The sequence below is a fragment of the Schistocerca serialis genome, chromosome 1 (genome assembly GCF_023864345.2).
Source record: "Schistocerca serialis cubense isolate TAMUIC-IGC-003099 chromosome 1, iqSchSeri2.2, whole genome shotgun sequence".
NCBI lineage: Eukaryota > Metazoa > Arthropoda > Insecta > Orthoptera > Acrididae > Schistocerca > Schistocerca serialis.
The window spans coordinates 108,439,985-108,728,342 of NC_064638.1; the positions used below are offsets into that span (position 1 = coordinate 108,439,985).

Below are 288,358 nucleotides of genomic sequence, written 5' to 3' on the forward strand. Positions count from 1 at the left end.
ACAAACATGTCTCTTCAGTTAATCTGTAGTGATTATCTGCTGGGTGTAACACGTTATAAACTTGATGAGTGGGAAGTAATATGAACTTCCTTTGCATTTAGATTTCCTTATTAGCACTGGTTTGCAGGTGATAAACAACGACTTACATCGGCTCTGGTACATTACGTTGAGGTTTGTGACTGCATGTAACGCTTCTGTATTTCCAGGCGGCCACATCTCCTTACTAATTGTGTGTATTTTCTCGTATTTCACGGAACTGTAGTGTCACCAACTTCTCAACGCTCATTTATGGCAAAATTTTTTGTTTAGTAGTGTCGGTGTGCCGTAGGAATATCATTTCCTTTTCCTCCAGTACGTGTTGTGTTAGTTCAAATGGTTCAAATGGCTCTGAGCACTATATGACTTAACATCTGAAGTCATCAGTCCGCTAGAACTTAAAACTAATTAAGCCTAACTAACCTAAGGACATTACAAACATCCATGCCCGAGGTAGGATTCGAACCTGCGATCGTAGCGGTCACGCGGTTCCAGACTGAAGCGCCTAGAAGCGCTTGGCCACACTGACCGGCGTTGTGTTAGTCGTCTATTATAATTTGTGGAGAAGCTTTTCAACCAACGAGTAACTTTAGAAGTATATGTCATTTTTCTTTAGAAGAAATAACTAGAGAAAACAAGGTACGGTCGCAGGTTCGAATCCTGCCTCGGGCATGGATGTGTGTGATGTCCTTAGGTTCGTTAGGTTTAAGTAGTTCTGAGTTATAGGGGACTGATGACCTCAGAAGTTTAAGTCTCATAGTACTCAGAGTCATTTGTACCATTTTTGAAAACAAGGTAACCTGAAATAGCGTCTTACATGTAATAATATCTGTCAGTGTCGAAAATCGCTATTCGCATTCATTTCTTGCCAGGCTGAATCTCATGGATAAATAGTACGTGTCCTATATACGGGGTGTTTCGACAAGAATGAGCTGACTTTGGGTGGTAATAATTACGAAACCGGGGACGTACAGGCAAGGAAATGTGTATAGAAAATCGCGTTTAGTTGTGTGCTGCACTTCGCAAAGAGTGTGTCATTGATTTTCGTCCAGCGTGCTTTTCGTCGGCGCTTTCGCATTGATCAAGCTGCACCCGAAAACATCCGTCATTGATATGACCAATTTGAAGAGACAGGGTGTTTGTGCAAATGTAAGAGTCCAGGTCGACCTGACGCTTCTGACGACATGGAGGAAGGAATTCGGCAAACGTTTGAATGGAGTCCTCGAAAGTCTCCGCGCCACGCCAGCAGAGAACTGACAATGCCTCTTACGACTGTCTGGCGAGTGTTAAAGCGTCGTTTGGTCTATAAAGTGCTCAGAATACAATTAGTGGAAGCTCTTCAGGTTCGTGATAAAAGAAAACGGGTTGACTTCAACAATGCTCTGTAGAGGACATGCAAGATGATACGTTTCTCCCACGGTTAATTTTCAGTGATGAAGCAACATTTCATGATAGCGGTAAAGTAAACTGACTTAACTTGACTCAGGAACCGTCACGACAGTACTGAGAACAAAAGAGACTCACTTAAAGTGGACATATTATGTGGCATTTCTCATGAAAAAGTGTATGGTATCTTCTTTTCTGAAGCAAACATAGGGTCTGAAATGATTTATCTTCACATGCTGCAGAACTGGCTTTTTCCACAACTTCTGGAGGGCTCCGATGACTTCATTTTCGAACAGGGTAAACCTCTATCACACTGATACAACAAACTACGTGAATTTCTCAATGACACTCCTATACAACACTGGACAGGACGCGCAGGACTCCTAGACAGTGCCCTGCATTCTTGGCTTCCATTTATCTATGCCTTTAACTCGTGACATGGAAGAAGGGAACAATAAAATAACAGCCCCCATAACTTTTCTATTAGCAGGTACATTACGTACAGTTTCTATTTGACACACAGAGCATTTGTAATAGTGTAGGTAAATCTTTAATGTTTTGTGAGTATTATGCAATTCATCGCACGTCTGTAGTACGTTTTTATCAGTAAACATGGAGTTCTGAAATCAAGTTAATCTTTTTAAAACACCGTATATTATGTCTTGGCTCTAGGCATCAGACCTCAGATCACCTGTCTAATGTGATATACAGTGGAAGTAAGTTTTAGTAGCAATAGATGACAGAGAACCAGACTGAAGTAGTAACTTATATTGGAGCTCTACTACATCCTCTTAGTATGGACAGGTAACTAATTGATTGCAGGAGAATGCATTCTAGTATTTACCTCGTGTGACTCAAGGGAAACAAGTTAGAGCTCTATTTATTATCAATTCTGTAGGTAGAAAGAAAATAATTACACAGATTAGATGCAAAATGTTTAGGAACCCATTTATTGGGTTTTGCTTTTTAGATGCACATACCTCACAATCTTCTGGATTGTACAAACACCACGAGTAATTGAGAAATAACCTATACTTACCATGCAGCTGTTAAGTAGTCTGACGCTGATTTTATGTTTACGAGATGATGTTTTCAGCAGTGAGAGCTTCCGTACATTGCACTGCTAGAAGGAGAGATATTCTAGCAAAGACCACACGTAGTACTTTACTTATGAAATTGAACAAGTATCACGAGATAAGTGACTGCAGCACTAACAGTAGTTGCGAAGGTCTGGAGGTTGATGTGACAAAACCCCATGGCGGAAACTCGTAATCTGTCCACAGGAAGTTGCAGAACATCGAGTGCTGGCCCGGGACGCAGCAGGGGCTGCAGCCTCGACAGCAATAGGCCAGCTCTGTCGGTGCGCTCAGCCGCGGAGGAACACACCCAGCAGACCAACAGATGGCGACACAGAACGGTAGTCAGGGCATACATGTTCACGACTACTTCCACACTCTTGTCTGCTTGTGGTGTCAGGACTATGAGCCAATAGGCAGAGCAAGTCATGACGACGAAATCCCCCAAGACGGCCAGTAGCAGTGCGGGTCCGAAGTGGAGGCTGCAGAGGCGGGCGCAGCGGTGGAGGGCCATCCTGGCTCGCTGCAGCCGCCGCACCTCCGCCCCCGCCACCTGCGCCGCACCCGGCTGTCCTGCGCGCGTCGCCAGTTCTTCCAGCTCAGCCTCGCTGCCCGCCGGTGGCCGGGTACTCCTTAGCAGCTGACCACAGACGACGCCCATCCTCTGTCGCAGTACCAGCACAACGGCGAAGAACTGAACTCGCCAGACCGTGACAAAGCCTTGTAGGCATAGAAAGATGGTCGCTAACGGATCACGTAAGAACAAATAGGCTCCTAGTACGCTAACTGGTGTGACAACCCAGACAAGCACTGTAATGAAAAGCAAAATTGCTCTCTGTCGCGTTTTGCTGTATATTTCCGTACTGTAAGTGGGATCTCGCATGGCGAGCAATGCATCTACCTGTTGCAACAATTCCGTGATCCTACTAAGAAAGTCGTATCCAGTACACAGAGATCTGCATAAAATTGTAGCTGGCTCCAAAACAGTCAGTAAAAGAAAGGACACAATTACAAAACGTAGTGTCATAAGGAGCTGCGGATTTATTAGGATTAACTGCATTACTAAATAACCGCAGTAAAGACCAGAGGCAGTGATACAGATAAGCCAAATCAAACATATGACGTAACTGGTGAGTCTCTTTAATGTCACTCTGAAAGCACAGGAAGCAAAATTTTTGCTGTCGCTCATGACGGGAACCAAACCAAAGATTTGAAACATAAGATACAAGGCTCTCACTGCTCTTTCGAAGCTATGACCACTCATTTGAGAAACAAAACTGTATGTTCTGCTCATTATTCAACTAGCTACAGTTGTGTAACCGAACAGCTCTCACGACTGAGCTACCACCTAGTTTTCAGACAGGGCACGTTTTGACAGTTCCAATTTTGTTGATGGGATAGCGATCGAAAGGCAATTTCACGAAAACGAGTAAAGAGTCATTAACACTAATGAGTCGTTAACTTGAGAGGCTAAGGCCAGAAACATTTCGATCCCTCTGTAATCCTGTGGAAGGTATTTTTTTTTTTTAGAACTATGTTACAGTCAGTAATATCGTAAGTGTGGTGTCACCGCCAGACACCACACCTGCTAGGTGGTAGCTTAAATCGGCCGCGGTCCATTTAGTACATGTCGGACCCGCGTGTCACCACTGTGTAATCGCAGACCTAGCGCCACCACCAAGGCAGGTCTCGTGATACGAGAGAGCACTCGCCCCAGTTGTACGAGAACCTAGCTACCGACCAGATGTACGAAGCCTTTCTCTCTCATTAGCCGAGAGACAGAATAGCCATCAGCTAAGTTAATGGCTACGAACTAGCAAGGCGCCATTAGCCATACAGTGATTGTACTTAAAGTCTCCTGTGTATCGTCAAGATCGATGTACCTCAATGATTGAGTAAAGTTAAGTATTAAACCTGCTCCGTACTTTTCTTCCTAACATTAATTACGTATCCTGTTCCAGTACTTCACGCCCGTCTGCGTTAGTCTAGCTTGCCTTTTCAGCCATCTCAACTTCACGGTGTCGGCCCAGATACCGACACAACAGTAAGATCTGTATTAATGTGATACACATGTATCACTGAAAATTTAGGGAATACTATAATAGAAATTTATAAATTTCTAAGCCGATAAATTAACGTAGGACTTAAAATACGGTTTGCAATGACAAATAGATTGGTTCATGAGAAAGACTACTGCTGTGTCTGATAGGTAGTTTGGCTGTAGATAGTTACTGCTACCCGTGAAAGGTCAGGAAGGATCACCAATGCTGTATGATGGAAGAAAAGAAGTCTTTTCAATTATCTGCGACTAAGATGCACTTACACGCAAAAATTTTCTGTCTACATCACACTTTATTTTTTAGAATTGAAATTTATACATTTTTCTTGACTTGAGCTGGTGTTTCGTCTGGAGGTATTACACCTGCCTTACATATCTTGCACACCAAGTGAAATTGTTTTGTTATCCCTGGTTCTTCAAGGGTTCTCAATAACTCTGAAGGAATGTCGTCTACCCTAGGGGCTTTTTTTCCATTTAGGTCTTTAATTGCTTTCTCAAATTCTTCTTTCAGTATCATATCTCTTAAGTCATCTTCACTTACTTGCACTTCTATTTCTATAGCATTGTCCTCCAGTTTGTTTTCCTTTTATGGACGCAATATGTGTTCCTTCCATCTTTCAACTTTCTTGCACGGCGAGTTTCATCTGTATCTATCAGTGAGAAGTTAATATAATCTTCAAGGACACTAAAACAACACGACTAAAAACTAGTAAATGTATGCAGTATGAAGCAGTGTAAAACCAGTTTTGACTTTAGCTTTCCTCAGTCCACAGACTGGTTCGACGCAGCTCTCCAGTCCAGTTTAATTTGTGGATCCCTTACATTTATGAATAACTACTGCAACCCAAAACAATTTTAACCTACTTGTTGTGTTCATATCTTGGTCCGCCACTACAATTCATATCTCCCCACTTCCGTCCTTAAACAAACTGACTACTTCTTCATGCCTCAGGATATGCCCCACCAACCATCCCTTCTTTTAGTGAAGTTGTGCGCTTCTTTTAGTGAAGTTGTGCGCTAAGTTTCTTTTCTTCATGACGACTTATCTCCGGGAGACTAACGTCGCTACAGCCACGTAACGTAACCTCGCGTGGGAGTTGTGTCCTTTTATCCGATGCACTACAGCTCGTTTATTGTGAAACGTCCCCTTTGAACAATTATACATGACTGTCCTTAAACTGACTCACAATAGTTTTTTAGCGCAACGCAATCTGACTTTCAAAAATCCCTACAAAAGAATGGCCCTGACTAACATTAACCTATACGTTTTACAAATCACTTACCTTATTTTTGACCTACCGAATTCAGATTTTTCTAAGTTAACTGTAATTCCAGATTCTGCAAAAATACGTAACAAACTGTTGAGGATGCGATTATGTTGTTCCCATGAAGCTTCTGCTATTAGAATATCGTCCACGTATAAGGTGATGTGACGTTTTAAGAACTCAGGTAATATGGAATTTAGCCCGCGAATGAATGCTGCCGAAGAAATGTTCAAACCAAAAGGAAGTTTCCGAAACTGATAACAAACGCCGAAACAAAGGAAAGCTGTGTATTTTCTACATTCTGGATGAAGTTCGATCTGATAAAAGCTGGATGAGATCAATGGAAGACAACACTTTTACACCATTAAAATTTTGAAGAAGTTCTTCCAACGTTTGCGACCTGTCTGTTTCAGGAACAATGATGGTATTGATTTGTCTCGAATCTAAGACAAGCCTGATCGATCCATTTTTCTTCTCAACAACATGTAATGGATTGTTGTATGAGCTTACTGCAGGCTCAATAATGCCCTCGTCAAGCATAGATTGTATTTCTGTTCTAACACGGTCCCTATAATGTGCTGGTATTATGTATGGTCTAACACAAAATTTAGTATGCTCACGAACACGAAATTGGTATTGAAATCCCTTGATTGTTCCTGTTTTGTGAGTAAAAACTGTGGAATGTGCTTATAAAATCTCAAAAAGGTCCTGCCTATCAGTGTCATTACAATTCACAATTGTTTAAATTTTATTCTGAATTAACTCATTAATTTCAAATATGCCGTCGATATCAGCCCTGTCAGTACTTGCAGAGTGATTGTTAGTGTCAAGTTCCGTCGAAAATTCCGAACTGTTGTCTAACAGGAGGTAAAGCCGATTAATTTCTTCGTCATGGTTTGAGAGCCAATCTTCAAATTTCAAAGCTATTGACTTACCTTCTTTCTCTAAACTTATTTCAACATCGTGAAAGTTTAAGATTGCTTTGTATTCATTCAAAAAGTCTACTCCCAATATAATTTCCGTCGACAATAATGGAACAATAAGAAAGTTCATAGAGAAGCTATGGCTTTGACAAAAGAATTCTAAGTTGGTTTGTTGGCGTACATCTACACTTTTTCCAATGATTGCACCTTGTAATTTAATCTTACGTAACGGAAGTGTGGGGCAATCGTTCGATTTGTTGCATTTGCTAAAAGCTGTTTCACTAATTACTGAAATGGGACTGCCAGAGTCAAGTACTGCCGTAAATTTTACGTCATTTACAGTAATGTGAATCACAGGATATGCAATGTTGTTAAGTTTTACGTCGTGTTCCTGGAGTAAGATGTCCCTAATGTCTTCCATTTTTACGTAATTACTAGCTACGGCAGCTGCTTCGTCAGTTTCATACGTACGTTTTGTGGCTGCCAGCGGTATGAGTCATTGCCTATTGTCTCTTTGTTGGCGCGCGTCGTTATTGGGATTTGGAGACCTAATTTCTTCAAATTCACCTTGTCGAGAGTGCCCTGCTCTGTTTGAATCCCGCCAGTTCTGATGGAATTCAGGTCTGTCGTTTTGTCAGTAGTTTCTGTAGTTTCTTTCTTGTCGGTTAAGTGGTGGAGAATTTCTCCCTGAATTATCACTGCACGGTGGACCGTTGCATCTGAAGTTATTCTGTCTCCCGTGATAATAATTATTTTGGTTCCCATATTGTCTGTTTCTCTGATTGTCTCTGTGATAGTCATTACCGCGGAGAGGTGATCTTTCCCAGTAATTATTGCTACTCTGCCAGTGGTTGTCATTCGGGTGGTGTCTGTTTTGGTCACGATTTACGTTATAAGAATAGCCTTGTCGTGTATTATTTCTGTCATCGCGGAATTGTGACAGATGTGACCTGTAATTGTTGTGCTCCGGTTTTCGCGTTCCGCGATTGTCAGTGTCAATTTCCAGTTCTTGTAACAGTCCTTGAAAAGCTTCAATGTCGTCTTTGCAATGTCCTGCTAAAATAATATGCCGTAAATGTTCAGGTAATTTGATTAAGTAAATGCGGATGAGTTCTGAGGCGCTGTATGGGTTTGAAAGATACTGATTCTTATGCAACATGTCTTCAAAATATTTCATAAGACTGGAAAATTCATATTGTTCGAAACGTTTCATCATTATGATGCTATGTTTTACTCAGTCTTGTGTAGCTTGAGACCAATACGCTGAGAGGAAGGCATGATAAAATTCTCCTTCACTGTGACAATCGTGAATGACCGATCGCATTCTTACAGCTGGTTCATTCTCCAAGTAGCCACACATAAATTCTAACCTGTGCTCCAATGACCAGTTGGGAGGAAAACATTGAGAGAATTGATGGAGCCACGCTTGTGGATGAATGTCGTTGGCAGAATTCTTAAACGTTTTGAATTTACGTGTAGTAATGAACAGCTTATAGTCAAAATCATCGTGTCGGCGAGTAGCATATCGGTCATTGTTACGTCGTGTCGGCGGTTCCATCTCAAAGTCCAATGCGTCTTGCCAATTTCTTTCATAATTTCCGAAATGTCCTGTGTTATTATTTTGTGGTTGTTCCGTATTTCTATGTCCCTCTTCCCATACTGGAGCGTGAGTGTCCTCTGAAATATGTAATTCTTGTATTACCTGCGTCAACTGATCTTGTACTTCTCGGTTTTCTCTTTTGTACTGTGTATTGATTTGATTTTGATTTTGTTTGAATTTTCTAATTTGTTCATACTCTTCTGTGTCAGTGAAGGCTACAGGTATTGTGTCATTCAGATCATCATCTACCTTTGTAGATAAGTTAGTGACCTGATCCGAAAGTTCGGCTACTTTCTCCGATAGTGAACACATTTCCTCAGTGTGTTTCTCTGAACCAAGTTTCAGAGTGTCCATTTGTGTTGAAATCGAATCTACTGTGTCCTTCAAGTTTTCCTGAGATTTTGCAAGCTGCGTAACCGAATCGGTAGATGCAACTGAGTCAATTTTAGCCCACAAGGTCTCATGATTTTCATGAACAATGGTTTGCAGTTCTTTTATGGCTGCTTCGTGATTCTGTAATGCATTTTCATGCCGCGAAAAAATAAGTTGAAAATGCTCACAAATTTGTGTTTTTACGTCATTACAGACTTTTTGACTTTTCGATTCAATGTTATGTAACTCAGTAGTTAAATCTTCACGTGTTTGTTCAAGTGTGGTGTCTAACTTTTGAAGATTTTGTTCCATTGTGTCTAACTTTTTAAGATTTTGTTCCACTGTGTCTAACTTTTTAAGATTTTGTTCCACTGTGTCTAACTTTTAAAGATTTTGTTCCATTGTGTCTAACTGTTGCTGTGTTTGTCTCTGGTGTTGTTCCATTGTGTCTAACTTTTGAAGATTTTGTCCCCTTTGTCTCTGATTTTGTTCCATTTGTTGCATTAATTGCAATAATAATGTATTAGTGTCTGGAATCTGTTTCTCTATGCTTTTTTGCAGTGCATTTTCACCGGCAACATTCACATTTTGACAAGCAGAAAATGTGTCTTGACTCATTTGAGAAAACGGTGAGGACCGAAAACCTAAGTCTACAGTATTTGTAGTATTGTGTTCTGTCATTTCGGATTCCTGAGGCGAGCTGTTGCCGACCGATCGATCGATATTGCTTTCCTGTTCACTACCTGTTTCACTGTCTACACCATTATTTGCCGCCCGCTCCATTTCCCTATGCACAATTACCAAATTACTACTTTGAACATTAGTTAATTCATTACTCGGTGGTGCTAACATACTGCTTTCGTCTTCACTGTCATTTCTCAGTTTACTTTGGAGCCTAGTATTACGTTTTTCACACGCCATTATTGTCACAATATTTCACACGATAACACAAAAAAACACAATTTGAAGAGCAACAATAAGAGAACACATTAACATAGCACTGAAAATAATATCTCGTTAATTGCAAGCGCAGCAGCGAAATACTTGGTGCAAATCTACATGCATGCCACACCTGTTTTACTGTACAACAATGAAAGACTGCAACTACAAAGGAGATTCTCTCTACAATTACGCGCTAGCAATAAACAAAATCTACACTAATTACACAAACTACAAGAAAAAATCAGAAGATTCCAGTGAGGTATCCTCGGCTAAGGGTCGACATATGAAACGTCCCCTTTGAACAATTAAACATGACTGTGCTTAAACTGACACACAATTTTTTTAGCGCAACGCACTTTCAGAAATCCCTACAAAAGAATGGTCCTTACTAACATTAACCTGTACCTTTCACAAATCACTTACCTCACAAAAATCTTCGTTACTCAAGCTACTGCAATACAGCGAGCGCCACTATTGCCAGCTAAATAAAAGATTCAAACCACGGAAGGCACTAAGTACTGATAGGCATAGTTAGCAAATGAAAGATTTTAATAGAGAACAAACAATGTATTTACCTTAATAGTCATCAAAAGTCATAATATATACAGCAGTTCATGATATCCATTTTTACAAATTTCAAAACTCCGCCATTTCTCTACCCACGTCCACCACTGCTGGCGGCTCACCTCCAACTGCGCAACGCTACGCGCTGTTAACATCCAGCTGCCGCTGCCCAACACTACAATGGCAGACAACAATGCTAACTAGCCACAGACTGCACACAGCACAGCCAGTGAATTTCATACAGAGCGCTACGTAACGTTGCCAATAAGAAAACATAAACAGCCTACTTACAATTGTAACCCGTAAACACTCACATTCACGATACGACTAAAAAATTTCGTCCCAATAGACTACTACGTGCTTCAAGAAAACACCTCTCTGGGGGACTAACGTCGCTACATTCACCTAATGGAACCTCACCTGGGAGATGTGTAGCTTTCTTCTCATGCAACACAGGTGTTTAATTGTAACCCTGGCATTTTCACACTCACGATTCGATACAAAAATTGCGTCGCAATTGAGTACTGCAGCCTTCATGACAACGTCTCTCTGGAAAACTAACGTCACTACTGTCACCTTACGGAACCTCGTCTGGGAGTTGTGTAGCTTTTTTTCGATGTACTACATGTCGTTTATTGTAACCCTTAGATCCTCACATTGACGATACAACACAAAAAGTGCGCCGCGATTGACTACTACGGGCTTCATGACGACTTCTCTCCGGGACACCAACGTCGCTACATTCATCAGACGGAACCTCACCTGGGAGGTGTGAAGCTTTTCTCCGATGAGCTACAAGTCCTTTATTGTAACTCTGGGATTTTCATATTGACGAATCGACCTCACAATTGCGTCCTAATTGACTACTACGCGCATCATGACGACTTCTCTCACGGACAATAACATGTCTGTAGTCACCTAACGTAACCTCGCCTAGGAGTAGTGTAGCTTTCTTCCGATGCTCTACAGTTCGTTCATTCTAACCCTTGGATCCTCACATTGATGATACGATACAAACATTGCGTCGTAATTGAGTACTGCAGCCTTCATGAGCACTACTCTCTGGAAAACTAACGTCGCTACTGTCACCTTACGGAACCTCGTCTGGGAGTTGTGTAGCTTTTTTCCGATGCACTACAGGTCGTTCATTGTAACCCTTGGATGTCCTAATTGACGATACGAAACAAAAAGTGCGTCGCGATTGACTGCTACGCGCTTCATGATGATTTCTCTCTGGGAGACTAACGCCCTACTTTAATGTAACAGAACCTCACCTGGGAGTTGTGAAGCATTTTTCCGATGCGCTACAGTTCTTTTATTGTAACTCTGGGATTTTCACATTGACGGTATGACACAAAAATTGCGTCACGATTGATTCCTACGCGGATCATGACGACTTCTCTCATTGACACTAACGTGTCTGTAGTCACCTAACGTAACCTCGCCCAGAAGTTGTGTGGATTTTTTCCGATGCACTACAGGTCGTTCATTGTAACCCTTGGATCCTCACACTGAAGAAACGACACAAAAATTGCGTCGCAGTTTAGTACTATAAGGCTCATGACGACTTCTCTCTGGGAGACTAACGTCGCTACTGTCACCTAAAGTAACCTCGTCTGGGAGTTGTGTAGATTTTTCCCGATATACTACAGTTCGTTTATTGTAACCCTTAGATTCTCACATTGACGAAACGACACAAAAAATTCGTCGCGATTGACTACTATGCACTTCAAGACGATTTCTCTGTGGGTGACTAACGTAGCTACTGTCACCTAACAGAACCTAGCCTCGGAGTTGTGTAGCCTTTTTCCCATGCACTACAGGTTTTTATTGTAACCCTGGCATTATCACATTGACGATGCGATACGAAAATTGTGCGCATTTTTCGGACTACAGGCTTCATGACGACTTATCTCCGGGAGACTAACGTCGCTACAGCTACGTAACGAAACCTAGCCTCGGAGTTGTGTAGCTTTTTTCCGCTGCACTACACGTCTCTTATTCTATCCCTGGAATTTTCACATTGACTATACGACACAAAAATTGCGTCGCAATTGAGTACTAGAAGCTTCATGACGACTTCTCTCCGACAGACTAACGCCGCTACAGTCACCTATCTGAACCTGGTCTGGGAGTTGTGTAGCTTTTTTGCTATGCACTACAGGTCTTTTATTGTAACCCTGGCATTTTCACATTGACGATACGTTACAAAAATTGCGTCGCTATTGAGTACTACAGACTTCATGACGACTTCTCTCCGGGAGACTAACGTCGCTACTGTCACCTAACAGAACGTCGTGTGGGAATTGTGTAGCTTTTTTTCGATGTAGCACAGGTCGTTCAATGTAACCCTTGGATCCTCACTTTGACGATACGACACAAAAATTGCGTCGCGATTGAATATTATGTGCTTCATGATGACTTTTCTCCGGGAGGCTAACATCCCTACAGTCACCTAACGTAACGTCGCCTGGAAGTTGTGTAGCATTTTTCAGATGCATTACAGGTCGTGTATTGTAACCCTTGGGTCCTCACATTGATGATACGACACAAAATTTGCGTCGGAATTGAGGACTACAGGCTTCATGACGACTTCTCTCCAGGAGAATAACGACGCAACTGTCACGTAACAGAACCTCGTCTGAAATTTGTGTAGCTTTTTGCGATGCAATCAAGGTTGTTTTATGTAACTCTTAGATCCTCACATTGACGATACGAGACAAAAATTTCGTCCAGATTGACTACAATGTGCTTCATGACAACTTCTATCCGGGAGACCGACGTCGTTACAGTCACCTAATGTAACCTCGCTTGGGAGTTGGGTAGCTTTCTTTCGATGCACTACACGTCGTTTATTGCAACCCCTTCATCCTCATATTGACGATACGACACCAAATTTGCGTCGCGATTGACTACTACACACTTCAGGACGACTTTTCTCTGGGAGACTAACATAGCTAAGTCACCTGATAGAACCTCGCCTTGGACTTGTGTAGGTTTTTTCCAATGCACTACATGTCTTTTAGTGTTACCCTGACATTATCACATTGACGATACGATACGAAGGTTGTAACGCAATTGAGTCCTACAGGCTTCATGACGACTTCTCCCCGGGATACTAACGTGGCTACTGTCACCTAACGGAACCTCGTCTGGGAGTTGTGTTTCATTTTACCGATGCACTACAGGTCACTTTTTGTAACCGTTGGATCCTCACATTCACGGTATGACACAAAAATTTTTGGAGGCGATTTTCTACTTACGCGCTTAATGACGACTTACCTCCGGGAGACTAACGTATCTACACTCACCTAACGTAACCTCGCCTAAGAGTTGTGTAGCATTTTCCGATGCACTACAGGTCGTTTATTGTAACCCTTGTGTCCTCACATTGACGGTGTTGTTGATGTGGGCTTCAGTCCCGAGACTGCTTTGATGCAGCTCTCCATGCTCCTCTATCCTGTGCAAGCTTCTTCATCTCCTAGTACCTACTGCCTCCTACATCCTTCTGAATCTGCTTAGTGTATTCATCTCTTCGTCTCCCTCTACGGCTTTTTCCCCTCACGCTGCCCTCCAGTACAAAATTGGTGATCCCTTGACGCCTCAGAACATGTCCTGATAACCGATTCTTTCTTCTATTCAATACCTCCTCATTAGTTATGTGATCTACCCATCTAATCTGCAGCATTCTTCTGTAGCACCACATTTCGAAAGTTTCTATTCTCTTCTTGTCTAAACTATTTATCGACCACGTTTCACTTCCATACATGGCTACACTCCGTACAAATACTTTCAGAAACGACATCTTAACACTTAAATCAATGCTCGATGTTAACAAATTTCTCTTCTTCAGAAACGCTTTCCTTGCCATTGCAAGTCTACATTTTATATCCTCTCTACTTCGACAATCATCAGTTATTTTGCTCCCCATACAGCAACACTCCTTTACTACTTTAAGTGTCTCATTTCCTAATCTAATTCGCCCGACTTAACTCGACTACATTCCATTATCCTTGTTTTGGTTTTGTTGATGTTCATCTTATACCCTCCTTTCAAGACACTATTCATTCCGTTCAACTGCTCTTCCAAGTCATTTGCTGTTTCTGACAGAGTTACAATGTCATCGGCGAACCTCAAGGTTTTTATTTCTTCTCCAAGGATTTTAATACGTACTACGAACTTTTCATTTGTTTCCGCTAGTGCTTGCTGAATATACAGATTGAATAGCATCGGGGAGAGGCTACAACACTGTCTCACTCCCTTCCCAACCACTGCTTCCCTTTCATGTCCCTCGACTCTTATATCTGCCATCAGCTTTCTGTACAAATTGTAATTAGCCTTTCGCTCCCTGTATTTAACCCCTGCCTACTTCAGAATTTGAAAGAGAGTATTCCAGTCAACATTGTCAAAAGCTTTCTCTAAGTCTATATATGATAGAAACGTAGGTTTGCCTTTCCGTAATCTTTCTGCTAAGATAAGTCGCAGGGTCAGTATTGCCTCACGCGTTCCAACATTTCTACGGAATCCAAACTGAACTTCCCCGAGATCGGCTTCTACCAGTTTTTCCATTCTCCTGTAAAGAATTCGCGTTAGTATTTTGCAGCTGTGACTTATTAAACTGATAGTTCGGTAATTTTCGCATCTGTCAACACCTGCTTTCTTTGGGATTGGAATTATTATATTCTTCTTGAAGTCTGAGAGAATTTCGCCTGTCTCATGCATCTTGCTCACCAGATGGAACATTTTTGCCAGGAATTACTCTCCCAAGATTGTCAGTAGTTCTAATGGATTGCGTCTACTTCCGGGGCCCTGTTTCGGCTTAGGACGTTCAGTGCTCTGTCTAACTCTTCATGCAGTATCATATCTCCCATTACATCTTCATCTACATCCTCTTATATTTCCATGATACTGTCCTCAAGAATATCGCCCCTGTATAGACCCACTATAAACTCCTTCCACCTTTCTGTTTTCCCTTCTTTCCTTAGAACTGGGCTTCCATCTGACCTCTTGATACTCATGCAAGTGGTACAGTGACGATACAACCCAAAAATAGAGTGGCAATTGATTCCTACAGGCTACATGACGAGATATCTCCAGGAGACTAACGTCGCTACAGTCACCCATCTGAACCTGGTCAGGGAGTTGAGTAGCTTTTTTCCGATGCACTACAGGTCATTTATTTTAGCCCTGTCATTTTCACATTGACGATACGATACAAAGATAACATTGCAATTGAGTACTACAGGCTACATGACGAATCTCCTTGGAGACTGACATCGCTACTGTCACTTAACGGAACCTCGCCTGAGAGTTAGGTACCTTTTTTTGAATTCACTACAGTCCTTTTATTGTAACCCTGCCATTTTCACATTGACGATACGACACAAAAATTACGTCGAAAACGAGTACTACAGGCTTCATGTGGACTTCTCTCCGGGAGACAAACGTCGCTACTGTCACCTAACAGAACCTCGTCTGTGAGTTGTGTAGCCTTTTTCCGATGCACTACAGGTCTTTTATTGTAACACTGGCATTTTCACATTGATGATACGATACAAAAACTGCGTCGCAATTGAGTAGCACAGGCTTCATGACGACTACTTTCCTTGTGACTAACGTAGCTACTGTAACCTAACAGAACCTCGTCTGGGAGTTGTGTAGCTTTTTCGCGATGCACTACAGGTCGAATACTGTAACCCTTGGATCCTCAAATTGACGACACGACAGAAAAATTGCGTCGCGATTGACTACAACATGGTTCATGACGACTTCTCCAGGGAGACAAACGTCGCTACGGTCTCGGAGTTGTGAAGCTCTTTTACGATGCACTACAGGTCGTTTATTGTAACCCTTATATCCTCAAATTCACGACGCGACACATAAATTACGTCCCGATTGACTACTACACGCTCCATGACGACTTCTCCACGGGAGACTAACGTCGCTTCAGTCACCTGACAGAACCTCGCCTGGGAGTTGTCTAGCTTTTTTCCGATGCACTACAGGTCTTTTACTGAATCCCTGGCATTTTGACATTGACGACTGGATACGTAAATGGCGTCACGATTGAGTATTACAGGCTTCATGACGACTTCACTGTGGGAGACTAACGTCGCTACTGTCACCTACCGGAACCTCGCCTGGAAGTTGTGCAGCTTTTTTCGGATGGATTACAGGTCTTTTATTGTTACCCTGCCATTTCCACATTGACGATACGATACAAAAATTGCGGCGCAAACGAGTACTACTGGCTTCATGACGACTTCTCTCCGGGAGACTAACGTCGTTACAGTTACCTAACGTATTCTCGCCTGGGATATGTGTAGATTTTTCTGATGCACTAAGGTCCTACACTGTAACGCTTGGATTCTCAAATTGACGACACGACACAAAAACTGCGTAGCGATTGATTACAATGCGCTTCATGACGTCTTCTCTCTGGGAGACTAACGTCACTACTGTCACCTATCAAAACGTCGTCTGCGAGTTTTGTAGCTTTTATCCGATGCAATATAATTCTTTACTGAAACCCTGGCATTTACGTTGACGATACGATACAAAGATTGAGTCGCAATTGAGTACTACAGGCTTCATGACGACTTCCTCCGGGGGACTAACGTCGTTACAGTCACCTAAGAGAACGTCGTCTAGGAGTTGTGTAGCCTTTTTCCGATGCACTGGAGTTCTTTATTGTAACCGTGGCATTTACATTGACGATACGATACATATATTGCGTCGCAATTGAATACTACAGTCTTCATGCCGGCTTCTCTCACGGAGACTAAGGTCGAAACTGTCACCTAACGTTACCTCGTCTGGGACTTGGGTATATTTTTTCCGATGCAGTACACGTCGTTTATTGTAACCATTGGATCATCACATTGACAATTCGATACAAAAATTGCGTCACGATTGACTACTACGGGCTCCATGACAACTTCTACTGGGAAGACTAACGTCGCTACAGTCACCTAAGGTAATCTCGTCTGGGTGATGTGTAGCTTTTTTCTGATGCACTACAGGTCCTATACTGTAACTCTTGCATCCTCTAATTGACGATACGACACAAAAATTGCATAGCGATTGACTACTTTGCGCTTTATGACGACTTCTCTCCGGGGACTAACGACACTACAGTCACCTATCGGAACCTCGTCTTGGAAATGTGAAGCTCATTTCTGATGCGCTACAGATCGTTTATTTTCAACCTTGGTTCCACACATTAACGATACGACACAAAAGTTGCGTCGAGATTGACTAATACGCGCTTCATGACGTTTTCTCTCGGGGAGACTCACGTTGCAACAGTCACCTAACGGAACCTCGCCTGGGAGTTATGTAGCTTTTTTCCGATGCACTACAGATCTTTTATTGTAACCCTGGCGTTTTTACTTTAAAGATACGATACAAAAATTGCGTCATAATCGAGCACTAATGGATTCAAGACGACTTCTCTCCGAGATACTAACGTTGCTACAGTCACGTATCTGAACCTGGTCTGGGAGCTGTGTAGCTTTTTTCCGATGGAAATGGAAATGAGCGTTTGGCGTCATTGGCCGGGAGGCCCCTCGCGGGGCAGGTCCGGCCGCCATATCGCAGGTCTTATTACATTCGGCGCCACATTGGGCGACCTGCACGCCGGATGGGGATGAAATGATGATGAACACAACACAACACCCAGTCCCTGAGCGGAGAAAATCTCCGACCCAGCCGGGAATCGAACCCGGGCCCAGAGGACGGCAATCAGTCACGCTGACCACTCAGCTACTGGGGCGGACTTTTTCCGATGAATTACAGGTCGTATACTGTAACCCTTGGATCCTCACATTGGCGATATACCACAAAAATTGCGTCGCGATTAAATACTACGCGCTGCATGACGACTTCTTTCAGTTAGACTAACGCTGCTACAGTCACATAACGGAAAATCGCTTTGTCGTTGTGCAGCTTTTATGCGATGCGCTATAGGTCATTAGTTGTAACACTGGCATTTCCACATTGGCGATACGATACAAAAATTGCGTCGCAATTGAGTACTACAGGCTTCATGAAAACTTCTCTACGGGAGACTAACGTCGTTACAGTCACCTAAGGGAACTTCGTTTAGGAGTTTTGTAGCCTTTTTCCGATGCAATACAGATCGTTTATTCTCACCCTTGGATCCTTTCATTGACGATACGACACAAAAGTTGCGTCGCGATTGACTACTACGCCTTTCATGACGACTTCTCTCCGAGGACCAACGTCGCTACAGTCACCTATCTGAACCTGGTCTGGGAGCTGTGTAGCTTTTTTCCGATGAATTACAGGTCGTATACAGTAACCCTTGGATCCTCACATTGACTATACAACACAAAAATGCATCGCGATTGACAACAACGCGTTTCATGACGATTTCACTCTAGGAAACTAACGTCACTACAGTCACCTAACGGAACCTCATCTTGGAGATGTGTATCTCTTTTCCGCTGCACTACAGATCGTTTATTTTTACCCTTGGATCCTCACATTGACGATACAACACAAAATATGCGTAGCGATTGGCTACTACGCACTTCATGACGACTTCACTCTGGGAGACTAACGTCATTACAGTCACCTAACGGGATGTCGCCTCAGAGTTGTTAGCTTTTTTCCGATGCACTACAGGTCCTTTATTATATCCTTGTCATTTTCACATTGACGATGCATACAAAAATTGCATTGCAATTGTGTACTACAGACTTCATAACGACTTCTCTCCTGAAGACTAACGTCGTTACAGTCACCTAAGAGAACGTCGTCTTGGACTTGTGTAGCCTTTTCCCTTTGCACTACTGATTGTTTATTGTAACCCTTGGATCCTCATATTGACGATTGGCCAAAAAAATTGCGTCGCAATTGAATACTACAGTCTTCATGACGACCTCTCTCTGGGAGACTAACGTCAATACAGCCACTTAACGGAACCGCGCCTCGGAGTTGTAAGCTTTCTTCCGATGCACTACAGGTCCTTTATTGTAACACTGGCATTTTCACATTGACGATACAATACAAAAATTGCTTCGCAAATGAGTACTACAGGCTTCATGACGGCTTCTCTCTGGGAGATTAACGTCGCTACAGTCGCCTAACTGTTGCTTTTTTCCGATGCACTTGAGGTCTTTATTGTAAGATCGTCATTTTCACATTGACGACACGATACAAAAATTGCGTCGCAAGTTCAGTACGATAAGCTTCATGACGACTTCCCTCCATGAGAGTAACGTCGCTACTGTCACCTAACGGAACCTCGTCTGCAAGCTGTAGCTTTCTTCCGATGCCCTACAGGTCGTTTATTGTAACCCTTATATCCTGACATTGACGATACGACACTAAAATTGCGTCGCGATTGAGTATTACGGGGTTCACGACTACTTCTCTCCAGAAGACAAACGTCGCTACGGTCACATAACAGAACCTTGTGTGAGAGTTTGTGTCAACTTTCTAATGCACTACAGGTCATTTATTAAAACCTACGTATCTTCACATTGACGATATGACACAAAAATTGCATCACAATTGTGTACTACGGGCTTCATTATGACTTTTTTCCAATGCACTACAGGTCCTTTATTGAAACCTTTGCATCCTGATATTAGCGATGCCACACAAAATTTGTGTAACGATTGAGTAATTTAGGCTTCATGACGACTTCTCTCTGGGAGACAATTGTCGCTACGGTGACGTAACTATCCTTATCTGGGATTTGTGTAGGTTTTTTCCGATGCACTAAAGGTCGTTTATTGTATCCTTTTCCTTTTGACATTAACGATACGACACTAGAATTGCGTCGCGATTGAGTACTACAGGGTTCAGGATGACTTCTCTCCGGAAGACTAATGTCGCGACTCTCACCTAACCAATCCTCGTCTGGGATTTGTGTAGCTTTTTTCCGATGCAGTACAGGTAGTTTATTTTAACCCCTGCCTGCTGACATTAACGATATGACATAAGAATTGCCTCGCGATTGGGTACTACGAGAATCATTACTTGTCTAGGGAAGAACTCTGTTTGGGAGTTGAGAAACATTTTGCAGATGCACTACAGGTCGTTTATTTTAACCTTTGTATCCTCACATTGACGATACAACACAAAAATTGCATGACGAATGTGCACTACGGGCTTCATGACGACTTTTCTCTGGAAGACTAATGTCGCGACTGTCACCTAACTGATCCTCGTCTGGGATTTGTGTAGCATCTTTCCGATGCACTATAGATCGTTTATTGTAACCCTTGCGCACTCGTTTTGTCGATACGGTACAATAATTATGTCGCCATTGACTACTACGGGCTTCATGATGACTTTTGCCTGGGAGACAAAAGTCGCTACAGTGACCTAACCAATCCTAGTCTGAGATTAGTGTAGCGTTTTTCCAATGCACTACGGGTCATTTATTGTAACCTTTGCTTCCTGACATCAACAATGCAACACAAACATGGCGTCTCGATTAAGTTCTAAGGGGTTCCTGACGACTTCTCTCCAGAAGACTAATGTGTCTACGCTAACCCAACAGAACCTTGTTTGGGAGTTGTGTAACATTTTGCCGATGCACTACAGGTCGTTTATTACAACTTAGGTATCCTCACATTGGCGATATGACACAAAAATTGCGTCACGATTGTGTACTACAGGCTTCATGACCACTTATTACTGGTTGCCTAACGTCGCTACGATCAGCAGCCGGAACCTGGCCTGGGATTGTGTGTTGCTTCTTTCCGATGCACTACAGGTCGTTCATTGTAACCCACGTATTTTCAAATTGATGGTAAGACACAAAAATTGCGTCACGATTGAGTACTACGGGCTTGATGACCAAGGGAGACAAACTTGGGTAGGGGTAACCGAATGCAACCTCAAGTGTGAGTTGTGTAGCATTATACCGATGCACTACAGGTCGTTTATTGTAACCCTCACATCCATACATCGATGAAACGAAACAAAATCTGCGTCGCGATTGTTTTCTACGGGCTTCAGGAAGATTTCTCTGCAGGAGTTTAACACCGCTACAGTCACCTATCGCAACCTTGCCTGGGAATTGTGTTGCTAATTTTGCGAGACACTAGGTCGTTTATTGTAACCCTAACATTGACGATACAACAAACATTCCGTGCGATTGAGTACTACGGAATTCATGATGACTTCTCTGTGGGAGACAAACGTCGCTACGGGCACGTAACCGATCCTCGTCTGAGAATTGTGTAGCTTTTTTCCGATGCCCTATAGGTCGTTTATTGTAACCATTGCGTCCTGACACTGACGATACGACCCAAGAATTTCGTCGCGATTGAGTACCAGGTGGTTCATGACGGCTTCTCTCAGGAACACTAATGTCGCTTCTCTCACCTAATCGATCCTCGTCTGGGATTTGTACACCCTTTTTCCGATGCGCTACAGGTCGTTTATTGTAACACTTGCGTCCTGACATTAAGATACCACACAAAAATTGCGTCGCTTTTGAGTACTACGGGTTTGATGAGGACTTCTCTCCGGAAGACTAACGTCGCTACATTCACCTAGCAGAACCCTGGGTGAAAGTTATGTAACACTTTTCCGATACAGTACAGGTCGTTTATTATAACTTACTTATCCTCAAATTGACGATACGACACAAAAATTGCATTTGGATTGTGTACTACAGTTTTCATGACGACTTCTATCCGGAAAATGTAGCTACTGTCAGCTAACCGATCCTCGTCTGGGATTTTTTTTTAAATTCTTTATTTCCAGAAAGCTTATTAATTATACAGTCTAGCCCACTGCCTTATGTGATTAGTGGGCCGAAAATACTGATACATTTTTATATAAGTTGCAGCTATTCTAAGTAATATTTAGTAACTAGTTAGTAGGCAAGCAATATGGAAAATGCAATGGGCACATTAGTGTGTTAATTCCAAGTAGGTAACCTAACAAACTGTAGACTAGTCACTAAAGTCTGCAGCGTTACAAATGTGTCAGCTGGAAAATATAAACCTACTATTGAGCCTTGCTCATTGAGCTAACCCCAATGAGCGTGCCCCTGACACTGGGCAGGCCATGGTGTTGCTCACTGCAGGTTCCTAAGAATAGTATCTAAAAACTAAGTCCTACAACTAAACTTATCCTAAGCTCAAATCAGGTGTGTTGTCCAGATCGGTAAGATTGCACCCCACTCCCCCTAATCCCGAGGCGCGGCGGATTCTAGACTGAAGAATTCGGCCTTTCCGCGCCCAGGCGGTTTGGGTATAGGGTACCAGACTCTATCGGTATTTGAGTGGGTCTCTAATAGGTGCTAATTTAGTTCTCTCAGATAGTCCTTTAAGACTTTCTGTGATACCGCGTTAGCCAGTTTGTTAATAGTCTGAAAGGTGTCGTGTTGTCTAAGCAGTCTATATGTGTCATTGTGCGGTAGTTGGTCACGTAACACTGAGGCCACATCATTGAAAAGGGGGCACTCGTAGACTACATGGTCAGGAGTACCCTCCGGAACACCACAGTCACACGCGGGTGTCGCCTTTTTCCCGAATCGACATAGGTATGTCGAATAGGGTCCATGTACGGTGAGAAAGTGAATTAGTCCCCGGGTTGGTTCAAAATATGACATTCCCATCCTTTCCCTAACATCTGGTAAGAAATCAAAAGTACTGCGCCCTGTTTCTTCGCCTTCCCACGAATGTTGCCATAACTGATCCCCTCTTAGCCTAATCTCAACTTTGTTCTCAATCCTGCTTCCTAGAATTTCCTCTGTTTTCTCCAAATTCCCCTTTTTTGCCCAGTACCAAGCGGCCTGCTCCCGAATTTTGATATCTAAGGGGCAGAGTCCCATTATGACTAACGGGGCTCCTCCCGGTGTAGTCCTGTATGCCCCCACTGATCTCATAATCATGTTTCTCTGCACTCTCCTTACTGTCATGGCGGGCACCACCCTCGTGAGCCTGTGTGCCCAGATTCCCGAGCCGTAACCCACTATGGAGGTGAGTATGCTATTGTGATAACGTTTGATGGGATGTGGTGGGAGATGGAAGCGTCTGTGTTCAATGGAGATGAGGTTGTTGAGTACTTGTAGGGCTCTTTGAGTTATGGTTTCAATGTGCCTGCCGAATGACCACTTTTCATCAATGATGATGCCGAGATAGCGAGTCTCACGTCGCCTGAGAACTGGTGAGCCCTCTATTCTGACAGTTGGATTGCGAACTAGTTGTCCCTTTAGAAGGAGGTATGTGGATTTAGCTGATGAAATCTTCATCTTTGTGTTTCGGCACCAAAGTTGTAGTATTTCTATTGCTCATTCTTTCTTTGACTCTATGTCTTCTCGGCTACGGCCTCCAACCAGTAGGAGGAGGGGAGGCCATCTGCATAGGCTATCACCTCTAGCACTTCGTCACATTGCTGTAATTTGTCTAGTAAGGGTTCCATGTGGATGTCCCAAAACAGGGGGCCTAGTACGGAGCCCTGGGGACATCCCTTAGTGATTGTTTTTCTTACCCTTGTGCCAGGGGATGATAGCCAGACCTCCAGATCCTCGCAATAGCTCCTCAGACACCCATATAGCGGCCCTGGACACTCCTTCTCCCGTAAGCAGGAGAAGAGCGAAGGCCACCACTTATGTCCACCATGATGCCGACAACGTACTTGTACGGGGTAGAGCCGCAGACCTCGGCCGCCAGGGCGATTGCATCAGATGCCGATCGCCCCGGCCTGAAGCCGAACTGCCTGCTGCTCATCCCGCACAGCACTCGGTGCGCAGCCAGTCTGTCAGCCAGCAGTCTCTCCAGAACCTTCCCAAGCAGATCAAGCAGGCAGATTGGCCGGTAAGATTTTTTTTCTGCTGGGTCTTTGTCAGCTCCTTCCTTAATGATTACGACATTTGCCCTCTTCCAAATTCGAGGGAACTTTTTCTGCCTGAGACATTCATTGTATAGGTGAGTTAGAGGGGCGACTATCTGGGGGGCCAGGATTTGCACCACCTCCGCCACAATGCCGTCTGGCCCGAGAGCTTTACCTCTCTTCAGGGATTTTATATGGGCAGCTACCTCCTCTTCAGGGAATGGGTAGAATGCCGTATCATTTCCATTGTAAGTAGGCTGTTTAGGTTTTTTTATTGGTAACGCCACCTCTGTATGAAAATCACTGGTTGTGCTGTGTGCAGTCTGTGGCTGCTTTGCATTGTTGTAATACTCGCCATTGTAGTGTTAGGCAGCTGGATGTGAACAGCGCGTAGCGTTGCGCAGTTGGAGGTGAGCCGCCAGCAGTGGTGGATGTGGGGAGAGAGATGGAGGAGTTTTGAAATTTGTCATGAACTGCTATATTTATATATGATGATATCAAGGTAAATACATTGTTTGTTCTCTATTAATATCTTTCATTTGCTAACTATCCCTATCAGTAGTTAGTGCCTTCAGTAGTTTGAATCTTTTATTTAGCTGGCAGTAGTGGCGCTCGCTGTATTGCAGTAGCTTGAGTAGCGAAGATTTTTGTGAGGTAAGTGATTTGTGAAAGGTATAGTTTAATGTTAGTCAGGGCCATTCTTTTGTAGGGAATTTTGAAAGTCAGATTGCGTTGCGCTAACAAAATATTGTGTGTCAGTTTAAGAACAGTCATGTATAATTGTTCAAAGGGGACGTTTCACCATATACATTGTTGTTGTAGTTCTCACGCAGCTGCCGTTGTTCGTCTGTCTCTCCATCCGCTGTATCATCAGGCAGCAGGGACTGGAGAAGGACCTCAGCAGTTTCCTGCCAAGACTCCGTCATCCCGTCCCCACGCCTGACGGTTGAGAGCTCCATCGGAGAGCGGATTTTCTCCCGGACAGGCTTATAGGGAACTCCCCAAGGGTCTATAGCAAGTTGGTTTAGAACAAAGTGTTCCCAACTTTTTGATCTTACTTCACGTAAATGTTTGTGGAAATTGTCTTTAGCTTCCTGGTATAGCTGCAACCATCGTTGTCTTTCTAGCCAGACGACACTGCGCTGGTAGTGCCTCCTGAGCCCTCTAACAGACCGGCGCATCTCCTGTAGTTCAGCTGACCATGGTGACGGAGAGGCCGCCATGGCCTTCCTCCTAGTAGGTACAGCAGCTTTCACCGCTCGAGTTATTACTGTCACCAGTTCCTCGGCTCTGTTGTCAATGTCAATGTCCAGGTGTCCGTCACCTTCTGGTAGTGCAGGAATGTTGCACTCCCTAGCAAGTCTCTCCCAATCGGCTCTTTTGTAATTATATTGCACCTCCCACCCCATGGCCCAGCGGCTCACCTTGTCTCCCATACTGAAGGTGATGAGATTATGGTTGCTAGTGGTGGCGTTCTCTACAACTTTCCACTGCTGGATTAGATGCGCAGCATTGGGCGTAGCCAAGGTCACATCAATGTTTGTGCCTTGGCCACCTCCCGCCACGTAGGTCGGAGGGTTGCCAGGCTTGTTTGCCACCACCAGATGCAAGGCCATGGTGGCGTGCCCTCTCTCCATTTGCGTCCCTGGTACCGCTGTACCATAGGGGGGATTTAGCGTTTATGTCTGTAGTTATAATTACTTTCTGTCCCCGCAACGCCGTGATGACTGTGGTAAGGTGTGCCAAGTGTCTCTCAATGTCCTCACCATACTGGAAGTACATGTTGATGAAGATAGTTGTTCCGGATGGAGACTGCAGCTCCACGACGTTGCAGTGGCTGGCTGTGAACTGTGTTAGAACTGTGGCTCTTAGGAGTTTGTTGGTCATAATTATTGCCGATCTTGGGTCTTCCCCTCTGCTTACAACTTGCCAGGTCGCAGCTGTGAAAGCTAATTTCCTTACGTAGCTCCTGCATCACGAGTCTGCTGTTACGGGCGTTATGTTGGCCAATGAAGATTTTCATCATGTAGTTTTTATGGGAAATATGTGTGAATTCTGTCGTTAGGCCAAGTCTTGTTCCAGTCAAATGTGATGCGTCCATTTGCCAAAACTGCTTGTTGCTAGATTTCGTCCAGGTCGAATTTTTCGCCACGTCTTTCGAAGACTTTCTTAAGTAGGTCCCGCAGGGCTCCGAAGTCGGTGGGGAGATTCACTGACTTGAGTTGAATTCTGTCTACAGCCTCCATTACCGAGAAGGTGACTCTCCTGCCATATTCATGTCCCACCCGGACCACGTGTCGTCTGGGATTTGGGTAGCTTTTTTTCCGACCAATTACAGGACGTTTATTATATCGCATGTCTCATGACATTAACGATACGACACAAAAATTGCGTCGCGATTAGGTACTACGGGCTTCATGACAATTTCTCCCCGAGAGACAAACGTCGGTAAGGTGACCTAACCGTTCCTCGTCTGGGATTTGTGCAGCTATTTTCAAATGCACTACGAGTCGTATATTGTAACCTTTGCCTCTTGACTTTAACGATGCGTCACTTAAATTGCGCCGCGATAGAGTATTACGGGGTTCATAACGTTTTCTTTCCGGAGGACTAACGTCGCTATGGTCACCTAAAAGAACCTTGTGTGGGAGTTGTGTAACATCTTTCCAATGCAGTAAGTGTCGTTTATTATAACCTACGTATCCTCACATTCACGATACGGCACAAAAATTTCATCACAATTGTGTACCACGGTCTTCATGACGACTTCTCCCCGGAAGACTAACATCGCTACTGTCACTTAACCGATCCTCGTTTGGGATTTGTGTAGCATTTTTCGGATGCATTACAGGTAGTTTATTCTATCTCTGACGTCCTGAAATCAACTAAACCACACAAAAATTCGTCGCGATTGAGTACTATGGGCTTCATGACGACTTCTCCCCGGGAGACAAACGTCGCTACAGTGGGTGACCTAACCAATCCTCGTCTGGGATTTGTGTAGCTTTTTTCCGATGCACTACAGGTCGTTTATTGTGAGACTTGCCACATCACGTTAACAATACGACTCAAGAATTGGGCCCATATTGAGTACTTCGGGGGTCATGACGACTTCTCTGCGGAAGACTAACGTTACTACGGTCAACTAACACAACCTTCTGTGGGAGTTGTGTAACATTTTTCCGATGCACTACAGGTCGTTTATTATAGTTTACGTATCCTCACATTAACGATACCATACAAAAATTTCGTCGCGATTGGGTACTACAGGCTTCACGACGACTTATCCCCGGGAGACAAACGTCGCTACGGTGACCTAACCGATCCTCGTCTGGGATTTGTGTAGCTTTTTTCAATGCACTAAAGGTCGTATATTGTAACCTTTACCTCCTGAAATTAACGATCCGTCAAAAAAATTGCGTCGCGATTGGGTATTACGGGGATCATAACATTTTCTCTCCAGACGAATAACCGTCGCTATGATCACCTACCACAACCTTGTGAGGGAGTTGTGTAACATTTTTCCGATGCACTACAGGTCTTTATTATAACCTAAGTATCCTCACATTGACGATACGACACAAAAATTGCATCACGATTGTGTACTACAGGCGTCATGAGGACTTCTCTCCGGAAGACTAATATCGCTACTGTCACCTAACCGATCCTCGTCTGGGATTTGTGTAGATTTTTTCATATGCACTACAATTCGTTTATTGTAACCTACGTACCCTCACAATGACGATACGATGACGATATGACACAAAAATTGCATCACGATTGTGTACTACGAGGCTTTATGAGGACTACTATCCTGAAGGCTAACGTCGCTACTGTCACCTAACCGATCCTCGTCTGGGACTTGTGTAACGTTCTTCTAATGCACTACATGTGGTTTATTGTAACCCTTTCGTCCTGACACTGACGATACGACCCAAGAATTGCGTCGCGAATGTGTACTACGGGGTTCATGACGATTACTCTGTGGAAGACTAACGACGCTATGGTATCCTAACAGAACCTTGTGTGGGAGTTGTGTAACATTTTTCCGATGCACTACAGGTCGGTTATTATGTCATACGTATCCTCACATTGGAGGTTCGACACAAAAATTTCATCGCGATTGTGTACTATGGGCTTCATGACGACTTCTCTCTGGGAGACTAACGTTGCTACGGTCACCTAACCTATCCTCGACTGGGACGTGTTTAGCTTTCTTCGGATGCAGTACAGGTCGTTTATTGTAAACTTTGCCACCTGACATCAACGATACAACACTAACATTGCGTCGCGATTGAGTACTATGGGGTTCATGAAGACTACTCTGCGGAAGGTTAACATCGCTAAGGTAACCTAACAGAACCTTGTGTGGGAGGTGTTAACATTTTTCCGATGCACTACAGTTCGTTTATTATAACCTACGCATCCTCACATTGACGATATCACACAAAAATTTCATCACGATTGTATACTACGGGCTTCATGACGACTTCTCTCCGGAGGACTAACGCCTTTACTGTCACCTATCTGAACCTCGCCTGGGAGTTATGTAGCTTGTTTACGATGCCTTACTGGTCTTTTATTGTGAACCTCGCAACCTCTCATTAATGATACGACACAAAAATTACATCGCGATTGAGTACTTCGGTGTACATGTCGACTTCTCTCAGGAGAACTAACGTCGCTATGGTCACCTAACAAAACTTTGTGTGGGAGTTGTGTAACTTTTTACGATGCACTACAGTTGCTTTAATATAACCTACGTATCCGCACATTGACGATAGGACGCATCACAATTGTGTACTAAGTTCTTCATGTCGTCTTCTCTCTTGAAGACTCACGTACCTACTATCACCTAATCGATCCTGGACTGGGAGATGTGTAGCTTTTTTCCGATGCGCTACAGGTAGTTCATTGTAACCCACGAATCGTCACATTAATGATACTAAGCAAAAATTGCGTCGCGATTGAGTACTACTGGGTTCATGACGATTTCTCTCTGGGAGAATACTGTCGCTATGGTCATCTAACGGAATCTCGTTTGGGAGCTGTGTAGCATTTTTCCGATGCGCTACAGGTTGTTTATTGTAACACTTGGGTACTCACATTGACGATACAATACAGAACTTGCGTCGCGTTTGACTACTATGGGCTTCACGGCGGCTTATCCCTGGAAGACACACGTGGCTTAACTGATCCTCGTCTGGAATTTTTATATCGTTATTCCGATAAACTACAGGTAGTTCATTGTAACCCACGTATCGTCACAGTGATGATATGACACAAAAATTGCGTCGCGATTGAGTACTACAGGCTTCCTGACGACTTCTATCCGGAAGATTAACATCGCTTTGGTCACCTAACAGAACCTTGTGTTTGAGTTTTGTAACATTATTGCGATGCACTACAGGACGTTTATTAAAACCTTATTATCCTCATATTGACGATACGACACAGACTCCAGAAAACTAACGTCGCTACTGTCACCTACCCGATCATTGTGTGGGGTTTGTGTAGCTCTTTTCCGATGCACTACAGGTAGTTCATTGTAACCCACGTATCGTCACAGTGATGATATGACACAAAAATTGCGTCGCGATTGAGTACTACAGGCTTCCTGACGACTTCTATCCGGAAGACTAACATCGCTTTGGTCACCTAACAGAACCTTGTGTTTGAGTTTTGTAACATTATTGCGATGCACTACAGGACGTTTATTAAAACCTTATTATCCTCATATTGACGATACGACACAAAAATTGCATCACGATTGTCTACTACGGGCATCATAACGACTTCTGTCTAGAAGACAAACGTCGGTACTGTCACCTAACCGATACAGGTATGGGAATTTTGTAGCTTTTTTCCGATGCACTACAGGTCGTTTAATGTAACCCTTGCCTCCTGACATCAACGATACAACAAAAAAATTGCGTCGCGAATGAGTACTACGGGCTCCATGACGACTTCTCCGCGTGAGACATAAGTCGCTTCGGTGGCTTAACCGATCCCCGTCTGGGATTCCAGCAACGTTTTTCCGATGCACTACAGGTTGTTTATTGTAACCCTCGCATCCTCACATTAAAAATAGCACACAAAAATTGCTTCATGAGGGCATCTCTCCGGAACACTAACGTCGCTTCGGTCACCTTACAGAACCTTGTGTCGTAGTTGTGTAACATTATTCCGATGCACTACAGGTAGTTTATTATAACTCACTTCGACGATACGACACAAAAATTGTATCACGATTGTGTACTATGGGTTTCATGACGACTTCACTCCGGAGAGTAACGTCGCTACTCGCACCTAATTGATCCGTGTCTGGGATTTGTGTAGCTTTCTTCCGATGCACTATAGTTCAATTATTGCAACCCTTGCCTCCTGACATTAACGATATGACAGAAAAATTGCGTCTCGATTGAGTACTTCTGGGTTCACAATTACTTCTTCCCGGCAGACAATCGTCGTTACAGTGACCTAACCGATACTCGTAGGGATTTGTGTAGCTCTTTTCCGACGCACTACTGGTCGTTTATTGTAACCCTTGCCTCCTGACATTGACGATATGACGCAAAAATTGCTTCGCGATTGAGTACCACATGGTTAATGACAACTTCTCTCCGGAAGACTAACGTCGTTATGGTCACCTAACAGAACCTTGTGTGGGAGTTGTGTAACATTTTTCCGATGCACTACAGATCGCTTACCATAACCTATGTATCTTCACATTGACGATACGACACCAAATTGCATCACGATTGCGTACTATGGACTTCATAACGATTTCCGTCTGGAAGACTATCGGCGCTACTGTCACCTAACCGATCCTGGTCTGGGAGTTGTGTAGATTTTTTCCGATGCACTACAGGTCGTTCGTTGTAACCCACGTATCGTCACATTCATGATACGACACAAAAATTGCGTCGCGATTATGTACTATGGGTTTCATGACGATTTCTCTAGGGAAGACTAACGTCGCTGCGGTAACGTAACAGAACCTTGTGTGGGAGTTGTGTAACATTCTTCGGATGCACTACAATTCGTTTATTATAAACTACGTATCCTCACATTGACGATAAGGCACTAAAATTGCATCAAGCTTATGTACTAGGGGCTTGCCGACGTCTTCTCTCCAGAAAACTAACGTCGCTACTGTCACCTACCCGATCATTGTGTGGGGTTTGTGTAGCTCTTTTCCGATGCACTACTGATTGTTTATTGTAAGCCTTGACTCCTGACATTGACGATCTGACACAAAAATAGTTTCACGATTGAGTACCACATGGTTAATGACAACTTCTCTCCGGAAGACTAATGTCGTTATGGTCACCTAACGGAACCCTGTGTGGGAGTTGTGTAACATTTTTCCGATGCACTACAGATCGCTTACTATATAACCTATGTATCTTCACATTGACGATACGACACAAAATTGCATCACGATTGCGTACTATGAACTTCATGACGACTTCTCTCCAGAAGACTAACGTCGCTACTGTGACGTAACTGATCCTCGTCTGGGATTTCTGTAGATATTTTCCGATGCACTACAGATCGTTTATTGTACGCGTTGCGTCCAAACATTGACGATAAGACACAAATTTGCATCACGATTGAGTATTGTAGGCTTAATGATGACTTTTCTCTCGTAGCCTGACGTCGCTACAGTTATCAGCGTTAACCAGGTTTAGGACTTGTCTACATTTTTCCGATTCACTACAGGTCGTTCATTGTAACCCACGTATCGTCAATTTAATGATACGACTCAAAAACTGAGTCGTGATTTAGTACTACGGGCTTCTATGACGATTTCTCCCCGGGAGACGAACTTCGATACCATCACCTAACGCAACTTAAAGTGTGAGGTGTAGCATTTTACCGATGCACTACAGGTGGTTTAATATAACGTATGAATCCTCACATTGACGATACTCACATTGACGATACGACAACAAAATTGCATCACGATTGTGTACTGCAGGCATCAGGAAGACTTCTCTCCGGATGACTAACGTCGGTACTATCACCTAACCGATCCTCGTCTGGGATTTAAGTAGCTATTTTCCGATGCACTACAGGTCGTTTAATGTAACTCCTGCTTCCTGTCATTAACGACGTGATTGAGTACTACGGACTTCATGATACTTCCCCCGGGAGAAAAACGTCGCTTCGAACACGTAACCGATCCTGGTATGGATTTGTGTAGCTTTTTTCCGCTGCACTACAGGTCGTTTATTGTAACCCTTGCATCCTGACATTGATGATACGTCACAAACTTTGCGTCGCGATTGAGTACTACAGCCTTCATGACGACTTCTCTATGGATGACTAACGTTTTACTGTCACCTAACAGAACCTTGTAAGGGAGTTGTGTAACATTTTTCCAATGCACTACAGGTCGTTTACTATAACCTACGTATCCTCACATTGACGATTCGACAGGAAAATTGCATCACGATTGCCACCCTCACATGGGAAGGACATTCATACATTCTTAACAAGCTATTAAACAGATTTACGAAATGTGGTGTTACAGTGAATCTATCTAAGACTAAGTTTGCTTGTGTAAAAAAAAAATTTCTGGGACATATAATAAATGCACAAGGCATAAGGCCAGATCCCATGAAGCTAGATGCAATGAACAATCTCCCAGTACCCAGAACAAAGAAACAACTAAGGTCACTAATTGGGTTTTTCTCATTTTTCAGAAAATTTTTACCTCACCCACTTTGAAACAACCCACATCCACTCAAACTGCTTAAGAAAAACCAGACTTAACATTGGAATAAGGAGTGTCAAGAAGGCTTTGAGAAAATTAAACATGCACTAATGAATGCAAGCGTATTATGCCACCCAGATTTTAGCTCAGAATTCTGTTTAGCTTGTGATGCTTCCAACTACGGTTTAGGAGCATGTCTTTTCCAAGTTGTAAATAAAGATGGTAAGGAAGAAGTTAGAATTGTAGTATTTGCTAGCAGAACTTTGACCGAATGTGAAATATCTCACACAACTACAGAACTAGAAACATTAGCCATGGTCTGAGATTTCAAGAAATTTAACTATTATATTTTTGGAAAGCACGCAAGGGTTTACACAGATCATCATGCGTTGACATTTCTTCTATCATGTAAATTATTACACCCCAGATTAGCCAGGCGGGCGATTTCCCTTCAAGGATACTCATTTGAAATAATTCACATTAAAGGTACAGATAATGTCGTAGCAGACGCACTATCACGACTTCCACAAGGATTAAGTAAGGATACAACAGAACCAGAGAACCTCCATGATCACAGAATTTTGCTAATGCAGAATAGCTATTATAGTCAGTATTACAAAGACTTGTGTACAAACATGCAAACACTACAGTTGTCAGAGCCTCACTGGTCAAAAATTAGGAAAATTATCACAGATCATCCTCAGCACACACTGTGTAGTAGATATAAACTAGATAGAGGAGTATTATTTTACAGGAGACACATTTTGCGTAAAAACTGGTGCGTTTGTATTCCCCAGGAATATGAAGGATATCTTATTTGGGATACACATTTTCTCTTTGGTCATTATAGATCTAAGAAATGTTTTTCTAAATTAAGCTCATACTGTTACTTCACGAACATGAGGAGAAAAGTACATAACACACTCAAAACTTGTACCATATGTCAGAAAGCAAAAGCAAGTAACCAGTCACATAGAACAGAACTACATTCAATACTGCCTACCAAACCATTGGAAATAATTAGTACTGACATATCTGGACCTCATCGTACAAGCTCTGGAGGAGCAAAATATATACTTTTATTTTATGATGTTTTTAGCAAACATGTAAAATTATTTGCACTGAAATCTGCAACAGCAAATGCCATTATCAGGAGATTTAGGAACGATTACATACCACATGTAGGAAAACCTGTTAAAATCCTGTCACACAATGCCATATACTATACAGGATTTCGTTGGACGAAATTTTTATCCGACAACAACATACAACCCATATTCATTAGTAAATTTGCACGACAAGGTAACCCAGCAGAAAGAGTATTTAGGGAACTCAATCGGTTTATCAGGACTTCCATACCAAATAAGCAAACCAAATGGGTAAGCCTATTGAACTCATTTGAGGAGGTGCACAAAAATCTAAACATATATGACACTACATATACACCTATGGAAATCATGTTTAACATAGCAGAAAGAAATGAATGGAGTAATCCAATACCGAAGATGAAACACCAAGAAATCCCACTAGAAGACAAGCTAAGAGAAATCTACATTACTTTGGAAAGTAAGATAAGAAAAGGACACGACAGTAAACAAACTAAGAAGGGACTAAACTACAAGCAAGGTAAACTTGTACTTTTGCGTACTCATCACAAATCCTCAGCTCTGATGCATAGGAATGCTAAGTGCAGACTTGTCCACGACGGTCCATACATAATCCACGGGATGCCGCATCCAGGAGCGTATTTACTAAAGAACTGGAGAAATGACAAGATTATAGGATTAAATCCGCATAAAGACATTAAAAAGTACAACACAGAATATCTACATGTAAATGGTATTTTTGAGGGAATGCACTGAATAATGACAGCAGAGGATACTAATATTAATTAAGTAATATTTATGCACCTGACTGAAGAAAGAAGACATTATTGCAGAACGCTGATGCTGAATATTATAGTCATTAATATAGAAGGTAAGTGATATTATTTGGTATTAAGTATATATGATTGTGCAAGGCACATCTATTAAAGAAGTTGGCAGTACGATGTGTAGATTGTAACACCGATTCACACGCACGCCTCCGGAACAAAGAGAAATTCTTGAGCACAGCGATTTGAGACAAAAACACACGACACTGAGTGACGCGAACACAGTGGCCAATTAATTGCATGGTTACCTTAGGTTATGATTTACTGAATAAATTTCCTTTTCGTTACGCGGTAACATTTGTGTTTAATAAGCGCTTCGGGGTCCAGTGCTCTAGTTGTGATGTATTTTGTCTTATATTCTCCGTTTTCAGGTGAATTTAAACTTGTATATATTTGTTGAAATTTTGATTTGCAAACACTTCTTTCCATACCTTTGTTGACAAAGGATACTTATTTCATTATGTTATTTAGTTGTAAAAACTAGATCACAACAGAAGGAGAAATGTGAATAATATTGTACATGTCTAACATGAAACCCTCACGTGAATGAGTGAGAAATATAGTTGTAATTGTATTCTTAATTTTATTTATATGTCAATGTATTGATCTATACCTGTAAATAATGGCAAGAGTGTAGAAAAGGACCAGAATACACTCCTGGAAATGGAAAAAAGAACACATTGACACCGGTGTGTCAGACCCACCATACTTGCTCCGAACACTGCGAGAGGGCTGTACAAGCAATGATCACACGCACGGCACAGCGGACACACCAGGAACCGCGGTGTTGGCCGTCGAATGGCGCTAGCTTCGCAGCCGCACCGCCGCCGCCGTCAGTGTCAGCCAGTTTGCCGTGGCATATGGAGCTCCATCGCAGTCTTTAACACTGGTAGCATGCCGCGACAGCGTGGACGTGAACCGTATGTGCAGTTGACGGACTTTGAGCGAGGGCGTATAGTGGGCATGCGGGAGGCCGGGTGGACGTACCACCGAATTGCTCAACACGTGGGGCGTGAGGTCTCCACAGCACATCGATGTTGTCGCCAGTGGTCGGCGGAAGGTGCACGTGCCCGTCGACCTGGGACCGGACCGCAGCGACGCACGGATGCACGCCAAGACCGTAGGATCCTACGCAGTGCCGTAGGGGACCGCACCGCCACTTCCCAGCAAATTAGGGACACTGTTGCTCCTGGGGTATCGGCGAGGACCACTCGCAACCGTCTCCATGAAGCTGGGCTACGGTCCCGCACACCGTTAGGCCGTCTTCCGCTCACGCCCCAACATCTTGCAGCCCGCCTGCAGTGGTGTCGCGACAGGCGTGAATGGAGGGACGAATGGAGACGTGTCGTCTTCAGCGATGAGAGTCGCTTCTGCCTTGGTGCCAATGATGGTCGTATGCGTGTTTGGCGCGGTGCAGGTGAGCGCCACAATCAGGACTGCATACGACCGAGGCACACAGGGTCAACACCCGGCATCATGGTGTGGGGAGCGATCTCCTACACTGGCCGTACACTACCGGTGATCGTCGAGGGGACACTGAATAGTGCACGGTACATACAAACCGTCATCGAAACCATCGTTCTACCATTCCTAGACCGGCAAGGGAACTTGCTGTTCCAACAGGACAATGCACGTCCGCATGTATCCCGTGCCACCCAACGTGCTCTAGAAGGTGTAAGTCAACTACCCTGGCCAGCAAGATCTCCGGATCTGTCCCCCATTGAGCATGTTTGGGACTGGATGAAGCGTCGTCTCACGCGGTCTGCACGTCCAGCACGAACGCTGGTCCAACTGAGGCGCCAGGTGCAAAAGGCATGGCAAGCCGTTCCACAGGACTACATCCAGCATCTCTACGATCGTCTCCATGGGAGAATAGCAGCCTGCATTGCTGCGAAAGGTGGATATACACTGTACTAGTGCCGACATTGTGCATGCTCTGTTGCCTGTGTCTATGTGCCTGTGGGTCTGTCAGTGTGATCATGTGATGTATCTGACCCCAGGAATGTGTCAATAAAGTTTCCCCTTCCTGGGACAATGAATTCACGGTGTTCTTATTTCAATTTCCAGGAGTGTATATAAATGTCCACAAATTGAAACTTTTGTCAAACACAATGTGTTTACGTGTGAAGTTATTCGCGTGTATGAACAAGTGCGTTGTTAGGTCTTGTGTGTGAATGCGAACAATGGCAACGCCGTGATACGGTGAAATTTTCAGTCCAAACGACTCTGAACAAAGACATTATGCCAATTATGTTTGACGAAGAGCGCAAGCTGTCGCGAACAATTATCGTCGGAGTGCGCCCGCACTCACTAACAACATGAGAAACTAACTATGTAATGCCATTCAAGCGACCGGAGGAGCAACTTATGGAACACTTCAAAATGCTAATAATTCAACGTATGACGAACACTAACCTTAGAACATTGGATAACCAAATCAGTAAACTGTGACGTCGGAAGTGATTTTCATGCCTTCTCCGGGACTAAACACTTGTGTCACACCTGAAGTTACGTACTTCAATTCTTACGTACGACCGGATCTGTGAACAACGACAAAATAGTCAATCAAGCGACAAAAATGAACCCTTTCCTTCGTTAAAAGCGAGGAAAAGGTGCACTGTAATGAACTTTAATGGACAATACAAACCTGTATCACATCTGCAATAACACCGACAAATGGACTTTGACTGCTGACGTCAATTGACGGCACGAGAACCTAACGGATGCAAGAAATGAATAAATTATAAACTATACCAGTACAATGAACATTGAAAATCAATGAAAAATATTTTGTTTCCAAAGTGACGAAGTACTTACCTGCAAGGAACTTTGGTATGCAGTCATATGAACACTATCACGACGAGATACATCCGAGAATGTACGCGCGGCAATAGAGACTGAAACCAGCGACTATGCGAGACGGAGTATCTAGCAACGATCGCGGAGCGGCAGCAACCTACAGTGAAGCGCATGCGCGCGGACTGCAATAACAGACTATGGTCAACAAAGGGACATAATCCGGCAACTTAAAGCCCGGCTAAGAACTTGATTTGTCAAAATGTAAATAAATGCAATCATAATGTATCTGTATACGATGTTATGTTTACGAAATTGTATGAGTATTTATTATTTATCATTTTTTGCCATCCCACTTGGGAAAGTAGCTTGTCTAAAGATGTGATCTTTTGCTTCGAAAATTTGGGGGCGGTTTAAAGGAACATTTTTAGCCATAGCATGCAAATCTATTTTTTTTTTAATCACAGAACCCTGTTTAATAAAGCATGAAAGCCAATGCAAGTTATTTTGTGCGTGGTCGCATGTGATCGCTGGTGAGACACAGAGAGGATGTCCAGTCTTTTGTTAATTACTTCTTCTGTTATCTGTTCTGGGATGGAGTCGAGGGAGAGCCTCGCGCGTTAGACTGGCCGCGCTAATTTAAACTGTTTAACTTTATAAAAAGTCACTGCGTACTGCAGGGCGCAAAATCGCGTATACTAGTAATCATATAAGGAAATTTCCACTGCGCACGGACGAGATACTGACGTGCGGATAATCAATATATCACTAGTGATTAATATTGTATTCCCACTGTAAGTAGCATAGTGCAACGCTATTTGTTTTTAAATTTCATTATTTGTTTCATCCATGATCCAAAAATTTCAACATTATATGCAAACTGTCTCTCCAGTATTTATCTCATTTTAGCTCATAAATAACGTGGCCCACGAAGGTCCTTCTTACGGCGACGAAATCCTCAAAGCATACGTCTGATGCCACCTTATCATGAAAGTAAATTTATTCACTGATTTTTTAAAAATATTTCCATCCATCTCAATTCACTACAACAAAAATTAAAATAATATAAATAATCATATTTACATTCATTTTTATTTAATTATTCACAATTTGTGTAGCTTTTTTCCGATGCAATACAAGTCGTTTATTGTAACCCTTGCCTCCTGACATTAACGATACGACACAAAAATTGCGTCGCGAAGGATTGCTAAGGGGTTCATGACGACTTCTCTCCGGAAGACTAACGTCGCTACGTACACCTAAGAAAACCTTGTGTGGTAGTTGTATAACATTTTTCCGATGCACTACGGGCCGTTTACTATAACCTACATATTATCAAATTGTCAATACGACAAAATAATTGTATCACGCTTGTGTACTTCGGGCTTCAAGATGACTTCTCTCTGAACCATTAACGCCGCTACTGTCACCTAACCGATCCTCGTCAGGGATTTGTGTAAATTTTTTTCCAATGGACTACAGGTCGTTTATTGTAACCCTTGCCTCCTGACATTAACGATACGACACAAACATTGCGTCGCGATTGAGTACTACAGGGCTAATGAAAACTTCTCTCCTGAAGACTAACGTCGCTACGGTCACCTAACAGGACCGTGTGTGGGATTTGTGTAACATTTTTCCGATGCACTACAGGTCATTTGATATAACCTACGTATCCTCACATTGACTATACGACACATATACTGCATCACGATTGAGTACTGCAGGCACCATGACCACTTCTCTCCGGGAGAGAACCTCATCTGGGAGTTGTGTAGCTTTTATCCGATGCACTACAGGTCGTTTATCGTAACCCTTGGATCCTCACATTGACGATACGACACAAAAATTTCGTCACAATTGAGTACTACAGGCTTCATGACGTGTTGTCTCCAGGAGACTGACGTCGCTACCGTCATCTAACCGAACCTCGTCTGGGAGTTGTGTACCTTCTTTCCGATGCACTACAGGTTGGTTTTTATAACCTACGTATCCCCACTTTGAGGATATGAAACAAAAATTGCGTCGCGATCGAGTATTGCGGGCTTCACGACGACTTCTCTCTTGTAGACTTTCGTTGTTACGGTCACCTAACGGAACCTCATCTGGGAGTTGTGTAGCTTTTTTCTGATGCACTAGAGGTCGTTTATTGTAACACTCACTTCCTCACACTGTCCGTACAACGCACAAATCGCGTTGCAATTGAGTACTACGGGTTTCATGACGACTTTTCTCTGGGTCGCTACGGTCACCTAACGGAACCTCGTCTGGGAGCTGTGTAGCTTTTTTCCGACGCACTACGGGTCGTTTATTGTGAGCCTCCTATCCTCACGCATTATGTGTTAAATCTACACCACAGCGTGACTTTCTCGTCACTCAGTAGGTTTCCATTACAATTTTGGGAATATCGGTCGCCCTGATTCTATAGTTCTGATTGTTGTCGGACCCTCGGTGTTTTGAAAGAGGTTTCGTCGGTCCATTTACACGTCAGGCTACCAATCGTGAACGTTCCCCTTTTCTTGAAGCGCTCACATCGCAAACACTCGCCGCTTCGCAATAAGATTGGCTAAAGAGTTCACGATGGCGCTAGATTTTGTACGAATAACTGTGGATGATATGCCTCAGTGTTCTCCAAACAGTAGCGCGTGGAACGACGGTGTGAATCCTCCAAAGTCTCCACTTCCTTCTGATCGAGTAGTGGTAGTGATTCTGTCTGGTCGCCCGTTGCACGGCCGTTTGTCTTAATACACTCCTGGAAATGGAAAAAAGAACACATTGACACCGGTGTGTCAGACACACCATACTTGCTCCGGACACTGCGAGAGGGCTGTACAAGCAATGATCACACGCACGGCACAGCGGACACACCAGGAACCGCGGTGTTGGCCGTCGAATGGCGCTAGCTGCGCAGCATTTATGCACCGCCGCCGTCAGTGTCAGCCAGTTTGCCGTGGCATACGGAGCTCCATCGCAGTCTTTAACACTGGTAGCATGCCGCGACAGCGTCGACGTGAACCGTATGTGCAGTTGACGGACTTTGAGCGAGGGCGTATAGTGGGCATGCGGGAGGCCGGGTGGACGTACCGCCGAATTGCTCAACACGTGGGGCGTGAGGTCTCCACAGTACATCGATGTTGTCGCCAGTGGTCGGAGGAAGGTGCACGTGCCCGTCGACCTGGGACCGGACCGCAGCGACGCACGGATGCACGCCAAGACCGTAGGATCCTACGCAGTGCCGTAGGGGACCGCACCGCCACTTCCCAGCAAATTAGGGACACTGTTGCTCCTGGGGTATCGGCGAGGACCATTCGCAACCGTCTCCATGAAGCTGGGCTACGGTTCCGCACACCGTTAGGCCGTCTTCCGCTCACGCCCCAACATCTTGCAGCCCGCCTGCAGTGGTGTCGCGACAGGCGTGAATGGAGGGACGAATGGAGACGTGTCGTCTTCAGCGATGAGAGTCGCTTCTGCCTTGGTGCCAATGATGATCGTATGCGTGTTTGGCGCGGTGCAGGTGAGCGCCACAATCAGGACTGCATACGACCGAGGCACACAGGGTCAACACCCGGCATCATGGTGTGGGGAGCGATCTCCTACACTGGCCGTACACTACCGGTGATCGTCGAGGGGACACTGAATAGTGCACGGTACATACAAACCGTCATCGAAACCATCGTTCTACCATTCCTAGACCGGCAAGGGAACTTGCTGTTCCAACAGGACAATGCACGTCCGCATGTATCCCGTGCCACCCAACGTGCTCTAGAAGGTGTAAGTCAACTACCCTGGCCAGCAAGATCTCCGGATCTGTCCCCCATTGAGCATGTTTGGGACTGGATGAAGCGTCGTCTCACGCGGTCTGCACGTCCAGCACGAACGCTGGTCCAACTGAGGCGCCAGGTGCAAAAGGCATGGCAAGCCGTTCCACAGGACTACATCCAGCATCTCTACGATCGTCTCCATGGGAGAATAGCAGCCTGCATTGCTGCGAAAGGTGGATATACACTGTACTAGTGCCGACATTGTGCATGCTCTGTTGCCTGTGTCTATGTGCCTGTGGGTCTGTCAGTGTGATCATGTGATGTATCTGACCCCAGGAATGTGTCAATAAAGTTTCCCCTTCCTGGGACAATGAATTCACGGTGTTCTTATTTCAATTTCCAGGAGTGTATATAAATGTCCACAAATTGAAACTTTTGTCAAACACAATGTGTTTACGTGTGAAGTTATTCGCGTGTATGAACAAGTGCGTTGTTAGGTCTTGTGTGTGAATGCGAACAATGGCAACGCCGTGATACGGTGAAATTTTCAGTCCAAACGACTCTGAACAAAGACATTATGCCAATTATGTTTGACGAAGAGCGCAAGCTGTCGCGAACAATTATCGTCGGAGTGCGCCCGCACTCACTAACAACATGAGAAACTAACTATGTAATGCCATTCAAGCGACCGGAGGAGCAACTTATGGAACACTTCAAAATGCTAATAATTCAACGTATGACGAACACTAACCTTAGAACATTGGATAACCAAATCAGTAAACTGTGACGTCGGAAGTGATTTTCATGCCTTCTCCGGGACTAAACACTTGTGTCACACCTGAAGTTACGTACTTCAATTCTTACGTACGACCGGATCTGTGAACAACGACAAAATAGTCAATCAAGCGACAAAAATGAACCCTTTCCTTCGTTAAAAGCGAGGAAAAGGTGCACTGTAATGAACTTTAATGGACAATACAAACCTGTATCACATCTGCAATAACACCGACAAATGGACTTTGACTGCTGACGTCAATTGACGGCACGAGAACCTAACGGATGCAAGAAATGAATAAATTATAAACTATACCAGTACAATGAACATTGAAAATCAATGAAAAATATTTTGTTTCCAAAGTGACGAAGTACTTACCTGCAAGGAACTTTGGTATGCAGTCATATGAACACTATCACGACGAGATACATCCGAGAATGTACGCGCGGCAATAGAGACTGAAACCAGCGACTATGCGAGACGGAGTATCTAGCAACGATCGCGGAGCGGCAGCAACCTACAGTGAAGCGCATGCGCGCGGACTGCAATAACAGACTATGGTCAACAAAGGGACATAATCCGGCAACTTAAAGCCCGGCTAAGAACTTGATTTGTCAAAATGTAAATAAATGCAATCATAATGTATCTGTATACGATGTTATGTTTACGAAATTGTATGAGTATTTATTATTTATCATTTTTTGCCATCCCACTTGGGAAAGTAGCTTGTCTAAAGATGTGATCTTTTGCTTCGAAAATTTGGGGGCGGTTTAAAGGAACATTTTTAGCCATAGCATGCAAATCTATTTTTTTTTTAATCACAGAACCCTGTTTAATAAAGCATGAAAGCCAATGCAAGTTATTTTGTGCGTGGTCGCATGTGATCGCTGGTGAGACACAGAGAGGATGTCTAGTCTTTTGTTAATTACTTCTTCTGTTATCTGTTCTGGGATGGAGTCGAGGGAGAGCCTCGCGCGTTAGACTGGCCGCGCTAATTTAAACTGTTTAACTTTATAAAAAGTCACTGCGTACTGCAGGGCGCAAAATCGCGTATACTAGTAATCATATAAGGAAATTTCCACTGCGCACGGACGAGATACTGACGTGCGGATAATCAATATATCACTAGTGATTAATATTGTATTCCCACTGTAAGTAGCATAGTGCAACGCTATTTGTTTTTAAATTTCATTATTTGTTTCATCCATGATCCAAAAATTTCAACATTATATGCAAACTGTCTCTCCAGTATTTATCTCATTTTAGCTCATAAATAACGTGGCCCACGAAGGTCCTTCTTACGGCGACGAAATCCTCAAAGCATACGTCTGATGCCACCTTATCATGAAAGTAAATTTATTCACTGATTTTTTAAAAATATTTCCATCCATCTCAATTCACTACAACAAAAATTAAAATAATATAAATAATCATATTTACATTCATTTTTATTTAATTATTCACAATTTGTGTAGCTTTTTTCCGATGCAATACAAGTCGTTTATTGTAACCCTTGCCTCCTGACATTAACGATACGACACAAAAATTGCGTCGCGAAGGATTGCTAAGGGGTTCATGACGACTTCTCTCCGGAAGACTAACGTCGCTACGTACACCTAAGAAAACCTTGTGTGGTAGTTGTATAACATTTTTCCGATGCACTACGGGCCGTTTACTATAACCTACATATTATCAAATTGTCAATACGACAAAATAATTGTATCACGCTTGTGTACTTCGGGCTTCAAGATGACTTCTCTCTGAACCATTAACGCCGCTACTGTCACCTAACCGATCCTCGTCAGGGATTTGTGTAAATTTTTTTCCAATGGACTACAGGTCGTTTATTGTAACCCTTGCCTCCTGACATTAACGATACGACACAAACATTGCGTCGCGATTGAGTACTACAGGGCTAATGAAAACTTCTCTCCTGAAGACTAACGTCGCTACGGTCACCTAACAGGACCGTGTGTGGGATTTGTGTAACATTTTTCCGATGCACTACAGGTCATTTGATATAACCTACGTATCCTCACATTGACTATACGACACATATACTGCATCACGATTGAGTACTGCAGGCACCATGACCACTTCTCTCCGGGAGAGAACCTCATCTGGGAGTTGTGTAGCTTTTATCCGATGCACTACAGGTCGTTTATCGTAACCCTTGGATCCTCACATTGACGATACGACACAAAAATTTCGTCACAATTGAGTACTACAGGCTTCATGACGTGTTGTCTCCAGGAGACTGACGTCGCTACCGTCATCTAACCGAACCTCGTCTGGGAGTTGTGTACCTTCTTTCCGATGCACTACAGGTTGGTTTTTATAACCTACGTATCCCCACTTTGAGGATATGAAACAAAAATTGCGTCGCGATCGAGTATTGCGGGCTTCACGACGACTTCTCTCTTGTAGACTTTCGTTGTTACGGTCACCTAACGGAACCTCATCTGGGAGTTGTGTAGCTTTTTTCTGATGCACTAGAGGTCGTTTATTGTAACACTCACTTCCTCACACTGTCCGTACAACGCACAAATCGCGTTGCAATTGAGTACTACGGGTTTCATGACGACTTTTCTCTGGGTCGCTACGGTCACCTAACGGAACCTCGTCTGGGAGCTGTGTAGCTTTTTTCCGACGCACTACGGGTCGTTTATTGTGAGCCTCCTATCCTCACGCATTATGTGTTAAATCTACACCACAGCGTGACTTTCTCGTCACTCAGTAGGTTTCCATTACAATTTTGGGAATATCGGTCGCCCTGATTCTATAGTTCTGATTGTTGTCGGACCCTCGGTGTTTTGAAAGAGGTTTCGTCGGTCCATTTACACGTCAGGCTACCAATCGTGAACGTTCCCCTTTTCTTGAAGCGCTCACATCGCAAACACTCGCCGCTTCGCAATAAGATTGGCTAAAGAGTTCACGATGGCGCTAGATTTTGTACGAATAACTGTGGATGATATGCCTCAGTGTTCTCCAAACAGTAGCGCGTGGAACGACGGTGTGAATCCTCCAAAGTCTCCACTTCCTTCTGATCGAGTAGTGGTAGTGATTCTGTCTGGTCGCCCGTTGCACGGCCGTTTGTCTTAATACACTCCTGGAAATGGAAAAAAGAACACATTGACACCGGTGTGTCAGACACACCATACTTGCTCCGGACACTGCGAGAGGGCTGTACAAGCAATGATCACACGCACGGCACAGCGGACACACCAGGAACCGCGGTGTTGGCCGTCGAATGGCGCTAGCTGCGCAGCATTTATGCACCGCCGCCGTCAGTGTCAGCCAGTTTGCCGTGGCATACGGAGCTCCATCGCAGTCTTTAACACTGGTAGCATGCCGCGACAGCGTCGACGTGAACCGTATGTGCAGTTGACGGACTTTGAGCGAGGGCGTATAGTGGGCATGCGGGAGGCCGGGTGGACGTACCGCCGAATTGCTCAACACGTGGGGCGTGAGGTCTCCACAGTACATCGATGTTGTCGCCAGTGGTCGGAGGAAGGTGCACGTGCCCGTCGACCTGGGACCGGACCGCAGCGACGCACGGATGCACGCCAAGACCGTAGGATCCTACGCAGTGCCGTAGGGGACCGCACCGCCACTTCCCAGCAAATTAGGGACACTGTTGCTCCTGGGGTATCGGCGAGGACCATTCGCAACCGTCTCCATGAAGCTGGGCTACGGTTCCGCACACCGTTAGGCCGTCTTCCGCTCACGCCCCAACATCGTGCAGCCCGCCTCCAGTGGTGTCGCGACAGGCGTGAATGGAGGGACGAATGGAGACGTGTCGTCTTCAGCGATGAGAGTCGCTTCTGCCTTGGTGCCAGTGATGGTCGTATGCGTGTTTGGCGCCGTGCAGGTGAGCGCCACAATCAGGACTGCATACGACCGAGGCACACAGGGCCAACACCCGGCATCATGGTGTGGGGAGCGATCTCCTACACTGGCCGTACACCACTGGTGATCGTCGAGGGGACACTGAATAGTGCACGGTACATCCAAACCGTCATCGAACCCATCGTTCTACCATTCCTAGACCGGCGAGGGAACTTGCTGTTCCAACAGGACAATGCACGTCCGCATGTATCCCGTGCCACCCAACGTGCTCTAGAAGGTGTAAGTCAACTACCCTGGCCAGCAAGATCTCCGGATCTGTCCCCCATTGAGCATGTTTGGGACTGGATGAAGCGTCGTCTCACGCGGTCTGCACGTCCAGCACGAACGCTGGTCCAACTGAGGCGCCAGGTGGCAATGGCATGGCAAGCCGTTCCACAGGACTACATCCAGCATCTCTACGATCGTCTCCATGGGAGAATAGTAGCCTGCATTGCTGCGAAAGGTGGATATACACTGTACTAGTGCCGACATTGTGCATGCTCTGTTGCCTGTGTCTATGTGCCTGTGGTTCTGTCAGTGTGATCATGTGATGTATCTGACCCCAGGAATGTGTCAATAAAGTTTCCCCTTCCTACGACAATGAATTCACGGTGTTCTTATTTCAATTTCCAGGAGTGTAGCTCGAAGCCTCGAGATTCCTGATCATTTACTTCGCGGCGACACTTCGCATGGGACATTTACTTTCTTATGGTGATAGAATTGTATAGCTGCAGTTGCGTATTCTCCGTTTTGGTAGTAAAGCTTCACTAACGGTGCCTTTTCTGGTGACGTCAACTTGCCGCCTTTGCTGGCACATCTGAACCCCTTTCCCACTACAGCTCATTCTATACAAGCAGCTCACGCGGTGTCACTGACATGTTAATCTCCAGCGCCATGCGTTGGCCGGTTTTTGCACTCATCTTCGTTTTCAGTAAAATCCCATGTCACTTTACGCACGTGTGACAAGTTTCACCTCTCTACCTAAGTTATTCCATAAATTTGTGCAGCCGGCCGGAGTGGCCGAGCGGTTAAATGCGCTGCAGTCTGGAACCGCACGACCGCTACGGTCGCAGGTTCGAATCCTGCCTCGGGCATGGATGTGTGTGATGTCCTTAGGTTAGTTAGGTTTAAGTAGTTCTAAGTTCTAGGGGACTCATGACCACAGCAGTTGAGTCCCATAGTGCTCAGAGCCATTTGAACCATTTAAATTTGTGCACTTTCAAATTAACGAACTTTCTGGTCACTCTGCATTTGTACACATATTTCACAAATATTTAACATATTTCATTACATATTTATACGTATATTTCACTCATATCTCTAACAAATTCTAACCAGCAGTTTCGTTTGAACGCAGCTCAATGTATATGGCGTCACATCCTTAGAACAGTAAGTCGGACAACGACATTATTTTCCAGGTAAGTCCTGTGGTACTTGTGGACGCTGTCTCTGAAATATGTTGCGAATCGAGTGAGTGGTAAAGCAGTAACAAATCAAATTGTCAGCATGATGCGGAAATTTTTGATTTATCTCAGTGTGTATGACTTCATATATTCTGAACTACGTGTTGTACATATTTTGCAGCTATATTGAGTGGTATATGTGAATACTGTCTCCAAACAGTGTTGGCAATAGAGTTGTTGGTCAAGAAGCAATAAATTAAAAGCTCATGCCAGATGAAGCAGTTATACTGCATGAATAAAAAAATGTATACGCGATAAACTTTTTTTTTCTTTCATCAGTTTTTTGAAGGACGACTGAGCGAGAAAACATATCGAAAAGGTTTGAAAGTATGTACAATGATTGTTTAAAGTCAGCGAGTGCACCCATTCTCAAATAATGGATGAATATAATCTGGCTATTCATAAGTTGCGAATATGCTTCTTTTACACCCCCACCACAAACCAACAGCTTTGAGAGGCAAGAGGTTCTTAAGCACACAGTGGTTCTTCATACTCTGTAATGGATATGTGTAAGAAGTTTGGATGAAACTGATACAGTGGTTTAGAAGGACGTGTGTACACGCACATACACATACATACAGTTTTATAATACACTCTAAGACAAAAAATGGACGCACCAGGTACCACGAAGGAATTATTCGAATGTGAGGGAAGTCGGTAGATGCGATTTACATGTACAAAAAAACAAATGATGGTTATTTCACAGCAAATATATAATTTATTCAATAGAATGGGTTTCACAAACTGAGAAAGTGAATAATGCGTTGGTCCACCTCTGGACCTTGTGAATTGAGTTATTCGGTATGGCATTGACTGATAGAGTTGTTGGGTGTCCTCCTGAGAGATATAGTCCCAAATTCTGTTCGACTGACCCGTTAAATCGTCAAAATAGTTACATGGTTGGAGGGCCTTGAACGTAATGCTCCAGACGTCCTCATTTCAGGAGAGACCGGACGATCTTGCTGGGCAAGGTAGGGTCTGGCTAGCACTAAGACAAGAAGTAGATACACTCACTGTGTGCGGGAGGGCATTATCTTGCTAATATGTACGCACTGGATAACTTCCCACGAAGAGCGACAAAACAGGACGTAAAAAGTCGTCGACGTATCGCTGCGCTGTAATAGTGCCACGCGTGGCAGCTGAATAGGGTCTACTATGAAAACAAATGACATCCTAGACCATCACTCCTGGTTGTCGAGTCATATGATGGGCGACAGCAAGAATGGTATCCCATTACTACCTGGGACTTCTCCAGGGACGTCTCCGGATTGGAATCTCAGTGACTGGACCATAAATGTTTTCAGGGATGGATTTCCTCTGACGAAATCCTTTATGGCACAGTAGGTCAACTTGAAGAACGAATAGCTAGAGCTGTTCTGACACCGTTAACTAGCGACTGGATAGTATTGGGATACCAACCTGATTGTTGCCTGCGATATGGTCCGAAAATAAGGAATGATGGTCTCTCGGTGTCAATCCTTTCATAGCAGGACCGGTTGGGGGGTCACTGGCGGTATACTTATAGCATATCGGTACGACGACGATATCTACGCCCTGTTTTGTTGCCCTACTGGGAAACCATATTTGGCTTATATTTCATTAAGATAATGCCCGCCCCCACATGGCGAGAGCTACTATTGCTATTCTTCATGCTTGCTCAACCCATTTTTGGCTTTCAAGATTGTTAGATCTTTCCCCGCCAGAGAAATTTTGGAACATTATGAGCATGGCCATCCAACCACCTTAGGATTTCGACGATCAACCACTTCATTTGGACAATTTAGTGCGATATTCCTCATGAGGACATCCAGCAAACGTATCAGTGAATGGGAAGCTGAATGCTCGTAGAAAGGCCACAGGTGGACCAATGCATCTGTGAAGCTCTTGCTCTTGAATAAATCAGCCTTCTGAAATTGGAATCATTTGGTTATTTGTATCTGTACGACACATCAATTATTGTCCTATTCGGATATCCTTTTTCGTTTCTTTTTTGTCTGGCTTCTCTTTTTCTGGTTTCTCAAGAGATATGCTGCTGCTGCCTACAAACCTGGTTTCGTGTTACTGGGGTCAGTTAGATGATATGTTACAGCAACGGACTCTAGTATAACGCTGGACTGGATGAATTCCAGAAAGTTTAACCTCTGTTTAGTGTTACCTCATTCTGTTTGCGATAATAACTAAATATCCAATTACCGCAGCCCAAGAATCAGCGGTAGCCTAACACTTTCTACCAGATTGACAACCGAGCGAGGTGGCACAGTGGTTAGCACACTGGACTCGCATTCGGGAGGACGACGGTTCAAACCCGCGTCCGGCACTCCTGATTTAGGTTTTCTGTGATTTCCCTAAATCGCTCCAGGCAAATGCCGGGATGGTTCCTCTGAAAGGGCACGGCCGACTTCCTTCCCTGTCCTTCTCTAATCCGATGAGACCGATGACCTCGCTGTTTGGTCTCTTTCCCCAAAACCAACCAACCAACCAGATTGACATGGAATGAATTACTGTGAAGTGTGTCTGCATTACCCCCTTCATTACTTTTTTTAACATTTATCTGGCCACAAGGTATATTAACTTTATTTCACGAAACATCTTACTAAGAATTTTGGTAATTATCGGAGTCCCACACGCATCTTCAATTATTCAATATATCTACGTGCAGTATGTCAGTATATACATCCTTTCCTCTTCTCATTTGATGAATGAAAAGCATGAATGAGAGTGTACACGGTAAATTTCAGTATCTAGATTTGTGGGAGTAAAGGTGCTAAGTGGAAGAATCACGTACAGGTAGCAAAGAGATTTCTGTTCACCTTGGACAAAGCTCATGTACAGTTTGGCAACACACAGTAGGGAGCTCTCTGGGCACTTCCGAAAGAATGGAACGCGTGGTATCCAAAATAATTCCCTTGACAGTGTTCTGAGAGACGCGAGACGAGCGACTCCCACTAAGTGTAAGTGTGTCTATTCATAGTTGGTTCATTTCAGCACAAGTCAAAATTACCGTCTTGCTCTCATCGCTTTTCGCTCGTTTAGCGGTATACGGAATCTTTCTTGCTAATTTCGGAACATCATGAGCAGTTCCATTTAGCCATGCATGCAAGCCATTGTTCTGCTCTACCTCTGTTCAGACACGTGGACTCGTGATGTATCTTCTCAGTTCAGTCTGATTTGGTTCGTTGTTGATCTCACGAGAATAGTATAATTGAACAGATTTCTGAAACCGCTGGTTTACATTTGTCGGTTTCCACGTGTCTTTCTCATCTCAGCACATATTAAGTACGGTTCTGACAGCCTTAAGTTCGCAGATTGTGTCTCATTGTAACTCACTTCTTTAATTTGCCTAGCTATTCTGAATTTTAGCACTCACTTTATCCAGAATTTCTGTATGTGACGACCACATGTTCGAAGATTGTGAGACTCGTTAAATGTCACTATTACTGATTTTCCTGGTAAAACTCCCAAATTAGTTTCAGAACCTCTTTCATGGTGCAACTATTAAGAATTTGTTTTTATCGGTGAATTCTTGTTTACTTGGTACGTGCACTCAAGCCTAGGGATAAACCGTTTCCCAACCACTGTCATACGGGTGAAGTTATTCGTTACTCTTATATTTGTCCTGAATTTCTATTATGCGTTTATATGCACGTGAATTTCACCATTGAAAGATTCCTCTGGCACTCCCATAATTAATAATTAATGACAAATTGTAGTGGGGTCTTCAAGACGCAGTTGTAAATGTTTTATTTTCTAGTTCAGCAGAGAGTGTTATGGAGAACAGCAACCATCACTCATTTATTAGTTGTTTAGCTTATTATTTTGTACAGCTGTCCTTGAATAAACGTGATGTTCTTGCCAGAGCGCATGCTTACGTATTCCCTCGCCAACGTCCATTTTACGTCCTGCTGCTATCCACTCTGCAACAGATTTATATGGCCAATTTCTTTATTTAATATTTATTCATCTGTCTTAATTGTGTAGATCACAGAACTGTGGTAATGACACTCTGCCACTGTCGACAGTCCGGGAAATGCGACGCCACCCTCGGTCAGTGACTGTGCAGGCGGTAGGAGGTTAGCGGCAGGCCCAGCTCACCCCCTGCAGACGCTGCGGCTCGTGACGACTCCGGGAGTCGCCGGTGCAGCAGCGGGCAACGCCCTCCGCCAGCCAGTCCTCGGGGGCAGCATCCCTGATGATGATGACGTGACAGCGACCAAGCACCTCATCGGTCAAACCGAATGCTGACACCCACCTCTAATGCCATTAAATAGTGCAGACCGCTGCTGAACCCGTCGTGTTTATTAGAAGGCTCTCGATAAGTTGGCTAACGCAACCATGCCACACGCGGCCCGCGGCTGCGTAATTCTGCTAATGCTGCATTCTGATGGTTGCTGTGCACGTACACTCATACCAACACTCGTTGCAAAATTGTGTCACCTGCATAACGGCCTGGCCAGCCTTCGTCCGCCGTCTGCCGTAAGGCTGGCGCATCATGCACTGAAACACACTAAATCACAATTTCGCACCACATTGCCTAAAAGTAACCCCTTGTCCTCTACACAACAAACTCCGTGTAGTAAAGCCCAAAACTTGGCAGTAGCGTACCTCCTTCCAGCCACGTCGTCTTCACATAGGCCACAGCCTTATGATGTGGCGTACAGATCACTCTGCACTACATTTTATTAGACTGAGTTTTATTTTCAGACCAGAGGGCAGCGACAGATTTGCCGACAGATGTGTCCTCTGTTATAAGAGGCATTCAAACGAATGGGGTCAGAGGTTTTGTGATATGTCTAACTGGTTTCCTAATATATTAGGGATATGTTCTTAATGTGTTACAAGGGTGACTGTCTCACTTGCGTTTTTTGTAAGTGGTCAGCCAGTCACATTTCCCTTCGCCATTATTTTAGCTCCTCTGTAGTTTTACTCATGTTTTAATACCGCTGTAGCACTTTTCACAGTTTCTCAGTTCTTTCACGGTGAGTGAGGTAGAGTGATTTTGTATTTCAATCCGAGTGTGATGGGAGTGAATGAGTAAGTGTCACTTTGTAGGTTTACTTCTCATTGTGTGACAGTAGTTTTAGGCATTTTATCAACATTTGTTTATTTCATCGTTTGTAAGGGCACTGATAACCCCGCCGTTGAGCGCCTGTGAACTTCAAACACACACACACACACACACACACACACACACACACACACACACTCACACACAAACACACAGTTTTGTTCCGTCACAGATGCCTCCACACAAATGCACGAACAAGAAGAACGAGATACACAAATAATCCGCTGTGTTACGCCACTTAGACTCCAAGGTAAAGTCAACTATTTTGGTGTGTATGTAGATAAATAGGTGAACTGGCACTCACGGTTTCTCGACCTTCTCAACAAAGCTTGAAAAAGCGGAAAAACCGCACTAGATAGAAAACAGGCCGCTTCCACTTGTTCTCAACCAGGAGAGCCATACCCCCTTACAACACATTCACTCGCCCTGTTTCCGGGCACTCCAATGCACAACTAATCGGCGGACCGAAATCATACAATGACAGGCCGTTGGTATCGAAAGGCGGACCTCTCTCCAGTAATTAGTCTTCTGACTGGTTTGATGCCGCCAGCCACATATTCCTCTCCTGTGACAACCTCTTCATCTCAGAGTAGCACTTGCAGCCTACTTCCTCAATTATTTGCTGCACGTATTCCAATCTCTGTCTTCCTCTACAGTTTTTGCCCTCAACAGCTCCCTCTGGTACAGAGGTTTTTGTGAATTCCTATTCTGGATTATCCAAATTGCTAGAGGAAAGTGTAAAACACAATTGTTGTTTGTAGCGACATGATCAGAAAGATCCTGTGAGAAATTATTGTACTGCAACCATATTTCCAAGAGGCATATACATCCCAGTGGAGGTTATCGCGAGTTGTTACAAGGGAGGACTACGTAGGGAAAAAGAATGATTGGAGATAACAGTGTATTAATAAGCTGTACCACATGTGACATTTTGGGACCACCTTTTGGCCAACCAGCAACAATAACAGGGGCTACGAGCCAAAAAGGTGGGAATTTAAGGAAATGGGACCTGGATAAACTAAACCAGAGGTTGTACAGAGTTTCAGGGACAGCATAAGGGAACAATTCACAAGAATGGGGGAAAGAAATACAGTAGAAGACGAATGGGTAGCTCTGAGAGATGAAGTAGTGGAGACAGCAGAGGATCAACTAGGTAAAAAGACGAGGGCTAGTGAAAATCCTTGGGTAACAGAAGAGATATTGAATTTAATTGATGAACGTAGAAAATATAAAAATGCTGTAAATGAAGTGGGCAAAAAGGAATACAAACGAATCAAAAATGAGATCGACAGGAAGTGCAAAATGGCTAAGTGGGCATGTCTAGAGGACAAATGCAAGGACGTAGAGGCTTATCTCACCAGGGGTGAGATAGATACAGCCTACAGAAAAATTAAAGAGAGCTTTGGAGAAAAGAGAGCCACTTGTATGAATATCAAGAGCTCAGATGGAAATCCATTTCTAAGCAAGGAGGGGGAGGCAGAAAGGTGGTAGGAGTATATAGAGGGTCTATACAAGGGCGATGTACTTGAGGACAATATCATGGAAATAGAAGAGGATGTAGATGAAGACGAAATGGGAGATACGATACTGCGTTAAGAGTTTGACAGAGCACTGAAAGACCTGAGTCGAAACAAGGCCCCAGGAGTAGACGACATTCCATTAGAACTACTGACGGCCTTGGGAGAGCCAGTCCTGACAAAACTCTACCATCTGGTGAGCAAGATGTACGAGACAGGCGAAATACCCTCAGACTTCAAGAAGAATGTAATAATTCCAATCCCAAAGAAAGCAAGTGTTGACAGATGTGAAAATTACCGAACTATCAGTTTAATAAGTCACAGCTGCAAAATACTAATGCGAATTATTTACAAACGAATGGAAAAACTGGTAGAAGCCGACCTCGATGAAGATCAGTTTGGATTCCGTAGAAATGTTGGAACACATGAAGCAATACTGACCTTACGACTTATCCTAGAAGAAAGATTAAGAAAAGGCAAACCTACGTTTCTAGCATTTGTAGACTTAGAGAAAGCTTTTGACAATGTTGACTGGAATATTCTCTTTCAAATTCTGAAGGTGGCAGGGGTAAAATACAGGGAGCGAAAGGCTATTTACAATTTGTACAGAAACCAAATGGCAGTTATAAGACTCGAGAGGCATGAAAGAGAAGCTGTGGTTGGGGAGGGAGTGAGACAGAATTGTAGCCTCTCCCGGATTTTATTCAATCTGTAGTTTGGAGTAGGTATTAAAATCCAGGGAGAAAAAATAAAAACTTTGAGGTTCACTGATGACGTTGTAATTCTATCAGAGACAGCAAAGGACTTTGAAGAGCAGTTGAACAGAATGGATAGTGTCTTGAAAGGAGGATATAAGATGAACATCAACAAAAGCAAAACGAGGATAATGGAATGTAGTCGAACTAAGTTGGGAGATGCTGAGGGTATTAGATTAGGAAATGAGAGACTTAAAGTAGTAAAGGAGTTTTGCTATTTGGGGTGCAAAATAACTGATGATGGTAGAAGTAGAGAGGATATAAAATGTAGACTGGCAATGGCAAGGAAAGCGTTTCTGAAGAAGAGAAATTTGTTAACATCGAGTATAGATTTAAGTGCCAGGAAGTCGTTTCTGAATGTATTTGTATGGAGTGTAGCCATGTATGGAAGTGAAACATGGACAATAAATAGTTTGGACAAAAAGAGAGTCGAAGCTTTCGAAATGTGGTGCTACAGAAGAATGTTGAAGATTAGGTGGGTAGATCACGTAACTAATGAGGAGGTATCGAATAGGATTGGGTAGAAGAGAAGTTTGTGGCACAACTTGACTAGAAGAAGGGATCGGTTGGTAGGACATGTCCTGAGGCATCAAGGGATGACAAATTTAGCATTGGAGGGAAGCGTGGAGAGTAAAAATCGTACAGGGAGACCAAGAGATGAATACACTAAGCAGATTCAGTAGGATGTAGGTTGCAGTAGGTACTGGGAGATGAAGGAGCTTGCACAGGATAGATTAGCATGGAGAGCTGCATCAAACCAGTCTCAGGACTGAAGACCACAACAACAACAACGATTCAGAACCTGACATATCAACTACTGTATTTGCATGATAAATGTTTGGCAATACGCCTCCTAAAAAACTCACCTTACAGAACAATACCTTGGATCCGATACTAATCAGTTCTCTGGACAAGGTGGTAGCGTCACTGAAGTGGTGTTATAGCATGGAGCAAATGTTTATACAAATACAGCAGTATCTCGTAAGATACCAAAAAAAATCGAACTGAATGGCGTCTCAGCTTCAAATACCACTTTGTTTCTGGTTCTAGTTTGTGCAGCCTACATCTCTCTACAGTGGGAAACCTTTTAAACTCCTGAGCTCCTTCTGCACCACTTACCAAATGGGTCACCTGACAGAATGTGTTGAGGGTGAGAAAGCATTCAGCTCACGAGCCATGGCGTGGCATGTGTGCCATATCAGTAGCAGCTAGACAGTGTAGGTTTTAGCACAGTTGTAGCTTACCATCTAACTTGTACCTCGTGAGTACCTGACTAGAGCTTACCTAGCATGTACACTTTCTAGCGACTATAATCCAATTTTCAGTCTAACTACATAAATTAAAACTTCCGCCGACTCACCTCAGAAGATGTTGCCTGCAGTAGGCAACAAAACGTCAAGAAGGAGAAGCAGTTTTACATATGGACCCCGGCAATTCAGCCCGGAAGTTATAATTAATGAGGACGCCAGCCGTGAAAGCTTACATGTTATGACTAACTACATAATTTAGTTAAAAATTCTATTTTACATTAAACTAATTAGAAAATTAATAAAAATAAATATTTTTCATATCACATTCACCAATTTTTAACATAATTATTTTTTTTATACAAAATAAATTATTTTTTATAAAAGGTGACTGTGAGAAAATACATAAAATGAATTATGGTGAATGTAAAAAAGTAAGTAAATAAATAAATCTGTTATCAAAAAGTACAAAATTTTCACAGAGTGAATTCGATATAATGAAATTAATTTAATAATTCATTTTCAAATAGTGCAAAACATTCACTATCGAAAACCTTCCACTTGGTTATTCCTACAGACAGCGCTTCTTGCCTCCGACCTTCTTTACATCAGCACATCATGGAGGCCTCTCCCTGAGTTAACAGAGCGCTCCTTTATTTCAGGCTGAAACACACCATCCACTCTTTAGGATAGGTCTTGATACCAACTGTGGGATGGTGACAAGTCATACAGAAGCGAGAATAAAAAACGTTTTGTCAAATGGCTAGCTCTCCTCCACACCACTGATGCTTTGAGGATTTCGTGACGCAATGTCCAAAATTCTTCAGTCTAAATACTTGGTTAAAAGGTCTGACATTGTTACAATTGCTATAGTAGCCTTAGCAATTTTTTCATCAAAAGTTGTACAAAGTTACATAGTCGTTTTCTGGATGATATGATATTCTTTCTACGAGTCATGTTAAGCTCATAGATAGAAAAGTTCATTATGAAGTTATATGAAGTTATGTCAGTGACTTAGTTGAGTCGTGTAACTCATTCAAAATCGAGAACTTCATTGTATGCTTTGAGAAAATTTTGTGGACGATTAATATTTCACATCTCCGTGGGAAAATTTCACTACTTGAAATTTTCAAGTATATAAAATGTAGCTTAACCTATTCAAATAATGAACAGTCAAGTAACTGATTATTTTTAGGATTTGTCTGAAATGTAACATATATGAAATATAGCATATCACATTGTGCAGAGTTATAGTAATTTGTGACATAAAGTTAGAAATTTTTCTTACCACTCAATCCTGCAACTTCTTCAGTTCATAAAAAGAATTTTGCATTTTTGATAATATTTTCTTGTTGTTCTATCTCATATGTTGGTTCATATTTATGTTTAAAACACTGGTGATTTTAACTGCTCCATCTGAATTCATTTACCAGTCAGTTGTACACATCGAAAATAACATTGGTAATTACTGCACAAACAGCTCTGTCCATGACCACGGAACAAGAGTTAGACTCAACTTACATTTGCCAAGAAGAAACAAACATAAAACTGAAAACAGCATTTTCTAGCAAGGAATAAAACTGTGCAATAAATTACCAAAAGCTTTTAAAGAAATTGCAAAAATACACTTTTTTAAAAAGGCATCTAAGAAGTACCTCTTGTGCAATATATTTTATACATTGGTGGATTACTTAGATAAAACAAAGTAGGGGTTCGGTAAAAAAGATTTTGAATCAAGTAAGATTAATAATGATTATAAAACATCCAACATTTCATATAGCACCATCACACTACGTTTTTTTCCTTCTTTTTTCCTGTTCTAGAGAAACTTACCCTCATGCTATGCATAGCACAATACTAACACCTCTTCTTCTTTCTGAGCTCAGCATCACACTCATTTAGGAGGGATGCTGACTCAGTTTTTCAAGACAGAAAATGGGAAGTTGTGGTACAGAAAATGGCCTACAGATCACCAGTGTGTGTGTGTGTGTGTGTGTGTGTGTGTGTGTTCGTGTGTGTAGTGAGTGAAATACAATAAAACAATGTGTGCATAGTGTGTGCAGTGACTGATAGTGAGAGATGAATGAACAGTGTGACATTACATTATTTAATAAGTTATTTGCAAAATGAGTATTGTATACCAGGAGTAAATCTAATGATTGTCTGTAATGAGAAGTTTGTAAAGAAATGTGTGTACGAATTAGCTTATTTTAAATTGATCTAAACTTGTAAATACTTTGACATGTCCTGTATCCTTGTAAAGAGAGATCTACTGATGAATAAAGTTGCTACTACTACTACTACTACTACTAACAAATGGTACAGGAATTTCCATCGATTTTATTATAATTTCTCTTTCCTTAGTAAGTGCATCGTCAATTTCACGTCTGGCATTGTTATAATCATGCTATCTATGAATTGCGTCTCCAGAACTAGCCTACCTAGTAAAAATTACTGATAAATCTCCTTTCCACATAATTTCTTTATAAACAGTAAAAAATGGACCAAGTATTCCAAGTGTATAAAGTACCTCATTTTTCTTACTCCTTACTTTTACATCATTAAGAATATGTCCTTCCAAGCTTATTTTATCACTAACAGATTAAGTCAAATATAATGTAGCTGTTGATGAAATAAAATTATGTTGGATTCTAGATAAAATATTGCTTCCTTTCTTTACACTCACATAATCAAACAGTTTTGTCACATAATAATCTATCAATTTTTATTGAATTTTCATGATAAGTTGTAAAATCTGATGCTGATCCATCTGGACTAGGTATAACAATTCTAATGTTTGAGTACAATTGTGCATGATTCATATGAAGCCATCTATTACCAATATTTATTTAAATCTCTGTATCGTTTCGGGGCTCATTTCAATTATTTTCTCATTCACAGAAAATGAGTGGAACCGATAACTCACGATTTCTTCGTGATTTATTAACGACAAAATTTACTAAGACCTTTTTAGAACAACCATTAAGTCAATCAGACTCTCGTTTCATCAGTTTCAGTAATTTCTAAATCTTGAAAAGTATCAAACATAGGAATAGCTGCAGGATATTGTGCTTCATAAACAACTCGCTTTCGAAATACATTATTTGGTTTAAATGAAGCAATAATATCAGTTTCTCTCTGAAAATGATCTATATGTTTAAGAAATGTTGCATTAATCATATTAAAATTTATATTAAGTAATTGAAATGAAATAATTTTAAGAATATCTTTAGTATCAGTGTTTATGTTAGATTCAGCAACCTGGTCACAAAATGCTAATGTATCTAACAATACCATGTTTTATGTCCATGTATAATTCTGCATCACTTTCGATAACAGTTCTATTTTAAATTTCATTTGTTTTAATATGGTTATTTGGATTTTTGAAATGAATGAGTTGTGCAGTAAATATTGAAATGATCATTTTGTATATTTTATGATAGATATCACTAGAAAAGCGAATGAAAGTAAGTTCAGAAATAAAATACAGAATTCCATATTAACATTAATGTTAAATGTGAACATAAATGTTTAAAAATATTTAATAATTTTTTTCATCTCTAATAAATGTTTCCAAAACACAACCTAGAATTTCTTAAACTGTTCTGACCAATGGGAATTTCGATAGTTTCCACAATGCAACACAATCTACTATTTTTCAATATAATATTTGGACTTAAAAAAATTGAATAAAAGCCAATTAATATAATGTTTACCAGCATTTCTTATTGGAACAGATATCTTTTTCTACGAATAGATGACTTACCACTTAACTGAAACAATCTACTGTGACAGATGAAGGAATCTTGACTGCATTACATTTGTATTAATAAAAATTTATTTAAATGAATGACAGATTTGGAAAAAAAATAAGAATTCGAGAGAAGGAATCAAAACAGTAGGTGCTGTAAACTTTCACGAAGTTCTATTCGATGTGCAATTGTAGGATCAAGTGGTTCCAAAAAAGCAACATTATTGATTGACAAATATATTCTAGCTCAAAGATAGTTGAACTGGAATTAAATTAATCAGTTGTATGTTTATTCAAAAAGTTTTGATCAACCAAAATATAAAGAATTTATAAAAAGATGTGAAAAAATTGAAGATTAGCACAATGGAAAATCACAACTTTTTTGAAAATAACTATGAAATTATTCCATTATATCAAAGTGTAGATGATTCTGTAGTTGTATTTGATGAATTAATCCCTGAAAATTGTGATATAGTTAAAGAATATTTTACTAGAGGTCGACAATAAGTAATAGACATAGACCATCTTAATTTTTTATATATTTTCAGGGAAGATGACAGAAATTTAAGTGACACTCAAATGTATTATGAGTTTGGTGAAAGTGATTTAAAATTTGACAATTTTTAAAGAAATGTGCAGTAAATATTGAAATGATCATTTTGTATATTTTATGATAGATATCACTAGAAAAGCGAATGAAAGTAAGTTCAGAAATAAAATACAGAATTCCATATTAACATTAATGTTAAATGTGAACATAAATGTTTAAAAATATTTAATAATTTTTTTCATCTCTAATAAATGTTTCCAAAACACAACCTAGAATTTTTTAAAAAAGCTCATCGATCTGAAAAGAAAGCTGAAGAAATGAAAGAACAGTTTTAGCTTTGGAGAAAAAACAAAAAAAATACAATATCTATCAATGCTCTTGAAGAAGTTAAACAAGGAATCGAAGGTTTAGGTGACAATGTTCTGAAAGCTACTGAAGGAAATAGAGCAGTTGGAAAACAAATGATCCCATATCATCATAATATAGGAGTTTTTGGAGATATATTAAAAATTAAATCTTATAAAAGTCCACAACATAAATGTTCATTAAGTGAAGCAGAAATAGCGGATGAATTGCAAAAGTAGGAAGAAGAGAATAAAAGAAAACACAAGACAGATACTGTCAAAAAAACAAATGAATAGTGGCACCAAGAAGTTAATGTTGGTGAAACAATGTTACAGTATATTAACCATAGTAAAGATGAAGATTTTGGACTGAGTCCCATTGGTATATTTAAATATGTTGGTAATTACCAGTTGAAATCAATGAAGATAAATTAGGTATTGGCGAAAATACATATGAAGGTACAGATGAATTAAGGAATATTTTAACTGAAAAAAAACATTATTATGGATAATATGGGTGAAAATTTTGATGGTGTTAATTTATCTAATTATGCATATGTATTATATCAATCAGAAGCATTATATTCTGAGAGTAGCCCAAATAAAATAAAATCTAGTAGATATAATAAATATAGATATTTCATAAAAAGAATTGTTGATAATTATTTCCCAAACTGAGGAAGATCAACTATTGATTCTTCAGATTATTCAGAAATAAGTTCACTTGAGAAAATACGTGAAGGTTTAATAAAGAAGTTTACAGAAAACCCATCAGGTATGTTTGAATGAATGATGTTTGAGATTTAATGGATAAATTATCAGTAATTTGTGGAGAATACTTAGCTGGAAATAAAAATTATCATAATGATGAAGTTGAAATAACACAGATGTTAACATACAAATGTAAGGCTTTTTATAAATAGTCCAAAAGGATTTTCACATTTGATTAAATTTTTTGAATAATTTTTCTCACACATTAGGAAAAGTGAAAAACATGAAAGAAGCTCAGTAAATTGGGCTTTAAAAAATTTACCTATGCTGGAGATGCATCTTCCAGTAAATTTTTACAGTGGACCATTTACTAAGCGTGAAGAATGTCTAGCACATGGGGATCCTGGAATTATTCCATTAGATGAAACTTGTAAAAAACGTGATATTGCCTATAGAGATAATAAAGATTTAGAAAAAAGACTCAAAGCAGATAAAGAACTTCAATTAGATGTGAAAGAAACAATATAAGCAAGTGATGCTTCGTTAGGACAAAAAATAGCTGCAACTGCCATTAGAGGGAAAACGAAAATTAGTTTTGGGAATATATGTGGATGACAATGGATGTGGATTGAAAAATTGTTAATATTAATAATTTTTCATGTGTATAAATGAATAACTTTTACATTGATTATACTTTGCTACGTATTGGCAAAACTAAACAAAAATCAATTAAAGTTAAATTAAATAATGATACTTACCTTGTATTGAACTAATTAAACTGCTGCACTATAATTCAATGGGATTCGTAGCTGCACTGTTTTCAGGCCAGTCATGCACTTTCACGTGGTTTTCTCTGAAAAATTTCAGTGAACTTTTGGTTTATGTCATGGAGTTCCAACTTGCATAAATATAAATACATTTTCGTGAAATGATTCTAGCGTTTTAGGAGTTAACTGGATCTTAATACTTTAATTTATCGTTCATCTCTCAAAATTGCTTCTATAATAGATATCTGCCTATAACCATACCAAGAAAACACACTCCAGATCATGACTCTATTCTTATGCTTTGCTGTCAGAAAACTAACACTGAATGCATATCTTACAATCCAACACAAAACCCGAAATGAATAAAACTGTTAAAATTACTAACAGGCCACACATGGATGTCTACATCGTTCTGCCTTTAACGTCAACTATAAATCAGTCATCTGTCCCATCCTCACCTACGCCAAAGTTGCCACAACTTCCATCTCCCGTAAATCCTACAAGTCTCTTGAAATTTTTGAAAGACCACACTACGCCTTTCCTAGTACACCATCCTACTTTTTCCAGCTCTCACCGTGTACCAACTCACCCACTAACCACTCCTTCTCCTCACCATAGAGCGCCTTTGGATACAGTATATTAACCGAAAAACCCACTCCCAGCATACGAATTTCGCTTTCCCTAATCACCAGTCCAGGTACCTTGCTGCGCCAGAGCATCCACATTCCAACTTCTAAGCATCTTCATGCGTTATAGATCCTCTCCCGCTGGAATTCTAACCAACTCCCACTCTGCAGCGCTGAAATACGCCCCGAAAGATACCCCTCTTTCCAATCCTTGTCGCTATGCTCCATCTCACACCTTCCTTCCATTTTCCATCCTCCCATTTCTTCCACGTTGCTGGTTATCAGGCTTCCTGTGGTCCCACAGGGTCCCATAGTCAGTGCACCTTCTTCACAATAATTGTAAGCTTTCTATAAAAATTTTCCGTATGCGAGAGAAAACAGTATACGTACCGAATTCAAAAATTTTCTTCACTTGGAACATGTACTTCAGGTGTCGCATTCAACTGTTGAGCAAAACTGACAGTTTCTCATACCTGGGATGCGCACGAGTCGCGAAATAAAACTTTAAACTTCATAAAATGAGAAATTTGAAATAAATAAAATGAATCTACTTACGAGCCAAAAGAAAGTAATTGTGTGCTCAGTGAAAACTATAAGTAAAGCTCAGTACCAAAGTACGTTATGAACGTTGCTTGGTATGAAGTGCAGTGTTGGAATATTGACAGACTACTTCACTCCGAAAAAATAGCTGTTTGAAATTACCAATGCTTTTCGCTGAAAATCAGTCTGCTTCTTAGTACAACACCAGAAAATCCCAACTACCAACTGTATGCTCAAGAATACAAGGTGCGATTTGCCCAGAAATAAAAGTGACTTACATCCTACACATCATGCTGTTTTTGCGTCTAGAGTACTGACGTTTTCGAAAGCAAATGCAAGTCAGCAGATGCAGCAACTAAAAGTAAATAATCTGCTCTAAATTTTTTTGTTTGCCAGAAACAATCTGTAATTGCGTGTGATTTTAGGTGCAATGCACACATGACAGAATATTAAAACATTACTATGAATCATGGAGGTGGGTTTTACTTTAAAGAAAATCTTTTGTAAGAAATCAGACTCTGAATATTGATGAAAGGACTGCACAGCGTAAGAAGACTTTAAGAATTACAAATTTCTCTCATTACAAAGAAACTACGAACATACCTTAAAAACTCCTCCAAAAATCTTCCCCATCAAGACAGGGTCTTGCCGCGAGAGCGTGCAAAAATGCAACAAGACGTAGAGAATGCTTCGCTGAACAATTTGAGGTAGGGGACTTGGGGTCGGAGAAGCCAGCTTAAGGAGATATGGAAGTAAACTTGTCTACCGCTTTCTTTGTCTAGCATTACTGTGTTCCAGCTTTTGTACAACTAACATGCGCACAGGATTACACTTACTCTACATTTTATTTACATGTACTTTCTTTATTTCCTGCAAAGAAATAAGGAGGTCCAGCCTGATCACTAAGAAGTATTTCAAGGGCGCTGGATTAGAATGGGAGATCCTATTCCACGGCCTGTGACGTCACCTGCTCTGACTCCCCTTGATTATTTCCTATAGAGATGTCTAATGTTACTTGTGTATGAAGCGCCGATGGATACGGAGATGGAATTAGTTGCCAGAAGTGTAGCTGCCTGGGATGTGATTCGAACCACACCAGGTACATTTTTCAGGGTACGTCAGAATTTTGTTGGCCGATGTCATGCTGAAGCGCAGCGCCTTATACCGCTCCTGTCTAGAGACTGTGTATCGGGAGAATGGCTCGTGCGTGCACAGTGACAGACGTTCTGAAGCGGGTTCACAGTTGAGTACGTAGTTCTTATTTTCATCTGCTAGAGGACAGGAGTGCACAGAGACTTTCAAGAAACACGTCTAGACAATGTTTTTCTGAATTATGTTTATTTCTTGAAGGCTTTTTTGTTTATTTTTGTTTGTACAGTTTTTTATATGCTTTTAGCAGTGTGAATGATGCATGAATGTGGTCTAAAGTAAATATGTAGATCATTGGTCTACTGAGAAAGACAGTGTGAATACGTTAAGTAAGTTTATGTTAAAAGGAAATCTAATTCGAGGGCAAATCAAAATAGTCGATAAGGTAAAGTATAAATAAAACATCAGAATGCTAAATACTTATTTCGGTAAAAAGTATGGTTCTAAAGTGTGTTATTTGTTGATTGGTTAGTGAAACACCCCCGTTTAATTCCTTTACTGGATTTTGTGTAATTTATCGAAGCCACCAAACAGTTAATTATTATGATTATATGACCGTGTGCTTAATGGATGAAAGGCTATCGGTTTTTCTGCTGTGGTTTCTGACGTATTTCAACCGAGAGCGGCTGTTCTGAGACTGAATGGTGGAATGACTGAAGTTTGTCTATTATTAATGACCATAAAGGTTGCCATGTACAGACTGACATATAGTTCCTACTAACACACAAATTCTGAAGCAGTTGCTACCTTCGCCTTACAGTTTTAATTACGTTTATATCTCTTATTGGTTGCTGATTTTAGGTATTTCGTCACACGCAATGATGATGGTTAACATCCACAACAATCCTCACTGCAATCCATGGTTGTTGCTGGCCGACGCGAAACACGTAATTCGGCACTTGTCACTTTCTGTTTCATATCACTCGCGAATCGGTATCAGTGAGGGTCAACCCCACGACGATCAGGGGGACGTGTTCACTTGTCACACTCCGGTAAATTTTACCGTTTACGACTCACTTGATCACCATTCTTGCCCGTCTCTCCAACACTACTTCTCACTCGACACTCCAGCACTACTCTGCACTCGACACTCGTCTCACTGCCTCCTGCAGCGCTTGACAATCGACTCCTGTCTACTATCGACCTGGGCGTCGTATACTAGCATCTACGTTCGTGGGATCACAGATCCCTTACATTACTCATGAAAAGCGCGGACTAACGCGGGAGAATAATGTTTTCCTATTGGCCTTAAAGAGAACTGATCAATCAGAATGGAGTATTCTTCCCGCGCCTTTGCTCTTGGAGATACAGAAGGTCAACAGCTGTCTAGTGAGACGGCGCCCAGCCTTTCAGTGGTACGATCGTGTGCAATATGAGCTGCGAAGGAAGTTGTAATTTGCCACTTTTAGTTGTACTACATGTTTCAAAAGTGTTTTAAGGTGAAGGCATATTTATCCCGGTGTGTTCTTTTTAGAAATTATGGATTTATAAGTAACTTCGTCTATGAGGAAAGACAATAATTATGCGTGACATATTGCGCAGATTGGTGACTAAAAACTTGAGTGCATTAGACACTGATAAACTCAACAGTATGGCGAGCATTTTCATTTAAGAACAACCAAAGCTTTGTTGCTGTTCAGATTTCAGGAAATACGTTACCATAAACTTGCTAACGTGAATGAAAGGGTTTCAGCGTGACTGTGTTAGGATTGGCACGGGATCGGCAATGAACTTGTAATTCTCGACTTCAGAATACACCGATATTTTTCCAGTATTAAGACCTTTACCCGATTCTTAGAATAGTTACGTTTTATGCAGCCTGGTGGGAGTTGCAGTACGATAGGTTTCTGCTCTGCTTTCCTACCGGCGATATCTGCTGCAACGAGTTCACAGGTAGGTGCAGGTAACAGGACGAAAGGAACAGCGCCGCCGCAATGCTTGGATTGAAGTTCATGGCCGCCAGCTTCAGCACATTTTATAAGATATAGTAGAACTGGTACGATCATTGTGTCAATGATAGTATTTGCAGTTAACTGTAACTAAAGTAAAAAAAAAAATTACAGGGGACGATTTCCTTTCAGGCATCATCCATCATGAGCATTTATCTCTCTCGATCGATGACAGCGAGAGACTGGTTCATTGGCAAGAAGAAATGAAGTACCTATCAACGTGAAGACCACACCACGGAGATTTGTTAGGGTGCGTCAGAATCTTCTTCTCTGATGTCACGCTTGCATTGAGGTTGAGGGCCGTCAGTTTCAGCATGTTCGGTAAAATACAGTACAAATGCTACGTTCATTGTGTGAATGATGGTATTTGTAAAAAAGCAGACATAATGTGATTTTATTCCAATTATCTGCTTAAACTGGCTTCTCCGATCCCAGGTTCCCTACCACAAATTGTTCAGTGAAGCATCCTCTATGCCCCGTCAAATTTTTGCACGCTGTTAAAGAAACACCCTGTATAAAGAACAACAAAGTATTATAAATGAGGATTCATATCCATAATAAAGCTTCCAATTAGTTTCTCCCAGATTTGCCAATAACAGATCTCTTTCTGTGAAAAACTCAACTGTTCGCTACTATGCCCCAAAAAAAATTGTCCTAGCGCTGCACAACTAAACTGTCTATCAACTCAACCACAGGTAAAACAAAACAAAGAGGCAATGATCTTATTCACTACTCATGCAGTGCGCTCATTCGTCTTTGCCCCAGTACAGTAAAGGCAAATTCATTACAATAGCAGGTAACATATGAGAACCCGACCGAACGACCATACTCATGCACACCAGCATCACCAATACACCATAACATAATACATATTATTTTATTTTAAATGTAGACTACTGGCCGTTAAAATTGGTACACCGACAAGAAATGCAGATGATTAACGGGTATTCATTGGACAAATATATTATACTAGAACTGACATGTGATTACAGTTTCACGCAATTTGGGTGCGTAGATCCTGAGAAATCAGTACCCAGACAACCACCTCTGGCCGTAATAACGGCCTTGATACGCCTGGGCATTGAGTCAAACATAACTTGGATGGCGTGTACAGGTACAGCTGCCTATGCAGCTTCAACACGATACCACAGTTCATCAAGAGTAGTGACTGGCTTATTGTGACGAGCCAGTTGCTCGACCACCGTTGACCAGATGTTTTCAGTTGGTGAGAGATCTGGAGAGTGTGCTGGCCAGGGCAGCTGTCGAACATTTTCTGTGTCCAGAAAGGCCCGTACAGGACCTGCAACATGCGGTCGTGCATTATCCTGCTGAAATATAGGGTTTCGCGGGGATCGAATGAAGGGTGGAGCCACGCGTCGTAACACATATGAAATGTAACGTCCACTGTTCAATGTACCGTCAATGCGAACAAGAGGTGACCGAGACGTGTACCAAATGGCCCCCGATACCTTCACGCCGGGTGAGACGCCAATATGACGATGACGAATACACGCTTCCAATTTGCGTCCACTGTGATGCCATTCGTGCACCCAGGTTCCTCGTTCAGTACACCATCGCATGGCTCCTGTCTGTGATGCAGCGTCAAGCATAACCGCAGCCGTGGTCTCCGAGCTGATAGTCCATGCTGCTGGAAACGTCGTCGAACGGTTCGTGCAGATGGTTGTTGTCTTGCAAACGTGTCATCTGTTGACGCAGGGATCGAGACGTGTCTGCACGATCCGTTACAGCCATGCGGATAACATGCTTGTCATCTCGACTGCTAGTGATACGAGGCCGTTGGTATCCAGAACGGCGTTCCGTATTAACCTCCTGAACCTACCGATTCAATATTCTGCTAATAGTCATTCGACCTCGACCAACGCGAGCTGCAGTCCCTCCGCCACACACCGTCAGATGGCTTGCGCAGTATGGAAGTAGATGTAGAATGTCGCGATATGATAAACCGCAATCGCGATAGGCTACAATCCAACCTTTATCAAAGTCGTAAACGTGATGGTTCCTCCTTACACGAGGCATCACAACAACGTTTCACCAGGCAACGCCGGACAACTGCTGTTTGTGTATGAGAAATCGGTTGGAAACTTTCCTCATGTCAGCACGTTGTAGGTGTCGCCACCGGCGTCAACCTTGAGTGATGCTCTGAGAAGCTAATCATTTGCATATCACAGCATCTTCTTCCTGTCGGTTAAATTTCGCGTCTGTAGCACGTCATCTTCGTGGTGTAGCAATGTTAACAGCCAGTTGTGTAATATGAGATCATTCAGGAGTTTTTAAAATCTTCAGTATAGCCTACCAGAGTTTCTTTTTCTTTTATCTTAATATTGACATACGCTTAACTGAAAAAAAATCTTAAGTATCTTTCTCCTTTGTGTTTTTGGAAAATCTTCACCTATTTCCGCGTGTTTTTATTTTAAACCATATTTTCAATTTGTGTAACCTATTTCTGAAAAGCAGTTTTATCCCCTGCCAGCCCGGCCACTTCGTGTGGAAGTGAAATAATTGTAAAAGAGAACAATATTTTACGACAGTCGGAATTAGTCCCAGAAGACGGAGCAGCCATTGAAAACTGGGTATTGTAACCGAATTTGACGTTGCAATTAAACCGAAAACATTTTATGCAAGGCGAGAGCTACGTCACGACAGACTTGGTAGCCACGTTGCCTTTAGGCTGTCCTTCACCTCATAACGATCTGGTGAGTCGCCACGAACGGCAGTTGTTGTGGATTTCGCCTTAAACTGTTAGGCTCAAATGGCTCTGAGCACTATGGGACTTAACATCTTCTGTCATCAGTCCCCTAGAACTTAGAACTACTTAAACCTAACTAACCTAAGGACATCACACACATCCATGCGCGAGGCAGGACTCGAACCTGCGACAGTAGCAGTCCCGCGGTTCCGGACTGCAGCGCCTAGAATAAACTGTTAGATAACAGTGGTATGTTAGGGACACCCAAGTCGCCGAAGTGGCGTCAAACTGGAAGGCCTGACAGGGCCGTTGCGCCACACGAAATCACGATTATTATTATCATCAAAGCAGTGCGTTCTCGGAGTGCCTTACTGCCAGAGGCTGTGGGGCTGGCCTTGAGGAGCGCCTGATAAACGGCGAGATACGCGTGCCGCCGGATCAGTTGCGTCGCAAGCGGCGGACACTGCAGACGCAGGTAGCGACATGGAGAGGTACAGAGGACGCGTCGCCATGGTGACGGGCGCCAGCTCGGGAATCGGCGCCGCTATCGTACAGGCCCTGCTGAGAGAAGGGCTCACTGTCGTGGGCGTGGCCAGGAGGATCCACAGAGTTAAGGTGAGTTCTTCATAGCCATACGCCCATGTCACTCACATCGATTTGCAGTAGGACATTGTGTTCCATCGTTATGAAATACCTTGAAGAAAATTACCTATTGACAAGTAACCACCACGGATCAGAAAATGTCGTTCATGTGAATCTACACTACTGGCCATTAAAACTGCTACACCACGAAGATGACGTGCTACAGACGCGAAATTTAACCGACAGGAAGAAGATTCTGTGATATGCAAATGATTAGCTTTTCAGAGCATTCACGAAAGGTTGGCGCCGGTGGCGACACCTACAGCGCGCTGACATGACGAAAGTTTCCAACCGATTTCTCATACACAAACAGCAGTTGTCCGGCGTTGCCTGGTGAAACGTTGTTGTGATGCCTCGTGTAAGGAGGAGAAATGCGTACCGTCACGTGTCCGACTTTGATAAAGATGGGTTTGTAGCCTATCGCTATTGCGGTTTATCGACATTGCTGCTCGCGTTGGTCAGGATCCAATGACTGTTAGCAGAATATGGAATCGGTGGGGGGTTCAGGAGGGTAATACGGAACGCCGTGCTGCTCACTATCAGTCGAGATGACAGGCATCTTATCCGCGTTGCTGTAACGGATCATGCAGCCACTTCTCGATCCCTGAGTCAACAGATGGGGACGTTTGCAAGACAACAACCATCTGCACGAACAGTTCGGCGACGTTTGCAGCAGCATGCACTATCTGCTCGGAGACCATGGCTGCGGTTACCCTTGACGCTGCATCACAGAAAGGGGAGCCTGCGATCGTGTACTCAACGACGAACCTGGGTGCACGAATGGCAAAACGTCATTTTTCCGGATGAATCCAGGTTCTGTTTACAGCATCATGATGGTCGCATCCATGTTTGGCGACATTGCGTTGAACGCACATTGGAAGCGTGTATTTGTCATCGCCCTACTGGCGTATCACCCGGCGTGATGGTATGGGGCGCCATTGGTTACACGTCTGGGCCACCTCTTGTTCGCATTGACGGCACTTTGAACAGTGGACGTTACATTTCAGATGTGTTACGACCCGTGGCTCTACCCTTCATTCGACCCCTGCAAAACCCTACATTTCGGCAGGATAACGCACGACCGCATGTTGCAGGTCCTGTACCGGCCTTTCTGGATACAAAAAATGTTCGACTGCTGCACTGGCCAGCACATTCTGCAGATGTTTCAGCAATTGAAAACGTCTGGTCAATGGTGGCCGAGCAACTGGCTCGTCACAATACGCCAGTCACTACTCTTGATGAGCTGTGGTATCGCATTGAAGCTGCATGGGCAGCTGTACCTGCACACCCCATCCAAGCTCTGTTTGACTCAATGCCCAGGCGTATAAAGGCCGTTATTACGGCCAGAGGTTGTTGCTCTGGGCACTGATTTCTCAGGATCTATGCACTCAAATTGCTTGAAAATGTAATCACATGTCAGTTCTAGTATAATATATTTGGCCAATGAATACCCGTTTATTGTTGTGATTTGGCAAGACAGCCAAGCCACTGTGGGGTAGCCGAAAGGCACGCGTTTAAGCTCACACAGGATGGCGTGAGGTCTGGAACAGGCAAGGTCTTTGAGACTAGCAAATAAAGTGCGAAGCTACTGGAATACTTAACTTTAATCCATAAGTGGTGAACATAGCTCTTGACGGTACATGCATCACAAGATAAATAGCAAATGATAATGGCGCCTTGCTATGTCGTAGCTGAAGGCTATGCTAACTATCGTCTCGGCAAATGAGAGCGTAATTTGTCAGTGAACCATCGCTAGCAAAGTCGGCTGTACAACTGGGGCGAGTGCTAGGAAGTCTCTCTAGACCTGCCGTGTGGCGGCGCTCGGTCTGCAATCACTGACAGTGGCGACACGCGGGTTCGACGTATACTAACGGACCGCGGCCGATTTAAAGGCTACCACCTAGCAAGTGTTTTGTCTGGCGGTGACACCACATTCCTCCCCCGCAAATCGGCGTACGGTTGTGTTAGAAGGCTTCCGCCCACCGTGGGGAAGACCCCACGTTGACGTATGCGACGAGGTGGGGAGCCTAACAACAGGCGAGTCTGTGCCACCCGCACCCTGCCATTCGGTCCGAGGGGAGCTAGGAAACGCCTGAAAACCTAGTCCAGGGTGCACGCCAACATGCGGTGTATGCGCCCTTAAAGAGACAGGAGGGGCCGAAGGGTCGACTTCCATCGGGTCGGGCACCAGACGGGCGAGGACGCCATGTGGTCCGGAGCGGGCAAGAGTTCCATGTCGGAGGACAGCTGGTCACAGGAAGCGATCGGCGGCGCGTGACCCAGGGAGGCGCCCGGCGGTTGCAGCGACGCGTCCACTGCGGGCGTCGCCGGCGGGAGAACAGGCGGTTGCGCGGCGCCATGGGGCAAAATGGAAGGCAGCGTCGGTAACACCTGGGGATGAGGCGAGCCAGTAGATGGGCCCCCAGGGCGCTGACCGGACGGCACCATCACTGAAAGCAGAACCCGTGCGACGACGGAGGCGCAGCTGATTGAGATGCCGACGCACCTCACCAGAGGCCCCCAAAACCAGATACATAGCGCGGCCGAGGCAGCGAAGAATGCGCCCTGCGAGCCAACGCCGTGAACCTCGATAGTTACGATAGCAGACAACGTCGCCTGGGGCAAAAGCAGGTGTCTGCCGCTGCACAGGAACCTGATGCGGCGGATGTAGCAAAGACATCAAGGTTCGATGAGGACGACCGTAGAGCAACTCAGCCGGCGAGCGAAAATCGCGGGGCTGAGAGCGATACGAGGACACAAAGAGCAATATCGCGTCCTCCCGAGAATGCGACTCTTTCAGATTCAACATCTGTGACTTGAAAGTCCTGACCAAACGTTCTGCGGCACCGTTTGACTGTGGCGATAACGGCGCGGACGTCAGATGTTGAATACCATTGGCCTGGCAGAATGACTGAAATTCTGCGGACATGAAGTGTGGGCCATTGTCGGAAACAATAGTCTGCGGAAGACCTTCAATGCAAAAGATAGCAGATAACGCTTGGATGGTGGCAGAAGACGTCGTGGAAGACATCCGGACAACAAAAGGAAAATTACTGAAGGAATCGACAACAACCAACCATCGAGCATTCCAGAATGGACCAGCAAAATCGATGTGTAAGCGTTGCCAAGGGGAAGTGGCTTTTGGCTATGCAAAGAATTTCCGCGGTGGTGCTGATTGTTGTTCGGCACACGCCATGCAAGAAGAGCGCATTTTCGTAATCGCAGTATCGATTCCGAACCAAGTACAGTGCTGGCGAGCAAGTTGTTTCGTTCGCACTATACCCCAATGTCCTTGGTGGAGAAGTCGTAAAACAGAGGACTGTAACGAACGTGGGACCACGTCCCTTGACTGATCATTATCAGAACGCAACAGCAAAACACCACGTTGAACAAAAAGTCTCTCCTTGTGAGCAAAAAATCGGCGAACCAACGGATCCTCGATCCGTGACTTTGACAAGGGCCATTGCGTAGCAACAAAACGCAGAACGGTAGCAAGGACAGGGTCAGCAGCTGTGGCTGTAGCTACACGACGAAAATCAATGGGAAACGATTCGACCACGTCATCGGTTTCCGCATCAATGAACATGCAAGCGAGTTCGGAAGATTCGAATGCTCTATCCTCAGCAACAGGCAAACGGGACAACGCATCGGCGTTTCCGTGCTTAGCAGTGGACCGATACAAGATATCGTAGCGGTACTGCGAGAGGAAAATAGACCAGCGAATGAATTTCTGCGCTGTACGTGGAGGTACAGGCTTGGTCGGATGAAAAAGCGATGTCAAAGGTTTGTGGTCTGTGATGATGGTAAAGTGACGACCATATAAGAAATCATGAAACTTTGTAACACCAAATACGAGAGCCACAGCTTCTTTCTCGATCTGTGAATAATTTCTTTGTGCAGACGAGAACAATTTGGACGCAAAGGCAATAGGGCGATCGTGCGAACCATCTTTGTGCGCAAGCACAGCACCGATCCCGAAATCCGATGCATCCACCATCAACAAAAGGGGTTTCTGGGGATCGAATGGCGTAAGGCAAGTATTGGAAAGCAACGCCGATTTCAACTGGCGAAAGGCGCGTTCGCATTCATTCGTCCAGACGAACGGAACACCTTTACGGCGTAAGCGATGAAGCGGAGCTGAAATGGAAGAGGCGTGGCGCACATATTTATGATAGTAATTGATTTTTCCCAGCACACTCTGTAGCTGCTTCAAATTCTGCGGCGAAGGCAAGCCTTGTATAGCACAGATGTGCTCTGGACTGGGATGTATGCCTTGGCCATTGAGTACATGGCCCAGATAGGGTAAGTCGCGAGCAAAAAACACACATTTGTCCTTCCGCAAGCGAAGACCATTTTGTCTCAAGACCTGAAATAATGTTCTGAGATTGGCTAAATGTTCTTCTTCCGTCTTTCCGGAGATCACAATATCGTCCAGATAGTTTGCTGCAGTAGGGACCGACGCACAAACAGTTTGCAGATATTGCTGAAACAATGCAGGGGCGGATGCACACCCGAATGGCAGTCATTTGAAGCTGTACAAACCAAGATGCGTGTTAACCACCAAAACGCGCTGGGATTCTTCGTCCACCGGTATTTGCAAGTACGCATCTGCTAGGTCCAACTTCGAAAAATATTTACCCGGGCACAGTTTGTCAAAAAGATCTTCCGGGCGGGGTAAAGGAAAAGTTGCAGTCACTAGTTGGGGATTCACTGTTGCCTTGAAGTCCACGCAAAGTCTCAATTTTCCGGAAGGTTTTTTGCAAAACTACTAAGGGTGATGCCCAGAGAGAAGCCTGCACACATTCAATCACACCTTGTGATTCCAAATCGTGTAATGTTCTTGCGACCTCATCACGCAATGCGTGGGGAACATTGCACGCTCTGAAAAATTTCGGTTGCGTGTTTACTTTCAGTTCCAAATGTGCTTCATAGTTCTTAGCGCAACCAAGGCCCGGTGCAAAAATGTCTGCAAACTCTTCACATAGACGAGAAACACTGTCTAAAGGCACAGTCTGGTTCACTGATAGGACCTGATTGACTATAGACAAGTTATACAACTGAAATAAATCCAAACCAAACAAGTTCACTGCAGAAGAAGAACGAAGGACGTAGAATGACACAAGTTTTGTTCGTCCTTTGTATGTTGCAAGAAGGCTGCACTGTCCTAATGCAGGGATTGCTTGTCCTGAATATGTAGTTAGCTTAACATTTGCGGCACGCAACGGAGGTGTGCCCAGCTGTTTGTATGTGTCGTGATTGATCAAGGAAACTGCAGCTCCGGTATCGAGCTGGAATGGTATCACGTTGCCATTAATGTCCAAATCTACAAAAAGTTTATTGTCCTGCTGACGACAAGAGCGACTGTCTCGTGCAGCGTGAACTGACACTGGTACAGAATCACTTGCAACTTGACGGGATTTCCGGCAATGTCGACGCACACTATTTGTGGGACGAACACAGTCACTGTTAGAGAGAGTGGCACTGGGCAGAGTGGAATGAACTACATGAATGTGCATGGGCGAAGGTTCATGAGCCTGAGTATTCTGGGTTCGATTCCGATTCCGGCGTGAAGCAAAGGGCCTGGAATGGTTGTGAGCTTCTGATCTGAGCTTCTTCTGGCAAACACTTTGAACATGTCCCTTTTTATTACAGAAAAAGCAAATAGCTTGGCGTGATGGGCAATTCTCACGCGAATGTCTAGTAGCACACCGCGGGCATGATTTTAGCACTGCGTTTGCTTGCTTGCATGGCACACGTGACTGAGGTCTTGGCAGCTTTGGCGCGGCCGGGCGCGAGAACTGTTTACTGTTCCGTGCAGCTCACCTGGCGGGCTTGCTAATGTGACACATGGCTGGTGAAGTTTCAAATGATTCCTGAGCAAAGTGAAGTGTGTCCTGCCGATCCAATATGTCCATCACTTGTTGAAGGGAGGGATTGACTAGTTTCAAAATCTGTTCCCGTATACGAAAATCAGCAACGTTCTGTGCAATTGCATCACGTACCATAGTATCTGAATAAGGAAGTCCACATTCACACTCAAAAGCACAATGCCTAGTAAGGCCTTGCAAAGTTGCAACCCACTCCCTATTAGTCGGACCGGCAGTACGTTTTGTACGAAAGGAGGTATACCTTTTTGCAACTACATTGACTGATTCTTTGAAATATGCATCTAATGCAGACAAAATTTCGTCGTAGGACAGAGTTGCTACGTCGCGTCGGGGAAATAATTTCACTATCACACGGTACGTCTGGACGCCTACGGCGGAAAGGAGAAAAGGCTGCCTCTCATTACCTTGTATTCTGTAGGCGGCGAGATGGAATCCAAATTGGCGTGACCACTCCGTCCAGCTTTCCAGTGCCGCATCAAAAGAACGAATAGTTGGTGCACCAGCGTGTTGCGGCTGCGGTAGCGGTGGAGCGGCGGCTACCTCATCGTTTTGCATTGCACATTGACCCTGGACGAGCTGTCCAAGGGCATCCAATAAGGCCTGCGTCTGCTGATTCTGAAAGCGATAAAATTCGGACAGTACATCTGGAGATTGTGGCGAAGCCATGACACAGGTAAATTAGTCCGTATCGGTACAAACGCGAATTGGCTCGTCGCCAATCCTCGTCGCCAAACTGTTGTGACTTGGCAAGACAGCCAAGCCACTGTGGGGTAGCCGAAAGGCACGCGTTTAAGCTCACACAGGATGGCGTGAGGTCTGAAACAGGCAAGGTCTTTGAGACTAGCAAATAAAGTACGAAGCTGCTGGAATACTTAACTTTCATCCATAAGTGGTGAACATAGCTCTTGATGGTACATGCATCACAAGATAAATAGCAAATGATAAAGGCGCCTTGCTAGGTCGTAGTAAATGACGTAGCCAAAGGCTATGCTAACTATCGTCTCGGCAAATGAGAGCGTAATTTGTCAGTGAACCATCGCTAGCAAAGTCGGCTGTACAACTAGGGGCGAGTGCTGGGAAGTCTCTCTAGACCTGCCGTGTGGCGGCGCTCGGTCTGCAGTCACTGAGTGTCTGGCAGTGACACCACATTTATCATCTGCATTTCTTCTTGGTGTAGCAGTCTTAATGGGTAGTATTGTATATTCACACACAGTCTACAGGGTATCTCTAGTTGAATTCATGCTTCTAATAAAATTACACGAGTGCGGAACTGAGCGGGGTAGCGCAGTGGTTAGCACGCTGCACGCGCATTCGAGAGGACGACGATTCAAATCCGTTTCCGGCCTTCCTGTTTTAGATTTCCCATGATTTCACTAAAACACTTAAGGCAAATGCCAGGATGGATCCTTCGAAAGGACACGCCGCTTTCCTTCTCCGTCTCTAATGACATCGTTGTCAACAGGACGTTAAACACTAATACCGCCTTAGTTGTGCCAGTGGAGTCACAGATTCCTGACAGAAAGAACACATTTTGTCCTAATTGACAGGATGTCGTCTAGTGAAACCGAATGTAAATCAGGGACTCCCCAGGGAACGTTGTGGGCCCCCCTGCTGCGCTTAACCTGTATCGACGCTCTAAGAGACGATCTCGACTGTCCTGTCTGACTGTAGCTGATGCTGCCATTTATCGTCTAGTACAAAACAAATTACAAAATGATTCGAAGCGTGGCAGTTCATCCAGAACAATAAAAAGTGTGAGTTGCTCCACATGAGTACTAAAAAATCATTCGTTAAATTTTGGTTGCGATACAAATCACAGAAATCCAAATGCTGTCGCTGCAACTAAATACCTATGAGTTACAAAAAATGGTTCAAATGGCTCTGAGCACTATGGGACTTAACATCTATGGTCATCACTCCCCTAGAACTTAGAACTACTTAAACCTAACTAACCTAAGGACATCACACAAAACCCAGCCATCACGAGGCAGAGAAAATCCCTGACCCCGCCGGGAATCGAACCCGGGAACCAGGGCGTGGGAAGCGAGAACGCTACCGCACCTATGAGTTACAGGTGCGAACTACTTAAATAGGAACGGTTACGTACATGACATTATGCAGAAAACAAAATACGGTTGCTTTTTATTTGCAGAACATTTAGAAGACGCAACAAACCTACTAAAGGGGCTGACGACACTACACTTTCCCGACTTCTTCTGGAGTATTACTTCTACCTACTTATCACATTAATATGCAGTTTTAATGCTTAGTCATGATAACACACTGCACACATAAGTGCGTGTGCATTGATCACCAACGAACCATCACGACCAAAACATTACTTATTTGGTCGTTCACTGAGTTCGTCGGAGTTTTTTGGGACATAAGAAATCAGTACCTCTCTATTGAACTGTGCTTTCAAATCTGGCTCAAAGTCTGTAACCCATATTTTATCTGCGTCACTACTCTGCAGTTCACGACCAAGTGTTTTGCAGAACGTTCGCATAACACTTCCAGGCTATTTCTCCATCCTTTCACTCTCGAATAGCACGTGGGAAAAATGAAAACCTAAATATTATTTTGAGAGCTCAAATTTTATTACGACGGTCGTTTTTACCTATGTAGGCGGGAGTTATCAAAATATTTTCGCATTCTGAGGAGAAAGATGGTGATTTTTTTTTTTTTTTTTTTTTTGCGGAGATGTCGCCGGAAGGAAATACATATTTATTCTAATGATTCCCACCGCATCTCTTGCACCATATCCGTGATGCTTTCTTCCCTATTTTGCCATTGAAAACGAGGCATCCTTCTTCGAACTTACTCGATATCCTCCATCAGTGGTGACGACCCCTTACCGGGCAGTAATACTCTAGCAGAAGACGGACAAGAGTAGTGTAGGTAATCTCTTTAGTACGTCTGTTGCATCTTCTAAGCGCTCTGCGAAGAACATTTTCTACTTAATGGTTCTAATTTAAGTTGTTTGTAACTGTAATTCCTAGCTATTTAGGTGAATTGATAGCCTTTAAATTTGTATTATTTATTGTGCAACCGAAATTTAACGATTTCTTTGTAGTTCTCATCCGGAGAATCTCACACTTTTTACTCTTCAGGGTCAGTTGCCACTTTCACACCATACAGATACCTTGTCTTAACTATGTTCTTTTGTCATTGATATTCTGTTGAGTTTACTAGACGGCAAACGATAGCATCATCTACTAACTACCTCTCTGGGCTGATCACATTCGCTCCCGAATCCTACACGAGGCCTACGAGAAAGACAGACCGCGGCGCGTACGTCGCGAAGGTAGGCCCGAGCTTGTTCGCTCGCTCAGCTCAGCAGATAAACTACGTTTCTCACTTGTTAACTCGTAACTAAGTGTCTACTTACAAACAAGAATTGCATCTTCTACAGGAATCCGCTGTTATGGAGTCTTACTGTTATTAGTCCTACAGTGATCGGCAGTCCAATGGGCTACTTATAACTTGTTACGGCTACACTGGGGTACAATACAATTAAAATCATGCCAGAATGATTATCAGTTGAATAATGCACTACTTCTTGTAACAAATGAGGACTGTTAAGCCATTATACCATTTACATCGAATATTGATCTTAAGTTAAATTTTATTGTAGTACTGTTAATCAGTAAGACTTCAAAATAGCAGATTCCAGCAGAAGATGCAATTCTCATTATTACGTACATGGCCAGCTGCGAGTTCGAAACGCAGTTTTTCTGTTGAGCTGAGCGAGCGAGCGAGTTCAGGCAGTCAGTGATCATGTGCGCCGCGGCCTGTCTTCCTCGTGGGCCTCGATCCTTTACTGCTGACGTCACAGGCTGGTCCGGGGAATGCTGCGTGAACACTGGTCATCTCTCGTCGTAGTCAATCGTCGCAGCAAAAGGCTGCCCTCGGCAACCATATAGGTACTATTGCCACTAAAAATTACATAATGGAAATTTTTACTCGACGTTGTCGTCAGGTGAAAAAATGAAATATTTAAATAATGCAAACGAAAATTGCTGCCGGGATGTGCCTTACTGCTTTAGAAGAGCACAGAATTTCAGTGATAATAACACATGCTAGATTAAATTTAGTTACTTGCGCGCACATTTACGTAAGGATGTTCACTACGGCGAACTTCGTGCTAGCACTCATATTATTTGGTAGGTCTATCTTTGCTGCGAAACATTAATGTTCAAGCACGGTTTTAAATCTTTCTGCTACACAGATAATTCACACGCTACAGTCCATGTAAACGATAGTTGGTTCAAATGGCTTTGAGCACTATGGGACTTAACAGCTGAGGTCATCAGTCCCCTAGAACTTAGAACTACTGAAACCTAACTAACCTAAGGACATCACACACATCCATGCCCGAGGCAGGATTCGAACCTGCGACCGTAGCATAAACGATAGTTCTTTCCTCAACCAGCTTCTTAATGCTTGACCAAATTAATCCTTAACGCTTCTTCCTCCTGTTGGTGTTGACTGAGTGTCTTCCATTTATTAAAATTCTCGAAATTAGCACATTTGTTATCAGCCATTAAAGAAATTTCGATTTTCTCCTTTTAGCTTGTTGATCTCCACTAGGAAACACCTCTGTATGTTACTCATTTTGTCGGTCGTCAGTTTGGCTTCCTTTGGCACCTCCACCATCCTTATGTACAATGAATAACCGACAGGTCGATATAACATTCATTAAGCAGCTCCACAACATTGCCATCACACACCTACACCAAGATAATTTTCCACACGCAATAAAATCTCTTAGATCCGACTTCACCTTCTGCTACATCGACTAGTACCTCTTATAATACTCTTTTTTATAAGTCTTCGTTCAGATTACTCCTCCTCCAAGCTTCTTGTTTCGCAACATTTGTAAAAACCGCGAAAACTGGCCTACTTCGATTCCAACCAAACCTACACTATCATCTGTCTTTGTTCTACTCCTCATTTAAAATCAAGGACTTCAGTTTATTCCATACAAAGCACAGCAAGTGAAAATTAATTTTCTGTTTTTTTTTTTTTTACGTTACATAAATTTTCGTAAGAAGTACATGTTCAAAAGCAATAATTTTACTTACCAAAATGCAGCACTCATGAATAATTCACATCTCTATGAACAGAAATTTGCGAACCACTAAAAGAAGAGTTTGCGTTTGAAGCAAATAACAACTGGCAGAAAATTGATCCTGTTGAAGCACAGAAAGAACGAATACGTTACTCTTTAAAGGAGTCTGAAGAAAATGTGAGGAACCAGCTCCCTCAATCCTCAGTTCACCTACCTCAGGAAAAAGCTTTGGCACGTTAACATATTCGCCGTCTTTTAACATAAAACATGTTAAATCCTTTTAGACAGTCACTCTTCGTAGTTATGCCTTAATAGTCGGCATCTCCCTCCCACTGGCAGTATCTGTACAGTCTGGTCAGAGACAGTCTGAAAGGCTTGTAAGGGTGAGCTGAGAAATAGTTGTAAAGAAAAAAATCGATACGTTGCGCCATTTCCAATCTAATTAACATGACGTTAGCTAATCAGGTCGTTGCGAGCACAAATACAAGCGGCCCGCGAAAGACGGTATTGCCAAACGTGTACTTCGTTTGGTTTTCTAAAACCGATCGAGAATGCGGTACAGCTGTTGGATTCAAAAATGGCTCTGAGCACTATGGGACTTAACAGCTATGGTCATCACTCCGCTAGAATTACTTAAACCTAACTAACCTAAGGAACCTAACTAACCTAAGGAGATCACACAACACCCTGACCCCGCCGGGAATCGAACGCGGGAACCCGGGCGTGGGAAGCGAGAACGCTACCGCACGACCACGAGTTGCGGACAGACAGCTGTTGGACGTGGGACGCTAGTAAGGATCGATTTCGAGCCAAAGGCTACCATATACGCTATGAGACAACTGACACTAGATTATCTGGCTGTCTGCTTGAATTTGCTCGTACAATGACCTGATTGGGTAACTTTAATTTCAATTAAGTCAGAAACGGCGCAATTTATCGAACATTTTTCAGCAATACCTACCCTGCAACATCCTTTCAAGCTTATCAGATTATTTCTGACAATTCTGCATATGCATTTCTCCCACTGCGTCCTTTCTATCCCATTGGTTTACAATATGTCCCTAAGCTACTGTTCCCTCTCTCATTTTCTCTGTCCCCTTTTACTTTCTTTCCCACTGCCACTGTCTTCATCACACCTCAGAAGCTCAAAAATTCTGGAGGATCCAACTTATCTTGCCCCTAAATCCACGTGTTTAAAATTTCGGTCAAATGCGACCTCCTCTAAGCCTACGTGTTGAGTTCGCCGGTTTGGGATGGTCTAGATTCCCCCCCCCCCCCCCCACCCTCTCCCCCGCCACTCACCTCCACCTTTCCTCAAACCTATATATGATCTCCTTTCATGTCTGTTTTTCATTTTCTTTGACTCCTCTCTCTTTCTTTCCCAATGAGGCTATTCCCTCTCTCTTCCACCGCCATTGTCTCTATGCAACTCTCTTTCATCAGAAAAAGCGCGAATATGTTCGCAAGAGAAAATTATTGGTGAGGAAGGCGGAATGAGGACTGAAACAGTTTGTTTCCCAGTTTTGTGACAGAGTTTTTTTTTGCAGAGGAACATATTCGCCTTTTTCGTGCTCCGTCAGGATCATTTTTCCGCTGGTTCAATTCTTTTCCCTGCTACAGCAGAATATACTGCTTATATAAAACGATCGCTGAGCGGTTCTAGGCGCTTCAGTCTGGAACCGCGTGACCGCTATGGTCGAAGGTTCGAATCCTGCCTCGGGCATGGATGTGTGTGATGTCCTTAGGTTAGTTAGGTTTAAGTAGTTCTAAGTTCTAGGTAACTGATGACCTCAGATGTTAATTCCCTTAGTGCTCAGAGCCATTTGGGCCATGTAAAACGATTCTATAGTCCAGTAAAGTTTGACTATTTATACTCTTAGACACATTTATATCCTTTGGCACATATAAACAACAATTAAGTACGCATAGTATAAGGTTAATAGAAAATCGTTTGCTTTATACTTTTTCTGGATACTTTGCTCACTAATGAATGAAAAAGAAATTGTATTAGCGTACTGGAAAGATTTACACAATCTTCTTTGTGTCAGTGTAGAATGTAATATAGTGCGTAAAGGGACCAACAGTTCTAAAAGAAAGCGTTTCAAAAGAGGTTTAAGAAATCAGACATCTCGGTTTTTCTTTATTTTTTTATTTTTTTTTTATTTTTATTTTTTTATTTTTTTTTATTTATTTATTTATTTTTTTTTTTTTTGCAAGAGTTCGTGGGGATATGGAAACCAACTGCCACTGACGCTAAACATTGCAGTTCATTTCCCATAGCAGAACTTCTCGACACAGTGGAGTTCGTAATTCTGGTTGAAATTTGTTGGGAAATCCCTCGCGTGTGGCAGGGTCGAGAAGAGCGACCGATTGCAGGCGATATATCGCTTGCAATGAATTGCTGCGATCAGTTGCTCGTGTATGGAACCCTTTATCAGAACAGATAATTATTATATTCCGTCAGAATCATTCAGTTCTTCGTGAAACTCAATGGTTTTCTCTACAAGGCATAACTTATCACAGTATACAAATCAGTAATGAAAATGGCTTCAAAGAAGTACAAGTGTTCGACTGCTGTGGAAAAGAAGTGGGCTCTTCAGCCTCTCGAATGTGGAGTGGAGGAAAGAAGGATGTAACAAAAGGTTCCAGGATTCTGTTACCTATGCTGTCAAGAATAAACCAGGAAGTTAAAAATTTCTGAAAACATATCGCACGGATGGAGGAACTGGTTATGGCGAGGTGAGTCCCCACTTCCTGAAAACTGCTTTGCTGCACCACGAATGAGTACAGGCATTGATTTTGGGAATTCTTGAAAATTTTTGGCAGCTTTGGTAGGAAGGCAGATGTTAAGGGGCCGATTGGACACATCGAGTAGAGGGTGGTGGCAATGTTGTTATTAAGCGAGTGGTTCTGCCAGGCAGGTTTACGACACCGCTCACAGGCGAAGAAGCTCATGCTGCCACGCACTATAACCACGTGTGGAGATGGGTATGGGGTAATCAGGCACAGCTCAGGGTAGTGACATGCTATGTGTTGTGTACATAGTTGCGCGTAGTCAGCGCATACACAACTTTCCCAATAGAGAGCGCCCCGCTAAGCACAACAGCGCAGGCGCAGCGCTCGTCCGTCTACGCACTACGAGATGGCGCTGTCTTAGAGACGGACCAAATTCTGCTTCCGCCGATCTGCGTATTAATATGTAACGCAGCCAATGAGATTGCTGCTAACGTAGGACCTTTTCTCCTCGCGGTTCACACTCGCACAGTGATACCTGAACTCGTGAGGTATTATAGCGAGTGTACAGACGTCCGATTAGTCAGTCTGCATTAGTCTGCATTTGTCTGGAACAGTCTATAGTCAAGTTTCAGTCTACGCCTAATAAGATTACCATATTCCTGTACATTGCGATGAAGATAAATGTATAGACACTTTGTCAAGTATCAGAGATATGTGAGAATATGATTAAGGTACCAAGACCAAAGGAACTTCAGATTGTCAATTGTCAACAACATCCAGAATCAAGTTACGTAATATCTATGATTTTTATTATTTTAATAAATGTGTGTGAAAATTAATCAAGTTCTGTTTAAAGTTGGTCACTGTCAATCTGCTACTCTAAGCGTGCAAGTGGCATTTCTATCGTCTGACCTAACAGCAGAAGATAAACACGCCACGATAAGACCACGAGACATATTGCTGACACTCGCCTACTTCGTTAGAGCGACAAGTCAAATAATCGGATGGTGTGTGTACCGAAGGTCTTACAGTACGCACACTACACTATGAAAAACCCGTACGTGGCAGTTACATCAGCGCCTACCAACCTGTATGTGGCGGCCAAAGCGAGCAGGAGAAAACTGACGAAGTTATTAAGGAACACTCCACTCATCCGCTACAGAGGGAGTGCATCACATACGTAAGAGAAGCAGTATACCGGGTGATCAAAAACTATGTATAAATTTGAAAACTTAATAAACCACGGAATAATGTAGAGAGAGAGGTAAAAATTGACACACATGCTTGGAATGACATGGGGTTTATTAGAACAAAAAAAAAAAAAACAAAGTTCACAAAATGTCCGACAGATCTCTTGCGGGTTTCGTTTGGTGATGATCGTGTGCTCAGCGGCCACTTTCGTCATGCTTGACCTCCCAGATCCCCAGACCTCAGTCCGTGCGATTATTGGCTTTGGGGTTACCTGAAGTCGCAAGTGTATCGTGATCGATCGACATCTCTAGGGATGCTGAAAGACAACATCCGACGCCAATGCCTCGCCATAACTCCGGACATGCTTTACAATGCTGTTCACAACATTATTCCTCGACTACAGCTATTGTTGAGGAATGATGGTGAACATATTGAGCATTTCCTGTAAAGAACATCATATTTGCTTTGTCTTACTTTGTTATGCTAATTATTACTATTCTGATCAGATGAAGCGCCATCTGTCGGACATTTTTTGAACCTTAGTATTTTTTGGTTCTAATAAAACCTCATGTCATTCCAAGCATGTGTGTCAATTTGTACCTCTCTATGTACATTATTCCGTGATTTATTCAATTTTCAAATCTATACTGAGTTTTTGATCACCCAGTACATACGGGAGCCCAGAGGCTAATGGCAAGCAGCCGTGTGTCCATTCTGTCGGCGTCTTGAGCCGGAGAGAATGACGATTGTTTACGTTTCGGGCCAGCCACGACGATGGTGATGAATTTCAGCGACCAACTTGTCCACTGAATCAACCGTCGAGCCCTGCTGCGGCTGGTTAGAAACTAGGCATTGCACAGGCACAGAAAGAGAAGGGCGGCAAACTCCACTCTGGGTGACGTCGTGCAATGGACTGCAAGTTACCATCTGTAAATGTGGAGCAGGGATGCGATCTCGCAGCCTCCCCGGTCCGAGGCTGTCCTTAATCACTGGCAGAACCGCCCAGGCTGGGCTACGGGAGATGCCCAGGCTGCTGGCTGTCAGCCTTTTGCACCATACATGGTGACCACGAGTAGCGCTTGGGGGAACAGCCAGCTGCCCTCCGGAGGGTAGGCGCGGGGCTGCGAGCTCTGCCGACACACACTGCTGGACCGAGGAGAGGAACCGTTACGTCAAGGGGACAGAGGGACCGGTTGCCATGGCAGCAGATTCCGGCGCTCGTGTTTGCAGTGGCACACTACACACCCCGCGCCCTCGTCGTCTGGATCAGCAGAGGCACTGTGCATTGTGTGGTGTCACCGCCAGACACCACACTTGCTAGGTGGTAGCTTAAATCGGCCGCGGTCCATTTAGTACATGTCGGACCCGCGTGTCGCCACTGTGTGATCGCAGACCGAGCGCTACCACAAGGCAGGTCTCGAGATACGGACTAGCACTCGCCCCAGTTGTACGACGACTTTGCTAGCGACTACACTGACGAAGCCTTTCTCTCATTTGCCGAAAGACAGTTAGAATAGCCTTCAGCTAAGTCCATGGCTACGACCTAGCAAGGCGCCATTAGCCTTACATAGTTTGATAGTTATCGTATGAAATGTCTCATCAAGAACATTGTAAACAACAAGGAGATTAAAAGTTAAGTATTCGAGGAGCTGCATACTTTTCTTATTAGAATTCACTACTTATCCTGTTCCAGAATTCACGCCCGTCTGCGTTATCTCGCGTCCGTCGGCCGTCGTAATTTAATGTATATATTATTATTGTTATTATTATTTTTTGATTGTTGCCGACTTACGTGGTGGGCCTTAATAAAAATGATATTTAAGTTGAACAATGTAATAAACTTTTCATATAAATTTCCTCGGCTAGTCAGTTGACGTTAAAGCAAAAGATCTTTAGTTATTAATTACAATTGCGGCCCACACACGCGCGAGAGTATTTTCTTACCTCCGTTAACCATTGTATTGTAGTCAGAGTCCTGGCTCTGGGTCTCGGCTATGGTACTGAAAATAAGAATCTTAAAGCTAAGTATTTCTGCAACTTCGTGCGGCTGTGGAGAAAAATTGATATTATGCTAATAGCGGGCGAGTTTTCAGCTTCCGTTAAATTTTCATAAGTTAATATCGCCACGTAATGGCGTCGTTGGCTGCATCGGCCGCTGCGATTGTTGAGCTGTAAATTACTTGAATGCAGGTTAATTCAAGGAAGGCGGACATGAAATCGGGATCACCTCTTACAAATTAAAAGTGCACAATAATATAAAATCAGTATATTATATGCTTAACTCATACAAATATGCTTACATTCGTCAGCACACGCAAGATGTCCCTCTAGACACATTCAAGACAAAAGAGGAAGTGAGGTCGACTAAAAAATTAACAAAAGAGTGTAACTGGGCGTCTCTTTAGATCATTCTGTCATAAATTATTTCTTTGCAATCTAAACCTACACAGAGAAATTATTATTTTAAGGCTACATGAAAAAAAAATCTCTTACAAATTATGAATGTCTTCTTTATAAATAATTTAAAGTCTTTTCGTAATATGGCACTGGGGACGCTATATTGCCCCCCGAAATGTTTATGTCATAAAAAATGTTCGTGTTTTTTGACATAAATATTTCCTCTTTCATGTCCACAGTGTCCACACGCAGATTTTTCTTTCACAGTTTACATATGTCACATCGTATATTTAAAGCGTTAAATTACTGAGGTGTGTTGTCCACAAAGTGTAATACAGATGAGGTTCAAGGTATACAACCACGAGTTAGTCCGGAATATTTGAAGTCCCAGGGGTGTCAACTGTTCGCTCCCCATTTGGCGCGGCCGTAGGGAAACCTGGGGAAAACCTCGGCGGAGCGACAGACTAACTGCTTTGGTCACTTTCACTTAATTGTTTCTGGAATGTCATTGGAGTACAGGATGTGCATACAAATATTTTTGTTGCACTATGCAAAAAATGAGGTCATTAAAACAATTGATTGCGGTGTCGTTGATGATCTACGCCGCGACGTTTGGCTCGCGACGGCGTCGGTTGGTGTGTTCGGTGCTCGGCGTTCGCGGCGGCTGCGGAGAGGTCAACGCCCGCTCGACGCCAGCGTGTGTCTCGCCGTCGCGGAACGTCAGAATCAGCTGATCGGCTGCACCGTTGGCGATGCGCTTCTGTCTCGGCCGGGCGTGGCGGAGTGGGATGATATCCGCCCCCCGCTCTTGTTGGCAGGAGTCAGCTCTGCTACGCATCTCCGACGTAGTACATGAAACACACACACAACCAACGTAATATTTGTTTCCCGCTTCAGATGGTTACGCTAGTGGGAAAGGAGCATTTATTAGTGCGGCAGTTGTTGTTAAGTTTTCGCCAGTTTCCGAGTGTCAAGCTAGCACTGTCTTGCAGAAAACATGACATGGACCTTCTCCCGTGAATGCAGTTTTGATGCAATACTGTTTCCATTACACGTCAGTTTTTGTCTTGATAAAATTATTTATGTTTTCGCAGCACTCGCAAGCACTGGTGAGTGTCCCAATACGAGCTTAGCACAAACATTCGCCGTTTCTGCGGTCGCTGTTTTGCAACAGTCCACGCATCGCATTCCAATCTCGCATTATTGTGCTCACTGAAACTACAGTCTGTCCCAAAAATATTGACTGTGGGTTCACTTCACGTTAACAGTTCACATTTATAGGCAAATTCACAGTTTTTCGTGCGTAATATTGGCGTTTGGCGTCCTCACCGCTGTTGAACGTTCAATACTACCACTTCACTGTCCATATCACAGTTTCACCTTCACAGTTTTTCACACTGCTTAAAGTAACTGTTTCGATTAGTTCACAAACACTAATGTATTTCATTCAGTCTGAACTGGATTTTGGCTAGTGCTGGATTTTACCAGTCTCTCGCACTAATTATCTCTTTTTATTTTCCACTTAGAGTCGTACTTGCCTTCAGATTTTTTGACTATACAATTGTATTTCCGTCTCATCTGAGGTAAGTCCCCATGCCATGTCTGCCCACTCATTGCGTACTTGCTCTCCAGAGCCAGGCTCGACTTTACAAAACCTTGCCTCTCGCATTATTGTACACATTTTATAATCTAGGCCTAGCGTGCAAGTTCCTAGATTAATGTTAGATTTGTGACTTTTGTTTGCACTACAAATTCGTGCAAATCTCTGCCTTAGCAGATGGCAATATATTTTAACAGTGCTTAGCGGTAGTCGCGTTTATTGATTTGCTTTGTACCTTGTCCACAACACATGAGGTACCTTGGGTGATGCACACCCTGCACTCACATTGTTAAGTAAATTATGCTTGAGCATATTTCAAGATCGGTATAGACATAAATACATGAAACGACTTATACACTATAATATTGAATTTCATAAGTTGCATTACTACTACAGTTCAAAAATATTCATGACACACTAATGAAAAATTCTTTCATCATTACATGCTATTGAATTTTTTTAAAAATATTTTTAAAGCATTTTTCAACATGAAATTTTTAACATATTCTTAAACCTACGTTCATTTTTTTCTTCAAAATGCAATTGCTTAAAAATACTATTATTCCTTAACATCTACAAAATTGAATCGCACTAATCTTGTGTGCCTCATTGTCTTTAAATATTACACTAAAATCGGAACATTTACACACAGAAAAAATACGCTATAAACTTAACCTACTACACACAAAGGTAAACGTTGCTCTACTGAGCGAACTTCTTTAAGTCTTTGTATGGATAGAGTCCTTTAATCTCTCCAGATTCTACGTCACCCAACAAATAGCTACATCCATGTGGTATGTCTATGATTTTGTAGGGCCCGGCATACACCAGTTGCCATTTTTTATTCTTTTTCGCTAACAGAGATGACTTGGGATGAGTCCTTATTAGAACCAAGTCACCTGGTTGATACACTGTTACCTTCTTTATTTTCTTGTCATGCTTTTCCTTTCGGCGCTCCGCGCACCTCGTTAAGTTATTTAGAGTCTCAGCTATAATTTGTTCGTGAGGTACAACTTGTCGTGGTACAGTTGGTAATGGTGACAGCCAGCTGTCGGTTTCATTCTTTCCAAACATGACTTCAAGTGGAGTATAACCGGTGGCTGAATGTGGCAATCTATTATGGAGTTCCTCAAAAGTCGAAACGTATTCTGCCCACTTGGTGTGGCGATTCGGAATGTAAGTTCTCATGAACCTGTTCAACTCTTTAAAGGTACGCTCTACAAGACTGCTCTCCGGGTGAAATCGAGCTACAAAAATGTGTTTAACACCTTGCTCTTGTAGAAACGTTTTCCATTTGAGACCAGTAAAATAGGTGGCATTATCGGATAATATAATCTGTGGTTTGCCAACATTAACAAAATAATCTGTTCGTAATTTTTGAATGAGGGGTGTGGCCGTTGAAGCTTTTACAGGATACAATTTTAGAAATTTGGAAAAGGCATCATATACAGCAAATACATATTTCACACCACCTCTGCCAGTGGGTAGTGGCCCTAGAATGTCAACAGAAACTAGTCGTAATGGTTTGTTAGGAACAACAGGATGCAATTCACTTACAGTGGGCAGATTTGTAGGTTTCGTCCTTTGACAAACTACACATGTCCTTACAACATTCTGAATTATTCTTTTCATATTCTTAAAATGACATTGTCTTGCGAGAAGTGCTCTACATTTTTCAATACCCACGTGTCCCCACGAAAGGTGCACGTGCCAGATTAAATCACTAATACATACTTCCGGTACACAGATACACCACAAGTCCTTGTTAACCTCCTTCCGGTAATATAATACCCCATTTTGCACAGAATAATGGCTACCTATCTGATTTCCACCCGAAGATAGGAGTTCTTGTTTGACTTTTCCCCAAGCTGCATCTTCGTCCTGTAAACTAGGCAGTTGCTTGCACGTCTGCAGGAACTTTTTTCGACAAGTAGGGTCTTTCATAACAAAAATTTTGTACTCTGTTGCCTGTTCTAGTATTGTTGTTAACTCAGGCAGACCTTGTGGCAACCGTGACAAAGCATCAGGCACTACGTTGTCACAACCTTTTATATACATTATTTGAAATTGATATTCCTGCAGAGCAAGCACCCACCTAGTCAACCTGTCGTGCATTAACTTGCATGTCAGCAAAAAACTTAAGGCCTGATGATCACAGAAAATTTTTACATTTTTTCCGTACACATAGTATCTGAACTTCTTCATGGCCCATACTACTGCTAGTGTTTCGAGTTCGGTGACTGTATATGATCGTTCACAACTTGACAACACTCGGCTTGCGAAACCGATTATTCTTACGTTCTTGTTTCCACCATCCTCATCGATTTGAAATAAACACGCGCCTAGTCCGACAGTGGAGGCGTCTGTAGCAAGGCAAAATTCCTTTGACATGTCAGGATGTGACAGTAGATTAGCATTTAGAAGGGCTTGTCGTATTTGCTCAAATGACTGCTGGCACAGTTCATTCCATATCCAGGGTGTATTCTTTCTCAACAAGTTTAACAGGGTATTATCATTTAAAAGCTGGTCAGGTATGAATCGTCTGAAAAATGACACTAGACCCAGAAATGCCTTTAACTGTTTCTTGGTTCTAGGAGGAGGGAAGTTCTCAATTGCTGCCATTTTCTTCGGATCGGGCACAATACCTGTAGGTGATATTACATGACCAAGAAATTTTATTCTCTCCCTGCCAAATTTGGATTTTGCGAGGTTTGCTGTTACGCCTACCTCAGAAAATCTTTTTAGTACGCATCTCAGCGTGTCCATGTGGCTTTCCCAATCGGGAGTAGCTATTAATAAGTCATCGACATACAACGTTACTCGGTCCAACAAATCTGGTCCTAATACTTTATCGAGCGCTGCAATGAAGACACCTGCACTAACATTTAATCCAAATGGTAAAACTTTAAATTGGTAACTTCTGCCGGCAAACACAAAGGCAGTGTACTTTCTTGATGATTCAGTTAGTGGGATTTGCCAATACGACGAACGCATATCGACAGAGGTCAGATATTTAACTCCATAAAACTTCTGTATCTGTTCATCCAGGTTTTCTGGTCGCGTTCTGACAGGTACAATTATTTTGTTAATATCGCGCGCATCAAGCACGAGACGTATACTGCCGTCCGCTTTCGCTACGGGCACGAGCGGACTGCTGTACGGGGATAGAGATGGTTCAATTATCCCCCAATCAAGCATTTTTCTTATTTCCTTCGTAACTGCCTCCTTCTTTGACCACGGGATGGTGTAGTTTGCGTGACAGAAAGTATCGTGAGGTACCACTTCGATGTTATAGGTGTAGCCCTCGATAACACCGGGTTTTTCCGAAAACACATTCTCATAATCTGTAAGTAGCTGAGTCAATTAGTTTTGTTGTGCTTCAGTCAAATGTTCTGACTCCCTAACTTTCATGGCTATCAGTTTCCTTTTTTCCTCTCTGTCTTCAGTAATAAACTCCTTATAACATGCTTGTCTTGTACTTAAGTCAGAATATAAATTCATTACCTGTATTCCTTCGAATCTCGTTTGAAAGCTCCGGCAATATTTACCGTGCACTTCCCGTGTCCTCAACAACGGCAAAATTATACGTCTATCCTCATTCATAAGGCTTACTTCCCCGCACAAGAGGTCGATTTTTGCGTCCCTCTGGCGTAAAAATTCCATCCCCAGGATGCAAGCAACACCTAATCCCTTAACTACTAGGAACGAGCTTTTCATTGCTTCATTTCCTACCGTAAACTCGACTTGCACCTGGTGCTTTATGATATGAGATTGTGCACCTATTGCACCTGTAACACGACAATTCTTCACTGGCAATACTGGTATTCTATTATTTTGACTCAAGTACTTGTAAAAATTTGCGCTCATGACATTGGTTGACGCACCGGTATCGACTATTATGTGTATTGGTGCTCCATACATATCTGCTTGCAATATAGCCTGCACAACACTTTTGTCGGTTCGGTTACATGTCTGCGGTATGTCTACAAGTTCCTTTTCTATTTTTGTTCCTTCATTGTATCTCAGCATACAAAGTTTATGGCTGTCATCTGTGAATGTGCCCTCACTACACCATCCTGCAGCCAACAACGGAGAGCGTATTGTGGCTGTCTTTAGTTTAACGGATGAGCATCAGTGGGTTGACAGTTGTCTGTCACTTCCACTAACCTCACATTGTGGTTCTGGTTGTTGTTGTTGCTACTGTTGGGTTGGCCGCCCTGCCTCCCCGATGGTGTATTTTGATATTGTGTATGGCTCTGGTTTTGTGGTGGTCGGTTGTAACTCCCTGACATGTTCTGTGACGGACCTGGGTTGGCGTTCCATTGTGGCGCTGTGTTTTGTTGCCACTGTGGTGTCGGTTCGTTACGACCACGCCACTGGTTTCGGTTGTTCCGCCATTGCGGATTGCCGTTACCATTATGTCCATTACTCATGCGTCCATCATGATGTCTCTTTCGATTTTCACGATTATAACCGTTGCCGTTATAACCATTGCCATTGTTTGTGCCTTGATTCTGTTGCCGGTGCTCTTGCCTATTCCCGTTACCATTTGGTACTAAGTTACTACCGTTACTGTGGCTGCTATTGTAATCGGTTTTGTGTTGATTATAGCCTGCATGGTTCCACTTGTTTTCGGTTTTCATATCTTCGATCAATAGGTCAACAGAATCCACTATTTCCATGAATTGTTCTATATCGTATTCCGGCACATTGATGAAATATCTTTTAATTTCACTGGGCAACTTCATTTTTATTAATCTGATTATATCACGATCGGACATTGGCTCGTCCCAGTACCTGGTTTTGTTTATATACTTTTCGAAATATTTGCGTAACGTTCCCATCTTAGGATTGTACATTTCTGGACTGTACAACTCCTTTCGTAGTCTTTCTTGGACGCTATCGGACCAGAATTTTTGCAAGAATGCACCTTCAAACTGTTGCATCGTTAGACATTTTTCGGACACGTCGGTGGCCCACAGTGCCGCGTCACCTTGAATAAAGGAGACCACGAACTGTATTCTTTGTCTTTCCGTCCATGTCCTGGGAAACACATTCCTGAAGCTCTTAATAAATACAACAGGGTGGACATTTCGTTTTTCGCTATTGAAGGGTTGGAATGTCCTGTGTTTTATTACATTGTCCTCTTTTTTGCATGTCTGATTGCTACATTCTGGGACATTCATCACTTCGTGATGTGCGCTGCACGGTATCGCATGTTGTTCGTGCTCATAATTCGCATTAGGTAGCGGTTGCGCACTCGCACCCTGGCTACCGTCAGCGTTATTATAGTAATCAGTGCGCGAAGTCGGATTCATGATCTGTCCGCCACTGTTTACATTGCTTTCCAACGCAGACAGTCTCCGCGCGACCTCCTGTTGCCAATTTGGCAACTCCGCTGTCACACGGGATTTGATCTGTGTTAATTCGGCACGTAGTGCGGCAGCGCTAGCGTCAATATTTACACTCGCGGCCGCAGTCGCTTGTTCTACAGCTGTTTTTACATCGCTTTCAATCTTTGCAGATATCTCGCGATCCTTTACTTCTAGCCATTCATTTAATTCTTTTTCTACTTTTTGAGCTTGCACTTCCAAATATGCGTCAATACTATTCCGTGCATCTATCTCCACATTATCCACGCGGTTGGTTAAAGTCTGGACATTGTCTTCAAGCCTAGCCTGCGATATCTGTAATTTTTGCATCTCTCCGGCTAAGCTTTGCACAAGATCGGGTATTTCTTTGCACGCGTCCCGCATCTCGGCAAGTTCGCTTTGGATACTGTCGAGTTTTGCTTCACTGCGCTGCTCTTGCTCAATGAGCTTTTGCGTTAATTTTTTCTCCTGCTCATGGAACATCTGAGCCAGTTTTTCGTCTCTTTGTTTTTCCCTCTGTTCTGACATTCTTTCCTTTTCCCTTTCTTTCAGTTCTCTTTGTTGCTCTTGCTCATAGAGCATCTGAGCCAGTTTCTGATCTCTTTCCCTATCTCTTTCTTCTAACCTGCGCAGAAATTCTGCAAATGGGTCTGCAATCGGTGAGCGTACTGGTGCCCCACTTAATCTAGCACTCGATTGGCCCCCCTGCCCAGGCAGTGGAGTTGTTACTCTATTCCCATTCTGCTGTGGAGCGTCATTCACCGTCCACAGATCCTCGCCCCCCGCTCCGGAAATTATGTTATCCGAGGCGGTGGCTTGGGATTCGTTTACGTATTGCAAATGATCCTCACTTTCCATATTAACAGAATTTTGTTCTTCTGGTACGGATGCTTTAGGTTGTCCTATCTTACCCATACTAAATTCACTTTAAGCCACTGACGAATCTTTAACACTGATACACACACGATTAATTATCCCCTCCAAAAATAAACACATAAATACACAAAACGAATAATTATCCCTCCAAAAATAAACACATAAATACACGAAACACCGAAGGTATCTCATGTGCACATGTGTTCGATATTCCGCACAGAGCTACACAGGATGCTTGCACAATAGGCCTTACCTTACTTATTTTTCTTTCTCGCAATCCTTTTTCTTTTCTACACTTTTTCCTCTCCAGATCTCCTCAGGGTGTGGTTTTGTTGTTGTACATGTAAAAGAATTCATACAAGCATTAATATTTTACAACAATTAGACACATACATAATTACATTCATTACAATAGAATCATATTAATCGGGCCCCACGTTGGGCGCCAATCTCGCGTCCGTCGGCCGTCGTAATTTAATGTATATATTATTATTGTTATTATTATTTTTTGATTGTTGCCGACTTACGTGGTGGGCCTTAATAAAAATGATATTTAAGTTGAACAATGTAATAAACTTTTCATATAAATTTCCTCGGCTAGTCAGTTGACGTTAAAGCAAAAGATCTTTAGTTATTAATTACAATTGCGGCCCACACACGCGCGAGAGTATTTTCTTACCTCCGTTAACCATTGTATTGTAGTCAGAGTCCTGGCTCTGGGTCTCGGCTATGGTACTGAAAATAAGAATCTTAAAGCTAAGTATTTCTGCAACTTCGTGCGGCTGTGGAGAAAAATTGATATTATGCTAATAGCGGGCGAGTTTTCAGCTTCCGTTAAATTTTCATAAGTTAATATCGCCACGTAATGGCGTCGTTGGCTGCATCGGCCGCTGCGATTGTTGAGCTGTAAATTACTTGAATGCAGGTTAATTCAAGGAAGGCGGACATGAAATCGGGATCACCTCTTACAAATTAAAAGTGCACAATAATATAAAATCAGTATATTATATGCTTAACTCATACAAATATGCTTACATTCGTCAGCACACGCAAGATGTCCCTCTAGACACATTCAAGACAAAAGAGGAAGTGAGGTCGACTAAAAAATTAACAAAAGAGTGTAACTGGGCGTCTCTTTAGATCATTCTGTCATAAATTATTTCTTTGCAATCTAAACCTACACAGAGAAATTATTATTTTAAGGCTACATGAAAAAAAAAAATCTCTTACAAATTATGAATGTCTTCTTTATAAATAATTTAGTCTTTTCGTAATATGGCACTGGGGACGCTATAGTTAGATAGCGTGCATTTCGGCCTCCTATATCTACAAGGTGTTGGCACATTTGCCAACACATCATATTGTTTGGTGGGATAAAAGTCAGAGCCAAACTTGTCAGTGTATCTGTGACACCCCAGCGTTATTCATCCCTCTGTCCCAAACCAATCTCTCTGTCATCTTGGCGCATTTCGCCCACACGGGTCTAGTTGGTCGTAACAATTTGGTGTCGGAGTGGTCGTTTCGCTTCCCAACTCAACGAATTGTGTCGTAAACTGTTCGTCCACGTTCAACACTATGGTTTGGTGGGGAGTTGGTTTCGGTGAGTGGTGAGTGAAGCAGTGGTACTTGACGTGGGTTTGGTGGTATCAGCTCAGCAAAATGTGGTGCAGTGAGTGTAGTTTTATTTTTATTAGCTTTGGTGTTTGCTCTCGGAGTCAAGAGTTAATTGCATGCGCAAGAATACGCAATGTTTAGAGTTACTTTTGTAAAGCCACAGGAACCCGTGCACTTATGCCGGCCGCGGTGGTCTCGCGGTTCTAGGCGCGCAGTCCGGAACCGTGCGACTGCTACGGTCGCAGGTTGGAATCCTACCTCGGGCATGGATGTGTGTGATGTCCTTAGGTTAGTTAGGTTTAAGTAGTTCTAAGTTCTAGGGGACTGATGACCACAGCTGTTAAGTCCCATAGTGCTCATTTGAATCATTTGAACCCTGCACTTATCTTTGTTAAGAGATATTGGTGGACACGATGTTTAGTGCAAGTGTGGTGCCAGTTTGTAATTACTCTGGGCACGATTCTTCGTGTACCATAGCTTTCGCAGCTACTGTTTCTGTGTGTAGGCGAATTGCTCATCTGATTGGTGGTTGTACTGAGTGTAGGTGGGCGATGATTCACTGGAAGAATTAATTTGCAGTTACGTTTTTGTGTCTGAGAATTGGAGCATGAGAGGCGGAGGAGTTCCGAATTTAATCGTGAATTAGACACTGGAAAAGCGAGTTACATTCAGCCGGAATTGTAGTCAGGGAAAGTAAGTCTGGATTGAGAGTGCCTTATGCTCCATATCAGCCGGTAGTGGTCGCATTAATTAATCTCTTCTCGGGCATGGCAACGGAGGACATGACAGTTTTTATTAAGGACTTTAGGGACGCTGCGGAAACGCATGGATGACCAGACGAAATATAACCCTGCATGTTGCCAATATGCACTTGGCAGGGGACGCCAAAGCATACGTTGTATACCAGCACAGACGTTTCAGGTGTGGGCCGCTGGACTTTGATAGCAGTACCAAAAGCAAAATAATGTGCGGTTTTTTCAGGAGAAACTAAGTACATGGTCGATGCAGCGCAGCGAGTCTATTGAAGCGTTCTCGGATAGAATCCATTGAGTGAATGCAAAGACATATGTCCAGACCCAGAATGCTGAAGCTAATAGGGTGTTATTACGAGTGGCAGAAAGTACAGCAGTGGAAGTTTATCTATATGGTATAACCGCAGAGTATCACAGCGTCAGCTTTTAGGATCACAACACAAATAGAGGAAGTGGATATAGCAACAAATAAAAGAGGGGACCACAGGGGATTCACTTCTGAAATCGTATGTTCTAGATATGGTCAGCCGGGCCGTATAAGGAAGCAACGTTAGACAGCCATTGTGCTATGTGCGTAGCAGTGTGGACCGCCGGGCATTTGACTGTAGAAGCAGGAAAGGTGGGAAACAGTGACAAGGGAAGCAGCCGTTAAGAGCAAACGGGAGTGCTTTCACCTTTGGAAGGATGTCCTGGTAGACTGCAACATTACACAAGCTGTTGCACAGATGGAGTGTTGTATAGGGGGCTTGGTGAGTGGCAGCAAACAAAGTGTTTTGGTATAAACAGGGGTACATGAGTCTGTTATCACTCTGGACCTTGCTGGAAGGAGGAGACTGGCGTCATCACGGAGTAGATTGCCTGGGGTTGGTGAATAAATCGGGTAGGGTTGTACTGCAGTTTTCAGTTGGCGACACTGAGTTCAGGGAACAAATGGAGGTATTACCATGCATGGGCGAGAGTTATTCAGGGATTATCGAGCTATACCATCTGGACAAGCATCAAGGCTACAGCTGATCTTCGACAGCGCACGTAGAAATCACTGTAACTTTGTTTCAATTTGAGGAAATAGCAGCAGATGAGGCAGAGGTGCAAGGTTTGCCTAACATGTGGATGAGACCAGCTGAATTGCGTACCTCTTCAGTAAAAATTGATCAGCAGGATAAAATACCAGCAGGCACGTGGAAAACAGTTTAGGTTTCTGTGGCTACCGATTTTCTGAAACATCATACATGATTGAATAGCTCTCAAGTAGTGAAGAGTTGGATAGTTCACATTGTTTTGTGTGCATGAGTTCGTGCGAGTGACGCTAATGGGGAATTGATGATTCGAATTAGTGTGGATAATTTTGGCAGAGGCAGGTGACTCTGTCAAAGGGTGCATTAACAGCCACTCTGGAAGTCTTCGAAGATGAGGACTTTGATAGACCGGGTTTAGAGGAAAGACGCAAGCAAACGATTAGGCTTGAAAGTGGGTCACTTGAAGGCCAGTGATCAAAGGGCTACGGAAAACTTATTGTTGAGGTTTAGTGATTTATTTTGTACGGATGGAGGGTTACCAGCAACTCCGGTGACGCAAAGTTATAAACCGACATGGGACAGAACACCAATTTATAGGAATCCATACCACACAGTGAGGCCATTGCAGCCATTAGTAGAGGATTTAATTGACCAAGAATTACTGGATGGATCATTGGACCAATTGATAGCCCCTGGCACGTGAATATAGTGGTTGTGCCGAAGAAATCGATGACGGAACGGCGAAAAACAGAGTTTACTGTGACTACAGATATTTAAATGCCCTAATTATTTCGGATGCTTATCCACTTTCAGACATCACATAAACTTCGGATAATATAGGTCAGTGTCGGTTTTTTACAACTATGGATCTCAGGAGCGAGTATCATCAATTGAACGTGGTGCCCGAAGATAGGCTGAAATCAATATTTATTGTTACAGTTGACCACTTTCATTACAAGCGCATGCCGTTTGGGCTAAAGTACGCACCGGAAACTTTTCAGTGATTGTTAGATAGGATGTTGAGAGGATGAAAACCAAAAACTTGTATGGTATCGGGAAGACATAATTGTATTTTCAGAGGATTTACCGGAACATGTGAGACGTTTTGAGGATGTTTTTAGTATACCAGGGTCGGCAAATTTGGCTGTAAGTGTGGACAAGCGCCATTTTGCACGTACTCTGGTAAACTAACTGCGGCACGTGATTAGTGAAAGTGGCGTACGGATCGATCCTCGTCTTACAGACGCAGTTCAAAATTTCCAGCATCACGGACACGTAAACAGGTACAGTAGTTGAAACTTCCTAGCAGATTAAAACTGTGTGCCCGACCGAGACTCGAACTCGGGACCTTTGCCTTTCGCGGACAAGTGCTCTACCAACTGAGATACCGAAGCACGACTCACGCCCGGTACCCATAGCTTTACTTCTGCCAGTATCTCGTCTCCTACCTTCCAAACTTCTCATTCAGGTACAGTAGTTCATCGGCCTTTTTTTAATTGTTATACATAATTCATGAAGGACTTTGCAGAAACAGTCGATTCCCTGAACAAGCTACTGAGAAAGAAGGCTAATACCGCAGGAATGTCATGGGCCATTTGAAAAATGAAAGGAAATAATAGTTTCAGGTACAGTATCGGTTTTTCAAGATATCGAGAAAGAATTTGTCCTTTCATGTGCCGCTTCGAATAAATCAGTCAGGTATGTTTTGGGACGGATGGTAGATGGTAAAGAACATTTGATATTCTACTATTCAAGGCAGTTAAACAGGTAGAGGGTAATTATTCAACGTCTGAGTGCGAGGTGTTGGTGGTTATATATGCTGTTACCTATTTTCGATGTTACTTGTCTGGTATGACGTTTAAGGTCGTGGCAAACCATACTGAATTGGTTGCTTGGTTTAAAAGATTAACTAGGTGTGTTCGCGTACGAGTAATCCATAAGCCTGGGCGATTGCATGCAAACGCAGAAGCACTAAGTCGTGGAGTGGCGATGTTGAGGACTATAGGAAGGAGCGTGGAAGAGTGGCACGGGGCACAGGCAAAGGATAAGAAGTGACAGGCATTTAAGTCAGAGCTCGATTTTGTTATTCACGAGGGTTTGTTGTATAGAACGACAAGGTGTGGACCACACGTGGTTGTGCCATCCGGTTTTCAAGAAGGAAGTTTTGCCGCAAGCTGATGATCATATGTTGTCAGGTCATGGAAGGTGACGCGTATCGGAGAGACGTGTACCAGACAGTTTTGATGGAGGAACAGGAAACGCGACATGGAGCAGTATGACAGGGATTATGTGCCATGCGCGAGAAGGGCCGCCACTACGCATTAAATATTACCGCTGCAAAGATTACCAGAGGTGTCCAGTTAATTTTCTGCGTTGAAGCTGGATGTCTCGGGCCATTTAATAAAACACCTACTGGGAACAGGAATATTCCCAAGATCATCGATCACTTTATCGATTTTTGGCAGTGGTACAGACGCCAGGCCAACGGGCTAGAACCATGGTGCAGGCCTTAGTAAACAACTGGATACTGAAGCTTGGGGTACTTGATACCATAGTTATGTAACTATGTGTACCACAGTTATGTAATTTTGTCTCGAATCTACAAACAACTATGCCGCGTGTTGTCGCGATTTGCGTGTACGGAAGTTACAGACAAATCAGTTTCATCTGCAGACCAACGTAAGAACCCTAGGGAATTGCAAAAGATATTGAGTTATTAAGTTAATTCCAGGCATGATACAACCTATCTTGCGTCTCTCCTGTGGGCATATAATTCTAAGGTCCATCCTGCAAAAGATTTGTCATTTATTGTGGTGTGCAGCGGGACTCTTTTCTCTTAAATTAGGGACGAATGGCGAGGCCGTAAGGAAGTTTGGAGCAATGTATAGAAGGCAAACATGAAAGTGCTACAACTGCAGAGAAGGCCGTACAGACAGATAAGTAAGTTGCCGCAGAACCGCGAGGGACTGTGGGTAATGTTCACAATTCCCAGACACCAAACAGAAAAACAAAGACATTTTAAAATGGTTCAAATGGCTCAGAGCACTATGGGACTCAACTTCTGAGGTCATAAGTCCCCTAGAACTTAGAACTACTTAAACCTAACTAACCTAAGGACATCACACACATCCATGCCCGAGGCAGGATTCGAACCTGCGGCCGTAGTCGTCGCGCGGTTCCAGACTGTAGCGCCTAGAACCGCTCGGCCACTCCGTCGGGCAAAGACATTTTTAACTAAGTGCCAGGAGTCTCACTGGTCAACGTGAAGATATGATTTTCCACAAAAAGTCTCATATACATGTCGCACAGATCTAAAAGAAATAATTTTTGAAAGTTGCTTGAAATTTGATAACTGACTTTTATATACTTTCCAGCGCTGATTTCAAAAATGCTATCGATTTTTTTTCTATCACGTCAGGTTTTCTCACAAATATGGAGTACGTTTGGGTATAATAGCAAAATTTAAGCAATTTATTACATTTTTCCAACGCTATGAAACATTATTTTATTTATAAATTACGTTCGAAACTACATTTCCAGTACACTTCCATTTCTCTTTGAGCTCATAAGTCCTTATAATAACGCCTTCACTTTCTGCAGAAGCTTTTTTAATTGCTTTTCCGGCTGTGGACTTGTTGAGGATCATCTCTTTTTATCATCCAGCAGAAGTCTGCTATCATGTAGAGGTACCATCTTCCTTGATATTTTCTTTCTATTTCTTTGATGTCTTGGTGGAATCTTTCGCCCTGCTCTTCACTTACATCACCACCTTTTACAGGGAGGTACTCAAGATGTGAGTGGAGAAAATGAACTTTAATGCTCATGTTACAGCACAGCTTCTTAAAGTTGTCGAGCATGCCTGCGACAATTGTCTTGTAGTTTGGATCTCTATTGTTTCCTAGAAAACTGGTAACAATTAATTTAACGCCTTTTCTTTGTTTCCATTTTGTCCACAAAGTTGGGATCTGTCATTAGTTTTCTAATGTCTGGTCCGACAAAGATTCCATCCTTTAGCTTTGCCTCGGATAAGCCAGGAAACTGTCCACAAAGATATCTGAAACACTCCCCTTCTCTTGGCAATGCCATAACAAATTGTTTCATCAGCCCAAACTTAATGTGAAGTGGTGGAAGTAACCCCTACCTGTAAGGTTTTTCTCAAGGACCAACCTTTTTTTATGTAGTGTTGCTTTCTGTCTCTACTATCCCATTTACAGAGAAAGCAAGGGAACTTTGTATAGCCACTTTGTTGACCAAGCAGCATTGAAATCACTTTTAAATCACCACTCAGTGTCCATTTGTCGTCTCAATAGCAGAGTTGGCTTAAAATCATCTCAAAGTTTTCGTAACATTCTTTTAATTAACCGAGTTTCCAACTAGTATAGAAGCATACTTATTGCCATTGTGTAGAACTACTGCTTTAAGGCTTCTTTTTGAAGAATCAATGAAAAGTCTCCACTCATCAGGAGCATATTCTATTTTGAAGCGTGCTATAAGTCCAGGAACATCATTGCAAAACACCAGGTCACCTTCTTGAGAGAAGAAAGATACAAACTCCTTTTCCATCGACCGATACAAGGAAAGGATGTACCCGGAGCCAACACATGTTTATCTTTCAATCTAGATCCTAAAACCTCTGCCGATTCTTTAGAAAGGCCTAGGTCTCTAACTAAATCGTTCAGTTCAGATTGTGAAAATGGAATGAGGTCGGTTGTGCTACGATCGTAGCAATCTCTGACTTCTTTACAATCACCTTGCTGAGCCAATGGCTCGTAATCATCTGTATCATCCAAAGAATCTGGAGGAGAGAATATTGGCACTTCAGATCCATGAGGAACAGGACGAATGGCTAATTGAATGTTAGGGTAAGTAATATCCTTTTTGTTTTTCAAATTGAAACCTCGTACGTAGCAAAGAACAAAAATAGCAGTCATCACTACGATTTTTGGGCTCTCTCCAAAGCATTGGTATTCCAAAACGTAAGGACTTCTTTTTACGTTGAAACCATTGCCTCAGTTCTTCAAAACACACTGAACAAACTATGTGTGGGGCCCAAGGCTTATCTTGATCGCATAACTTCATACCAAAATTGGCGAAATATACTTTTTCAACAAAATCGGAAATGTTTCTTTGTTGCTTTTTAACGGTATAGTTACCAGAAATGTAGCAGAAGCAATCTGACGAGTTTATACATCCTCTGGAAGCCATTGTCCATTGCCCATAAAACAACTTCGCAACACAAGAAAACAGTCACTACTTTAATGCACTAGTAACAACAACACATGAACAGCACAGAGTAAAGAGGTACTGTGAACTGAAGGACAACAGCAGAAGCTCACTGCTTGGTGATGGCGGGGGAAGTAGCAGCGCGACAGACTGGTACAGACATGAAAATACTGCTGGTTTCTTCTAATTACTCTTTGTTTTACGTGTATCTGGTATAAACACTGCTAAATAACAGTTTATGGAGATCCTAAAATCCAAAATTCAAAGTCACTGAAATATCGAAAAAAGCTAAACTAGACAAGTAATTTGTTAAATAACTGTACGTGATGGAATTTTTTCACTATTTTTCCCGAAATCAGCGTTGAAAATACTATCAAAATTACAAAATATATTTTAAACAATTTGTATGTCGCAGGCCTGTGATATCAGTCGCATAAAGACATTTAAAGTTATGGTGCAGCGGATACCACATTTATTGGCAACCAAACAAGAGGAGAAAGTTGCAAGGGGTAAAAAGAAGGGACCGGGAATTGGTGAGCAACGTACTGTGCATGATGTGCAATACAGGTTAAGGTCACGTAAGTAAGTTATATGACTGCAATTTGCTGGCGGTTCTTCAGGTTAATGTCTCGGAGAGTGTGTATTTTACTGCGCTAGGAACTTTTTTTGCGGAATTGCTAGTTTTACTCATATTCTTATTATTGATATTGTTTTTTGTGTGCTGTGCATTCTCGGAAGGAGAAAAGGGGAGATAGAGCAATGTTGTTCTGCAGGTGTCGAATATGTAAGGATGATGCGGATGCTGCTGTGTTGCATCAAGGGTGAGGCAGGGAATGAAACGGCTCTTCAGCCACTAGAATTGGGTGCGGTATTCTCGAGACAGCCGGCTGCATGGCTTACTAGTGGTACATGGACCCTAAAAACAACACTGGAGATCTGGGAGATTAGGAATCAGATGCAAATGCTAGAAGATGTCTTTTCAGAGTTGTATAAGAAGAAATAAAAACTTTGAGGTTCGCCGATGACATTGTAATTCTGTCAGAGACAGCAAAGGACCTGGTAGAGCAGTTGAACGGAATGGACAGTGTCTTGAAAGGAGGGTATAAGATGAACATCAACAAAAGCAAAACGAGGATAATGTAATGCAGTCGAATTAAGTCGGGTGACGCTGAGGGAATTAGATTAGGAAATGAGACACTTAAAGTAGTAAAGGAGTTTTGCTATTTGGGGAGCAAAATAACTGATGATGGTCTAAGTAGAGAGGATATAAAATGTAGACTGGCAATGGCAAGGAAAGCGTTTCTTAAGAAGGAAAATTTGCTAACATCGAGTATCGATTTAAATGTCCGGAAGTCGTTTCTGAAAGTATTTGTATGGAGTGTAGCCATGTATGGAAGTGAAACGTGGACGATAAACAGTTTAGACAAGAAGAGAATAGAAGCTTTCGAAATGTGGTGCTACAGAAGAATGCTGTAGATGGGTAGATCACATAACTAATGAGAAAGTATTGAATAGAATTGGGGAGAAGAGGAGCTTGTGGCAAAAGTTGACTAGAAGAAGGGATCGGTTGGTAGTACATGTCCTGAGACATCGAGGGCTCAAATGGTTCAAATGGCTCTGAGCACTATGGGACTCAACTGCTGAGGTCATTAGTCGCCTAGAACTTAGAACTAGTTAAACCTAACTAACCTAAGGACATCACAAACATCCATGCCCGAGGCAGGATTCGAACCTGCGACCGTAGCGGTCTTGCGGTTCCAGACTGCAGCGCCTTTAACCGCACAGCCACTTCGGCCGGCATCGAGGGCTCACCAATTTAGTATTGGAGGGCAGCGTGGAGGGTAAACAAATCGTAGTGGGAGACCAAGAGATGAATACACTAAGCACATCAGAAGGATGTAGGCTGCAGTAGGTACTGGGAGATGAAGAAGCTTGCACAGGATAGAGTAGCATGGAGAGCTGCATCAAACCAGTCTCAGGACTGAAGACCACAACAACAACAACATAAGAAGCCACACGGGAACAATTTTTTTCGGGAGTTGGAGGGTTAGTACGAGGAGTTGCAGTTCACTTACAGTACGTAAGAACGCTGTTGTCACAGTTGGTGGATGTGGTTCCGCAAGCCAGGAGTCGGAGGAAGAAGGCTATGTAAATGCTGGACCAGAGTTGTTAAAGACAATATTCGTAACAGCAGATGAAGAGGAACTGTACAAGTTAAACAGCACAGTTTTTCGGGTTCAATAGATGGCAAATTCTATGAAGGATGCCGTGGGGCAGCACACAGCGCGGTTATCAGAACTGTAACAAGGGGAGTTGAATGACACGAGACTTGTACGGAAAATGGCAGCAGACCTAACAAGATGTGCTAGTGAAAGGAGAGAAGTGCTGAACAGTGATTTGGAGAAAATAGCCTGCCGAGGTGGCCGAGCGGTTCTAGGCACTACAGTCTGGAACCGCGCGACCGCTACGGTCGCAGGTTCGAATCCTGCCTCGGGCATGGATGTGTGTGATGTCCTTAGGTTAGTTAGGTTTAAGTAGTTCTAAGTTCTAGGGGACTGATGACCTCAGAAGTGAAGTCCCATAGTGCTCAGAGCCATTTGAACCATTTTGGAGAAAATACAGAAGCAGTTGAGTGAATTGGACGGCGAACTGATTATAACAAGTTCACTACTTGGGCTACCAGACCAACTTAGGGATACTAGGGGTGAAATAGAGATGTTACAGGAGACGATGTTTCATGTATTAAACGGACATACTAGTGCTGTATTGATTATAGCTAGGGTTCAAATGGTTCAAATGGCTCTGAGCACTATGGAACTTAACATCTGTGGTCATCAGTCCCCTAGAACGTAGAACTACCTAAACCTAACTAACCTAAGGACATCACACACATCCATGCCCGAGGCAGGATTCGAACCTGCGACCGCAGCGGTTACGCGGTTCCAGACTGAAGCGCCTAGAACCGCACGGCCACACCTATAGCTAGGGAATTCATGGTTGGATTGTGCCGAGCAGAAGAGCAGGTTGCGACAGAGTTGCTACATACAGCCGAAGTGTCGTAGGAAAATTTCTGGCTGTTCTTCCATATGGTTGGGGAACAGATAGAAGCCGATGCGCTCAGTTTTCATACAGCGATATGTGTTCCTATTGCGAAGAAAAATTCAGAGTTTCATTGATACAACATTCACCAATATCCAGTGGAGAATATTGAGGAAGTGGTGAGAACGCGGCAAGTATTGCTAGTCTAGTATTACTAGTCTCCAAGGAAAGGCGGACTCATGAGGTATTATCACGGGTAAAGTTGGAAAAGTGCGTACAAGGGTAATTGATGATGTTCTCGGGTGGCTATGTACAGACTTATACATGGATTTGAGAAGTGAGTTTGTTGCAGGGGGAAGTTACAGACAATGGAAACACATTGATTATACTCAGTATTCACGCCAGAAACTGTATGGTTAACTGCTATGAAGGAGGCTGGTCGGTAGGGCTCAGAAAACATGAGCTTCGGGAGAGTGGCACTATCATTAATGGCACCACTTGAGAAGTAATCTGGACATACTGTCATCTTCTATGCTTAGTGGCTCAAATGTTATGACATTGTCATGAAGTAGCTTATATTACCCAGAAGGATCTCTGACGCTATTACCTTTTCGAAATTTGACCTATTTTAGTAACACACTCAATACAGAACTTCTACAGTCCTTGGACAAATTAATAGAGTCCAACAATCTATCAGTTGTGGCGTGTTTGTAGCAGGCTTTTGTGTACACTATTTCTTAGTAAAATGCGAGTGGGCACGGGGTGTATTAGAGTTAAGGCAGTATAGTGGAAGCCCAATATTAAAGATTGCGCAGCTGTAGCGGGAATGCAGAAGTTACGGGATCGATGGACACATTGAGTAGCGGGTGCTGACAATGTTGCGGTTTTTTGAGGTAGGTCTACATATATACTCCGCTAGCCACCAAGAGGTGTATGGCGGAGGGCACAATACGCGCCAAAGTCATATTTCCCCCCTTCTGTTCCACTCACGGATCGCGCGAGGGAAAAACGACTGTCTGAAAGCCTCAGTACGAACTCCAATTTCCCTTATCTTAGAATGATGATCATTATGCGATTTGAAAGTTGGTGGTAATAATACACGGTCTGCATCCTCCGTGAAGACTGGATTTAGGAATTTAGTGAGCAGCCCCTTCTGTTTAGCGCGCCGTCTATCTGCAAGTGTGTCCCACTTCAAACTTTCTATGAGATTTGTAACGCTCTCGCGATGACTAAACGTACCAGTCACGAATCTTGCCGCTCTTCTTTGGACCTTCTCAATCTCTTGAACGAGACCCAACTGCTAAGGGTCCCATAGAGACGAACAATACTATCAGACTGGACGAACTAACGTATTGTAAGCTACTTCCTTTGTTGAAGGACTGCATCGCTTCAGGATTCTACCAATAAACCGCAATCTAGAGTTCGCCTTACTCGTTACTTGTGTAATCTGATCATTCCATTTGAGATCATTTCGAATAGTCACACCTAGATACTTGACTGATGTTACCGCTTCCAAAGACTGATCATTTATTTTGTACTCGTACATTAATGTTGATTTTAGCCTTGTTATACGCAGCAGGTTACACTTACTAATATTGAGAGATAACTACCAGTCATTACACCACGCATTTATTTTCTGCAAATCCTCATTGATTTGCTCACAACTTTCGTGTGATACTACTTTCCTGTAGACTACAGCATCATCGGCAAACAGTCTAACGCCGCTGTCAATACCATCAACCAGATCGTTTATGTAAATCGAAAAAGCAGAGGACCTATTACGCTGCCCTGGGGCACACCTGAAGTTACTGTTGTTTCTGTTGAAGTTACCCAGTTCAGGACGACATACTGCTCCTTGTCTGTTACAGAACTTTCTATCCAACCGCATGTGTCATTGGATAGACCGTACGCACGCCCATTTTGTAGCAAGTGACAGTGCGGAACTGAGTCGAACGCCTTTCGAAAGTCTAGAAATATGTCCTCAACCTTGGGACCCGGTATCTAGAGCCTGTTGTATATCGTACACAAAGAGGGCCAGCTGTGTCTCGCATGACTCTGTTTCCTAAAACCGTGCTGGTTTCTGCAGATGAGCTTCTCAGAGTCTAGAAAGGTCATTACGTCTGAACACAAAATATGTTCCATGATTCTACAACAAATCGATCTCAGTGAAATTGGCCGGTAATTACGTGCGTCCGATTTTCTACCCTTTTTATAGATTGCTATGACCTGGGCCTTCTTCCAGTACCGTGGAACTTTCCGCCGTTCCAATGACCTCTGATCTGGCGCAACACAAAGCAGTGAAGTTCTATGAAAAACCCGTACATGGCAGTTACAGCAGCTCCTGCCAGTGTGTGTGTGTGTGTGGAGGCCGAAATAGGCTAGAAAAACTGATATTATAATTATTAAGGAAAACTCCACTCATCCGCTCCAGAGGGATTACATCAAATGGGCCAGAGAGGTTCAAGGCAAGCAGCTGTATCGATATTCTGTCTACATCTGGAACCGGAGAGAGCAACGATTGTAAAAATATGACCACAATCAGATGATGGATTTCAGTTGGAATCAGCCAGCTGAATCACTCGCCAAGTTCTGCTGTATGGATAAGCCACAGCCGTGGCGACGCACGGCAGCGGGGCAGCCAGCCTCCGCTCTTTGGATGACGTCTTCCGACGGACTGTAAGCTGCCATCCGTAAGGGTGGAGCAGGGACGCGATCCCAAGGACTCCCGGATCCGAGCCTGTCCTTAATCACTGTCCGATTCGCCCTGGATGGGTAACTGGAGCTGCTGAGACTCTTCTACGGCGACCGCTGCTGGCTGTTATTATTCGGCGCTCTACGTGGTGAGCACGAGTAGCTCTTACTGGAGTAGCCAACTGCGCTCCGGAGGGGAGGCGCGGGGATTCCAGCTCGCCTGAAAGACACCTTCGTCCACGCCGCAGGGACGAGGACAGAGAGCCGTTACGTCACGGGGACAGAGCGCCCGGTTGCCGTAGCAGCAGATTCCGGCGATGACGTTCGCGCTGACACACTTCCACACGCTGTGTCGCCGTCGTCTGGATCAGAAGAGGCACTGTGTATTCTTTGACGGGAAAAAAGTCGATGCCAATTCGTCTGTGCAGCACTGGACGCTCTGGCGGGAGTCCCCCCTCTCTCCCAAACCAAAACTCTGAGTCATCCTGGCGCGCTACTACCCCTGCGGCCGGGGAGCCCTAACAGCTTATTGAAATACCATTCTCCATGCAGAGGAAAAAAAAAAAAAAAAACAGACCATTCGCTGCGCATTGAAGGGTTCATCATTCGCTTCAAGCGAGAACTGGTTCACGGTTTTTAAAGAGATGTAATTTCGCTTTTAAAATTAAAATATGAATGGAGATGACACAGTTTGTTGAGCAATCAACAAGGTATGAAAGTGAAGTTTTCTAATGTTTTATCAGAAATATGTGTTCGCCTTTCGTTTCAAATTTTAAAATAAATAAAAAGTAGCAATTTCGGTAAAAAATAAACCTTATGTAGTCACATATATTACTTTTTGCTTCCCTTTGTCCAGAAGTCGGTATGTTATTGATACTGCAATACCATTTTTAGCTTACTTTTGCCCTGGTCAAAACTCGCATTACAATGAACTCTCAATTATTCGAGATTTTTATAGGTTTCTTTAACTTCATTTAGTTTAGAGGACAGCCCCTACTCGTTATTACCGATTTCGTTCGAAACTTTTTGTACATGCAGATCTTGATCACAAACGAAAGGGTCGGAAGTGGGATCTTCAGATGGCCAAAGGTTCAGAAAAAAATACAGCATTTTTGCGTGGTTCGGTCAGGGTATGAGACATTTACATTAACCTAGTCTCCAGACTGCGTGGCTCAGTATTCATGCGGGGAACTTTCAACGCCTTACTCAGTTCATGCCATGTCGACATCTATAAGGCGGACAGAAGGAGGTGACGTTTAAAACTTCAGTGGATTCGTGCTACAGTTGATGATTTGTACATGCTGGAGTAACATTCAACATAAAAATAGTGGAAACAGTAATTTTCTCGGAATCTTACACACGTTGTAAGCGCAGTATCTTTTGCTTTCTAAATTACAACGTTTTTTATAGTTTCTGTAAAAAAACAAACGTGGTTTACATTGGTAAAAGCTTGTGTCTCATCGCACATTTTGGTAGTAAACCGTCCATATCGCATCATTTCGTCATATATGCGCGCGGATAGCGGTTGATATACATTAGATGTATTTTTGAAGCCGGCCGTGTGGCCGTGCGCTTCTAGGCGCTTCAGTCCGGAACCGCGCTGCTGCTACAGTCGCAAATTCGAATCCTGCCTCGGGCATGGATGTGTGTGATGTCCTTAAGTTATTTAGGTTTCAGTACTTCTAGGGGACTGATGACCTCGGATTTTAAGTCCCATAGTGCTTACAGCCATTTGAACCATTTTCTTGTATTTTAGAACGGCTTCTCGGGACGTTATTTCACCTTGTCTCTCGACAAGATAAGTGCGGTTTTGATAAAATTCCTTAGCTGGAGATAAGAGTGGATGTTGCAGAGTTGCAATAGCGAAGTGTATCTGGGGGAGGTTGGTTGGGGGGAATCCTTCTTTTCCTTGAAATATGTCGTCATGTGTTTATGTTTTCGTTTCTCCTGCCAACGAGTCAAATATTTATTTTTCATTATTTATTGAGATTTTCCTACATACAAAGGCATACAACACACAAAGCTATACAACATAACAAATACCCGGAAATTATTACATCTGTTATATAAGATCTTAATTTATGTCCACAGGATGTCCCTCCTGGTGTTACGACCTTGTATACATTCCCATTGTTAACTGTACATTTTGGAGCCATATGGTCATAGGGGGTCCTCTTCCTTCCCTCTGGTTCCCATTCCGGTATCCTGGCTTCCTTCTTTCTTCTTACATGCTCCTACCACTGCAACTTCCTTCTGTCTATCGCTTCAGGTATTCTTTCTTCTACTTCCACTCTCTTTATTATTTCGTCGTTTCCTATTTTCTGTTTTCTGGAAATTTTTGCTGATTCTCCGGAAGTTCATTTCTACTGCTAGCAGTTCTGTTACGTGTTTCGGATTAGTAGTAAATGTATATACGTAACTAGGTTCTCTATCATCGATTTATATTCGGTTTATTATATTTCTGATGCATAAGATTCAGTTGAGTATCCAAGTGACCTTCCACTGCTAATTCCTTTATTAATTTCTACTTCTGATTTTCCCTCCATCTCTAAAATGGATCTCAAATAACAGAAATTATTGACCTTCTTCACTCTCTTTCCCTCTATGTACAAGTCATCTGCATCATTAGTGAGGTATTCTGTTTTCTGATGAGTAATCTTCAATTCCCAGTTTCCGTATTCCATTACTAACTGATTACACATATAATTTGCATCCTCCCCGTCTTGCGCTGTAACTACTTGATCATCAGCCAATAGTACGTGACGTAAATACGCTTCATCTTTAATATCTAGCCCCACCCCATTGCTTTTACGAGACCTTCTCATATGATTTATGTCTATGTAGATTTTAAGTAATGTTTTGAAGTGGGGCAGCCTTGTAACACACCCTTGCTTGTTCTAAACTTCTGTGAAAGTATATTACCAAAATTTCATTTGACATATGTTAACTTCGTATTTTTGTTGTATTATTTTAATTAATGGGCCTCTTATGTTCGCCATAAGTAATGTTCTCCAAAGTAGTTTTCGCAGGACAGTAACATATGCTTTTTCTAAATCTATGAAAATTAATATAATGTTTCTTGATTTTTCACTATGTTTCTCTAAGATCTGTCGTAATGTGAAAATGTGGTCTACGCATGTCTACCAGCTGTGAAGTTACATTTTTCTTACTGGATTTTAAAATTTATTTGTAACATATATTTAATTATTTCCCCAAAAATTCTCAGTAATGTGTTTATAACACAAATTCATCAATAGTTCGAGCAGCTATAGAAATCCACTTTCTCAAATACGGTACTAACATATCCTAGCTTTATTTCCTTGGGTAGTGAAACTCCATGTAACATTTTGTTGAATAACCGCTTTATTAGTTTCACGATTTAGTCAGTTAACAGAAGTAAACATTTTTCCTGCATACACCACTTCAAATAAAACGTATTCAGTGTTATCTCTGTTTATCTGCAGTGTAACAAACGTAAAAATTGAAAACAAAAATATGTTTTCGGATAGGGACTCGATCCCACGACCGTCGGATTATCGTTCTGTATTCTTTCCGGTGCAGGATTTTATGCATGAACTGATCTCTCGATTATGTCCCATAAATGTTTGATGGAATTCATGTTGGGCTATCCGGGTGGCCAAATGGTTCCCTTGAATCGTCCAGAATGTACTCCAAACGAATGGCCAACAGTTGTGGCCACATGACACGGTACATTGTCATGCATAAAAAATTGAGAACATGAAGCCCATTAATGGCTGCAGATGGTCTCCAGGTAACCGAACTATTTTCAGTCAATGATTGGTTCAGATGAACCAGAGCACCCGGTGCATTTCACGTAAATGCATCCAATACCATTATGGAGCCACCACCAGCTTGCACAGTGCCTTGTTGACATCTTGGTCCATGACTTCGTAGGGTCGCGCCACGCACTAACCCCACCGTTAGCTCTTAGCAACCGATATCGAGACTCATATGATCAGGCCACAGTTTCCAGTCGTCTACGGCCAACTGACATAGTCAAGAGCCCAGGAGAGGTGCTGCAGGCGATGACGTGCTGTTAGGCCTTGACGTTGGTCATCTGCTGCCGTAGTCCATTAACGCCACATTTCACCGAATTATTTTAACGGATAAGTTCGTCGTACGAGCCACATTGATTTCTGCGGTTATTTCACGCTTATCTGCTAGCACAGACTATCCAAACGCCACTGCTCTCAGTCGTTAAGTGAAGGTCGTCGGCCATTCCGATATCTGCGGTGAGAGGTAATGTCTGAAATTTGGCATTCTCAGCACACTCTTGACACTGTAGATCTCGAAATATACAGAACCCCAACTATTTCCGAAATGGAATGCCCCATGCGTCTAGCTCCAATTACGACTGCGCGTTCAGAGTCTGTTAATTCCCATCGTGCGGTCATAATCATCTCAAAGACTACTTTACATGAATAAAAAATGGTTCAAATGGCTCTGAGTACTATGGGACTAAACATCTGAAGTCATCAGTCCCCTAGAACTTGGAACTACTTAAACCTAACTAACCTAAGGACATCACACACATCAATGCCCGAGGCAGGGCGCTGTTCCAGACTGTAGCGCCTAGAACCGCTCGGCCACTCCTCACATGAATCACCTGAGTACAAACGGTAGCTCCGCCATTGCATTGCCCTTTTATACATTGTGTACATGATACTACCGCTATCTGTATAAGTGTATACCACTATCACATGACTTGTCACTTCACTGTATAAGGCAGGTTAGGAGGCAAGTAATCACTTGTCCTGTGACGCCTGAAGTGCTCAGTGTTTCTGCATAGCGTTATGAATAGAACGACCCAGCTTTTCTTCTGGGCTGTCTAACTTCCGCTATTGATATACACACATCACAAAAAGCTTTGCATCACCCTGGTTCCCACAACTCCTGAATATAGACGTTGGCTGTGGACATTGTATCACAGTCCCTTTGGCTGTTCAGAGATGTCACTAAACCCGCCCAAAGATGAAACAACCATGCTTGAGCAGCGCCTAGTAGTCGGAGGAGTCCGATAGCTGATCAGTACCAGTCATTCCACCAGGAAGGAGGTACACGGCTCTTGTTGTCTGTAGTTCAGCCATGCCCAGACGGTCAGTACCGCGGTTCGATCGCGTCCCCATTGTTACTTTGTGCCAGCAAGGGGTCTCATCAAGGGAAGTGTCGTTCAGACGTCTCGGAGCGAACCAAAATGATGGTTTTCGGACATGGAGGAGAAACAGAGAGACAGTAACTGTCGATGACATGCCTCGCTCAGGCCAACCAAGGGCTACTACTGCAGTGGGTGACCGCTACCTACGGATTATGGCTCGGAGGAATCCTGACAGCAACGCCAACATGTTGAATAATGCTTTTCGTACAGCCACAGGACGTCGTGTTACGTCTCGAACTGTGTGCAATAGGCTGTATGATGCGCAAATTCACTCCCGACGTCCATGGCGAGGTCCATTTTTGCAACCACGACACCATGCAGCGCGGTACAGATTGGCCCAACAACAGGCCGTACGGACCGCTCAGGATTCGCATCACGTTCTCCTCACCGATGAGTGTTGCATATGTCAACGAGACAATCGTCGGCGACCTACGCCGGTAGTGGTTATGGAAGGCGCCGTAACGGCTGTAAGATACGTGAATGCCATCCTCCGACCGATAGGGCAATCATATCGGCAGGATATTGGCGAGGCATTCGTCTTCATGGACGACAATTCGCGCCCCCATCGTACGCATCTGGTGAATAACTTCCCTCAGGATAACGACACCTCTCGAATAGAGTGGCAAGCATGTTCTGCAGACATGAACCCTATCGAACATGCCTGGGATGGATTGAAAAGGCCTGTTTATGGACGACGTGACCCACCAACCACTGTAAGGGATCTGCGCCGAATCACCGTAACCAGTAATGCTCGGATACAGCATTAGTAGTGCACTGCTTGACACAGTCGCGTTGTTTAAATGTTTGTGCCTAACGTTGCGAAGCGATATGAAATGGAACGAGCATCCGAGGATGTGTTAGGAATGGCGAATGTCCACTTTGGTTTAATCGAATAATTTTTGGAAGGTGTAGTTCATCTAGACTGCATAGAGGACGCTACAGGCACCTCACTGCTCAAGTGTCTGGGATCCGCAGCAGGATGGATTGAAGGAGCACATCGAAGTAATTCAGAGACGAGTTGCTGGATTTCTTATCGGTAGGTTCGATCAGCATGTAAGAGTTTTGGATATACCTCGGGAGATCAGGTGGGCGTCCCTGGAGGTAAGAACGCTACTGACAAAGTTTAGGGAACCGGCGCTTGAATCTAACTACAGAACGATCCTACTGTCGCAAACATAAATTTCGCGTAGGGACCACGAAGATAAGATACGAGAAATTAGAGCTCATATGGAGGCATGTAGAGAGTCGTTTTTCTCTCGTTCTATCTGCGACTGAAACAGGAAACGAAACAACTAATTGTGGTACAAAGTACCCTCCGTCACGCACCGTACGGTGACTTGCGGAGTATCTATATTGATGCAGGTGTAGATGTAGATGAATACAAGTTTGTAAAGGTGCTGTATCCACTGACACTTATCATTTTCCTATTTGTACTGTAATTCTGCGATCTTCTGAATCTCCGCTAGTGCGTACCATTAAGGCCGTGACCAGAGTGGGCGGCCAGCTTTGAGCGCTGTTCCCCCCGCAGCGTGCAGCAGAAACCCATTTGACGATAGGAAAGTGTGCTGTTGGCAAGCGCGTCGGGAGGCTCGCACAGCTGGCGGTAGCTGCTTACAGCGGGGCGTGAGCGTGCAACAGAAAGCAGTTTGTGATCCTCGAGCGTGCGGTGAGCGGTGAGCCACGTCTTTTGAAGAGATTATCACAGCCTTATACCAAACGCAAGAAATTTGGCAATCTAGTCAATCACAATACAAAAACAGATCGACTAGAAAGAGGATATTATGAGAAATAGCAATGAGCTATTATTGACGGCAAGTAAATATTATTATTGTGTCATTCTGTTCTGACAAAATTAATTCGGAAACATATCTCGCAAATTTCTTTCCACTACTGATATTAGACGCAATTGTTTAAATTGAGTAATGCTGTTTTGTTTAAAATAAAATTTCATAAAGCAAATAGTTATTGAATTGACTTTTACTTACATCAAGGTAGCCCGCCCGACTAGCCGCGTGGTCTAGAGAGCGGGAAGGCGTGACAGTCCCCGGCACAAATCCGTCCGGCGGAATAGTGTCGAGGTCCGGAATGCCGACCAGCCTGTGGATGGTTTTTAAGTCGGTTTTGCATCTGCCTCGGCGAATTCGAGCAGGTTCTTCTTATTCCGCCTCAGTTACAATATGTCGGCGATTGATGCGCAAACATTGCCTCCACGTACGCGTACACCATAATTACTCTACCACGCAGACATCTGGGGTTACACTCGTCTGGTATGAGACGTTCCCGGGGTGCACCGGGGGCCGAATCGCACGATAACCCTGGTTCGGTGTGGGGCGGCGGTGGGGTGAGTGGACTGCAGTCGCGTGTTGTGGGGTTGTGCGCGTTTCGAGGGCTACGGCGGGGACGGAGCCTCTCCGTCGTTTCTAGGTCCCCTGTTTAAGATAACTATTTTTCCTTTGGCGACGTAGTTGAACGCAAATTGCTGCAAAATACGCTCAAGCGTTCACGGATCTTTTGCGAAGTATGATCAAATGTAGACACAAACATTCTCGTGCGTTAATGGAACTTATCAAGATCTAATCGTAAACTCTCACACAATGTATTAAACTTTCCAGACACTGGAAGACTTGGAGCTTTCCTTAGAATGAATAAATCGACTTTTAGAAACGTATGTCCCTCCAGTATCAAATAGATTGGTTCAAATGGCTCTGAGCACTATGGGACTTAACTTCTGAGGTCATCAGTCTCGTAGAACGTAGAACTACTTAAACCTAACTGACCTAAAGACATCACACACACCCATGCCCGAGGCAGGATTCGAACCTGCGACCGTAGCGGTCGCGCGGTTGCAGACTGTAGCGCCTAGAACCGCTCCGCCACCCCGGCCGGCTATCAAATAGAATAGCAATGCAGCCGACTCTGTTGTTTGTCTGCATGTATAAGAGCTACAGCACAACCTTACGATTTCAAAGAAATAATTTGCTAAAAAGCACTTGTACCTTCACTGTGTAACCTGTTAATATACTATCGTTCCATTAACACCTATAATCATTAGGTTTCATCAGTCTCTGCTTTAGCTTTAGTTTGTTGTCAGTGACGACACTTCTGCAGAAAGAAGTTTAAAAGTTAGATGAATATAAATTTCCAATTCTGTTAAAATTCTAGGGTAATCGTGTAGCCCAGTGTGCCGTTAACAATCAACAGCTGGGAACGAAACTCACCAAATCATTTTATGTGTACACTTCATTTATCTTTGACATACGAAAAAGTACACCAACAGGGTACCATGTTTCCATTTCTATTCCTGTACAGAGTAACAGAGTGAATCTTCTTACTAGAAATATCCTTTAATTCATCAGTGATATTGACGTTGCCGAATATCTGCAGGGTTCTGCAAGTAGTCAATGTATTTATAGCTTCAGAGTTACGAAAGTGTTTTATTCGGTCACTTCTACTCTGCACCAAAAATGCAGCGTCGTTCTAGTAGAAAAGAAATGATGCATGCTTTTTTTGTGGATAACAAGGTTATGAAAACATGATAGTCGTTACTTTATAAACCATTTGAGACTACTCACTAGGGTTAAAATAAACATACGTAATCTATCTTTAACCATTAAAAGACAATTACATATGGTGAAGAAGTTCACTGCTTCACTATGAATGGGGAACAAAACTGTGATACACTATTTGCTGCATTATTTTCATGTTTCTGAGATGATGAACAGGGACAAAATCCTTCGGTAAGTTTACATTCCAGACGTTCAATGTTAAAAGTACCATGGGTTGCAGGATTCCGCCAAAACTGCAACAGAGTTGGCGATTTATTTTGTCTGAATTGTTAACCATTTATTACTTAAAGAAGCCTCATCTGTCTTGAGCATTGGCTAAATTTCTCTTGTTGACTGGTTTAATTGTGTCTCTATTGGCAAATCACAGCATACATTCACAAACTCGCCTTGCAATAGCTGTTGTGACAGAATCTTCAAACAGTGTCGTATTAAACAAGCTAAAGGTGAACAGAGAGGTCAATACCTAAGGGAAAACCTCATGGTGTAAATTTGTTGTAATATAAGAGAAGAAATTTTACGTTTATTTTTATACTAGGGAATTCGCTTTTCACTAGCTACCAGTGAGTGAATAAAAAAACTGTACCTTTGGCTATACCGCCGTAGATAAGAAAATTCCATATGTTAACCACGTGGCAAAATATTTCCTCATTGTGTGACGCCATTTGCCAAAATCTCGTTTCGGTATCTTGGGCGGTTTAAGAAATATAGAGTATGTTATGAATATTTCATTCTTGGACGTGTGTGGTCAGAAATGAACGTGCTACATAAACTACATTTTCTCGAGACTGAATACAGATAGAAACCTCCTGCAAAATCTAAAATAAATTCGCAGCAACATATAATGTAGTATGTGGCAAACGCAGTATCATAGCATCACATATTTTTACTGCAAACTTTTTCGAGTTCCACGCAGCTTCTTATTTAATTGCGAATATCACAATAAATAACCATTAACAAGATGATAGACACTTCACCATGAAGATGACATGTAAAGCTATATGAAACGTAAAAATCCAATTTTTTATCGGATCGTTCCTTCACAATAGCGTGACAAAGTATGCAGAGCTAATGGACTGCGCGTGACGTTCTACTCGTAATGACATTGAAGAACTCTGCTACACACCACTGAACCCATGACACTACAGCATCGGATCGTGTTCTCACGTCATCGAACATTCTGCCTGTTCGCTGCGTCGCTGCACTCAGGCTGTGGTCTAAATCAAGATACAGAGAAGTTACGGTATGGAGCTGTTAGTAGGCATTGATTTACATCAATGGCAAACAATGAAAATTTGTACCTGACTGGTATTCGAACCCAGGTCTCCTGCTTACTAGCCAGATGCTGTGACCACTGAACCAGCCAGACACAATGGTCATCGCTGCTGCACGGACTACCCTAACACGCCTAAAAAAATTGTTCAAATGGTTCTAAGCACTATGGGACTTAACATTTGATGTCAACAGTCCCCTATACTTAGAACTACTTAAACCTAACCAACTTAAGGACATCTCACACATCCATGCCCGGGGCAGCATTGGAACCTGCGACCGTAGCGGCAGCGCGGTTCCGGACTGAATCGCCTAGAACTGCTCGGCCACAGTGGCCGGCCATGCGTCTCCCGTCAACAGTCAGAGCAGGAGATGGGAGATTCAGGTTCCAATCCTGGTTCCGTACGAATTACCAACTTCCCCCACTGATGTAAACCAGTGCCCTCTGACAGCTACGTCTCGTAATTCCTCTGGGTCTTGATTGATAATGGCTGCAGGACCACGATATGTAAACAGCATAAATCCCTGTTTCAAGAGGAGAGTACCTACCATTTCCTATTTTAAAATAATGGCGTTACTAAAATTCGTCTGCGAGCACTGACTTGTGTTACTTTTGCTTTCCGGTACACGCCCGTAAAAGCTAGAGACCGAGCCCTTTCAGACCACAAAAATGGCTGTTGACTAGGCGTTTCAAATCGAACTTGACTATCCATACACTGACATCTCAGTTTCAAAAACGATAACAAACTTTCAACATCAGACTCACCCTCTGGGAATCCACGTCACATTGAGCAACTCGGCAAAATACTTGATCGCCCGTCTATAGACCTATTCAACTTTAAGACTCACATAAAGCATGTAGTACATAACGCTAGACAATGACATTCCTTCTTAGAAGAAACGGACAGACGTTTCCATGCATGCTCCGACACCATAGCCATATGTATCAACAATATCTTTATTATAGCGATTATGGACTATGCTTCTGCACACCTACCCAAACTAAATCAACTGACCTTCAAAAAACTATTTACGATAGAACTATGTCCACCTATAAGCATTATCAGACTGGACATCGAATACGAACCAACAGGTATTACCCAATACAAACCACACCTGCACCTGATTGCCAACACGCCAAACAAGAAGAGCATACTAGCGGCAGTTCCAACAGTAAATGCAAAACCGCAATTAATCTGCCTCCATGTCCTTGTCAACAAACAAGAATACCCTAGACTTACACCCTGATATGAGGATTAGAGTAACTTTACAACTAAGTTGAAACATACCGACGCCGGCCGGAGTGGCAGTGCGGTTCTAGGTGCTGCAGTCTGGAACCGAGCGACCGCTAAGGTCGCAGGTTCGAATCCTGCCTCGGGCATGGATGTGTATGATGTCCTTAGGTTAGTTAGGTTTAATTAGTTCCAAGTTCTAGGCGACTGATGACCTCAGAAGTTAAGTCGCATAGTGCTCAGAGTCATTTGAACCAAACATACCGACCCCTAACATCTGCTGCAGTTGCTCGAACCAGCAGACACCAACAATTATAGTAGTGACGAAAGACACAGGTAGGTAGAATAAAATAATTTTGGCTTACAAAATTGCAAAATTCCTCTCAGATGATATTTTCTTGAGAAGATGTCAGTCTATGCCATACTTGAGCGACACTGAGATAAAGGTTCGAAAACTTCACATAAGCCACCAGTTTCAAAAACTTTAAATCAGCCACCTTTAGCAAAGTTAAAAATAAAATAAAATAAAAATAAAAATAAATACATTAAATTAAGGCATGTAGTTATATTGGAATTGCTGTATTAAGAACTTCTCTTATTTTTCCAGGAGTTGGAACTGAAAGATGCTTCAGGCCAGCTACACGCCATAGAAGGCGATGTCAGCAGCGAGGAGAGCATAATTTCAGTCTTCAAGTGGATTAAAGAAAACCTGGGAGGCGTCGACATTCTCATTAACAACGCTGGCGTTACGGCAGAAGCACCTCCGTCTTGTAAGCGGCATTTATACATCTACCGAAGAAACTGCCTACGTCTTAATACACATCTCAAAAGAAGTTTTGCATCACCCCGGTTCTCAGAACTCCTGTAGATACACGTTGACTGTGCATATTATACGACAGAGATGTCACTAAATCCGCCCAAAGATGTAAACAACCATGCATGAGCAGCACCTTTTAGACGCAGGGGGTCCGACAGCCGATCAGTTCCAATCGTTCCACCAGGAAGGATGTACACGGCTCGTGTTTTCTGTAGTTCTATCATACCTAGACGGTCAATACCGCGGTTCCATCGCCTCCGCACTGTTACTTTGTGCCAGGAAGGGCTCTCAACAAGGGAAGTATCCAGGCGTATCGGAGTGAACCAAAGCGATGTTGTTCGGACATGGAGGAGATTCAGAGATACAGGAACAGTCGATGACATGCCTCACTGAGACCGCCCAAGGGCTACTACTGTGGTGGACGACCGCTACCTATGGATTACGGCTCCGAGGAACCCTGACAGCAACGCGACCATGTAGAATAATGCTTTTCGTGCAGCCACAGGACGTCGTGTTACGACTCAAACTGTGCACAATAGGCTGCATGCTGCGCAACTTCACTACTGACGTCCATTCTGAGGTCTATCTTTGCAACCGCGACACCATGCAGCGCGGTGCAGATGGGCCCAACAACATGCCGAATGGACCACTCAGGATTGGCATCACGTTCTCCTCACCGATGAGTATCGCGTATGCCTTCAACGAGACAACCGTCGTCGACGTGTTTGGAGGCAACCCGGCTGGAAGCCTTACACACATTTCCCAGCGAATGCAGCACGGTGGAAGGTCCCTGCTGTTTTGGGGTGGCATTATGTGGGGCCGACGTATGACGCTGGTGCTCATGGAAGGCGCCGTAACGGCTGTACTATACATGAATGTCGTCACTCAACTGTAGTGGCCAGCATGTTCTCTAGACATGGACCCTGCCGAACATGCCTGAGATAGATTGTAAAGGGTTGTTTATGGACGACTTGTCCCACCAACCACTCTGAGGCATCTACGCCGAATCGCCGTTGAGGAGTGTGAAAATCTAGAGCAACAGTGCCTTGGTGAACTGGTGGACAGTAGGCCACCAGGAATAAAGGCATGCATCAAAGCAAGAGGACGTGCTACTGGGTATTAGAGGTACCTGTGTGTACAACAATCTGGACCACCACCTATGAAGGTCTCGCTGTATGGTGGTACAATATGCAATGTGTGGGTTTCATGAGCAATAAAAAGGGCGGAAATGATGTTTATGTTAATCTCTATTCCAATTTTCTTACAGGTTTAGGAACTCTCGGAACTGATATGATGCAAACTTTTTTTGATGTGTGTAGTTTTATTACTGTCTGACATTTGTTATTTATGTGCTGAGTCTTTGACGCTATTGGCCTTAGTTACAATTAATACTCTAAAATAAAATTAATACACAGACGTCTGCAGAATGTAACGAATCACAAATTACTAACATGCTTGGTAAATTTACTTTTAAGGTATACTTACGCATTGTTTAAAAAGGATGCAGATGAGAAGTTATCCTCTTTCTGTTTTGGAGTTATTGTTTCTTTGTCGAGCCAAATTGACAACAATTTGGCAGGTTTCCAGATGAATTTCCTCTGCGGTATCGCTTGGTACTCGTCGGATAGCCTGTTCCACAGCGTTCAAAATCTCGGCGGTTTTCGGGGATGTAGGTATAGACATCGGCGCAAAGCTCTGCCTTGTGTCCAGTACTGCTGCCGCTTCGTCGTCCAGTTGTTGCTCCGTGATACTGATCGCACTGCGCCTGTTGCGTCTACATCTACGTGATTAGTCTGCAATTCACAATTAAGTGCCCGGCAGAGGGTTCATTGACCGACTTTTAAGTTACTGCTCTACCATTCCACTCTCGAACAGCGCGCAGGAAAGATGAACATTTAAATCTTTCCGTGCGAGATCTCATTTCTCTTATTTTATTTTGGTGATCATTTCTCCCTATGCAGGTGGGCGTCAACAAAGTATTACCACACTATGAGGAGAATGCTGGCGATCTAAATTTCGTGAGAACGTCGTGCAGCAGCGAGCAACGCCTTTGTTTTAATGACAGCCATCCCAATTGCTGTAGCATACCCGTGGAACTCTCTCACTTATTTCGCGATAATATAAAGCAAGCTGCCCTTTTTTGAACTTTTTCGACGTCCTCCGTCAATCCTATATGATGCGGATCACGCACTGCACATCAATATTCCAGAAGAGGGCGGACAAGCGTAGTGCAAGCAGTCTCTTTAGTGAGCTTGTTACAAGTCTTCTGCCAATAAATTGCAATGTTTGGTTTCGTTTCATCCCAGCATTATCTATGTGATCGTTCCACTTTAGGTTATTCCTCATTGTAATCCCTAAGTACACAGGGTGGTCCATTGATCGTGACCGGGCCAAATATCTCACGAAATAAGCTTCAAACGAAAAAACTACAAAGAACGAAACTTTTCTAGCTTGAAGGGGGAAACCAGATGGCGCTATGGTTAGCCCGCTAGATGGCCCTGCCATAGGTCAAACGGATATCAACTGCGTTTTTTAAAATAGGAACCCCCATTTTTATTACATATTCATGTAGTACGTAAAGAAATATGAATGTTTTAGTTGAACCACTTTCTTCGCTTCGTGATAGATGGCTCTGTAATAGTCACAAACATATGGCTCACAGTGTTAGACGTGCAGTCTGTAACAGGTAGGTTTTTTACAATAAAATACAGAACGTAGGTACGTTTGAACATTTTATTTCGGTTGTTCCTATGTGATACATGTACCTTTGTGAACTTATCACTTCTGAGTACGCATGCTGTTACAGCGTGATTACCTGTAAATACCACACTAATGCAATAAATGCTCAAAATTATGCCCGTCAACCTCAATGCATTTGGCAATACGTGTAACGACATTCCTCTCAACAGCGAGTAGCTCGCCTACCGTAATGTTCGCACATGCATTGACAAGGCTCTCACGCATGTTGTCAGGCGTTGTCGGTGGATCACGATAGCAAATATCCTTCAACTTTCCCCACGGAAAGAAATCCGGGGACGTCAGATCCGGTGTACGTGCGGGCCATGGTATGGTGCTTCGACGACCAATTCACGTGCCATGAAATATACTCTTCAATACCGCTTCAACCGCACGCGAGCTATGTGCCTCACATCCATCATATTGGAAGTATATCGTGTGAAAGCATTGCTAATTACGCACATAAAAATTTTTTTTCGTGATTTTCTTTAGGATTCCATTCTTTTTCTTTTTTCCATATGGGCATTTATAATTGTGGTTATGTAACATTCTACTGTGGTTTTATGCGAATGAACTTTGCTGCTATTGGTTTTTTGGGTGGTGGAACTGTTGTCTACCACATTCTATCAAGCCGTGAAAGTGAAGACTTCAATTAACTGTGCAACATAAATGACTTTCAGTGACTTTGTCGAAGTTTGAAATGCGAGAACAGAGTGGTCATTGTTTACGGTGTGCTTCTCACACAAGAACAATTCTATGAACTGTGTATTTGTGGCTAAGACTATATAAATGTGACGAACTGTGTAATTAGGGACGATAGCGTCACGAACAGTGCATAAAGTGTAAAAACGAGCGATGTCTACGTAATGTACTTTGAAAGAGAGGACATGTCAACAACGGTCGTATACTGGCGTCTTGTGGTTTGTTAATCACCACGGGGTTAATAATACGGCTGTGTCGGAACTTTATTTGCGTTTCGCCGAAGATTAACCAGCGGAACTGCCTGTATCCTGCTCTCATCGCCGTAACCCGCCGACATCGTGTTACCCAACGCAACGCTTCGTTTTGCAACAAAAAGTTAAGAGATTTCGCCGAACGCTATCCCCTGACCTAGAAACTTTCTCTCTCTATTAAAAGTATAAGAATTACAGACTCTATTCAAATAAATGCTTTGTTTAGTTTTATGTTTGCTTTCTGCTAACGAAAATAAAATAACAATCAGTGAATTAAAAGTTGCCTGGTAGTCATTGTTGAAACACCAGTAAATATAAACTCTTCCGCTCATTAGAACTAATTCTCCTCGCATGTCAAAATTATTGTAGTTATTTTATGTAGTTTTATGTATTGTTATTAGACTAGATATATGACAGTGACTAATAAGAGTATTTTGTCGCGAAATATGGCGTCGCGCGAAAATTACGGCGACCGCCATTATTGCTTGCGTTCTGACCAATAACGTAAAAGCTGCTATTCCCGTACTGGTGCATTTCCTGGCGTAAGCGTGAATTATAAATGTCAACAGTCAAATCACGTAGGGACTGTTTACCCAGTAATAAAAGTTTTTGATATTGTATTGCTACGAGTCGTAGTACTAAGAGACTCTGGTTATACTCAAAAGTGGGTAGATGTATGGTGAACCCACCCAGTGTTCATGCAATTATTAACATTATTGTGCCTCATTCACGAAATTTTGTCACTTTTTCTAATTCCTTTCAGAGATTGTCTTAGATGTCTTTGAAGTTTCAGAGAATATATAAACAATTTTGTCGGTTCAGGTTAGTTTCAGAGCAGTTTCTCATGAATATTAGAGTTTTCAGTTCATAAACAAAGTGGGATCGTGACCAATTGAGAAGTATAACAAAGAGTGTGGTTTTCCAACTAGAATTTAGGATGACTTCACAGTTCAGATTTTGATAATTATTTTTCCTGTGGGTTGAGGTCATCACAATCGCCATTCTGTCATGCAGTGAAACATCTTGTAGTAACATCAGTAGAACATTACATAGGAAATCAGCATACATTGCACCATTTACATTGCCATCGTTAAATGGGGGCCAATTATCCTTCCTCCCACAATGCCGCACCCTACATTAACCCGCCAAGGTAGCTGATGTTCCACTTGTCGCAGCCATCGTGGATTTTCCGTTTCCCGATAGTGTATATTATGCCGGTTTACGTTCCCGCTGTTGGTGAATGATGCTCCGTCACTAAATAGAACGCGTGCAAAAAATCTGTTATCGTCCCGTAATTTCTCTTGTGTCCAGTGGCTGAACTGTACACGACGTTTAAAGTCGTCACCATGCAGCTAAAATACCTATTTGGGCATCATGATTTGTTGCAGGTCGTGGTTGACGTTTCACTTGTGGCTGAACACTTCCTGTTTCCTTAAATAACGTAACTATCCGGCGAACGGACCCGGACACTTGGACGATGTCGCCCAGGATACGGAGGAGCATACATAGCACACGCTCGTAGGGCATTTTGATCACAATAGCCATACATCAACACGATATGACCTTTTCCGCAGTTGGTAAACGTCCATTTTTACACGCGTAATGTATCACGAAGCAAATACGTCCGCACTGGCGGAATGTTACGTGATACCACGTACCTATACGTTTGTGACTATCACAGCGCCATCTATTACAAAGCGAAGAAAGTGGTTCAACTAAAACATTCATATTTCTTTACGTACTACACGAATTTGTAATAAAAATTGGAGTTCCTATTAAAAAAAAAAACGCAGTTGCTATCCGTTTGACCTATGGCAGCGCCATGTAGTGGGCCAACCACAGCGCCATCTGGTTTACCCCTCCAAGCTAGACAAGTTTCGTTTGTAGTTTTTTCGTTTGACGCTTATTTCGTGAGATATTTGGCCCGGTCACGATCAATGGACCACCCTGTATAGCCTTTATATTGATGTGATTTATTGTGTAACTGAAATATAGCGGATTCTTTTTAATGCTCACATGAATGCCTTCACACTTTTCATGTTTTAGAGGCAATTGCCATTTATTGCCCTATACAGGATATCCTGCATAAATCATTTTGCAACCCATTCTTACCATCTGATGACATTACACGACGGTAAATGACATCATATGCAAACAATGTAAGACAGCTGCTCTGATCAGAGTGCGTATAACACTTGTTTGTGGGACGTCAGATATTATTTCTGTTTTACTCGATGACTTTTCGTGAGATATTATGAACTGTAACCTTTCTGACACGAAATCATGAATCCCGTCTCACAACTGAGACGATGTTTTATAAGCACAACATTTAATTAGAAGTCGCTTGTAAGTAGCGGTATCTACATTGCTCCAGAGATCTAAAAATATGGAATCAGTTTGACGTCCTCTGTTGATAGCACTCATTACTTCATGGCAATAAAGAGCTAGTTGCGTTTCACGAGAACGATATACTCTGAACCCATGTTGGCTCTTTTTCAATAAATCGTTTACTTCGCGGTGATTCGCAAAGCTCGAGCAGCGTATATGTTCCAAAATCCTACAACGTATCGACGTTAGTCATATGGGTCTGTACTTCATGCGAGTGCTTAACTGGAAATCGAGAAATCTGGGCGATTATTCTCCCGGTTGATTTCTTGTGCGTCCAGAACGACTACACCCAGGTGACTGTATCGACCCAGTCCCATGAGTCTGTAGATAGAGTAGAGGATGTAAGTAGATGGAGCGCTAAGAGCTTTCTGGCGTTAACGACGATCTGTCGTAGAGTTAATCCGATCCTTTCCCGGATTAAAGCTAAGTTCGCTCTTCGTTTGGTTCAGTTAAACTGCAGGAGTGGTGATGCGTTGCACCACATTGGCGGACGAGTGTATGATCTACATCTTCATGGATACTCTGCAAATCACATTTAAGTGCCTGGCTGAGGGTTCATCGAACCACCTTCACAATTCTCTATTATTCCAATCTCGTATAACGTGCGGAAAGAAGCACACCTATATCTTTTCGTACGAGCTCTGATTTCCATTTTTTTATCGTGGTGATCTTTCCTCCCTATGTAGGTTGGTGTCAACAAAATATTTCCGCATTCGGAGGAGAAAGTTGGTGATTGGAATTTCGTGAGAAGATTCCGTCGCAACGAAAACCGCCTTTCTTTTAATGATTTCTGTGGTGTCACCGCCAGACACCACACTTGCTAGGTGGTAGCCTTTAAATCGGCCGCGGTCCGTTAGTATACGTCGGACCCGCGTGTCGCCACTGTCAGTGATTGCAGACCGAGCGCCGCCACACGGCAGGTCTAGAGACAGATCCTAGCACTCGCCCCAGTTGTACAGCCGACTTTGCCAGAGATGGATGACGGACAAATAAGCTCTCATTAGCCGAGACGATAGTTAGCATAGCCTTCAGCTAAGTCATTTGCTACGACCTAGCAAGGCGCCATTATCCTTTGTTATTATTGCTATTATACTTCTGTATCATCAAGAGCGATGTTCTACAATTATGAATTAAAGTTAAGTATTCCAGAAGCTATGTACTATTTTTGGCTACTCTAATTCCTTGTAATGTTCCAGACCTCACGCCAGTCTGCGTGAGCGTAAACGCGTGCATTTCGGCTTCCTCGCATAGTGACTTGGCTGTCTTGCCAAGTCACAACAGTTTCCAGCCCAAATCCTGTATCATTTCTGTGACACTCACTCCCATATTTCCCGATAATACAAAACGTGCTGCCTTTCTTTGAACTTTTTCGATGTACTCCGTCAGTCCTATCTGGTAAGAATCCCACACTGCGCAGCAGTATTCTAAAAGAGGACGGACAGTGGTAGTGTAGGCAGTCTCCTTAGTAGGTCTGTTACATTTTCTAAGTGTTCTGCCAATAAAACGCAGTCTTTGGTTAGCCTTACCCACAACATTTTCCATGTGTTCCTTCCAATTTAAGTTGTTCGTAATTGTAATTCCTAGGTATTAAGTTGAATTTACGGGCTTTAGATTTGACTGATTTATCGTGTAACCGAATTTTAACGAGTACCTTTTACCATTCATATGGATGACCTCACACTTTTCGTTATTTAGGGTCAACTGGCACTTTTCGCACCATTCCGATATTTCTTCTAAATCGTTTTGCAGTTTGTTTTGATCTTCTGATGATTTCATTAGTCGATAAACGACAGCGTCATCTGCAAACAACCGAAGACGATTGCGAAGATTGCCTTTAAAATCATTTATATAGATAAGGAACAGCAGAGAGCCTATGACACTACCTTGTGGAACGCCAGAAATCACTTCTGTTTTACTCGATGACTTTGGGTCAATTACTACGAACTGTGACCTCTCTGACAGGAAATCAGAAATCCAGTCACATAACTGAGACGATATTCCATAAGCATGCAATTTCAATACGAGCCGCTTGTGTGGTACAGTGTCAAAAAGCCTTCCGGAAATCCAGAAACACGGAATCGATCTGAAATCTCTTGTCTATAGCACTCAACACTTCATGTGAATAAAGAGCTAGTTGTGTTTCACAGGAACGTTCTGAACCCATGTTGACTGTGTGCCAACAGACCGTTTTCTTCGAAGTAACTCATAATGTTCGAACACAATATATGTTCTAAAATCCTGCTGCATATCGATGTTAACGATATGGGCCTGTAATTCAGTGGATTATTCCTACTACCTTTCTTGAATAGTGGTGTGACCAGCGCAACTTTCCAGTCTTTGGATACGGATCTTTCGTCAAGTGAATGGTTGTATATGATTGTTCACTATGGAACTAATCCATCAGCATACTCCGAAAAGAACCTAATTGGTATACAATCTGGCCAGAAGACTTGCTTTTATTAAGCGATTTAAGTTGCTTCACTACTCCGAGGATATTTACTTTTACGTTACTCATGTTGGCAGCTGTTCTCGATACGAATTCTGGAATATTTACTTCGTCTTCTTTTGTGAAGGCATTTCGGAAGGCTGTGTTTAGTAACTCTGCTAATCTGCTTTGGCAGCACTGTCTTCGATAGTTTCTCCATTGCTATCGCGCAGAGAAGGCATTGATTGTTTCTTGCCGCTAACATACTTCACATACGACCAGAATCTTTTTGGATTTTCTGCCAGGTTTCGAGTGAAAGCTTCTGTAAATGATCGTCATGGGGAGGATATTGCGTCAGTGTAAATTTGGCAAGTTTGTGTCGTTGTTTCTGTAACAGTGTTCTAACCCGTTTTGTGTACCAAGGAGGATCAGCTCCGTAGTTTGTTAATTTGTTTGGTATAAATCTTTCAATTGCTGCCACTACTATTTCTTTGATTTAAGCCACATCGGGTCTACACTTATATTATTAATTTGGAATGAGTGGAGATTGTCTCTAAGGAAAGCGTCAAGTGAAATTTTATCTGCTTTTTTGAATAGGTATATTTTTCGCTTATTTTTCGAGGATTTGGGGATTTCGATATTCAGTCTCGCTACGACAACCCTGTGTTCACTAATCCCTATATCCGCTTTGATGCTCGTTATTAACTCAGTATTATTTTTTGCTAAGAGGTCAAGTGTGTTTTCACAACTGTTTACTATTCACGTTGGCTCATGAACTAACTGCTTGAAATAATTTTCAGAGAATATGTTTTACCTTCATCCAGGCACCTTAGTAAAAATGCGAGGAAGCTTAGCAGATTGACTTTCTAGTTTTGAAGCTTATCCAGCTTTCTCACAACGTTGTATACCTTTCTGGTTGTGTGGCCTGCCAAAGATTCACAATGAAACCATGCGATCAATAGTGATCAATACTGGGGCACCAACATAACCCCTTCCTAAGCAGCTGTTGGATCCTCCCTTCCGCGAGTGTAGACATCACATTCGGAACTCAGGTTATTTCACCCACCAACTAATAGAGCCAAGGCTGGAAGAGTGCGAAATAACGACCATGTCGAATGTTATCTCGCTTCTCACTCGAGTCATTTTGGGAGTGTCAACGAGAAGTTCAGCTCTGAGCAGACACAGGTTTTTAGACGTGTTCTGACATCGACTTTGTTTTCTGTTGTGTCAGCTGCAATTAACAGAAAATTTTACACTTCTGGCTATTAAAATTGCTACACCAAGAAGAAATGCAGAAGATAAACTGGTATTCATTGGACAAATATATTATACTAGAACTGACATGTGATTACATTTTCATGCAATTTGGGTGCATAGATCCTGAGAAATCAGTACCGAGAACAACCACCTCTGGCCGTAATAACGGCCTTGATACGCCTGGGCATTGAGTCAAACAGAGCTTGGACGGCGTGTACAGGTACAGCTGCCCATGCAGCTTCAACACGATACCACAGTTCATCACGAGTAGTGACTGGCTTATTGTGAGGAGCCAATTGCTCGACCACCATTGACCAGACGTTTTCAGTTGGTGAGAAATCTGGAGAATGTGCTGGCCAGGGCAGCAGTCGAACATTTTCTGTATCCAGAAAGGCCGTACAGGACCTGCAACATGCGGTCGTGCATTATCCTACTGAAATGCAGGGTTTCGCAGGGATCGAATGAAGGGTAGAGCCACGGGTCTTAACACACATTAAATGTAACGTCCACTATTCAAAGTACCTTCAGTGCGAACAAGAGGTGACCGAGACGTGTAACGAATGGCACCCCATACCATCACGCCGGGTGATACGCCAGTATGGCCATAAAGAATACACGATTCCGATGTGTGTTCACCGCGATGTCGCCAGACACTGATGCGACCGTCATGATGCTGTAAACAGAACCTAGATTCATCCGAAAAATGACGTTTTGCCATTCGTGCACCCAGGTTCGTCGTTGAGTACTCCATCGCAGGCGCTCCTGTCTCTGATTTAGCGTCAAGGGTAACCGCAGCCATGGTCTCCGAGCTGATAGTCAATGCTGCTGCAAACGTCTTCTAACTGTTCGTGCAGACGGTTGTTATCTTGCAAACGTCCCCATCTGTTGACTCAGGGATCGAGACGTGGCTGCACGATCCGTTACAGCCATGCGGATAAGATGCCTATCATCTCGACAGCTAGTGATATGAGTTCGTTGGGATCCAGCACGGCGTTCCGTATTACCCTCCTGAACCCCCCACCGATTCCATATTCTGCTAACAGTCATTGGATCTCGACCAATGCGAGCAGCAATGTCGCGATACGACAAACCGCAATCGCGACAGGCTACAATCCGACCTTTATCAAAGTCGGAAACGTGATGGTACGCATTCCTTCTCCTTACACGAGGCATCACAACAACGTTTCACCAGGCAACGCTGTTTAACTGCTGTTTGTGTTTGAGAAATCGGTTGGAAACATTCCTCATGTCAGCACGTTGTAGGTGTCGCCACCGCCGGCAACCTTGTGTGAATGCTCTGAAAAGCTAACCATTTGCATATCACAGCATCTTGTTCCTGTCGGTTAAATTTCGCGTCTGTAGCACGTCATCTTCGTGGTGTAGCAATTTTAATGACCAGTAGTGTATTTCCATTAAGGGAAAAAACAATACTTAACTTCCTGTGCTTCTTGCGCCTCCTGCGTGCAGTTACATTGACAGTCTATTAATACTCGCAGAACACAGGTCAAGTATTGACTTCCTGTTACTCAATGCTGGTTCTCTCGAATTCCGCGACCGAAGTGAGGCGGACCAGCAGCGGGCGGCTGGTTAAACCATCGCTAACAGGGGGCGCTGACTCTCCTTGGAAGTGTGGCGCTGCCCGTACTTTCCATTCGCGTGTGGGCAGCGCCTTCCTGATGCCATTTCGTGGCGCCTGTATGCCTCTGTAGGAGGCCTAATCTCTCTTATCTTATCTTTGTGGTCTTTCCGCGAAATGTAAGTTGGCGGCAGTAAAACTGTACTGCAGTCAGCCTCAAAAGCTGGTTCTCCATATTTCCTCAGTAGCAATTCACGAAAAGAACGCCTCCTTTCCTCTAGAGACTCCCACCCGAGTTCCTGAAGCATTCCGTAACACTCCAGTGATCATCAAACCTACCAGTAACAAATCTAGCAGTCCGCCTCTGAATTGCTTCTATGTCCTCCCTCAATCCGAGCTGATAGGGATCCCCAACGCTCGAGCAGTACTCAAGAATAGGTCGTATTAGTGTTTTATAAGCGGTCTCCTTTACAGATGAACCACATCTTCCCAAAATTCTACCAATGAGCCGAAGACGACTATCCGGATTCGCCACAACTGCCATTACATGCTTGTCCCACTTCATATCGCTCTGCAATATTTAATCGACCTGACTGTGTCAAGCGCTACACTACTAATGGAGTATTCAGACATTAGAGGACTCTTTTTCCTATTCATCTGCATTAACTTACGTTTATCTATATTTAGAGTTAGCTGCATTCTATAAACCAATCACAAATCCTGTCCAAGTCATCTTGTATCCTCCTACAGTCACTCAACGACGACACCTTCCCGTACACCACAACATCATCAGCAAACAGCCGCACATTGCTATCCACCCTATCCAAAAGATCATTTATGTAGATAGAAAACAACAGCGGACCTACCACACTTTCCTGGGGCACTCCAGATGATACCCTCACCTCCGATGAACACTCACCATCGAGGACAACGTACTGGGTTCTATTACTTAAGAAGTCTCCCGCCACGTGTACCAAATCTGATCATCGAGACAGAGCACTGTAGACCACTGAACCAAAACCTGTTTATTTCTTTCGGTATGAAGACGACACTTTCGTTATTTGACCTCATGCACCAGAAAAACTACCAAATTTACTTCGAACATCTCAATTCCATCCATGAAAACACCCAATTTGCCATGAAAGTGGCAAAAGGTCGCAAACATCCTTCTCTTGACATCCTAATTCAGCATATAGCCAACGGCTCGCTTGCCGTCAATGTATACCGTAAGCCAACACGTACAGATTTCATGCCTCCAGCTGCCACCATCAATCGCAGGAGAACAGTGTGCTCTACACTCTGGTATTCAGTTTGACTGTATTACTTTCGTAAATAAGGAACTACCGCCTTCACTCACAATCAAGATTTTACATCAATGCAAGATGGATTTCGAGACCTGGGGGCTCATATTCAGGTGCTTCGACAGGCTACATCGTTCATTTTTCCGGATTTAAGTTAATTCATGGTTAAAATGGCTCTAAGCACTATGGGACTTAACATCTGAGGTCATCAGTCCCCTGGACTTAGAACTACTTAAACCTGACTAACCTAAGGACATCACACGCATTCACGCCAGAGGCAGGATTCGAACCTGCGACCGCAGCAGCAGCCCGGTTCCGGACCGAAGCGCCTAGAACCGCTCGGCCACAGCGGCCGGCTAATTCTGATATATTACAAAGCGGGGACATTTTGAATATAAGTTTACAAATTTAATACAAATCTAAAAATAAATTACTTTTTCCGTTGCCAGAGACATGATTTTTAAAAATATTATGAAGAAATATGTTTACGCACATATCTGCATCTTTCATTCTACAACATGTTTTTTAAACACAAGTCAAAACATATCACAGTACTTCAAATATAAAGACGCTGATTTTCTACAAATATACGGGTGATATTATTTCAAAGGAGATACAAAGCCATCATGTTGTCAGATACACATGCTGTCATTTACAAAAAGAATATTTGTGAATATGTTAAATGTGGACGATGCTATCAAATGGCTGGCTGCACTTTGTTTAGGAAAAAGTAAACTTTTGAAACTACTAAAAAAATGTGGTTGCTAAACTCTATTAGTTTATCAACATTTTTTCAGAAGATTTTTCTTTGTACTGGAAACATGTTGAATGAACTGAGTTTAGTGGTCACAGTTCCTTCAGTAATTTCAAAGGTTTACTTTTTCCTAAAAAAATTCTTAGTAGTCTAGCCATTTGATAATATAACTCACATTTGACATATGCACGAACATTCGTTTTGTGAATGATATTCTAGTTACTAATAACATAATGGCTTTGAATCTCCTTTGAAATAACAACAACTGCATATTTGCAAAAATGCATCCTCTTTACATCTGAAATTCTTTGACTTTTGCTTTCAACATGTGCTGTAGAATGAAAAGTGTATATATGTACATAAACATTTTTACTCGTGGTGTTCTTCAAACCATGTATCAATCACTGGAAACAGTAAGTTATTTTTCGATTTGTATTAGTTTTGTAAACTTATATTCAAAATGTGCCCGCTTTGTGATTTGCATTTTAATCCCTCCAGAGCCAGAATTAACCTCTTACATGCAGATAACATCGAAAATTGCACATCATGCTGCTGTTACATGAACGAGAGAGTCCCAGAATGTATTGCAAATTCTAAGATGAAAAAAAGAGAATAAAAGAATGCAGCAGGACGCGAACGAACTTCCTTCAACTCTCCACTTACACGTCTCTGACCGCAGCACCACAACTATCAGTTACAATTTCGAATATTATTATCGTTTGCCTTAGAATGCTAAGGACTTCTACAGCTGATATGTCCTTTTAATTATAACGGATTGTACCTAGAATGAATATGTGGTAAATCTTCATTGTGCCGGTGCCCTGAAACAACATATTTCAATAACAAGCTATAGGAAGAAAACAACGAAATACGATAAACTCTCCAACAAGTAACGAGAGAGCAATGTCATGTGACCGATTTTCAATTTCAGACGAACGCCAGTCGAAAGCGACGTGGCTTCTTCATTTTAGTCACTCGTCATTCTGTGGTTACTTTAAATATGAAACAGTATGTGTGCGACCTTGCAAGGTATGGAGTTGCCCAATCTCTTTTCGAAATCATGACTAACATCTGCGCAGTGTATGATAGTACGGATATCTCTCGTTTCATGTGAATACTCCTCAAATATATTATTTATTGGTGGTTTTATTTGTTTGTCTTATACCACAGCAGTGTTTAACTTTACGTGAATATGTGAGTTTATTACCTCAGGCTACGTTTCGTAATTTCTTTGCTCACTATCGTGTACCATGCCCCTTTATTTTGACCTCCGAAAACATGGAGAAGGTTTGTCCAATTTTTTTCTTAGAAGTAGATGCCTTAGTGGTTGCGAAGCAACTTAAATCGCTTGATTGTATACCAATTAGGTTCCTTTCAGATTACGTTGATACAATAGCTCCCTACTTAACAATCTTATAGAACCGCTCGCTCCCCGATAGATCTGTACCTACAGATTGGAAAATTGCGCAGGTTCCACCTGTGTTTAAGAAGGATAGTAGGAGTAATCCATCGAACTACAGACCTATATCATTGACGTCGGTTTGCAATAGGGTTTTGGAGCATATACTGCATTCAAACATTATGAATCACCTCGAAGGGAACGAACTATTGATACGTAATCAGCATGGTTTCAGAAAACATCGTTCTTGTGCAACGCAGCCAGCTCTTTATTCGCACGAAGTAATGGTCGCTATCGACAGGGGATCTCAGGTTGATTCCGTGTTTCTGAATTTCCGGAAAGCTTTTGACACCGTTCCTCACAAGCGACTTCTAATCAACCTGCGGGCCTATGGGGTATCGTCTCAGTTGTGCGACTGGATTTGTGATTTCCTGTCAGGAAGGTCGTAGTTCGTAGTAATACACGGCATATCATCGAGTAAAACTGAAGTGATATCAGGTGTTCCCCAGGGAAGCGTCCTGGGACCTCTGCTGTTCGTGATCTATATACGAGGGCAGTTCAATAAGTAATGCAACACATTTTTTTTCTCGGCCAATTTTGGTTGAAAAAACCGGAAATTCCTTGTGGAATATTTTCAAACATTCCCGCTTCGTCTCGTATAGTTTCATTGACTTCCGACAGGTGGCAGCGCTGTACGGAGCTGTTAAAGTGGCGTCTGTAATGGATGTGCGTTGCAAACAACGGGCAGTGATCGAGTTTCTTTTGGCCAAAAACCAGGGCATCTCAGATATTCATAGGCGCTTGCAGAATGTCTACGGTGATCTGGCAGTGGACAAAAGCACGGTGAGTCGTTGGGCAAAGCGTGTGTCATCATCGCCACAAGGTCAAGCAAGACTGTCTGATCACAGTCGTTGCCGGCCGTGCACATCTGTGACTCCTGCAATGGCGGAGCGTGCGAACACACTCGTTCGAGATGATCGACGGATCACCATCAAACAACTCAGTGCTCAACTTGACATCTCTGTTGGTAGTGCTGTCACAATTGTTCACCAGTTGGGATATTCAAAGGTTTGTTCCCGCTGGGTCCCTCGTTGTCTAACCGAACACCATAAAGAGCAAAGGAGAACCATCTGTGCGGAATTGCTTGCTCGTCATGTGGCTGAGGGTGACAATTTCTTGTCAAAGATTGTTACAGGCGATGAAACATGGGTTCATCACTTCGAACCTGAAACAAAACGGCAATCAATGTAGTGGCGCCACACCCACTCCCCTACCAAGAAAAAGCTTAAAGCCATACCCTCAGCCGGTAAAGTCATGGTTACAGTCTTCTGGGACGCTGAAGGGGTTATTCTGTTCGGTGTCCTTCCCCATGGTCAAACGATGAGCTCTGGAGTGTATTGTGCTACTCTTCAGAAATTGAAGAAACGACTTCAGCGTGTTCGTAGGCACAAAAATCTGAACGAACTTCTCCTTCTTCATGACAACGCAAGACCTCACACAAGTCTTCGCACCCGAGAAGAGCTCACAAAACTTCAGTGAACTGTTCTTCCTCATGCACCCTACAGCCCCGATCTTGCACCGTCGGATTTCCACATGTTTGGCCCAATGAAGGACGCAATCCGTGGGAGGCACTACGTGGATTATGAAGAAGTTATTGATGCAGTACGACGTTGGCTCCGACATCGACCAGTGGAATGGTACCGTGCTGGCATACAGGCCCTCATTTCAAGGTGGCGTAAGGCCGTAGCATTGAATGGAGATTAAGTTGAAAAATAGTGTTGTGTAGCTAAAAGATTGGGGAATAACCTGGTGTATTTCAATGCTGAATAAAACAACCCCTGTTTCAGAAAAAAAAATGTGTTGCATTACTTATTGAACTGCCCTCGTAAATGACCTGGGTGACAATCTGAGCAGTTCTCTTAAGTTGTTCGCAGATGATGCTGTAATTTACCGTCTAGTTAGGTCATCCGAAGACCAATATCAGTCGCAAAGCGATTTAGAAAAGATTGCTGTATGGTGTGGCGGGCGGCAGTTGACGCTAAATAACGAAAAGTGTGAGGTGATCCACATGAGTTCCAAAAGAAATCCGTTGGAATTCGATTACTCGATAAATAGTACAGTTCTCAAGGCTGTCAATTCAACTAAGTACCTGGGTGTTAAAATTACGAACAACTTCAGTTGGAAAGACCACATAGATAATATTGTGGGGAAGGCGAGCCAAAGGTTGCGTTTCATTGGCAGGACACTTAGAAGATGCAACAAGTCCGCTAAAGAGACAGCTTACACTACACTCGTTCGTCCTCTGTTAGAATATTGCTGCGCGGTGTGGGATCCTTACTAGGTGGATTGACGGAGGACATCGAAAGGGTGCAAAAAAGGGGAGCTCGTTTTGTATTAACACGTAATAGGGGAGAGAGTGTGGAAGATATGATACGCGAGTTGGGATGGAAGTCATTAAAGCAAAGACGTTTTTCGTCGCGGCGAGATCTATTTACGAAATTTCAGTCACCAACTTTCTCTTCCGAATGAGAAAATACACTCCTGAAAATTGAAATAAGAACACCGTGAATTCATTGTCCCAGGAAGGGGAAACTTTATTGACACATTCCTGGGGTCAGATACATCACATGATCACACTGACAGAACCACAGGCACATAGACACAGGTAACAGAGCATGCACAATGTCGGCACTAGTACAGTGTATATCCACCTTTCGCAGCAATGCAGGCTGCTATTCTCCCATGGAGACGATCGTAGAGATGCTGGATGTAGTCCTGTGCAACGGCTTGCCATGCCATTTCCACCTGGCGCCTCAGTTGGACCAGCGTTCGTGCTGGACGTGCAGACCGCGTGAGACGACGCTTCATCCAGTCCCAAACATGCTCAATGGGGGACAGATCCGGAGATCTTGCTGGCCAGGGTAGTTGACTTACACCTTCTAGAGCACGTTGGGTGGCACGGGATACATGCGGACGTGCATTGTCGTGTTGGAACAGCAAGTTCCCTTGCCGGTCTAGGAATGGTAGAACGATGGTTTCGATGACGGTTTGGATGTACCGTGCACTATTCAGTGTCCCCTCGACGATCACCAGTGGTGTACGGCCAGTGTAGGAGATCGGTCCCCACACCATGATGCCGGGTGTTGGCCCTGTGTGCCTCGGTCGTATGCAGTCCTGATTGTGGCGCTCACCTGCTCGGCGCCAAACACGCATACGACCATCATTGGCACCAAGGTAGAAGCGACTCTCATCGCTGAAGATTACACGTCTCCATTCGTCCCTCCATTCACGCCTGTCGCGACACTACTGGAGGCGGGCTGCACGATGTTGGGGCGTGAGCGGAAGACGGCCTAACGGTGTGCGGGACCGTAGCCCAGCTTCATGGAGACGGTTGCGAATGGTCCTCGCCGATACCCCAGGAGCAACAGTGTCCCTAATTTGCTGGGAAGTGGCGGTGCGGTCCCCTACGGCACTGCGTAGGATCCTACTGTCTTGGCGTGCATCCGTGCGTCGCTGCGGTCCGGTCCCAGGTCGACGCGCACGTGCACCTTCCGCCGACCACTGGCGACAACATCGATGTACTGTGGAGACCTCACGCCCCACGTGTTGAGCAATTCGGCGGTACGTCCACCCGGCCTCCCGCGTGCCCACTATACGCCCTCGCTCAAAGTCCGTCAACTGCACATACGGTTCACGTCCACGCTGTCGCGGCATACTACCAGTGTTAATGACTGCGATGGAGCTCCGTATGCCACGGCAAACTGGCTGACACTGACGGCGGCGGTGCACAAATGCTGCGCAGCTAGCGCCATTCGACGGCCAACACCGCGATTCCTGGTGTGTCCGCTGTGCCGTGTGTAAGATCATTGCTTGTACAGCCCTCTCGCAGTGTCCGGAGCAAGTATGGTGGGTCTGACACACCGGTGTCAATGTGTTCTTTTTTCCATTTCCAGGAGTGTATTTTGTTGAGCCCAACCTACATAGGTAGGAATGATCACCAAAATAAAATAAGAGAAATCAGAGCTCGAAGAGAAAGGTTTAGGTGTTCGTTTTTCCCGCGCGCTGTTCGTGAGTGGAATGGTAGAGAGAGTATGATTGTGGTTCGATGAACCCTCTGCCAAGCACTTAAATGTGAATTGCAGAGTAGTCATGTAGATGTAGATGTAGATGGTAGGCTTCGACCGGGCGGGCTTTCAACAAAGATGTGATGGAGGGTGGCCCTCAACAACGTACCCTCCGACTCTAAATATTATAAGTTTTGGCTGGTTTCGTTGTCTAGGTGATGGGATACGTAGTTGACGCATTACAAGCAAATACTGCTGAGTCTAGAGTCTACAATATGAATGGACACATGAATCGAATTGTCGAAGGTTCCTACCACTTGGCAATTGCAAATTTTGAACGTAACATGGACGATTATAAATTAAAATAAATAAAATCTGCATGTACTAACTTAACGATTTTAAATGATGAGTGCTATAGTAGAAGTACTTTTGAGAACGCGTTATATGTCTGCAAAACACTTATTGGTGTCGACGGTCCAGCAATTAAATAAAATATAAGTCGAATAACAGGTAAACGACAGATTCCTACTGCACGTAATTAGTTATGAACGACTACATAGCTCGCGATATTCACTTCTAAACGTATACTACGTCTTCGCTGTAGAAACCTCGGAAATTCCACTTGTTCACAAGTCGGCACTCCGAAGTATTTCTATCTCTCGCGACCACGTGCAAAGCGCCCCACACTTTCCAAGTCTCCCCCGCGACCTTGCGTCTGCCTCGCCGTACTGTCCCGCCATCTTCGTGACCTGTGCGACCGTCGCTCTTGCCGCACTGTACCGAACTGCCTTTCGTGTCCTCTGCCGTCCTCCCCAGTTCTCCCGCTTCTATCCAGTCTCCCCATTCACGAGCGCTCTGATTCGCTAGAGCGCTTGCACCCTGCATTCAAGCCAACGCACCCACACAGACATAATGAAACACACTCGAATTACTGGATTTAAATTTAAATAACTTGAAATTAAATAAATATTCCTAGGGCTGGACCATAAACACGCTCTAACACACATTATTAGATAAATAAACAAATTAAATAAACTTGTATCAAAGGAATAGAACAAAAGGTAGGCCAGTAGCCCAATCTCTCTGTGCTTTCTAAAACAGTAAATATTTAACCAAGTTCTTCATGAATAACATTGCTGTTGTTGTGTTTGTTGTGGTTTTCAGTCCTGAGACTGGTTTGATGCAGCTCTCCATGTTACTCTATCCTGTGCAAGCTGCTTCATCTCCCAGTACGTATTGCAGCCTACATCCTTCTGAATCTGATTAGTGTATTCGCCTCTTGGTCTCCCTCTACGATTTTTACCCCCCACACTACCCTTCAATACTAAATTGGTGAGCCCTTGATGCCTCAGAACATGTCCTACCAACCGATTTCTTCTAGTCAAGTTGTGCCACAAACTCCTCTTCTCCCCAATTCTATTCAATACCTCCTCATTAGTTATGTGATCTACCCATCTAATCTTCAGCATTCTTCTGTAGCACCACATTTCTAAAGCTTCTATCTCTTCTTGTCAAGACTATTTATCGTCCATGTTTCACTTCCATACATGGCTACACTCCATACAAATACTTTCAGGAGCGTCTTCCTGACACTTAAATCTATACTCGATGTTAACAAAAATTTCTCTTCTTCAGAAATGCTTTCCTTGCCATTGACAGTCTACATTTTATATCCTCTCTACTTCGACCATCATCAGTTATTTTGCTCCCCAAATAGTAAAACTCCTTTACTACTTTAAGTGTCTCATTTTCTAATCTAATTCCCTCAGCATTACCAGAGTTAACTCGACTACATTCCATTACCCTCACTTTGCTTTTGTTGATGTTCATCTTATATCCTCCTTTCAAGACACTGTCCATTCCGTTCAGCTGCTCTTCCAGGTCCTATGCTGTCTCTGACAGAATTACAATGTCATCGGCGAGCCTCAAAGTTTTTATTTCTTCTCCATGGATTTTAATTCCTACTGCGAATTTTTCTTTACTGCTTGCTCAATATACAGATTGAATAACATCGGGGATAGGCTACAACCCTGTCTCACACCCTCCCAACCACCGCTTCCCTTTTATGCCCGTCGACTCTTATAACTGCCATCTGGTTTCTGTACAAATTGTAAATAGCCTTTCGCTCCCTGTATTTTACCCCTGTCACCTTCAGAATTTGAAAGAGAGTATTCCAGTCAACATCGTCATTTTTGTCCATCGACTTGAGTACCTTATGTTCACGTGACAGGAGCTGGTAAACCTACGATGTCCAAGGTGTCGCCGGCCGGAGTGGCTGTGCGGTTCTAGGCGCTACAGTCTGGAACCGAGCGAACGCTACGGTCGCAGGTTCGAATCCTGCCTCTGGCATGGATGTGTGTGATGTCCTTAGGTTAGTTAGGTTTAATTCGTTGTAAGTTCTAGGCGACTGATGACCTCAGAAGTTAAGTCGCATAGTGCTCAGAGCCATTTGAAACATTTGAACCAAGGTGTCTGCCACCGACAAATCTTCCTCCATCGATGGCAGAAATATAAAATTTACCATTTTCACACGTCCTTGATTCGCACTTTCCTGTTTCACGTCTTCTGATCGCTACAGCTATAGTGTGTATTGGACACCATGTCAAGCCGTGAACTCTTGCGTTATCAAATGTAAACAATATTTCTGATTCGTTGTTATTCCATGTTCTCTGACTCCCTGATACGTTCGCAGCTGGCAAGACGGAAGACTGGAAGCGTGTCCTGGACGTGAACGTGCTGGGTCTGAGCATCTGCACCAGGGAGGCCGTGCAGGACATGCTGAGCAGGGGCGTCGACGACGGCTTCATCATCCACATCAACAGGTTTGTTTTCATCCCGGCGCACGTACCAACTCACAGTGCCTACTTCTAGACCATCTCATTGCGTATGTTATACGCACAGCGTTCTACAGAAAGTTGTTATTGCCACTAACTCATAAACAGTTTGAGATACCGAACAGGTTATTTATGTGTGTGTGTGTGTGTGTGTGTGTGTGTGTGTGTGTCTGCGGGGGAGTACTTCCAGAATTAATGTTTCACTCTTCAGCAGAGTGTACGCTACTGCGAAACTTAAAAATGCATGCTGATGCTGGCCCTGAGTCTGGACACCTGGTGTTTCCAAAATGTTTTTACGTATTGTCAACGCTCACATCTTTTTTTCCCAACGTGGTATTGAAGAAACTACCATTTAAATAAAAAGATGTGTGCTGTATTGCTTTTGGAGGGCAATCGATTCATCGTTTTGTCGGTTCTTCAGGTTTACGGGCAAGGTAGCCGAAAGAAATGCGGATGATATTCTGAAAGTGAGGGTGAAGGCTGCGGTATAATACAGTTTCACACTTTCACCCCTGTTACCGTCTACACATCCCATAACTGGACTTCACCGACTTGCGGCAGTGACGTTCTGTCTCGTATTTACTACATATCCCGACTCTGCTTACCAAAAATTTCACGTACAAAAATTACTTTCTTCGCAAATAAAGACAGTACAATAATCTTCTCCTAGTTACATATTTCCTGCTCATAAATGTTTCAAACTACTTGTCTATCTACAAACGTTTATGGGCTTAGACTGAAGGGGAGATGCAAATAAAAGAACTATCCATATACAAGGAAGAAAATAATTTATATTTACTAATTTTACCTTCCGGTTCGCTGGCCATGTACTATACTGTAGTTTCTGTCCTTTCCTCTTTGTAATAAAGGTTTGTATTTTGCAGAGAGTCCAGCCATAAAGATACACGGTAGGTCTCAGGCCGGCGATCTAGCTGTTCTTACACTTGGATAAAGCTGTTGCTTGACGTAAGACTAATAGTAATTCTCTGGTGATTATACAGGGTGATTCAAAAAGAATACCACAACTTTAGGAATTTAAAACTCTGCAACGACAAAAGGCAGAGCTAAGCACTATCTGTCGGCGAATTAAGGGAGCTATAAAGTTTCATTTAGTTGTACATTTGTTCGCTTGAGGCGCTGTTGACTAGGCGTCAGCGTCAGTTGATGCTAAGATGGCGACCGCTCAACAGAAAGCTTTTTGTGTTATTGAGTACGGCAGAAGTGAATCGACGACAGTTGTTCGGCGTGGGGCACTGAGAATCCGCGGGAAACAACTCAGTATGAACGTGACTCGCCTAAGGTGAACGTTTTCTGTGCCATTTCAGCCAATAAAGTTTTTGGTCCCTTTTTCTTCGAAGGTGCTACTGTAACTGGACTACAGTATCTGGAGATGTTAGAGAATTGGCTGTTCCCTCAGCTCGAACAAGAAGCACAACAATTCATATTTCAGCAGGATGGAGCGCCACCACATTGGCACTTATCTGTCCGTAACTACCTGAACGTCAACTACCCGAGGCGATGGATCGGCCGCCAGGCAGCCCGTGACAGAGCACTTCATCACTGGCCTCCAAGAAGCCCTGATCTTACCCCCTGCGATTTTTTCTTATGGGGGTATGTTAAGGATATGGTGTTTCGGCCACCTCTCCCAGCCACCATTGATGATTTGAAACGAGAAATAACAGCAGCTATCCAAACTGTTACGCCTGATATGCTACAGAAAGTGTGGAACGAGTTGGAGTATCGGGTTGATATTGCTCGAGTGTCTGGAGGGGACCATATTGAACATCTCTGAACTTGCTTTTGAGTGAAAAAAAAAACCTTTTTAAGTACTCTTTGTAATGATGTATAACAGAAGGTTATATTATGTTTCTTTCATTAAATACACATTTTTAAAGTTGTGGTATTCTTTTTGAATCACGCTGTACATTAAGTGCCATGGATCGATTCGCTGCTTTTTTTCCTCTATTTCACTGGCTGTTTAGCGTCTCATATTTGATAGTGCTATGACCGCAAAGAAAAATAAGTATAGTGGGCAGTTGTAGGCCTCAACATTCTGTGGCAATCGCAACAGTCTCATTTAAACTGACGTCTGCGCGTTCAGAGTGACAAGATGTCTCCCATACCTGTGCTGCATATTCTCCAGCTGCAAAATAGAGTCCCACTTGTGATGTCCGAAGTACTTCAAGAAGTCTCCATGTCGAACAAGTCAGTTTACGTATAATATTGTTCCTCGCACTTTTTTTTTCCTTATAGACCTGTGCAGTGTTTTTTAAACACAGTGGACGGTCTTGGCTGACTCCCAAGTATTTTTATTTGATGCAGTGGTGTAGTCTAATCCCCCGCCATCCCATTCCAAATTATCTTCAGGCTTCTCTGTTATGTAGATGGAATATATGTACTAGCATTTTTCCTGAGTTAGATAGCAGGTGATTTTCTTCATAGCGGTTACACAAGGTATCCAAAGCCCTGGCGAGGTTTCTTTCAATCACTTCTGCCTTGAGCAGTAATGGCAGTGTCGCCCGTGTATACGGATCCCTTTCTTTCTGGTTGGTGTGGGTGTTCATTAAAAACGATGCAGTAACCAAAAAAAGGCAGTCTCTTTCATAGTGAATATCTTCGAATATCTGTGACATAAACATCTGTTGTAGAGGGGCAGTACAAGTTTAAGAGCTTTTCAAGGTTACTTATAGGATAAAATCCGGTGATAAGGCATCCGAGGTATCAGGTGACATCTGAAGCAATTACCCGATATATATCTAAGGTCATCATCTTCCCTGGAGACCCACCTCTGTACTCACAAACCTGAGACAGTTGTATGTGGTACATTCAAGGTCACCCCATCACCTCCCCCTATTTTGTCTGCACCAATACGAGTCAAGCACTTTTCCTCTCCTCCTCTTTTTATTATTGGGGAAAACGTGTGGACATGTCATTCTTGTTCTGTGCACTGTTGTGAGAGCATCACCAGCAACAGAGCTGCACTTTTTAAAAAATGATGATGGTTATTATCATAATTTACTTTGACACTATAGAGTGTGGTTGAATTGCTGTAATTTTATGACGTGAAGGAATATTCTGCAAAATGACGGAATTTTTTAAAAAAATTAGACTGGTAGGGGCAAGACTCTAAAATACTCATTACAGAGCAAATCATTGTTTTTAAAGTTGGTTGTTGCGAGTTCTTAGACGTTTTGCATTTCAGATTCTGTAAACTGACAGAAAATGTTAGTTCTCTAGGCGAACTGTGTGTGACTGTGGGGTATCCTACTTCAAAACGGTAGCCAAGATTACCATAATTAGTGGTCCAAAATGGCCTCCTTCAAGATTTTTAGCTTAAGTAACAAAATTAGCAGCAAAGATTTGGACATTATCTGCAAGTACTCCGCCTCCCAGTACTACTTACAGTTTTATCCGATTTTTCCAGATATAAAAACGAGACAGAAAAGCTTCCACGGTGTAATAAATAGGCTATTGTCATGAGGAAACACGTCTCTGTATTACTAATGTGTTACATCATAGTTCGTTAAAATAAGGGCATAAGCAATACAAGTTACACTACTATTTACAACTTTGGGTAATGGTTTTAGCAAATACCCACTGTAAGTACGAGACTGAGAAACAACCACAGTGCATCAAATAAACTATTGCTACTAGAAACACATCCCTCCATTATTAAAGTGTAAGAATTCCAGTGTTGCAAATTTCGCAGATGAACTTCTGTGAAGTTTGGACGGTAGGAGACGGGATACTGGTGGAAGTAAATCTGTGAGGACGTGTTGTGATTGGGTAGTGCAGTAGGTAGAGCACTTGCTCGCAAGAGGCAAAGGTCCCGAGTTCGAGTCTCGTTCTAACGCACAGCTATAGTCTGCCTAGAAGTTTCATATCAATGCACACTCTGCTGCTGAGTGAAAATTTTGTTTTGTCACATAATAGCGACAAAAACAACGTATAAGCACTCAGCCACCCACTACTGTTTACAATTTGGTTATATATTTCTATTTTCTTAGACATCGCCTTTCCATTCTAAGGTGCATGTTAAGTCGTGGTTATTAAAATTCAAACAATTTGCGCAGAGCATTATTTGAAACTGCACTCCTACTTGAACCTTCTGCCAGCACACCGATTAATGATCACGTCCCCACATTATTATTTACTGGTATCTAGGATGCCTGAGGAGAGACTGCCACAGTCTGAAACACCCTGCCAGATCCCTTCAGCCTCTGAGAATACTCCCCTCCCTCTTCCTCATTGGATCAAAACAATCAAGATTCCCTTCCTTTTGCCGGCCGTGGTGACCGAGCGGTTCTAGGCACTACAGTCTGGAACCGCATGACAACTACGGTCGCAGATTCGAATCCTGCCTCGGGCATTGGTTTGTGTGATGTCCTCAGGTTAGTTAGCTTTGAGTAGTTCTAAGTTCGAGGGGACTGATGACCTCAGAAGTTAAGTCCCATAGTGCGCAGAGCCATTTGAACCAGTATAACCCTTTTATCACTGGAGCAGTTGCATGGGCCGCGATATTTGTCTTATCAGCACAGTGAAAGAGTCACTATGATGTGCCCTGATACGCAGTTATGAGACGGTACCCTCAAGCAGAATAAAGGTGGATTAGAAGACAGATAAGTCCAATTAACTACCAGAATACTATATTTAAATAAATTAACTCTTTCTACATGCCAAAACCGTATCCCCCCTACATCTTTAGTGTCTATGAGATGTCACAGTGTGTGTTAATATGGGTGCGTTATCCTTTCGGCACAGTTACTGTAATAAATAATATCATTGCGTTTCCCCTAATTATTAGAAAGCATTACCACTACCCAGTTTTTCCAAACCGCATACGTAAATCAGAGACACTTAAATGTTTATAAATTCCGCAGTGCTTTATTTAATGACAAATACATACTTGCTAACTACAAAGTCTACATTATGTCTGTATTACACTACTTACCATTAAAATTTCTACACCACGAACATGATGTGCTACAGACGTGAAATTTAACCGACAGTAAGATGATGCTGTGATATGCAAATTATTAGCTTTTGAGAGCATTCACAAGAGGTTGGCGCCAGTGGCGACACCTGCAACGTGCTGTTATGACGAAAGTTTCCAACCGATTTCTCATACACAAACAGCAGTTGACCGGCGTTGCCTAGTGAAACGTTGTTGTGATTGTTGTGTCTAGACAAGACAGCCTAGACACAATGAGAGGAAGACGAAAGGCACGCGCTAAGCCAAAGCAGGGTGCGTGAGGTCTGAAACAACATACGTTATGAATGCTATAAAGAAAAGTACGTAGCTTCTGGAATACTTAATCCATCCTTTTGGTACATCTGTAGATTGTGGCGATACAAGTGAGACTCTTTAGATACATGCAACGTTACTAATGGCGCCTTGCTAGGTCGTAGCCATTGACTTAGCTGAAGGCTATTCTAACTATCTGCTCGGCAAAGGAGCGAGGCTTCGTCAGTATAGTCGCTAGCTACGTCGTCCGTACAACTGGGGCGAGTGCTAGTCCGTATCTCGAGACCTGCCTTGTGGTGGCGCTCGGTCTGCGATCACACAGTGGCGACACGCGGGTCCAACATGTACTAATGGACCGCGGTCGATTTAAAACTACCACCTAGCAAGTGTGGTGTCTGGCGGTGACACCACATTCCTCCCCCGCAAATCGGCAAACGGTCGTGTTATAAGGCTTCCGCCCGCCGTGGGGAGGACCCCATGTTGACGTATGCGATGAGATGGGGAGCCTAACAACAGGCGAGGCTGTGCCACCCGCACCCGGCCATTCGGTCCGAGGGGAGCTAGGAAATGCCTGAAAACCTAGTCCAGGGTGCACGTCAACATGCGGTGTATGCGCCCGTAAAGAGACAGGAGGGGCCGAAGGGTCGACCTCCATTGCGTCGGGGTACCCGACGCGCGAAGACGCCATGTGGTCCGGAGCGGGCAAGAGTTCCATGGCGGAGGACAGCTGGTCACGAGAAGCGATCGGCGGCGCGTGACCCAGGGAGGCGCTTGGCGGCTGCAGCGAAGCGTCCACTGCGGGCGGCGCCGGCGGGAGAACAACAGGCGGCGGCGGCGGCGGCGCGTCGCCATGGGGCAAATTGGAAGGCATCGTCGGTAACACCTGGGGATGAGGCGAGCCAGTAGATGGGTCCCCAGGGCGCTGACCGGACGGCACCATCGCTGAAAGCAGACGGGGAGCGGCAGAACCCGTGCGACGACAGAGGCGCAGCTGATTGAGATGTCGATGCACCTCACCAGAGGCCCCCAAAACCAAATACATCGCGCGGCCGAGTCAGCGAAGAATGCGCCCTGCGAGCCAACGCCGTGAACCGCGAAAGTTGCGATAGAATACAACGTCGCCTGGAGCAAAAGCAGGAGTCTCCCGCTGCACAGGAACCTGATGCGGCGGATGCAGCAAAGACATCAAGGTTCTATGAGAACGAGCGTGGAGCAACTCAGCCGGCGAGCGACCATCTCAGGGCTGAGAGCGATACAATGACAAAAAGAGCAACAACGCGTCATCCCGAGAATGCGACTCTTTCTACTTCAACATCTGTGACTTGAAAGTGCGGACCAATCGTTCAGCGGCACCGTTTGACTGAGGCGAAAATGGCGCGGATGTCAGGTGTTGAATACCATTGGCCTGGCAGAATGACTGAAATACTGCGGACATGAATTGTGGGCCATTGTCGGAAACAATAGTCTGCGGAAGACCTTCAATGCAAAAGATAGCAGACAACGCTTGGATGGTGGCAGAGGACGTCGTGGAAGACATCCGGACAACAAAAGGAAAATTATTGAAGGCATCTACCAGAACCAACCATCGAGCATTTCAGAATGGACCAGCAAAATCGATGTGCAAGCGTTGCCAAGGGGAAGTGGCTTTCGGCCATGCAAAGACTTTCCGCGGCGGTGCGGATTGTTGTTCGGCACATGCCATGCAAGAAGAACACATATTCGTAATCGCAGCATCGATTCCGAACCAAGTACAGTGCTGACGAGCAAGTTGTTTCGTTCGCACTATACCCCAATGTCCTTGGTGAAGAAGACGTAAAACAGAGGACTGTAACGAACGTGGGACCGCGACTCTTGACTGATCATTATCAGAACGCAACAACAAAACACCACGTCGAACAAAAAGTCTCTCCTTGTTAGCAAAAAATCGGCGAACCAACGCATCCTCGATCCGAGACTTTGACAAAGGCCATTGCGTAGCAACAAAACGCAAAACGGTAGCAAGGACCGGGTCAGCAGCTGTGGCTGTAGCTACACGACGAAAATCAATCGGAAACGATTCGACCACTTCATCAGTTTCTGAATCAATGAACATGCAAGCAAGTTCGGAAGAATCGAATGCTCTATCCTCAGCAACAGGCAAACGGGACAACGCATCGGCGTTTCCGTGCTTAGCAGTGGACCGATACAAGATATCGTAGAGGTACTGCGAGAGGAAAATAGACCAGCGAATGAATTTCTGCGCTGTATGTGGAGGTACAGGCTTGTTCGGATGAAAAAGCGACGTCAAAGGTTTGTGGTCTGTGATGATGGTAAAGTGACGACCATACAAGAAATCATGAAACTTTGTAACACCAAATACGAGAGCCACAGCTTCTTTCTCGATCTGTGAATAATTTCTTTGTGCAGACGAGAGCAATTTGGACGCAAAGGCAATAGGGCGATCATGCGACACATCTTTGTGCGCAAGCACAGCACCGATCCCGAAATCCAATGCATCTACCATCAAGAAAAGGCGTTTCTGGGGATCGAATGGCGTAAGGCAAGTATTAGAAAGCAACGCCGATTTCAACTGGCGAAAAGCGCGTTCGCATTCCGTCGTTCAGACGAACGGAACACCTGTACGGCGTAAGCGATGAAGCGGAGCTGAAAGGGAAGAGGCATTGCGCACATTCACTCACACCTTGTGAATCTAAATCGTGTAATGTTCTTGCGACCTCATCACGCAATGCGTGAGGAACATTGCGCGCTCTGAAAAATTTCGGTTGCACGTTGACTTGCAGTTCCAAATGTGCTTCATAGTTCTTAGCGCAACCAAGGCCCGGTGCAAAATTGTCTGCAAATTCTTCACACAGATGAGAAACACTGTCTGAAGGCACAGTCTGATTCACTGATAGGACCTGATTTACTATAGACATGTTAAACAATTGAAATAAATCTAAACCAAACAAGTTCACTGCAGTAGAAGAACGAAGAACATAAAATGACACAAGTTTTGTTTGTCCCTTGTATGTTGCAAGAAGAGTGCACTGTCCTAACACAGGGATATTCTGACCTGAATAACTATTTAACTGAACATTTGCGGCATGCAACAGAGGTTTGCCCAGTTGTTTGTACGTGTCGTGATTGAGCAATGAAACTGCAGCTCCGGTATCGAGCTGGAATGTTATGACCTTGCCATTAAAGTCCAAATCTACAAAAAGTTTATTGTCCTGCTGACGACAAGAGCGACTGTCTCGTGCAATTTGAACTGATACAGGTACAGCATCACTTGCTAATTGACGTGATTTCTGGCGACGTTGACGCACACTTTTTGTGGGACGAACACAGTCACTGGTAGAAAGAGTGGCACTGGGCGGAGTGGAATTAACTACATGAATGTCCATGGGCGAAGGTCCACGAGCCTGAGTGTCCTTGGTTCGATTCCGGCGCGAAGCAAAGGGCCTGGAATGATTAAGAGTGTCTGACCTGAGCTTTTTCTGGCAAACACTTTGAACATGTCCTTTCTTATTACAGTAAAAACAAATAGCTTGGTGTGACGGGCAATTTTCACGCGAATGTCTAGTAGCACACCGCGGGCATGATTTCACTGCATTTGTATGCTGGCGCGGCACACCTGGTTTAGCGCGCGGCGGCAGCTGTGCGGACGTACGCGAGGGCAGTTGACCGGGCCGCGTAGCGCGAGCGCGCCCGGCGGGCCGGTTAATGTTACACACAGCTGGCGAAGTTGCAAATGATTCCTGAGCAAAGTCAAGCGTGTCTTGTTTATCCAATATGTCTATCACTTGTTGAAGGGAGGGATCAACGAGTTTCAAAATCTGTTCCCGTATGCGAACATCAGAAACGTTCTGTGCTATTGCATCACGTACCATAGTATCTGAATACGGGAGTCCACATTCACACTCAAAAGCACAATCCCTTGTAAGGCCTTGCAATGTTGCAACCCACTCCCTATTAGTTTGACCGGCCGTACGTTTTGTACGAAAGAAAGTATACCTTTTTGCAACTACATTAACTGTTTCCTTGAAATAGGCATCTAAAGCAGACAAAATTTCTTCGTAGGACAGAGTTGCTACGTCGCGTCGGGGAAATAATTTCACTATCACACGGTATGTTTGCACCCCTACACACGCCAATAAATGAGGCTGCCGCTCGTTACCTTGAATTCTGTAGGCGGCGAGATGAAATCCAAACTTGCGTGACCACTCCATCCATGTTTCCTTAGCTGGTTCATAGGGCCTAAAAGGCGGTGCAACTGCGAGTTGTGGCTGCGGTAGCGGTGAAGCAGCGGCGGCCGCATCGTGTTGCAGTGCACGTTGACCCTGGATGAGCTGTCCAAGGGCATCCAATAACGCCTGCGTCTGCTGATTCTGCAAGCGATAAAATTCGGACAGTACATCTGGCGAAGCCATGACACAAGTAAATGTAAGCAATTAGAAAGAACAAGACCCTTTCCGTTGACTCGTCGCCAAAAATTGTTGTGTCTAGACAAGACAGCGTAGACACAATGAGAGGAAGCCGAAAGGCACGCGCTAAGCCAAAGCAGGGTGTGTGAGGTCTGAAACAGGATACGTTATGAATGCTATAAAGAAAAGTACGTAGCTTCTGGGATACTTAACTTTAATCCATCCTTTTGGTACATCTGGAGATTGTGGCGATACAAGTGAGACTCTTTAGATACATGCAATGTTACTAATGGCGCCTTGCTAGGTCGTAGCCATTGACTTAGCTGAAGGCTATTCTAACTATCTGCTCGGCAAAGGAGCGAGGCTCCGTCAGTATAGTCGCTAGCTACGTCGTCCGTACAACTGGGGCGAGTGCTAGTCCGTATCTCGAGACCTGCCTTGTGGTGGCGCTCGGTCTGCGATCACACGGTGGCGACACGCGGGTCCGACATGTACTAATGGACTGCGGCCGATTTAAAACTACCACCTAGCAAGTGTGGTGTTTGGCGGTGACACCACAGTGATGTCTCGTGTAAGGAGGAGGAACACGTACCATCACGTTTCCGACTTTGATAAAGGTCGGATTGTAGCCTATCGTGATTACGGTTTATGGTATCGAGAGATTGCTGCTCGCGTTGGTCGAGATCCAATGACTGTTAGCAGAATATGGAATCTGTGGATTCAGGAGGGTAATACGGAACGCCGTGCTGGATCCCAATGGCCTCGTATCACTAGCAGTCGATTTGATAGGCATCTTATCCGCATGGCTGTAACGGATCATGCAGCCTCGTCTCGATCCCTGAGTCAGCAGATGGGGACGTTTGCAAGACAACAACCATCTGCACGAACAGTTCGACGACGTTTGCAGCAGCATGGACTATCAGCTCAGAGACCATGGCTGCGGTTACCCTTGACGCTGCATTACAGATAGGAGCGCCTGCGATGGTATACCCAACGAAGAACCTGGGTGCACGAATGGCAAAACGTTATTTTTTGGATGAATCCAGGTTCTGTTTACAGCATCATGCTGGTCGCATCCGTGTTTGGCGTCATCGGGGTGAACGCACATTGGAAGTGTGTATTCGTCATCGCCATACTGGCGTATCACCCGGTGTGATGGTATTGGGTGCCATTGGTTACACGTCTCAGTCACCTCTTGTTCGCATTGACGGCATTTTGATCAGTGGACGTTACATTTCAGATGTGTTACGACCCGTGGCTCTACCCTTCATTCGATCCCTGCGAAACCCTACATTTCAGCAGGATAATGCACGACCGTAAGTTGCAGATCCTGCACGGGCCTTTCTGGATACAGAAAATGTTGGACTGCTGCCCTGGCCAACACATTCTCCAAATCTCTCACCAATTGGAAACGACTGGTCAATGGTGGCCGAGCAACTGACTCTTCACAATACGCCAGTCACTACTCTTTAGGAACTGTGGTATCGTGTTGAAGCTGCAGGGGCAGCTGTACCTGTACACGCCATCCAATCTCTGATTGACTCATTGCCCAGGCGTACCAAGGCTGTTATTACGGCCAGAGGTGGTTGTTCTGGGTACTGATTTCTCAGGATCTATGCACCCAACGTGCATGAAAATGTAATCACATGTCAGTTCTAGTATAATATATTTGTCCAATGAATACCCGTTTATCATCTGGATTTCTTCTTGGTGTAGCAATTTTTATGGCCAGTACTGTATTTACTGGTATCTAGGCTGGCTGATGAGAGACTGCCACAGCCTGAAACCCCCTGCCAGATCCCTGCTGCCTCTGAGAATCCTCCCCTGCCTCTTTCTCTCTGGATCAAAACATTGAAGATCCCCTTTTCCCTTTTATTACTGGAGCAGTTATGTGGGTTGTGATATTTGAGGTCTCATCAGCATAATTAAGAATCACCATAAAGTGCCCTGATAAGCTGTTATGAGACGGCACCCTCCGGCAGAGTAAAGCGGGATTACAAGACACGTAAGTACAATTAACCACCAGAATACCGTATTTGAATAAATTAACTCTTTCTACATGCCAAATCTGTTCCACCCCTAAATTTTTTCTGTCTGTGGGAAGTCATAGTGTATGTTGAGTGCGTTATCCTATCGACAGAGTTACTGTAATTTAATGATGTCATTGCGTTTCCCCTAAGTATTAGAGAGCATGACCACTACCCAGTATTCCAAAACACATCCATAAATCCGAGACACTTAAATGTTCACACACTGCACAGTGCTCAGTGCTTTATTTAATGACCAATACGTACTTGCTAACTACAAAGTCTACATTATGTCTGTATTATTTACATGTGAGAACACTATAAATATTCCTTAGAGCTGTCTACACATAAATAACTATGAAAAAATCCGAATGTGTGTACCCACAACACACTTCTCAATTCTCGCTGTAAGCAATAACCGCTACAGTCATAGCATGGGATTAGGATAGAAAAAAGAAGCACTCCGTCTTCAGCCACGACTGGCCTACCGGGACCATCCGACCGCCGTGTCATCCTCGGTTGAGGATGCGGATAGGCATATAGGAGGGGCGTGGGGTCAGCACATTGCTCTCCCGGTCGTTATGATGGTATTCTTGAGCGAAGCCGCCACTATTCGGTGGAGTAGCTCCTCAATTGGCATCACAAGCCTGAGCGCACCCCGAAAAATGGCAACAGCGCATGGCGGCCTGGATGGTCACCCATCCAAGTGCCGACCACGCCCGACAGTCCTTAACTTCGGTGATCTCACGGGAACCGGTGTACCCACTGCGGAAAGGCCGTTGCCAGGATTAGTATAGAGAAAATTATTTGTAATCGTCGCTGGTGTGACGTAACTGATAGCTGGCGGAGGCCACACAGTTTGCACTAGTCGTTGCTCACTGGTAACCGCCTCACCATAGCAAGAAGAACTACAGTGGTGACACGCCCCACTGCACATACATCGCACAGGCAACAGTCAAGGGAGAAGTAGTAGTTACATGACCGTTGAAAAGTAGAGAACAACTGGAGAAGAAGCAGAATATGCACATGCTGTCAGCACCTGTGATCAAATATCAGATGCTAACCGCCGGAGGCAGGTGTGTGATAAAACAGGCAGGATGCCACCAGTCGAAGTTCCGAGGAGAGGAGAGAGCAGTCTGTATTTACTGCTCTCATAATGGATAAAACGCTATGTCTGTCTAATTTCCAAGTATGTAAATAATGGTGTAGCAATAATCTACAGATACGACACTGATAAATTTACAAACATTTTACCACAACCATAGCCTGACGCAAGGTGTAGTCCCACATGCAACCATATCTGCGCTATTTCTTTTGTTTGGTGTATGGATGTGTCACTGTTTATCAATCCCTCATTTGCCACACATATTGAGTGGATGGTCCATGTCGTTACACACAATCTTCGGAGGGTATGGAGGTGGAATACCAGAAGCGCTTTGATGTTCATGTATAGTAATATCATGGTTTCTTCAAATTACTGCAGCTACTCGCCTTGTGCTTTGTTCTTCAGTTTTTATTGTCCCGTTACCGGATTCAAACCGCCTAGTGATTCACCATCTGATGGTGTATATTCATTGATTGTCTGCAGCAGTGTGGGAGTCGTGTAGCTGTGGCAAGATGTATAAACGGAAGATGTAGGCACCGAGTGTGGAGAGAATTATTCACATAATGAGATCGATTTTGTTACGTTACTTACAGTTATTAGTGTCCGTTCTTTGGTTGCTGGTGCAGACAATATTCTGGGAAATATAATGAATGTTTTCCAGGGACGTTAATTTCACTGCACTTCACACACTTTGTTATAGGTAACACGTTCCACATGCTTTACAAAACATATCTACATCTACATCTACATCCATACTCCGCAATCCACCTGACGGGTTGGGGCGGAGGGTACCTTGAGTACCTCTGTCGGTTCTCACTTCTGTATCAGTCTCGTATTGTTCGTGGAAAGAAAGATTTTCGGCATGCCTCTGTGTGTGCTCTCATCTCTCTGATTTTATCAAATGGTTCAAATGGCTCTGAGCACTATGGGACTTAACTTCTGTGGTCATCAGTCCCCTAGAACTTAGAACTACTTAAACTTAACTAACCTAAGGACATCACACACATCCATGCCCGAGGCAGGATTCGAACCTGCGACCGTAGCAGTCGCGCGGTTCCGGACTGAGCGCCTTAACCGCGAGACCACCGCGGCCGGCTCTGATTTTATCCTCATGGTCTCTTCGCGAGATATATGTAGGAGTGAGCAATGTAGTGCTTGACTCCTCGGTGAAGGTATGTTCTCGAAACTTCAACAAAAGCCCGTACCGAGCTACTGAGCGTCTCTCTTGCAGAATAACCAAGGATTAAATTATGTCAAAGAGTTTGTGTTAGGGCAGAGAGTCACTTTGTTCAGCCCTTGTAATACACACTGGCGACAGTAAAAATGTATCTATTTCTCTATTGCAAAAATAACATGTAGTTATTTGCTGATATTGACATGTGCTATTCATAAAATCAAATAAACAATGACTTTGGAAGTTATTACAGCAAGCTGCTGTTTCGTCTTTAGGTAGTTCAACGCTCACATTTTTTGTTAGTTGCAGTATTTGTACACGTATGTGTGGCCAGAGGTGTGATTTTTTTAAAAGCATGCATTAATATCGTCTGCTGGTGTTGAACTGGGGATAACTGGAAGTGTTTGTCGGAAATCTCCTGATAGTGTGAGTATAGCTCCTCCTATCACTTCGGTTTCCCCGTAAGTCTTTTAATGTTGTGTCCATGGCTTCGAGTAATTTTTCATGCCATCGTGCATTTGTCCCAGAAGATAATTTTAGCTTTCTTTACAAGTTCACTCCGTCCTGATGCTCTTGAAATTTTACACACAGCTAATTGCTCTTCCTCTACAGTCAGCAGTAGTTGTAGTATGGAATGGGCAGTTCGTCCTCCTTTCATATGTATGGCTGCAATGCCGGTTGATGCCAGTGCAGGAGCGATGTGTTGTTTAGCACGTATTTCCGCCAGCATTAGATTTGTTAGAAACGTTTCTGTAGTGCCGCCTGTTGTATCCAAGTAAATCATTCCGTCAGTGTTGTTGTCGATCCGGTCCATGATAATGTTGTAAATTTGCATTTGGTTGTATCTAAGGAATGGTTTGTCCTGAGCGATGGATTAAAGTAGTTCGTTGATGTTACAGCTTTTTTCCTTTGTAATTTCGAAGTTTAGCATACTGTTAGCATCTTTTCGTTGTGCTTGCATTCCAAGTTGTACTAAGGTCTGACTGTTTATTGCGAAACATTTATCTTCTAGCCGAATGAGTGCCTCACTGAAGATGTTGGCGCTGAATTCGATGGTCAGTTCGTGATGAACTTATCGGATATGATACAGTATGTAATCATTCATACTCTCCTTAAAGGAGTCCCATAGCTGTGTTGGATTCGATGGGTTAACCGTTGTTAATTTATGTCAAGTAAGTCTCTCATTTGTTCAGCTGACGCTGTGAGTTAGGCTTCTTGTAGTGTTAATTTTCAGTAGTTTTCGTTTTCCAGCAGTCCTAAAAGTTGGCACGCTTCTCTGTACGCCTGTCATAGGTAACCGTCAACAGTGTTGAAACCTATGAAACTTGTTGGTCCCCTTTTTCGTGTAGAAACATCCAGAAATAGAAAGATTCGATGTTGTTCGGATTTACAGCGTTTACTCGGCGTAGTACGCCAATTTTCATGATTTCTGGTTGACTTTCTACTGTAATTCCTTGTTTTCTTGTTTGAAGGATATTTCTTGTTGTGTTCCACGTGTAATAGGTAGCGACGCCGGCATATAGTAATGTTTTCGCGAATAGATCTGTTTGGAACAGTTGGTAAAAAGCTGATAATGTTGTGTTCTGAGGGTGCTTGCTTCCAGTTTTCTTGGTGGTGTCACTTGTGAAGAAAACTCTCTGTCCCTTCTCCAAATGTACTGCTAGATGCTTCACAGTTGCTTCGCCCTCATGTATGAGAAAATCGAAAATACCGCACTTGCATCGTTACTGTTGATGTCCTTTCCTGTTTGGTACCTGAGGAACTCGTCGTTTCTGTTTTGTTGTTCGCTGTCTTCGGCTATTTGAAATAGTGCCATGTTACAGCCTTTGCTCACATACTTACAGACATATTTGATGACTTCGCTGAACTGCAGTATTCTACGTATATACACTCCTGGAAATTGAAATAAGAACACCGTGAATTCATTGTCCCAGGAAGGGGAAACTTTATTGACACATTCCTGGGGTCAGATACATCACATGATCACACTGACAGTACCACAGGCACATAGACACAGGCAACAGAGCATGCACAATGTCGGCACTAGTACAGTGTATATCCACCTTTCGCAGCAATGCAGGCTGCTATTCTCCCATGGAGACGATCGTAGAGATGCTGGATGTAGTCCTGTGGAACGGCTTGCCATGCCATTTCCACCTGGCGCCTCAGTTGGACCAGCGTTCGTGCTGGACGTGCAGACCGCGTGAGATGGCGCTTCATCCAGTCCCAAACATGCTCAATGGGGGACAGATCCGGAGATCTTGCTGGCCAGGGTAGTTGACTTACACCTTCTAGAGCACGTAGGGTGGCACGGGATACATGCGGACTAGCATTGTCCTGTTGGAACAGCAAGTTCCCTTGCCGGTCTAGGAATGGTAGAACGATGGGTTCGATGACGGTTTGGATGTACCGTGCACTATTCAGTGTCCCCTCGACGATCACCAGTGGTGTACGGCCAGTGTAGGAGATCGCTCCCCACACCATGATGCCGGGTGTTGGCCCTGTGTGCCTCGGTCGTATGCAGTCCTGATTGTGGCGCTCACCTGCACGGCGCCAAACACGTATACGACCATCATTGGCACCAAGGCAGAAGCGACTGTCATCGCTGAAGACGACACGTCTCCATTCGTCCCTCCATTCACGCCTGTCGCGACACCACTGGAGGCGGGCTGCACGATGTTGGGGCGTGAGCGGAAGACGGCCTAACGGTGTGCGGGACCGTAGCCCAGCTTCATGGAGACGGTTGCGAATGGTCCTCGCCGATACCCCAGGAGCAACAGTGTCCCTAATTTGCTGGGAAGTGGCGGTGCGGTCCCCTACGGCACTGCGTAGGATCCTACGGTCTTGGCGTGCATCCGTGCGTCGCTGCGGTCCGGTCCCAGATCGACGGGCACGTGCACCTTCCGCCGACCACTGGCGACAACATCGATGTACTGTGGAGACCTCACGCCCCACGTGTTGAGCAATTCGGCGGTACGTCCACCCGGCCTCCCGCATGCCCACTATACGCCCTCGCTCAAAGTCCGTCAACTGCACATATGGTTCACGTCCACGCTGTCGCGGCATGCTACCAGTCTTAAAGACTGCGATGGAGCTCCGTATTCCACGGCAAACTGGCTGACACTGACGGCGGCGGTGCACAAATGCTGCGCAGCTAGCGCCATCCGACGGCCAACACCGCGGTTCCTGGTGTGTCCGCTGTGCCGTGCGTGTGATCATTGCTTGTACAGCCTTCTCGCAGTGTCCGGAGCAAGTATGGTGGGTCTGACACACCGGTGTCAATGTGTTCTTTTTTCCATTTCCGGGAGTGTATGTGCTTGCAACATTTCGGTAAGTAGTATGTTATATGGTACTACCCACTGACTATCTATTTCCAGTTCGTCGCTGCCACATATTTGTATTTTAGCTGTGAAGCCACCGTTTTCGGGTGATCGTCTTCTGTATTTGGGATAACCATCAACTCCAGTTTGGGTGTCGTCCAGACGGCGAATTGGTGTTTAATGTCCCGCATGGTCAGTGACTCATGTTTTTCACTATTATTTCGCAGAGTTCCGGATCTTCTTGTGTACTGGTAAATTCTGCTAGGATGACTTTGTTGACATCCGAGGGATGAATTCCGTCACGTGGTCATACTAAATTGTGTGTGTAATCCAGTCCTCGTTCTTGCCATTCGACTGTGTACATCCAGCATCTGACGGTTCCAAATATGTGGTATTTTGTGATGAGTTCAATAAATCTCACTTGCTTTTGTCGGAAACTTCTGTCTGTGTCTTAGTTGTTCTTTGATTTCTGGCCACGACGAGTTGTATGTGAATGTTAAAATGTTAGAGGTCAGGTCGTCTATATTTTCTTATGTAGGTCATTGCATCTCGAGTGTATTCGTGCATGTGTCTCGGGCTGCATGTGTATGATGAGGGTAAGATTACTTTTGTTCCAGTGTCGCTAATGTTTCCGTCGTTTATGACTGAGCCTTGAAGGTGGATGTATTCTTCCGTGAGTTGTTTGTTCTGACTCAGTCTTACGTAAATATCCATTCCGCTTCTACTTTTGCATACATGTCTACCAAGAACTGTTGGAATAAACGGAGAGTGTTGAGAATGTGATTGCAGGTTTCATTGTCTCTGACCATTAAACGGTAAGCATAAAACTCTCTGGAAGTGACTCCTTCGTTCGTTTCTACGCCTGTTTCAGTTTGGATTTGTTTTACATTAAAATAATATCCGTCCTCTCCGTGCATTAATGGCTGTTGGGGGGCATCATACGAACGGCGTGTCTCTGCATGCGTTATAGTCTTACTCCTTTTCGTTGTGCAGTTATGTCATGGTTTGCCTTTTCATTGTCAACAATTTCGTCTATCTGAGGTTCATTAAATAGTTCGTGTTCTCCAGGAGGTCTTTTGTCGGCTCGAATAATAACTTTACAGTCATCAGAAATCATTCGGCCTAATGCTCCTTTGAGTATGTGTAGCAGTTGATTGTATTTGTGTAACAGCATCTGTACGTCTTCGACTAATTTTCGTCTCAGCCCACTGATATTTGCGCATCGTTGATCAGTTTCTGTTTCTTCATTTCTGATGAAATATACGTACAGAAATCTGTAGTCTTTGTTAGGTAGTGGAAGTAATGATAACATGTTGTGACATATTTGTCCTTGAACGGAAAATCAATGGATTTCATCTCTTTTTGTGTTGATCGACGTGACACCGAAGGAAGTCATTTGGAAGCAGGTGTTGTTCGCTTTTATATTTTGAAGAACGTCTTTTGATTCTGGGGATTACACGGTCACTTACGGTAAAACTTCCTGGAGAACTGCTTCCAGAGGTGGTAATAGAGTTTTTCTAAAGATGGAATAATCAACGAATGGATAACGTTCTACGAGCCGGGGCGTGGAATGTCAGAAGCTTGAATGTGATAGGGAAACTAGAAAATCTGAAAAGAGAAATGAAAAGACTCAATCTAGATATAGTAGGAGTCAGTGAAATGAAATAGAAAGAAGATAAAGATTTCTGGTCAGATGAAAACAGGGTAATATCAACAGCAGCGGAAAATGGTGTAACGGAAGTAGAGTTCGTTATGAATAGGAAGGTAGGGCAGAAAGTGTGTTACTGTGGAAAGTTAAGTGACAAGGTTGTTCTTATCCGAATCGACAGCAAATCAACACCGACAACGAAAATTCAGTATACGTACCGACATCGTAAGCTGAAGATGAAGAGATAGAGAAAGTGTGTGAGGATATTGAAAGGGTAATTCAGTATGTAAAGGGGGATCAAAATCTAATAGTCGTGAGGGACTGGAATGCAGTTGTAGGGGAATGAGTAGAAGGAAAGGTTACATGAGAATAAGGGCTTGGGACAAGGAATGAGAGACGAGAAAGACTAACTGAGTCCTGTAACAAGTTTCAGCTAGTAATAGGGAATACTCTGTTCAAGAACCACAAGAGAAGGAAGTAGGAAAAGGCCAGGAGATAAGGGAAGATTTCAGTCAGATTACATCAGGGCCAAACAGAGATTCCGAAATCAGATTCTGGATTGTAAGGTGTACCCACCAGCAGATATAGACTCAGATTCCAATATAGTAGTGACGAAGAGTATGCCGAAGATTAAGACATTAGTCAGGAAGAATCAATATGCAAAGAAGTGGGATACGGAAGTACTAAGCAGTGACGAAATAGGTTAAAGTCCTCTAAGGCTATAGATACAGCAATAAGGAATAGCTCATTAGGCAGTACAGTTGAATTGGAATGGACATTTTTAAAAGGACCATTATAGAAGTTGGAAAGGAAAAGATAGGTACAAAGAAGGTAAATGCGAAAAAACCATTGGTAACATAAGAAATGATCGATGAAAGGAGGAAATACAAAAAAATTCTAGGAAACTCAGGAACAGAGAAAAACAAGTCGCAGAGGAATGAAATAAATAAGAAGTGCAGGGAAGCTGAGAGGAAATGGCTGCAGGAAAAATGTGAAGACATCGAAAAAGAAATGATTGTCTGAAAGACAGACCCAGTATACAGAAAAGTCAAAACAACCTTCGGTGACATTAAAAGCAAGGGTGATAACATTAAGAGTGCAGCGGGAATTCCACTGTTAACTGCAGATGAGCGAACGGATAGGTTGAAAGAATACATTGAAAGCGTCTATGAGCGGGAACGTTTGTCTGATGTGAAACAGGAGTCGATTTAGAAGAGATAGCGGATCCAGTATTAGAATCAGAATTTAAATGAGCTTTGGAGGACTTAAGATCAAAGAAGACAGAAGGGATAGATAACATTCCTTCAGAATTTCTAAAATCATTGGGGGAAGTGGCAAAAGAAACGACTACTCACATTGATCTACATCTACATCTACATTGATACTCCGCAAGCCACCCAACGGTGTGTGGCGGAGGGCACTTTACGTGCCACTGTCATTACCTCCCTTTCCTGTTCCAGTCGCGTATGGTTCGCGGGAAGAACGACTGTCTGAAAGCCTCCGTGCTCGCTCTAATCTCTCTAATTTTACATTCGTGATCTCCTCGGGAGGTATAAGTAGGGGGAAGCAATATATTCGATACCTCATCCAGAAACGCACCCTCTCGAAACCTGGCGAGCAAGCTACACCGCGATGCAGAGCGTCTCTCTTGCAGAGTCTGCCACTTGAGTTTATTAAACATCTCCGTAACGCTATCACGGTTACCAAATAACCCGGTGACGAAACGCGCCGCTCTTCTTTGGATCTTCTCTATCTCCTCCGTCAACCCGACCTGGTACGGATCCCACACTGATGAGCAATACTCAAGTATAGGTCGAACGAGTGTTTTGTAAGCCACCTCCTTTGTTGATGGACTACATTTTCTAAGCACTCTCCCAATGAATCTCAACCTGGTACCCGCCTTACCAACAATTAATTTTATATGATCATTCCACTTCAAATCGTTCCGTACGCACACTCCCAGATATTTTACAGAAGTAACTGCTACCAGTGTTTGTCCCGCTATCATATAATCATACAATAAAGGATTCTTCTTTCTATGTATTCGCAGTACATTACATTTGTCTATGTTAAGGGTCAGTTGCAACTCCCTGCACCAAGTGCCTATCCGCTGCAGATCTTCCTGTATTTCGCTACAATTTTCTAATGCAGCAACTTCTCTGTATACTACAGCATCATCCGCGAAAAGCCGCATGGAACTTCCGACACTATCTACTAGGTCATTTATATATATTGTGAAAAGCAATGGTCCCATAACACTCCCCTGTGGCACGCCAGAGGTTACTTTAACGTCTGTAGACGTCTCTCCATTGATAACAACATGCTGTGTTCTGTTTGCTAAAAACTCTTCAATCCAGCCACACAGCTGGTCTGATATTCCGTAGGCTCTTACTTTGTTTATCAGGTGACAGTGCGGAACTGTATCGAACGCCTTCCGGAAGTCAAGAAAAATAGCATCTACCTGGGAGCCTGTATCTAATATTTTCTGGGTCTCATGAACAAATAAGGCGAGTTGGGTCTCACACGATCGCTGTTTCCGGAATCCATGTTGATTCCTACATAGTAGATTCTGGGTTTCCAGAAATGACATGATACGCGAGCAAAAAACATGTTCTAAAATTCTACAAGAGATCGACGTAAGAGATATAGGTCTATAGTTTTGCGCATCTGCTCGACGACCCTTCTTGAAGACTGGGACTATCTGTGCTCTTTTCCAATCATTTGGAACCCTCCGTTCCTCTAGAGACTTGCGGTACACGGCTGTTAGAAGGGGGGCAAGTTCTTTCGCGTACTCTGTGTAGAATCGAATTGGTATCCCGTCAGGTCCAGTGGACTTTCCTCTATTGAGTGATTCCAGTTGCTTTTCTATTCCTTGGACACTTATTTCGATGTCAGCCATTTTTTCGTTTGTGCGAGGATTTAGAGAAGGAACTGCAGTGCGGTCTTCCTCTGTGAAACAGCTTTGGAAAAAGGTGTTTAGTATTTCAGCTTTACGCGTGTCATCCTCTGTTTCAATGCCATCATCATCCCGTAGTGTCTGGATATGCTGTTTCGAGCCACTTACTGATTTAACGTAAGACCAGAACTTCCTAGGATTTTCTGTCAAGTCGGTACATAGAATTTTACTTTCGAATTCAATGAACGCTTCACGCATAGCCCTCCTTACGCTAACTTTGACATCGTTTAGCTTCTGTTTGTCTGAGAGGTTTTGGCTGCGTTTAAACTTGGAGTGGAGCTCTCTTTGCTTTCGCAGTAGTTTCCTAACTTTGTTGTTGTACCACGGTGGATTTTTCCCGTCCCTCACAGTTTTACTCGGCACGTACCTGTCTAAAACGCATTTTACGATTGCCTTGAGATTTTCCATAAACACTCAACATTGTCAGTGTCGGAACAGAAATTTTCGTTTTGATCTGTTAGGTAGTCTGAAATCTGCCTTCTATTACTCTTGCTAAACAGATAAACCTTCCTCCCTTTTTTTATATTCCTATTAACTTCCATATTCAGGGATGCTGCAACGGCCTTATGATCACTGATTCCCTGTTCTGTACATACAGAGTCGAAAAGTTCGGGTCTGTTTGTTATCAGTAGGTCCAAGATGTTATCTCCACGAGTCGGTTCTCTGTTTAATTGCTCGAGGTAATTTTCGGATAGTGCACTCAGTACAATGTCACTCGATGCTCTGTCCCTACCACCCGTCCTAAACATCTGAGTGTCCCAGTCTATATCTGGTAAATTGAAATCTCCACCTAAGACTATAACATGCTGAGAAAATTTATGTGAAATGTATTCCAAATTTTCTCTCAGTTGTTCTGCCACTAATGCTGCTGAGTCGGGAGGTCGGTAAAAGGAGCCAATTATTAACCTAGTTCGGTTGTTTAGTGTAACCTCCACCCATAATAATTCACAGGAACTATCCACTTCTACTTCACTACAGGATAAACTACTACTAACAGCGACGAACACTCCACCACCGGTTGCATGCAATCTATCCTTTCTAAACACCGTCTGTACCTTTGTAAAAATTTCGGCAGAATTTATCTCTGGCTTAAGCCAGCTTTCTGTACCTATAACGATTTCAGCTTCGGTGCTTTCTATCAGCGCTTGAAGTTCCGGTACTTTGCCAACGCAGCTTCGACAGTTGACAATTACAATACCGATTGCTGCTTGGTCCCCGCATGTCCTGACTTTTCCCCGCACCCGTTGAGGCTGTTGCCCTTTCTGTACTTGCCCAAGGCCATCTAACCTAAAAAACCGCCCAGCCCACGCCACACAACCCCTGCTACCCGTGTAGCCGCTTGTTGCGTGTAGTGGACTCCTGACCTATCCAGCGGAACCCGAAACCCCACCACCCTATGGCGCAAGTCGAGGAATCTGCAGCCCACACGGTCGCAGAACCGTCTCAGCCTCTGATTCAGACCCTCCACTCGGCTCTGTACCAAAGGTCCGCAGTCAGTCCTGTCGACGATGCTGTAGATGGTGAGCTCTGCTTTCATCCCGCTAGCGAGACTGGCAGTCTTCACCAAATGGCTCAATGGCTCAATGGCTCAATGGAGCACGTTATCATGATTTCATACGGCATACTCTACCTGTGCTGCTAGAACATGTGCCTTTACAAGTACGGCACAACATGTGGTTTATGCATGACGTAGCTCCTGCACATTTCAGTCGAAGTGTTCGTAAGATTCTCAACAACAGATTCGGTGACCGATGAATTGGTGGAGGCGGACCAATTCCAGGGCCTCCACGCTCTCCTGACCTCAACCCTCTTGACTTTCATTTATGGGGGTATTTGAAAGCTCTTGTCTACGCAACCCCGGTAACAAATGTAGAGACTCTTCGTGCTGGTATTGTGGACGGCTGTGATACAATACGTCATTCTCCAGGGCTCCATCAGCGCATCAGGGATCCATGCGACGGAGGGTGGATGCATGTATCCTCGCTAACGGAGGACATTTTGAACATTTCCTGTAACAAAGTGTTTGAAGTCACGCTGGTACGTTCTGTTGCCGTGTGTGTCCATTCCATGATTAATGTGATTTGAAGAGAAGTAATGAAATGAGCTCTAACATGGAAAGTAAGCATTTCCGGACACATGTCCACATAACATATTTTCTTTCTTTGTGTGTGAGGAATGATTCCTGAAAGTTTGGCCGTACATTTTTGTAACACCCTGTACAACCCGTCTCTTCCTATAGCTTAACCCAAATTTTTCCAGAATTTCGAACATCTTGCACCATTTTACATTGTCGAGCGCTTTTTCCAGGCCGACAAATCCTATGAACGTGTCTTGATTTATCTTTAGTCTTGTATCCATTATTAACCGCAACGTCAGAATGGCCTCTATCTGCCTTTACCTTTCCTAAAGCCAAACTGATCGTCATCTAGCGCATCCTCAATTTTCTTTTGCATTCTTCTGTATATTATTCTTGTAAGAAATTTGGATGCATGAGCTGTTAAGCTGATTGTGCGCCAATTTTTCGCACTTGTCAGCTCTTGCAGTCTCCGGAATTGGATGGATGATGCTTTTCCAAAAGTCATATGGTATGTCGCCAGACTCATACATTCTACACATCCACGTGCTCCATTGAGCGTAGTTAGAGTATGCCGTACGAAATCATGATAACGTGCTCCATTGAGCGTAGGTGGAAGAACATACTGACGAAACTAAAATGAGCTCTAACATGGAAATTTAGCGTTTCCGGACACATGTCGACATAACATCTTTTCTTTATTTGTGTGTGAGGAATGTTTCCTGAAAGTTTGGCCGTACCTTTTTGTAACACCCTGTATACAATACGCACAACAGTCAAGAGGGAGTAATAAGAGTGAACGACCAAGAACGAAGTGCTCGTATTAAAGAGGGCAAGACAAGAATGTGACATTTCGCCCCTACTGTTCAATCTGTGCATCGAGGAAGCAATGATTGAAATAAAAGAAAGGTTCAGGAGTGGAAGTAAAATTCAAGGTGAAAGGATATCAATGATACGATTCGCTGATAAGTCATTGCTATCTTGAGTGAAAGTGAAGAAGAGTAACATGATGTGCTGAGCGGAATCAAAAGTCTAATGAGTACAGAGTATGTACTGAGAGTAAATCGAAGAAAGACGAAGGTAATGAGAAGTAGTAGAAATGAGAACAACGAGAAACTTAACATCATGATTTATGGTCACGAAGTAGATGAAATGATGGAATTCTGCTACCTAGGTGGTAAAATAACTTATGTCGGACGGAGGAAGGAGGACATCAAAAGCAGACTAACATTCCTGGTCAATAGAAATCTACTAATATCTAATATTGTCCTTAATTTGAGGAAGAAATTTCTGAGCATGTACGTCTGGAGCACAGCATTGTGTGGTAGTGAAACGTAGACTGTGGGAAAACCAGAACAGAAGAGAATCGAAGCATTTGAGATGTGATGCTACAGACGAATGTTGAAAGTTAGAAGGATTTATAAGGTAAGGAAGGAGGAGGTTCTGCGCAGAGTCGGAGAGAAAAGGAGCATGTGGAAAACACTGATAAGGAGAAGGGACAGGATGATACAACATCTGTTAAGACACGAAGGAATGACTTCCATGGTACTAGAGGGAGCTGTAGAGGGCAAAAACTGTAGAGGAAGCCAGAGATTGGAATACATCCAGCAAATAATTGAGGACGTAGGTTGCAAGTGCTACTCTGAGATGAAGAGGTTAGCACAGGAGAGGAATTCGTGGCGGGCCGCATCAAACCAGTCAGAAGACTGATGACCACAAAAAAAAACCTGTCATTATAGCAGCAGTAACTGATTTAACAACAGCGAAAGACATTTGCTGTCTTATGTAGGCGCTGCCGGCCGCACCGCCGTGCCCTGCCTGTTTACATATTTGAATACGCATTCTTATACCAATTTCTTTGACGCTTCAGTGTAACTCAGGCCCACACTGTAATGTCAGTGTGCCTTACCTCCTTAATTATGGTAATATATGCCACAATTTTTGATGTCATATGACTCTGCTGCTGTCGATGATCCTCTCACCACAGTGAATAGGCTTTGAGTGATGTGGCCAAGACGGTTGCTCTAGTAAGAAAATGAAGAGGGGTAAGTGAGAAAGGGGGAGGAGTAGGCGCTGGACCGTTACCGACCTTAAAGGGATGGAGAGGGATGGGAGGTGAGAAGAGGAACGTATCCTCTCTGGTAGGGGGCACACAATTGCCTCAGATGTTTCTTATCACGGAAGTATTACCTTATACATGGATCGAACCAGTTTTAACCCTCGCAACATCAGCTTAGTAGGGGGTACTTGTTGTTCACGTTCTGAAATTAATGTAATCTAGTCGTTTCTTTCTATTTTAAATTTCAGAAAAAAATATTTATTTTTTTAATGAATTATTCTACTAGATTCCACACTGTTTTTAAATTTTTCGATTAAAATTAATCCAAAAATTTAAGGTTCCGTGGTAGGTGTCACTTTTCCTAGGGAAGGTTGCAATCAGTATCTCTCTGTTCAGAGCCTTACGTACAAATCAGTGTCTCTTTAAAAAAAAGTACTTTGAGAGTAAAAATGAAGACAAGAACGAAATTTGCATTTTTTTTATATTCTTTTGTGGAGATCGTAAAGTCTGATATTGCTAAGAATGTGTTAAAGGTATTTTCAGGTTTTGGGACCTGATTACACATCAATATCTCTTTAAAAAGCAATTTCTTAAGATAATTGAAAAGCACTTAATGAATTTTATCAAAATTGTTTTTAGGTTAGGCACAATATACCCCCCCCCCCTCCAGCCACACTACTCATCAATACTGAATTGGTCCATAAGATGCACGTACCTTGCTTAGCATACAGCCTTGTCCTATTCTTCGAGGACAGCCCTCTTAATCTTATCCATCGTGTGACGAGAGTTCCTGCGATACCGCAGTGCAAACCTGAACTAGAGCAGGCTACTCCATTTGGTGTTCACGAACTGACTACGGTGACCTGGAAGTAGCCTCTTGAAAAACGAAGCCATAACTGAAATGTTGGTTGCAGGCCTCTACAATAGATGGAAGGATCCTGTTCCGGTATTACACAAACCTCAAATTAAAAATAATTAGTTTCCAGTAAAATAAAAGTAATACGATAACCACCTTTCGCTTATTCATTTCCTGCTCAAAGAATTTTCACACAATCTGCATGAAGAAAACAAGCAAAAAAAATTCTTCGTGAGATTAGATCAAGACCAGAGTCTTGTTCGCCTAATTTAAAATTTTCAGTGTTCTGGTGCATACCCGGCAACCTCTTACTAGTAACATTTGCAGGCCACATTCGGTGTTTGAATTAATATTGATTTAAGCGTAAGAGAATTTTAATATGTTTTTTTCTTATAGTTTCATTAAAAATCAGCTTTAAATTAAACGGGAATAGTAATCGAATTAATGAAACGAATTGGTTTGTTTTGCAGCACAGTTTTAAAGAAAAAATTAATAAATATGTATATGGGTTTTCGTAGCTAAGCATGCATGTGTAAGCCAGTTAAACAGTTCAGAAAACAACGCAGCTTACAGAACCTGTGTAGCAACTTTGTACATTTTCTACAGTAGATGGCTTTGTTGTCGACATATTATGAAGGTTGTGTTCCACATAGCGGTTACCTAAGGACATAGAAGCCAAAAAAGCTTAAGTCTGAGCGAAAACGTTAAACAATATAGATACTTTTAAAATTTTGTTAAAAAAGTAAAAAAAGTAGCGAATGATACTATTTGCGTTGATAAAAAGAGAATTCTTGAACATGCTGCAAAATCCGTGCGTAACGGACAACTATAATTAAAGCTATTTCTGTGTGGTAGTTTTAATATCAAATGTGAGCATCAGTCTCTTCAAGAAAACCCTGAAGTAGTCGATGAATTCACGAGAAACTCTTAGCAACAACGCCACATTAGCAATCACGACACCCGTAGGAAAATAATCTGATTAAAAGTATCTGGGCACCTATTAGTGGACGTTGATGTGGGTGTCTCCACTCTTCGCCTTCATGACGGCTTCTCAGCTCTGCTGGATATAGATTCAGTGACGTGTCTGTGTGGTGGGGGAATAGCAGCCCACACTACCTCAATAGCTGAAGCCGGAGAAGGAAACTGTGATGTGTGCACGCTGAGGTCTGGGGTGGAGTCTACATCCTATCTCATCCCAAAGGTATTCCACAGGGCTGAGGCTGGGACTCTGGACAGGCCGGTCCATTTCAGGAATGTTACTGTCCTCAAATCGTTGCCTCAAAGATGCTTCTTTACACAGGATGCATTGTCATGCTGACATAATCAGTTATCGGCACTTAAACGTTCCTATCCTATACACGCTACACTAGGCTCTAAAATGTGTATATGTCATCCCACATTTAGCGTTTTCTTAAGGGGGTAGGACGTCAAAAGGGGCGACTTGGAGCAGGAGAGGCATCACAGGACATTTTAATTTCCAGTGTCTATAATTTTACAAATAAATTCATAAAACTTTGTCAGCAACAACAGGAAGGATTCAGGATTCACATTCATTGCAGTCGAAGTTCGAAAACATAACAAAATAATTTTTTTTACGTGCGAAATTTGATCATTTTTTCACTTACTGATGGCTGCATTTGTTGCTATAGGCACAATTTTCTTCATAAGTTAAAGAGATTCTTCGATGAATTTTGCACAGCATACATACCATATTCACAGGTGTATGAAACTCTAGAATTTATTTAATTTATGAAAAAACGAATGAGCTGTTATATTTTAAACTTCATGTTTAGGAAAAAAACAAATTTTATAGTTAATTACCTCAATTTTTACCACAGTCTTTAATAGATTTGGAAAATTCTAGAGTTTCATACACCTTAAAGTATGGTTTGTATGCTGTGCAAAACTAATCGAAGAATCTCTCTTACTTATGAAGAAAAGTGTACCTATAGCAACAAATACTGCCATTAGTAAGTGAAAAAATGAAGAAATTTCACATGTAAAAAAAATCATTTCGTTATGTTTTGAACTTCCACTCCTACGAGTGTGAATTCTGAATCCTTCCTGGTCATGCTGACAAAGTTTTATGAATTTATTTGTAAAAGTATAGACAGTGGAAATTAAAATGTCCTGTGGTGCCTCTCCTGCTCCAAGTCGGCCCGTTTTACGTCCTACCCCCTTAAGTGTAGTAATGGGATCACATCCTAACCATGAAAGATACCGCAACACTGCAACACCACCACCTCCGTTCTCCACTAATGGTACTACTCATGTTTGCAGGCAACGTTCTCCGGGCATTCGCCAAAGCCAAATTCTTTCATCTGATTGCCTCTGCGTTTGGTGTTATTCATCACTTCAAATCACTACTGACCAGTGATGTTTGTCCTTATCAGATCAAGAGTCGCTTGGCATTGCCCACAGAAACATGTGGTGTATGAAGAGCTGCTCGACGACTCTATGCATTCTTTTTAACTCCGTATGCACAGTCATCGTGCTAGCTGGACCCCTGGTAGCACTTTGTAGCTCACGGGCGACTCCTCCGGCTCGTTCTTGCGATTTTTTACAATCTCTCCCTCGCAATGCTCGATGGTCCTTGCCCGTCCGTACGTGAGGTATGCCCGGTTTTGGGCTGTTCCTTCGCATTTGCGCTTCACAATCGAATCACCATCATCAAAAATCGACCTGGCAGCTTTAGAATGATTGGAATCTCCCTGGCCGATCTGTTATTCAGTGACATCCAATCACTAGTCTACGTTCGAGGCAACTGAGCTCTCATGAGCAACTCATTCTGATGTTACTGGTTCTCTAGTGAAAACAAAACACTCCCCGTCTCTTTTAATACTCCCGGAACCATCTCGCACGGCATTTAGTGGTCAATTCCACTTAGGCCTCTCAACATATGTTTGATCATATAGTTTCGATGCAGAAAAAAGTCTTGGTTGCACAAGATAAGTTTATTTAATATTCATATATGACGCTTTTCGCTGATCTAGGAATCATCAGACAACCGATTGCTAATAGTTACCGAGGCGTCGAACGTAATTAAAAGTCGCATAGAACCGGGAAGTAATAGCCAGATATCCACAGCGTATGCTTCATTACATCATCGATAACTACTAGTGTCCGGGCGTCAAACATAATGAAGAGTCCCAAAGAATTGAGAGGAAACAGTCTACGGGACGTTTGATGACTGTGGCTATCTGGCTGTTACCTCCCAGTTCTATGGAACTTCTAATTACATTCGACGCCACGGTCACGCGAAACGCGTCACACGTGAAGATTAAATAAACTTACGTTGCTGTATCAATGCTACCGCGGCAGTGATAGTGTGGAATGATTGTAATTCCATCATGTAGCGTAGTTCGGCAGGTCGCGTGAGTATCTTGTTGGTAGCTGTTCACTTCACTTTAGTGAGCGTACCCACACTGGAAGTTGGTGACGCAGGGCAACTTGCATCACGGGGCATCTGATTAGATATCATTATCACTAACAGTTGGAAAATACATGCGCGAACAGCTATCCTGAGCTTGTTCACCTGGCAGTTCCACACCCACAGCATTCCTGGCTGTAGGCGAAAATCGCATCTGCTGCTTTGTGACGGCCTGCCTACTCGACTGAAAATTGAAAGTTTACTAAGAAAGTTTCATTATGAACCAATATTTATCATAAAACGCTCGTCATTGATCTTAAATTACGGCAGAAATTTTACAAACGACTGAAAAATGGTTCTTTTCATGGCCGTAACTCTAGTTCTGAATCACTAAAGTCCATTTCTCGGTGATGATAGCCGAAGTGACATAGCTCACCAGCCCTGCTTATAAACAAAGCCAATTTTTTTCCCACTCTACTACGCTTCTGCAGCGCGGATTTTACTCTCGCAAAGTAGAATAACTTTCTAAATGAATATTTAAAATCAAAGACGCAGTGTAAAACTCGCCGCTCTTCCGTAGACTCGCCACTTACACCTCTTAAATGTTTGTAAAATGCAGCCGTACTCTCCTTCTCCAAAACAGGCTGCTTACAAGTTCGTGAAGACAAGCTATTGAAGACCATCAAGTGAAGCTAGGAGCTTTTTGATCGCGAATAGTGTACACACATAATGCTGAAACAAACTTTTCTTTCCAGATATCACGGTATAAGTGTATATGTATGTGTGTGTGGCAACTTTATCGCGGAATAGTTGTACATTTTTGTTTTTATAGTTATATTTTTTTATGATTTTGGTTGGGGTGGCTTTAAATATTGTGGGCTAGCATGAGATTTTTAATTAACGTATACTGCGATAACACTCGTACGGACATCGGCTGCCCGGAAGTACGTACGATATAATATTTTTTAAACACAACGCGCGACTTACCGCCTTCTAATAAATAGTTCGCGTGAGCGCTGTTATTTAGAAAAGAAAACATGCGTTTTCTTACGCAAACTGTAATTATTAATATGGGTCTCAGAGGCTACTGGTTGTTTATGTACCAAACTACATAAAGATTAACTGAGATACTGCGAAATGTAATGTTTTTCAATATTTCTTGTTCATTATTTGCAATGCAAAACTGGAGAGAATCTCATCTGCCGTTAGACGGCCAACATTGAAACATGCTGAACTCATTTAGTGCTGTAGATTTTAGTAAATGAAAATTATCACTACTCTCTTTAACGTTGAAATTAATGAAAGATCAAAACTGAGAAGTCTCTCACAATTACATTTAATAGTATGATATGAAATTTTAATTAAATAATACAGTCAGCGTAATGGCCGACTAAATTCTGCTAGGGGAGATAAGCTCCCTGCAGTGCGAAGACCTGTAAAAACGTCGTTAATTATAATTAATGGTTGCGATCATGGCAGGTGACAACTAAGTCAATAATACACACTTTCTAATAACAATTTCTATTATATTTTTCAAAAATACAGATAAAATTATCAGACAACACTACAATGGCGGCCTACCGCTAGACGAAACAAAACAGAAGAGCTTTCAATAAAGCAATAGTCTCTGGTCATGTTCATTTTCATTACACAGATAAAAAGAGTGTTCTTTTATTTTTATATCACATCGCTGTTTGTAATTTTTGGTGGTGTTATTTAACTTTTTTAATCTTTCTTATACATCGGGCACACGTACACAGTCTTGAAATAATTTATAATTCACAAGTCGCACAACAAAAGTTTCTTTTCCCTTTCTCCAAATGTCCATTTATGTGACATACCGTCACACAGAGTTTTTAAACTTTTCGTGTGAACCGCCTCTCATAGACTCTAACGACGAACTCCAAGAAAAGCACTCCCACTCTTCGTGCTTAATGAGCAACAACTGGTTAAGCAGGCCAGTCCTACTGACTTCAACGAGCTATATTCTCCATATCTAAATATCGTTGGTTTCCTAAAGTAAACCATGAACTGAATCCATATTTATAAATCTAGCAACCCATAGTACGCCCTAACACAAACAACACACTACGAAGCAATTACCTGAATGGGACGGACGTCGGTAGATACGTACATATACAGACAAATGAATGAATCTTATTTCAGAGAAATGGAATGATTTATTCAAGAGAAAGAGCTTCGCAAACTGAGCAAGAGAGTAATGTGCTAGTCCAACACTGGCCCTTGTGCAAACAGTTACTCAGCTTGGCAACGATTGATAGAGTTGTTAGACGTCCCCCTGAGAAATATCGTGCCAAAATCTGTCCAATTGGCGCATTAGATCGTTAAAATCCCGAGCTGGTTGGAGGGCCATGCTCATAATGTTCCGTATATTCTGAATTGTGGAGAGATCTTGTGACTTGGCTGACCTAGACAGGGTTTGGCACGTACGATGACAAGCAGTAGAAACTCTGGACTTGTGCGGGCGGGTATTATCTTGTTGAAATATAAGTGCATAATGATTTGCCACGAAGGGCAACAATACTGGGCGTAGATAATCGTCGACGTACCGATGTGCTGTATTGTTGCAACGGATGAAAACCAAAAGGGTCCTTCAATGAAATGAAATGCCACTCTAGACATGACACCTGGTTGTCAGGCAGTATGGCGCGCTAGAGTCAGATTGGTAACCCTCTGCTGCCCGGTGCGTCCAGACACGTCTTCAGCCTGGAATCTCATTGACTGGAGTAGAATTGTCTTCAGTGGTATGTCTCGCTTTGAAATGAGCCAGCGTAGACCTGTCTGGAAACCCCTCAGATAGTAATGGGATACCAACCAGACTGTCACTCGCCATGCGGCCTGACGACCTAGACTGATGGTCTGCGGTCCAATTTGATTTAGTACGAGGACCTGTTGTGTTGCCATCCGTCGCAACCTTACATCACAGTGATACGTCGACGATACTCTACACTCAGTTCTGTTGCCCTTCATGGCAAGCCATTCTGAGCTTACATTTCAGCAAGATAACGCCCGACCGCACACAGCGGTAGGTTCTACGGCTTGTCTTTGTAAGTGCCAAACACTACCTAGATCAGGAAAGTCGCCAGATCTCTCCACAATTGAGAACACTTGGAACATTATGGGAAGGACACTCCATCTCGGGATTTTGACGATCTAATGCACCAATTGGACAGAATTTACGACGATATTCCTCAGGAGTACATTCAGTGCACAATAGATGCTTGCATAAGAAACAGAGGTAGACCAACGCGTTATTGGCCTGCTTAATAACTGAAGCTCTTTCTCTTGAACAAGTCATCAATTTTTTTTAATGAAATTATAATCATTCGGGTGTCTGTACATGTAGATCATATCTACTGATTTCCATCCCATTCGGATAATTCCTTTGTGGTGCATCGTCTTTTTGTCTCAGAGTGTATGTATAGTACGGACGAAACGTATAGTTAGCATGTGGCAAGATAGGAAACGTGCATTTTAATATAACCAACGTAGTAGTTTTGCAGGTGTCCATTTTTATAAACAAACAGTGTAATTTTTCGAGCCAGATACAGTTGACAACTACCACCGGAGGAGGCCAGGTAGCAAATCATGAAGACAAACACTTTTTGTGTGATGCAACAGCTGGCTTCTAAGCGTGTAGTAATCACAATGTAGCCCCCGTCTATCATTCTTCACGTTGAGAAACACGTCTCATATGAGGATATCTTCTGTGTAAATTGCTATACGTGGCGACGAAATGTCCAAAGATACGTGCATGCGTGCATGGTCTTCCTCTACGATTTTACCCCCCCCCCCTACCCCCCCCCCCCTACCCCCCCCCCCCACTCCCCGCGTCCCCGCACATACACACAAATTCACACGCACATACACACACACACACACACACACACACACACACACACACACACACACACACAGGTTTGACACAAACTTCTTTTCTCTCCATTTCTCTTCAGTACCTCCTTATTAGCTACGTGATCTACCTATCTAGCCTTCAGCATTCTTTTGTAGCACCACATTTCAGAAGCTTCGATTCTCTCCTTGTCTACACTGTTTGTCGTCCATGATTCACTTCCTTGCATGTTACACTACATATACATACTTCCAGAAAAGACTTCCAAACGAATCTATAATATAGGTTAACAAATTTGTTTTCTTCAGAAATGCTTTTCTTGCTGTTCCGAGCCTACACTTTATATCTTCTCTCTTTCAGCCATCGTCAGCTATTTTGCTGCCGAAACAGCAAAACTCATCTACTTCCCTAATCTCATTCCCTCGGTATCACCTGATTTGAATCTACTACGTTCCAGTACCCTAATTTTGCATTTGTTGATGTTCATCCTATATCCTCATTTCAAGACTCTCTCCATTATGTTCAGATGCTCTTCCAAGTCCTTTGCTGCTTCTGACAGAATTACAATGTCATCGGCAAACCTCAAGGTTTTATTTCTTCTCCCTAAACTTTAACTGATTCTCCTAATTTTTATTCGGTTTCTTTTAATGTTTGCTCAACGTATAGATTGAATAACATCTGTGATAGGCTACAACCCTGTCTCAATCCCTTCTCAACCTGACTGCTTCCCTCTTATTGCACTCGACTCATAACTGCTGTCTGGTTTCTGTACAAGTTGTAAATAGCCTTTCACTTCCTGTATTTTACCCCCTGCTACCTTCAGAATTTCAAAGAGACTGTGCCAGTCAAAAGGTTTCTGTAAGCCTGTAAATGCTATACACGTAGGTTTGCCTTAGCTTAAGCTACCGTCTAAGATAAGTTATAAGGTCAGTATTGTCTCACATGTTCCCCCATTTCACTTCACTAACGTCGGCTTCTACCAGTTTCTTCATTCGTTTGTCGAGAATTCCTGTCAGCGTTATGCAACGATTGCTTATTAAAATGATAATTTGGTAATATTCACACCCGTCAGTAACTGCTTTCTTTGGAATTGGAATGATTACAGTCCTCTTGAAGTCTGTGGGTGTTTCACCTGTCTCACACATCTTGCACTCCAGATGATAGAGATTTGCCATGGCTGTCTCTCCCAAGGTTGTCAGTAGCTCTGACAGAACGTCGTCTCCTCCCAGGGTCTTGTTTCGACTAAGGTCTTTCAGTGGTCTGTCAAATTCTTCTCGCACTATCACGTCTTCCATCTCCTCTTCAGCTACGTCCTCTAACATTTCTATAATATTTCTTTCAGTCACCTGTCCTTTGTATAGGCCGCCTATATACTTCTTCCACCTTTCACTTCCTTTCTTTTCTTAGGACTGGTTTTCCATCTGAGCTCTTGACATTCTATATGCCCCAAATATCCTGTTGAACTTCCGTCTGTTACACACGAGAGCCGTCTTCCATACGATACCCAGCTCATATATTACGTCATGATCTGACATATAGTTAAAATTATTAACATTTTTGGATGTGGTATGTAATTAAAATTATTAATATTTTCTACGGTCGTGACGGACCAGTATATTGACCCTGGAGCAGCGTGTATGGAGGACCAAGACGAATAGCATGATAAAAGAGCGGTTCTCAATACAGGAATGAGGAAAGGCGAATAACAATGAAATTTGCATGTAATTTTATATTCTCTAACTCAACTTCTCGCTTGTTAGTATTACGCTCCTCACACATGTAAATACGAGGGGCGTTTGAAAAGTCCGTGCAAAGTCCAAGAGTTGGCATTACCGGCACGTATCGAGGTCATGTTAAGTTAGTAGCATCTTTGGAAAGAGCGCACACCAAGTTTCAGCCATATTGGTCTATTTCTTTGTGTTTGGCATTCGTGTGAATCAAGGAAGTCGAGTGGTGGTAAAAAAATGGACGAAAAAGAGTTTCGTGTGGTGCTTAAACATTACTTTATGAAAGGCAGCACGCCTTGATAAACATTACGGTGACTCTGCACCTCCGACTAGAACAGTTTATAAGGGACTTCAAAATTTTCGGAGTGACCATATGGGCACAAGTGATGCTGAACGTTCTGGACGCCCTGTGGAGGTTACGACTCCAGATCATTGATATAATCAATGATATGGTGATGAATGACAGAAGAGTTACGTGCGTGAGATTGCTAGTGCTATGGGCATCTCGAATGAATGGGTACGTAATATTTTGCATAAACATTTGGACATAAGAAAGCTATCCGCAAGATGGGTTCCGCGATTGCTCACGCTTGACGAAAAACGGAATCGTGTGAAGTGATGCAAGGATGGTTTGCAGCTGTTCAGGAAGAATCTGCAGGACTCTGAGCGTCGTTTCGTCACTGTGGATGAAACATGGATACATTACTATACTCCTGAGAGCAAACAACAATCTAAACAATGGGTTACCAAGAGAAAATCTGCACCAAAAAAGGCGAAGACCATTTCTTCGGCCGGAAAGGTTATGGCGACTGTCTTTTGGGATTCGCAAGGGATAATCCTCACCGACTATCTGGAAGAGGGTAAAACTATTACAGGTGCATAATATTCATCGTTATTGGACCGTTTTAAAACCGAGCTGCAAGAAAAACGCCGGCGATTGCACCGCAGAAAATTCTTTTTTCATCACGACAATGCACCAGCACACACCTCAGCAGTTGTGATCGTAAAATTAGTGGGAATAGGATTCCAACTCATTTCGCATCCCCCCTATTCTCCAGACTTGGCTCCCTCGGACTACTATTTGTTCCCCAATTTGAAGAAATGGCTGACGGGACAAAGACTTTATTCAAACGAGAAGGTGATTGGAGGAACTAATAGCGATTTTGCAGACTTGGACAATTCCTATTATTCGGAAGGGATCAACAAATTAGAACAGCGTTGGACGAAGTGTATAAATCTAAAAGGAGACTATGTCGAAAAATAAAAAAGGTTTACCCCAAACACGTAGGTAGTTTTTATTTTTGCACGGACTTTTCAAACGCCCCTCGTACAAGACCAAATAAAAAATCAAATCACGTAACTACAGAAGTACCTTTAAAATCAGTCCCAATCATTACTTCTGTGCAGTGTGCTGGGCCACGTTCCCGCAATCGACGACGTGGTCGTCATATACTGCGCCAGCAAACACGCCGTCAGGGTGCTGCTCGAGGGGCTGCGGCTGGACCTGGTCGCCAAAAAGAGCCGCATCCGTGTCGGGGTGAGTTCTGGCCTGTTGTATATTGCAGCTCTTGCGCTGACGTAATTGCTTTCATCGTAATTGTATTTTGCATTACAGTACGTACCGCCATCCCTGAGAGTTACAGAAATTTTCTGTGTTTTATGTGAAGTTTCAGACTGGCCCTTCAGACATGCTTAGCATAAAACTGTTTCCATTTCCAGCGTTGTTGTTGTTGTTGTGGACTTCAGCCCTGAGACTGTTTTGATGCAGCTCTCCATGCTACTCTATCCTGTGCAAGCTTCTTCATCTTCCAGTACCTACTGTAACCTACATCCTTCTGAATCTGCTTAGTGTATTCATCTCTTCATCTCCCCCTACGATTTTTACCCTCCACGCTGCCCTCCAACACTAAATTTGTGATCCCTTGATGCCTCAGAACATGTCCTACCAACCGATCCCTTCTTCTGGTCAAGTTGTGCCACAAACTTCTCTTCTCCCCAATCCTATTCAATACTTCCTCATTAGTTATGTGATCTACCCATCTAATCTTCAGCATTCTTCTGTAGCACCACATTTCGAAAGCTTCTATTCCCTTCTTGTCCAAACTATTTACCGTCCATGTTTCACTTCCATACATGGCGTACTGTGTGTAAACAGTTTGACGGATTTGCCCAACGGTTCGTCACTTCTGTGGAAATGCAAGGTGCTACCCAAAATTTTCCAAGAGAAGACTCAGAGAACATACCTTACTTCTTAATTCCCGCCATCCCCTTAAATTAATGCCGGCCGCGGTAGCCGAGCGGTTCTAGGCGCTCAGTCCGGAACCGCGCGACTGCTACGGTCGCAGGTTCGAATCCTGCCTCGCACATGGATGTGTGTGATGTCCTTAGGTTAGTTAGGTTTAAGTAGTTCTAAGTTCTAGGGGACTGATGACCTCTGCAGTTAAGTCCCATAGTGCTCAGAGCCATTTGAACCATTTTTGAACCTTAAATTAGTTTCCTCGTGCTTGAGTGAAACGCTTCCAGCCTGCTGGCTGAAACGTGTTCAAAATTAGTTGTGATTTCGATTGAACCTCTTTATGGAGTCAAAACACCACTCGCTTAAGTTCAGTTTCATTTTGTGCGGGAGCAGTTATTCACGAGGAACTGGTTCAGGTAAGCAGGGTAGGTGGGGGACAGTTGTCATGTTTTTTTGCTAGTAATTCCCTTACAGTGGGAGAGATGTGCACAGTTGCATTGTCATGATGCAGGGACCAGTCCTTGTTCTCCCATTTTCCATGTACTTTGCTTCTAACACCTTTCCCCAGTCTTCTCAAAACATAGCAGTACAGCTCCCCAGTGACGGTGTGACTATGGTACATGGAAGAAATTATGGGCATTTCAGTGAATGTAAAAAAAAATTCATTAAGGCTGACTTGATGTTGGTGCACACTTGGCGCGCTTTTTGGAACGCGAGGGGATGATGTCTTCCACTGCGAAGACCGTTGTTCTATTTCAGGGTTATATACTTAAAATGCAGTAACGTAGAGGAGTAGGCTCAAGTTTAAGGGATTAGTCAGAAAGAATCATGGCACAAAGAAGGGGAATACGTAAATACCAAACAATCAAGAGATACGTTTCTAGTTCCCTGAGACTGTAGATACTGCAATAATAAATAGCTCAGGAGGCAGTTTAGCTGAAGAGCAATGGACGTCTCTAAAATGCGCAATCACGTAAGCTGGAAACAAAAAACGCAGGTCCAAGGAAGGCGATTGCTATGAAACCCTTGGAAATGGAAGAAATCTTTCAGTTGATACACGGAAGAAGGAAGTACAAAAATGTACACGCATATTCAGGTATACAGAAATACAAATTACTGAGGAATGAAATAAATGGGAAGTACAAGGAATCGAAGCCAAAATGTCTGCATGAAAAGTGTGACAAAATCGAAAAAGATACAATTGTCATAATAACTAGAAAAGTTAAAAACAAGGATGGTAGCATAAGGAGTGCAATGGAAATTCCACATTTAAATGTAGAGGAGAGAGCGTATAGCTGGAAAGAGTACACTGAAGGCTTCTAAGAAGGGGAGGACATACCTGACGACGTGATAGAAAAATAAACACGAGTCGAAAGGGAACAGATAGGGGATCCAGTATTAGGATCAGTATTTACAAAAACTTGGAACGACTTTGTATCAAATAAGGCGGAAGGAATATTTCAGGTTGAGTAACAAATGCTCTGCTTGTGTTGAACTGATTTTTGTCTATTTCTAACTAGTTTCCGGCTTATTATGCCATCTTTAAAAAACAACTTCTATCCGAAAGTACCGGAAAAATCCATAATTAAGCAGGAGGAATTGATCAGATGCCATCGAGATTTCTAAAATCAATGGCAACAATACGACTATTCACATTGATGTGGAGAATGTATAAGACTGGTCATATACCATCAGACTTTCAGAAAAATATCATTCACATTATTCCAAAGCTAGCAAGAGCCGATCAATGCGACAATTACCGCACAATCAGCTGAACAGCTTATGCATCCAAGTTGCTGACAAGAGTAGTATATAGAAGGACGGAAAATAAAAATGAAGATCTGTTAGACGAGGATCAGTTTGGCTTTAGGAAAGGTAAAGGCAACAGAGAGGGGGTTTTGATTTGCGGTTGACAATGGAACCAAGACTGACGAAAAATTAAGACACTTCCATAGGATTTCTCAGCCTGGAAAAAAGTCTGTCGGTACCGGTTTGAATTACCGCGATCGATGGTTTAACATCTGCGTGTGCTTGTAGGCTGAATAGCAGAAGTAGGCTTGTCTCAGCTTGATGGAATAATTTATTAGCGATACCCTGCGGTTGAAACAGACAATAATACACTGCAACAAATAACTCGTGCGAAGGCATGAGAAAAGTTCAGTACGGTAAAGTGTTCCGTATCTAATGCACTTGGTTTCATGCTTTCGTCACGGTGTAGAACGTGGAACTGAAATCAACAATCAAAGAATAAAACACAGAACGTCTCTGTGTATAGCGTCTCTGGCATCCAGCGTGGAAGTTTCGCAGCACTGTACTTCCAAACACCCGAGCATGTCACGGCGCTGGACGATGACAGGAGACGCCACATCAGCCCCCATGGTAGAAGCGGAGGGTCATTCCAAATAGCGTGCTGGAAAATTGACATGTCGCCCGTATCTTGAGGTGCGTGGTGGTGGGTCAACGGCGGCCCCCAGCTGCGTCTGTGTCGGCGAAGTTGTGGTAGGTCAGGCGTCGTTGCTTCCGGAAAGACGTACGCCGGTTTCACGCGGTCAATGGAGACTGTAGTCGGTTTCCCATTGATCAAGATGTCCAAGGTCTTCCTTCCTCTGGTTACGACACGATGTGGGCCGGATGTTCGACAACGTAAGACGGTACAATGTGTTCGATATCCTGAAAAACATAAGGGTGAGCTATATGTACAGACGGGTAATATACAATATGTGCAAGGATCAAAATGGAACAATAAGAGTGCAAGACCAAGAACGAGGTGCTCAGCTTAAAAAGAGTGTAAGACAAGGATGTTTTCTTTCGCTCCTACTTTTCAATCTATCCGTCGAAGAAACGATGACGGAAATAAAGGTTCAAGAGTGGGACTAAAATTCGGGATGAAAGAATATCAATGATAATATTCACTGATGACATTGCTATCCTCAGTGAAAGTGAAGAAGAATTACAGGATGTAATAAGTACAGAATATGGATGGAGAGCAAATTGAAGAAAGACGAAAGTAATGGGAAGCAACAGAAATGAGGACAACGGGAAAAGCATCAAAATTGGTGGTCACAAAGTAGACGAAATTAAGGAATTCTGCTACCTACGCAGCAACTTAACCCAGGGTGGAAGTAGCAACGAGAACATAAAAAGCAGACAAGCAAAAGGGGCAAAAGGGTATTCCAGCCCAAGAGAAGTCCACTAGTTTCAAACATAGGCCTTAACTTAATTTCAATCTAATTGTAGCTTCCTACGATAATCACTACCAGTATCACTTTAGTAAATTTCAATTTAATTCTAGCTTCCTACGATAATCTATTAATTACTAAGCTTACTTCTCTCTGCTGGCAGCATCGGCATCTTAAATCACTCCCTTCTCCCTTATTTCCACCCTAAGCTGTTTCAAATAAGCTAATTACATTTCTCCTCGTACGACAGAGGATACACAGTGACACACAGCCGTCACTATTTTGGTCATATTCTCCTTGCACAGAATACCACTAATCCATTTTCTATACTCCCGCAACTTCAGGAAATCTTTAGCAGGCGCCTTTCTTTCGGCACTCGCGGTGTCACAAACAGGGCGTGCAAAATCTCGGACACCCCTGTGTTATGTCACTTGGCGGAAGCAGCGGCCAGTGCCCCTCGCGGCAGGTAGTGCCTAACAAAGGGACAAACCAGTCTGCGACCCTACTCCAGGCTGCTCGGCGGAACGCGTCAGAGCTTTTAGCAGCTCACTGCAACATCCAGTCTTTACCTGTGCATTACGAAGAACTTAGCCTCCTCTTCAACCAACTAAACTACCACGTAATCCTCTTATCCGAAACGTGGCTGAAACCACACATATCCTCTGCATCTTTTCATCTCCCAGGGTACACATTTCTTAGGGCAGACAGATCAAAAAAGCGAGGTGGCGGGGTCGGCGCGTATATACGAACAGATCTCAAAGCGAAAGTCTTATGTACGTCAAATCCTGCTGAAGAAAAAGAGGCTTAATTCATGTTCATTGAAATAAATATACAAAGTCGGAAATTCTTGACTGGCGTCGTGTACAAGCCGCCAAAAATAAGCTTCCAGTCGGAATTACATTCACTTCAGTGTGAATACGAACATGTCATCGTAATGGGTGACTAGAACATACACCTGCTAAGAGACACTCCCTCCGAAATAAACCTAAGAAGACTGTTTAGTTGCAATAGCGTGAACATTCTTCCATTACAACCTACACACCATACGGCGCACAGTCATACTCTTATAGACGTAATCGCAACGAAACAGACTGACAAAGTAAGAGATGTTGGTCAAACATCGGCCCCTGGCCTCTCAGCACATGATGTAATATTCCTGGCCTACTCTGTGCAGCCCCCAAGGATCAAATCGCGTTACATAACTTGTAGGAACATGAAACGTATTGACCTTGACGCTCTAACAGCCGACTGCTCAGAAATCTCATGGCATCAAATAATCAGAAAACCCACAATCGACGGCAAAATTAATGAACTTGGTGATAAACTCACTGCCCTCTATGACAAACATGCACCTGTGCACACAATCCGTGTAAGAAAATCTCCTGCTCCATGGCTGACAGCTGAATTACGTCAAATGATGACTAATAGGGATGCTGCCCACAGGCGTTTCAAGGCAGATCCGAAACCCGAGCGTTTCGAAGAATATAGAAAGCTACGGAATAGAGTGAAACAATGCATTCGCAATGCTAAAATCAGGCATGCTCGCTCCCTTGTACGCAGCGATCTGACGCCCACGACTCTATGGAAGAATCTCCGTAGCTTGGGGGTCGGAAAGGCAAAATCGGAAACTACTTTTCATGTGTCAGCTAACGAATTAAATGAATTCTTCTCTGCACCTCTGAATACCAGCACAGCTGATAATTACCGTCCACAAGAATCCCCAAACAGGATAACTAACAACGATACCTTCCATCTAAAACATGTAACAACAAATACGGCAAGAAAAGCAATAATGAGAATCTCTTCTGATGCAATAGGCAACGACAGTATCGGTATAACCATGATTAAGAATGTTGCCGATATCTTAGTACCTGTCTTAACTGACATATTTAATTTTTCCCTCGTGAACGGAATATATCCCACTGCATGGAAAAGAAGCCTAATTCGACCCATCCCTAAATTCGAAAACCTGCAACTGCCTAGTGATTCCTGACGAATTAGCATACTGCCTGCTGTTTCCAAAGCACTTGAATATATTGTTCATGACCAAATCACTGATCACTTGCATGAATTCAGCCTATATGACAAATTGCAATCCGGTTTCCGTAAACATCACAGCACAAACACTGCTCTAATTAAAGTAACTGATGACCTGAAATATGCCATCGACAATCTAAAGGCGACAATATTCACGCTACTGGACTTCAGCAAAGCTTTTGACACTGTTAACTTTGACATATTGCTCAGAAAAATGCAACAGCTTAATTTCTCTGATAGTGCAATGAGATGGTTTGAAAGCTACTTAAATGACAGACAGCAATGTGTTGTCTGCGTAAATGAAAAATCTTCCTGGAAACATGTTTCCTCGGGAGTGCCACAAGGATCAGTCTTAGGACCACTTTTGTTTTCTTTATATGTCAACGATATTTCGTCGGTTCTGTCCTCCTGTAAATATCATTTCTATGCCGACGACCTCCAGCTCTACCTAAGCGTCAGACCTGAAGATGTAAACACTGCAATCGCTCAGATGAATGATGATCTGTATTCAGTAGTGAGATGGGCGAAAAACCTGGGGCTTAAACTAAATGCAAAAAGACGCAAGTAATCTTAATAGCCCATCAGAAATTAATAAGTTCAGATTTCCGCGAACGGCTGCCTCCTATTCTGCTCGACGGTACTCCAATACCATATCAGAAAACAGTGAAGAACTTGGGTGTAACTTTGGATGAGCATCTCAACTGGGCGGAGAATACAGTCGCAGTGTGCCGAAAGACGTCTGCTTGTCTCTATGCTCTCAAAAAGTTTCGGAACATATTTCCACAGGACTTGAAACGCCAGCTCGTGCAAGCACTCGTTTTACCGAATCTCCACTATTGTGATGTGATTCAACAAGGCATGAATAGTGAAAACAAAAGACGGCTAGAGCTAACCATGAATGCCTGTGTGCGTTACACCTGGAACATTCGCCGATATGATCATGTTAGTGCTTCATACTCCGAGCTAGGGTGGCTGCGGCCGGACAAATTGCGTGACTACCACACTCTATGTCTACTCCACCGACTCCTCATCGTGCAAGCACCCCAGTACCTTGCTTCAGAGATTAAAAACCTGTCATGTCATCATAATCGAAACACGAGGTCACTCTTATTTGGTATCCTAACTGTGCCCACTCACAAAACAAAAACTTTTGCAAACTCCTTCTCAGTTGCCGCTGTCCGCCTCTGGAACAAACTGCCCCTTACCTTGCGCAAAATTCGATCTCCTGCTGCTTTTAAGAAGAAGTTGAAGCATTTCCTACTATCATCCTCACAAAGTTCTCCACAAAATTAATGTACAAGGACAATCCCCTCATCTGTCAAATAGCAAAGCTAGCGTCTCCTATCTTGCTCCTGAGATGCCTTCCTCTTTATCTTTCTCTATTAGCCACGCAATCTTCTTTTCCTTTATATTTCCTTAATTATGTTTCATCATGTCTCTATTCTTCTCCTCCCTTCACCATGAGTCTCCCTCATACTCCCTGCTGCCGGCACTCCTATCTAAAATCTGTCTCTTCAATAATGTCTAATTATAACAGTACTTGTGACCTAAGAATATAAACTCTATATGTATGTATTTTTCCAGGTGTACCTTTCAAATTGTTTATTTCACTTTTTGTACTAGATGTAGTTTAACATGCCTACTAAAACATATGAATGTAAAATAAGTAGAATGCCTGGTTAGATGTAAGAGAGGCCTGATGGCCCTAATCTTGCCAGGTTAAATAAATCAATAAATAAATAAAAAAAATAAATTAACTTGAGCAAAAAATTTCTGTGAATGAACGCTGTGAGCATAGCATTGTGTGGTAATGAAACATGGACTGTGGGAAAACCGGAAGAGAAGAGAATCGATCGTTTGAGACGTGATGCTACAGAAGAATTAGATGGACTGCGTAATGAGGTGGTTCTTTGCAGAATCGGTAAGAAAAGGAATACATGGAAAACACTGACAACTAGAAGAGACAGGATGAGAAGAAACCCGTTAAGACATTAGGGAACAACTGCCATGGTACGAGTACTAGTGGGCGCTGTAGAGGGTGCAAACTGTAGAGGAAGAGAAAGACAGAGCCTGGAACACAACCAACAACTAATTGAGGATGGAGGTTGGAAGTGTTAACCTGAGATGAAAATGTTGCCACGGGAAAGAAATTCGTGGTGGACCGCATCAAAGCGTTCAGAAGACTAATAACGCCCCTCCCTCCCCCACTCCCCCACCCCTTACACACACACACACACACACACAAAAGAATAAAAAGGGAATCCACCTGATGTGGCCGTTCTCCCATTGTTCATCGGCAGTTAAGAAGCTGGACGGAGAATATGGTTCATCTTCAAGCGTTCTTTGCAGCTCAATGCAATCTGAACATGATGAAATCGTTGGCCGGCCCTCAAATGACAAGGAAAGCACTCTGCTGTAATTCGACCCGTGTTAAATTCGTCGGCTAGAATGTGTTGGCATGTCCCATGCGAAATTCCAGGGATTTCACAAATAACACTGTCTGCCTTCTGTCCTTGCAGCCGTATCCTGAGTTGTGCATGATGACTGGTGGACCGCGTGTTTGTCATCCTCCTGAGACTCTCCTCTATTTTTAAATCGCTTCAATCACTCAAACGTTCTTGCTTGGGTCAAAACATGCTCATCAAAAGCCTCGCTTAGCATGTTCTGGCTTTCAGCTGCAGTTGTGCGGAGCTTGAAACAAAACGTAATGCAGATCCTTCGAAACGGCTCACGTGATAGATCAAAGTTCGTAGACACAGTAGAACACAGTGTACAGAAATCAGCAATAGTGTTCATACCGACGTACTGGCAAAGAATTCCATATAGCAGACAGTTGACACAGCTAGAGGAGTCTCATCCAATGGCTACAGTCCAGTTCTGGCTGACCAACCCTCCTCATACGCCACGTTCATTAAAATTGGGCATTTAAGTTTTGGTCTGCCACTTTGTAGATACAAGTTTTTGGTAAAGATAATTCACTGTCCAACGTCGCAGACTGTTTGGTGCTTCCATCCGTTAGAGCTTGCAAATGTTACATGAAAAACTGAGGTTCTCTTTTAGTATCCCTGCTGTAGACAAACATGGCAGGTTGAGTGTGTACTGTTTATTAGTAAATTAGCTGACAGACGCGGAATTGCCTGGGTAGTCATTTTTGTAATTTTAGATTAGAAACGAAATTAAAAAATGAACTGTGTGTGTAGTGTAATACCTAAACAATTTCGTTTACATATATTCGTGCAAACACCTTTGAAATTAAGGAGACTAATGACCTCAGCAGTTGAGTCCCATAGTGCTCAGAGCCATTATTTTGAAATTAAGGAGTAGACTCGATGTGAGATAATCCCAGACAGTTTCTGTACGGTGGTCGCAGCTGCTTCACGTGTCTACAACTCTATTTTGTAAATGTCTCTGTGGGAACGCCTCTTCATTGCTGTGCAGACGGCTACTGCTCTCCGCTACAGCCATTTGCGATCCGCAGATGAAAGACGTCTAAAGCTCTGCCAGGTGTCAACGACTTCCTTGAGCCGACTGTAGGAGTATCTTAGTAGCAACGAGTAAAAATATTAAAACTTTATACATGATGTGGTATATCATTTGAATTATGGGTCGTACAATGATGTTGTCTATTTGTGCCTGCGGCATATGTTGTTACTGTCTGTAAAATATATTGCAAATGGAATTAGCAACAAAGAAGTAATAAATTTAAACGTCACGCACAATGCGGAAGTTTTTCACGCATTTGAGTGTTTATGGCGTCATTCCTCCTGCACTATGTGTGGTACCATGATACAATTTTGTAGGTGTATTTAGCTGTGTGCGAAACTTATTATGAATGGACTTAGTAGCACAGCAGCAACAAATTTAAACGTCATGGATGATGACACTATTTTTCAAGCGTCTCATCATTTATGACATCTTGGACTAGGGTAGGTAGGTGCTTTGAACGATCACAGTGATTGTTGCCCCTAAGTAAGGGATATGTGTACCACATTTAGGCGAAATCAGTCGGGTGGTTTTGGAGGAGATGTGAATCATACGTACGTACATACATCCATTTTTGTAATATGTATGAATAACGTCTTACAAACAATTCATTATCCAGTATTAATGCGAGAAATATAGTTTTCAGTGTGATTGAGATATTTCAATTAATTAACTAACATCGATTAATACAATCATCCACTACTTGTCTTTGAGAAACGTATATGTCCATTTAAATAGACTCTAGAAATTAGTGCTAATAAAACATATCGTCACATTAATTCGCATCGCATCAAGTGTGAGAAATATTGTATTGTAAAGCACTGCAGGTCTTGCTCTACGCTTAGATAAGAGACGTATTTCGTTTTGTCAAATAAACGGATGGTAGAATTCCTAAGAATGGAGAATTTTTTGAGCTGAAGGGGTTTAGCGATGACGATGAAGATGATCCTACAGAATATAAATGCTAATCATCGGCAGCAAACAGTTGTAGATGAGAAACATCGAGAACGACAACATGCAGATGATTCATCAAGAGATAACAAATATGACGATGATACTACAGCGTAGCTGATCAGATTCTTGATGAAAACACAGGCAATGCTAGGTGGAAATTATGGGAAAAAATGTGAGAGGTATATTCTACAGAGTATCTCAATACAACTTCAAATCTGGAGGCATGCGCCACATTAACTGAATGATCACAGAATCAATGTCGAACAAAAAAGTGGACTGTAAAAACTATTTTTCACTTTCTTGATTTAGAAGTTACAAACAGTTGGAAGCAATGTAAGGCGGAAAAGGTTAAATGAAATGCGTCCAGCAACAATGTCTGCAGTTCATGGCTTTCAAGATAGCTTTGGAAGAGGTAACTTTCGAAAAAGGGGGTTATACTTCCAGCGACACAGATAACAAAGACGAGGATGGAAGGAAACAGGCGGCCACGATCGCCGAGTGGTTCTAGGCGCGGAACCGCGCGACTGCAACGGTCGCAGGTTCGAATCCTGTTCCGGGCATGGATGTGTGTGATGTCCTTAGGTTTAAGTAGTTCTAAGTTCTAGGGGATTGATGACCTCAGATGTTAAGTCCCATAGTGCCTAGAGTCATTTGAGCCATTTTGGAAGGAAACAGAAGAGCAGTAATGACAATTGTACACCAAACAGAACGAAAAAGCATCTCCCAGTCATTGTGAATTTACTTGTATGAACTGTAGGAAGAGTGGTTGCACAAAAAAGATAACGATGTGTTCAGCATGTGTGTAGCATGTTTTTGCTTTACTGTGTAGAACAACCGCTTATCAAAGGTGCATGAAAAATTATATTGGGAAAAAGCTAATGCTCTTTAGTGCAGTGTTCAGCAACATATTTGTAATACTTGGTTGTTAAAAGTACTTTGTAAATGTTACATTTACTTTACATTTTGGTACTAACGCATTTCATACCTCGCAGGAGGCAACTTATATTTACAAAAGAAAACAAAAATGTGAGAAGATAAATATCTTCATAAAATATACAGTCATTTCAGTTTATATGATATATATGCAAGTTAACTGTAATAAATATTGTTGATAAAAAGTAAAAATATGCTTTTATGGCAAGAAGGAATTTTTCTCAATCTAGGAATCTAATGTATCGATTAATAACCAATGTCCACTTAAATGACCACTCCATATTTCAGTCCTTTTTAAAAAGTTCCTTTAAAAACCCTCTTTAATGTGTTTGTACTGGTATAACACAGTTCAGAAAAGTTCGTTATTGGCATGCTGCTAAAACAGTTCTGGATCTAAACAAAAATTCTAAGTTATATCGCTCATTTATGCTCCATCTGATGTTCTTTCCAATGTTCGCAGAGAATGATGACCTATTTCAAACTTATGAGAGGTCTCACAGACTGTAGCTAAAAACACTGATAAACTGCAACTTTAAGATTTCCCATGTAAATACCACAACCCAGCACATTTTATTGCAAAGAGAAGGCCCAGTTACTAGACAAAATAGATTAAGGTGTTAATGTTCAATCTCTTTTCTGACTTAATTGTTCATGGTAATTGTAGGTCCAATTCTTTTTAACACGAGAGAGAAGAGACTGTAAGAACAGTGCACAGAGGCCGACAGTCATTGACTTCTTTCACATATGCTGCCGATAGTGGCATTAAAAGTCTTCCTCCGATCGACACAAACTGGTTGCATGAATATCTTCTGAAAATCCGCAACGGTAATGGAAGTTTATCTTAAAATAGAGATACTATCAGGTCCAATCAAAATGTTCCCAAAGCCCTCTTCTAATTAAGAAGCATGCAAAACTGTGGATAAATGACTCCTCAGAATATTCCTGCGTAATATTTTACTTCACAGAAAATGAAACTGCCAACTTCCTATGGACTTTAGCGTACATTAAAATCGACTTCACTCAAGAACATTTCAACCAGATTACATCAGACAAGATACAACCATTTCTTTAATAGCAAAATCACACAACACCGCTTTTTTTTTTTCAATTCTCTGAAAGTCCTCGGACAAGACATGGGCACTTCTCCTAGGAGCAACGGCTGCCTAGCGCATACGCTGCTAGCGGCCAGGTACTCGACGTGGCTCTGACCTCGGAGGCGGCACGAACTCTTCCGATACTCGCCAGTAACATGTAAAGCAACAGAAGAACCTCTTTTGCACATACAAAAGGATAATACTCCTACTTTGAAACGTGACAAGTAATGATAAAATTCTTGGCACACACTTTGGGTCGGCGGCTGTGGAGAAACGACTGTCGCAAATGTTTTATTGACACTATAAGGTGGACATCCCCCCCATGAACCATTGACCTTGCCGTTGGTGGGGAGGCTTGCGTGCCTCAACGATACAGATAGCCGTACCGTAGGTGCAACCACAACTGAGGGGTATCTGTTGAGTGGCCAGACAAACGTGTGGTTCCTGAAGAGGGGCAGCAGCCTTTTCACTAGTTGCAGGGGCAACAGTCTAGATGATTGACTGATATGGCCTTGAAACACTAACCAAAATGGCCTTGCTGTTCTGGTACTGTGAACGGCTGAAAGCAAGGGGAAACTACAGCCGTAATTTTTCCCGACGGCATGCAGCTTTACTGTGTGGTTAAATGATGATGACGTCCTCTTGGGTAAAATATTCCGGAGGTAAAATAGTCCCCCATACGGATCTCCGGGCGGTGACTACTCAAGATGACGTCGTTATCAGGAGAAAGAAAACTGGCGTTCTACGGATCGGAGCCTGGAATGTCAGATCCCTTAATCGGGCAGGTAGGTTAGAAAATTTAAAAAGGGAAATGGATAGGTAAAAGTTAGATACAGTGGGAATTAGTGAAGTTCGGTAGCAGGAGGAACAAGATTTTTGGTTAGGTGAATACAGGGTTATAAATACAAAATCAAATAAGAGTAATACAGGTGTAGGTTTAATAATGAATAAAAAGATTGGAGTAGAGGTAAGCTACTAAAAACAGCACAGTGAACGCATTATTGTGGCCAAGATAGACACGAAGCCCAAACCTAATACAGTAGAACACGTTTATACGCCAACTAGCTCTGCAGATGACGAAGAAATTGATGAAATGTATGATGAGATAAAAGAAATTATTCAGCTAGTGAAGGGAGACGAAAATTTAATAGTCATGTGTGACTGCAATTCGTCAGTAGGAAAAGGGAGAGAAGGAAACATAGTAGGTGAATATAAATTGGTGCTAAGAAATGAAAGAGGAAGCCGCCTGATAGAATTTTGCGCAAAGCATAACTTAATCATAGCTAACACTTGGCTCAAGAATCATGAAAGAAGGTTGTATACATGGAAGAACCCTGGAGATACTAAAAGGTATCAGATAGATTATATAATGGTAAGACAGAGATTTAGGAACCAGGTTTTAAATTGTAAGACATATTCAGGGGCAGATGTGGACTCTGACCACAATCTATTGGTTATGAACTGTAGATTAGAACTGAAGAAACTGCAAAAAGGTGGGAATTTAAGGAGATGAGATCTGGATAAACTGAAAGAGCCAGAGGTTGTACAGAGTTTCAGGGAGAGCATAAGGAAACAATTGACAGTAACGGGGGGGGGGGGGGGGGGGTGGGGAAGAAATACAGTAGAAGAAGAATGGGTAGCTTTGAGGGATGAAATAGCGAAGGCAGCAGAGTATCAAATAGGTAAAAAGACGAGGGCTAGTAGAAACCCTTGGGTAACAGAAGAAATATTGAATTTAATTGATGAAAGGGGAAAATGTAAAAATGCAGTAAATGAAACAGGCAAAAAGGAATACAAACGTCTCAAAAATGAGATCGACAGGAAGTGCAAAATGGCTGAGCAGGGATGGCTAGAGGACAAATGTAAGGATGTAGAGGCATATATAGAGGGGTAAGATAGATACTGCTTACAGTAAAATTAAAGAGACCTTTGGAGAAAGGAGAACCACTTGCATGAATATCAAGAGCTTTGATGGAAACCCAGTTCTAAGCAAAGAAGGGAAAGCAGAATGGTGGAAGGAGTATATAGAGGGTCTGTACAAGGGCGATGTTCTTGAGGACAATATTATGGAAATGGAAGAGGATGTAGATGATGATGAAATGGGAGATATGATACTGCGTAAAGAGTTTGACGGAGCACTGACAGACCTGAGTCGAAACAAGGCCCGCGGAGTAGACAATATTCCATTGGAACTACTGACGGCCGTGGGAGAGCCAGTCCTGACAAAACTCTACCATCTGGTGAGCAAGATGTATGAGACAGGCGAAACACCCTCAGATTTCAAGAAGAATATTATAATTCCAATCCCAAAGAAAGCAGGTGTTGACAGATGTGAAAATTACCGAACTATCAGTTTAATAAGTCACAGCTGCAAAAGACTAAAGCGAATTCTTTACAGACGAATGGAAAAACTCATAGAAGCCGACCTCGGTGAAGATCAGTTTGGATTCCGTAGAAATGTTGGAATACGTGAGGCAATACTGACCCTACGACTTATCGTAGAAGAAAGATTAAGGAAAGACAAACTTACCTTTCTAGCATCTGTAGACTTGGAAAAAGCTTTTAACAATGTTGATTGGAATATTCTCTTTCAAATTCTGAAGGTGGCAGGGTGTTACACTCCGGTTTAATCTACTTACTTATCCCGCTCGATCGGGATCTGATAGCAGCCCAAATAGATAATAACTAATGTGACCGTGTACCTAATGGGGCTGGCAATCGGATTGGACTGCTACGGAGTTGTTACATTCCATTTTGTCCTTCTCGAATGCTGTAATAATAAAATGTCTGGTGGCAAGAAGAACAACAACACAGCTTCATTAATCAATGACCTATATTCATCACAAAAACACAAAGTAAGGAGACAGCCACTGCCTTCGTCGTACAGAATTAATAAAGGCTAATCTCAGCACAGGCCCTTTAGTTATTCATTATCGTCACACGCAATTTCAATCATTGTAATCCAACACTACAATCCAACACTGCAATCCAACACTGCAATCCAAATGATGCCGGCGCGGTAGATGCGGAATTACAAATATCGGCACAAAAATATCACTGAATCACACTAGTAATTATAATTTTTCACTTTCCCGTATATTTCTAACACAAAGGGGTTAAACCACGGCGATGGCCACTCCCTTTGTCGGTACGGTCTTGCATTCCAGCAACGGACCTCCACCCGGCTCGACACACAGCGCGTACCACACTCTACTGTCTCAACACTCGCTCTCGCTCTCGCAATCCGACACACACTATCGATTGTTTGTCCTGTCGACCAGTGCTGTCGCAAAACTTATAGTAAGGGCCTACGGACCCCTTACACGGGCTAAAATATAGGGAGCGAATGGCTATTTACAAATTGTACAGAAAGCAGATAGCAGTTATAAGAGTCGAGGGGTATGAAAGGGAAGTAGTGGTTGGGAAGGGAGTGAGACAAGGTTGTAGCCTATCCCCGATGTTATTCAATCTGTATATTGAGCAAGCAATAAAAGAAAAAAAAGAAAAGTTCGGAGTAGGTATTAAAATCCATGGAGAAGAAATAAAAACTTTGAGGTTCGCCGATGACATTGTAATTCTGTCAGGGACAGCAAAGGACTTGGAAGAGCAGCTGAACGGAATGGACAGAGCATTGGAAGGAGGGTACAATATGAACATCAACAAAAGCAAAACGAGGATAATGGAATGTAGTCGAATTAAGTCAGGTGATGCTGAGGGAATTAGATTAGGAAATGAGACGCTTAAAGTAGTAAAATAGTTTTGCTATTTGGGGAGCAAAATAACTGACAATAGTCGAAGTAGAGAGGATATAAAATGTAGACTGGCAATGGCAAGGAAAGCGTTTCTGAAGAAGAGAAATTTGTTAACATCGAGTATTGATTTAAGTGTCAGGAAGTCGTTTCTGAAAGTATTTGTATGGAGTGTTGCCATGTATGGAAGTGAAACGTGGACGATAAATAGTTTGGACAAAAAGAGAATAGAAGCTTTCGAAATGTGGTGCTATAGAAGAATGCTGGAGATTAGATCACATAACTAATGAGGAGGTATTGAATAGAATTGGGGAGAAGAGGAGCATGTGGCACAACTTGAGTAGAAGAAGGGATCGATTGGTAAGACATGTTCTGAGACATCGAGGGATCACCAATTTAGTATTGGAGGGCAGCATGGAGGGTAAAAATCGTAGAGGGAAACCAAGAGATGAATACACTAAGGAGATTCAGTAGGATGTAGGCTGCAGTACGTACTGGGAGATGAATGAGCTTGCACAGGATAGAGTAGCATGGAGAGGTGCTTCAAACCAGTCTCAGGACTGAACACTACAACAACAACAAAGGTGTACATAAAGTTTTTGACTGCGATAAATTTTATATATCTCCCTAATACCAAATTTTATTTAAGGCCTACTGTTGACCAGCTCTTCGCACACTACTTGTCCCAGACTATTTCTCTACTTTTTCTGTGTTTATTTATTTTGTTGTGATTATCATTGTATTCCAAAGTTTTTATATATTCTGTTTTATTACACGTACATCTTTTCTGCAAAAAGTGTAATTCTTCGAACTTACAGTAGAGCTTATGATGTCCTGTTACAGTTCTAATTGAGATGATTTACACAGAATCGGTTTTCACTCTGCCCTGATATGAAACTTCCTGGCAGCCTAAAACGGTATGCCAAACCAGGACTCAAACATGGGACCTTTGCCTTTCACAGACAAGTGTTTTAAGGCAGTGTCTTCTAAGCAGGACAGATGAACACCCGCCCCATACCTCCTATAGTATTTCTTACACCAGAACGTCGACTCCCGTCCTCAGAACCCAAGGCAACTTCTTTGAGGTTTGGAAATTAAGAGAAGAGGTATCTTTTTTTCTCTTATTTATTTATTTATCAGGTTTCTCGAGACAATGCAAGCCAATACTACTTGGTCAAGGAACACTTTAGCACGTAGTTTACCAAATGCTGATCATAAAATTTGTAAACAAAGAATTAAGGGATAAAACAAGAAAAAACACAAAATAACACACCAGAGGAGCACAAAATGCGCGAATATGTTTCTGTTTATTTATAAGACTGACTGAAAAGTGGTGTACCAGCTGCCTCATTCTACCTTCCTCAGCGACTTAAAACATTTTCCCACAAATTTTGGCATGCGAACAAATTCGCGATTTTTTTTTACATGCAACTCACCGCAAACTACCACGAGCTCCCGCAACTGTTACCCACTCAAAACCCACTAGTCCATCGCTGTAAGTTTTCTCATACTCATTTCAGTTGCCCTACCTCACTCAATCATTCAACCCAAATCATTGTCACTACCTCTTCGCGTCTGTCATTCTATATCACACCAACCGTCCCCTTCATTCTGTCCTACTACTACAATCTCCACTCACTGTCTCTGTCACTATTTTGCTCTCTCTTACTGCTAACATCTCATCCATTTCTTCCCATTTCTGCTATATCTTCTTACTGTCACTATCTCTCTCTCCATCACTGTCATTGTCATATACTCTGTCTCTCATTATCAGTGGCTCTCACACACTTCCACTTTCTCTTTCTTTATTCCTCCCCTCTTCATTCCTAGCACTGTTCTGTCCTTGTCAACTATGTTCCACTGCCACTGTGTCACTATCTTTCTCTCACCTTCTCTCTCTCTCTCTCTCTCTCTCTCTCTCTCTCTCTCTCTCTCTGACATTGTTTCTCTTGCTCTTTCTATGACAAACACTTTCTACTACTTCCCCGTATTTATTACTTTTATTTCTCATTACCACTGCCGTCGTTTCCTCGCACTCCAAAGGCTACATAGTTCTGCACTTTAATATGCTGTAATGTTCTAGCCATGTGGTTCCAGAAATATTAGTCATGTGGAGTGCAATGCTCTTAATACTCTAATGCAATATGAATACGCTATGTGATCAAAAGTATCCGGACACCTGGCTGAAAGTGACTTACAGGTTCGAGACGCCCTCCATCGGTAGTACTGGATTTCAATATGGTGTTGGCCCAACCTTAGCCTTGATTACAGCTTCCACTCTCGCAGATATAAGTTCAGTCAGGTTCTGGAAGGTTTCTTGGGGAATGTCAGCCCATTCTTCACGGAATGCTGCACCGAGGAGAGGTATCGATGTCGGTCGGTGAGGCCTGGTACGAAGTCGGCGTTCCAAAACATCCCAAAGGTGTTTTATAGGATCCAGGTCAGGACTCTGTGACGGCCAATCCATTACAGGGATGTTATTGTCATGTAACCACTTCGCCACAGGCCGTGCATTATGAAGGGGTGATCGTGTTGAAAGATGCAATCACCATCTCCAAAATTGCTCTTCAACAGTGGGAAGCAATAAGTTGCTTAAAACATCAGTGTAGGCCTGTACTGTGATAGTGCAACGTAAAACAACAAGGGGTACAAGCCCCCTCCATGAAAAACACGATCACACCATAACACCGCCGCCTCCAATTTTACTGTTGGCACTACACACGCTGGCAGATGACGTTGACCGGGGATTCGCCATACCCACACCCTACAATCGGATCGCCACATTGTGTACCGTAATTCGTCACTCCACACAACGTTTTTTCATTGTACAATCGTCCAATGTTTATACTCCTTACACCAAGCGAGGCGTCGTTTGGCATTTACCCGTGTGATTTGTGGCACATGAGCAGCCGCTCGACCATGAAATCCGAGTTTTCTCACCTCCTGCCTAACTGTCATAGTACTTGCAGTGGATCCTGATGCAATTTGGAATTCCTGTGTGATGATCTGGACAGATGTCTGCCTATTACCTATTACGAAACTCTTCAAATGTAGGTGGTCTCTGTCAGTCAACAGACGAGGTCGGCGTTTACGCTTTTGTGCTGTAGGTGTCATTTCATGTTTCCACTCCACTATCACATCGGAAACAGTGGACCCAGAGATGTTTAGGAGTGTGGAAATCTCGCGTACAGACGTATGACACAAGTAACACCCAGTCACCTGACCATATTCGAAGATCGTGAGTTCCGTGGAGTGCCCCATTCTGTTCTCTCACGATTTCTAATATCTACTGAGGTCGCAGTAAGTGGTAACACAATGCACCTAATATGAAAAACGTATGTTTTTGGGGGTGTTCGGATACTTTTGATCACATAGTGTATGTACGTAGACAGGACGACTCTTTTGATGGCTCAAATGACTCTGAGCACTATGGGACTTAACATCTGTGGTCATCCGTCCCCTAGAACTTAGAACTACTTAAACCTAACTAACCTAAGGACATCACACACATCCATGCCCGAGGCAGGATTCGAACCCGAGACCGTAGCGGACTCTTTTGAATATCTTACTGTAAGCTTCTTCTCACTCAACGTACAAAAGCACGAGTACTATCGCAAACCTAAATTCTTTTGAAAATTGCTGAGGGAGGCAGAATGAGGGAACTGGTACCTCACTTTTCCGTCAGAGCCTTTTAAATAAAGACGAACATGGACATAAATGTTTTCTGGGACTGGTATCGCATCATATTGTCGCCCCGGTCTTCTGGGTCTACTGCTGACCAGACGAAGACCGAAACGTTGGTTTTTTTTTCCCTTCCAGCAGTGGTTTTATACAATATGACGCGGTACCATACTCAGAAAACTTTTATGTCGACTAACTCTGACCGCAGAAGCCTACGCAATTCTAAAAGAGAAACATATTCGCATTTTTTGTCCTCCGATGGATCCATTTTCCTGCTGGAAAAGATAGAGGGATGTAACTCATTTGAAAATAAATGTATTGTTCAGAAAAAAGTAGAGAATTCACTTACGTGTAACTGAGATAATGCAAAATTATTTTTATACTTACAAATTTTATACAATCAAAAGAATTTTTCATGTACTCAGTACACAACAGAGAATCTCCAGATGATATCAGAGAAACTTTACAGCGTATTTCTCCGTGGCATGTCACTTTAGAAACTACGTATGCGCCTCACTCCGGCCTTGTAAGTGCGCATTTTATGTGTACAAATAGGATCATTCTGAATCTCTGTAACTTACACTCCTGGAAATGGAAAAAAGAACACATTGACACCGGTGTGTCAGACCCACCATACTTGCTCCGGACACTGCGAGAGGGCTGTGCAAGCAATGATCACACGCACGGCACAGCGGACACACCAGGAACCGCGGTGTTGGCCGTCGAATGGCGCTAGCTGCGCAGCATTTGTGCACCGCCGCCGTCAGTGTCAGCCAGTTTGCCGTGGCATACGTAGCTCCATCGCAGTCTTTAACACTCGTAGCATGCCGCGACAGCGTGGACGTGAACCGTATGTGCAGTTGACGGACTTTGAGCGAGGGCGTATAGTGGGCATGCGGGAGGCCGGGTGGACGTACCGCCGAATTGCTCAACACGTGGGCCGTGAGGTCTCCACAGTACATCGATGTTGTCGCCAGTGGTCGGCGGAAGGTGCACGTGCCCGTCGACCTGGGACCGGACCGCAGCGACGCACGGATGCACGCCAAGACCGTAGGATCCTACGCAGTGCCGTAGGGGACCGCACCGCCACTTCCCAGCAAATTAGGGACACTGTTGCTCCTGGGGTATCGGCGAGGACCATTCGCAACCGTCTCCATGAAGCTGGGCTACGGTCCCGCACACCGTTAGGCCGTCTTCCGCTCACGCCCCAACATCGTGCAGCCCGCCTCCAGTGGTGTCGCGACAGGCGTGAATGGAGGGACGAATGGAGACGTGTCGTCTTCAGCGATGAGAGTCGCTTCTGCCTTGCTGCCAATGATGGTCGTATGCGTGTTTGGCGCCGTGCAGGTGAGCGCCACAATCAGGACTGCATACGACCGAGGCACACAGGGCCAACACCCGGCATCATGGTGTAGGGAGCGATCTCCTACACTGGCCGTACACCACTGGTGATCGTCGAGGGGACACCGAATAGTGCACGGTACATCCAAACCGTCATCGAACCCATCGTTTTACCATTCCTAGACCGGCAAGGGAACTTGCTGTTCCAACACGACAATGCACGTCCGCATGTATCCCGTGCCACCCAACGTGCTCTAGAAGATGTAAGTCAACTACCCTGACCAGCAAGATCTCCGGATCTGTCCCCCATTGAGCATGTTTGGGACTGGATGAAGCGTCGTCTCACGCGGTCTGCACGTCCAGCACGAACGCTGGTCCAACTGAGGCGCCAGGTGGAAATGGCATGGCAAGCCGTTCCACAGGACTACATCCAGCATCTCTACGATCGTCTCCATGGGAGAATAGCAGCCTGCATTGCTGCGAAAGGTGGATATACACTGTACTAGTGCCGACATTGTGCATGCTCTGTTGCCTGTGTCTATGTGCCTGTGGTTCTGTCAGTGTGATCATGTGATGTATCTGACCCCAGGAATGTGTCAATAAAGTTTCCCCTTCCTGGGACAATGAATTCACGGTGTTCTTATTTCAATTTCCAGGAGTGTATAATCGGATAAGGGTACCAAGAAAATTATCAAAGTGGTTCGAGATGCGAATGTTACGAATATATTGTAAGAAATTTTTCCGTTTTCTGCGTATAATGTCTTAGGATCCTCGCCTGGGTTTTGATCCGCTGCTGACGGTGAAAATATAGTAAAAAACCAGTTTTGCTGGGTTCTGCGAGGAAACGCCTATTAACTAATGGTGCCTCCGTAAGTCCCATCAAGCCTTCTGTGGACCACGTCAAGTGCAAAAAGAACCAACCGAGTTATTCGATTAGTCTAAGCAGGAAGAAATGAGTAATATTTGTACTTTGACTCTGTACTGTACGACAGTGGCTCTAAGATGACGCTTCTGTTGGGTATACAAGCGGTACCTGGCCCAAGGGCATATACATAACGCTTGAATTTACTTTTCTATCACTCAACAGAATCCGAGGTATGTGCCCAGGAGGAAGCATCCTATAAAAGAATCCGTTAGTTGGCGCATGCTGTCGTATGCGTAAAGGATGCTTCACATACATCAGTGGTGCCACAGTGCTGTGACTGATCCGTGGTTGCACCGGCCGTGATTCCGCACTGACGCCTGTTCACAGTGGTCAGTGTCTCTTCCGGCGGGTGGCATGACGGCCGGGATGGCAAAGTTCTCGGACGACGATCTCATGCTGATGGCTGTGATTTGGGATGAAGAAGAGGAAAAATAAGTGGAAAAACGGAATTGGGTTCATCAGACGAGGAGAACAGAGAAACAGAAGGGGAATTTGGCACTCTGTGCAGTGAACTTAAGTGCAATGGAACAAATTTCTGTGCATATTTCAGAATGTCAGAAAAATGCATTCAATTTATTGTCGATGAGTTGGAGGTTCTTCTTATAAAATGAAAGGCCACCTGGAGGACAGTAATCACGTCAAGAGAACGGCTCGCCGTTTGCTTGTTGTTGGTTGGTATACAGATTGCCGCACTTGTCGCATGCGAGTCCTCATCCAGATTCAAACAAAATTTTATGTAGCAAAATCAGATAGGGGGCGTTTTGAAAACCCGTGTATGAAAACGAGAAGCTGGCAACTCACATCGGCAGCACATCGGAATGTACAGAGGAATGTGCATCACCTCCCACAACTGTACCAGCCGTCGTAGCCCATTGAGTGAGCTGCTGGAGTATCAAACCCTCATCCACCATGGAGCAACCGCTCGAATCATTGTCAGGTTCCTTTTTCATTTCGTAGAAGTCCATTCCCTGTTTCTCGCCGGTTATAAGCGAGACATCATTTTGGCAGCTGACAATAGCCTACCACAAGACATGGGATCTATTAGACTTCATGGATGTGTCTACTAACCGCGCAGCGTACCACCGTAACTGGTCCTCTCAACTACATGTAGGCCGGCTCCCCGACGTAGTATACAAAGATGAATACGCCGATATGTTTCTGGTGCTGGATGTATCCGACAACCAAGCTGCTGCTGGTCGTGCGTATGCTGCGTGGTACCTTCAAAGGGGCCACTCCGATGAGGAAGTTTTCATCGTCTGGAGCAACGCTTTCGGGAAGCCGGTAATCTTCGTCCACAATTAATGGCCAAAGGTCGTCCAATGACTTGATGCACTCCACAAACAGAGGACGCTATTCTTGAAACCGTTCACTTGTCACCTTGGTGAATTACCTGTGATATTTCTTAACCTGTGATATTGCCAGGCAGTTCCAGATATCTCATAGACTTGTTGTTGAAGTGTTACACTATGAAGAACTGCATCACCATCGTTAACGTTAACTCAGCACCAGCATCTGGAAGACCTCATTCCAGGAGTACAGTATTGTGAATGGCTTTTGTACCAAGTGGATGACAACGAAATTTTTATAAATAACGTTAGTATTTTCAACCTTCACAACCGCCATTATTGGTCGGAATACAACACACACGTCGTCCGTGAACGTGGTTTTTGCCAAATAACTTCAGTGCGCCTCTGTAGCTTACTTCTCTTTCCAATACTTCGCCTGATCCATTAGAAAACGTTCCACATGGCGTTCGGCGACAGCTATGCTTTTATCATGATGGTACGACTCCACATTTTGGAACGAACTTGTGCGCCTCCAAGAAAATGTATTGGTCGTGGAGGTCCAATATTCTGCCCTCCCGGGCCTTAATCCACTAGATTTTTACTGTTCAGGACACTTAAGGAATCAAGTTTATGGTACCCCAGGTATCGATGTACGCGGCCTAAAAGCTCGCGTACATGACGCTTCGGCAATGGTGGATGCAGGTGTTATGCGTAGGGCCCAGCAAAGTATGTTTCACCTAGGGGTGAAGTGTTTGCCAATGCAACGTGGTCTCTTTGAACATCTTCTTTAAAGTGAACGTTTCTCAAACGTGGTCGTACCGACTGTGTGAAAATAAACCTGGACATCCAACATATAGAATGGAATTTTTGTGCGTAGCATAATGTGCAACGTAGTGTAGCCCATCTTTTGTGTTTGTTGTACCTCATTGGATACAGGCGATTTTACTATGTCGACATTTATTTTCTGTTGGCTGTATTTGTGTCTTGGGTGGTCACTTAAGTCTGTAAGAAATCCTTGTTATACCTTAATTTTTAAATAAAGGTAACAGTAATAGAAAGAAATACACAAGATACCGTAATGTGGAGGAGTAAATTCGATGTAATCGGCTACTTTAAATGAAAAAAATTGTATAGCAGGCGCGAAACGGTCGGTGATCCGCATATCCTTTTCCCACGGCACTGATGCGTGTCACTGAGCTAATGGGACACAAGCGGTACAGTGCAGAGTTCATTGCTACTTCTTATTGGCCACGCTGCAAACAGTTACAGCATTCCAAAATGAGATTTTCACTCTGCAGCGGAGTGTGCGCTGATATGAAACTTCCTGGCAGATTAAAACTGTGTGCCCGACCGAGACTCGAACTCGGGAACTTTGCCTTTCGCGGGCAAGTGCTCTACCATCTGAGCTACCGAAGCACGACTCCCGCCCGGTACTCACAGCTTTACTTCTGCCAGTATCTCGTCTCCTACCTTCCAAACTTTACAGAAGCTCTTCTGCAAACCTTGCAGAACTTACGTGCTTCGGTAGCTCAGATGGTAGAGCACTTGCCCGCGAAAGGCAAAGGTCCCGAGTTCGAGTCTCGGTCGGGCACACAGTTTTAATCTGCCAGGAAGTTTCATATCAGCGCACACTCCGCTGCAGAGTGAAAATCTCATTCTGGAAACATCCCCCAGGCTGTGGCTAAGCCATGTCTCCGCTATATCCATTCCTTCAGGAGTGCTAGTTCTGCAAGGTTCGCAGAAGAGCTTCTGTAAAGTTTGGAAGGTAGGAGACGAGATACTGGCAGAAGTAAAGCTGTGAGTACCGGGCGTGAGTCGTGCTTCAGTACCTCAGATGGTAGAGCACTTGCCCGCGAAAGGCAAAGGTCCCGAGTTCGAGTCTCGGTCGGGCACACAGTTTTAATCTGCCAGGAAGTTTCATATCAGCGCACACTCCGCTGCAGAGTGAAAATCTCATTCTGGAAACATCCCCCAGGCTGTGGCTAAGCCATGTCTCCGCTATATCCATTCTTTCAGGAGTGCTAGTTCTGCAAGGTTCGCAGAAGAGCTTCTGTAAAGTTTGGAAGGTAGGAGACGAGATATTGGCAGAAGTAAAGCTGTGAGTACCGGGCGTGAGTCGTGCTTCAGTAGCTCAGATGGTAGAGCACTTGCCCGCGAAAGGCAAAGGTCCCGAGTTCGAGTCTCGGTCGGGCACACAGTTTTAATCTGCCAGGAAGTTTCATATCAGCGCACACTCCGCTGCAGAGTGAAAATCTCATTCTGGAAACATCCCCCAGGCTGTGGCTAAGCCATGTCTCCGCTATATCCATTCTTTCAGGAGTGCTAGTTCTGCAAGGTTCGCAGAAGAGCTTCTGTAAAGTTTGGAAGGTAGGAGACGAGATACTGGCAGAAGTAAAGCTGTGAGTACCGGGCGTGAGTCGTGCTTCGGTAGCTCAGATGGTAGAGCACTTGCCCGCGAAAGGCAAAGGTCCCGAGTTCGAGTCTCGGTCGGGCACACAGTTTTAATCTGCCAGGAAGTTTCAGTTACAGCATTTCTATTAAACCTACTGATGAGACTAGGTTTTGCTAGATACACTTTTGTCTTGAACCGCGTGCCGACTGCAAAGTGTGGCATTTTTTCTTCACCCTGTATAAAAGAAGCACTTTGATAGTTTATTGTTAAGTAAATAAATGAAATGAACATTAATCATTATTCGCTTCTGTTGTATAGTGTTGGGTGTTTTCTTCTGTTCCACGTGATACTGATTCATTACCTCTAATACTACCTACGAAATCTTCGTTCGTTATGACCCTACCGTCTACCCTTTTCACATATTTGGCCACTGGAGATGCGCTAAACACGGTTTCCTTTACGTATTGTGTGGGGCATAGTACGGTTCAGAAGATTATACGAGAAACCTGCAAGGTTGTAACAGACATACGGTTTATTTATTTATTTATTTATTGTTCCGTTGGACCACATTTAGGAGAAGTCTCCATGGCCATGGAACGAGTCAATACATGAAATTATAACACGATTGTAGAAACAGATAAAATGAAATATAAGAAACATATTCAGGCGACAAGTCGTTAGTTTAAATAAAGAAAATCAAGAATGTAACCCTGGAATTTGCTTAATTTTTTAGCTCTTCCAGGAGCTCCTCGACAGAATAGAAGGAGTGAGCCATGAGGAAACTCTTCAGTTTAGACTTAAAAGTGTTTGGGCTACTGCTAAGATTTTTGAGTTCTTGTGGTAGCTTACTGAAAATGGATGTAGCAGAATACTGCACTCCTTTCTGCACAAGAGTCAAGGAAGTGCATTCCACATGCAGATTTGATTTCTGCCTAGTATTAACTGAGTGAAAGCTGCTAACTCTTGGGAATAAGCTAATATTGCTAACAACAAACGACATTAAAGAAAATACATACTGTGAGGGCAATGTCAAAATTCCCAGACTATTGAATAGGGGTCGACAAGAGGTTTTCGAACTTACACCATACATAGCTCGAACAGCCCGTTTTTGAGCCAAAAATACCCTTTTTGAATCAGAAGAATTACCCCAAAAAATAATACCATATGACATAAGCGTATGAAAATATGCGAAGTATACTATTTTTCGTGTTGAAATGTCACTTATTTCAGATACTGTTCTAATGGTAAATAAAGCGGCATTTAGTTTCTGAACAAGATCCTGAACATGGGCTTTTCACAACTGCTTACTATCTATCCGTACGCCTAGGAACTTGAACTGTTCCGTCTCGCTTATAACATGCCCATTCTGTCTGACAATGTCAGTTCTTGTTGAATTGTGGGTTAGAAACTGTAAAAACTGAGTCTTACTGTGATTTAGCATCAAATTATTTTCCACAAGCCACAAACTTATATCATGAGCTACATTATTTGATAATGTTTCAATATTACACACAAGATCCTTCACTACCAAGGTGGTGTCATCAGCAAACAGAAATATTTTTGAATCACCTGTAATACTAGAAGGCATATCATTTACAAAATAAGATACAGCAGTGGCCCCAGCACCAACCCTTGGGGAACCCCCCATTTAACAGTGCCCCATTGGGACTGAACATCATTACCACTCTCAATATTGCGGAGGATTACCTTCTGCTTTCTGTTCTTAAAGTAAGAGGCGAACCAATTGTAAGCTACTCCCCTTACTCCATAATGTTCCAACTTCTGCAGTAATATTTTGTGGTCAACACAGTCAAAAGCTTCGTTAAATCAAAGAAAACACTTAACGTTCGCAACCTTTTATTGAATCCGTCCAAAACCTCACAGAGAAAAGAGACTATAGCATTTTCAGTTGTTAAGCCATTTCTAAAACCAAACTGTACATTTGACAGCAAATTATGTGAATTTAAATGCTGCAGTAACCTTGTATATACAACCCTCTCGATAACTTTAGCAAACACCGATGGCATAGAAATAGGTCTATAATTGTCAACATTATCCCTGTCTCCCTTTTTATAAAGTGGCTTCACTACCGAGTACTTTAATCGGTCAGGAAACCGACCACTCCTAAAGGAAAAGTTACAGATATGACTAAGTACTGAGCTAACATATGTGGAACAATACTTCAGTATTCTGCTAGATACCCCGTCATATCCATGAGAGTTCTTGGTCTTTAGTGATTTAATTATTAACTCAATCTCCCTCTTGTCAGTATCAAGGAGGAGCATTTCAGGTAAAAGTCTCGGAACACTTTTTTCTAAGAGCGCTATATGACTCCCTGTTGGGACTAGGTTTCTATTTAGTTCACCTGCTATATTCAGAAAGTGATTATTAAGTACTGTACATATAAGCGACTTATCAGTAACACGGACATCCCCACTACGCACTGTTTCTATATTCTCGACCTGTCTCTGCAGACCAGCCACTTCCTTTACGACTGACCATATGGTTTTAATTTTATCCTGAGACTTAGCTATTCTATCTGCATACCACATACTTTTTGCCTTCCTAATAACTTTTTTAAGCACCTTACAATACTGTTTGTAATGGGCTGCTGCATTTAGATTTTGACTGTTTCTAACGTTTTGATATAATTGCCACTTTGTTCTACAAGATATTCTTATCCCTTTAGTCAGCCACCCAGGCTGCCTGTTTGTGCTAGTACCCTGTTTTGAACATTCTAACGGAAAGCAACTTTCAAAGAGCACGAGAAAAGTTTTGAGGAAGGCATTATATTTATCGTCTACTGTATCAGCACTATAAACATCTTGCTACTGTTGTTCCTTGATAAGGTTTACAAAAGTCTATACAGCAACTGGATCAGCTTTCCTAAAAAGTTGGTAACTATATTTAACATGTGTTGAAGCACAAAAATCTTTTAGACTTAAAATTTGTGCATCATGATCTGAAAGGCCATTCACCTTTTTGCTAACAGAATGCCCTTCTAATAATGACGAATGAACAAAAATATTGTCTATGGTTGTTCTACTGTTCCCTTGCACTCTCGTTGGAAAGAATACGGTTTGCATAAGATTATATGAATTAAGGAGGTCTACCAGCATCCTTTTCCTTGCACAATCACTTACACAATTAATATTGAAGTCACCACAAATAACTAACTTTTTGTATTTTCTATAAAGTGAACCAAGAACCTCCTCTAGCTTTATCAAAAATGTTGTGAAATCGGAGTCTGGGGATCTATAAATAACAACAGTAAGAAGTTTAGCTCCACTAAATTTAACCACACCTGCACAACATTCAAACACCTTTTCAGTGCAGTACTTTGAAACATCAATTGACTCAAATGGGATACCGTTTTTCACATACATGGCTACTCCCCCACACCGCAAAGAGCTCCTAGAAAAGCTGCCAGCCAACCTGTATCCTGGTAAAGGACAGATTGATGCCCAGTCCGATACAACAAATGTAGTAGAAGATCGGTAAGGGTGGTATTTTTCCTAACTTCATAGTAGCTTTGGACGAGAAACAATTTTCTGTTCAGACTCCTTAGAACACTGGAACACAATTCTTTAATTACACAAAGACTGTCTCCATAACTTGCCTCTTGTAGAGAGTGCCAACTGATGTCAGGGCATATGGAAAGAAGATGTTACAACTATAGCAAACAGTCTGAACGAATAAAATTTTACCTAACCGGTTGTATTTATTCAAGTAAAATCAGAAATAGATGCGTAAGTTCAAAATGGTTCAAATGGCTCTGAGCACTATAGGACTTATCATCTGAGGCCATCAGTACCCTAGACTTAGAACTACTTAAACCTAACTAACTTAAGGACATCACACACATCCATGCCCGAGGCAGGATTCGAACCTGCGACTGTAGCAGCAGCGTGGTGCTGGACTGAAGCGCCTAGAACCGCTCGGCCACAGCGGCAGGCGACGCGTAAGTACTTAGCTGTTTTTATTTCTGATTCTATTTTTTCCAGAGTGCATTGTTGAGCTGTTTGTCCATGTATTTGGGATTGGAGATATCATACAAAACATGATAGTGGCACACAAATTCAATAACTTTTTCCTCATTCTTCTTTCTGATGATAAACTACAGTACTACGAAATAACAACCTGATCATGCAGTGGCCATGAAGTGAGAAAATATCGGATACAAGAAATATGACGACCATGGTAAAGCATCGACGGGGACCACCGTCTGCACTGTTAAGGTCACGCCACGGGCGAGGTTTTTTCCTTTATTGTATTTCAATTCCCCATCGGGGCAAGCTGGCAGCAGCATATGCATTGCAGTTCAGCGGACAGACATAGAACAAACAATAGAAGACATTTTAAAATAACAAAGGAGAATACATGGTGAACATAGATATAAAAAAGGGGGAACATCATGGAAGACAATAGACAAAATAGGGGCGACTGTAAAATGGAGATAAAAAAACCGTAAAAAAGTAACGCACACAAAAAAACCATACACTGGGACAATTAAAGAACACAAGGCACAGTATGACCGGAGCATAAACGTATCGACGAATGGCATAGCACATTATATAAGCTGACAGTAACACTAGGTACAAGGCCAAAACAGAATTAAAATCACACCTTTCAATGAACAGGAGAAACAGCATGAAACACAGCACTGATGTGGCACACTGACGATGATCAAAATGAAGGATCTGCCAGGCGCAAGGAGATGAGGGAGAATGGAAGAAGGGAGGGAGGGGAAAAGAGTGGGTAGATGGGTGGGGGGGGGGGGCGTGCCGAAGAGGGTAAGGTAGGGAGGTATGTGGGAGGGAACAAGGCAAGGATGGGGTGCAGGATCTCAGGAGGGAAGGAGAAAAATCTGCTCTAGGAGAAGGGGGGGAGAGGAGAAAGGGGGCCCTGGCGAGGGGGAGAACAAGGCCAGGTTATAGTTGGAAAGAAGGGTATATGTCAAGGCGAAGTTCATCATCCAGTCATTCAGGAGGGGGAGGCTCTGTAAATTGCCATGATGAAGGAGATGGAGGGTGTGGAGGTGGAGAGAGGGAGGTATACAGCGATAGAGGCACAGCAACAGGTGGGGGGTGGAGAGGAAGGAGGAAACCAGAGGGTGGGAGTGATCAAGCCTGTGGACAATGTAAAGGATGCGGAGATGTTGGAGGAACAGGAGGATGTGGGGGAAGGGGATGAGTTCATACAGGACCCGTGTGGGGGAAGGAAGGTGGATACGGAAGGCAAGGTGGAGCACATGGCCTTCAAGGATTTGGAGGACTGTGTAAAAGCGGGTGAGTGTGGAGATTCAGGCAACGCTGGCATAACAGAGGATAGGACGGATGAGGGATTTGTAGGTGTGGAGGATGGTGGAAGGATGCAATCCCCATGTCCAGCCAGACAGGAGTTTCAGAAGGTGGAGGTGGGAATGGGCTTTCTGCTTGATGGTCTGGAGGTGAGGGATCCAGGTGAGGTGACGGTCGAGGGTGAGGCCAAGGCATCTCAGGGTGCCATGGGGGAGTGTGAACACCGCCCTTTATATTCCCAGAGCAGTACTTTCACTTACCTCGGTGGTATGATAGGCCGGTCACGACACGAGCGACTCATGTGTATGAAGTGGAATTTAGTGGAAAATGAACATTGCACTTGTGTGACTGCACACAGGGTCGCCACTGATTTGATAGGAGGGCTGCAGAAGTATCGTTACAACTTTGTGAAACAGACTGAGGCTGCTCCTTGTGACGTCACAGGGCAGACAGAGTGGATGCACGCCTGCTCGCTGTTCAGCCTGGAGACTGGCTTTGCAGACCCAGGGATTTCATTGGACCCGGGGATTTCACTGCGCGACAGAACCAGAAACACGTATCTAAAAACAAACGTACCAAAGGTTGATTACGTAACTTCATTTTTTGGGGTGATGGTAACAACTTTATTTGTTCAATATCATCATTTAATGGATTTCCATACTTGATACCGTTTCTCCCAAAGGCGTCTTCTCCTGCATGTAAAGTGGTCTTTGGATGTTTAACATTCTTAATGTTGACCTCTACGCTGTCATCAGTTCGAGAGCGGGTGACAACCAAGCAGTGGGTGGCTGTAATTATTTGTGAATATATAAGGTTCCCTGTGCAACAGATTTAAAGCGCGGGGAATCATTGGACGTGCCTCATACTATACCATTTAAGGCCCTCTGGAAATTCTTGTGTTTTTCAGCAAATATCTCCGGGAGCAGTAATGACGGAAATTTGGGACTATCAGACGAAATTTTCGAAAGAAGTAGCCATGGCGATGCCGCACATGCAACCAGAGGACGTGGCAGCTGCCGTGGTGTATATGCTATCCCAGCACCCACGTGTTCAGGTGAGTTAGCAACCAACGAGTTGTAGTAGTCTTCGTACATTCATATTTAAACTGGATGAAGGTGGGACACAAATGGGATAATTTTTATTAAAAATTAGATTGTGTGTGACTCAGTCCAGGAGTTCGCGGTGAGACCAACACGTGCTCCACATGGATGGCGGGCAGTAACTAGTAGCACGTGTTGGTCTCACCGCGGACTTCTAGACTGAGCTACGATCAAGTGATTTCATCAGAGTGTACGGGCCTGAAAATGGCGTTGACGCAACGTCGAAACTAGTAGCGAAGTAAATATAAATCTTCAGTACAGCTGGAGGAATTTCATTTTTAATAAAAATTTGTAGTAGTTGTAGTTGTTTTTTTTCAGCGTTTTTCAGCCCTCTTCGTCTTTGGATAGCTCCTGACGATCCCTTGGTGCCTCAGGAAGTATATCAACTGACCTCTTCCTTTAATCAAATTGTGCCATAAAATTCTTTTTTTCACTGAAAAGTTGCAGTACTTTCTCGTTTGTAATCCGATCTACCGAGTAAATCTTCAGAATTCTCCTGTGTCGCAACTTTTCAAAACATTTTTGAACTCCAGCCAGCCAGGTTTACAGAAATTCATGGAAGGACTAGGCCTCAGATTATGAAATCATTCATTATTTGCCAAAAGTTTCACATTTATTAAACAGTTAAGAAAACCAACCGTAGTAAAACACAATTGAATAATCTTTCAGAAATCAGTAGTTCTTAAATCAACAGCGCAATGCTTTAAATTCAAAGGAGCACAATGGCTTAACCAATTTAAAAAGAATAGCAATATGTTTGAACAAATATGACTTCTTAGATATCCCAAGCTAACACAATGGTTTTAAATTACAGACCCGAGATTTAACACGGTCCTTTGTGAGAGCTGAGAAATGTAAGCAAATACAAGGGGCAGCAAACGGTCCGGCTGACATAGAAAAACTTGATACAGAGAGGAAACGTCACCACAAGGGATTCAAGCCCAAAGACAAAAAATACGCGAACTCTCAAATGATTTAGGCACACGCAAACCAGTGAAGACAAGACTTGACTTAAGTAGCAGCCGCCGTGCCGTAGAGCAGCTTTACAAAAGGTAACGGCAAGAGCGAATGCCAAATGCTTCACAAAAGGTAACGGCAAGATCGAATGCTAAATGCCGGCCCGTGAGCTCATAGGCAGGGCCAGTTGTATTCATAGACTGCAGCAACAGTAGCTGAACCATCATGCAACAGCGTGGCGCTCCTAAAGTAACCTTTATGCGTCAAGAAGGTGGCTAGAAACACTAACCGGTCAATTATTACGAAAACACACTTTCAGCAAATAACTGCCTGAACAAGCAATCCACAATAATTTACAACAACAGCTGGCTAACGGCAATTAACAGAATAAATTAAGAATTTCTGCAACAATACAATTTAAATACTGACGAGGGCCAACGATAAGTATATCAATATAACCAGGCTACAAAAATAGTTCAAGTAGATCTTAAATAAAAATTTCGTCCTTCCCTAGTGGGTTGAAATTCTGGTCCATTAATAATATTACGGTCAGATACTAGTACAAGATGGCCAGCATATCCAATCAACCGCCAAGAACCAGGTAAGAAATCTCGCCTTACAGCAAGCAATGGAGCAAACATAGAAAATTTCACAACCTTCCGGTAGCACGCCCAGTATACTAATAGATCTGGCCAGGTCAGAATCTAAAACATAATTTAAAAACCACGTCAATCATCTATGTTCATGACAGCACCAGTAGCATCCGCGACCACCGTCACATTCCCCCGCTTGCACAGACGGTAGGAGTGATAATGTTAATGATCATTTGGCAAGGAGAAGCACTATAAATGGTAAACGTTCGCCATGGCGAAAATAAATCCGCTACCGGAGGTATCTTACAAGCAAACAGTAAAAAACTCTCATCACAATCGACACACCCGGGAATCACAACTAAGTTACTTTTCAGAAAAACAACTCAGGGCGCTCACCGAACACCGAGGTGGACAGGCTCAAACAGTTTCTATAAGCGAGAGAGACCACACTATCAGCGGAATCAAGTTTCCATGAAAACCAAAATTCACAAATCAGGGAAGAAACACATACGACAGGGCAGTAACAACAGAGACTGCTAACGTCGCCAAACTTGATCACGCAACACGGCTCGACAACACTAAAGAGGTGCCCTTTCAGCGCTCCGGAATCAGCTAATGATATTCAAAATCGTTCCCACTTCTACGGTTCCCTCAGAGCGAATCGGTCAACACAGAGACCACCGTCGCGTGACAACACACGTTTTCTCCAGCCGACTTCCATCCTCCTCGCTCCTGGTGACTGTCCGTTCCGCACTCCCTTGCCTCGCAAATCTTTTAAACTGGAAGAGGCAGCGCAAGAGCGCCGCCCCGCGACCAGAGGGAAAATGAACCAGAGATTGGATGTTGAGACCTTAATCGATACGATCCGACACCCTCAACTAAACCCAGAAACCCCTCCCCCTTTTTATTCCAATAACATGGCGCGTAAGGGAGGACAAGGAGCCCTACCTCGCTTCCTTGATCTGGCTGACGTGCACCCTCAAGGTTTTACCTGTGGCAAGACTGTAGATCAAAACGTTAACTGAACTCAGGATCCTAAGAATTCGACAAGGCCACACAAAATACCGAGTGTGCTTCCTAGATATACCCGCATCCCTGTCGCAACCGGCTCTGAAGTTAGGGACAAAAACTCTGTCCCCAGCTTTAGCACGAAACGGCTATCTCCCTTTGGCAGCGGTGAGCAAGTTCTATATTTCTCCTAGCCTTATTTTAATTCCGTGTATGCTCTCGGAAGCTACATTCTGAGGCAAAAGATAACAAGAGCACAACATCCACAAGTTGCCTAGAGGGAAATACAGGGGGTAGGCAAACATTGAGGTGACGGCGGTTGCCTTCAGCGCTTCGTACTATGAATTTAAAGCGGAATTAATCCAAGGGAGAGATCCGTCCCACTTGGTCAGAGACCTGGCATGCTAGTTGATGAGAGTGGCCTTGAGGTTTCTGTTCACCCTTTCGACGAAAAATGGCTGAGGGTAATAGGGGGTAGTAGTGAAATGCTTCATGGCGTAACTAAAGCAAAAACGTTTAAAACCTTCGACACAGAGGTCGCTGCCTTGTTACTCACAAGGTAGTTTTGCGGCCCGAATATGGGAAAGATCTCTTAGATGGTGGATCATAACGTGCACAGTAACCCCACTACTAGCGACAAACCAAACGAAACGGGACAAGCCGAACAAAACGGAAAAAAGGCACCTACTACAACCAGTGCATAACGATTCCCACTGTGGAAGAGGCCCCGCGTAATCCATAAACCATTTATCCACAGGTTGTTGCTCTTGATTGGACTGCAAAAGTTCCTTGCGTGAGTTGCGTTTGCGTTTTCCCATCTTACACAGCTCGCACTCCCCCACTAGTCGGAGGATATTCTTATATAATGACTCTCATCTACATGTTGCCGCACCTTAACGATGGTCTTGTCAAGCTCCAAATGTCCCCCAAGCAAGGAAACATGAAAGTGACAAAAAATGGAAGGAACAAGCTCCATAGTCAAACAAATTCTAACATCAATGGATCTCCCGACCTCCCAACTTACTACGCCCTGTTTCAACAGATAACCGAGTACCTGTTCCCCGAAAACAGGCATTCTCTTATGAGTCCCAAAAGCAGATTTTGGCCTTGTTTAGACTTAAAGTAGGTGAAAAACTCCGTTACCTCGGCCAAGACACCAAATCAGGAGTCACGGACGAGGAGTGGCACCGTCCTACTCCCTCAGCGCCTTCCTCAGACATTTGACGGAACAGCCTTTGGTTCGCTACTGTCACCAGCCATAGCTAACTTCTTCATGGAAGATTTCGAAGAACGAGCGTTGAACAGTCCTCCCTTACGCCCATCCTGTTTCTTCAGATATGTTGACGATACATTTTTATTCTGGCCACGTGGCACTGAGGCACTGCAGCAGTTTGTTTATCATTTGAATGGTATACACCAGAACATAAGATTTACAGTGGAGGTGGAGATGGATGGAAAGTTACTCTTCTTAGATGTGCTGGTGGAGCGAAAATCAGATGGACGTCTTGGAAATTCTGTGTACAGAAAACCGACGCGTACAGATTTATATCTACAAGCAAACCCACATAGTTTTCACCACCAAACTCAGAAGAGAGCTATGCTGAATACCTTGGTACACAGAGCAAGGGCTATTTCGGACGACGGTATTAAAAAAAAATGGATACTCTGATCATGATATCAGATCTACTCTGGCGAAGAAACCAAGGAATGACGCTGTTCGAACAGATGAAGAGGACCAACACATCGCGCGGCTACCATTCTGTGGTGCAATGACCAGCAAGATCAGCAGAGTCGCCGATCGGAGTGGCCGAGCGGTTCTAGGCGCTACAGTCTGGAACCGCGAGACCGCTACTGTCGCAGGTTCGAATCCTGCTTCGGCCATGGCTGTGTGTGATGTCCTTGGGTTGGTTAGGTTTAAGTAGTTCTAAGTTCTAGGGGACTTGTGACCTCAGCAGTTGAGTCCCATAGTGCTCAGAGCCATTTGAACCATTTTTTTCTGTAGAGTCCGGAGCCGGCAGGGAATCAGCCCAGTCTTCCGGCCACCCAGGAGGTTTAAAGAAATGTTGCGACCCGGCCTGAGAGTACCAGGAAGTTACAGAATTCCTTGCGAGTGTGGGAAAAATTATGTGGGCCAGTCTATAAGAATTGTTGCCGATCGCTGTGTGGAACATCAGAGTCACCTGAAATACAGGTATATTGAAAAATCAGCGGAGGCTGAGCACAGCTTGTTAAATAAACACAAGATTTTATTCGATGAAACAAGAATACTTGCTCACGCTTCAAAGTATTGGAACTTTGCCATCAGGAAAGCAGTTGAAATTAGACTTTGTGAAAATAATTTCAACAGAGACTCCGCTTGTGCACTCAACAATGCATGGAAGCGCGCAGTTGATAAAGAGCGCAGAGAGCGACTTCATGCATTCCTCACAGTTCTCCGCCTCTTGCGATGGATGGCGCTGCAAGCAACGCTGGATAAAGCGTGCATACAAAATCTATGGACATAGAGGCCGCCAACTCCGCACGCGCTGTTTTCATCCAGCCAATGATAAGCCGTCCATTGCTTATAAAAGCGGAAGCCTCACCGGTCCACGACTCAACTTTCATCCTCCCCCGCCACTTCCTGTGTCCTTTCCTTTAGGCACCCTCCCTCCCTTCCTTTTCCTTTTCCCCCGTCCCGTCCCTCCCCCCTCTTCCCTGGGCTTCCCCTCCCCCTTCCTCCCTTCCCCCTGTCACCTCTGCGCAAGGCATCTGCTCTCCCCTCTCCCTCTCCCACCCCCCCTCCTCCTCTCTTGGCAGGTCCCCGGACTCGTACACGGTTAGTGAACATTCACGCGCCGGAGATCAACACCTCGTGTTCTGTGTGTGCCGTAGTTTTGTGCTTAAGTGGTTCAGTGTTATTCGTTTTGTGCACCTACGTTCATGTGTGGCAATTTTTGTTTCTGTCTGTGTCCAAGTGTCTGAACAATTTTATCTTGGACTCTACGCCTGTGAATGGCACCTTGTATTTTAAAAAGTTTTTGTCTCCGTTTACATGTCCACCATCTTTTTTCTCCAATTGTCTTCATTGTATATTTGTGTTTCTCTGTGGCCAAAGAAAATAAAGAAAAAAACAGGCCACGACAGTCAGTTTTGCCCCTGACGAAGATGACAGAGGTAGTCATCGAAAGCTCGGGATTTTTTCCAAATTTGACGCGGCAAGTAAACCGAGAACTTTTTATGCTTATGACTAAGTGCGTCGGCCACCTGATTGTCAGACCCCTCAATCAAAAATGGTTCAAATGGCTCTGAGCACTATGGGACTTAACATCTTAGGTCATCAGTCCCCTAGAACTTAGAACTACTTAAGCCTAACTAACCTAAGAACATCACAAACATCCATGCCCATGGCAGGATTCGAAACTGCGACCGTAGCAGTTCCGGACTGAAGCACCTAGAACCCCACGGCCACCACGGCCGGCAGACCCCTTAATCCGCCGAACTCTGAAGCGGAATGACGATATCAGTACCGTCCATCTGACGATCCTACCGTCTTTCTAGGTCGCGCTAAGGCCCAGCTTAAGACTGGGTTGTCCCCCTCCAAACCAAACTCCCTGTTCTCACGATAAAATTTAAATGTCTCGGGGTAGAAGAGAACGGCAAAGGCCTCACACTGGCAAACGGAATACTTTAACTCAGAGCCAGTTAGACTCAAGGTTTAAGCGATGGGACGCCTTTCCCCGAAACATTCCTGCAAGAGCGCGCCTGTGATGCCATCTTTAGACGCGTCAGTCTGAACAACGAAGCCTTTCTCAAAGTCCGGTGTGATCAAGATTGCAAGACTAATCACGGTAGTTTTAATAGCCTCAAAAGCAGCTTGTTGGCCCTCCCCCAAACAAAAGAGATTCCCTTTTTACGAAAATTATTAAGAGAAGCAGAGAGCTGAGCAAAATTAGGAACGAAGTTCCTAAAATAACTGTCCATGCCGATAAATATAGTTACCTTTTCTTATTCCTTGGGGGGAAGAAAGCGTCGTAAGGGCGAGGTACAGTCCTTATCAATTCTAAACCGATCGCTCGACACGAGATCACCCAAGAAAGAACTTTGTCGCCTAGCCAGTGTAACCTTAGATGTCGTAAAGATTAATCCGGCTACCCAAAGCTGTAACAATACTGCTTCGAGATGACATAAATGTTTGTCAAATGAACGGCTATACACAAGATCATAATTAAGGTAGGCCTAGCTATAGACACAGTTGAACTTAAGGTTGCCCAGAACATGGTCCAACAACCGAGGCAGCTCAGCGGCCCTGATAGAGAAGCCAAATGGAACCCGACTGAACTCATTCAGATTCCAATCGATGCAAAATGCAGTAACATGCTTAGAATCCTCGGTCAACGGTATCTGGTAATACGCTTGGTTAAGAACGAGTACCGTGAACTAACAAGCCACAGAAAAATTGTGCAAGTCTAGAAGCGACACAGATTCCAGAATCACCTTTTCATTAACTGCACTGCAATCGACTACTGGCCTGTAACCCTTTCCTTGCCCCTTAGGGACCAGAAACGTATAGTGACGAGGACGGCCTTCTGTAAGCATCTGATTGACCTCTTGTGACAATATCCTCTTTCGGGAGGGGAGGACAATTGAAACGGAGCTTCTCAATGGAAACCACTTTATATCCACAACATATGTGGCCTGTAATTGAGAAAGTATGACGATGATCTCTCCAGTAGGAAAAGATTCCGAAATAGTCACCCATTAAGATCTCCGGGAGCGAATGCCAAGGTGGAGGCGACCGTGAGGAAAAGACTGAATAACCAACGAAAGGATAGCGTCCTACGAGACGAAGCTTGGAATATCAGATGAGTGAACGTGGTAAGCAAGCTAGAAATTCTCAAAAGAGAAATGCTAAGGCTCAATCTAGATATAATGGGGATCAGTGAAGTGAAATGGAAGGAAGACAAGGATTTCCCGTCAGACGAATATTAGCTAACAACAACACATGCGGAAAATAATATAACGGAAGTACAATCCGTTATGAATAGGAAGGTAGTGCAGAGAGTGGGTTACTGTGAACAGCTCAATGACAGGGTTGTTCTCATCAGAATCGACAGCAAACCAACACAGATAACAATAGTTCAGGTATACATGTCAACGTCACAAGTCGAAGATGAAGACACAGAGAAATTATATGAGAATATTAAACGGGTATCTAGGGAGATTAAAATCTAATAGTCATGCGGGACTGGAATGCTGCTGTAGGGGTAGGATTCCGGGAGAATAAGGGCTTGCTAGTGGAGCCGAGAGAGCAGAACGACTAACCGAGTTCTCCAGTTAATACCAGCTAGTAATAGCGAATGTATCACAAGAGGAGGAGGTATACTTGGAAACGGCCGGGAGATAATGGAACGTCTAAATTAGATTACGTTATGGTCAGGCAGAGATTCTGAAATCAGATATTCGATTGTAAGGCGCACCCAGGAGCAGACAGTGACTCAGGTCACAATTTAATTATGATAAAGATTAGGCTGAAGCTTAAGAGATTAGTCAGGCAAAATCAGTAAGCAAGGAAGTATGATAACGAAATTACTAAGAAATGAAGAGATACGTTTGAAGTTCTGAAGGGTATAGGCACTGCGATGAAGAACAACACAGTAGGCAGTACAACTGAAGCGGAATGGCCATCTCTAAAGAGGGCAAGAACAGAAGCTGGAAGGAAAACCGTAGGTACGAGGACAGACTCAGCATATAGGAAAGTCAAAATAACGTTCTGTGAAATTAAAAGCAAGGGTGGTAACATTTAGAGTTCTTAGGTAATTCCTAAATGCATAGGACGCAGCGGGTAGGTGGAAAGTGTACACTGAAGGCCTCTACGAGGGGAAATACTTGTCTGATGATGTGAGAGGAAGAAACAGTCGACCGGGAAGAAATAGGGCACCAAGTATTAGAATCAGAATTTAAAAGAACTTGGAAAGACTTAATATCAAATCAGGTAGGAGGCATAGGTAACATTCCGTCGGAGTTTCTAAAATCACTGGGGGAAGTGGTAACAAAACGACTACTCACGTTGGTGTGTAGAATATATGAGACTGGCGACATATCATCAGACTGACGGAATAACATTATCCACAGAATTCCGAAGATAGCAAGAACTGAGAAGTGCAAGAATTACACACAATCAGCTTAACAGCCCATGCATCCAAGTCGGTGACAAGAATAATTTGCAGGAGAAGGAAAAGAAAATTGATGTGTTAGACGACTATCAGTATGGCTTTAGGAAAGGTAAACGCATCACAGAGGCAGTTCTGTCGTTGCGGTTGATGGAAACAACACTCAAGAAAAAGCAAGACACGCTCATAGGATTTTCCAAACTCAAAAAAGCGTTCGTCAATGTAAAATGGTGCAGTATGTTCGAAATTCAGAGAAAAATGTGGATAAACTGCAGGGAAACTCGGGTGGAGTACAATATGTACGAGCCCCAAGAAAGAACAATAAGATTGGAAGGCCAAGAACGAAAAGCTCGGATTAAAAAAGGTGTAAGAATCTATCTGCGCCTTTCATTCTTACTGTTGAATCTATACATCGAAGAAGCAATGAGGATAAGAAAAGAAAAGTTAAAAAGTGAGATTAAAATTCAGCGTGAAACATCAGTGATAAGATTCCCCGATGAAATTGCTATCCTCAGTGAAACTGAAGGATTGCAGGGTGTGTTGAACTGAATGAACTGTATAATATGTACAGATTGTGGATTGAGAGTAAATCGAAGAAAGTCGAAAGTAATAATAAATAGCGGAAATGAGAAGTACGAGAAATGTAACGTTAATACTGGGGATCACTAAATAGAGGAAATTAAGGATTTCTGCTACGTAGGCAGCAAAATAACCTATGGCGGACGAAGCAAGGAGGACGTAAAAAGCAGACTAGCTCTGGCGAAAATGGCATGCCGGCCAAGAGGAGTCCGCTGGTATCAAACATAGGCCTCAACTTGAGGAAGAAATTTATGAGAATGTACCTTTGGAGCACAGCATTTGGTAGTGAGACATGGGCTGTTGGTAAACCACAACAGATGAGATTCGAAGTCTTTGAGGTATGGTGCTACAGAACAATGTTGAAAATTACGTGGACTGATAAGGCAATAAATAAGAAGGTTCTCTGCAGAATCAGTGAGGAAAGGACCTTATGTAAGATACTGACAGAAAGGGACAGAATGATAGAACATCTGGTAAGTAAACAGGGTATGACTTCCATGGTACGAGTTGGCCCAGCTGTAGAGAGTAAAAACTGTAGAGGAAAACAGAGACTGGGGTACATCCATTGCTGCTCTGAGATGAAAATGTAGGACCAACAGAGTCATTTGTTGAAGGTCACATCAAACTAGGCAGAAGATTGATGGCAAAAGAAAAGAAAATTTGTGGCACCGATGGGTATTAAGGGCTTAGTCATACATTATCTCTGTAACTACAGGACTGCTCTACAATTGACAGAAATTCATGGAACCGCTCGCAGACTATCTCTCGACGGCTCCAGTCTCGAGTGGGAAATGGGAAAAATGAGCAACTACATCTTTCCATTCAAGTTCAGATAACTCTTTCCTTTTCACGACCATCGTTTCCCCATACGTAGATGCTAGCCTACAGTTTTTTTTACGTCTGGATGAAAAACTTGATGACTGAATGTACATAAAAAGATACTTCCGCAACGCGTCGGTGAAGTCATGACTCCACGAAAATAAGGAGTTACTTGTGTTGCACACTAGCGATATTTTCTGAATCAGCCTTCTTACTTGTCAATAAATCGTTTTCTTCAAGCTATTCCATTGTATTCGAATACAGTATACGTACCAGATTCCCATTGCTAATTATTGTCAGAAATATGGGTCTGTATTTCAGGAGGTTACTGCTGTTTCCTTTCTTGAACACTGATGTGACCCGTACAACTTTTCAGTCTTTAGGTACGGGCTTTCATTTGGCGAGCGATCGTATAAGGATTTCTAAGAAGGACTGTATTTCATCAGCTTACTCCGATAGGAGCCTAACTGGTGTAGAGTCTCGACAGAAAGACTTTATTAAGTGATTTAGGTTTCTTCGCAACATCGAAACGCTTTCAGTAATTTCCTCGTCCAATTATCAGTTTGTCACATTGTTGCTAATTGGAAAAATCATGAACATAACTGTGTTACCATTTCCCAGCAGCTGAATTCCTTAACATTTGCTACCATTATTAGGATATTGTAGTCGTATGTAGCGGGGGCCATTGCCCATTCTATGCTCCTCTACTTTCTTTAGGAGTACTGCTAGGTCGGTTCTTACAGTACAGGAATCGGGCCTGATCTAATCTTTTCGTTCCATTTACCAAAACAAATTTTCTCTGAGGGTTTCTTTTTGTTTATTGCCTTTAACCATTGCCATCTTTCATATTATTCGTAACGTTGTTGGATCCCCATTGTGAATTCCAGCATGCAGATTATGTTAGCACTGCATCCAGCATTGTAACTAGGCGATGCTCGCTCACAACGTGAAAACAGACACATCCTAGCGAGTGTACCATTATGCTCGTCAACTCGTAATGAAATATAGTTAGAAATGTCACAATGGTAAGGTGTTAGGTGGGCGGGATCTACATTTACGAGGAGCAACCGAAAACGTCTCGTCTGCAATACTTGCAGAACCAGGAATCGTCGTGTGCCTTATTTAACTACCAAATCTGGACTCATACGATTGCGATACCATCTTGATGTGCCACTCTTTTTCTGCCAAACTACAGTGTTTATATTGCCTTTGTCACTTAGGAGCTGAATTTGTTACACATTTTCTTGTGTTGCAGGTTTACGACATCATATTACGGCCTCCTGGATCTGTGTTTTAGCTCACGATGTCACACTTTGGCTGGTTTTTCAGAAGATGGTCATAAGCAGAAGTTATTAAGCCTCTATAAGCAACATGTAAGACTAGTTTTTTGTCTAGACGAGATATGAAAAGAATATTCTCTGTTATATGTAACTCGAAGAAGAAATAAAAGACGGAGAGCCAAGGACGTTACAACGAATCACTCCTTACCACTGGTGACTGTATGCTTTGTAAATTACTGAAGGCGTGACGTGTCGGTTACAGCTTTCTACTGTGATATCCGTGGACGACTCGACGGGCTTCGTAATTGTTACTGGAACAGTACCAAGATGCGAAAAAAGGACGAAACTGTGGAAGGATAATAAGTTTGGATATGAAACTAATCTATTGTTGAATTAGCATTGTTTACGCTCCAAGCAGGTGTTAAGGTATTAACAGCATCAAATAGCAATAATTGAAGAAGTCAAGAGTAATAAACTAGAAGCAATATGACACTCGTCTTTCACTCTGTAAGATGTTGAATTTTCCCACATTTTTCTGCTTCAGTGACAGTAGTAATTTATGTCGACTTGAATTACTTTTTGTCAAGAAACTAAGTGTTAAATATGCGTCAAAATAGTGCCGTGTGGTGGTGTACTGTCATACATCAATGGATACACAAAATCTTTCCTTTCTTTGTTAGAGCTAGTTTATTTGGATAAAGAAATACGTTACTGTTCTGATAAAACTCCCATACATAAATATAATGTGGTGACAGCTTGCCTATACTAATAATATCATTTTTACAGGTAATGAAATAGTTTGGTTGAAATTCCTCCGAAGATTCCAGGGTTACAGTCAGTCAGGGTAACTTTTTACTTTAGGGTAGCTTTGTACCACTTACCACTTTTGTTTCAAATTGCTGCCGCTCCATCCACTTCCAATGTTTTGGACTAAAAGTAACAGATTTATTACCTCTGTGGTTTGCAGTTACTATTTTAGTTGTCTTTCCAACTTCCTACAAGCTCTTAGGCCCATGATTATCCTTTAATTACGTTGACTGTGAAGAGAACTTCTGGCGGCAGTGATTTAAGTTGAACAGTGCTAGACTGATACGAATATCTTGATATTGGAAAGTAAATCTGTTTGCCTTTACTTATTACTAACACCTGGTTTCTTTGGGATGCGATTTAAATTTCCCCATATCCTTTGATACAGGAAAAATTCTTTGTTTTCTAAGACTGACCTAAAGTCTCTTACGACAGACGACGACTGGGGAATAATAGCAGTCCAGCAAAGATACTACGAAAGGGGATATATCGAAATGCACTGCTAACGCCTCTCACGGTCAGGCAAAGCAGCAGCTCAGTGACAGTAGTAATTCAAATTAACGTAGTGAGGTTAAAGTACGTTAAAAACAGCGTGTAAAATACATGATGGCGGGAACACGAACCACCCACGGTTCAACCACCCCCTCCCTCCCCCCCCCTCGCCCCTCAAACAAGAACCCGGGGGTGATATGCCGAAATAAACTGGTTTCTAAAAAGGCACACGACAGTGGCCGAGAAAGACCGCAAGCGAAACACTCGGTCGGAGCCACCCCTGCAGAGGGAACGCGGCCACTGGCTACCCGACATCCCTGCCCCGGGAAGAGACCGGCCTAATTTCGGCAAGCCAGCAACGAAAACAACGAGATACCCGCTCGTACTTCAACAATTCAGAGGAAACATGCCCCAGGCAACCCGACATCCCCACACAGTAGAAGGCACCGAGCTAAGCCTCACAAGATGACCAAAGAGCTACCAGAGCTACCAGAACTTTAAGACCAGAAGGTATTGTCTGAACGTAACGGAGTGCCCGCACTCAATCCAGTAGACTGTCACCGGGTTGGATTCCCTCTAGAAGACAAATAGTGTCTTCAAGGCCTTCAATAGCGGTAAAGGAAACCGAATTGCCGCTCCTGTCTCTCCGACCACCGCCGGCGTGACGTCAACCGGCTGCAGCATGGCAGCGTGCGAACCTGCTACCAATTCAGGAGCACTGCCCTCAGTCGGTTGGCGCCTTATTGTCAACCCGTAAACAAGATGGGCTTCTTAGCAGGCCGATTCCCGGACTCTGACTGCCATTATCGTAACACCTGTAACAATAACAAGGTGAACAATACGATGCCACAGACACAATAGAAACAAGGGTAAAACTGACCGCAACTAGGTTGGTAAGCTCGTGAGCAAACCACGCTCTGCTGCCAGCGAAACTTTGTACGAGCATTAGAATTGAAATTTTCCTCCAATAGGGCGTAGTTAGTACACATTCTCACTTTTACAAGCACTCAGTAACTATACACAGATCAGCCAGAACATTATGACCGCCTACCCAATATCCGGTGTGTCCAACTTTTGCACGCATAACAGCAGCGACGCGTCGTGGGATGGAAGCAGTGAGGCTTTAGTAGGTCGCTGGAGGGAGTCGGCACCACATCAGCACACTCAAGTCACCTGATTCCAGTAAATTCCGGAGGCCCACCGTTAGGAGTGCACGGTCAACTGTGTGTTCAGACACAAATGTACTCTACCCAGCATTAGAAGCTGATGTTGTTTCATCCACAGTTCGCCTCCTGACCTGTGTTACCAGTCTTCCCAGCCTACGATGTCCGACATCATTAATAAGGGGTAGCCGCCCAACCCTACGACGTCTGAACGTCGTTTAAAATAAGTTGGTGGTTATTATCATCTGGCTGATCAGTGAAGGTGTAAAATGATGTTACAATGTCTGTTGTGATATGTAATTTATTTTGTCTTCAGTATTTTTAAAAATTGGTAAAAAGTGGTACAAAGTTACTCCGTTTGATTGTATGTCGAAACATACAAACATACATTCATGTGTGTACGATTTATCATACAGGATCAGCAGATCTATGATATCGTTCGTTAACGAAGCTGCGTTGTGCAGTAAAATCTCTAGACGGTCATAAGGCATTGCAGAGTCACTTCGACAAAATTACCACAATTCCTTTAAATGTCTATAAATGTAAGAAAATGCTTTCAATTAAGAGAAAGCAATGTGACATGTGACGATCAGGTAAAATCACAATTTGGGAACGCAAGTAGGAGATGTAGGTTGTTGAACAGGCTAAGGAAACGTGCAGTGCATCTGACATCTGTAACAAATCACATAAAAGACCCGAGTGCGACTAATTCTGTTGTTCTTCTGTTTGGACACCTTATCAACGAGATATGGCAACAGAGATTGAATGAATTCAGCCAAGCAAATCTAGGATATTAACAGGATCCTAGAGCTCATACGAAATGACAACATAAATGCTAGGGGGACTTGGTCGGGAATCATTGGAAGGAAACCGATGCAGTTCCGACGAAACCTTTTTTGGTACATCTGGATGACCAGTATTCGACGAACGAGCCAACAGTGTCCTTCCCGCAGCATATATCTCCTGGAGGAATAAGATAAGAGGGGTTTCGAGTACATAAAGAGAGATAGATAGCCCTTTTCACCTTCCCCAATGCGCTAATGCAAAAGGAAAGTAAATCGATAATGTTGCTACGATGTGCCCTCCGTCATACACTGTACTGTGGTTTACAGATAATAGTCACTGATGAACTGGAACATTGTGATCACTACTCTGCGTGCCATGCAGGCCTCTCATGCGATATGGGAACTACGTAAGTGGGACTGAGAGGAATGTCTAATCATCCTAGCGACGATATGGGCCGCAAGGGAGAAATACGAGGACATGAGAGACTTTTTATTTATTTATTGATTTAACCTCGCAAAAGTATGCCCTGTGGCATCCAACTAGGTATTCTACATCTTTAACACTACTTACAGGGTGATTCCGTTATGCTATTACAAACTTTCAAGGATTATGGAGAGGGGCTGTTTTATTAGTTTGAGATAAGAGACCCTGGTCCGGAAAAGAGCAAGCTGAAAGTTGTAAGCGAGAATCTATCCGATACCACAGACCGTGAAACAGATGTACCGTCGCTGATGTGTGGGCAACTTTCAGAGGTGGTACTATGGACCAAAACACGAAAGAACAATAAGTACGAGCTCTGAAACGCTTAAGAGCTATGGGCGCTTGTTTAGTAGAAGAAATGTGTTTCACAATAGCGAAGATGAACGAGTTGTTACAGCTCTTAAAGTGCAAATTTTAGAGCCCTATATTTACTGGACATTTTGGCCCTGTTTTAGTCCACACTGTCTCCTCCAAAAATGTAGAAACATTGCTGCTGGTAGTTGAAGAGACGTGTTTCACAGTACCGAAGATAAAGCAGTGCTCTTAAGGTAAGCTTTTTACAGCTATTGTTTAAAAATTGTTTTGCTCTTGGGACTCTGAAAGTTTGCTGCCATACAATCGTAGGACCGACAGTACCGATAAATGTATTCCGCTCTCTGAGGTATCAGAATCATTTTGGCTTGTAACTTTGAATGGGTCGTTTCCTGACGTGAATACCTCACCTTAGATTGATAAAGCTGCTATTCTCCTTCATTCCTGAAAGTATGTACCATTACAAAATCCCCACGCTGATTATACAGGATGTCCCATTTATCTTGACCACCCTAAATAACTCTTTGTCCAGATGCAAATTACAAAATGTTTCAAGCAAATGTTCTGTAGCCGTCAGGGTGACATCAATCAGCATGATTGCCTTCGTTGTAGCTTTGTTTTTTACAAAGATATCAACAGAGGTATGACTTTTTTAAATGGCACCCTGTACTTTTTATACGGTAATTCATTTCCTCTCCTAGAGACTTATTCAAAAATGTATCTCTGACACCATTCACTGAAACACAACGTTATTAGTTACATAACTGACTTTGAGCCCGGGATCACAAACCCATCCACTTGTTGGAGTTGTCAGAAAACCTATTGAAACCAATTAAAAACAGAACACAAAATTGACTATGACTCTCCTGTACTATTGCCCAGGAGTAGAACATTCAAAGGTGCTCAAAGTGGTGACCCTGGACACCGACACACAGGTGCACTCGTTGAATGGAAGAATTATTTACAGCTTCCAGTGTTGCCTGCATCACGTTAAAGAAGTTTTTGTCTAGATGTGGTTTTTAGGTAGTGTCCCCTACCTAAGTGAATATCATGTTGCTACCGAGGTATCACCTCAAATACACGATTTGTATGCATTTAGACAATGTACGCACGCTTTCACATCAGAGGACACTGGAAGTGGTGGTACAGAAAGCCATGAAAAATATGGGTAAAACAACGGAACGGCAAAAGTACAGACCAATATTCGTAACATGGGTTTACTGCATAATTCTTGAACGTAATATCAATTCGAATAGAACAAATTTTCTTGGGTCGGAAACGCTTCTGTTGAGAAATCAGCATGGTCTGGGTAGCATCACTTGTGGGAAACTCAGTTTGCCCTTTTCCCACGTGATGCCTTACGAGTCTTTGATGAAGGGTAACAAGCACATTTCATACTCATAGATTTTCGAAAAACGTTCGATTAAGTGTCCCACTGCATACTAGAAGGTAGGTTTGAGCGATGAGGTTCCAGATATGTGAGTGGCTGGAAGACTTCTTGAGCAATAGAAGCCAGTACGTTGCCCTCGACAGTGGCGACGATGGCGACTGTTCATCAGGGACAAGGCTGTCGTCTGGGAAATGTGACAGGACCGCTCTTGTGTTCTGTATACGTAAATGATGTGACTAACAGGCTGTGAAACAACATGTCACTGTTTGCTGATGACCTGTGGTGTACGGGAAGGTGTCGTCTGTGAGAGACTGTAGGCGAATACAAGATGACTTAGACAGAATTTCCAATTGGTGTGATGGAATGTAGAAAAATGCAAGGTAATGAAGACGAGTAGGAAAAACAGTCCATTAATGTTCGAATACAGGAATAGTGATGTGCTGCTCAACACATCATTACGGTTAAATATGTAGGTGCATAGTTGCGAAGCATAACGGAATGCAGTGAGCATATCAGGTGTGTAGTAGGGAAGGTGTATGGTCGACTTTGATTTGTTAGGAGAATTTTTTGAAAATTAGGTACATTTTTAAACGAGACCATTTACAGGAAACTAATGCAACCCCTTCTTGAGTAATGCTCTACTGTTTGGGATCGCTTCTAGGTTGGATTAAAGGGAGACATCGAAGCAGTTCAGAGGTGGGCTGCTAGATTTGTTACCAGTAGGTTCGATCAACATAATTTCAGAGATTCTGCTGCCGCCAACGTATTTTTTGCGTAGGGAGCACTCTGTAGTGGCCAACTTCTGACACCGAATGTGACAGCAACACCAAATGTAGTGGGAACTACAACTGCAGTGCCACGTTCCCCTCAGTCTGCATCACCAGGTCTCACAATGCTGAGGACGCCACTTCACTGTCTGTGAAACAGCTTGGCGCGAAATGGCTGCCTCAGCAACCCATGCAATAAACAGCTGTGTGTCGGCCTCGTACAGCTCCTACGTCAGGATGCGTTGACAGTCGACTCAGCGGTCTTCGCCTCTGCCGCCTCAGCGCCGCCCACTGTAAGGCGACCCGCAGCGCACTCTCTCCCTGGCGTGGCTAAGAATGCGGCGACAAAGAGCGCCTGCGATCCGGCAGCTGAATCTGCATCCCTTGCCCTGGATGTCTCTGGTGCATGTCGGTAGCCATGACTACTGCCCGCAGTAGTGAGCCGTGGAGTGGCCCATTGCTGGCTGGCTACAGACCCAGCATCAGCCTTAGAGAGTCGAACCAGCGACCCGCCGTGGACTGGAACGCTGGCGCCTCATCTGCTGGTGTGTGTAGCCAGTGGTGTGACACACCTGCCATCTAGGAGAGCTGCCACACTTGAAGGCCTTGTTAGAAAACCAGCACCTATTTATATGAGTAGTAAGTGGGTACATTGAGTGCAGTTGCAGATAATTTAATAATGTTTCTTATTTTCTTATAAACAGCTAGGCTGACCACACTATCCAACTACTTATTAATATTTTTTATAAACGGATGCAAGCCAATACACCCATAAAAAATAAAAAATTTTAAAAATTTTCAACTAAAATTCTATCCTGTGAATCATGTGTGAAATTCATTTTACCATATATTACTACTTACATAAGTATAGCTTTCGGAATTTTATCATTAAAATTTGCACAGAACTTCATTGTAGTTTTCTGAGTAACTAACACATTGGTTCTTCTAGACATATTTATTACATAGGTAGGATAATTTTGAATAAAATTGAATGCATTCACATTAACATCACCATTCAGTTGTATAGTTCTCTTAAAATCTAGTAAAGCATTATAAGTTTTTAGATAATTATTTGGCAGATCTAGATTCCACATTTCTTGAGGAAACACTTCATTTCTACCCGTTTTCAAGTATGTAATCTGTAATTTGTCATGATCGAATAAGGAAGAGTCAACTAACTGATTATTTTTCCTTTTTGTCTGTAAAACAACGAAGATGAAATAAGGCGCATCAAATTCTGCAAATTATAGAAATTTGTAATATCTAACTCAAAATTTCTTTTTTCGTTTAATCCAGCAATCTACAGTTTGTGGTTCGAAGAAAGATATGGGAATTTTTGGATTTTAAGTCTATCTTGTTCTAATTCAAGCGAATATTCTGGTTCATTTTTAACAACACAAACAACAATTTCCATTGATTCTACAACAATTTTACCTTGTTTTAGAAGTGCATCTTTTATTTCAACACCAGCATCATTTGTGTCAGACCAATAAAGAATTTCATCTCCAGTGCTCGATGACCAAGCAAAAATAACTGTTAAATCTCCTTCCCACATTGTTTCTTTATAATCTTTAAAAAATCCACCAAATAATTCTAATAGATAAAATACTTCATTTTTCTTACTTTTTGTCTTTCCATTACTAAGAATATAACCTTCCATGGTTAACTCATAGGCTATAGTCGACGTCAATCGAATAAGAGCTGATGAAGAAATATATGGAAATTCCATTCTAGACAAAATATTGTTACCTTTCTTTATGGTGATAACATCAAACAGTTTTGCTACATAGTTATCAACAAATCTTTTATTGGATTTTCCACCATAAGTTGGATAATCTGTGCTATCAGTTCCAATAATACTGAAATTCATGTACAACTGAGCATGATTTGGATGAACCCAACCATCTCCAATATGTATATTAAACTCCATGTTCTTGTTGGGGAGATTCAAATTATTTTTAGTCTTCTCATTCACAGGGAATGAATAAAACTGATAACTTTTCAATTTGTTCATGACTTATTTAAGAATAAAAAATATTAAGAAATTTCTAAAATAACTGTTACACAAGCACCACTAAAGTCAATTAAATTATCGTTTTCATTAATTATAGTAATTTCTAAGTCTTGAATTGGATCAGAAATAGGATTATTTACAGGATAATTTGGTTCATGAATTAGTGGTCCACCAAATTCTGCATTAGGCTTGAAATGAAGCAATAAAAATGCTCAGTATGCTTTACAAACATTCCATCAGCAAGACTGAAATTTATATTGATTAATTGAAAAGGAATTATTTTGGGAACATCTTTATCTACAACTTTCTCTTTAGCTTGAACAACTTGATTACTAAAGCCAAGTAAACTTCCAGTACTATCTGCTGTATCCATATACAATTTTTACATCACTTTCAATAACAATTCTGTTTAAAATTTCGTCTGGTTTAATGTCAATATTTGGCTTCTTCGAATGAATAAATTTTTCCATGTTTTTCAAACTATACTGACCTACAGGAATTTCTATCGCTTCTAAATCACAATAAAGTTTATTATTTTTCGATGTAATATTTGGAGTTTGTGAATTTTGATCAAAAACCAGCTAATGAAACACTGCTAAAACTGTCCCATATAGGAACAGTTAACATTTTTGCGAACAGATGACTTACCACTTAATTGAAATGACCTACTCATTTACTGTTAAAATTTTATTAATAACTGATCAAAACTGATTGGGAACAAAAGATAAGAATTCCAGAAAAATAAACATGGTAATCTTTTACCAAATTTTATTAATGTGCAAAAATGGGACCAAGTGGTTGTGGTAAAACAACATTAATGATTGATAATTATATTTTAGCTCCAGGATAGATGAACTGGAATAAAATTAAACATTTGTATGTTTATTTAAAAAGTTTAGATCAACCAAAATAACAAGAATATTTAAAAAAAGATGTCAAAAAATTGAAGATAAGCATAAAGAAAAAATAGCTACATTCATAGGAAATAATGAAGATATTGTCACATTAGAACAATGTCTAGATAATTTAGTTGTATTTGATGACTTCATTCTAGAAAATCAAGATATTGTTAGAGATTATTTTACTAGAGGCAGACACAAATGTATAGATTGTTTTTACTTAGCTCCAACTTATTTAAAAATACCAAAACAGTTAGTTAGAGACAATCTAATTTTTAAAAATATACTTAGACAAGATGATACTAATTTAAATCATATTAACCATGAGTTTGTTGGTGGAGATTTAAGGTTTGATAATTTTAAAGAAATGTGTAGTAAATGTTGGAATGATGAGTTTGGATTTTCCACAATAAATATATGTAGAAAACCAAATGAAAGTAAGTTTAGAAATAAAACACTACATTTCATAACAACACAAATATCTTCATTAATGTTTTTTATTCTTAAACAAATGTTTGCAAAATACGATCCATAAATCGTTAAAAATGCCAGATAGAACAGCAGAGTAAAAGAACAGTTAAAAGAAGTATTTAAAAATGGAAAAAACAACCAATTAAAAGAAGAAGATCAACCAGTTATCGATGCCATTGAACAGGTAAAACAAGGAATTGAAGGATTGGGTGACAATGTTTTTAAAGCAAATGAAGAAGACACAGAAGTCGAAAAACAAATGATTTCATCATCATATAGAAGATTTTGGAGATTTATCACCAATGAAACAATTATATGATGATATTCATGATGAATATGATTACACATTAAGTGAAACAGAAATTAGAGATGCATTGAATGAATATGAAAAAGAGAAAAAATCTATAAAGGATAGCGATGTTAAGAAAATAAATATAAGTGAAAGAATGCTAAAATATGTAAAATAAAGTGAAGATACTACTTTTGGATTAAGGCCTGTTGGTACCTTTAAATATATTTAGGAAGTTTACTAGTAATATTTGAAGGAGATAAATTAAAAATGGGCGAAAAACATATGAAGGGACTTATGGATTAATGAGACTTTTAACTCAGGAACCAATTACTATAGATTATATGGGAGAAAAGTTTGATGGAGCAGATTTATCAAATTATGCAGATATATTATACAAATCAGGAGCATTGTATTCTGACAATTATCCGAATAAAATAAGATCAAGTAAAGGTAATAAATATAAATATCCAAGAAAACCAATTGTTGATAACTATTTTCCTAACTTAAGAAGACTAACTATAGATTCTAGGTCACCTGAGAAAAACGGCAAAGGCTTAGTAAAAATATACAGAAAAACCAATTGAATATGTTTGGATAAATGACATTCGTAAATTAATTGATAGATTAGCAGCTATTCATGGTGAAGAACTAGCTGGAAATAAAAATCATCACAACGAAATAGTGGGAACAATGCAAATGTGGACAAATAACTTTAGTGATTTCATTGTAAATAGTCCAAACAGCATTCCATATTAATTAGAATTTTGAATAATCTTCCTCATACATTTTGGAAGAGCAAAAAATATGGTACAGGGTTAGTCAACTGGGTTTTAAATAATGTAGCAATGCCAGAGTCGCATCTACCAGGATTTAATTATTGTGGGCCATTTACTAAACTTGAAGAAAGACTAGCACATGGTGATCCAGGAATAAATCCATTAGATGAAGCTTGTAAACAGCATGATAGTGCATATTGTGATCATAAAGATTTAGAAAAATGACTTGTAAACAATAAAGAACTTCAGTTAGCTGCAAAAGAAAGCGTGCATGCAAGTGATGCTTCATTAGGAGAAAAAGTTGCAGCAATAGCAGTTAGAGGAATAACGTATGGGAAACGAAAATTAGGAATAGGCTTAGGCATGGATGACAATAGATGAGGAGTATAAAAATTTCGTCTTATTAAATTTTTAATCTATATAAATGAAAAATTTTACTGTTGATTACACTTTGCTACCTAATGGCAAGACTAAACCAAAATCGATTAAATTAAAGGTGAATAATGAAAAATTAAATGCGATTGAATCATTTTTAACAGACATTCAAAAGAGAAAGAAAGAAAACAAAGTTGGTGGAAATCTACTTGTTACATTAGCTCTTCCTGTTGTGAAAAAATCATTGAATATCTAACAAAAAAAAAGAAGGTAAAGGACTAACACATCACAAAGGTGGATCTCTTCCACTATTATTAGCTGCATTACCATATTTAGCAACAATTGGTTCATTAGCTGGTGGAGCGGCAGCTGTTGCAAATGCAGGTATAAACAAGAAAAAAGCTGATAAAGAATTAGAAGAACAGAAAAGACATAATCAAGCAATGGAGAAGAAAGCTGGCACAGGACTGAAGAAAGTAAAAAAAATTCCAAAAGCAATTGATAAATATCCTAATGTATTAAGTAATTTAGATTTAGAGAAACTTGCTAAACAATTGAAAACTAAACACTTTCCTAGTTTATACATGATTGATGAATTACCATATCATCCCAGAGAATATGAATGGGCAATAGTTAATTGACATACATCTCATCATGTTGGTACTCATTGGATTTGTTATAATAAAAATAATGGTAAAAAGTTGTTTTGGTTTCATTTGGTGGAAATATACCTAAACAATTAGTTAACTATTTAGAAGAAGTGATCTGTACTACAATAGCGAGAGAATACAAAATTTCAGTGAAGTAATATGTGGCCATTAGTGTCTGTTTCGAAACTATTCTGTGGTTATTTTGAATTTAATAATATTTTAAGTTTAGTAAATGGGCATTTTTGGAAATAAGATAGGTCAAACTGAAGGATGTAGTGTGCATGAAAAAATAAAAAAATTGATCCAATGATAGGCAACATAACTAAACAATTTAAGAAAGAATTTAATACTATTTTTAAAGTAACTAAAGACTATATTGGCTTTAAAAGGTAGAAGACTTGCTAATGTAAATTATCCAATTGATGCAAAGGATGCTGTTACCAAACAGTACATAGAGAAAGAATATGTTACAAAACCTGAATAGACAAGCATTCTAAAACAGTTAAGTAATTATGTCAGTAAAGAAGATTTCAACAAGATGCTCTCAGATTTAAAGCAAAGAAATGGTGTTATGGATGATATCACGGAACATTATAATAATGAAATAAGCGAAATAAAAAGATATCTCCTTCATGCATTAGATAAAATAGAATGTAAACTGAAATCATTAGAATTGCAAATTAGGAAAAGATCGTAGGTGAAAAACTAAAAGTATTGAGGTCGTTAGATTAATTTGACCTTTATTAAATGTTTTTATCTGTACAAATGGACAATCATGCTTCGTATTTATTGTTTAGAGTGTAAAATATTTACTGATACACATAATCCACAGAGAGTAACAACAAAAAAGGAAGACAAACAATTGAACATCTTTGTACAAGTTGTGAAAAGAAGAAGAGTACATTCGTAAAAAAATAATTGTAGGAGAAATAATTAATGAATGAGAAATATGTTTAAAAGAAGACATGTAGTCTCTCTAGGTACATCTCATCTACTAGAAACTGATTCGGGTAATTTAAAACGAATTTCAAAAATAAACAAAGGTTATACATATTTGTTAACAATAATTGATGTTTTTTTCAAAATTTGCATTTGCTGTTCCTATTAAAAAATAAGCCGCTAAAAATATAGTAGATGCTTTTCAAAAAAATTTTATAATTAGAAAGCCAAATAACTTACAAACAGATAATGGTAAAGAATTCTATAATAAAGGATTTAAAGCTTTAATGAATAAACATAACATTAATCGTTATATAACTTTTTCAGAATTAAAAACATCTGTAGTTGAATGGTTTTACAGAACACTTAAAGAAAAAATGTGGAAAAAATTTGTTTTTAAGGAAATTATAAATCGTTAAATTTAGTTAAAAATCAAACTGATGAATAACATATCACAAAACATTCTACAATAAGAATGAAACCAATAGAAGTTACTGAAAAAATTTAAAAATAAGTAACATTGTATCTAGTGAAGAACCTAAATTTAAAAAGTGTGATACAGTTAGAATTAGTAAACTTAAAGGTCGTTTCGAAAAAGGATATACAGCTAATTGGTCAACAGAAATATTTGAAATTGAGGATGTTATACATTATAATCCAATTACATATAAATTAAAAGATATAAATGGAAAATTTTGTGAACAGGAACTACAGAAAACGAAATATCCAGATGTATACATGGTTGAAGAAGTTTTGAGAAAGAAAGCTAGCCAAGTTTGTGTTAAATGGTTAGGTTTTGATAATCTGCAAACAGTTGGGTAAATAAAAATAGCTGACCACAAGTTACAGCAAACCTATTAAAAAAAATTCTGTATAAATGTACCATATAGTACGAATGAGGAAATTCGCACATTCATGCTTTCTATCGGTATGTATCTTAATGATGGTATAATCTCTACATTCATAAATCAATTAACATATGGAAGTGTGAATTATTCATATATCTCAAAGGAGATGAAATTTGTATTGTTTATAAATACTTTAAAAAAAACACTGACTTACATTAATTCAGTTTGATGAAGAAGATCATCAAGTAATTCTTCTTGTGTATAATTATCCAAAGTATTGAAATAATTTCGATAGCAAACAATTCTCAAATTTTTTTTCGTTCATTGATATAAATTTATTGAATTTAGCACATAATCAATTCTTAAAATTTGTTTCGCTGTTTTGGTGCATATTTCTGATTATATTCATTTGCCTTTGTACATTATTAATTGCGCTCAGATGACATAGTATTCATAATTAAAATTGTATAATCTTAAAACAACAAAAGATGGTCTTATATTTTCACTGTTTATTTGAGGAACAACATGTGGCACTAGTGTATCTATTTTTCTGTTTCTTTTGTTTATTACATCAAAAGCCATATTAAATGTTTCCTTCAGATTTTCGATTAGTTTTTTATCCAATTCGTGTATTTCCCATATATATTTTATTTGGTATTTATAAGCATCAATCATCTCTCTTATAATCTTATATTCCACATGTTCACGAATTGCTGGTAATACTTCATGTGTAACCCATTTTCTGAATGCTTTTGCTTCTTCTTTTTTTGATTTTAGTATTAGGCAATATAATCCTGATTCACTAATAAATATAGTTTTTATATCAATATTTTGAATGCCTTGTTTTATGGTGTCTATAAAATCTTTAAATCTTTGTTTATCTTCAACATCCACATGTTTTTAATAGCATCCCTAGATTTTTTATAATCTAATATTTCAGCAACATCTTTAACCTTAAACCATAGTTCATTATATTTATCGATAGTTACTAAAATATTTTGGTTGCTATAAGTGAGCTTATTATTCTTTATGTCAATAAGTGCCTCCATTTATACAGAATTAAAATACATTAGTACATTAAAATTCTACAGCAAGGACAGTTAAAATTTAAACATAAATATTTTTTCTCTCTTCATTTACTTCATCAACAATATCATTGGGTTGGTCACATAATTTCTCAATGAAGTAAGATAGACTGTAGAAGTGCATATTGTATATCTCTTTTCTTTTATCTACTCTGTGTACACCTATATAAATATTAAGCATTTGCTCTATTAATTTATAATCAGTAGATTTATATTTTCTGACATAAAATATTTTATCATCTTTACATGTTCCCCTATTATAGCATAATAATCTTTTTGAAAGATGATTTTCAGACAATACGCTACCAACTTTAAAATGATTTTTCTTGGCATACTGCTCAGATGTGGCAAAGTATATAATATGTTCTTTCTTCATCTTCACTACATAAGATATTACTTCTTTTGATTGTAGACATTCATTTTCATTTTCTTTTAACTCTATTGCTTGCTGTTCGATAAAGTTTTGAGATTGAATGGCTGTATATTCTTTTACATAGTCAGCATAATCACGAAATGTTTCTTCAAGAGTAATATTTAGCTACTTTAGTTCTCAAACTCATTACAAGTTTTTGAAAGTTTCTAACTGACAGCAAAATCCACGTTTTTTGAACTAAATTATGAGGAGCAAGTGTTTTTAGTCATTTTGAATGTATTCATAATCTAGCATTAATGGATCATCATGTTTTTTTTTTTCCTTTGTATTCGAGATTACAATTTTTCAAGGATTTAAGAAAATCTACTTTTTTCCATTTCGTATTTTCAGGGTACATGCTGGGCAACCCTGCAATACTATAATGAACAAAGAATAAAATGTAGTTTGTTATCAAAACATCTTTCTTATTAAAAAAAGGAATCCAAATGTCATTGAAAATGTTCAGCATAGATGATTCAACAACTGCCATTTATACAGAATGAAAATGTATTAATAGATTAAAATTTCACTAAAGAAAATAGCTGATTTCTCATTACCCCTAAGGGGAACGACTCGTTCCTCTTTAAATCTTTGAACATTAACAGCAGATGTCATCATCTGTTAACTATTCAGGCATCTGCAATTTCATTAAAAGTGTGTTATTAAAGATAACAATTTCCTTTTTGTGAAATGTGTATTCTACTAAAAACTCATAAATGAAATAAAAAACACAAAGTAGAAATACTAGTGACAGAAGGAAAATGAAGAATGTAAATACTTTATCCGCACTGCTATCAAGCCCACAGCATGGAAGAGGATTCATTTATTAACGAAAAATTTTAATTATTAATGAAAATTTTATCCAAAAAATGGAAGTGCACAAGAAGTGTAAAAAATGGGAAGTGAAGTCGATCGATAGCTTTCATTTACTTAAATACACAACAGATCAACACTCAAATATGTGTAAAGAATTTTATAAAATGCTTACAAGAAATACATGTAATAATAAAAAGAACATTTTGAACAGCTTATATCAATTATAAGAATCCTTTGGCATTGTTTAAGGATATGAAAGATTTTCTTTATTTTTACAAACAATGGCAACAGGAGTTACAACTTTTTTAAAAAATGTATTGACTGTCAAGAAATTAAAGATTTTGTCTGTTTTTACGTAAGTCGTACATCTAGGGACAAACTTGCAAGTAGATGCAAGACTTGTCAACTAGAACATAGGCAAAAAAGAAAAATAGTGAGGTAGTTAAAACATTTACAGACACATCAAAAATGAAAACTGTCATTTTTTGCAAAGCTAATATTTTCTATTCCTTAATAAATGGAAGTCTCTCAGAGATTTTACAGTTGCTCAACTTCATGATTACTGCAGAAGGAATAATTTACGATGATGTAGTGCATTTAGAAAGGATGGCCTTATCAACTTCATTATTTCAAATAATTTGCCTCTTCCCACAAGAACTCTCGAAAAATTGAAAGTAAGTGAACTTAAAGCTAGAGAAAAGAATCTGGGCTTTAAAGGACACAATACATTAAAGAAGTCTGAGTTAATTAATGTCATTGTATTACACGAGTTTAAATTTTATCCAGATGTAATTCAAAAAACTAGATTCAGACCAAAGACTGTACCAAATATAAATTACTTTCACAGATTTGATGATGATATTATTGAAAAGCCTCATCCACCAAGAGAGGATAAAATAGTAAGGTTATATCAAACTTACCCATTTAGAAGCAAAATGTTTGATAAGAAAAAGAGGCTGAAATATCTGAAAAGCATTTATTTGAGATTAAAGTAATTAGATCTGGATTTAATGAAAAATTTAAAGCATGGTGTGTTGACTATAAAATTGTCTTTAATGATGCTAACATTGCTAAACTCGATACTGTTAGTGAGAAGACAGATAACATAACGAAAGCACTCAATTCCATGGTAAATATAGCTAAAATGAGGACTAATTTCAGAAAAGGAGATAATCTAAATATAGCAGTCAACAACCCAAAAATGTTTTATCTGATTTCTACAGGTTATAATGATCAAATCATACTCGAGATTCTGTTGAAGTTTTATGCAGTAAAATGAGGGACATCTTAACATCTGATGAAACTGTTGATATAGCAGAAACATCATTTAATATTCTGATGTTAGCAATTCCTAGAAGTGGTAAGGGAAAATAATAATAAATCTGGCTGAAGACAAAAAGACTAAGAGATGCATTACAAGAATTAAAAATGATGATAATCTGTACTGTCCTAGAGCAGTTATTGTGGTTTTGACATATCAAACAGATAATATTTTGGGAAGAGAACTAACTACACACAAGATTAAGAAAATCAGGGAAGGAGATAAATACAAGTTACAGAAAAAGTTAACTGATCATTATGTAATCAGTTGAGTGGATACAATGAACAATGCTTTAGATGACATTAAAAATGTTGAAGAATTGTTTGATATCCAAATAAATGTTGTATGTGCTGAAATTTTAATGCAGTTATCCATAATGGTCCTGAGAAAGAAATCAAGATATATCTGCACAAAGACCACAACCATTTCGATGTAATTAACAGTATGACTGGTTTCTAGGGATCTTTATATTTCTGTGATAAATGCAAGAAGGTTTATCACAACAAGGATGCTCACAAATGTAAAATAGACAGAAATGTGAGTATAATATGCAAAAGTCCAGAGCATGAAAGTGAAGAAAATAAGATTTATTGTGAGAAATACAATAGATACTGTTATAAAGAAGAATGTTTGAACAATCACCAAGAAGTCTGTCATACTGCTTACAAGAGTGAAGGATGTAAAAGGAATTGTTTAAGATCCAAAGAACATAAATGCAGCTTTGACCTTTGAAGAAATTGTAAACAACTAGTGGAAATTGGAAATCATAAATGTTATATGCAACCTGTATTACAAAAAGGTGGTATCTGAAAGAAAATCTGATGAGGAATTCATAGTGCAAGGTTACCCAAATTGTAATAACGAAGGTTGCTATATTAATAGAGAATTCAAAGATTTTTATATTTACCAGTGCTTCAAATATAATAAATTAGTTTTTGGTAAAGAGTTTAAATGTTGTAAATAAGGCTTTCCAAGGAAAGTGAATTGTACCTATCCTGAAAGATACATGTGGTTTGATTATGAAGCAACTCAAGAAACAGGAACACACATTCTAAATCTCATAATTGTTCACAATTTTAAAGGTAATACTGTTTATAAATTTAAGACAAATGATGAATTCTCTAAGTGGATTATATGTGAGGACAACAGTTATCACACATTCATAGCTCACTATGCAAAAGGTTATGATTCACAATTCATTTTGAAGTACTGTGTTGAAATTGCAGTCAGGCCATATACACTACTGGCCATTAAAATTGCTACACCACGAAGATGACGTGCTACAGATGCGAAATTTAACCAACAGGAAGAAGATGCAGTGTTATGCAAGTGATATCAAATATCACTAGCAGTCGAGATGACAGGCATCTTATCCACATGGCTGTAATGGATCGTGCTGCGATGTCTCGATCCCTCAATCAACATTTGGAGACTTTTGCAAGACAATAACCATCTGCACAAACAGTTCGACGATGTCTGCAGCAGCATGGACTTTCAGCTAGGAGACCATGGCTGCAGTTACCCTTGACACTGCATCACAGACAGGAATGCCTGCGATGGTGTACTCAACAATGAACCTGGGTGCACGAATGGCAAAACGTCATTTTTTCAGATGAATCCAGGTTCTGTTTACAGCATCATGATAGTCGCATCCGTGTTTGGCGAAAGCGCGGTGAACGCACATTGGAGGAGTGTATTCGTGCCGGCCGAATTGGCCGTGCGGTTAAAGGCGCTGCAGTCTGCAACCGCAGGACCGCTACGGTAGCAGGTTCGAATCCTGTCTCGGGCATGGATGTTTGTGATGTCCTTAGGTTCAACTAGTTCTAAGTTCTAGGGGACTAATGACCTCAGAAGTTGAGTCCCATAGTGCTCAGAGCCATTTGAACTATTTTTGAGTGTATTCGTCATTGCCATACTGGCATATCACCCAGCATGATGGTATGGGGTGCCATTGGTAACAGGTCTCTGTCACCTCTTGTTTTCATTGATGGAACTTTGAACAGTGGACGTTACATTTCAGATGTGTTACGATCTGTGGCTCTATCCCTCATTCGATCCTTGCAAAACCCTACATTTCAGCATGATAATGCACGACTGCATGTTGCAGGTTCTGTACAGGCCTTTCTGGATACAGAAAATGTTCGACTGCTATCCTGGCAGGATATCCTCCAGATCTCTCACCAACGGAAAACGTCTGATCAATGGTGGCCGAACAACTGGCTCATCACAATACGCCAGGCACTACTCTTGATGAACTGTGGTACCATGTTGAAGCTGCATGGGCAGCTGTACCTGTACATGCCAGCCAAGTTCCGTTTGACTCTATGTCCAGGCGTATTAATGCTGTTATTGCAGCCAGAGGTGGTTGTTCTGGGTACTGATTTCTCAGGATCTATGCCCCCAAATTGCGTGAAAGTGTAATCACATGTCAGTTCTAGTATAACATATTTGTCCAATGAATGCCCGTTTATCATCTGCATTTGTTCTTGGTGTAGCAATTTTAATGTCCAGTATTGTACCATCTACACAGGAACTAAACCGATTTTGTTGGAAATCAAGCAGTTTGGTATAAAAATTATAGATAGCAGTAATTTTGTACAAGGTCCACTTAGTAATTTTCCAAAAACTTTTGATTTGAAAGAATTGAAGAAAGGATACTTCCCACATTTATTCAATAAGCCAGAAAATGGAAATTATGTAGAACCAATTCCTGATACTCAATGTTACTGTGTTGACACTATGAAGCCAAAAGATACAGAAATATTTCTCAAATGGCACAGCTCTAGAGATAAAGACAATTATGTGTTCAATATGAAAAAAGAAATTAACGAGTACTTTCATTCTGATGTAGATATGTTAAGAAAAGTTTCTTTGAAGCTAAGAAAATAATTTCTGGAAATTGCTAACATTGATCCATCCTGTTATATAACAATTGCTGGGGTTTTCATGGCAATTTAGAGATCGAAATAATTACTGGAAAATACAATTGCTGTATTTGATAAAGAACAGAGGGAGAATTACAGTAAACAATCGATAGCTTGATTGATTAGTTTAAACAACAATAATATCTCGCATGTTCTAAATGGTGGTGAAGTTAGAATAGCTGGTGCAAAAGTAGATGAATTTGATAAAGAAATTAATACTGTTTACCAATACCATGGTTGTTACTGGTATGGATGCAAAAATTGTTTCAAAAGTGAAACGATTAAAAATAAAAATAAGGAAACATTGCGTGATCTTTATCAAAAGACTTTTAAAGAAGTACATAAATACGAAATGCTATATGCAATTTAGTGAAAATGTGGGAATGTGATTGGCTGAACTTAGCAGAGTATAAAAGGCAGTTACCAGAAGTTATTGAACCATTAAACACAAGAGATGCATTTTATGGTGGATAAACAAATGTCATAAAATTAAGAGCTAAAGCAGATGGTATTAGCTCAAAAATAAAATATATTGATGTATGTAGTCTTTATCCTATTGTGCAATATTACGATTATTATTCTGAACAACATCCAAGAGAAATATATAGACCAAGATATTATTCTAAAAATTGGTAGTTCAATAAAATGTGAAGTATTGGCTCCTAGATTATTGTATCATCCTGTTTTACCTGTACACATGGAAATCGATAAACGTGATGAACTACTGTTTTCTTTGTGTGTCAAATGTGCAGAAGAACAAATAAGTAAATACAATCACAGCGATGAAGAAAGAAGTTTTATTGGAGCTTGGGTAACAGATGAAGTAAAGAAAGCTATAGAAAAAGGATATAAAGTTTTAGAAATTAATGATGTATGGGATTTTAAAAATAAAAGTAATATGCTGTTTAAAAATTATTGGAAAGACTTTATAAATATAAAATTAGAAACTAGTTCACATAATTTTGGAAGTGACAAAGAATACATCACAATAGTTAAAGAGAAATTGGACATTGTCTTAGATCATGTTAGAGTAAAGGAAAATCCTGGAAATTGAGCTGTTGTTAAGATTCTTAATTCATAATGTGGCAAATTTGGACAAAGGAAAAATATGAGTTTAAAAGAATATGAAACCGATTTACAGCGCTTTTATGAGGTACTGTTGGATGACAGATTAGATAATTTAGATGTAAATTTTATTACAGAGCATATGGTTTAGATGAGGTACAATTTCAAGCATTATTATGTGGAAATCAATGCAGCTACGAATATCTTTATAGCTGCATTCACTACATCAAATGCAAGACTCAGATTATATGATATGTTAGATAAACTAGGAGAATCTGTTGCATATTTTGATACTGATTCTGTAGTATATACTGATAATGGTAAAAATACTGTGGAAACAGGTTGTAAGTTAGGTGAATGGACTAATGAATTAGGAAATAATTGGATTACAGATTGGGCTTCCACAGGTCCCAAAAGTTACTGTTATGAGAAAAATGATGGAAAAACAGAAATTAAGGTGAAAAGGTTCACATTAAATTACAAGAATATTCAAAAGTTGAATGGTAGATCAATGATAATTTTAATACAAAGTGAAGTTAAAGAAAAGATACAGTTAGAATACAATCAGATAACAAGAGATGTTGATACTAAACATCTAGTAAACAAACAGGTTAAGAAAGAATTCTTGTTTCATTATGATAAAGGAATTGTTCTAGATAACTATGATATTATGGTGCCTTATTGTTATTAAAAATTATTTACTACATAACAAATTTTAATTTTGTTAAATGTTTTAGTCTATATCTTCTAATGTAAATAAAAAATTCGTACCACATTCCTTATACAAATAGAATAAATTGGTTAGTTGCATTTTGTTGTATTCTATATTGTCTAACTTTTTGGTTATAGAACGATAAACTTTTAAAAATATCAATCTTGCTTTAGTGTCATTTTGTAATTTTGTAGGGAGATTATTAATTGGTAAATTAGAATTCGCTATTTGCTTTACAGCTACAGAAAAGAGAGAATCAGAGCTTTCTATTTCCTCCCATATTTCTATATCAGTTTCCTCATAGCTATCAAAGTACTTTTCGTATTCTTCTCTATAAATTCTCTTTAATACACTATCACATTTAAAATGATCCTGACTTCTCAAGTGTTCTATAGCTAACAATCACTTAAAATATTCTTCCAAATATTACACTCAACTTGTTTCTCTCTTGGATTATTACTTCTTGCGACAAAGATGTCAAATTGAAATTCATCCCACATGTTAGTCATATTTATAAAATTAAAAATTTAAGAGACCATTAAAATTTTGTTGTATATAAATAGACACTCTACTGAAGAAGCTCAATAATGGAAGCGATTCTAATCTGTTTAAAAATATTAGTGAGCTTGAGGTAAATGGATGTTGTTACATTACTGATTGTGAACGTTTAAAAACTAGGTATGGGGAGAAAATTTCTCTCAAGCTTGATAATAAATTTAAAATTATTTTGCCTGAAAGTTTCAATAAAATAATATATAACTGGGACTTCCAACTTTTTAAAGATGGTGAGATTAAACTAAAATGTAAAGGAATGAAAAAAACTAAAATTAATGATAACAAATTTCATGATCTGGAATTTTTTGTGTAGCTGCAGAATTTTAGTTGAAAATTTTTATTTTTTTGGGTGTATTGGCTTGCATCCGTTCATAAAAATTTTAGTAAGTAAGTGGCTAGTGTGCTCAGCCTAGCTGTTTATAAGAAATAAAAAAACACTACTAAATTATCTTCAACTGTGCTCAACATACCCTCTTACTACATGTATGCAACTGTGCGCCTCTGTTTTGCTAACAAGCCACTCCGAGTCAAGTACTCATAAGACCTAGGAAGGCCAGTGGGCCTCTTCTGCCTGTAACTTGCGCCATGGAAACTTCTGCGATTACTCTTTTCAGTGGGTGTATGGCGCTGTGGCCTCCATTCTGCTTCGCAACCGCTGGTAGCCGAAGTTAATATCCACAGGCCTGTGCCTGGCTGTAACTTGCGTGCTCAGAAATATTGCACCAAAACTGACTTTTCCTATCCCTAACGGTAGTGCCGCTACTACGCAAATGAGCGAAATTAAGGCTCACACGGAAGCCTGCCAATAGTCTTTTTTCCCTCGCTCTGTTTCCAAACTAAACAGGGCAGCATATGGTTAGTAGTGGTACATGGTACCCTTCGGCACACGCGCTACAGTGGCTTGCAGAGTATGTATGTAGAACAGGCAGTATTTAGGGCAGGGCTTAACAGCTGGTCGGTTTTGAGCCCGAGTACTCGCATCTGCTCAGGCACGTGCTCGCGAGCAGGTGCAAGGTCGCAGAGTAGGGAGGGAGGGGAGGGAGGGGAAATGCGCGCGCACGTTTGAATGTGATCTCACGTTCGTAGCAGATTTAACTAGCCATGTGAATGCTTTGAACATTTTATTACAAGGTAAACATCTGCTAATTACTCATTTCATACATCGAATACGAGCTTTTAAAATGAAATTGACACTTTGGGTGAGTCAGCTGGAAACAGGAAACCTAGCTCATTTTCCTAAATTATCATCCATGCAAGATGTTCACAAAGACACTGAACGTTATTAACATAGTTTAGTTGGTCAGCGCTATCAAGATCTGACAGCACTAGACAGTGATTTTGATCTGTTCACTCCATATTCAGCGAATATTTAAGAGATTCGTCCTGAGCTGCAGAAAGAAATTATTGACCTGCAGTGTGACAGAGAATACAGAGACAACTTTCAGAACAAGATAAACATTTTGGAATTCTACAGACACTTCCCTCAGGATAGATTTCCTCGTTTGCACAAACTGGCGGCTACAATAATATCAATGTTCGGTTCCACGTGTGTTTGTGAACAACTGTTCTCTGCAATGAAATGTAACAAGACGCACCTGAGAAACGCATTGTGTGATCGAAATTTAAACTGTACGCTGTGCCTAAAATGCACAAGAACAATTACTCCGAACATAGATGCAATTTTGAAGGGCAAAAAGTACAAGATAACCGAGAATCCCACACTTAAGTGACACCTTTTATTGTGTAACAGTTCACAAATTAATGCGAATGTAGAGGCATACAATAAGCTAATAAAATTATGTGGCATGTGTACATTCTCCTTTATTTGTTTCATTTGTCGCAGTAATAATTCGTGAGTGATATCCCTGCAGGTGGCCGCGGATTTATATTGACTGGCGGCAGCTGTTGTGTGCCCCACGTGACTTTCCCCACTCTCCGCTCTGGTCCGGTAGTGGGGGCAGCGTGCTCACGCTGCTCCGTGCTCGCGCCTTGCTGCTCACAGCTTGCTCCGTGAGCACATATGTTGTGATGGCCTGATTTAGGGCTTGAAGTATTTGACTGCATAATCTTTAATCGATGGTTTTTTAGAGGGCACAGTAATCCGAGTTCTTATCAACAATCAGGCTAAACTATTACTGATTTCACATTGACTGTGTTATACCAGACTGTCTTTCTTTAGTTCATCCTTCTCAGCGACAGATATCCTGTAGTGTACCCCGAAACAAGGAAGTTTAATGATTGACATCACAAACATGGCTGGCCTTAACTGTAGTCTGTTTACCCGTTTCAGTAGCAAAGAAATCAGATAGCTCTGTGTTTCGTCAGAAACGTCGTAACCTGTCTTTGTGAGGCAAAGACAATAAAATAGCAAACAGAAGGAAGTCAGTCATACTCCAGGTACGCTGCTCGCTGCTAAAACTGCGTCACTAGGAAGGCGGCATACAACAAACGTCAGACTGTCGTGCACACTACTGCATTCTTTGATATGCAAAAGATTAGTACTCCAGTGCAACTCCACAAAGGACTAAATGTAAAAGTGACGCCTCCTGCAATGTAATGCCTCCGAATTTCTTACGCGAGAACTCTTAAGGCTTTTAACTAAACAAACAATATTAACATTCCACATTTATATTACTCATGTCTACTTATCTGCAGCTCTCTACCACCATAGGGCTCCGAAATGTAGCGTGTAACATGGCTGTGAGTAACTTACATATGTCGGTCTGTGAGAATCAGCGTGTTCTTATCGCAGAAAGCTAAATGCATAAATTGAAAGACTTCGACTACACACGGAGCACTCTCTCTTCAACATGACAATGCCAAACCACACACAAGTGATGCGACATCTGCAGCAATCGGACGCCTTGGCTTCATGACCGATGTTCATCTGTTCCCGGAAGTTCGAGAACACCTTTGAAAATGAAGAAGCGGTACAAGGAGAGGTTAAGTTGTAGCTCCATCAAGAAAGTCAAATATCAACAAACTGGTGTGTCATTGAGAGAAGTGTGTCCCTCGTCATGTTGGCTATATTGGAAAATAGATATGTAGACATGAAGAATAAGGATGTAGGATGTTAATAACGTTCGTACGATTTAAAAAGCTTTAAGAGACTTCACATAAAAAAATTCGTAGGCATCACTTTCAACTCGCTTTCGTACGTTCTGCATGTATACAGTTATTAGGCAGAAGAAGTTTCGTTCAGAAATCGCACCGAAGTGTTGGTATTTGTGAGATAATAGTATTATGTTTAGCGTAACATGGAGAAACATATGCCAGCACTTGTCGCAATTCGGTTGTGGCTGTATTCGCGGCCGATCGTGACTGTGGTATACAGTTCCACGATACTACTGCCCGCCGTGGGTGGAATATCAAAAGTGTCTCAGTGATGTGAATTTGTGGTTCAAGAGAGGCATATTCAACGCCATACATGTTCTCGAAGACCCTACTTGGCTAGGGCAAAGGGAACAGACATATCGTTATCTCAGCCATGCAGGATCGTAGGGTCACTTCAAGTTCCTTGGGTCAGGTAATGGAATTGTTTGCAAAAAATATAAGTATCCACGCGACAAGCCGATGAGGTCTGGAATGCCACGGAGTGTCAGCAAGGCTACCATTGTTGCAGCTTCCCTCGACCTAGCAACAGAGAGATATGGTTACAGTGTGTGTACAGTGGTGGGTCCAGTAATAATACTGGACACAGGAGAGGCACCACGCCATCTTTTCATACGAACCCTCGTAGTTTGTGCTCCTGATCTGGCGTGACAGTATGGCGTGCCAGTGGGTGCACAACGCGAGCACTTCTGGTTCGCATAACCAGTAATAAGGTGAGCAGCCATCCGCCTCTGACGAATTAAGGCCGGTGGCTGTCCCCTGTATTCAAGGTGTTCCTGGCGTTATTTTTCCTGAGAGTCTGGCACGCCACTGTCCTGTAGTCGTTATGACGGGTTATATAGAGCACAGAACTGAAGCAGCACGGAATGACGGATCCATCATCACAGATCGATGTGTATACTGGTTGCAGTCCTTGTTACCACCAGAAGTGACATGTCTATGTAGTGTATTTCGCCACTCTGTATATTCCCAGATCGCCTGAACGTTTAACGACGTATTCTTCGCTCCATACTGTAATTTCTTCCCTTCTGGTCTTGCAATTTTAGTCTTCAGGGCCGTAGGATCTCATCGTTCAGCCAGCTCCACTTCTTCGGGGGGTTGCAGCAAAAACATGCGCGCTGTTTGCACTTTTACCTGTTCCTTAATGATCGAAATGATCACTGTAGTTTTGGGATTCGATATAAGAAACATTATTATGAATTGTTTTATTTGTTTTTTTTTCCATTTGTCATTGTCGTCTTCTCATGGCTTTAAATCCTGGTCACCGTCTCGAATCTTCTTACTAGTTTTTCTTGACAAATGAACCAGGTGCCAAATTTGTGCCAGAGTAATTACTGTTTCCTACGCTATAAACCGTTAATTAAGGAACTTCTTTTTTTAACTTGAATGCTGATTTTTCTTTCAATTCATGTTACTTTTGTGACACATCTCTTTATCAGCCTCTCTGTTACCTCCAACTTTTTTTACTCTCCTGCTTACTACGTGTTATCTCATTGAGCTCAAACACTTCGAATAACAGATGAACAAATTTCCTTCACACTGCTTTATTAACGGACCTTTTTGTTTATAAACTTCTTTGTTCTGAAGGCTTGTTTGTCCACGATTTGCGTGCCAGCATTGCTCGGACGTACTTACAGCTTGGCATTCGGTGTAATTATTCGTGTGGCGTTCTGTTCTCTTTAGAGTTTCAGTGAGAACCAATTAACGTTGCATAATGACAAGCATAATATTACTGAAACCGAGTGCCCTTAAATACAGGTTGGTGATTCTCTAAAAATAACTACCAACCCCCCAGCTGTCAGGAACTACGCTTCTCTCATGAAATTATCTTTGTTTGATGGAGAGCCATCGTTCTGAACAGTTTTGCGCGTCACGCAAAATCACCACTAAGATTCTTCCCATTTATATTCCGTTATGTAATAAGCTCTAAAGATTTAGGTTAGTCAGGTCGTCCATTTGTACCAGTCCCCAAGCCGATATGCTTCCTCATTTTTGTATGCACTTGAATGAGCTTGAAGAGGTTCCGAATTATTAAGTATTTGGAGACTCGTTACTGCACCATTTTAACTTCATTTCACTATGTTACAACTCCAATTACATCATGTCAAGGATGCGAGCATTGCAAGATCTGTTTTTGATGTATCATACTAGATTACATTTCCACTGATAGAAGCTTGGTATATTTATATGATAGTGTGTCCTCTAAGACTACTTTAAAGTCTGAAATCGCCCCTATAGAAGCGGAAAACAGTACCACCCTCGGAAGTCATTGAGTTTTTTTTATTTAGAGTGTGTTATTCGAATTGACGCAGCTTGAAAACCAGGGAGATTTTATTTACACATGCCGCCGCGACAGACTCCAAGGACACATACAGCAGAGTTGCCTATTTGTGTGAGGGAGCATTAGCATACATTTCGAGGTAATTACATATTTCATTTGGCATGCCACTACAATATCAGGGCTTGCTCATATGTAGAGCAGTTGAAAATTTTCCACGCACGCACAGAATTTTAGTCTATTATAATAGGGACGATCCACAAGTAAAGCAACATATTCTTTTCTCGGCCAGTGTTCACTGAAAAAGTGCAAAATTTGTTATGAGGCATCTTGGATAGTTTCCACTTCAGCTCCTATAGTTTCATGAAGCTCCAGTGGGTGTCGGCGTTATAGGTAGCTTTCAAAACGACGTCAGTAATGGAGGTGCGTTCCAAGCAGAGAGGTATCACTGAGTTTCTTTTGGCGAAAAACCAGAGCATCACAGATGTTCATAAACCAGAATGAGATTTTCACTCTGCAGCGGAGTGTGCGCTGATATCAAACTTCCTGGCAGATTAAAATTGTGTGCCCGACCGAGACTCGAACTCGGGACCTTTGCTTTTCGCGGGGAAGTGCTCTACCAACTGAGCTACCGAAGCACGACTCACGGCCGGTACTCACAGCTTTACTTCTGACAGTACCTCGTCTCCTACCTTCCATTCTGGAAACATCCCCCAGGCTGTGGCTAAGCCATGTCCCCGCAATATCCTTTCTTTCAGGAGTGCTAGTTCTGCAAGGATCGCAGGAGAGCTTCTGTAGTTTCGAAGGTAGGAGACGAGGTACTGGCAGAAGTAAAGCTGTGAGTACCGTGCGTGAGTCATGCTTCGGTAGCTCAGTTGGTAGAGCACTTGCTCGCTAAAGGTAAAGGTCCCGAGTTCGAGTCTCGGTCGGGCACACAGTTTTAATCTGCCAGGAAGTTTCATGTTCATAAGCGTTTGCAGAATGTATACGGTGACTTGGCAATGAACAAAAGCTAGATGAGTCTTAGGAGAGGAAACAACGTCCCATAAAGACGTCCGGCCTCCCGCGTGCCGGCTGGCTGCTCACAACTATGAGTCCTGCAAAGTTGGAACGTGCGGACACTATTACTCGAAGTGAACGATGGATCACAACCAAACAACTCGCACCTCAACAAGAAGTCTCTGTTAGCAGTGCTGACAATGACCTGTCCACCAGTTGGGGTTCTCAAAAAAGTGTTCCTGCCGGGTTCCCCGCCGCCTCACTGATCGAACATACATAAGCAGCAACGAAGAACCACCTGAACGGAACTCCTTGCACATTACGACGCTGATCGTGACACTTTTTGTAAAACATCATCACAGACGTTCAAACATGAGTTCATCATTTCGAACCGGAAACAAAACGGCAATCCATGAAGTGGCGTCAGCCGCTTGTCCTCTGAAGAAATACACCACTGGCCATTAAAATGGCTACACCACGAAGATGACGTGCTAGAGACGCGAAATTTAACCGACAGGAAGAAGATGCTGTGATATGCAAATGATTAGCTTTTCAGAGCATTAACACAAGTTTGGCGCCGGTGGCGACACCCACAACGTCCTGACATGAGGAAAGTTTCCAACCGATTTCTCATATACAAACAGCAGCTGACCGGCGTTGGCTGGTGAAACGATGTTGTGATGCCCCGTGTATGGAAGAGAAATGCGTACCATCACGTTTCCGACTTTGATAAATGTCGGATTATAGCCTGTCGCGATTGCGGTTTATCGTATAGCGACATTGCTGCTCGCGTTGGTCGAGATCCAATAACTGTTAGCACAATATGGAATCGGTAGTTTCAGGTGGGAAATACGGAACGCCGTGCTGGATCCCAACGGTCTCGTATCACTATCAGTCGAGATGACAGGCATCTTATCCGCTTGCCTGTAACGGATCGTGCAGCCACGTCTCGATCCCTGAGTCAACAGATGGGGACGTTTGCAAGACAACAACCATCTGCACGAACAGTTTAACGACGTTTGCAGCAGTATGGACTATCAGCTAGGAGACCATGGCTGAGGTTACCCTTGACGCTGCATCACAGACAGGAGCGCGTGCAATGGTGTACTCAACGATGAACCTGGGTGCACGAATGGCAAAACGTCATTTTTTCGGATGAATCCAAGTTCGGTTTACAGCATCATTATGGTCGCATCTGTATTCGGCGACATCGCGGTGAACGCAAATTGGAAGCGTTTATTCGTCATCGCCAGACTGGCGTATCACCCGGCGTAATGGTATGGGGTGCCATTGGTTACAAGTCTCGGACATCTCTTGTTCTCATTGATGGAACTTTGAACAGTGGACGTTACATTTCAGATGTGTTACGACCCGTGGTTCTACCCATCATTCGATCTCCGCGAAACCCTACATTTCAACTGCATAATGCACGACCGCTTGTTGCAGGTTCTGTACGGGCCTATCTGGATACAGAAAATGTTCGACTGTTACCCTGGCCAGCACATTCTCCAGATCTCTCACCAACTGAAAACGTCTGGTCAATGGTGGCCGAGCAACTGGCTCGTCACAATACGCCAGTCACTACTCTTGATGAACTGTGGTATCGTGTTGAAGCTCCATGGGCAGCTGTACCTGTACACGCCATCCAAGCTCTGTTTGACTCAATGTCCAGGCGTATCAAGGCCGTTATTTCGGCCAGAGGTGGTAGTTCTGGGTATTGATTTCTCAGGATCTATGCACCCAAATTGCGTGAAAATGTAATCCCATGTCAGTTCTAGTATAATATATTTGTCCAATGAATACCCGTTTATCATCTGCATTTGTTCTTGGTGTAGCAATTTTAATGGCCAGTAGTGTAGTTCAAAGCCGTACCCTCCGCCGGTAAAGTGTTCTGAAACAATGAAGGAGATAATCTGTTTGATGTTCTCCCTCATGGTGCACCGATCAGCTCTGAAGTGTGTTTTCTACACTCCGGAAAATTAAGAAACGACTTCAGCGTGTTAGTCGCCACAAAAAACTCAAACGAACTTCTCCAAGACAACTCATATCCCACACAAGTCTGCGCGCTTGGGAGAAGCTCACAAAACGTCAATGGTCTGTTCTTCCTCCTCCCATCTACAGCGCGAAACTCGGACCTTCCGGCTTCCATCTGTTTCGCCCAATGAAGGATACAGTCCACAGAAATCGGTACTTAGACTTTGGGAAGGTCATCGATGCCCAGACGGTATCCCCGTAAGATTTTATGTTGACTATGGTACAAATATAGCACCATTCTTCTCCGTCATCTATCAGACATCACTGGAACGGTGGAAAGTTCCACGGGACTGGAAGAAGGCCGAGGTCGTAGCAATCTGTAGAAAGGGTAGAAAATCGGATGCACATAATTACCAGCCAGTTTCACTGACATCGATTTGTTGTAGAATCATGAAACATATTTTGTGTTCAGACATAATGACCTTTCTAGACTCTGAGAAGCTCATCTGCAGAAACCAGCACCGTTTTACGAATAAGCAGTCATGCGAGACACAGCTGGCCCCCCTTGTGCATGATATACAACAGGCTCTAGATACGGGCTCCCACGTTGATGCCATATTTCTCGACTTTCGAAAGGCGTTCGACTCAGTTCGGCACTGTCGCTTGCTACAGAAGTGCGCGCTTAAGGTCTATACAATGACATATGCGGTTGGATAGAAAGTTTTTTTAACAGACAGGGAGCAGTATGTCGTCCTGAACAGGGTAACTTCAACAGAAACTAGAGTAACAAGAGTAACTGCCCCAGGACAGCGTAATAGGTCCTTTGCTTTTTACGATTTACATAAATGATCTGGTTGATGGTATTGACAGCGGCCTTAGACTGTTTGCCGATGATGCTGTAGTCTACAGGAAAGTAGTATCACACGAAAGTTGTGAACAAATCAATGAGGATTTGCAGAAAATAAATGCATGGTGTAAAGACTGGCAGTTATCTCCCGATATTAGTAAGTGTAATCTACTGCGTATAACAAGGCGAAAATCCCCATTAATGTATGAGTACAAAATAAATGATCAGTCTTTGGAAGCGGTAACGTCAGTCAACTATCTGGGTGTGACTATTCGAAATGATCTCAAATGGAATGATCAAATTACACAAATAACGGGTGAGGCGAACTCTAGACTGCGGTTTATTGGTAGAATCCTGAAGCGATGCAGTCCTTCAACAAAGGAAATAGCTTACAATACATTAGTTCGTCCAGTCTTAAAGTATGGTTCGTCTGTATGGGACCCTTACCAGATGGGTCTGATTCAAGAAATTGAGGTGGTCTGTGGTGTCACCGCCAGATACCACTCTTGCTAGGTGGTAGCCTTTAAATCTGCCGCGGTCCGGTAGTATACGTCGGACCCGCGTGTCGCCACTGTCAGTGATTGCAGACCGAGCGCCGCCACACGGCAGGTCTAGAGAGACTTCCTAGCACTCGCCCCAGTTGTACAGCCGACTTAGCTAGCGATGCTACACTGACAAACTACGCTCTCATTTGCCGAGACGATAGTTAGCATAGCCTTCAGCTACGTCATTTGCTACGACCTAGCAAGGCGCATTTATCCTTTGCTATTTATCTTGTGAAGTATGTACTGTCAAGAGCTATGTTCACCAATTATGGATTAAAGTTAAGTGTTCTACCAGTTACGTCCGTTTTTCTAAGTTCTCATTTCCTTGTAATGTTCCAGACCTCACGCCAGCCTGCGTGAGCTTAACGCGTGCCTTTCGGCTACCGGTCATAGTGGATTGGCTGTCTGGCCAGTCCACTACAAGGTCCAAAGAAGAGCGGCAAGATTCGTGACTGATACATTTAGTCATCGCGAGAGCATTACAAATCTCATAGATAGTTTGAAGTGGGACACACTTGCAGATAGACGACGCGCTAAACAGATCAGGCTGCTCTCTAAATTCCGTAATCCAATCTTCACCGAGGATGTAGAGCATATATTATTACCACCAACTTTCAAATTGCGTAATGATCACCATTCAAAGATAAGGGAAATAAGAGCTCGTACTGAGGCGTTCAGACAGTTGTTTTTCCCTGGCTCGATCCGCAAGTGGAACAGAGAGGGGGAAATATGACTTTGGCGCGAATTGTGCCCTGTGTCACACATCGCTTGGTGGCTAGTGGAGTATATATGTAGATGTAGATGCAGATGCAGCAAAACATTGGCTCCGGCGTAGACCAATAGGATGATACCATGCGGGCGTACAGATCCTCCCATCGGATTGAATGGAGATTATGTTGAATAGTAGGGTTTTTTAGGCAAAAGAGTGGGGGAAATTACGGTGCATTGCAATCCCGAATAAAACCAATATCCATTCAGAAAAAATGCGTTCCATTACTTATTGAACTAGACTTGTAACAGCGCCTGTCAGGCACCATTATAAAATTTCAACTAGATGGGAATAGCAAAAGTTGTGCTTTATTTCCAAGTGCCAGTATTGAATACGGCAATAACACTTGTCTTACCCAACTTCAGTTGGCTTTGGAAATTATTTTCTTTGTTGTAATATTTAATTTGAATACCTGTGCTATTATAATTGACAAATGTGGCAGGTTTGTATATCATCATAATAAAAACTGGTATGAGTAGCGATGAAATTCTGTCCTTCCACATTAGATCACTAAACTGTGCATGACATTTAAGTTACATAACCGTTTTTGGATTATTCCTTTTCTCACTTAAATAGTTCACTGATGGCGATAATCAAATAATTCACACGTATGGTTTAAAATAACTATCTGTAGCATTATTCACAGTAAACTTACGTCATCTTAGGATGCATTCCACGTCACTACACCGCAAAGATAAATTAAACTTTTGGTTTGCAGTAATTCTAAAGGTACGTGTTATCTGATCGATTCAATAAGCTCTAATGCTGAAGTAAGGGCTAAGCAAAATCTATCTCACAAGCGAACTCCCACAGAAGTGAACTCTAACGCAGAAGTGAACGTCTGTGGTATTTATCTCAACAAATAGTGAAAGACTTGAAAAACGTATAAAAATTACTCGGAATATAATGATATATTGTACTACCTTTGTAACACTTCTTTAACTTACGGAATTAGATTACTTTTATGCACACATGCCTTTATGAAGTCTCGAATATAACTACCTTTATGCATTTTTCTGAAGTTATAGCGATAACAGTTGACTGATGCTACAATCGAACCTACTGCTTGTAGATAATAGAGAATGCAATTTTTTGCATCTGGCTTCTGACATGGAGTGGCACATATTTTTGATACAGTATGAGAAGTTAGCCAGATTTTGTGACAGTAGGCTGTGAGCAAAATATTCCTTTTAAGCCAAAAACACTGTAAACGTATGCAGTGTCTGATACGAAAGTGGGCATTATTTAAGTTTAGTAGAAAGGAATTATTAATTTTCTTCATTAATTTTGTCTGGATTTTTCTCAATGTATCAAGTTCATTTTGTGATCTGGCGAAAGATTAATTTATCCTGCTAAGGTAGGATTTCTTCTGAAGCGTTAACGTTATTTCATTTATGTCAGCTGTGATAGGAATCAAATGGATGGAAAAGAAGGGGACATTCAGGTAAATGTGTGACAAGCACTTGGAGAGCTGAAACAGACCGATGATGAGACGGCAGTAAATGCAGAGGAAGAGGCTAAGGAAACCAAAATTAGCGAAGAGAGAAAGAAAAATATGCTGAAGGGAATCATGATAATCCATTGGGAGGACACCAGGGAATGCACACAGGACTCGAGAGGATAATGCATTATATAGAATGGAAAGGTACGAAGTGCAATTTACAAGAATGTCTGTCATGCTAGAAAGATCTGTTTAAACAAGCGGAAACAGAAAGACCATTGGAAATAACAGACACAGCGAAATGTATATTTGAAAAGTGGTCATTTACCATAATGGGCTGTTTAGAGAAATCAATTGCAAGTAAAAGATCGGCTTGGAGCCCAGCACTCGATCTTCTGAAGACGCAACGTAGGCGACATCCAGACCCCAAGGGACACAAATATAAAGACGGAATTAGAGACAACGGCCCAGTACATGCAACACAGGACGTACGTGAAATGGTACCTCAAACAACAGACACACTAACTGTGGACGTTCTTCAGAGTCTCGAGCGACAATATGAACAGAATCTGCTTGAAAATAACCCTGCAGCCGCTCCTGCGGGGCAAAAAATTCGGAAAGAACGCCAAACACGGCACACCACCGGGACACAATGTGCTAATTCACAGGACTCAGATGACGACATTTGGAAAATATAACGTCCAGCACAGCTTTGATGCCATTCAGAACATAATTCAGCTATATTGACAACGGATAATAACCACAAACTACGCGAACAGCGTTCGGAACAGCCGCGGCTAGAAGAAAACGCTACAGCCGCTGCTATTGGTCGGCTCACACCGCGGACAGGCTCCATACGCGGCGCGGACTGCAGAGGGAACGCCTAGCACAACGTAGGCATAAATATCGGACTCGTTCCACACTGGACTCAGTATCGGACAACACCTGAAGAAGACTGCGAGTCACGCAGTTGAAATATCGTGCAGGAAAGACGCGGATAACCGGCACAAACCCGATTAATCAACATGACAACGCCTCTCTGGGAAGACTTGAAGAATTACGAGGTATAAAGTGTTTGTCTACTCCTCTTCATAATCTACAGAACATTTACTGCAATAATGGCTGGAGAAATATTTAAATGAACAGATTCTCATGAAGTGAAAAGAATGTTTGTATCAGTGTTTCAGAGCAGAGATGGTTCAAATGGCTCTGAGCACTATGGGACTCAACTGCTGAGGTCATTAGTCCCCTAGAACTTAGAACTAGTTAAACCTAACTAACCTAAGGACATCACAAACATCCATGCCCGAGGCAGGATTCGAACCTGCGACCGTAGCGGTCTTGCGGTTCCAGACTGCAGCGCCTTTAACCGCACGGCCACTTCGGCCGGCAGAGCAGAGATGCCTTTGCCTTTCTAGTGTGCGATTTAACTAATGAATTGTTGTGTAAGGAAAAAAAGTAAAGTTCCTCTCTTTCTCCAAACGACAATCAAATTACTATTTTTGCGTCATAATGTTTAGAGTTCTTAAGTATCATGCAAAGTGATAATCATTTCATGTTAAATCATCAAACATAACCATCTCAGTTGTCTAATAGGAATGAAAACTTCATACGGATTTCTTCATTAAAGATTTTGAGATTTTATTACATTAATGGTTGTTTAAGCTCCATAATTTTTGCTGAGTACCACATTGTTTCAATTTTCCAAGAATTTAATGCATAGCTTATCTTACTATTCAAATGTAATCTCTTAGTATCAATTTTAAAAATATGGTAACATATTCAACATCATTTAGATTCTCTACAGTTCTATACGCTTGTTGTTGTTGTGGTCTTCAGTCCTGAGACTGGTTTGATGCAGATCTCCATGCTACTCTATCCTGTGCAAGCTTCTTCATCTCCCAGTACCTACTGCAATCTACATCCGTCTGAATCTGTTTAGTGTATTCATCTCTTGGTCTCCCTCAACGATTTTTACCCTCCACGCTGCCCTCCAATACTAAATTGGTGATCCCTTGATGCCTCAGAACATGTCCTACCAACCGATCCCGTCTTCTGGTCAAGTTGTGCCACAAACTTCTCTTCTCCCCAATCCTATTCAATACTTCCTCATTAGTTATGTGATCTACCCATCTAATCTTCAGCATTCTTCTGTAGCACCACATTTCGAATGATTCTATTCTCTTCTTGTCCAAACTATTTATCGTCCATGTTTCACTTCCATACATGGCTACACTCCATACAAATACTTTCAGAAATGACTTCCTGACACTTAAATCTATACTCGATGTTAACAAATTTCTCTTCTTCAGAAACGCTTTCCTTGCCATTGCCAGTCTACATTTTATATCCTGTCTACTTCGACCATCATCAGTTATTTTGCTCCCCAAATAGCAAAACTCCTTTACTACTTTAAGTGTCTCATTTCCTAATCTAATTCCCTCAGCATCACCCGACTTAATACGACTACATTCCATTATCCTCGTTTTGCTTTTGTTGATGATCATCTTATATCCTCCTTTCAAGACACTGTCCATTCCATTCAACTGCTCTTCCAAGTCCTTTACTGTCTCTGACAGAATTAGAATGTCATTGGCGAACCTCAAAGTTTTTATTTCTTCTCCAAATTGTAAATAGCCTTTCGCTCCCTGTATTTTACCCCTGCCAACTTTAGAATTTGAAAGAGAGTATTCCAGTCAACATTGTCAAAAGCTTTCTCTAAGTCTACAAATGCTAGAAACGTAGGTTTGCCTTTCCTTAATCTTTCTTCTAAGATAAGTCGTAAGGTCAGTATTGCCTCACGTGTTCCAGTGTTTCTACGGAATCAAAACTGATCTTCCCCGAGGTCGGCTTCTACTAGTTTTTCCATTCGTCTGTGAAGAATTCGTGTTAGTATTTTGCAGCTGTGACTTATTAAACTGATAGTTCGGTAATTTTCACATCTGTCAACACCTGCTTTCTTTGGGATTGGAATTATTATATTCTTCTTGAAGTATGAGGGTATTTCGCCTGTTTCATACATCTTGCTCACTGGATGGTAGAGTTTTGTCAGGACTGGCTCTCCCAAGGCCGTCGGTAGTTCCAATAGAATGTTGCCTACCCTGGGGGCCTTGTTTCGACTCAGGTCTTTCAGTGCTCTGTCAAACTCTTCACGCAGTATCGTATCTCCCATTTCATCTTCATCTACATCCTCTTCCATTTTCATAATATTGTCCTCAAGCACATCGCCCTTGTATAGACCCTCTATATACTCCTTCCACCTTTCTGCTTTCCGTTCTTTGCTTAGAACTGGGTTTCCATCTGAGCTCTTGATATTCATACAAGTGGTTCTCTTCTCTCCAAAGGTCTCTTTAATTTTCCTGTAGGCAGTATCTATCTTACCCCTAGTGAGATAAGCCTCTACATCCTTACATTTGTCCTCTAGCCATCCCTGCTTAGCCATTTTGCACTTCCTGTCGATCTCATTTTTGAGACGTTTGTATTCCTTTTTGCCTGCTTCATTTACTGCATTTTTATATTTTCTCCTTTCATAAATTAAATTCAATATTTCTTCTGTTACCCAAGGATTTCTACCAGCCCTCGTCTTTTTACCTACTTGATCCTCTGCTGCCTTCAATACTTCATCCCTCAAAGCTACCCATTCTTCTTCTATTATATTTCTTTCCCCCATTCCTGTCAATTGTTCCCTTATGCTCTCCCTGAAACTCTGTACAACCTCTGGTTCTTTCAGTTTATCCAGGTCCCATCTCCTTAAATTCCCACCTTTTTGCAGTTTCTTCAGTTTTAATCTACAGGTCATAACCAATAGATCGTGGTCAGAGTCCACATCTGCCCCTGGAAATGTCTTACAATTTAAAACCTGGTTCCTAAATCTCTGTCTTACCATTATATAATCTACCTGATACCTTTTAGTATCTCCAGGGTTCTTCCATGTATACAACGTTCTTTCATGATTATTAAACCAATAGTTAGCTATGATTATGTTGTGCTCTGTGCAAAATTCTACCAGGCGGCTTCCTCTTTCATTTCTTAGCCCCAATCCATATTCACCGACTATGTTTCCTTCTCTCCCTTTTCCTACACTCGAATTCCAGTCACCCATGACTATTAAATTTACGTCTCCCTTCACTATCTGAATAATTTCTCTTATTTCATCATACATTTCTTCAATTTCTTCGTCATCTGCAGAGCTAGTTGGCATATAAACTTGTACTACTGTAGTAGGTGTGGGTTTCGTATCTATCTTGGCCACAATAGTGCGTTCACTATGCTGTTTGTAGTAGCTTACCCGCATTCCTATTTCTCTAATCATTATTAAACCTTCTCCTGCATTACTCCTATTTGTTTTTGTGTTTATAACCCTGTAGTCACCTGACCTGAAGTCTTGTCCCTCCTGCCACCGAACTTCACTAATTCTCACTATATCTAACTTCAACCTATCCATTTCCCTTTTTAAATTTTCTAACCTACCTGCCCGATTAAGGGATCTGATACTCCACGCTCCGATCCGTAGAACGCCAGTTTTCTTTCTCCTGATAACGACATCCTCTTAAGTAGTGCCCGCCCGGAGATCCGAATGGGGGACTATTTTACCTCTGGAATATTTTACCGAAGAGGACGCCATCATCATTTAATCATACAATAATGCTGCATGCCCTCGGGAAAAATTACAGCTGTAGTTTCCCCTTGCTTTCAGCCGTTCGCAGTACCAGCACAGCAAGGCCGTTTTGGTTATTGTTACAAGGCCAGATCAGTCAATCATCCAGACTGTTGCCCTTGCAACTACTGAAAAGGCTGCTACCCCTCTTCAGGAACCACACGTTTGTCTGGCCTCTCAACAGATACCCCTCCATTGTGGTTGCACCTACAGTACGGCTATCTGTATTGCTGAGGCACGCAAGCCTCCCCACCAATGGCAAGGTCCATGGTTCATGGGGGGGGGGGGTCTATAAGCTTATAAAGTCTATAGTTAATATTATTCAGCTAAGGGGTCTATATGCTTATGAAGTCTATAGTTAATATTATTCAGCTAGGATTCCAATTTGAATAGTTAACACATTTTGCTTGTTGATATTATCATTTTGATATGCTCTCCAACCCAAGGATCTGGTAAGTTAACTTACTTTGTTCCATGATATTATAATGTTTTTATGGTCTTTAAGTGCACATTCTGAATAGTTTATACGTTTTACTTATTGATATTATAATCCTAATATGCTCGTCATGCACAAATTCTGATTAGGTGATAAGTTTTCATTGTCGATATCATAACTCTGATATGCTCTTTAAGATCTAATTGAGGAACATGAACAATAGCTGTGTACAGTCAGCCATCAAGCATTACCATTTTCTACTCTCACTATTCAGTTATTTCTTGTAGCATTAACTTTTAATTGTTTATTCTAGAAATTCTATCTTGTTTAGTAATATATTAGAAAAGCTTGATGAAAATTTGAATTTCCGCTGATGGTCTCCTCCAGAGCACATTCCAAATTTTCACAACTTATTAAGGGGTATATGATGACAGATGCCGCTTTTCTGATGAAATTACCTTTGTTTGATGTACATCCAACATCTTGAATAATCTGTATGCCATGCAAAATGACTGGCAAGATCATTCAAGTTTATGTTCATAAATCGCTCTGCAGTTTCATATTAGTCAGGTCATCCATTTGTATCAGTTTGGATGCCAATGCACTTCAATGAATTCATATTTTGTGGAGTAGCCTTCAAGAAGTTGTGAATTATGAAGTATTAGGAGACTGTTTACTACATCATTTTAACTTCAATTTATTGTGTTACATCTCCAATTCCTCCATGCTAAAGATACAAAAAAGACAAGATTTGTTTTGTGTGGATGATAATGGATGACATTTCTATTGATAGAAGGTTAATTTTGTAGAGTGAAGTGGAGAGTATTTTAAATATGCGACTGTAATTTGTGCCCATATATAAGAGGAATAATGCATTTATCATCAACAACATGTGTTGTACAATGATTAACCAAAAAGTTCATTGTTTTTTATTCATGCTTTTCTCAAATGTGTCTCAGATACATGCCAACAAATATTTGTCATGAGCTTAGTCGAACTGATTATTAAGCTTATCTACAGGAAGCCATGGCTGAAAGCTGACAAGAGAATTAATTATAATCTCTTTGCTTGCTAGTTAGTTTTTCAGGAATTGAGTAAGGTAAGATGACTTGTGATGCTGTGTCACTGGTCGCTAATGTTTTATGTGTGGTACCATCTTTTCAGGGAATTATTATTATTTCACTTGAGAGAGATTTTGGAGCACTATTACATGATTTTTCAGACACTGTAGTCACTCTTAACAGATAATTACATAACTGGGAGAACTGCCTCATAGCACACCAAAGTGCTATAGGTGAGACTATCACATCTTAGCACAATTTGTCTTATGAAGCTGCTCACATAGGTATTCTGAGTTATTTTTAGGTACGCAGCCCTCATCCTCTCTTTTCACTAAGTACATGCTAAATGGCTACTTTAAACTGGTTTATTCCAGGCAGATAGAACTATAAAATTTTAATGGCCATTATGAATTCCATTTTGCATATCACCAGGAAGTCAGAGTTCACTCATAAGTAGCTGTGAGAGTGTCTGAAGCTTTTTCAAGCACACACAAGCCCACCTTTAAAATATTTTGACACTGTGGTCTGGACTAATATCCCAAAAACTTTGAAGGTGGCAGAAATATTTTGCAGCGCACAGAAGGTTATTTAAAACTTCTGCAGAAACCATACTGCAGTTGTAAGAGTCGAAGGACAGGAGACAGAAGCAGTGGATGTGCAGGGAGTGGAGGTGGAGCTGAGTACTATCCCTCACGTTATCTCTACATTGAGCAAGCAGGAAAAGAAACCAAAGAGGGATTTGGAAACGGAATTAAAGTTCAGGGAGAAAAAATTAGAATTACGATATTTGCTAATACCACTGCAGTTTTGTCAGAGTGAACACAAGACTTGGAAGGCCGGTTGAATGGAATATGCAGCGTCCTTAAAATAACTTATACGATGAACATAAGAAAAAGTAAAACAAGGGTAGTGGAATGTAGTTGCATGAAATCAAGTGATTCTGGTAATATTACTTTAGAAATGAGATACTAAAAGTAATAAATGAGTTTTGCTACTTGGGCAGCAAAGTAAATGATGATGGTTCAAGTCGTAAGGATAAGAACGAAGACTGACAAGAGCAGGGAAAGCGCGTCAGAAAAAGAGTTTGTTGATATCTAGCATAAATTTAAGTTTTAGGGCGTCTTTTTTCAAAGCATTTGCTCGGTGTGTGGCCTGCTACAGAAGTGAAACAAGGAGAGTAAGTTAATCACGCAGAAAGTGAATAGAAGCTTTTGAAAAGTAGAGCTACAGAAGAATGCTGGAGATTAGGTGCGTAAATCAGCAAACAAATGATGAGTAATTCAATCGAAATGAGTAGAAAACAAACTTAGCGCACAACTTCACTAAGAGAAGCTATTGGTTGGTATGGCATATCCTGAGGCATGAAGAAGTAGTCAGTTTACTAAAGGAGGGAAGTGGGGAGATATGAATTGTAGAGGCGGACCAAGATATGAACACAACAAGTAGGTTAAAATTGATTTGGGCGACAGTAGTTATTCAGAGATGTAAGGGATCCACAAATTAAACTAGACTGGAGAGCTGTGTCGAACCAGTCTGTGGACTGAGGAAAGCTAAAGTCAAAACTGGTTTTACACTGCTTCATACTGCATACATTTAGTAGTTAATAGTCATGTTGTTTTAGTGTCTTTGAAGATTATATTAACTTCTCACTGATAAATACTGATAAAACGCGCCGCGCAGGAAAGTTGAAAGATGGAAGGAACACATATTAGGTCCATAAAAGAAAACAAACTTGGGGACAATGTTATAGAAATAGAAGTGTAAGTAAGTGAAGATGACTTAAGACATATGATACTGCAATAAGAATTCGACAGAGCACTGAAAGACCTAAATGGAAAAAAGCCCCTAGGGTAGACGACATTCCTTCAGAGTTATTGAGAACCCTTGAAGAACCAGGGACAACAAAACAATTTCACTTGGTGTGCAAGATATGTAAGGCAAGTGTAATACCTCCAGACGAAACACCATCTCATATCAAGAAAAATGTATAAATTTCAATTCTAAAAAACAAAGAGTGATGTAGACAGAAAAATGTTGCGTATAAGTGCATCTTAGTCGCAGATAATTGAAAAGACTTCTTTTCTTCCAGCATACAGCATTGGTGATCCTTCCTGACCTTGCACGGGTAGCAGTAAGTATCTACAGCCAAACTACCTATCAGACACAGCAGTAGTCTTTCTCATGAAACAATCTATTTGTCATTGCAAACCGTACTTTAAGTCCTATATTAATTTATCGGGTTACAAATTTAAAAAAAAAAAAAACTCCCACAGTATTACACAGGTATCGAAATGTTTCTGGCCTTAGCCTCTCAAGTTAACGACGCATTAGTGTTAATGACTCTTTACTCGTTTTCGTGAAATTGCCTTTCGATCGCTATCTCATCAACAAAATTGGAACTGTCAAAACGTGCCCTGTCTGAAAGCTAGGTGGTAGCTCAGTCGTGAGAGCTGTTCGTTTACACAACTGTAGCTAGTTTAATTAGCAGAGCATACAGTTTTGTTTCTCAAATGAGTGGTCATAGCTTCGAAATAGCAGTGAGACCCTTGTATCTTATGTTTCAAATCTTTGGTTTGGTTCCCGTCATGAGCGACAGCAAAAATTTTGCTTCTTGTGCTTTCAGAGTGACATTAAAGAGACTCACCAGTTACGTCATATGTTTGATTTGGATTATCTGTATCACTGCCTCTGGTCTTTACTGCGGTTATTTAGTAATGCAGTTAATCCTAATAAATCCGCAGCTCCTTATGACACTACGTTTTGTAATTGTGTCCTTTCTTTTACTGACTGTTTTGGAGTCAGCTACAATTTTATGCAGATCTCTGTGTACTGGATACTACTTTCTTAGTAGCGTCACGGAATTGTTGCAACAGGTAGATGCATTGCTCGCCATGCGAGATCCCACTTACAGAACGGAAATATATCGCAAAACGCGACAGAGAGCAGTTTTGCTTTTCATTACAGTGCTTGTCTGGGTTGTCATACCAGTTAGCATACTAGGAACCTATTTATTCATACGTGATCCGTTAGCGACCATCACTCTATGCCTACAAGGCTTTGTCACGGTCTGGCGGGTTCAGTTCTTCGCCGTTGTGCTGGTACTTCGACAGAGGATGGGTGTCGTCTGTGGTCAGCTGCTGCGGAGTACCCGGCCACCGGCGGGCAGTGACGCTGAGCTGGAAGAACTGGCGACGCGCGCAGGACAGCCGGGGGCGGCGCAGGTGGCGGAGGCGGAGGTGCGGCGGCTGCAGCGAGCCAGGATGGCCCACCACCGCTGCGCCCGCCTCTGCAGCCTCCACTTCGGACCCGCCCTGCTACTGTCCGTCTTGGGGGATTTCGTCGTCATGACTTGCTCTGCCTATTGGCTCATAGTCCTGACACCACAAGCAGACAAGAGTGTGGAAATAGTCGTGAACATGTATGCCCTGACTACCGTTCTGTGTCGCCATCTGTTGGTCTGCTGGGTGTGTTCCTCCGCGGCTGAGCGCACCGACAGAGCTGGCCTATTGCTGTCGAGGCTGCAGCCCCTGCTGCGTCCCGGGCCAGCACTCGATGTTCTGCAACTTCCTGTGGACACATTACGAGTTTCCGCCATGGGGTTTTGTGACATCAACCTCCAGACCTTCACAACTACTGTTAGTGCTGCAGTCACTTATCTCGTGATACTTGTTCAATTTCATAAGTAAAGTACTACGTGTGGTCTTTGCTAGAATATCTCTCCTTCTAACAGTGCAATGTACGGAAGCTCTCACTGCTGAAAACATCATCTTGTAAACATAAAATCATCGTCAGACTACTTAACAGCTGCATGGTAAGTATAGGTTATTTCTCAATTACTCGTGGTGTTTGTACAATCCAGAGAATTGTGAGGTATGTGCATCTAAAAAGCAAAACCCAATAAATGGGTTCCTAAACATTTTGTATCTAATGTGTGTAATTATTTTCTTTCTACCTTCAGAATTGATAATAAATGGAGCTCTAACTTGTTTCCCTTGAGTCACACGAGGTAAATACTAGAATGCATCCTCCTGCAATCAATTAGTTACCTGTCCATACCAAGAGGATGTAGTAGAGCTCCAATATAAGTTACTACTTCAGTCTGGTTCTCTGTCATCTATTGCTACTAAAACTTACTTCCACTGTATATCACTTGAGACAGGTGATCTGAGGTCTGACGCCTAGAGCCAAGACATAATATACGGTGTTTTAAAAAGATTAACTTGAATTCATAACTCCGTATTTACTGATTAAAACATACTACAGACGTGCGATGAATTGCAGAATACTCACAAAACCTTAAAGATTTACCTACGCTATTACAAATGCTCTGTGTGTCAAATAGAAACTTTACGTAATGTACCTGCTAATAGATAAGTTATGGGGGCTGTTATTTTGTTGTTCCCTTCTTCCATGTCACGAGTTAAAGGCATAGATAAATGGAAGCCAAGAATGCAGGGCACTGTCTAGGGGTCCTGTTCGTCCTATCCAGTGTTGTATAGGAGTGTCATTGAGAAATTCACGTAGTTTGTTGTATCAGTGTGATAGAGGTTTACCCTGTTGGAAAATGAAGTCATCGGAGCCCTCCAGAAGTTGTGGAAAAAGCCAGTTCTGCAGCATGTGAAGATAAATCATTTCAGACCCTATGTTTGCTTCAGAAAAGAAGATACCCTACACTTTTTCATGAGAAATGCCACATAATATGTCCACTTTAAGTGAGTCTCTTTTGTTCTCAGTACTGTCGTGACGGTTCCTGAGTCAAGTTAAGTCAGTTTACTTTACCGCTATCATGAAATGTTGCTTCATCACTGAAAATTATCGGTGGGAAAAACGTATCGTCTTGCATGTCCTCTATAAAGCATTGTTGAAGTCAACCCGTTTTCTTTTATCACGAACCTGAAGAGCGTCCACTAATTGTATTCTGTGCAGTTTATAGACCAAACAACGCTTTAAAACTCGCCAGACAGTCGTAAGAGGCATTGTCAGTTCTCTGCTTGGGTGGCAAACGTTTGCCGAATTCCTTCCTCCATGTCGTCAGAAGTGTCAGGTCGACCTGGACTCTTACATTTGCACAATCATCCTGTCTCTTCAAATTGGTCACACAAATGATGGAAGTTTTCGTGTGCAGCCTGATCAATGCGAAAACGCCGACGAAAAGCACGCTGGACGAAAATCGGTGACACACTGTTTGTGAAGTGCAGCACACAAAACGCCTTCTGTTGAGTGGACGCCACTTACTTCTAACTGACCGTTAACCGAGAAGACACATCGACTGACAACTAAATGCGATCTTCTGATACTCTAAATACATTTCCTTGCCTGTACGTCCCTGGTTTCGTAATTATTACCACCAAAAGTCAGCTCATTCTTTTCGAAACACTCTGTATACAGGACGCGTGCTATTTATCCATGAGATTCAGCCTGGCAAGAAATGAATGCGAATAGCGATTTTGTGACACTGACAGGTATTGTTACACGTAAGACGCTATTTCAATTTACCTTGTTTTCAAAAATGGTTCAAATGGCTCTGAGCACTATGGATCTTAACTTCTGACGTCATCAGTCCCCTAGAATTTAGGACTACTTAAACCCAACGAAACTAAGGCATCACACACATCCATGCCCGAAGCAGGATTCGAACCTGTGACCGTACCTTGTTTTCTCTAGTTATGTCTGCTAAAGAAAAATGACACATATTTCAGAAGTTACTTGTTGGTTGAAAGGCTTCACCACAAATTATAATAGACGACTAACACAACGCCGGCCGGTGTGGCCGAGCGGTTCTAGGCGCTTCAGTCTAGAACCGTGCGACCGCTACGGTCGCAGGTTGGAATCCTACCTCGGGCATGGTTGGGTGTAATGTCCTTAGGTTAGTTAGGCTTAAATAGTTCTAAGTTCTAGGGGACTGATGACATCAGATGTTAAGTCATATAGTGCTCAGAGCCATTTGAACCATTTGAACTAACACAACACGTACCTGGAGGAAAAGGAAATGATATCCATACGGCACACCGACACTACTAAACAAAAAATGTTGCCATAAATGAGCGTTGAGAAGTTAGTAACACTACAGTTCCGTGAAATACGAGAAAATACACACAATTACTGAGGAAATGTTGCCGCCTGGAAATACAGAAGCGTTACATGCAGTCACACACCTCAACGTAATATACCAGAGCCGATGTGAGTCGTTGTTTATCACCTGCAAACCAGTGCTAATAAGGAAATCTAAATGCAAAGGAAGTTCATATTACTTCCCACTCATCAAGTTTATCACGCGTTACACACGACAGATAATCACTACAGATTAACTGAAGAGACATGTTTTTAACCAGTAATCCAGAATTTTATTTTAGGTCAATACAAAGATAGATATTCTATTAAAGGAAACTTACAAATAAAGTTTACGTTATCTTACAGTCCACCTATGCATTAACTACAAAAGCTAGTTTCCCAGTTTTTATTAGTTGCAATCTTCCATGTCTCGTTCTTAATATAAGTTATCAATAATATCACCTATGACACAGAAGATATAAAGAGAAGAAACATTTTCACTCACAGAAACGAATCGCCGCATCAGTATAGCATTCCGGCACATACATATAACGCGAGATACTTTAAACAAGTTGCTGAGTGCAATATACCATCAAACATCATCCCAATAAAGCATTTTCTATGTTGAAAAACTACAATACACAATAACACACTAGTCATGACCCGATCTTCTTATGACTGGAGGTAAAGTAAAAAGATGGGAAACATAGTTTCAATCGATCCTCCATGTTGGGTCTAATGGAGAGGGTTACTTTTACAAACATGTTATACACATACTGAAGCTACAGAAGACAATGTAATACGCTAATATGCTAATATGCCTCAAGGAGACATTCACATGTTTTAACACTATTGACATGTTTTGTATCTAGGCAGGTCCACAAGAAAAAGCCTGATCAGTAGTTCCAGTACACCCATCAGTGTCAGCAGGAAAGCAAAGTACTTTCCGCATTAAATATGCAGCATGCCACTCCTCCGACTGTGGCTGTTGGAAGCGATGGTGGGAGTGTGGCGGCGGCAGTATAAGATCATCATGCACACTCCCCTCCCCTCAGTCAAGCCTTTATCTTGGAAATAGGCCAATCAGACAAAATACACGTACTTAGACCTCCAAGTCGCAGCACGGTGTTTTATCAGTCATTAAAGTGAAACAGTCAGTATGTTCCCTAGTGTCTTGTTTTCTGCACATCCAACTTGGCGCCAAGACCCGACAGTAGCTCGATCTTTGTGCCAAAGTGGAATAGCTCTTTGGAGAAACCAAAAATTTTCTATATTATGTAAAAAAGTGATCCTGAGAATCATTCACAGCAATCTAACAATGCTTCTTAGTATAACAGGCGCACACACAAACAAACACACCCATACACACTAAATTTACCGACAACTGCGCAGTATTTTACCTGGCCATTAAGGCAAAACAATCAGGATGTATCCCAAATTCGGCCATCTCGTCCTCTGTACCCCACTTGGCGACACCTTCGATATTTGTACATCACTTGGCGCAAACCACAATGGAGTCTCAAATTAAGTGTCACAATGTTATTTCCTCGTATATATCGTTTGATTTAACCTATGGGTTATGATACACTTAAACATGACTGTGTTTTGCTGCTATATAGTTAAAGCTATTCCTTACTATGTAATTTCATAGAACTTTTGTTTCGCTTTCACTATTTGATAGTCATTACCAAGTGCACTTTAACCTGCAAAGCCGGCCGCTGGTGGCCGAGCGGTTCTAGGCACTTCAGTCTGGAACCGCGCTACTGCTACGGTCGCAGGTTCGAATCCTGCCTCGGGCATGGATGTGTGTGATGTCCTTAGGTTAGTTAGGTTTAAATAGTTCTAAGTTCTAGGGGACTGGTGACCTCACATGTTAAGTCCCATAGTGCTCAGAGCCATCTGAACCATTTTTAACCTGCTAGTTAGATCAGCACTGAAACCATTTTACATTTTGAAATAACACTGTGAAACTTGATTTGAGTGTCTGTCGTGTTCCTGGAAACTCTCTGTAGCTATTCTCGACGTGTGGGGTGTCACGTTTTCCTGCTGGAATTGCCCAAGTTCGTCGGAATGCACAATGGACATGAAGGGATGCAGGTGAGCAGATTGGAACTGCTTGTGTACGTGTCACCTGTCAGAGTCGTATCTATTCGTATCAAGGTCGCATGTCACTCGAGCTGCACAGGCCCCACACCATTACAGGGCCTCCACCAGCTTGAACAGTCCCCTGATGACATGCAGGGTCCATGGGTTCACGAGGTTGTCTCCATACCCGTACACGTCTGTTCGCTCGATACGATTTGAAACTAGGCTCGTCTAACCAGGCAACATGTTACCAGTCATGAACAGTCCGATGTCGCTGTTGACGGGCCCAGACGAGGCGTAAAGCTTTGTATCGTGCTGTCATCAAGGGTACATGAGTGGGCCTTCGACTCTGAAAGCCTATATCAATGATGGTTCGTTGAATGGTTGGCACACTGACACTTGTTGATGGCCCAGCTATTTGCGGAAGGGTTGCAATTCTGTCACGTTGAATGATTCTCTTCATTCGTCGTTGGTCTCGTTCTTGCAGGATCATCAGGCCGCAGCGTTTTTGGAGATTTCATGTTTTATCAGATTCCTGATATTCACGGTATGCTCATGAAACAGTAGTACGGGAAAATCCCCACTTCATCGCTACCTCGGAGGTGCCATGTCCCATCGTTCGTGCGCCGACTATAACACCACACTCACTTAAATCTTGATAACCCGCCGTCTTAGCAGCAGTAACAGATCTAACAACTGCGCCAGACACTTGTCTTGCTGCCGAGCGCAGTGCCTTATTCTTCCTGTTTACACATCTCTAAATCTGAATACGAGTGTCTATAGTAGCTTCATATATATATATATATATATATATATATATATATATATATATCTGTGTGTGTGTGTGTGTGTGTGTGTGTGTGTGTGTGTGTGTGTGTGTGTGTGTGTGTGTATGTGTGTGTGTATGAATATGATCCATTATCTTGTTGCCCCCTAAAAGCCGAAAGACACCCCTCCAGTTTTTTCTTCTTTATTGTGATTTCATTCCCCTGCCCCATATGGGCAGGGGAGGGCTGTCAGCGGCACAATCCGCTGCTCTTCAGCCGAGTGACATAACAAATTAAAATAAGAATAAAATCTTACATACATAAGGCGAGAAAGGGGAACGTAAAACAGAATAATGGGGGAAAATGGAGGTAAAAAATAGACTAACACGGAGACGCTCATGGAGGACAGTTGAAAGTCACCACAAAGTTAAAAAACACAGTTTGCGAGTCTTCAGAACTCAGAGAAGACACTGAATGGACACGCACACGTTAAAAGTCGGCCACAGTAGTAAAAATGCTCTGTAATAACACACTTAAAACCCACTTGGAACACACATGACGAAGAATAAAACTGCCAGGCGGGACCTGCCGAGGGAAAGAGCAGAGAGGATGGAGAAGGAGGGGAGAGCATGGGTCAGCAGGGGAAGCGGCGGGATTAAGAGAGGAGGGGCAACCCCTCCAGTGCTCGCTTCGTCCCTTTATACTCTGTACCGCACGACTGCGCATGCGGACACAGATGCAAATGCACCAGAGACGTTGGTCGGCGGCGGAGATGTGCACAATGCGCGAGTTACATCTATGACTCCACAGTCGATCTGTGTTGGCATGTCGATATATCATTGTGAGCTGCACTGTGACGGCGTCTTTGTGAGTGTATTACAGCAAGTGCTGGATTCCATGACTTATCAGGGTTGAAACCATTATCTCTATTAATTAAATTCGACGTCAAGCAAATTTCAGTTGCCTCCTTGACTATCAAGTCCCAAAAAGATGATGTAGTAGCCAAAATTTCGATGTTGTCATACAACATCATGTGACCTGTGTCAATACAGTGTTCTGCCACTGCCGACTTGTTAGGTTGTAAAAGTCGTGTGTACCTCTGGTGTTCTGTACATCTTTCTTGGACAGAACAGGTTGTTTGTCCAATGTAAGAAAGGCCACATTCGCATGGAATTTTGTAAATTCTAGACTTTCGGAGCAGCAAATCGTCTTTGACGGAGCCCACGAGTGCATCTGTCTTGGGTGGAGGACGAAAAATCACTTTCACTCTGTGTCTGCTGAGAATCCGTGCTATTTTTGATGAGAGGCTACCCACATGTGGCAGGAAGGTCATCGATTTAAATATTTCTTCGTCTTCTCCTGCTTTCTTTGTGGCCTCTTTCGGTTTTATTTTCAGTGCCTTCTGTATTTGCTGTGGGGAGTACCCATTGTCCTCAAACACTCTTTGTAAGTGGGAAAGTTCATCCTGCAGACTGCTTTCGTCAGAAATAAGATGAGCCCTGTGGATCAAAGATCGGAGAACACTCATCGTCTGGGTACGATGGTGGCAGCTATTTGCACGTAAATACAAATCCGTGTGCTTCGGCTTCTGCTAAATTTCGTGTCCCAAAGTGCCATCCTCTCTGCGCCGAACCAGAACATCCAAGAACGGAAGGCATCCCTCCTTTTCAATTTCCATTGTGAACTTTATTTGATCGTGGTAGGAGTTCAGATGTCTTTAGAAGTCTTGCAATCTATCTTCACCATGGGGCCAAACTACAAAGGTATCATCAACATACCTCCAGAATACCCTAGGTTTCAAGTCACCAGATTCAAGCGCCTTCACCTCGAAGTCTTCCATAAATAAATTGGCCACCAGAGGGGATAAGGGACTACCCATGGCGACTCTGTCCGTCTGTTCAAAAATTCTTTGTTAAATAAGAAGTGTGTAGAGATCCGAACATGTTTGAATAAGGCTGAAATCTCTTTGTCAAAACTTCTCTCAATAAGTTGTAGAGATTCTGGAAGGGGAACCTTTGTGAATTAAGACACCACATCGTAACTAACTAATAAATCCGAAGGGTTCATTTTCAGTGATTTCAGTTTACTAATGAAATCGGCAGAGTTTCCTATGTTGTGAACACACTTTCCCACAAGAGGCCTCAACAACGATGCCAGATGTTTGGCAACGTCATAGGCCGGAGAGCCTTTGTTACTCACTATGGGGAGGAGAGGAACATCTTTCTTGTGAACCTTTGGTAGTCTATAAAATCTAGGAGGCACGACACCACATGGTTGCAATCCCCGAATAACTTCTGGTAGGAAAGGAGAATCATTCAGAAGCGAAGCAGTTTTCCTCTCCACTCGATTAGTGGGATCCCTGCTGATCTTCCGGTTCATCCTGTCGCTCAATAAATTGTACATTTTATCATGGTATTCGTCCCGAGATAATAAAACCGTAGCATTACCTTTATCCGCTGGGAGTACCATCGTCTGAGTATCGTGGCGAAGCTTACGTAGTGCAGCCCTCTCTTCCACAGATAAATTGCTCCTTTGTGGGCGAGCCTTCATAACTGCACGGCATGTTTCACGTGTTATTTCCTCGGCTTAATCCGAGGGAAGTGGACGAACCGCTTCTTCAACGGCACTGATAAAACGGAGGTAATGGCAGAACCTGTGGCGTGGGTGCAAAATTCAGTCCCTTACTCAAAAATCATCATCGTAACATCGTCCAGATCTCTGTCTGTCATTTTAATGACAGGGCGTCGAATAACAGTTTCTCGCTGCGATTTCTTCAGTCGACTAAATTTTGCAGTCTGTCTGGATGTGGTCACCTTACGAATCCAGTCTGATTTGGCCCAAATTGTACCATCAATCCAATTCCAAGAATCATAGTGTAAAACCACAGACATCTTCAGGTGCATGCGACAAAGTTCTTCAGAAACTAGATCTAATTTCCGGTGAGTAAACTGAATCCTCTCCTTAACAATAGCAGAACCAGCTTCTGTTAAAATCTTATTCATAGACATCGATTTTATAAAATGTAGTAATCTGACAAACTTCGGAATTATGCTCCGGTCACGGCACCTTAGTAAAAAATTTTAAGAGTTCAGTAATCTTGCTCTCAAGTGTCGAAGCTTATCCAATCGCCGAACACATAAAACCATCTCCTCCCCGCAGAGGTACATGATGTGAATCTTCAGGTTTTGGCGGCGCAAAGACTGTTCCATTAAGTTTCGGGTGTGCAGTTGCAAGAATTCTTCTTCTTCTTCTAATATTTCGGCCGTATAACGTTCAGCCATCTTCAGAGTGAGCCGCAATACTGCCGCTCCAGTGCTCGCTTCATCCCTTTATACTCGTGTACCGAGCAACTGCGCATGCGGACACAGATGCAAATGCGCCAGGGACGTTGGTCGGTGCCAGAGACGTGCACAATGCAAGAGTTACATCTATGACTCAGCAGTCGATCTGTGCTGGCATGTCGATATCTCATTGTGAGCTGCACTGTGACAGCGTCTTTGTGAGTTTATTACAGTAAGTGCCGGATTCCATGATTTATCAGGGTTGAAACCATTATCTCTATTAATTAAATTCGACCTCAAGCGAAAATATGGAAGGCTCTGAAAATGAATCCGAAAGCGGCCACAAAGAAAGCAGGAGAAAGCGAAGAAACCTTTAAACCGATGGCCTTCCTGCCATTTGTGGGTAGCCTCTCATCAAAAATAGGACGGATTTTCAGCAGACACAGAGTAAAAGTGATTTAGCGTCCTCCACCCAAGACAGCTGCACTTGTGGGCTCCGTCAAAGATGATTTGCTGCTCCGAAAATCTGGAGTTTACAAAATTCCATGTTAATGTGGCCTTTCTTACATGGGACAAACAACCCATACTGTGCAAGAAAGAAGTACAGGAGGTACACACGACGTTTACAACCTAACAAGTCAGCAGTGGCAGAACACTGTATTGACACTGGTAACACGATGTTGTATGACAAAATCGAAATTTTGACTACTAAATCATCTTTTTGGGCTCGATAGTCAAGGAGGCAACTGAAATTTGCTTGACGTCGAATTTAATTAATAGAAATAATGGTTTCAACCCCGATAAATCACGGAATCCGGCACTTGCTGTAATAAACTCACAAAGACGCCGTCACAGTGCAGCTCACAATGATATATCGACAAGCCAGCACAGATCGACAGCGGAGTCATAGATGTAACTCTCGCATTGTGCACGTCTCTGGCACCGACCAACGTCTCTGGCGCATTTGCATCTGTGTCCGCATGCGCAGTTGCGCGGTACACGAGTATAAAGGGATGAAGCGAGCACTGGAGTGGCAGTCTTGCGGTTTACTCTGAAGATGGCTGTATGTTATACGCCCGAAATGTTAGAAGAAGAAGGAGAACTCTTGCGGCTGCACACCCGAAACTTAATGGGTCTTTGGGCCGCCAAAACCTGAAGATTCACATGTATGTTCTCTTTATGTAGAACGTAGCATAAATACAAAACAGAGGTTTGAGACTTGATAAGATCCCTGTAACCACATTTTTTCATTTGAGTGAAGCTGTATGCGCACATATATGTGTTTGTTGAGAGAACTTTGTCAGGATGCTGTAAACGCTCGCAAGATGATAGTGTGGGAGCACATACTAATTGCTGTTTCGTTTTAACATCCAGTGAAATACAGGCTTACGAATCGAAGATGACAACAGGCGTGCCTTTGCTTAGAAGAGGGTTGGCTTAGCACAAAGGAGTGGCCTGATGATGTCATCCTGCTGCTGACCTCACCTCCACCTGCCACCGAGGGACATCGGGTGTGCATATTTGGTCCTGAAACTTGCTTTACTGCTACTGTCCACCATCCATTAAAATACATGTCATCCTATGGTAATTACTCGCAACATTCTGTCTTTTCTCCACAACCGCTTGTAGCCACGTCTCCTGCTCCCCCTTCGGCCTTCTAAGTGCTGCTCCTTGAACCTATTAACATAATCTCTGTCGCAAGTGTGCCTTCTGTCTCTTTCTGGCATGAGGTTTGTAACTACTCCTCCTTCTCCCACTCAATAGTGACAGTTTGTCCCGTCCCTCTTGGCAGAAGCTTCGTCCTTCTGTGTTCCTAAACACCATTAGCCACTCAGTGTCCTTCAGTAAAAGACTAAACTCGGTGCTGATACAAAAATCGCACTCCACTGCAGGCTCTCTGGAACATCTGGATAAGTTATCATTTTTAGAAGAGCCGTAACACCACAGACAATGGCTGGAACTTTATCGACGGGCATTTTTGTGAACTTGGGGAACTGCAACCCTTACTTATTGTTTCCTCTTGTAGATACTTATGACCCGCAGTGATACTAAGGACATATATGTTTTACACGTTTCTGTTTCTTCAGATAGATTAATTTTTATGATATCTTTCATTAATTTGAATATGCTGCAGCTAATAGACTTGAGTGCTGTTTGTTGTGTTAGAAATTCTGAGTTTGAATTAAAGTGTAGGGCATGAAAAACCTCCACGTTTCTCTATTGGACAATCAAACATTTAGTACCAGACACAACAATTCCATATCTTCATTGTGGTGTATGTGAGATGTTTCTACACAAATTTCTTTCAGTAGGACACAAATTTCTAGAAGATGTGTTCATTTAATGTATATGCGCGAGTAGCTATTGGTGTTTGACGTACGTAATATTAATTAGGAATGAGGCTGGCGTCGATAGGCAATACAGATGGACGTTTGACGGTGTAAGCTTATGACTGTATGGTTGATGATGCAGGAAAACACAGCTGTTTGTTCAGTTTTGACATTAACGACCACATCAGACTGCGACTTCGCATTGTTGTTGAGCAGCTGGACCATCTTGTCTCTCCTTCCCACAAGATATTGAGAAGGTATGGTCAGAGTGTCAGCATGTGATCTTGTCTGATAATCATGCATCATTTCCAAATCTCCACTTACAAAAAGCTTTTTATGTTCTAGATCAGAGCTCTGCTGACTTGTCCCTCTCTCAATATATGTTATGAGATTTACTTCCGGTATGTGAGCATCTGCTTTTATTCGACGGCTTTTACCTACAACCAGGATCCAACTGTGCATCACGAGCAATTTACTTCCTCTTTCATATCCATTTCTTTGCTTCCTTATTAACGTCGACAGGTCGGTAAACCCACATCTTCCTCCTTTTCCATTTTGTTCGTTGTCTTTTCCTTACCTGTTAGTGCACTCAAACGTTCCCATTGACTGTATATTGAGCTAATAAAATCGGAAATGTGATTATCCTTATGGAAGTATGTATTCATCATATCTGATGATATTTGCCACTGAGAGTATCTTTCCACATTTCTGAAGTAACTCAAATATCCTCAATTGCAAAATTCGTATAGCAAATTACAGTTCAAACATACGTCCATGACAAAGCAATTAGAGATAAGGTCTGCTCCATTCAGTGCTAATAAGTTAAAAATAGTAATATATGAAGATAGTAACTGTTCTCGAAAGAACAAATACCATTGATGACTGTGCAGCTTCTCTAGAACAAATGCCAATTAATTGAAACCCTCAGCTGCCGACAGATGCTGTTGATATACCTCGATGGGGACAGCTGGAAATATGTGCCCCGACCGGGACTCGACCCGGGATCTTCTGCTTACATGGCAGGTGCTCTATCCCTCTGAGACACCGAGGACACAGATGAATAGCGTGACTGCACGGAGTTATCGAGTCCCGGTCGGGGCAAACATTTCCAGCTGTCTCCATCGAGGTATATCAACAACACCTGTCGCCAGCTGAGGGTTTCAATTAATTATCATATAAAATTGTTAGATTATTATGAAATAAATAACAGGGAATCTGATTTGTTAAGAAAAGTATCCATTTTGTAATTTTTGTAATTTATATTTTTCGTGTTCATCTATCCCAAAATGCTTATTAAAGTTCTCAGCACAAAAATATGTGAAATTTCTTTTGAACAAACGTAATAATAGCTGACATATACTTGTATTACATATAGATCAGGCAAAATAGTGTAGTAGTCTGTCATGCAAACTAAAATTATCTGAGACCAGAAGCCGTTGGAAGCAACCTATTTCCACTGACTCGATTAATGGAAGCTTAAGATTTATTTCACTTATTTACTTTGTAAGGGTCAGTCTATATACTACATTCCACAGTAAATCCTCCCTACATAACTTATTTTCTTGTCTTAGTTGTTTGTGAAATACAAAAAAAAAAGACATGATCGTATGAGATGGGATGCCACATCCGGGGAAGTTCGGCCGCCGAGTGCAAGTCTTATTTGAGTCGACAACATATTGAGCGATTTGCGTGCTGGTGTTGAGGCCGAAATGATGATGAGGGCAACAGAACACCCAGTCCACGAGTGGGCCTGCTGCATGGGAGGCAACCACGTTACCAATTTTTTCCATTTTTTCCTTTATTAAACAATCAGATAAGCACATAGGCAGAAAAACAAAATAATTAAGTACTGGAACTGTTACAACACCAATTGTATCCTACAATAGACTGAAGAACACATTTCTGTATAGTGCCATTTTTAAGCTTACAAAACATAACAAAAATTTTAAACTGACAACAGCATATTCAGTTCAGACAGAGACATAGAACCAAAATGCAAACATGTTAAAGAGAATTACAATATATGTCTTAACTAGAATTGCAGTTCGGTCAACTGATTCGCAACCGTCCAAACTCTTCACAGAAAGTCATTTGGAGCATACAAACGAATAACAAAGACATGCACAGGCAACATAAATTAAGGACAATATCAAATGAAGTTAATAAACACCGTTGAGAAGTTGGGAGCAGTCCTGGGAACAGGTGTAACCCCTTATTCGTTGTGTATTTTGTCCGCTACATCGTCGTATATGTGATTTGTGTCCTTATCGGCGTCGAGAACTACCGTACGCCTTGTTTTCAAAAATTATGTCTAATATGTTACCAAACTTCGTCTTGAAATTTGGGTAACGTTTCACCTTCCAACGTGCCGTTCTCATATAAGCCTCGAAACTAATGAGATTTTCTTCACTATTGTGGATGATGGTATATGTCCCACACTGTCCTAACAGCCACATCACGGTGTTGCTCTTGGTAGCTGGAAAACGTTTCGTGTCCGGCCAGAGCAGGATGTCGGTGCAGTGGCTGGCTGGGCTGCTGCGGGTAATCAGGCCCAGCCTCTGCTGCACCCATTTCCAGTTAATGAGATGAACGCCACAAGTGAAACGATGGCGCAAGGTGTCGACCAGACCACAGCGGACGCATTTATCACTGTCACATAGGCCGATTCTATGCAACCTTTCATTAGTGGGTATAACATCGTTTGCCACTTTACACCATGTGGACGCCACTTCAGCAGTGTAGTTAAACTTATGTTGTCCCAAACTGCCTTCCAATGAACACTCGGGTATTAAAATTAATTGGGTTTCCGGATTATTGGAAATGTCCATCTTTTTAGTAACTGGTGCGTCGTCGGTAAATCCTGCGTGAGAAAGTTTCCATCAATATAGCTTACTTAAAAAAACATGTAGTTTGTAATGCATTTTACCTACATCAATGGATGGGTGCATATCGGTGGGTTGTAAGGTTCGGAAGAGCCAACTGGTTACGCTGAGAGGTTCCTTGTCCAACAAGTGGTTGATTCGTTTAATATGTAATGCGGTACATTTTCGGTTAATGTCAGGCATTTTGAGTTCGCCGGCCTGTCTGGAAGACGTCAGCTTGGTGTATTTCACTTTGGACAGATGCCCTTGCCAGATAAATCTATTAGAGAGTTTCATCACGCGTTTGGTATGCATCTTGGAGACTGGAAATATCTGGGCCGTATAGTACGCTTTACTGAATATACAACAGCTGAGGAGTCGTATGCGTTGGAGAATGTCAACAGACTGGCAGTTGTTTTCATAGATGGCACCTTGAATTTTATTGGTGACCTGTTTCCAATTTTTTACACTGATTTTTAGCGGGCATTTGCCGATAATCATCCCCAGCGTGGTGTGGGCTTCGACACGCTTCGCCCAAGGTACAATAACTGCGTCGAATCCTCGAACGCTGACAAAGGTGCATTGATCGGCGTTGATTTTAGCACCGGAAGCACGACAGTACTCGTCTACAGCGGACTTGAGGGTTGATACGTCTCCGTCGTTGCGCAGTAACACTCCGACGTCGTCGGCGTAAGCACGAACCACGAAGGACGTCCCGGCGATAGACAGGCCTGCAAGTTTGTCACGAATGGAGCGTAGGAGTAGCTCGAGGGATAGAACAAATAAAATCATGGAGAGGGCTCCCCTGCGGCACTCCTCTTTGGACCTCTATGGGCTGAGTAAGCTGTCCATTTACGCTGACTTTGGTTGTAATGCCCGTGACGAAATGTTGCACGACATCAATAAAAAAGTAAAAGTAGGGTAAATTAGAATGCAGTGGTGTTTTCTGCAGGGTTCAGGTGTGAGTCGTTTATGAGATACTGTATTTCGAAAAGTTCCCATACCGACAGTCGTACAATACCTGTGGTAGCACACACTAAAGAACAACACGAGTGCATGCAGTCGTCATGTGGATTGTGGCCAGACAGCTGACCGTCACAGATCGTATTCAGAATAACCGCTGGCAGTGGCAGTACACGCTTTCCGTCTAGTACGGAACGATTACCGCGCAAGCGTTAGTATTTCAGCCGAGATGTACGGGCAGGCTGTAGTAATACGTCGTTGCGTATCATCGGGTGTAGTTAATATGCTCTTCTTGACAGCGACTTTCAACTCCCCCCACAGAAAAATATCTATATAGACATCATACACGGGGAATGGGCCCGCCAAGTACAGGTCCTCTGCGTCCAGTTCAACGATAAGGAAACAATTCATGAAGACATCCCGTAGTAATTCGTACTCTATGGGCCGAACACCGATGATACACGGGGAATGGGGCCGCCAAGTACAGGTCCTCTGCGTCCAGTTCAAGGATAGGGAAACAATTCATGAAGACATCCCGCAGTAATTCGTACTCTATGGGCCGAACACCGATGATATTATTGGACTAGGTTCCTCCTAGTCTGCAGAGGAATACCTTCCAGCATCCCTGGATAATGGTATGTTAGGAGGCTACAATACTTGGGTGCTTTCATCGTTCCGTATATGAAAACGGGCCTAAGAGCTGATGGTTCACTATCCCACACCAAACATTTACATTCCAAGAACGCTGATGTTCCACCAGACGAAGCTAGCAAAGATTTTCAACAGACCAATAGTGTATGTTATGGAGATTTACCTGTCCATTATTGGCAGATGTAGCTTCATCACTAAACAAGATACACGATCTATCTGCAGTATCCTGTCCTAATGCACATCTAGAGCTGGTTCTCATAATAGTTTCCATGCAGCTCTTGATGGAAAGAGATGCGACGCGGATCGAAACTATGTCGGTGAAGAACGCATAGGACACTTGCCTGACCTGTGCCCCTTCGTCGTGCGACTGCACGGGAACTAACATGCAGATCAGCTGCAACAGCAGCCAGAATGAAACTTCCTGGCAGATTAAAGCTGTGTGCCGGACCGAGACTCGAAATCGAGACCTTTGCCTTTCTCTGGCAAGTGCTCTACCATCTGAGCTACCCAAGCACGACTCACGCCCCGTCCTCACAGCTCTACTTCTGCCAGTACCTCGTCTCCTACCTTGGATAGCTCAGATCGTAGAGCACTTACCCTCGAAAGGCAAAGGTCCCGAGTTCAAGTCTCGGCCCGACACACAGTTTTAATCTGCCAGGAAGTTTCATATCAGCGTACACTCCACTGCAGAGTGAAAATCTCATTCTAGCAGCCAGAATATAAATTTCCCCCTATTCTGCGTTGTTTCCATCTGTTACGTTGTCTAGGCGTTACAATACCACTTTCACGTAACTGGCTGAATACGTTGATAAATAACTGCTAAGACAGTTGCCTTCTATAGGGATATCTTGCTGCATACGCCGTACAAGAAGGAACTGTGTTCTTCCTACACTCTCCACACGCCATGAGCATATCGCCTTTTTCTGCGTTGGTGAATTCCATCGTTTACTCACGGCCTACTGCTTGGACTGTCACACACTGTGTGACTAAGAATCGCAATGCACGCAAAGAACACATAAGCACACTGTAAGTAGAAGCAGATATGAGAACGCCTTACCTAGCAACTACGCTGGTTCAATGGCGCAACAAAGTTTAGGTGTGGAAACTTTACACAATACGATATATCGTAAACGACTCCACAAGAATCCTCCGACAAACACCACAGTCATTCTCACTTACCCTCCGTTTCATTTTTTAATGTTAATAGTCACTGTTCCATGTAAAAAAAAAAGATTATGTCAAACATTCTAGGTGTTACTACAATCTGTTATTGGCTAACAGTACGAGGCCCGGACAAACAGTTCATTCTGTGAAAACTACACATCAGTAGCACTTTCCATTTCCGTATTTGCGGTGGTAGTTTTAAGCGATTCACCCAGTATATATCGTCTACTACAGTGTTCTCATTGGTTGTACTTAACAGAGGTGGTTGTAGTGGAGAGTACTACGTGTACAAATAGAAATTAAAGGCCTATAGAAGTTTATGTAGTTGTATTAACGCATTTATGAGCTGGCGTGTGACTTACCTTTATCATCATATTATTTTTGGTCCTTATTTGTGATTGGTTTTAACTTAGTTCGATAAGCACGGTTTGACATGTTTCTGGTTTTACCAACCTCTCAAGTTAACGACTCATTAGTGTTAATGACTCATCACTGGTATTCGTGAATTTACGTTTCGATCGTTGCCCCATTAAGAAAATTGGAATTTTCGTGTTGTACTCTGTCTGATAACTAGACCGTAACTCAGTCATGAGAGCTGTTCGAACGCATGAGTGTAGCTCGTTTGATAATGAGCAGTACATGCGGTTTTGCTTCTGAAATAAGTGGTCATAGCTTCCATAATGCATTTGCACCCATATAGGTTATATTACAAACATTTGGTTTTGCTCCCACGGTCAGTGATAACAAAGGTTCTGCACCTTGTCACTTCCGACAGTCATTAAACAGGCTCAGGCTACGTCATATCCTTGATATGGCTCACCTGCATCAGTGCCTCTGCTCTTTACTTATTTAGTAATGGATCTAGAGTACCTACACTTTTCCCTATAGCGATGCGTTTAGTAATGTTGTTGTTTCTTTTACTGTGTTTGTTACAACCAGCTACTATTTTATGCAGATGTCTATTTACTGGGTACCATAACTTTAGTGGCATCATGGAACTGTTGGAGCAGGTGGATAAGTTGCTCGCCATGCGATATCACACTTACAGAACGAAAATACATCGCGAAACGCGCCATACAGCAGTTGCACTTTTGATTACAGTTCTTATCTACTTAATTGTACCAATTAGCTTATTAGTAGCGTATTTCTTCACACGTGATCACACAACAGTCATTCTTCTATGTCTACAAAGGCTTCATCACAATCTGACGTGTGCAGTTCTTTGGCATCGTTCTGGTACTTCGGCACAGGATGGCCATCGTCTGTGGGCAGCTGCTGAGGAGTACCCGGCCACCGGCGGGCAGCGAGGCTGAGCTGGAGGAGCTGACGACGCGAGCAGGACAGCCGGGGGTGGCGGGGGCGGCGGGGGTGGATGTGCGGCGGCTGCAGCGCGCCAGGATGGCCCTCCACCGCTGCGGCCGTTTCCACTTCGGATCAGCACAGCTGCTGGCTGTCTTTGCTATGACTTGCTCTGCCTATTTCCTTACAGTCCTAAGAGCAGAAGCGTGCAAGAGTGTCGAAATATGCGAAATATGCTAACGCCCTGTGTCGCCAGCTGTTGGTGTGCTGGGTGTGTTCCTCGGTGGCTGAGCACGCCGACAGAGCTGGCCTGTTCCTGACGGGCTGCGCCTGCTGCTGCGTCCCAGGTCAGCAGTGGGCATCCTGCGACTTCCGGTAGATTGGATTGTTTGGGGGAAGAGACCAAATTGCGAGGTCATCGGTCTCATCGGTTTAGGGAAGGACGGGGCGGGATGTCGGCCGTGCCCTTTCAAAGGAACCATCCCGGCATTTGCCTGGAGCGATTTAGGGAAATCACGGAAAACCTAAATCAGAATTGCCGGACGCGGGATTGAACCGTCGTCCTCCCGAATGCGAGTCCAGTGTCTAACCACTGCGCCACCTCGCTCGGTCTTCCGGTAGACAGACTGATAGTTTCCGCCATGGGGTTTCGTGACATCAATCTTCAAATCTTCACAACCACTGTTTGTGCGGCATTAGCCTATCTAGTAATACTTGTCCAGTTTGATACACAGGGTACTACATACGGACTTTGTCCGGGAAATCCTTAATTCTTAAGGTGCAATGTACAGAAATTATTCTTCAAGCAATCATCATATTGCAAACATAAAATCAGTAGCATATTGCCTATATCGTCTAATGCCTACATGGAAAGTAGTTGTTATTCCTCGACTACTCGTAGCGTTTGTGCTATACAAACGTATGAGTTACATACACTACTGGCCATTAAAATTGCTACACCAATAAAAAATGCAGATGATAAACGGGTATTCAGGGGACAAATATATTATACACGCCTGGGCACTGAGTCAAACAGAGCTGCCTATGCAGCTTCGACACGATACCACAGTTCATCAAGGGCAGTGACTGGCGTATTGTGACGAGCCAGTTGCTCGGCCACCTTTGACCAGACGTTTCCAGTTGGTGGGAGATCTGGAGAATGTGCTGGCCAGGGTAGCAGTCGAACATTTTCTGTATCCAGGAAGACCCGAACAGGACCTGCAACATGAGGTCGTGCATTATCCTGTTGAAATATAGGGTTTCGCAGGGATTGAATGAAGGGTAGAGCCACGGGTCGTAACACATCTGAAATGTAACGTCCACTGTTCAGAGCGTCGTCAATACGAACAAGAGGTGACCGAGACGTGTAACCAATGGCACGCCATACCATCACACCGGGTGATGCGCCAGTATGGCGATTACGAATACACGCTTCCATCATGATGCTGGACCTGAATTCATCCGAAAAAATGAAGTTTTGCCATTCGTGCACCCAGGTCCGTCGTTGAGTACACCATCGCATGCGCTCCTGTCTGTGACGCAGCGTCAAGGGTAAGCGCAGCCGTGGTCTCCGAGCTGATAGTCCGTGCTGCTGCAAGCGCCGTCGAACTGTTCGCGCAGATGGTTGTTGTCTTGGAAACGTCCCCATCTGTTGACTCAGGGATCAAGACGTGGCTGCATGTTCCGTTACAGCCATGCAGATAAGATACCTGTCACCTCGACTGCTAGTGATACGAGGCCGTTGGGATCCAGCACGGAATTCCGTATTACCCTCCTGAACCCACCGATTCCATATTCTGCTGACAGTCATTGGATCTCGACCAAAGCGAGCAGTAATGTCGCGATACGATAAACTGCAATCGTGATAGACTGCAATCCTGCCTTTATCAAAGTCGGAAACGTGATGGTACGCATTTCTCCTCCTTACACGAGGCATCACAACAACGTTTCACCAGGCAACGCCGGTCAACTGCTGTTTGTGTATGAGAAATCGGTTGGAAGCTTTCCTCATCTCAGCACGTTGTAGGTGTCGCCACCGGCTCCAACCTTGTGTGAGTGCTCTGAAAAGCTAATCATTTGTATATCACAGCATCTTCTTCCTGTAGGTTAAATTTCGCGTATGTAGGACGTCATCTTCGTGGTGTAGCAATTTTAATGGCCAGTAGTGTATATGTGTAGAGAAACAAATCCTAATAAACGGGCACACTGGACTCGCATTCGGGAGGACGACGGTTCAATCCCGCGTCCGGCAATCCTGATTTAGGTTTTCCGTGGTTTCCCTAAATCGCTGCAGGCAAATGCCGGGATGGTTCCTTTGAAAGGGCACGGCCGACTTCCTTCCCCGTTCTTCCCTATTCCGATGAGACCGATGACCTCTCAGTCTGGTCTCCTCCCCCAAACCACCCAACACAACGCAACTCAATAAACTGGTACCAAGTATTTTGTAGTAATATTTACTTTCTTTCTATCTACAACCTGGATATAGATTACTGGTGCATACCACAAGGACGCGATAGAGCACCAGCGTAACTTATTACTTTAATGCGACATTTTTGTCCTCTGATACGGTTAAAACTTGCTTTCAACTTATTGCATGTGATATC

The 288,358-nt window shown here is 42.5% G+C and overlaps 3 protein-coding genes and 1 pseudogene across 3 annotated transcripts; 2 read left to right on the forward strand and 2 right to left on the reverse strand.

Moving 5' to 3' along the window:
• Positions 1-2,586: 2,586 nt before the first annotated feature.
• LOC126435470 (gustatory receptor 23a-like) lies at positions 2,587-3,159 on the reverse strand. Its single transcript, XM_050090467.1, has one exon. The coding sequence runs from the start codon at positions 3,157-3,159 to the stop codon at positions 2,587-2,589; it is 573 nt and encodes a 190-aa protein (XP_049946424.1).
• A 66,376-nt stretch (positions 3,160-69,535) lies between these two features.
• LOC126462791 (dehydrogenase/reductase SDR family member 11-like) lies at positions 69,536-224,182 on the forward strand. Its single transcript, XM_050096099.1, has 6 exons — positions 69,536-69,681; positions 121,025-121,187; positions 142,780-142,909; positions 180,167-180,296; positions 212,257-212,403; positions 223,810-224,182. Exons 1-6 carry the CDS (start codon positions 69,550-69,552, stop codon positions 223,849-223,851), a joined length of 744 nt encoding a protein of 247 aa, XP_049952056.1. The 5' UTR covers positions 69,536-69,549; the 3' UTR covers positions 223,852-224,182.
• LOC126424937 (5S ribosomal RNA) lies at positions 155,263-155,380 on the reverse strand (annotated as a pseudogene).
• Positions 224,183-267,416: 43,234 nt separating the features above from the next.
• LOC126437112 (gustatory receptor 23a-like) lies at positions 267,417-267,989 on the forward strand. The gene has a single exon (XM_050090483.1). It carries the CDS (start codon positions 267,417-267,419, stop codon positions 267,987-267,989), a length of 573 nt encoding a protein of 190 aa, XP_049946440.1.
• The last annotated feature ends 20,369 nt before the right edge of the window (positions 267,990-288,358 follow it).

Coding starts and splice junctions, on each gene's coding strand:
- LOC126437112 (XM_050090483.1), top strand. CDS start 267,417: ATGGGTGTCGTCTGTGGTCAGCTGCTGCGGAGTACCCGGCCACCGGCG.
- LOC126462791 (XM_050096099.1), top strand. CDS start 69,550: ATGGAGAGGTACAGAGGACGCGTCGCCATGGTGACGGGCGCCAGCTCG. Junction 142,910..180,166: donor TTCATCATCCACATCAACAG/GTTTGTTTTCAT, acceptor ACTTCTGTGCAG/TGTGCTGGGCCACGTTCCCG. Junction 180,297..212,256: donor AGAGCCGCATCCGTGTCGGG/GTGAGTTCTGGC, acceptor TGTGTTTTTCAG/CAAATATCTCCGGGAGCAGT.
- LOC126435470 (XM_050090467.1), bottom strand. CDS start 3,159: ATGGGCGTCGTCTGTGGTCAGCTGCTAAGGAGTACCCGGCCACCGGCG.